This window comes from Vigna unguiculata, chromosome 3, assembly GCF_037176805.1.
Source record: "Vigna unguiculata cultivar grain cowpea cultivar isolate G323 ecotype 2 chromosome 3, ASM3717680v1, whole genome shotgun sequence".
NCBI classification, from domain to species: Eukaryota; Viridiplantae; Streptophyta; class Magnoliopsida; order Fabales; family Fabaceae; genus Vigna; species Vigna unguiculata.
The window spans coordinates 10,914,080-11,185,658 of NC_140794.1; the positions used below are offsets into that span (position 1 = coordinate 10,914,080).

Genomic DNA, 271,579 nt, shown 5'->3' on the forward strand with positions numbered 1-271,579 from the left:
TAAATTAATAAATAAAAAAATAAATTAGAATCAAATATAACCGTTGATTATAATTATAGTAAAAATAACACTAATAATTGAAGAAAAATATTAAAATGAAAGATAATTATTGAATAAATTATAATATTAATAATAGTAATGATAAATATATAGCAGATTAAAGAAGAAAATGTGAATTGTTTTCTGAAATGTTTTTCTCAAAATCAAATATAATCACATGATTAGAACAGTTGATCTCCAACTTAATTATAAAAATAAATTAATATTGAAATTGGCTTTGTAACGAAAGATGATAAAATGTAATAAATATTAATTCAAAATTTGTTGAGTATTAAAGGAAAGAATAATTTTAAAAAATGTCTTTATTTATTCAAATAATAATAAAAAAAGATAATGGTAATTATTATCAATTATCAATCAAAAACTCCAATCATAAAGAAATTAAAATAATTAATAAAATCAACTAATTCATAAAAAATCTTTAAAAATTAATCATATAATTATTAATTATAAATATATAAATTTAGAAGATTTCAAAAATACAAATATTTTATAAAATTCAAAACAATTAATGAAATTAATACAAAATTATTTAGAAATAAATATCATTATTCATCATATAAATCAATTCCGTTTTGTACAGGTATAAGTATAAAATAAGTACAAGTCATTGAATTATTTATTTATTTATTTGAATTTATAAGACTATTATTTAAAGTAATATTATTTTGTATATTTATCTATATTATTTTAAAAATAATCATGATATTTTGTTATTTAAATTCGATTATTGTTTAAATAAATAATTGTGATACCATTAAGAAAATTAATTTTAATCATATTTAAATGAATAATTTATTTATATAATTATATTTAAATATTTTTATTACTATTATTTTATGTATAGTTATAAATATTATATTTAAATAAAGAATTTGAATAATACTTACTTAAAAATACATTTAATAGAAACGGAAGGAGTAAATTTATTTGAATTTATATCAAATAATGTCAACCATCAATCACAAACATAACTTTTTTTTTATTGTATCAATTAAGAAACATATTACACATTATTGTGGAACAGAAGAATTTTCTCTCTCATATTATAGTTACATGTTTGATTAATTAACTTCCCAACATAGGGCCTCCGTTGAATGTTAAGCAATCTCTGCACAAGCCAAACTCTCACTATATAAAGAAGTAGCTTGAAAGGAATAGAGAAATACAAAGAGAAAGATAACCATTTCATCACTCTAAACTCTGAATTAGCGAGAACATCAACAATTTGCGTGCAATGAAAAGCAAATCCCTAGCGATTATGTTATTTTTCCTCCTTGTCTTAACTGTGGGTAAGAAGTGCAATAAGAACTTTTGACTTTGATTATTTTTAATATTCTGTCTCGATTTCAGAATCGAACATATTGAGACGAGACAAAAAATTTTGGTTTCGGAAGTCAACCGAAATTAAAATAAAACATTAACTTAAGTTAGTACATAGAAAGACAATATTGCAAAGTATTAGTTTTAATTCAAATATATATTATCATTTTTCAATTAGTTGTAATATGAGCATGTACAATGGTTGTAATCCATTGTATTATATAGTAACCACACTCATATGAGTCGGTTTGTCTATTACACTACATTATATCAACAACATTACAACATTACAATTGATTAAGGAAGAAAATCAAATCAAACAATTATAAATATATGGATAGAAATATCAAACCTGGAGAGAACATCATACAAGACATTTTACCTTAGTTGTTGAAACAGTTGGAAAGTCTATTAATTCGCCGTACCATGTCCATATTGTATAATTTCTAAGGAAACCATCACAAATAAGATGTTCCCTAACTAGTTGTATTCAACTTTCTTCCATTCAAACAGTTGACACAAGGACATCTGAACTTCACCTCATCATCACTTATACCCTCATAACGTTGCACGCAAATTTTATTTGAATCATCGTAATCAAAGTGTGACCCTATCCCATTCAAGAATATTCACTTTCTTTATTTTATTGGTACATATCCTCTTTTAAAATACATATCTTAAATTTCACAAAATTTTGCCGACATTTCGCATTGGCATTCATGATACACGAAATGAAAGTGATTATCAACTACAATCAAATATAATATGCACCTGAAGATAATACAAAACACAATTGACAAGAATTCATAAATTTTAAAATATGTATTTTAAAATATATATGCACAAATAAACTACTACAAAGTGATTAATCTTCTTAAATTGTCCAATCAGACAATTCAAGATTCAATACATTTAAATTATTAGTATTGTATCCCCTTGTATTAATTTTATATTAATTTTAAAAAAAAAACGTAGCTTCTTCAAAATGAAAACTCGGGGACAATATATAATATTTCGTATTGAATCTCAAACGGGAAACTAAGACTAACTCACACTAAAAGACAAACAAACAACATATTTAAATAAATAATTAATCACATATATAAAATATAAAACTACTACATAAAAAACTATAAAATCATAGGAAAATATTAGAATTAAGAACTTGGGAGCGTAAAGAGCGAATGACAATGGAAAATGATGCAATGCAACACGTTCGAGAGCGACAGGAGACAATAAAAAATACAAGAGAAGGTCATAAGTAACCAAAAAAAAAAAGAAGAAAAAACAACAAAAAACCTTAACAAAATATATTAACTAGTTAATTATAGTGTTGTTACAATTCTCTTAAATTTAGATTCAATGCTCTAAATTTCAGACGCAATGCTCTTAGATTCATATCCAATTCTCTTACAAAATTACTCAAAACACTCCACACAATTTCAATCCCAATGCAAATCAATTCTCGCAATAACTAAAATTGAAAATTAATATATACAAAACGGAAAACAAAATGAAAACGAATTGGAAACTTACCTTGGAGGAACGACGGCGCGATGGTAGCTGGAAAATGGAGAAGGAGGTGCACGAAATGGCCATACACGCAATGAAGGTGCAGCAAACCAACGGAGGCGATGCAACGGTGGTTGGAGCAGCATGGTGACAGCAACAATGGAGGTGCAGGTTGCAGAGAGCGAGAAATGGAGGCACAACCAATGGAATGCAATAGTCTTTAATTTTAAAAAAATCATCATAAATCATAAATGACATTTAATCAATAAATAAACTTAATTAAGCACCATGTTAATTCTTTGGTGACAATGAATAATACTTTACTTAAAAATATTACATTTAAATAGAAACCGAAGAAGTAAAGTTATTTGAATTTATACCCAATAATGTCCACCATCAATCACAAACATAACTTATTATTTTTTTATAGTATCAATTAAGAACATTAAGAACATATTATACGTTAATGTGGAACAGACTCATACTGCAGTTACATGTTTGATCACTTAACCTTCCTAACATACGTGGGACCATTGCATTACGGGTAATGAGTTTTATTTGACAAACTTCAATAAACAATTATTTTAGATAAAAAAAAATGTTAAAACTTTATTAGTTTATTTTTGTAACTTTCATACAAAAGTAAAAAATTATTGACTTAAATACCGTTTTGGTCCTATTTTCGTAATGTTTATTGCAAATGGTCCTCATTTTGACAGAAGGTTTAAAATGGTCCTCATTTTTACCGAATGTTTAAAATGGTCCTCATTTTCGCAATTTGTGTTTTATTTGGTCTTTTTCTGTAATGTCGTTTAAATCATTAACGAAGCATTGTACATGTGACATGGTTTGTATTAGGGTGCGTTATGTGTACTGTACATACAAACCGTGCCACATGTACAATGTTCCGTTAATGATTTAAACGGCGTTACAGAAAAGGACCAAATAAAACACAAATTACGAAAATGATGACCATTTTAAACATTCGGTAAAAATGAGGATCATCTTAAACATTATGTCAAAAATGAGGATCATCTGCAACAAACACTATGAAAATGAGTTTGTGAACTTTGTCAACAAAATTTGTCAAAAAGATATGTTTGTTGCATTAAACAATCTTTGCATGAGCCAAATTCTCGTATTATATAAAGAAGTAGCTTGAAAGAAATAGATACAAAACAAAGAGAAATAGAAAGAGAAAGATAAGCATTTCATCACTCTGAACTCTGAATTAGCGAGAGCATCAACAATTTGCGTGCAATGGAGACCAAAACCCTAGCGATTATGTTTTTTTTCGTCCTTGTCTTAAGTGCTGGTAAGATGCATATACATATGTATTATGATATGATTAATAGTGTAAGTAATTATAATAATAATATTGTGTTAACGAAATGATGTGAAATGAGAAATGAATCAGATGTGGGTGTGAAGATAGCAGAGGCAGATTGTTATAAACCAAGTGCTCATTTCAAAGGTCCATGCTTTCAGAGTGACAACTGCAATGGTCAGTGCACCAGCGAAGGTCATCCCGGTGGCGAATGTCAAGGCTTATTCCCTCGTCGCTGCATGTGCATATGTTGATTTAATTCGATCACTAATAATGTTTCATTAATAAATGTGTCAGATTAATTAGTATAATCTATCACACATACTATTCCTTAATGGAATACAGTTTTACTATTAATGATTTGTCTCTCTTTCTCATTTTCTGATCTTAACTTTTGATAGTAGAAGTTGTGCTAAGAGTTGGAAGGAAGCAAGAGCTTTTATATATATATATATATATATATATATATATATATATATATATATATATATATATATATATATATATATATATATATATATATATATATATATATGAAAATTTGGTATTTTATCGTAAATCTTAGTATTTTATTAATAATTAACATTTTATGTTAAAATTATCATAAATATTAAGAGATATTTAATAAATAAATAATTTTTAAATTAAAAATATTCACAAATATTAAGTGACATTTAATTAATAAATAAGGTTTATTTCAAAATTTATTAAAAAAGTTAAATTACATTTAATTATCAATGGCATTAATCAATAAATAATACTTAATTACGAATGATAACTCCACGGTTGCATTTAATTTGTGAATAATACTTTATTTAAAACTTGATTACATTTAAACTATGATGCACATATACGATACGTGTATTAGATATTATATGTATCTCGTCTCATGGTTGATATGTTTGATTTGAAAATAATAGTATACGACACGTGATATATGTATATTGAAAAAATGTAGAATAATTTTTAAAAGGGTTAAATATGTTTTTGGTCCCTCAAGTTTCGGTAAATTTTGGAATTAGTCTCTCTTCGAAATTTTATACCAATTTAGTCCTTCATCTTTAGAAATGTGTGAATTTAATCCTACTTCCCAATTTTTGTTAAGTTTATTTGACATTTTAAATGCATTTTATGATAATATTTAAGTTAATATTGAAGTGAAAGTGTGTCAAACGGTATAAACAATTCAAATATTATCATGAAATGCGCTTGAAACGTCAGATAAACTTAACAAAATTTGGTAAGAATGACTAAATTCATACATTTCTAAAGATGAAGGACTAAATTGGTATCAAGTTTCGAAGAGGGACTATTCCAAAATTCACTAAAACTTGAGGGACCAAAAACATATTTAACCCTTTTTTAAAAACTTCATAAATATATGATTGTTATTTGTGTAAATTCAAATTAAAACCATATGTACTAAAGTTGTCAACATAAAAAATGTATAAACTGAAGGAGTAAAGTTATTTGAATATCAAAAGTCAACCATCAATCACAAAATTATTGTATTATTATTATTATTAATTTATCTTCTTTTATAAGGGATAATATTTAATGTTAATAAATAATAAAACATAACATTAAATATAATAAAGAATAAAAAAAATTATTGAAATATTTTTTATCTTCTCTCGTTGTCTTTTAAGTTTTTCACATATTGTATTCATCTTTCACTCTTGTATGTCTTCTTTTGTTTCTGAAAAACTTAGAAAGTTAGATACTAATTCATTTTTTCCACTCTCATTTAAGATAAAAAAGAGAAAAGAGAAAGATAACTCTCTCTTATCTCTTGATAGTAAAATATTAGTGTAGTAGTAGTTAGTATTTTTTTCATCTCATGAGTTTTTTGTATATTTGTTTTTACTAATATAGAAGAAGAAATTACGTACTATATATTTTTTCATAATATTTTTTAATTGTGACTTGATTATCTTTTCTTCTAGTAATTATATCTCTCAATTTTTGATTAGATTTTAAGAAATTATTTTTTAGTATTATTTTTTTTAAATGGGTATATTAATGAAGAATAAAATAATATATTTATTTTATATTCTTTTTTAAGTGATAAAAGGGAATACTCGTGAAGATGAAAACAAGACAAATTTATTTTTCACATATTTTCAAGCATGATACTAAAGATTCAATTTTCGAATTAGATGAACCCTTTGTTAAGATTTAAAAAATTACAGGTGGAGGTTTCATATTAATTATTTGAACGTTATACCAAGAAAACTTTCACAAATATGAAAGGAAAATTATTTTTTAACTCCCATCATTTACTCTCCGATGTGGCTTAGTGTGGACCATGATTCTTTCAAAGGAAAAGATAGTAGTACATTAATCAATGATCCATATTAAGCCACACCAGGAAGTAAAAGATGAGAGTCAAAAGATGGAAGTTATAGTATCATTGTCCAATATAAAAATATCCCATTAGCAAAATAGATTAAATTAGAAAAACTTATTTAAAATGGGTTCCATAGCAAATACAACTCTAAAACTATCATTTCTTTAAGGAACAAACAAGAAGATTTCAATACTAAATCATATACTTGTGTTATGTTAGTGATAATGATTAAATATAACTATATTATTTTGGCATCTTCAAAATTTTTTGTCAAGACCTGCGACTACAGGTACGAGTATATACCTATTAATCAGTGAGAATGAAGATGAAACAAAAATTTGATATATTTTAAGTTTTGGTATGAGGATGGATATGAATTTTTTTTTTCTCAAGATAGATATGGATTACGAAACTCGTCCCCACCCCATTATCATCCCTAACCATAATAAATCTTCGGTGACATTTAATTAATGAATAATACTTCATTTAAAAGGTGATTACATTTAAATAGAAACCGAATGAGTAAAGTTATTTGAATATCAAATAATGTCAACCATCAATCACAAACATAACTTATTTTTTATTGTAGAAAATTAAGAAACGTATGATACATTAATGTGGGAGTGAATATTTCTCTCTTTCATATTAGAGTTACATGTTTAACCAATTAACCTTCTCAACATACGTGGCACCATTGCATGTTAAAACAACCTCTGCAAAGCCAAACTCTCGTAGTATATAAAGAAGTAGCTTCAAAGAAATATCTACAAAGAGAAAGATAACCATTTCATTACTCTGAACTCTGATCAACAGAGCTTCAACAATATGCGTGAAATGGAGAGAAAACCCCTAGGGATTATGTTCTTTCTGCTCTTTGTCTTAATTGCTGGTAAGATGCGTGTGTTTATATATATATATATATATATATATATATATATATATATATATATATATATATATATATATGAGATTCTTTTTTATCTACATTTCGTAATTCTAATTTGTTAATATTTTAAAAATTAATCATTACTTCAACCTATTTTCTGTCTATTTTTTTTTATCAACAATTATTTTCTCATATTTTCTTCATTCATTTCATTTTACTTTTAATAAATGTAAATTTATTTTGCATATTAACTTAATAACATTATAATATTATCACCTACTAGTATCGTAGATAGTTACAAAATCGTAGATACTTACAAAATCATATATAAAGATAATATTTTTATATATAAAGAGAATAACTCTTTCTGTGAACATCAATTTCTTTTTCTATGGTTAATATTAGGGTACATTTTATTATTCTCGATATATTTGTCCTATTAATATATAATGCAAATTCTTAAAAAAATTGGAGATAGAAGCATTATGGCAGTGCTTTTTTAGTAATAATAATATTAATATTGTGGTGTGAAACAAATGAATCAGATGTGGGTGTGAAGAGAGCAGAGGCAGATTGTTTTAAACCAAGTGCCCATTTCAAAGGAGCATGCTTTCTGAGTGATGACTGCGCTTCTCAGTGTATGAAAGAAGGTCATCCTGGTGGTGAATGTCAAGGCTTTATCCCTCGTCGTTGCATGTGCATGTGTTAATTCGATCATTAATCATGTTTCATTAATAAATGTGTCAGATCAATTAGTATAATCTGTCACATATTTTCCCTTTTATATTACTGGAATACATTTTTACTTCTCATTCTCTTTCTCTGATCTTAACTTTTAATTGTAGAAGTTGTGCTGAGGGTTGGAAGAGTGGGAGAGATTGTAGACCCGACTCTCTCCACTAATATTTAATTTAAAAGATATAAAACTGAATTGTTTGAGGGATTTGGAATAAGGGTTTGAAGGAGAGGGTGACATGTTATGGGTTTAACTCCTTCCGCTATGAAAAAAACTAACAATTAATATTTATCTTCAATATTATGATAAAGTGAGATATGGATGAGTAACTAAAATAACTCATTTCACTATTTTACATTTAAAAAGGATGTAAAAAGTTTCAAATACCCAATTAAATCCACATGTTACATTAAGCATTAATATATCATTAGATTACTAATTAATTTATATGATATTGGTTCCAATATCGATTGAATTGTTGAATTGGATATTTAGTATAAGGTAAAAAGTTATGGATATTAAATAATTAAATAATTAGTAAATATTAAATTTTCTTAAAATCCATAACTAATTGTGATATTAAATTAAATTCGACCTAATAACTATTAATTAATGCAGTTTTATTTTATTTAAATTATAAATATTTTATAATTGTATTTAATATTTTATTTAATGCTCATTAATAAAAGTTAAAAAATAATTAAATAATTATATTTTAATGTTGTTAGAAATAAAAATATAATTAAATATAAAAAAGTTTAAATTAAAATAAAAACCAACAAGAAAATAGTGTCAAACATTTAAAAAATAAAAAAAAATAAATTAAAGTATTAATTTGAAACTTCTGTCAAACATTTAAAAAATAAAAAAAAAAAAAATTAAAGTATTAATTTGAAACTTCATTGAGTTTCTTTTTTCTCTTTTGACTTATCGATGACCTCTTACAACATTCTTTTTAACTTAACAAAATTTCTTTTTGGTATTAAAGAAACAAAAAATATTTCAATATTTGAAATTATTAATTATAAATACATAAAGCAAACAATATGTTAAAGAGATATTTTTTTTTGCATTTGAGTAAAGACGTTAAAAATTCCAAAATAATCATAAAGTTATTGTTTAGAAATTTTAAAGAATATTTTTGTCTTTATATAATATATTAATGCATTTATATTATTTTAATTAATAAATTATTTATTTTAGTTTTTAATGTAAAAATGATATAATCAATATACATTAATTATTCTTTAACTAGTCTAATTAGTATTTTCCAAAAGTTATATGTTAACAAGTAACTTAATTATATATCATCTAAAATGAATCATTTAGTTCATCACATTAAATTCTTTAATTTAACAATTAAATATTATTTTTTATCTCTTTAACAAAGATTAAACAATGCAAGTTGAATCTAATAATACTCTTTTCCTTTATATAATCATGTATATAAATGGATTTCCTTTCTTTTTCTATATTTATATTTCAATTTTATTTTTTAAATTAAAATAATTATTTTATCAAGTTTAATATTTATGTGATATTTATAAAATTTAACCATTTTTTATTTTACTATTTTTTAGTTATAAATTACCTACAAAATAAATAAAATTTATTTATAATAAAACTATAAAAAATATTTATGTTTAATTTTATAATAATAATAATAATAACAATATTAAATTTTGACATAATGAAATGAGGTTGAATCGGTACTAAATACTTTTGCTAAATAGATGTTTAATCTTTTAAAAATTTTATAATTATTTTGTAAAATCAATTAACTGCACCATATTGTAATATTAATTTTATTTATTATATTTAAAATTGAATTTACAACTTCATTTCATGATATTTATTATTTTATTTTTATATCATTGTTATTATTATCAATTATAACTTTAATTATTGTTATTATTATTATTATTATCAGCTCTAATAATAATAATAATAATTATTATTATTATTAACTATAGTTGTTGTTATAAACTATAATTATGATGATCAGTATTACTACCAACTATAAGTATTATTATTATCATTATTAACTACAATTATTTCTATTATTATATTACTATTATTATTATTATTACTACTACTATTATTATTAATTAGAACTATAATTATTATAATAGTTATTATTATTATTATTATTATTATTATTATTATTATTATTATTATTATTATTATTATGGTTATATACACACTTTACTTTTACTTACTATTTATAAATTATGTTTCAAATTACTTTACCCTCTTATTTGTTTTGTTGTTTATTTATCTTTACATTTGAATAATTATTTCAATTCAAAAAAAATAGTTACTAAAATTAGTAAAATAATAAAACTGAAAACTATTTTTTTTATTTTAAATAATTATTTAAGTTTAAAATATAACAATTAAGAGGATAAAATTGAAAAAACAAAAAAGGACACCAAAGATGTTTATCTCTTTATATATATATATATATATATATATATATATATATATATATATATATATATATATATATATATAGTTGTATTATTATTATTATTATTATTATTATTATAGTTAAACGCACATTTTACATTTATTTACTACAAGATCGTATCTCAATTACTTGTACTTTTTATTTGTTTTGTTGTTCATTTTATTTTTGTATCTGTGTAATTATTTGAATTAAAAAAATAGTTACTCAAATTATTAAAATGATAAAATGGACAAATAATTTTTATTACGAATAATTATTTTAATTTAACAAATAATAATTAAGAGGATAAAATTGTATAAACAAAAGAGGACACAACAAATGTATATCTCTTTATTTATGTAGTTATTGTATTATTATTATTTTTATCACTATGAGATATTATTATAATGGTATTACTATTATTATAGTTAGACACACGTCTTAAATTAATTTACTACGGGATCGTATTTCGATTACTTGTCATTTTTATTTATTTTGTTGTTAATGTATATCTTTATATATAATTATAGATTATTATAGTTGACATTAACCTTAGTGTTAGTATAAATATTATTATTATTGGTATCATTATTATTTTTATTATTATTATTACTGTTCATAATTGTATTATTATTATAAATTTGCTTTTTTTAATTATAAAAAACGTTATTATACTAAATACTTTTGCTAAATAGAGTTTTAATCTTTTAAAATTTTTATAATTTATAATTTATATTAATATTATTGTTAGTATTTTTAATGGTTAAATAAAAATAATAAAAATTATATTATTATTCTAAAATAATTAAAATAAAAAAAAATGTTCTCATGAATCATAGGCTGCTATTATAATTATTTTGTAAAATCAATTAACTGTATTATATTATGATATCAATTCTATTTATTTTATTTAAAACTGAAATTATTATTGCATCACTTAAATTTACTATTTCATTACTTTAATAACAACATTTATAACAATATAACTTAATTTTTATAATATTTCATTACATAATACTTTTACTATTTTATTATTTTAATATACAAAATAGAACATACGTCCCATGCACGCACGATCAGTATACTAGTTTTATTTATGAAAATAAACTCATTTCTTCTTCACCAAAGAAAACTGAAATGCAACAAGATAGGTTGAGTCGTTATCTCAATTCAATTATAAATCTTGTTATTATATTTAGATTTTTATTCCTTTTAGTCTTTATATTTAGATTTTTTATTAATTTGATCTTTATATTTATTTTTTACGGTATTAAAAGGTCGTCCTTCTTATTAAATTGAGGTTAAAGTATTTGAAATGTAACCAAATGTTAGTCTAGAAAAATGTCCTTATTTTGTTTTTACTCGATTGAATTTCTATATTGTTTAAATAAACAATGTGGTTATTTTTGTGAAATCAATGTTAACATTATTAGAAGATGATTACATGCGAGTTACTATTAAAAATACACAAATTTTTTGTTAATTTTCTTTTAACTTTTTTTATAAAATACTTATAAAATTTGTTATGAACAATAATTTACAAGAAATACCAATTTTTTGTGTAAAATATTCTGCACAAAACATTTTTCACAAAAACATTTGTCAAAAATACTTGCAAATTTTATAACATTAGAAAATAATTATCTACAAAGAAATTATCTGTCAATTAAAATTTTTAGAAAAAATAGAAAAAGAATAATTTTTTCTTACCAAATTTTATAACAAATTTACAAGAAAAAAAAATGAGGAAATTTGAAAATTTCTAGTAATGAGTCAAAATTCTTTTCTCCCTCTCTAACTCTTCTTTGTCGACAATACAATTTTCGCCTCCTGCAAAACCAATATTATAGATCCAATATATTTGGTTTTGTCTACTCATTGTCGAAGAAAAACATATGAATCCAATTATGACTTTTGGGTTTGTTCCAAAATTTGTGAAAGACAACGCTGAAAAAAAATCATATTGTCTCATTAAAAAAAGATATAAGGACCCAATTGAAGTGACACATGATTACTTTCAAATGACTAATTAAGTCCTTTATGGAGCTGATATACGATTATTTCCAAATGACGTTAATGTCAATTTATCAGAATGAATCACGTTAATTTAATAAAGGCGGTTTAATTATGTTTTTAGACTCTCATAAAGTTGAAAACTTCCAATTGAGCTCCTATTAAGTTAAATTTTTGTGGTATATTAAGTTCTTAAAATTTTAAAACTTTTTAACTGAGTCTTTTTAAGTGTTAAAATTTAAATGTATGATTCTTTGAGAAGGGGAGGTTACCTTACACTATCATCCTACATAAATATTACAATATATTAAATTTTTTATTTAGATTTACTATATTTGATGAAACCTATTCTTAAAATAAATTAAAATTATAAAATTAGATGATTAGATAATTAAATAAGAATAAAATTATTAAATAAAAAATAAAAAATAAAATTTTATAATTTTAATTTCATAATTTTTAAAATTATCTAATTTGACAATATATATTAAATACAATAATATTTATTATCTTAAAATTTAAACTAAAAAATAACCATTACACTGTTCAATGGCATCGTAACCATTACAGTGTTAATTCCATAGTTCCAGCTCTTTACGTGTTTTTCAATTAAATTCATGTGGCGCTTCACATGCTTTGAACGAGACCACAGTTAGAGATGAACCAATATAGTCTGCTGGCATAGGTTCTTGTAACACACTTTTTTAGTTTAAATTTCAAAATAATAAATATTATTGTATTTAATTTATGTATAAGTAGTGTAGTAATAAAATGTAATAATAAAATTTTATTTAAAATATTTTTAATGAAATTATTAAAAAAGTATGCGTATAAAATTTTAGAAAGGTTAAAATACCTTTTTGGTCCTAATTTTCGTCAAGTTTTTTCAAATAAGTCCTAATTTTGGTTTTGTCTTCAAATAGGTCCCAATTTTCGTCAAGTATGTTCAATTGGGTCCTTTTTTGCTAACACCGTTTAAATCATTAACGGCCATGAACAGTGACTGCCACCTGTCATTTCGTGGTTTTTTGAATTTTTTTTATTTTTTATTTTTATTTTTTTTCAATTTTTTTAAATGTACATGTGTCAACCCAGGAGTGTGCCACGTGTCACTTTGTGGTTTTTTTGAATTTTTTATTTTATTTTTTTGAATTATTTTTTAAATATCTACGTGTCAATCTAGTAGTGTGTCACGTGTCAAAGTCAATATTCTATATTCAATTTGGTCCCTATATTTGTTATTTTTGTTCAATTAGGTCCTAATTTTTGTTAAGATTAACCAATTTGGTCCCTATAGAAGATGTGACCAAATTTAATTTTTATATCAAAGTTATAATGATGTGAATTTTAATATATTATATAAAGATATTTAATAAAAAAATATGAATTTTAATATAAAAATTAAATTTGATTTTAATTTGGAGAGGGACCAAATTGGTTAATGTTAACAAAAATTGGGACCTAATTGAACACAAATAACAAATATAAGGACCAAATTGAATTTAGAACATTGACTTTAACACGTGGCACGCTACTGGTTTGACACATGGACATTTAAAAAAAATTCAAAAAATTCAAAAAAATCACGAAGTGACACGTGACACACTCCAGGTTGACACGTGTACATTTAAAAAAAATAACAAAATTTTAAAAAAAATTAAAAAAAATAAAAATAAAAATAAAAAAAATTCAAAAAAACCACGAAGTGACACGTGGCAGTCACTGTTCATGGTCGTTAATGATTTAAACGGTGTTAGTAAAAAAGGACCCAATTGAACAAAATTGACGAAAATTGTGACAAAAAGGTATTTTAACCTTTTAGAAATTATAGAAAAGATGAAAAGAATTGAATGTCGGGATCCTTGTGAACGACTTCTGTATAAAATCTACAAAAATAAAATTGAATGTCGTTATTAATCATAATAACTTCAATTTTTTTATTTTATTTTAAGGAGTCGTCTTTATGCCACACGGTTTTAATATAAAGGTTGTATTGAATCTGCATGATTCGTCTCCACCACGTAATTTATTAGTCAATTGACATATTTATATAATAAATGAGTCATAAATGACCTATTTCTGTAAGAGAAACAAAAATATTAAGTGACATTTAATTAATAACCCTCTGTGTCGAATTTCCCTCTACTCCTCTCTAGACTCCTCCTGGGTCTTCTTACCGAATGTACTCTGAAGGTGGGGGTACCTATAGGCACTATGACCCTCACGTCAAATAGTGATTTGATTGATATGAGGTGTAATTGGTAAAGTGAGAAAAGTCTACCTTTACGTGTTCACTAAGTCTTAATTTATACTAGTTTCTTGACGGCACCTGCTATTGTTATTTGCAGATAGTTTGTATTCGAGGATCCACTCTTTCCTTTTTGACTAAGTTTATACGCGTCGGTTCTTTCCTTTCTGACTGAGATTGCATGTTGCTGTCTTACCAAAGATCAACTCTTTCCTTTTGGGGGATTTGCCCGTCTGTACTTTTCTAAATATTAATTCCTTCCTTTTTTTGGGGTTTGTTCGTCTGTATTTCTTCAAATATCAACTCCTTCTTTTATTAGCCTGTCTGTACTTCTCCAAATATCAACTTCTTCCTTTTTTGGGGTTTGCCAGTCTGTCCTTCTCCAAATATTAACTCCTTCCTTTATGGTATTGTCCGTCTGTACTTCTCCAAATATCACCTCCTTCCTTTCTTAACTAAGATTACGTGTTGCTCCTCCGCACCCCTGCGCCATAATCTCATTTTCCACCTGCCATTTCCTTGAGTCGGAATGTATACAGCCAAAAGGACCAGGATGTACCTGACCATTACACTTATTAGGCTGTCTGCGTCGTGCTGAATTAAAACTCCAACAATTGGATCAGAGCGTGAGGGCTCCCACACTCGGGTCGGGATGTTCCCGACCATTTTTCCCTTACTGAACCGGGACGTACCCGGCCATACGCCATCAGAAAATGTATTAAAAAACTTAAATTACATTTAATTATCAATAATATTTAATTTTAAAAAATTATTACAAATCACAAATGACATTTAATCAATAAATAATATTTAATTAAGCACCATGACGGTGACATTTAATTAATGAATAATAATTTACTAAAAAGGTGATTACATTCAAATAAAAATTGTTTGAATATCAAATAATGTCAGCCATAAATCACAAATATAACTTATTTTTTTTATCGTATCAATTAAGAAACATATTATACATTAATGCGGAAATGAAGATTTTTCTCTCTCATATTACAGTTATATGTTTAATCAATTAACCTTCCTAACGTAGGCTCCGTTGAATGTTAAACAACCTCTGTACGAACCAAACTCTCATATTATATAAAGAAGTAGCTTCAAAGAAATATTTACAAAACAAAGAGAAATACAAAGAGAAAGATAACAATTTCATCACTTTGAACTTTGAATTAGCGAGAGCATCAACAATTTGCGTGCAATGGAGACCAAAACCCTAGCGATTATGTTTTTTTTCGTCCTTGTCTTAAGTGCTGGTAAGATGCATATACATATGTATTATGATATGATTAATAGTGTAAGTAATTATAATAATAAGATTGTGTTAATGAAATGATGTGAAATGAATCAGATGTGGGTGTGAAGATAGCAGAGGCAGATTGTTATACACCAAGTGCCCATTTCAAAGGTGCATGTTTTCTGAGTGACCACTGCAATTTTGTGTGTGCCGACGAAGGTCATCCCGGTGGCGAATGTCAAGGCTTCATCCCTCGCCGCTGCATGTGCATATGTGATTAACTTAATTCGATCATTAATCATGTTTTTTAAATAAATGTGTCAGATCAATTAGTATAATCGATCACACATACTTATCTTTTTATATTAATGAAATCATTTTTGTTACTAATTATTGGTCTATCTTTCTCTTTCTCTGATTTTAAATTAAAGGTTAATGATAAAAAGTTGCGGTAAAAGTTGAAAATGAGTGTGGAAAAAATTGTAGATTAAACTTTTCCACGATGATATAAATTTGGTCCGAAGAATTTAGAAGAGAGACGATAAAAATTCTGAGATCAACTCTTTTCACTAACAAAATATATAATGTAGGATTTAGAAGAGATATGTCTGACACTTGTCATGATAAAGTGAGACATACATGATAAACTTATGGTGAAATAAATTATTTTATTATTTTACATTTAAAATGGATGTAAGAAGTTTCAAATACCCTATTAAATCCATGTTACATGAAAGAGTAATATATCATTATATTATTTGTGGAATATGAAAATTAAATCATGATAATAATTCGAATATCAATTGAATTGTTTGATTGGATTTAGTCCAAGGTTAAAAGTTATATGGTAGCAAATAATATAAATGATATTTCATTTAAATAGTAATTTCTCTCTATTTAACAAAGTGAGTCGAATCTAACAATACTCCTTTATTTATTTCTTTTATATAATACTAGTGTAAATACAGACACGATAATATATGTTTGTATGTACTTTTTAAATATGAATGATATTATATTAATAATGTTATTAAATTAATATATAAAATAAATTTATATTTACTAAAAATAAAATAAATGAATAGAGAGAATAATTGTTGATGAATAAAAATAATAATAAATAATTATATTATAAAGGATATAATTGATATTATGAAATGTAGACACAAAATAGAGAATCACTTTATATATTGTTATAGATTATGTATATAAATGAATTTTCCTTTTTTTCTACATCAATTTTATTTTTTAAATAAAAGTTTTTTAAATTAAAAAAATTATTTTATTAAATAGACTCTTTAAATGATAGTTTTTAAATTTAATCATTTTTTTATTTGACCGTATTTTAAACTTAATTATTTTTTTAATTATAAAACTATCCACAAAATAAATAAAAACTATTTATAATAAAATTATACAAAATATTTATATTTAATTTCATAATAATAATAAAATTTGATATAATGAAATGAGGTTGAATTGGGTAAGAAGTTTTTATTTAAAATAAATTTGACATAATTTATGAAATGTGATAATTTGACCAAACAAATCAAAAAGAAAAAGTGAGTTAATTTTGCTCAAAGTTTGACCACTTGTGTAATTTATGTATATATAATTAATTAATTAATTAAAGAATTGAAAATTTGATTTAAGATTATCTTTATGACAGGGTGAATTTCTCTTAATTTTCGGTGAATTGGGGATTAAGCTAACCTACTAGAGGTTCAACCCAAATATAGAGAGTTGGATCGAGTCTAATTTTGTGATTCATTTTATGATAATTATTCTCAGTTTTTTTTTTTATGTGTTGGAGTTTTTCTAAACTTATTTAAGATAGAGTTGAGATGCTTATTGGGTGAATGTAAAATAAGAATGATGAGAAAATCTTGTTTACCTACCTACCTCTGTTTTCGTCATTTTCTTCTTGATCATGGATTTTGCTGTTACGCAATCAAACCCTGCAAGTTCTACTATGGATCAATCTCTCAACCCCTTAAGCCCCTATTACCTACATCTTGAGAAAATCCTGAGAAAATCCAGGACTCATTCTTGTTTCTCCATTCCTAAATCAAACTAACTAATTCTTCCTGGAGGAGTACAAAACATGTCTTCCTTTCCAAGAACAAGTTAAAGTTCAATTTTTTACTGAGTTAAAGATTCTTTTGGTAAGAACTAGAATTTCTAAGACACATCTAGTGTTGTTCGTGTACATGTGATATTGCGAAATTCTTTGTCAAAAACAGAGAAATAGAATATATTATATGTTTACTCAAGGGGTTAAATGATGTGTACAACACGGTTAGAACTCAAATTCATCTCATCGAGCCTCTTCCAAGTATCAACAAAGTGTTTTCCCTGGTTTTACAACAAGAACGTCAGCTTACGGCTGTTGGAAATGTGTCTACTGAAAGTAAGTTGTTAACAAATACTTCATAAAGACTCGGTGGATGGAAACAAAATGAACAAATAACCTGGAAATTATAAGGCAAAATCAAAGCAAGTTGGCGAGGACAGGGGGAAGGGTGAGGAAGAAACCCCAACTACAGAAAGCGATGCTTTTTTTACAACAAAATGAACCACATGGTGGACGAATACTACCCTAAACACGCCTATATCTTAATGTTCCAATACAATCAATTTTGCCGACAAGTATACTGATAGTTTGTAGTATAATCAGTGTCATATCCACATGAATTTAGTAGAAAATACAGAGTCTAACTAGTTTGAGTTGAATAAAACAGTGTTTGAGTTGCATAACAAATATAAAAACAAATTTGATGTAAAAAATAGTATTAATCAAACTTAAAAGTCATGTTAAAGCTAGATTTTACCACTTTATCCTCTCTTGTATTGATGCAGATAATATTTTTAAAGATACAATCAATCATATCTTGGGAGTCCTCTTTGAATGTAACTCTAGGTCCATTCCTAGCACCTAGAGTATATGATCGTCAAACTTCAGTATGATTCCTTAGAGGCTGCTTGAATGAATCACCTGCATTAAGATCAAGACTCTATAACCAGCTAGAGTCTTAGATTTATTCCTAGCATCTAAAAGCAAGAGAAGAATTAGTTAGATCACAACTTGAAACTAATTCACACTTAATCTCAAGCCAGTGAGATAAGACAAGTGATCAGTTTGTCCAATAATAAGCATGAACTAATTCACAAACGTGTAATGAAAGCATACTTTTTAATAAATGAAACAATACCAATACAAGAGAATTCCAAGGGGTTACACCTTTGCTTCAACATTTAAAGAGATTTAGCTCCTCATACTATATGAGAATAACATAACATATCGAAGAGTCATCCTCTCTTTTACCCTTAAATGATGTTTACTAAGTACAGGGAAAAATGTCTAGAAAAGCTCTTTAAGAGTCTCTCAAAAGAGCCCTCACCAGAAGTCTATCTAAATAGGGTTACAACTTTATTTTTATAAATTGTCCAAGACAGTGCTTAGTAGTGCACTTGTGGCTCAAACTGTAGGGGTTTCCTCCCTAGGTGGGTTTCATTTAAGGCTTAGTGTAAAACTCGAAAAAATTAAATAAATAAATATTTATTTATTTAATAAATGCGAGGGAGGAAATCCCTAAGTTAATTAATGCGGAGAGATAAGACAAGAAATAGTACTAGCTCAAGTGGTTGAGAGTACTTGAATGTGTGGAGAGGAGTTTAGTTTGAGTCGTGTGTATGTCATTATGGTGTTATTTAATTATTTGATTTTGTTTTGGTGTGGAGATATGAACACGTGACTTGATGTATAAGCACATGTGTGCATAAAATATCAATAAGCATGTGATGGCTTGTTGGTTGTGTATTGCATGGTAAACAGGTGGTAGTGTGTTTGAACCTTGGTTAGTGCAAAGTAGTCTTTTTTCTTTAAGCTAAGGAAAACCCTAGCCGTCTACAGAGAAGGCATAAAGGTTGACAAACCACCAAGTAATGGATAATTGAATAAACATTAACATTCTCCTTAATTGATTTTCGTTTTGGTCAATTAAAGGGGAAATAATGAGGCTAATAATGGATGAGAGGGAAGAGAGTGATGCTCTTGTAAATGCATTTTCGTGTGGCTGCCAAAAGAGAGTTTTAGAACCCTAAAAACTGAACTTAGGAGAGTGTTAGAAGACTGAAAAGAGTGCTTTAGGGTGGAGATCAAAGGATAGATCAATTGTGGTGCAAGGAAGGATTCAAATAGCACTTTTGGAATGGAAATTCCAGGTTAGGGGAGCTACATTTTGTTCCTTAATCTTTAATATCATATAATTGTATGATGTATATAAAGGCAAAAGGCGATGCGTGGTGTTTGAACTAAGTTTTTGGGTTCTGCCTAGAAACCACCTAGCAGCAATGAGGGTTCGCTAGGCGACACGAACTGGATTGGTTCGTTTTCTGCAATTATGTGGTTTCGGTTTGAAGTGCACCTTTGATTTTGTGTAGTTTTATGCATGATGGATGAACCTTTGTTGAATTCTACATGTTATTAAAATAACAACTAATTGGCATACACAAGACTCGAAAGAATCAAGTACTCTCAATCATTTAAGCTAGTATTATTCCACATAATAATTTTCCGCATTAAATGCTATAAAGGTTTCCACTACCCGCATTTATTAAATAATTATTTATTTAATTATTTAAATTTCCCGGGTCTTACACCATCACCAAGTTGATCATTTCTTTACTATTGAAGAAAGTTCTATTCAAAATAAAAACATTTACCAAATTGCCTATCCTATATCATATGTTTTGTCATATGATTCTTTGTCCAACAAGCATTTGAAATATACTCTTGCTATAACTAGTAATAATGAACCCAAAAATTATGTTGAAGCTAGTAGAAAACAAGAGTGGGGAGATGTTATGAACAAGGAGATAAAAGCTCTGCAAGATAATAAAACATGGTATCTCACTAATCTCCCTCCGGGGAAAACCCCTATTGGGAGCAAGTGGGTTTATAGGATTAAATATAAATCAGATTGTACTATTGAAAGATACAACGCTAGGTTGGTTGCTAAGGAATATAACCAACTTGAAGGAATAAATTTTTTGGGTACTTTTCCTCCTATGGCTAAACTTACTTAAAGGCTTCTTTTAGCTATGGTAGTTGTAAAAGGATGACATTTAAATCGGTTTGATATGGACAATGCTTTTCTGTGTGGGATCTAAATGAAGAAGTTTATATGGTACCACCTCCTGGGCTTAGTAACACAAAAAACCATGTCTATAGACGTAGTAAATCCATGAATGGATTAGCCAGAAGACAATGGTTTGCCAAATTATCATCTTTTCTCATCTCTATTGGATTCAATCAATCAAATCTGATTACTCTCTTTTCATAAAAAAAATTCTACCACTTTTATGATTCATCTTGTCTGTGTAGATTATGTTATCTTAGTAGGAGATTCTCTAGGAGAGATAAAGAAGATTAAATATCTTCCTCACAACACTTTCAAAATAAAGGATCAATAGAACTCAAATACTTCTCAGGATTTGAAGTGGCTCGATCTTAGTGCATAGAACTCTTTTGCATTCACCTTCTGGTTGCCATTGTTTATGTGTGTTCTATTTCTCATCCTAACTTTATGGGTTCTATTTCTCTTCTTTTCGATTCTTTTATATTTAAGTAAATTTTTATATTTTTTATAGAAATTAAGATGAATAAGTTATGGAACAAAATGAAGGAACAAAATGATGAAATACAACTTTTTGTGGAGATATATTTTTAGGGGTGGCAATGCTGGCCGGTCTGGCCCGTTTAGGCCCGACACGCACTTGACCCGCAAAATGCGGGTCGGGCTGGCTCGCCTACATTTTCAACATGGGCTGAAAAGTTTGGCCAGCCCCACAGGTCAGTCCACCTTTTTTTTTGTAAAAAAAAAAACTTATGATAAAGCTTTCAATGTTCAACAAATTGGAAAACTTTAATAAGTTCACAAAATTAAGCAAAAACTTTGGGGAGTTAGATGATAAATTGATAATTCAACATTTTCATTATATTCATACTTTGACATACACGATGTATTCTTCAAATTTTAACACTTTCAAAAATATATAATACTTGTATTTTTTAGTCATACAAGAATTTGGAACATTCATGCAAAAGTTCATAAAAAAAAGTATATACACAATTGCAAATTTTTTATTTATGCAGGTCAACGAACTACGAACTTTCATAGGTCAGACTTTTACGAGCCAGCGGATTCAATATTCTGACCCACCTCACCTTTTTTGGTAGACCTGCAGGTCAGCCCATCGAGCCAAACCCACGTTGGAACTCCTATATATTTTAAAGTTAAGACTCAGAGTAAAAAATATGACTAAGTGCATGTATGTATATACGTCTTGTCCTATATTTTTCCATTTAGCTTTATGATGTACATAGCGTATTCAATGTTTCTCCACTATCAAAAGCTTGACGCACGAAAGGAGAAATAAGCATTCAAGATAAGTTCAAAGTTATTCAACAACCAGAAAAACGATTGCAACAACTACTTCTTCATTAACCTATGACACTCCTTGAAGAAGACGATAACAAGAATAATTATTGTTTACAAATACTGAAACTGTCAAATTTTCTATTTATATCCTAAAAGTTTTGTACAAATATTGTTTGTGATGAAACTTTGTCAAATGTCTCTAATTTTTTATTCCAAAATTTTACCATTTATGGTGAAGCATATTGGGAAAATGTTATAGGAATATGAATAATGATTAGTTTCGAGAATAATTAACTTGGTCATTAATTTATATTCTTTCATGGTCCATATTTGTGCCTTTGCAACACAGAAATCTCTGATAATCTCTCTTCTATCATATCAAAATGCGAACAATATGATATGATTCAACCAGCCGAGAGCTCCTTAAAAGAACAACCCTTAGCAAAATCCATTTCTTAATCCAATAAGGAGCTTGGGTGTCCGTGTAGTAGCACCACAAGAATACTGAGAAGCATTTACCGTGAAGTGAGCAAATATATCCAATTTTTTATATATATTTTTCACATGCCGAGAGACAAAACTTTTGAAAAATCCTTTAAGTTCTCATCTTGTGCTGTGACTTTGTTCTTTTGATTCAATTGAGGGCAAATAGGTGTTAGATCCAAAAATCTGGTGAGTGAAGGAATGGATCTTGTACCCCTCTACTTCAAAAGCTTTGCCTCGCCTTAAAACTAATGCAGTATTTCAAAAGAGCCACTACAATTTTTAATCATTATTAGAAACTCAATGTGCAAAGTAATCCAAAATTCAAAATGCAGTACTCAGTGATGACTGCACAATAAGGAAAATAAAACTCACTGTCAGGGTTCTTCACCTAGGTATGGATTTCTTTGATCTCTAATAGTGTCATCCTCACAATCATGACATTTGGCAAAATCAGGACGTACTAAATGACATTTATTTGCACAATTTTATTTTCATCATTCAGGCTCGTCGTCTAAATGACCATAAAGTTCTTTCCAGTAGTAAGAAGCTTCTTCTGGTGTCCGAAAAGTCCAGATGTGTGACTTTGACTTTGATTTCTCTTCAGTTTCCAGAATTTCCTGCACCCAGGAGTTATAATGTGTTACCCAAAGGAAAAAGCCAGATAAACTGTCATGGCAGAACAATTAAACCATGCATTATTAACAAAATTACAATTAAAGTTCTTGTTTATTTCACGGTGCTTTGTTGTTCACCATTCATTCAACTGCAAAACACCATTTTTATTTTTATTTTTTTATCGGCAAATGTTAATTGTTTGGGTTGTTACTCTATAAATAGAAAGAGTTCCGTCACTAATAAGTATAACTTTGGCCTGATAAGGGTTCGATCCAATAAATCTCACTGCAACAAAAAAACATCAGCTGTTGTACTGAGGCAGAATCCAGGAACAGAAGTACTTTCAGGCCTATTCAAGATTATGCTTAGCCCTGATATTTGCACATCATTGTTCTACATCATTTTTCCAGCATAAAAATAAGGTGGCTGTGCCTAACAAGTTGGAGAAGTTCAGTTAAAAAGCAATGCAACATTAAAAATGAAAAAAAGAACGACAACCCATCATATTGGTAAATGAGATTGTAAGCAAAAATCACGTTAAGTCCTTTCTAACTACATTTTTATACTGTCATTAAGAACTAAAGTGGTATTTACAAAAGTTAGGGAGCATTGTGCTTAGTTGCTTACAATCTCATGAACACATACTATGGTGGTTTAGTCATAACATTATAGGACAGGAATACTACAGAATGATATGATACATGAGCCGTATTTGTTTCAAATTAAAATTGAAATGCATTATATCTTAACTCCCTGAATTCAAGGGTAGGTATAACGTTACATGCTCATTTTAAAAGGAGTTTTTTCTTCCTTTCTTTTTCACTTCCATTAAATTAAACTTGGAGGTTAAATTCTCAAAACCACCCACCCTTCAAAAACCCATAACATAACCAAAGAGACCGTGAACATCAGATTCACAGGTGGATGAAGCACGACAGAAAAAAAAAAGGACATTAATCCAACACCTAAAAAATTTCTCAGAATATAAACACAACTGGTGAAAATCAAATAATGAGGAAGAAGTAGGGGACAACCTGAACTTCAGATGCGGGTTTGGTCTTGAGCATTAAGCAATCAACCATGGCTTTCCATTGGCGGGAACAATTGTCAAGAACGCCAAGCCTGTAATACTGCTGCATTTGATGAACCGGCGCTGCAAACATGAAAGACACAAACTTTACGGCATCTTGGATGAACCAATTGAAAAAGACACAATTTATTTAGGTTTTGGGGAGATAGGTTTTACAGTAGCAGAACCAGAGCGCGTCGAAGCTAGCAGTGCACGATACTTTCCGATTAGGGGTGGAGCTTGAAGCTTCCTTCTCCTCCGAGGACGCCATTGCCCCAACACAACTATTCCTTCGAAAGAAGGTCCTCTCTTGCAGCTGAGTTTCCCCAATTATTAAAAAAAAACCTTATATTCTAAAATTACTCTGAAAAACAAGACAACAATGTAACGGCATCCGCATTCTTTTTATTGAGATAAAATTAAATTATTTTAATAATTTTTTCTAAGATATATGACAATAAATGAAATTTCTATTTTTTTCCATATTTTATAATATCCGTATTACCTTTTATTATTTTAAAAATTAATTATTTTATAAATAATTTATTTTTAATTATTTGTTTACAAATCTCTTTTGAAATCTCTTTTATCTTAAATCATTATTTAAATTTTCTTTTTACATATTTTATTTTTTTTATTTTGGAATTCCTCTTTTTTGTCCACATTTTATAATATTCGTTTTATTCTTAATTATTTTAAAAATTAATTATTTTATAAATAATTTACTTTTAATCACTTTTTTACAAATTTTTTTTGAAATCTCTTTTGTCTTAAATCATTATTTAAATTTTTTTTTACATATCTTATCTTTTTATTTTATGTTTAACAACTATTTTAAAAATTATATATTTTTTATTAATCTTAAATTTCTTGAAAATTAAAAAATACTGACACAGAAGCGCGACGTTAGTGTATATCAAGGTTAAATGTAATATACTTTTTTAATAATATGTATTGTATAATTTATTTATTTCTTTTTATCTTGTTTTAATTTTATCTAAGATATTTAAAATTAGCATTGAACGAATTTAAAATATTCCGTCGGAGAGAAAACCGAACAGAGAAAAATTGAAAGTTTAAAAAAAAAAAAAAAAGTGAGGAGTGGAAGCAAACTAATTCTAACGATAGAAAATAAAACAAATACATATTTTAAGAGATATTTCATAAAGTAAAATGTGTACAAAATTAAGAATTTTTTCTTTATGTAGTTAGATAATTTATATAATGACACAGTATTATTTTAAAGGGTTAAATATGTTTTTGGTCCCTCAAGTTTTAGTGAATTTTAGAATTAGTTCCTCATCAAAACTTTATACCAATTTAGTCATTCATCTTTCAAAATGCGTGAATTTAGTTCTTTTAACCAAATTTTGTTAAGTTTATCTGGCATTTCAAGCACATTTCATGATAGTATTTAAATTAACATTAAAGCAAAAATGTGTCAAACAGTATAAATAATTTAAATACGATCATGAAATGCGCTTGAAACGTCATATAAACTTAACAAAATTTGGCTAAAAGGACTAAATTCATGCATTTTAAAAGATGAAGGACTAAATTGATCAAAAGTTTTGATGAGGGACTAATTCCAAATTTCGCTGAAACTTGAGGGACCAAAAACATATTTAACCCTATTTTAAATTATTATAAAAATTATAAAAGATAAGCTGTTTATTTATAAATAAAGATAAAAGGAAAACAAGTTTAAGAAGTCACATCTTATTAAATTAAAATTAAGAAAGCATTTTAAAAGAAAAAAAAAGTAAAAAGTCTAAATTAAATAATTTATTTATAAATTTGGGATGATTCTCAAATTCATTGGAAAAGTTATACAAATTTTCTGTTCTTGTTTGAAAATGAATAAACAGCATCACACAAAAAGAGAAATATGAAGTTTCAAAGTAGTCAATACAAATAAACTTTGTTAAAACTCAAGCTTCACTTGGTCTGGTAGGACGCTCAATGATCTTGTATTGGGTACAATAAAGCAACCCCTGGAATTAGCAATCAAGAAATTGCTTTCTACATGCATTGTGTACACCTTGGCTCACAAAATGCTAACATAAATAATACATATAATACTAACATTGAGTCGAAAAATTATATTTCGATTTCATGTCACCTAAAGGGAATGATAGAAACAGTTTCCATGAGTTGTATTGAAATCAGAATTGCTTCAGCCTTTTCAGTTTACCACTGGCTGCAGAGATCTCCTTAACAAGATCCATCTGACAGGAAACTTTCTCAGATCCACTCAATCCGAAGCAGGAGTCGGTGGCCCCTAAAGTAATCGCAAAATATAGATATATGCTGCAGAGGACAGTTAGTAGAGCAAGAGCAGATAAGAGGAAGAGGTGCCTCTTCATCAATGCTGACCAACTACCCAGTTCATTCTTTTGAAACTGCCTCCTGAAAGATGGTGACCTCAGAACAGGGGTAGACAAAATGGAGTCTAGAACCATGGCTTCTACAATGACTTACTTAGGACTCACTTCCTGAATGTGTACAACATGTCAGAATTAGCAGGAGTGAGAGGAAATTCAATGCACACACAATATGAACAACAATAGTAGTTTTATCCCGTTAGATGCAGTTAGTTAGCTATATGGATTATACAACTTTATTGGATTCAATCAAAAACTGTATTATTTGGAATATTATTAACCTTGACATACCTTTTTCAGAAAGTTTAATGACACACGTGATTATTTTACATGTCAAACATGTTTCATGCTACTATTTAAGTTGTTTTCATCGTTTAACATGTTCTCGTTTCAGTATCAACGTGAAAATATGTTTGATATGTCAAAATAATTTAAAAATAATTAAGTTAAAAGGACTATATCCATTCACTTGAATTTTTTTTATGTTTTTTTTTCTTTCTTTTGGGTGGTGGATAACATATACTTGGTAATCAATATAAAAGAGGTATAAAGTGAAAACATAAAAGGAACTACTACCAGATAACCATTCATGTGAATATGTGATTTACATTTCCATTTATATGCTCCCTATATGCCTACATGAAATTTAGATTCACATTTCGTGCAGAAGCGTGGAGGAAATTCAAACTGAGTGAAGAACGTCTTCCCTAACAAAAGGAAACTTTTATCATCTCTGCTTAAATTCAATAAAGAATAACTAAATGTTAATGCATAATCAAGAAGAGTGTCACCGCTGTAAATAAATAAAGCCACGAGTTCAGACTCATTTCATCAGAAACAGAAAGCAAGAAGGCGAATTTTGCATACCCTGAGAGTTACGGTTTCTGTGATGAAGTTATATTCAAACCTCAAATACAAGCGAACTAATAAATATCAACGTCTGTCACCTCAAATGCAAGAGTGTATGCTGAAAATAATTTCTACGGGTTACACACCTGCTGCTTTGGCAAATCCTATATGGAAATACAAAATCCCACACATTTAATAAATGTAAAACACCAACTAAATTGCAGCACTATCCCACAACAAAACAAGATGGTGAAAGCAGTCCAATCAATCACAATAAAGACAGAAAAACTCTTATTTTGGAAGGCATAAACTATCAATATCATAGAATGACCATTCACTTTGCAAAATATTAATTAGCAAACAAACTCTGTATGAAAGACCATTCAGAATTACACTCGACAACAAAGGTTTGTAAATAGAAAAAAACACAATCAAAAGAGATAAGTCAACGTTAAGCAATGTAATGCCAAAAGAGGAGATATGAGACTAATGTTCCAATTATTGCTAGAATAGCATGTTTAGAAAACATGGACTTTTGGTCCTCCCGAATGCATTAAATAAGGCTAGCAGACATGCAATGTAGAAGAGAACACTATCAGGTTGCTTGCACTCACATTAAACAATCCACAATAAATCCCACCATTATTTTCCTTCTATTTCATCAATTATTTTTAATCCCAAACCTAGTCTAACAACCACAACTGCAATATGGGAAAAGTAAATTAACATTCAACAGATAACAGTAGCACACCACAAAAAAAAAAATCAAAACAATGCCTCAACACGGTTGCATTCCTCAGCAATCAGCATAGCAGATTCAACACAAACATCATCCACTCTCAGAACAACCCTGGTGGCAATTCCTAATTACTTTAACCCCATTGATCCAATCTTATGCAACCCACATCCCAATCAAAACAAGACAATTACCAATCATGCAAAACGCAAAAGTTAAACAACTAGCTCAGAAAAATAAATGGTGAAGTACTGAAAATTAAACGAACCTTGTACAAAAGAGCACCTGAACCAAAACAGTTAGTTGGTTTGGGAAAATTAATTGCTCCAATGTAGGGGAAAAAAATTCCCCCTTTGTCAATGCCTACGTAACAAGATAGGGGGGTTTAAAAATAAGACACGGGATCGGAAATCCGCGGAAAAAGGCTAAAAATGATGGATGAGGAGGTTAGAGGAGTGAATAAGAGAGAAGAAAAAAAAGCGTTACCGTTGATTTCGAAGGTCGTGAAAAAACGCTTCTTTCGTGAAGAGCTTTAAGGTTGTAATGTAACAACCATAGATCGAAAAAACAGAGTAATGTGCTCTTGGTGTTGATTGTGATTCCATGTGAGAGGAACCATCTTCAACCAATAACGTTAAACGGCCTTCTACGCTAAGTAGACTCAATGGAAAAATTAAGAGAATTCTATTTTTAAATCAATCCACAGCTGCCAAATTTGTCTAACTAGTTATATATTTTCTTTTAAAAAATTAGTAGCTTTATATTTCCATTACTCATTGTGTAGTTTAATTTAAATTGCTTATAAATGCCATTAAATAAATTACGTTGAAGGAATTTTTAGCGTGAAAGAAAAATTTAATACAAAAGTTTTGAAAGAATTTTGTGGTCCCTTATCCAACCAAACTAGATCTAGAAAAAAAAAAGATAAAATTAATTAATACACAGATAGAAAAATTATAAATATTATTGAAAAAAAAAACTAATGGACTATTTGTGAATAAACTCATTCTATTTTTTTCATTTATAAATAATTTTTTCTTAAAGAGTTTTATAGAACAAATAGACGCAAGCTACGGTATAAACCTGTTATTAAAGCATTTATGTCAGCGCATCGAGACAATAAATTGAAGAATGTTATCAGTTAATAATATTTAATTACCGTTATTAATTTTTAAAAGTTACTTATAGTCTTCTTTTTCAGGGTTTCACTAACAAATAGTATGGTATTGTTATTCTAAGAGTAATTTACTGAATTATTACAACAAGTTAAACAGAAAATATCTTATGGTACCGGACTTTGGAATTTTATAAAAGAAATACAGAACGTTTATTCTACTGGAAAAATTAAAACTATCAGCATTACATTCTTGATTCTTCAACACATTTTTTTGATAAATAATTTTTAAATTAACTTTATTACATAAAAAATCACTACATAAATTTCATTTTATAAATTTAGTGTACATTTGCGTGTTCTGCTGTTTTTTTCTTTTTACAATTACAAAAGAAAAAAAGGAAACAACAGCTAGACAACAATTTTTAAATTGTTTTAAGTTAACAAAAAATTCCAATGGACGAAACCAAAGTTTACCCATTATATTTGGGATCCTAGGTTATAATCATTACCATGTTAAATTATTTGTTTGACTGCAATTCTGAGCCATGATTAATGGTGACATCAATAGACTATAATAATTGTTTCATTGCCCAACACAAACTAAATTCTTATATTGATTAAGGGTGGACATAATAGACCATAATAATTGTATCAATCTAGTAGAAACAATAATCATGCTTAAGTAGTGTGGTTCAATTCCAGCAAAATGTCTAAAATCATCTTTGTCATTCTTAAAATTTATTATGATAAAACACAAATAACACCAAAATCATTTTATTTGGAATAACGCATTAAACTAATTCCCAAAAGCAAGCACAAGTTAACTTGATTTTAAATTTAAAAAGAAAAATACCACTCTGAAATACAAAAAATAACCAATAAAATAATTAACATCTATTAACTTCAATAATAAAGTAACATTTTTTATAGTTTTAGGTTAATTTTTAAAATTTAGAAACTACTAAACCAATAGGCGAGTGCCAACTAAAAATTATCCCCTATGAGCACAGGAAAATACTCTGTATTGGCCCAAAAATGCAGCTAAAGCCTTGAACCTCCAGATTGACAAGAAAAATAAAAGTCAATCCAAAATTTGAATTATCACGGATAATTTAGATTGCTATATTATATGGTAAATAATTACGAGTTTATAAAAAAAAATTAATCATGACATTAATACCGAATTATTTTTATCTGTTCTCTTGCATTCTATCTCCATCGACATTTATTATTTCTTAGGATTAGGTGTTTTTTCAATGAATAATAATCCAAGACAAAGTTAAGGGAAATAAATTCCATGGAAGACAATGTTACATTTACTTCAGTCTCCATCATCACTTCCCCAATCTTCACTCGTTAAAGGAAATATTAACACACCAACTCAAGACTTGTATTGTAATAGTAACACAAACAAAACAATCCCAGCGGATACTAGTATGATATACGAATTCCCATTCACCTTAGAACAGAAAATGATGAAGGGCCAAAGACAAAAGCATGATTGCTACCCGAGTTGCGTCCTCTGATGCATTCCACGTCGAGCACATGCGAATGATCAATGAAGAGGTTCACCTGAACAAAGCGGAAAAATAATGCCAAAATCTGTAACATAGGTGTTTATTCTTGTCTAGTAACTGTAACTAAATAAAATTATTTAGTTGAGCATTTACCTTTGGACTATATTGTCTGATGAACCACTCAGAGATTCTCTGATTTGATGCTTCAAACATAGTCTTCTCAAGACCAAGGCGCCCTATGATCTTGGCAACAATATCTCCCCGCATCTTATCAGCATGTTGGCTAACACCATCAGCATCAATCATTATCACGTCCGCATCTTCTTTCAGACATCTCTCGGCCTTTCTGATTAAGAGATCCACATCTTCTACAAATTCTGAGGAAAAAAATTCAACCAAGGTTTAACCAATATATTGCGTTGATTCTACATTTTTCATGCTAATCAACCTTCGGCAGTGACTGAGAATTTCATAACACCGTTCAAAACAAAAAATAGTAGCGCTTAAAACTATTAATATGTCCAGCATCAACGTATTCAAATAAAGATATATAATACGGTACTGGACCACCACCTCCCCCTCCACCCTTTGATGCTACATATACATTCACAAAGTGAAGGAATCCGTAATAGGTATAATCATCTACATTCATCCTTCTGATTAAGCAATTTTTCCAAATTGGAATCAAAACCCCTTTCAACTGCTGATTAAGCAACCTTCTTACGACAAAGTTCATAATATATTTGTTAATAAATTGATGGAATTTAGGAACAAGTTCAGAATATATTTGTTATCATAATCTTGATTTCAGTTGACATTGCATGTCATTTGATTGGGAACCAAGCATCAATTCATCATTCGTCACTTGATGCAAGTTATATGCATTGAAAGGAACAGACAATCCATGTATGATACATTATGTAACAATAACATATATCATCTTTGTCAACATCGAATTAGTGAATCCCTTGCGGCACTCACCAAAATTATATCAGCAAGCAGTATCACAAATAGGTTTTGCAATAATGATGTAAAGCAGTCTAACAATCTCATCCAATCACTAATCATTTTATCTAGACTTGTTAATTACTGCATTAACTATCTTTAAAGCCATACCATTAAACTCTTAAGATTATATCACCTCACTTGTTATATATAGAATTTTACTTTCTTAGTATATACCTTATTGGTACAATTCAGATTCCAGAATACAGTATAAGAAGGCATAAATATGTTTAATTCCACCTTGAGAGAGAGAGAGAGAGAGAGAGAGAGAGAGAGGCACGTGCACAAAATGCAGAGTTAAATGGCCTTACCAGATGATCTAGGTTTGAGGGGAATATAAGCTCCATAGGCCCTATGACCACCTTTGGGAATATCAGACTCATTAAACCTCACTTGAAAATGAGGTCTAGCTTTCAGACCAGCACTTTTGACCAAGCGAACAAATCTCAGAAAGGTTTCTTCAGGAATCCCGAGTGTACCAGCATTAAGCTCAATTGTGTCAAACCCCAACTGCTTGCATTCCTATAATAACACAAAAAATTCATGCAACCAAACCACTACTCCAGCAATCACAAAACAAAGCTCATCACAAAAATAACAAAAGCAATAACAAAATTGATTACTGAACAAGCCGGGCAGAGACCTCCACGTATTCTTTGAAATCTGACGGAGTTATGGAAATCGGGTGCTCGTTCCAAACACTAGTACTAACATAAACGCCGTGCTGATGGGCTAGATCAATCACTTGCTTGATAGTAGCCTTTGGCATCTTGCTGTAAGAACCTCTAGATAAGTTCAATCCATCAACATAATCCCCCCTAGACTCAAAAATATCCTGCAATAAACATTCCAAAATAGCACAACTAATTACAGCTAGGTCAATTAAAAAGCGAAAATTGTAGCGACATAGGGAACATGGTAACGGATAGTACGTAGTAATTAAAAACAAACCTTGTGAGTGGAATTGGAGAAAAAAGAGTGTGATGAAGTGAAAGGAAAAATGTGTTACCTGAAGAGGGTTGTGGGAGAAAGGACTGAATTTGGGGAATGGAATCTCGGTGACGCCGAAACGACGAGGCTTGTCGAGACGATCCTCGTTAAACGCGTACATCTTCTTCCATGGGAATGCAGACATCGTTAGGTAGTTAAGAGAGAGATTTCAGTTCCGTTGTTTCTTAGCTTTGGATTTTCCCTCCCTTTCTCCCAAACGCGATTTTTCTTACCTGAGAAAGAAGATAGGAGTAGTTATGGAGAGAACAGAGGAGAACGATGCAGCTGGTTCTAGAAAACGCTCGAAATATAAAGACTGTATGTAACAGGTATTGCTATTAGTCCAACACAAGAAGGACACGCTGCTACACGTGTTTATGATGTAATAACTTAATTAGACGAAAAATAAAATCTAATATAATTTAACTTTTTTTTCTTTAATTATGAGATGTTTTTTCTATTCAAATTAGTTCCCGATCCACACATATGGATGCGTGTTGTTCGTGTTGTTTTTAAGGTAATAATATATATATATATATATATATATATATATATATATATATATATATATATATATATATATATATATATATATATATATATATATTATAAGAGGTTTAAAAATTGAGGAAACAAATAATAAATATTTTTAAGAATAGACATGTTAGATAATGTATAAAAATTTAAGTTTTAAGAATAGACATGTTAGATAATGTATAAAAATTTAAGGATTCGATGATCTAAAAATAAAAAATTTAAACAATAAAAAAATGTAAAATGTAATATTAGTTAAGGCAAAGAAATGAAAATATATTTAGTTATCTAAAAATATAAAGGTTAGATGATTCATAATAGTACAAAGTGTAAATTATATAAGATCTTTTATTAATGTTATACAAATATAAATATAAAACAAAATATTTTGGGTAAAATATGTTAGGTGACAGTCTTGCTATGTGGAAAGTAGACAACCTTGACAATTAGAGAGTAGATAATATAGCATGGACACCGGTATTTTGAAATTATAATTTTTTTTATTATTATTTAATATTATTTTATATAATTATTTCTTTTTCTTTTTCTTTTAAAAATATAAAATTTAATTTATTAAAATTATTTTATTTTTGTAAAAGTTGTCAAAAAATTTTAAAAAACTTTCTTTTCTATAAGTATTAAACGATGATAATAATAGAAAAATTATATGACTTAAATACAAATGACTACAGGAATTTAGCCAAACATAAAATATTTTGATGAATAGGCCATGAATTTGTTATATTTTGATACATAAATATAAAACATGTTATTAAAAGATTATCTAAAAAAATTAAGAAGGATATTGAGAATATATTTATTATGAAATTTTTATTATAGAAAATATTTGATGGTTAAAGAAAGATTTGGACACTTTTATACTTCGTAGGAGATAAAATATTTGATGATAAGAATAATTTTATTAGAATTATAGGGTGCATTTGAATTATCTTTAAAATAATTCTCTTATTTTATTTATAAAGTTATTACGAGATTATCTTTAAGGTTGAGATTTTATCAAAATTTTCATATGAAAGAGAAAAAGAAAATGTTGAAAAAGATATATTTAAAACATCAATGTCAATTATATACAATATTGGTACCAAAAAACAGTAGAAAAAAATACTAAATTTTTTTATTACATTTGTTTGAACTTTTATTTATATTTTAAAAGTTGTAGATGCATTTTTATCTACATAAATGTATCTAATACGTTTTAATGAAGTTTAATTTTTATTTCTTGAAAATTTAAAGTTTTAATTTCTTAAATTAAATAACTATTTTTCTAAGTTTTTTTAATAAATTTTTAGAAATGTAGTTTTCTCGTAATGAAATATTTATTAATTATTGAAATTAATTCTTTTATAAATAAAAATTTTATACAATTAAATATAATTGAATAAATATTAAAAAAAATGTGGTGATTAATTGTGTTTTTAATATTAAAATAAACAATAATAGATAAAATAAAATAACAGATAATAAAAAACATATTAAAATATAATATAAAAATAAAATTTAAACATAATCAAATATTTATTAAAATACAAAACAGTAATAAAAGTTAAATATAAAAATAATAAATAATAAAATATTTATTAATTATTCAAATTAAACTTTGTAAAAATTAAACATAATTCACTAAATATTAAAAGTATTATAGTAATTAATCGTATTTTTAATATTAAAATAAATAAAATAAAATTACAAATAATAAAAACATATGTTAAAGTTGTAAGTAAAGGTTAAATATAATCTAATATTTGTTAAAATATGTTACAAGTTAGACATAAAAGTTAAACAATACTGAAATATTTGTTAAGGAAATAATTTAAAATTTTAATGAAAGTTAAATATTATTCGATAAATATTAAAATTATTATAGTTATTAAATAATAACAGATAAAATAAAAATCCAAATAATAAAACATATTAAAATATATAACAGTAATAAGAAAAAGAAGAAGCATATAACGTACCGTATACAAAAATGACAAAACAAACTATTAAAGTTAACAAAAGACCAGAACAAAAATTGGAAATGACCAGAACACCGTTAAAAGACACAACTGTCACCATTAGGCCATGAATCTTGGAAAACACAATTTGGAAATAACAAAAGAACAAAAAGAAAAAACCAATGTCACCATAATAAGAATGAGCATTTTGGTAATCTTCTTGGTGGTTTTTTTCTCTTAGATAGTTAATAGATACTAGGAGGAAATATTTGTCTTATTTTAATAATTTGTTTTCACAATTTTTTAGTCAAATTTAAAATTTGTTACTGCTTATTTACGTACTTTTTAAGCCTTGTCTTGATCTTCTGCTAACGGACAACGTATGCTCTCTTATTCACTAGTTTTCTCCTCATTATTTTTTTCAGTTCTTAAAATGATTTTAGTAACGACATTAATGATGTTATGCACTCCATTCCTTGCATCAAAGTTATATAATTTAATTTCTTACATCTAATTTATATTATTTAAATAATAATGTTAGAATTTTTCTTTTTCTTCACTTGTTAATGTGTTCATATCAACTTTCCTTAAGTCCGAATTTTGATAAAAAATTTTAAAAAAATTAAAATAATATACTCAAATCTTATATATTTAATTATAGTTACTAATTAACAAAAATATATATAATCTAATATTAATATCTCTTAATTAAAAAAATTATAGTTTTGAAGTTACACTTGATATGAAATCCATTTTAAATAAATTTTTCTAATTTCATCTATTTTCCTAAATATTTCTATATTTGAGAACGTTTTCTTATAATAAGTTTCCTAAATATTTTCATATTTGAATATTGAGAAATGGTTCTCTAATCCAACAATTGAATTTTAATATCATGTTTGAAGATAGATGAAGAAGTAAATTTGTATTATTTTCATCTTTAACTATCTTCCCTTGATCACTTTAAAAAAAATGAATCTATTATTTTATTTTTCATCAATTTACCTATTTTAAAAAAATTAAGACTAAAAAATAATTTATCAAAATCAAATCAAAAATTGAGAAATGTAAGTACTAAAAAAATTATGATAATCAAATCACATATAAAAAATGGTTATGAAAAAACATATATATAAATTTTTTTATAAAAAATAAATATAAAAAAAGATGAAAAAAAACTAAATAACAAATTAATATTTTTCTATTAAGAGAAAAAAAAATTACCTTTTTTAATTTAAAAAAGGAGAGATGATAATTGAAAGTGAAAAGAATAAATTTATCTAACTTTCTATTTCTTTTTTAAATTAAAAAAAATAAAAGAAGAGATGATTAAATATATATAATACTCGAGAAACTTAAGACGAGGAAAAGAAATATTTCAATAAATTTTATTATTTTTTATTATATTTAATTTTTTATTTTATTATTTATTAATGTTAAATATTATATTTTATAAAATTAATTAAAATTTAAAATTTTAAAAATCTTTGTGTGTAGAAAAAAAACCTTGTATTAATGATATTTTTATATTTAAACAACTACGGAAAAAATTGTTTCGATTTACCTGAAACAACTTCGAAAGTAGTCTCAGGTGACAGTCCAAATTTAATTAAAAAAATCAGTTGAAACAGTTTACAATAATTAAATTGAAATTAAAAATATAAAATTGTTAAATGTTTGAATTTCCTTAAAATTTCTTTATTAACACAAATTTGATATGATATAAAACAATAAAAATTACAAATTATATTTTTTAACATATAAGAACAACTATATGCTTCTCCGTAGTAATAATGTTCTATAAAATAAAAAAGACACACCCTCGTATAATACTATTGTTCTTATGATTTTAGATTAGAATTATGCCGGTGTTCCTCAATTCTAATTGTTATAATAGACAATAGTATTATTGGGGTATAATTACTCGTGTAATACCAAATTTGGGGCTAGTGTGTCAAATAGTTACTCGATTTTAAAAAAGTATCAATTACATCCCAATTTTTTAAAAGGTGCTTTAATTAGTCCTTTTCAAACGGAGTTGACTAACGCCGTTAGTCAACGTGCCACGTGTCAGTCTGTGATTTTTTTTTTAATTTTTTGAAAAATAAAATAAAAATGTCACGTGTCAAGTCCTTGTGTGTGACACGTGACACGTGTTAGTGTCACTATCAGATGTCAATGTGTTGATTTTGATTTAATCTTCATATATGTCTTTTTGTTTCAATTTAGTACTTAAGTATGTATATCTGATTTAATTTAGTACCTAAGTATTTTTGTAATCCATTTTTTATAGGATTAAAAATAATTAAGTATAAATAATTTTACAAAATTAAGTACTAATATTTATATTATTCCTCTCAATTTCAGGCCAAATTTATTATTTGTATAAATGTTATACTAATATTTTTTATTAAAAACGACCTTTTAACATATTACTTTATTAATTACTTTTTTATTAAGTACTCATGTTTTGTTATTTTTTTTTTCCAAAATAGAACAATATTGTCTCTTACTAATTTTAAACCAAAATTTCTATTGGTATGAATGTTATACTAATTTTTTTTTATTAAAAATGACTTAATAAAATGACTTTTACCACTAAATTTTAATATAAATATCAAATACTTAATATTTGTAAAACTTTTATACTTAATTACTTTTAATTTTATAAAAATGGATTTTAATTATTAAAAAATATTACGTCAAAATTAAATCAGATACGTAGGTACTAAATTGAAACAAAAAAAAACATATATAGGAACTAAATCGAAATCAGCACAATGACATCTGATAGTGATACTGACACGTGGCATTGCAATGCCATGTGGTACTGCCAATGCCACGTGTCACACACAGGAACTTGACACGTGGCATTTTTATTTATTTTTTCAAAAAATTTAAAAAAAATTAAAAAATATCAAAAAAATCACAGACTGACACGTGGCACGTTGACTAACGGCGTTAGTCAATTATGTCTGAATGAGACCTAATTAAAACACTTTTTCAAAAATTGGAATGTAATTGACATTTTTTTTAAATCAGATACCTATTTAATACACTAACCCCAAATTAAGTACTATAAGAGTAATTATACCAATTATACTTATTATTTGTTGCTAAGGAACACGGAATCTACTCATCGAAGATGAAGAATACACAACTTTGGTCTTTGGTCCTTATACAAGTCAGAAGAATAAAAGCTATATATTTTACAAAATTACATGGATTAAAGACTAAATATTAATTAAGAAAACACCTTAAAGTAAAAAGGTAGTGCAGAATACGTACAGGTTTTGACTAGCATTGCTTTTACAATCTAGGACTATTATAATTGGATAAATTATTTTTTAACAAACTTTGATAATTTTTTTTCAAAAAATTTTCTGTTTTTTTTTTTAAATTATATTAAATCTTTCTTTCATTCAATAAAGTACTACTGCCATGTTGACATTGTAAATAATGTTTCTAAACAAATTTCGTCAAAAAATAATTTTCCTACAAATTATGGGTAAGTGCTGCACTCAATTTCAAAACTATGATATAAATAGAGTTGAAGATAGAGAACTCTCAGAGCATAATATTGCAGCAACATAACCAGAATCAAAAGACATGGATGTCACCTTCCTCTGGTGACTCTGTTTTCCGTGTCCCTCATGGAAGGAATATTGGAAAGGGAAAGAGAAAGAGAAACGAAGAATAAAGTAAACTTGAAGAGGAAAAGCAACTTTCACCCATAGATCACAGCTAATTTCATGCATATATCATAATATGCAACAAACCTTTATTCGTATTCCTCTATTAAATATGACACTGCTCCACTATTAAAGTAAGGAGTTATGAACAAGTTATCTGCAATTAACATCTTAGCCACACTGCATTGCCTTGAATTTTGTGAAAATGGCCCAAAACTATGGCTTCCTTGTCTGCATTCTTGTCTTGGTGTTGGATGTTGTTGCTGGCATACTTGGAATTCAAGCAGAAATAGCTCAAAACAAGGTAAACATGTAGCATATATCATATATCCCAATTCTCAATGTTGGTGAGAGAAGAGAAGTCTTAATTAGCAATGAGCCTTGTTTTCATGTTTTGGGATGGAAACAGGTTAAGGACTTGAAGATGTGGGCACTGGAGTGTAGAGACCCTAGCTATGGAGCCTTCAAGCTAGGAGTTGCTGCTTCCATTCTCTTGGCCTTTGCTCATGCATTTCCTCACTTGCTTGGTGGGTGCATTTGCATGCGCTCAAAAGAAGAATGTCAAAGATCAACAGCCAATAGACAATTAGCAGTTTCTTTTCTCTTGTTATCATGGTACGTCTTTTTCATCTGGTTAGTGCAGCACCAGAAAATCCAGTAGAAAATTTAGACTTATCTTTTTCAACATGACATGTAATATTTTACCACGAGTTCCTTCTTTGATTCATGTTCATACTGGTTCATTGTATCAACTGTTAAGTGACTGAAGTGGTGTTCATTGCAGGATAGTTTTGGCAATTGCTTTCTCCCTGCTGATATTAGGGACCTTAGCCAACTCAAGATCAAGAGAATCGTGTGGAATATCAAATCGTCGTTTTCTATCGATTGGAGGGATTTTGTGTTTCGTACATGGGTTGTTCACCATTATCTATTATGTCTCTGTAACTGCCACGAGGAGGGAAGAAAAGAAACAAGGAAACCCCATTGTTAGCCACCCTTAAACATCATTCTCTTTGTTATACCATCACACCACCCTTATTTCTAAGACCAATTCCTTAGATAAGAATTGTACAACTTAACTTATGATTGTTTAAAATGATTGCATTTACACACTTTTTGTGTTGATTTAGATATGTAAATTTTGATTATAGTATTACATGAATGAGTGGACTTGCATATTTTAAGGAATGAATGCTTAATGACTGCAGCTTGTACTAAACTCCAAAATTGAATCAAGTACGCAATTCAAAAAGAATCAACCCAATTCAATACATGAAAAGTTGCTCTAACTAAAGCTAAATTCATTTGCATCTAAGATAAAATTATACATTGATTATTCAGGTTTCGTCACAAAATGGCTGTGATGATTGGTCTGTTGAAGATTATTCGCAAGCAACAAGCATTTGAGGGTTTATTATCAATTTCTTTGTTTTGAGTTGAGACATTCCAGGTTCCAAGCGTATTTTGATCCAATTAGCATATGAAATAATTAATATTTTATTATTGTATTGCTGGTAATATAATTAGGTTTATTAAATTGAAATAATCGTATAATTGTTTTCATTTATGTAACAATTACATTGAATTATGTTTTGATGGTGATTAATGTTTAGTTCACTTATACTCTGATATATTTTTTGGCATTATTTTTTTATTGGGTTGGACTTCCTATTTTGGGCATCTCAACATTTAAATCCAATTAGCATATTGAATTTTTTTTTATTTAGTTGATGAAAATACAATTTTATTTATTAAATTGAAATAATTGATGAAATTTGTTAATTCAAATAAACTTTTATTGTATATTAAATGGTGAGTTGTTATTTCTATTTTGGATCAAATTCTACAAGTTCGAAATCTATATGTAGGTGTCTCCTATTTGTAATACATTTCAAAGATTTGAAATTACCAAAATAACGTTTGTCCATCTGATAAATAAACAAAATTGACATGCAAAGTACAAATAAAAATCCACTTTTTGTCCTTTAATTTGTTTGGAAAATTCAATTGGACCTGTAATTCTTATTTGGTACAATTAAATTTATTAATTTTTAACAACGATCCAATTAAGTTATTTTCGTTAAATTGTTGTTAACACTGGGTTCGTATATGTCATGTCTCACTTCATAGTATTTTCAATTTTTTTCAATTTTTTTAACTTTTTTGTCATGTGTTAGGCCATTATCATGTCAGGTGACAATGATATGTCACGTGTCCGTACAATTTCACGTGTCACTATCAGTGTCACATAACAGTGTCTTGTATTCAATCTAGTCCCTATATTTAAAATTTTGACTTTAGTCCCAATTTTTTGTTTTATATGGAGCAACATTATCACTATCCAAAATGGGAGCAAATTAATACACTTAAGCTTAAGTACAACTTATATATACATATTAAAATAATTTATTAGAATTTATACATCAAATTACTTCACCTAAATATTCAAAATAATTTTATTTATACATTGTTTATTTCAATAAAAACTCCTCATCTTAAACTTATTATATATTAAGTTAAAACATGTAAATGTATTTTTCACATTAAATTTATAAATAAGCTAACAAAGAAATATACATTTTTAAAATTATTTCAAATATTAAAATTTAGAATTAGAACTGTCATTTATATTTACATTTTTAATATTTAAAAAAAATATAAGTTTAAAATAGAGATTTTTTATTGAAATTAAAATGTGTAAAATAAAATTATTTTCAAAATTTAGGTCGAGTGATTTGACGTATATATTTTTAAAAAATTAATATATATATATATATATATATATATATATTGTAATTAAAATTAGTCACTAATTTGGTCCATTTTGGAAAGGGATAACATTATTTCATTAAAAAAAATAGAACTAAATTGAGTTAAAATTTTAAATACAAATACTAAATTGAATACGAAACATTGTCATGTGACATATGACATGTACGAACATGTCATTAACATCAATCTAACTCAATGAACCTAATTGGATATTTTTTAAATCTAAAGGACTTTATTACACCAAATAAGAATTCCAGATCAAATTCAATTTTCTAAATAAATTAGATAATCAAAAGTGGAAGTAAGCCGAATAAAAACTATTAAATATATAACAATAATTATTTATGTTTCTACTCATTGCTCAAAGTAGGACTTTAAAAAAATACAAAAAAAAAAACAATAACAAAATATTATAATGGTTCTATTAATTAACAATAACTTATGTATTTATGAATCTAAGTGAGTCTAAGTCCCAAAATGTTTAGTATCATATAAAGATAAAGACCCATAAACCCATGTCTTAAGGTTTTGGTTAAGAGTGGTGTCAATCCCTTATGTGTGGGTTAAGCTCATGTCTCATTGATATTGTATCTCTCAATAATCCTCCCTCGACAAATCTAAAAGTGGTACATGTAACTCCTTTTGTCCTCTCCAAATTTTCGTTGATTTATTTGATGAATTTTTTTATAAAAACTTTGCATTTTACTTCCTTGATTACTCCATGAAGAATCACATTTCGGAATCTATGTTTACATACATAATTTGTAAACTCTAACAACAAATCCTCCAAAAATGTTACATTCCTTCTGAGCAAAACAATGCATTGAACATAATAATTGCCAATATAATAAACAAAAATATATGATAAAGAAGAAAAATAGTGGAAAATTCTCACAAGATGACTTGCTTTTGATTGATTCATAACATGTCAATGTTATATTGAAAGTAATGATTGTTGCAAGGCTAGAAAAATGACTATAGAACTTGTCCAGAGTTAGTTGTCTTCATCTTTTGTTGAAGACAATTATGTGAAAAAAACAAAATCCCTGCGTACAGTGGCGTATCTTCAGTCAATATTTTTTGAAGGTGCCAAAATTTTGGTTGAATTATTCTTTTGGTCCATTTTTTCGTCCAAAAATGTCATATTGGTTCTCTAGTTCTTTTAGTCTCGATTTGGTCCCAATCTTCTAAAATTTGATGTAATTTTATCCTTTTTGTTAAATTTCTTGAAGCGAAGCAAGGATTTTTCATCAAAATTGACATTAGGATTTTGTCAATTACATTAAAAAAGAAAATCATTATTCACAACTACAATTTTTATGAAAAAACATTGATCCAATCCAAGAAATTTAACAAAAAAAGACCAAATTGCTTCATTCTTTACAAAATCGGAACCAAACTGGAACTAAAAAAAATTAGAGGACTAACTTGATATTTTTAAATTAAAATAAAAACCAAAAGAATAATCCCAAATTTTTTATATAAACTAGTAAAAATATTGTATTTATTTTTGTATGATAATCAAAAGTAATAAAATTATAATTATTGTTATTATTATAATTATAATTATAAAATTAAATGTAAATAATTTTTATAATTTTATTATAATTAACTTTCATTTATAGTGATTAAATTTAAAAAAATAATTAAATAAAAAGATGGTTAAATTAAATAAATGATCACTTAAAAAATAATATTAAAAAAATAATTATTTTTATTTAAAACATATTCAGAAGGTCAAATTGAAAAATAAATATGGACAATAAAAAAAACTTTTTTTATGTATTGATATATACATTTTTTTTAGAATATTAAATATATTAAAAATATTAATTTTTTTAAAAATATATTTAAAATTATATAATAAATAATATAAATATAAAACAATGGAGGGGGCCATGGCCCCCTATGTCACAACGTAGATCCGCCATTGATTGTACCTATGGTTTGACAATTTGGTTTGGAAGGAAGATGGCTATAGAGAAAGGTTACACTGGAGGACAATTCATTAGTGTATAGGTGATGTAGTAATGAAGATGATGTAGTAGATCGATGGTAGTCAACATGAACATTAGTTAAGTTTAATTGTATGATGACTTTAAAACTTGAATATGTATTTAAAATTCATTTCATTTTGGTTTTATGATCATGGATGACAATACTTTTTACTACATTATATATTAGAGTTTAATTTTATTTAGTATAATTAAATATGAAGCATTTATAAGCAAGTAGAGAATTGAATATAAGCAAGTTGATTAAGCCACTGATTTAGCCTCCAAATTAGTCATTGATTTAGCTATTGATTTACCCTCTAATTTTGCAACCAATTTAGCCACCCATACTGTTTTAATTAAATTAAAAAACGTATTTATTGGTTACTGAATTAGCGACCGAGAACCCTTTCATTACATTAAAATTTGTTCCTATTAGCCACCAAATTAACAATTGATATTTCGGTTGCTAAATTGGTCTCCAATACTTTAAGGTGACCAAATTTATAATGACCAATTAGTGACTATAATATAAGTGGTTATTTAGCCACTAATTTTAAAATTGGTGGCTAACTGTTTTGCGACTATGATTTTTGCCACTATTTATTTTCAGTGGCTAAGGGTGTTAGCCATTGATTTCGCCGGTGACTAAAATGTTTTTTTCTATAGTGCTTGTAATAATCAATTGAAATACTTGTCAAATTTGTCTATCACATATAAAATATGATAAAATCAATAATATTATTGTCATCATTTTCTTAAATAATTTAAAATAAAATAAATAATTCACTTTTTAGTTATAAAATTATCGAAAAAAATAATAATTGAAATTTTAAAGATTTAAAAACATATTTTAAATAATTTGTGACGGTTTACAACTTTTAATAGATGTTAAGTGATAATAAAATATGATATATTTAATATTTTTTTGGAACAATAATAAAAACATTTAATTTTTTTTTTTGTTGCAAACATTTTTTAACAATTGTACTTTTGGTGATTATTTAATTATAAAAAAAATTATTTGTGACAATTTTTAATAATTCAAATATGCAATTTTAACCTTTAGAAAAACAATATTTTTAGTTCCAATTACAACTTAATTTATCAACGGATACATTTAACAAGATTACAAATTTATCTAAGATTCTCTGAGTAAATATCCATTATTTTTCTTGTAACAATGATTGTAAGCCTCGATTAATATAAATAGAATATTTATTAAATTATGTAGTAATGAATATAATTATATATGTAAAATGAATTGAATTATTTAGAAAAATATATTTTTTTGGTAAAATATGTCTTATTATTTTAATCTTTTCTTAATAAATATGTTTTAAGGAGAATATGCTAGCTTTAAACTCGTGATACTTTTTAATCATTCCTTCCTTATTTTTTTATATTTAATTATGGTTAGTTTAACGTTATAAATGTAAAATATTAATCCATTTTTATATTGCATACAATTTTAATATATATTAGACAAAATGCATTTTAGAATTTTGTGTGTTGAGATTACAAATAAGTGGTTATATGATAATTAAGTTGGAGAATGTTAAAGTTAGCAGATAAAGACAACGCAGTGCAGCAAATAAAATTGTATATATATATATATATATATATATATATATATATATATATATATATATATATATATATATATATATATATATATTGTGTGTTCAAGCGCTACTAATAGGTGGTTGCATGGTAATTAAGTTGAGAAATATTAAAATAACATACGAAAAAAATGCAAAGCATAGGTATAATGCAACTAAAGAAAAGAAAGAAAGAAAGAAAGCATGCGCAAAAGGAAAAGAGATAACATATAAGATATAGGTGAAATATATATTATTTATTAGATTGTCGTAATCATTTATTTAATATGAAAGGAAGGAGATGATGGGAGGGAGAGATGAATGGAAGATTAGGGCACAAGTATCCCTTAAGTTAGGGGACACTGTTGGCTGAACCTAGTAGTGGATCAGGACACGAGATGAGAAGGCAAACGACTGAAGGAATTTCTTGCATGAGATGGCGTGCTGCGAGTGCTCCCTCCATGGCGAGTGAGAAAGAAATAGCAATCACAAAATCAAAAATCATCCATTTCTTACACTCACTCCCCAATTCTTCAATTCCAACTTTAACTTTCAATACACTTCACAATCTCTACTCTACGCAACTTCTATCTTCCATTTTATACACATCAAATAATCAAATCAACCACTTCCACATCTTACTATTTATTAATTATTAATATGGTTTGTTACTTGTTTGGCAATCCAACATTAATATTTAATTATGGTTAATTTAACATTATAAATGTAAAATATTAATAACCCATTTTTATATTGATACAATTTTAATATATATTGGACGATTTTATTTTTGGTACGGTGGAATAAATGGATGAAAGAAAATGCATTTTACAATTTTGTGTGTTCAAACAACTAATAGGTGGTTGCATGATAATGAAATTGGAGAAAGCCTCAAAAAATAATTTTTGAATAAAATCATGATAAAAAAATATCTCTTACAAATTTGCTTTAGATCTCTTAAATATTTATGAGTCATACCTACCTGTGAAAGTGCGATGATCAAACATTTAATGACTTGAATGCGAAAAGTTTTCTTAGCATTTAAAGATGAAAATATAGTGGAGAATATGTTTATTTTTATTTTTATTTTTTTTTTTGTGCTAGAATAGTTTTGGTCCATAGAAGATATTTGAGTTGCTTCTCTCTTTTACATTTTTATGTTATATATATATATATATATATATATATATATATATATATATATATATATATATAAAGGAATGATATGCTTAAATTTTGTTTCTCTTTATTTTTTATTTTTTGTTTATGAACAATTTTAGCTTAATCTATTCGTTGTTTATAACTTTTTATTGGTTCTTGATGTGCTTAACTTACAACAAAAGCATACGAGTACTTTTTTTTGTAATTAATATTAATTAAATTATGTAATGTGTATGTTCTATATGCATATAAATAGATGAAATTTTAATTTTGAAAATTATCACTTTTGAAAAATAAGTACTTTATTCTTATCTTAATATCTTATAATATTATTGTTAAATAAATAAATAATATTCTAACAAAAAAATAAATAGTTAAAATGAAGGAGTTAACTACTCCTATACATGCTGAATACAAGAGTGATGATGAAATTGAATGTCTTCCGCCTTCAAAATGCCCTTATATCGTTAAATGTATAGATATCAAGTTTCTTTCTCTTCAAGTGTGTATTTTGACTTATGTCATGCCCTCAATTTATAGACTTTCAAAAACACATAGCTCGTTGGACGAATTAAGCTTGATCGTTAGGCGAGTGATGATTCGTTGGGCGGATATAGCGAAATCTGATTTGGGCCTACAGCTTTGTACTATAATTTTTGTTTTTGTTGTATTTATCTTTTTGATCTTCTTGAACTCCATTTTCACGAATTATCTTTCCATTATTCTGACTTGAACTTGAGTAACCAACTTTGTGAAGGATTGATATTGTTGATAATCCTTGACTAATCAATATTTCACTAATTTTGTGGCTAATCTTTCCAAATTTATAAGATTTCCACTTATTTGCAGAATATAACCAAAACATTTATCTTTCCTACTTTTATTGAGTAAAACCTAAAATATTAAATAAAATCCAATAATAAAACATAAAAATAAATAAAATAAAAACATGATAATATCAATTATTAGACTTCATCTTTTTAATTTTTACCTATTTTTAGGATGGAGTTGAAGATCATTTGGACAAGAAGACCCACAAAAATATTGAAATAAATTCAATTCTTTTGTTAAATAGTAGTTGTAATTTCTTTTAATTTTCGTATTGTATATTACACTAGCTTTTATTATTTTCAGTTATACAATTATAATTTTACATATACATTATGGTATTTTTGCACATTTTCTATTCTAACTATTATGTGTTTTACTTATGTTATCTTTAATTACAAACTTATAAAAATAACAATTGCCCTAATTTTTTAATTATTTCATAATATTGAACAAATAGTCTTTTAATAGTTTATATGACTTCTTATATTTTTATATTGTTAAAAACTATTTGTGGTTTTAAGCATTAATAATTTGTCATAAAATAAAGAATGTATAAAATGTTTTGTCAAAAGAATAGACAATGTCTAAAATGTCTTGTCAAAAAAATAGGAAATGTCTAATGTCTAAAGCTATGAAAAATGTTAATCGATCGAAAAATGTGGTTATTTATTTTAATATTTTATTTATTTAAGTTAGTACTGCCTAGCCAACACTAATTATAAACAAATAAATAAAGTCAGTTTGAACATATGGATACTAACCTCATTTATTTTTAATATTTTTATATTTTTATATATTTTGAATTAGTATGAGTTATTTATATTGAACATGGTAGACTATTTTTAATCTAATGGTCCAAAAATTTAAAGATAAAAAACTCATTTGTTTTTAATATATATATATATATATATATATATATATATATATATATATATATATATATATATATATATATATATATATATATATATATATATAAAAGTTAGTTGTCCACTTATATATTTTGAATATGTATGAGTTCTTTATACTGAATATGGACCGTATATTACTTTTAATCTAATGGTCTAGATTTAAAAATGACAAAACTCATTTATTTTTAATATTTATATTTATTTTAAGTTAGCGTCCACTTATCAATTGTGAATATGTAGAAGTTCTTTATATTGAACATGGATCGTATATTACTTTTAATCTAATGGTCTCGATTTAAAGATGACAAATCTCTTCACCCATTTTTTTTTCCTTGCTTTCTATATAAATTTCATCACACCCATCTTTTTCATTCACATTCATAAATATTGTCACACTCATATCTTTCATCTACACTCCCTCCTCATGCACACTCATCTTTTTCATTCACACACATTCATCTACATTTTTTTTTCCTTATTTTCTTCATTCATATTATTCTCCTCTTTTCCTTTATTCACATTCTTCTCCTTGTCTCTTTTCTTCATACTAATTTCTTCTATCCACATTACATATGTTATATATCTTTTCTATTGTTTAAGTTTATATGTGTTAAATATGAAAGTATTATACGAGAATTTTTTTAATCCATTGTCATTTGCATTAGTAAAGTCAACGTTAAATTAAATAAATTTTAAAATAAAAATACATTAGTGTAGATTAAACCGATACAAAATTACTTTAATATAAATAAATAAATTTAAAATTTAATATAATAATGCTAATGTTAGGTATAGTCGATCTTAAAAGTTGACGTTAGTTAACGAATTAATGTTCATGATCTTAAAAAGTCACATGAAACATTCATACAAATTCAACGTTAACAATTATTTAACAGAGACTTTCACTTGTTAAATGCATACTTTCTCGTAGAGCCATACTTATTTGCAATTATAAAATCGTACTTATATTTATAAATAATTCACCGATACATCCAATCAAGCTTCAATAAACAATCAGATTTTTTGCCAAAGTAAAAGTAAGTTCCGAAATCCATAACATAACTAATTCATATATATATATATATATATATATATATATATATATATATATATATATATATATATATATATATATATATATATATATATATATATATAATCACAGGAAAATTCCTTTAATACAATTAATCAAAAATGAAAATATTAATACTAGCTAGTATTATAGGATAAATAAAAAATAAACAAATCCAAACAATTCTTAAGTGAATTCGGTCTCAAAATTTTCCAGCACCACAAAAAGGTAAAAAATTACAATTAAATGTATAAATTTTGTTTATAAGAATTTAATATATAATAAATGTAGAAAGTTTGAATCTTGAAGATTTTATATATATATATATATATATATATATATATATATATATAATTTACTTTAAAACATTTTGTTTTATATTTCTCTTTCATATATCAAATTATACATGAATTTTTGTCATTGGACAATTTTCTCCCTCTTTTACTGGGCCTTATACATATATATTTGTATTTTGTTTATAGCTTGGATATTTTGAAAACTTGTTAGTTGTTTTAGTGTGAACAAATTACATATACTATTATCATATAAGCAAACAATACAGATAATAGTTTATTAAATAAAATACTGAAATATAAAAAATAATTAGAATTTTTCTAAAGCATTTATTATACAATTATCATTTGTAGATACTTAAAAAATAATATATTTTTTAATTAAACTAGTGATTATCTCTTTAAATACAATAAAAATATGTAACTTTTATACTATATACACCATCAATTAAAATATATTTATAATAAAATTTAAAATTTTAATAATAATATAGAAAATAAATTATAATTTTTTTATTAATATAATTAATATAACTCAAATCTTTTTATTATTCTAAATTCTATGAAAAATATAAAGAAAAAATATCACGCACGTTTTTTTCTTGTAATTAGGTCTGATAATAAATTATATGTACTATAATATTGCAATTAAAAAAAGTTATTGGTTATTAGTGTGGTGACTTCCCGGTTACCACGGCAAGTTGCACCACCATACATTTTTTAACAAAACAATATCTTACTTTTTGAATTTTTTGAATGTACTTAGAAATCAAATTTGGATATATATATATATATATATATATATATATATATATATTTTTTTTTTTTTTTTGACGGAGTGTTGTGGGAGCAAGGTCATGGTCTCCAAAAATTTTGATTTTTTTTTATATTATAGATATTTTAAATTTTTTTATATTGTATATATTAAAAAATATATTGTAAATTAATGATAGTTAAATCAAATATTTTATTTTTCTACAAACATAATAATTAATGTTAATAAATAATAAAATATAAAATTAAACATAATAAAAAAATTATCAAGATATTTTTTATTTTTTTATTTATAATAGTTTGAGTTTCTCACATATTGTTCTCATATTTTATTCTCACATATTTTCTTTTATTTTTTAAGAGAAAAATATCTATTATTTTCATATTATTTCTCCTCTTTCCTCTTCCTTTCTCATGGAAAAAAAATAAGGTAATTATTTGGTTTAAATTGATAGTAAAATATTAGTTTAATAATTTATTTAATGAGCCTCTTTAATATTAATTTTTTATTTTTTTAATATAGAAAAAAAATATTGTACTGTGTGCTTTTTTATAACCGAATTTTAATTATGTTTCCATTACATATCTTGAGTTTCTCACAAATTGTTCTTATATCTCATTTTCACCTGTTTTCTTTTGTTTTTTAATAGTAAAAGATATATTATTTTTACTCTTAGTTCTCTTTAGTTATCTTACATTCTAGAAGAAATAAAGAAGAATGTAATTCTCTTTTGTCTCACTTGATAGTAAAATATTAATTTAATCATTTATTTAATGAGTCTCTTGTATATTAATTTTTTATTTTATAAACATAGAAGAAAAAAATATTGTATTGTGTATTTTTTATAACTGGATTTTAAGTGTAGTTTGATTATAATTGAATTTTTTTTTTACAATCTTTAGATATGTGTGATTTATTTTTTAGTTATCGTTATACTAAATTATATATTCATTTTTATTTTATTAGTGACAATAATTAAATATATAAATTTTGGATGTATTATTTTGGCTCTTCGACAATATTTGTTAAGATCCGCCAATATATATATATATATATATATATATATATATATATATATATATATATATATTGAATGTGTGTAATATAATATTATACATATAAGTGATGCTATTAATATAATGGAAAATGATTAAATGACTACTGCATGCGAAAACTTAACTTCCACATTATGTAATGCACCAAATACATGGTAGTATAACGAGAATAGATACAAAAAGCTTGAGACTTGTATACTAAAAAAACTAGGATGGTCGGGAACTTCCTGGACTGATAGGAAGAGAGGGGACATGTTGCATATCTCGCATAAACCAAGAAAGGTCGGCTACTCCACGGTAGAACTAGCCAATCCTTTGAAACCGCCAACTAAAGCCTAAAAGTTGATCACATGGATATCGCACCAAGAACATACTCCCACACAATTGGTTGACGATAAGTAAGCGAACATTATAGACATGACGGTAGGCCGACATGTTTACGAATCTCCTCTAAAAAAGATTAAGCTAATTACAAAGTATTTGTGGTGGTAGGCCCAATATCCGATTTGATACATGGGTTGAACGATCAAGCCTTACGCTTCTTAAAGCTAAGACTTTGGGACTGTGTGGTGGTAGGCCCAATATCCGATCTAATTACTGATAGGCCTAATGGTCGATCTGGTCACTAACATGTCCAATGACTGATTGGATCGTTGAGAGGATATAAAGACCGTAACATCCGGGAAGAGGACTTTTAAGACTATTTATGGCTAGTAAAGGCAGGAGACGTTAGACAACCAATGGGACACATGGTAAAGACTATGATGAGGCAGTTTCAGGAAAAAGAGTGGTTAAAGAGGGGAAACGAGGGAAAGAAGTGGACAGATTAACTGAATGCTTCTGGTTGAGTAGTCCTAATTACTGTTTAGCTAAAATGGTATCTAAAAGAAATTGGGCTTGCATCATAAGCCTAATTAGTCCCGATCAAAGATCCAAAGCTTGGACCCACAAAGAGTAAGTAAAATAATCATAAATAAACTAAATTTCTATAAATACAAGTGGACCTAGATAATTAAAGGTACACAATTCATTAATTTTCTAATTAATATTTGACTTTTGGAGGACTCTGCTAACTTGATTGTCCAAGTCCCTTTTTAGAGGTACAACCTTATTTTGTGGCCCTCACAGAAAGCGGATGATGAACATTTAATAGACGAGCAAGATCAGAGTTGGAAATTCATTCCAGAAGTATGAAAATTGTGGTAAAATATTATTTGGTCTCATAATAATCTTATATTGCTCCTGCAGGAACATAAAATATTTATTTAATGTAAGAGGAATGTTTTAATTGATGTTTTGTGGTATCTACTCTAACTCCACCTTCACCTCTTTTACCTCCTCCACCTCCTTCTTGTTATTGCTTTATCAAGAAAAAATTTATCAACTTTAAATAATAAGTTTGAGCTCTATAGAAATATGATTAGTAAATTAATGAGTTAATTTATTATTGATTTAGTAACGAACCTACAAGAAGTCACACACTAACATTATTATGATATTTGTTGGATGAAAAATATATAATTGATTAAATTAAATAATTTAATTTTATACATTTGTTGTAAGTGAAATATTATTAAATCTTTTGTTAGTAAAAAAAATATAATTAATTTAGAATTTGAGAATATGTAAAATTGATTGAGTAAAACTAAATCAATTAAAAATATGACTTAATAAAAATATATTTGTTACTAAAATAAGAAACTTGGAAGAGAAAAGTAACCCAGATGATTTTTATTGGATAAGAAAAATAAAATATTAAAAAAATTCCAAAATTATAAACATGAAAACAGTTATATAAGAAAACATTCTCCAATTTATATGAAAAAATGAAATTGAAAAAAGTCTTATTTAAAATAAAGTTTGTATCAAATATAACTTAAAAATTATAAATTTTGAACGTATTATTAAACTTTTTCAAAATTATTGGTCAAGATTCTTGGTAGTCAGTTCCGATTGATACACATATAAAACCTTCGTACATTTGAAGAAAAAATTCTTGGAACCATCACTATCGATTAGGATATTTTCCTTAAACATTTTTTTCGTCTTATTATCTAGTATGCGTGATTTATCACAAATATAGATCCATATTTTCTGCGATGCGTTTCAAAAAAGTGTAATTTTTAACCTTCAAATTTTGTATTGTATAAACTTCTAAACTAGTTCGGTCTTGACCATTAAATGATCTATTTAATTTTCTATAATTCACAGATTAAACTTAATTTCAATATTTAATTTTATATAATATAATTAGAGTTTATTTTTGACACGATGCTTCTCTTCCTCATGCATGCATATTATATAACTCTTCTTTTATAAATAAAGAATATAAAACAACCCAAACCTTTCTTAATTACCTGTAATATTTTTCTGCCTCTGTTATTAAAGTGAGAAATTGTGATAGTTAGAGTCTGAGATTTGTAACTAAGAGCACACAGACAAAGAGCACATGGGAAGGAAGCGGAAATATACTTACGAGACATTCATTATGCATATGATGGGTTTCAATGCCCCATTTTCTGTCAATTCAATCTTATATTTTTATTTTCATTGAAGTCGTAGATATAATTTAGAAAATTATTATATTTATAATTAGGATTTATTATAATTTGAAAAAATATCATAATAAAAAATACATGTTGTGATAGCACATGTAAATTAATTTATAGTTGTTTTATATGATGGACTCATTATAGAAAACTACTCTAGAATTTTAAAATTCACGATTTTAACATATTCACCTCCATAAATCATAATAGTATATTAACTTTGATTTATGAGAGATCAAAAGAGAATGTATTCTTCAATCTTTGTTATTCAATCTCTTTTTCCAATTTATTTCTTTGTCTTTCTTTCTACTCTCACACTCTCTTTATTTATGATTTATTGTGAGAAAACCTTATAACCAGAAATAAAATATTAATCTCCTTTTATAAAATGACGCCTATCAGATTGGATTGAGCTTTATTTTATCTTTATTTTTTTTAACCAATCATAATATTTTCAAAGAGTCATATAATAGAATTAATTCGTCAATTAATTCTAATAGTAATAGTTATTGTGTTGATTTTCTTATCATTTAGTACTCTATGTTTTCTTATATGTAGATTTGAGATTTCTTGGGTGCCTCCTTTTGGTTGGGCCACTACAACATGGTTAATGTTATAGACCAGATTAATCAGTGGTTGGGTGGAATATAAAAATCAGCTACTAAGTGTTCTTAAAATTAGCAAGGTTAGTGCCTAGATGAGTAGTGACGAATCTTCAGTCAATATGTTGGAGATGTCCAAGTTTTGGTTGAATTACTCTTTTAGTTTATGTTTTTTGTCTAAAAATATCAAGTTGGTCGTCTAAAAATATCAAGTTGGCTGTCTAATGTTTTTTAGTCTCAAATTGGTTTTGATTTTTTAAAAACTGATGTAATTTGATATTTTTTGTTAAATTTTTTAAAGCGGAGCAAAAACTTCTCACCAAAATTTATACTAGGATTATGTTAATTATACCAACAAAATAAATCATCCTTATTTACAACTTCAATTTTGATGAAAAAATATTGGTCCAATTCAAAAAATTTAATGAAAAAATGACAAAATTGCATAATTTTTTTCCAAAATCGAGATCAAATTGAGATTAAAAAAAATTTGAGGACCAACTTATTATTTTTGAATGAAAAGAAGAACCAAAAGAGTAATTCCAAAAATTTTATATAAACTAATAAAAAATTATATTTACTTTTTTTATGATAATAAAAAATAATAAAATTATAATTATTTTTATCATTATAATTATAAAATTAAATATAAAATAATTTTTATCTTATCATAATTAATTTTCATTAATAATGTTTAAGTTTGAAAAATAATTAAATAAAAAAATATTAAATTAAATAAATAATCACTTAAAAAATAATATAAATAAAATAAGTTTTTTATTTAAAAAATATTTAAAAATTAAAATTGAAAAATAAATGTGAAAAAAAAACTATTCCTCCTCTATAAATATATAAAAGTTTATTAGAATATAAATATATAATATATTAAAATTTTAAGTTTTTAAAAAATATATATATGAAATTATATAAATATAAGAAAAAATTTGGGGACATGACTCCCATCTCTCCACACTAAGGATCACTTTCAAGTTTATAGAAAGCTTTAAAGTGGGCCTAACTTTCAGTGGGCATTTGCTAGTCTATGTCCTTGTTGGGCCAACAACATGAACGCTTCTCCCTCCACCTTCAAACACTTCTTTTGCACTTTCAAAAAATTTACAAATTTTCATTTTGTCCTTCAGATAAAAATAACTACATTTTTTCCTTTTTAACTAATACACTCTCAAATTTATTTTTCAAGATCTGGTACCTTGTTTTGTTTTATGATGTCCACGATTTGTTACTTTATTTTTCCTTTTGTTTGTTACATATGTTGACATTCAAGAACATGTTTTATATATATATATATATATATATATATATATATATATATATATATATATATATATATAAATGTTGATATATGATATTTAGTTTTGTTCTATGACGACATCCAGAACTTTATTTTTCTTTTTTTCGTTTCAGATATCGACATTTGGTAAATATATATTAAATTATATTAAAATGATTTTTTCAATTAAAATTTAAGAAATAATTTATTTAGGATAATTATTTTTTAAATATTTATTTAAAATAATATAAAATAAAATACATTTTATTTTTTAAAATTTAAACTTAATAAAATTTTAAAAATAATTATTAAATAATTTAATAATTAAAATTTTTCATATAATTTAATATATGCTAACCGGACATGAGATCCAGTTAAAAGAATTTTAATTTTTTTATATTTTAAAGTAATAAATATTAACATAATAATTTTCTAAAAACTTATATAAATTAATATAACATAAAATATATTTCATTTTGTTTAAATTTTAATTTAATGAATATTTACAGTAAATTTAATAAATATTTAAATTAAAATAAATTAAAAAATTTAAGATATTTTAATCGGATGTAACATTTTTTTTAAATTGAAAGAAATAAATATTAATATAATTATTTTAAAAAAATTATATAAATAAATATAAAGTAATGTAGATTTTGTTTGTTTAAATTTTAATTTAATAAAAATTATTAAATATTTAAATTATCATAAATTAAAAATTTTAAGATAATCTTCCTTATCTTAACTATATGTAGAAATCTGGTTAACATTATTTTATAATGTATTTTTTTAAGTTTAAAGTAATAAATATTAACATAAGAAGTTTTTTTAAAATTTATATAAATTAATATAAAATAAAATAAAATTTATTTTGTTTAAATTTTAATTTAATGAATATTTACAGTAAATTTAATAATATTTAAATATATATAAATTAAAAATTTAACATATGTTAATCGGATGTGAATGTAAAAATTCGATTAACACTTTTTTATAAAATGTTTCTTTATTAAATTAAAATTAATATAATAATTTTATAAAATATTTATAAAAATTAATATACAATAAAGTATAATTTATTTGTTTATATGTTAATTTAATAAAAATTAATAAATACTTAAGTTTACATGATGTAAAAAATTTAAGAAAATTTTACATATGTTAATCGGAGGTGGAAATCTGGTTAACATTCTTCTAAAAGATAATTTTTTAAGTTTAAAGTAATAAATACTAATATAATAATATTTTAAAAATTATATATAATAATGTAACATAAAATGTATTTTGTTTTGTTTAAATTTTAATTTAATAAATATTTAAAGAAAATATAAAAAATATTTGAATTAATATAAATTAAAAATTTTATAAAATTTTATAAAATTTAGCATACGTTAATCGGGATATGGAAATACGTTTAATATTTTTGTTAAATGTTTTCTACTGATATGAAAATCGGATGTCGACAATCGTGAAAAAGAAAAATGACAACAGATATTGAAATAAAACTTATTCTGGATGTCAACATTCATAACAGAAAAAAAAAATGAATTATCAAATGTTGATATTTGAGAATAAAATCAAAATCGAATATTGACATCTATAAATGAAAAAAAAAAAGTAACACTGAAGGTCAATATCCGTAAGGGATAAAAAATTTTAAAAAATAAAGTATTGAATATTAACAAAACAAGATATCAGGTGTCAACATCCAGAGAAGAAAAAAAACTTGGAAGTAAAGTTAAAGAGAATAAATAATGTTGTTATTTTTAACTAAGAGATAAAATGGGAATTTAAAAGATTTTTAGAAATAAAAAAAAAATGTTTGGAGGTGCAAGGAAACGCCCTAACGAACATTTATTTTAACTTTATTGTCAACCAAAAGCAATTGTGGTCGAATCTACATAACCAAAAGTCTCAAAAATAAATTTTAAAAAATTAATATAACAACAAATACCATTAAGAAAGAACAGTTAGAATGGTAAAAAGGAATTTTGCATAAGTGGTTAGTAAAGTGAAGAACAAGATATGTTAAAGAATTCTGGAAGACATTTCCAAAAAAATACCATTGGCCATATATTAAAGAAAGTCAAACTATATTTTTATAAGGGGCTATTAAAGTGGACAATGAAAGATGATAACAAATTTTGGAAAACATTAGAAAAATATTATTAGTTAAATATATTTAACAAATGACACATACAACAATAAGACCGGCCCAATTCAAGACTTAATTGATTCATGATGCAAGGAAGGCTTAAAAAAGTCACGCATATCACACTTCCAAAATCATTTACGCATGTCGACTTCCGATGAATAATACATCTAGAAGTCAAAATATATAATCGAAGTTGATTTTCAGAAGTCAAAATATATTACCGGACATCGACTTTCGAAAGTCAAAATATATAACCAGAAGTCAAAATATATTACCGAAAATCAACTTTCAAAAATTAAAATATATTACTGGAAGTTGACTTCCGGAAGTCAAAATATATTACCAAAAATCCACTTCCGGAAGTCAAAATATATTATCGGAAGTCGACTTCTGAAAATCAAAATATATTACCGAAAGTTGACTTCCAGAAGTTAAAATATGTTACTAGTTCCGAAAGTCAGTATATATATATTCTTCACTTTTTTTTAATTTTTGTAAATATTTTGTTAAAAAGTTCATGTTTTTTAATTTAATTTATTTGAAAATACTACATTTTAATATATTATATAAAAAATAAATTAAACACACACACACACACACATATATATATATATATATATATATATATATATATATATATATATATATATTAATATTTTATTTCTAAAATACATATTAAACAAAATAAAAAATAAAAATATAAACAAGTTTAAAAAAAGTTAAAAAAAAAGTATAAAAGAAAAAATAAAAAACAAATTAAAAAATAAAATAAAATAATAATAATGTATATATATACAAACGGATTTTTTCAATTTATTTTATTTGAAAATGTAATATTTTAATATTTTAAATAAATAAATAAATATATATATATATATATATATATATATATATATATATATTAATTATTTATTTATAAAATATATATTAAAAAAATTAATAAAACATAAAATAATAAACTAAAAAATAATTAAAATTTTAAAGAAATTAAACATTAAATAAAATTAAATAAAAACAAAATAAAAATTTCATTTTTCGTTTTTTTATTTAAAGTTTAATAATGTTTTAGTTTTATTTATTTTTATTTTTATATTTATTTTTCAGTACATTAAATAAAAATAAAATTATACATACAAATATTAATATTTTATTTTAATTTTCAAATATATATTAAGAAATATGAAAACATAAAAAATAAATAAAATAATAAACTAAATAAAAACATTTAAAATTTAGAAAACATAAACTTTAAATAAAATTAAAAATAGTTAAAACAGAATTAATATTTTTTAATATAAAGTTTAAGTATTTTTAATTTAATTTATTTCTTAAGTATTTTTAATATATATTTTGACTTCTGGTAATATATTTTGACTTCCAGAAATTGACTTCTGATAATATATGTTGACTTCCGAAAATAATTTTGGGAATATGATCTCTGTGACTTTACTTAAATGATCAAATGATATTTTTGGGATTTAAAAATATTTTGACGATATAGAAGAAATTTTGAAGGTGCAGGAAGAAAGAGCTTATATTTTTACAATTAAAAATCCCATCTTTTTAGTGTTCCCACCCACTTTTACTCATTAAACCAAAAGTCCAATTTTTATCCACTTTATGACACCCCTATTTTTTTCTATGTACACTTTCTAGGACCCCACACAAAAAATCATCTCCTCTTGGTCACTGCCCTGTGGCATTCCTTTCCTGTCTCTCACAACCAATTTTGATTCCCCTAACATAAGAAGATCACCACATCACACCATCAATTATTGAGCCTGGATTTTCAAAGAGGGGCAGGCCAGCCCGACCTACATTTTGTGGGCCAAGTGTTGGGCAAGTTGAAACAGGTCAGGTTGAGCCATTGCCACTCCTATAAATAACAAAGTGTTACAAGGGAGGTTAAAATATTTCACCTTTCATAGCTCTATAAACAATCTAATATAGAGAGAAATATTGGTAACTTAAATACAAATTATCTTAGAGGAGGTGAATAAATTTGGCCGCTTTGTATGTGAGAAAACATTTAAAATTATAAAAAACTCTGGATCTACAACAAAACCTAGGAACGAATCTTAAATATATAGTAATAATAAGATAGTAAATAATAACGATGATCATTTAAAAAACATGGGCATAATTTAGTTGTATAAATAATAATTAAATAATTGCATGATAATAAATAAAATAAATAAATTATGTAAATAATAGTTAACTTTAACATTAAGAAAAAAGTAAAGCTTTCATAGCTCAATTGGTTAGAGCACCCGTTTAATAAGCGGGAGATCTTGATTTCAAATCTCAATATTCAATGAAAGCATTATCAAGTACTTTTGTAGAAACAACTAAGGATGGAAAAGTAGGACGGCTATTAAATTTTACCAATTTGAATGTAGGACATTGGAACTTTCTTTATCACAAGAGCCAACCTAAGCCACATTTTGCTGGCCACCTAAGTGGTGGGACCAACCGACATTGCTACGCCCTAAGCAACAAAGTGTTTTATAAGAGGTGAAAATATATCACCTTCCATAACTTTTTAAATAATCTAATATTGAAAGATATCTTGGTAACCTTGGCAACTAAGGTGTTTTAAAGGAGGTGAACAAATTTGGCCAACAAAGTGTTTTATGAGAGGTGAAAATATATCACCTTTCATAACTTTTCGAATAATCTAATATTGAAAGACATCTTGGTAACCTCGGTAACTAATACAAGGTGTCTTAAAGGAGGTGAACAAATTTGATCACTTTGCAGATAATGAAAGCATTTTAAATTATAGAAACCTTTGAATCTACAATAAAACCTAGGACACAAATCTTAAATATATAGTAATAATAAGATAATAAATAATAACGGTAATCATTTAAAAAACAAGGATATGATTTAGTATTATAAATAATAATTAAATAAAGAAATAGTGTAAATAATGGTTAACTTTAGCATTATGAAAAAAGTAAAGCTTTCATAGCTCAGTTGGTTAGAGCACCCGTTTAGTAAGCGGGAGGTCTTGAGTTCAAATCTCAATGAAAGCAACATTATTATTTTTTTTAAACAAAACTATGTCCATCCAAATTATTATATATGTGAAAAATATCGAAGTTATGTATCTCTCAATGTGCTAATCAATTATCAATTTTTCATTTAGCTTCCAAAAGTTTGTCGTTAATTTTTTTAATGTGTTAAATTTCATGAATTTGTAGGACATTGAAACTTTTATCACAAGAAATTAATAAAACAAAAAATGGGCTGACATGCAGGTCTACGCGAAAGGACTTATGTGGGGCAGGCCAAACTATTGAGCCCAAATTTTCAAAGAGGGGCGAGCCAAACCCAAGCCACATTTTGTGGGCCAAGTGCCTAACGGGCCTAAATGACAGGACCAACCCACATTGCTAACCCCTATAAGCAACAAAGTGTTTGATGAGAGGTGAAAATATATCACCTTTCATGACTTTTCAAATAATATAATATTGAAAGAAATCTTGGTAACTGGAATACAAGGTGTCTTAGAGGAGGTGAACAAATTTGATCACTCTGTAGATATGTTAAGACTTTGGCAACTGTACCAAGTCGTGCAAGTAATAAAAATGGTAAGTCCAAGTATAATTTTCCCATGGGAATTGCGTTTGTTTAGTTAACTATGCGTACTTACTAATTTAGGCAATGAATGTAAACATAGATTGATTCGAAACAAGTGAAAACATAGATATTTCTAAACTTGAAAGTGATAAAATAATCAGGGCAAAAACTCATTGGGGTTGGAATTCATGACCAAAACTCTAAGCAATCATCTCATAATATATATCTCTAATCTACTCAAGCATTGACATCAAAGGTATTCAAGCCCTAATCCCTTAGGGGCAAGTTTTGAACTTTTACGGGAAAAATACTAATCCCTTAGATATTTAAACATAAAAGACGCATTGAAAATGATGTCTAGAATGACCAAGAGCTTTGGTCTATGTCTAGAACCAAACCTCTAGGTTGTTCTATCCATGTCAAGGGTTCCAAAACACTTTCCAATGATTAGATACCACAAAACGCATAGATATTCCGTCATGCACGTAAATAATGTAGATAAAACACAAAAGCAATGAAAGAGATTCTATTGCATAGATGAGACTACAATGAGTTTAGGTACATTACATATATCCCCAATGAAATGGATTTTAGCTACTCCTATACATCTAGAGCATAAATGGAGTTGAAATGGTGGAATTGAGGAAGAGAGATGAATCCTTTGAGCCCCATAAGTGTCTCACCCTCTATCTTGAGTTCCAACCGCGTTCCCCCAACCAAAACTATGTTTTCTTCGAGTCTCGACACTTTTAATGTTTATGCAAAAAGTGATTACATGGGATTAACAAAAAACACATGAATAAAAGACAATCAAGAGGTTCTAATAAGTGTAAATAATAGTTAATTATCACACTTATCAAGGTAACAAAAGCATTTAAAATTATAGAAACCTTTGGATCTATAATAAAACCAAGGACACAAATCTTAAATATATAGTAATAATAAGATAATAAATAATAACGATAATCATTTAAAAAAGAAGGACGTAATTTTTTACTATAAATAATAATTAAATAATTATACAATAATAAATTAAATAAAGAAATATTTTGTAAATAATAATTAACTTTAACATTATGAATGAAGCAAAGTTTTCATAGCTCAGTTGGTTAGAGCACTCGTTTAGTAAGCGAGAGGTCTTACTTACCTTATAGTTTAGGTGCTTTATCTATTTTTGTTTTTATTGCTTGTTGCTTTGTCTAGTTTAATAATACCGCTTATCCTAGTGAGTTTTATGGGCCTACTAGTCCAGAAGCTTCTCAAGCTCAAGCATTTACTTTTCTAGTTAGAGACCAACGTGTTGGGGCTAATGTAGGATCTGCTCAAGGACCTATAGGCTTAGGTAAATATGAAATGCGTTCCTCGACTAGAGAAATTATTTTTGGCGGAGAAACTATGCGTTTTTGGGATTTGCGTGCTCCTTGGTTAGAACCTCTAAGGGGTCCTAATGGTTTAGAATTGAGTAGACTGAAAAAAGATATACAGCCTTGGCAATCTTGCTACACTTGTGTACCTCTCAACAAGGCTTATAGCTTGGGTCAACGCCTAGGCCCAAATCATGCTCAAGGCCCAATACATGACCTACATTCACCTTCAAGCCCAAGCCCATCAAGAGGCCCAATAATAAGGAGCATGCTAAAAAAGGTCCAATTGGGCTTCATTCAAGATGGCCTAAACCCACATGGACTTCTTATACTCTTCACATGGGCCAAAGAAGATGTGAAGATTTGAAGAGGTGTCTCAAAGAGCAATAGAATAGCAATAATATTGGCCCATTGTTTAGGCTTTGCTTTCTAGAATAATAATTCAAACAATGAGTAATTCAATTGATAAAATTGGGCTTGACTAAGCCCAGTAGGAGATTTTGCCATGAACTATCAAAAGAGCAAAGGTGGACTAAGTGAAAGTCAACACTTCTTCCTACACCTCATGGATCCAAAGCATCCAAGGGTTAGGAATGCTTCCTCCTTTTCCAAGGCATCATCCAATGGCCAAGATCAAGCCTCCTTCTCTAAGCTTAATCTAAGGGCCAAGATCAAGGCCCACTCCATCCAATGGCTCTCCTTTCTCATGTGTAAATGGCTTCATATAAAAGCCAAAATTTCACTCATTTGTAGACACTCTTGAAATTTTATGCAATAGATGCAACTTGAGTTGAGAGCACTCCTCCCTCTATTGCCTTTGAGAGTCACCACTTTCTAGAGATTTCCTCTCTCTACCTCTAGCCACCTTCCTTAGGCTAGCATAGATTAGGAAATCCTATCACCTCTCTTTCACCTTCCATTGCTTGCAAGTGCCTTCCAATTTGCCTCCATTCCTTCATCCATTTCCGCTGCTCATGGAACTCTTCATGCACCTTTGGAGCTCCACCATAATGGTATCAGAGCCATCAAACCATGGTCTCTCAAGGTTTGGTAAGGTTCTTTCCTAGTCTTGTGTTTCCATCATTTTCTGTCTTGTTTCATCATCATCTTCTTTTTTGTTTTTCTTTCACATCTACCATTCAATGTCTATTATATTGTGTTTCTCCATTGATTCCATGCAACTATGAGACTACAAGAGTGTTCTACACTCTATTTGTAGATTTCCTTGCTTGCTATGGTTCACATCATTTACTAGCTTTCCTTTACATTTCAGCACCATTTTATTGCTTCCATTGTGTTTCTTGTCATTTTTATTCGGTGATTCTTTTTTCTTTTAAATTTCCACCATTCAAGTTGTGTTCTATGTCTTGTTCATGCTTTCTTTTACATGTTTCTTCAATTTTCCATCGTTTACATTCATTTTCTGCACTTGCTTGAGTGAAACCATGCCAAACTCCACTCCAAAACGCAATGAAGCTTCATGCTATGCGTGTGGTTGTTTGAGTCAGCTTTCCTCACTGTTTTAATGTCATTTCACCGATTGGTTTGTGCCTTAGAGTGTCCTAAGATGTTCATCTTCATCTATGTTTGATTCTAGATCATAATCAAGCTCCAAATCGAATTGATTTGTCTATTGAACATCTTCCCCTTTCACTCTGCTTTTGCTTCTGTTTTCAACTTTTTTCCACTGCACACCTTCTGTTTGAGAAGTGTCACGAGTGACTCAGTGCACCAAATTTTAGCTGATTGTTGCTTCGAAAAGCTAAGTCATAGACGAAAATTATCCAACAAGAATCATTCAATTATGTTAAGAATTGAATTCTATACAAATTTTTGAAGTAGAGGCAACTTTCTGCGTTTTTCAGTGCCAGTTTGCTGCTGTTTTCACTTGTGTCCTGACGCACACTTTTCTTGTGTGATTTAACTGTAACGATTCATAGCACCGAATCCCTTTCTGATTTTTGAATAATTTTCTTAACATCTGGACGAAAAAGTAGCAAAAAGAATCATTCAAATATGTCCAGTACAAAAAATATGAAAAATCTTCAAAGTTAAGGCATCTGTCAGCGTTTTCTGGTGCTGTGTTTTCGGGAAAATCACTGTTTAGTGCGTTTTTGGTGTGTTTTGCTTCAGAATTTCAGTGCTCTTGGTCTATACATTTGCTTGTTTATGTGTGTATTCCATATTGTCATCAATTGCTTTCATTTGGAGTGGATTACTTCCCTCACATTGGCATACATGCAATGAATACCATAAACATTTTATGAGCACTGCAGTTTCTGTTTTTGGTTTTTACTCTATTCTAGTTCCATTCTAGGATTCCTTTTGTTGTGCTTTCCTTTATTTCAAGCCTTAATTTCTTGCTTGTCCTTATTTTTGGCTATTCAATTCAGTCTTGTCAAATCATTTCAATGTGGTTTAGCTTTCTTAATTAGCTTTTCTTGTGTTATACATTTCAATTGGCAAGTAATGTTGGCTTCAATGCTCTTAATTGTGAATTAAGTGATTTTGTTTTCCAAATTGGTTGCTAGTCTAAGGTAGCATTTTAGGTGGTGGTTGAGAAGTAAAACTCTAGAGAGTGTGCTTGAATTCTTCCTCTCACCTTCACCATATTTTGGAAAGTTTTGAGCCATCAATTTCTTGCTTGAATGAGAGCTAACCAATGTCTTTGGCATAGTTTGTTTGTTGTTTTTGTTCATTATTTTGGCCATGTTTTGTTGTTGTTTGGTGTTGCATTTTTCATCCACAAGGGGTCCAAATATTCCTCCAATTGGTGTATACTTCAAAGCCATCAACTAAGGCTTCATTTGGCACCAAAGTGCTATTGGTAGTGCATCACTTTGCTGTCCAAAATTGTGGTGTGATCAAGTTGGCCTCGGGAGTAGCTTCCAACACCAATTTCTAGCATTTTTTGTTGGCCATTGTGGCTTGTAATTGTTGCATCTTTTATTTTACTAGTTTTTCTACAATTTGGTCACTTCTTTTGGTCAATTTGGAGCATCCTTTGTGCCTTATTTTCTAATCAAATTTCTCTAAAAGTTTGGTGCTCTTGGGTTGCTCCTCTTTGCCTAAATTTTGTGTACCAATTTTAACTCTCTTTGAACTTGTATTTTGGCCTACTTAGGTGTCTTGGGGAACCACAAGGTGTTTAATCCCATCTCCTAAGTAGAACCTTTATCATCCATTAGTAATTCGCCTTTAGTTGTAAGTGTGTTGAAAGTTCTAAGTGCTTTCTCACCTTACCTTAGGCCGCATAGTTTAGATTCATGTTTTCATGTTGCATAGTGGCTTGATTTGTGAGACCAAAGTCTCTAAAATTTTGCCAATTAGGGGTCTGTTTTTAGTGTTAAATTTATTTGAGTCTTTTTTGCTTGTTTTGTGCTTAGTGACTCAAGTGATTCTATTTACTTAGCACTTAGATAATTGTGTGATCTTTGACACCTTTTACAAGTGTATCTTGGCAAGGATTGACCTTGGTATTTAAGAAGTCTTAAAGACTCACCTCGCCTAACCTGGAGGTCCACTTGTGATTGATTTTCTCTACCACACTTTGTTCAAGTTTCATAAGTTCATTCAATCACCATAAGTACATATTCTACATATAGTCCTAGGTTGCATAAGCATGGTAGTCATGAGTTGCATCATACATTTCATAGTGATATTCCATTCTTTGGGGAGGATATAGGACCAATATCATTTAGAGATTAGATGTGGGATATCGAGAAATTGGTGCAACCATTATTTAGTAAATATAGTCAATTTGACATTCTTAGACATGTTACTTCTAGGTTTATAGGACGTGCATCCGAGTGGTGGCAAGAGAGGCAATATAGAGTGAAAAAGGGGAGAAAATCATGCATTAACACATTTTCTGAATTAAAAGCATGCATGTGGAAACATTTCATTCCCCCTTCATTTAGGATCACTAAAGAGCAACAAGCTAGGATAGAAAACTTCATTGACATAGGGGATGCTTTCATCCAAAATCTTGCTAAGTTTTCTAGACTAGAAAAAGATTTTAAGCACAATTTGGACTTGCTCTTGAGTGAACAAAGAAAGAGAGCAAAACATGAGAAAGAGCAAGCAAAACTTAAAAAGCTTCGAGAGTATGAAAAGAAGAGAGAAAAAGAAGAGCTTGAGAAGCTTTGTGCTAAAAGAGAACAAAAAGACAAAGAGATAAAAGATAAAAAGAAAAGAGATGAAGAAGAAAATGCAAAAGATGAAAGTCTTAGAAAAGCCAAAGAAGAGAATGAGAGAAAAGAATTCGAAGAAAGAGAGAAAATAAGACAAGAGAGTGAGCTTGAAATATAATTACAAGTGGTAGAGTTAAAGAGACCTTCAAAAGCAAAAAAGGAACTCATTGTTAGGGATTTGGTGTACCATCCTTCACCAATTCCTTCCATGAGGATCAAATTTCCAACGGGAGTTCTCTCATCTTTAAACTCTTCACACTTTGTCATTAAATCTTTTGTTTTGTTTCCCTCTCAAACATTTTGTTCTCCATCTCATTCACTTATTTCATACTCCTCATCATATTGTACCAAAATACACTTTGACTTTAAAACTCTTTTCAAAAATCATCTAAGTCAAAGTGTAAGACATTTTTTTTGTGAAGTGGGCCTATTATCAACCTTTTTCCATTTTATAAGCCCATTTTCACAAATTCCACATTCCTGTATGCTGCATGGTCTCCATGATTTTAATGCCATTTTATTTGATGACTATTGCAGATATGTGTTTGATCCTGGTGGAACCTCAAATTTGGTTGTTGTGAGCCTTAAACAACCCTCTTGATCTGAGGTCAGATCCTCTTCAAGTGGGAGGGGATGATATGATCCCAACAAGGCTTATAGCTTGGGTCAACGCCTAGGCCCAAATCATGCTCAAGGCCCAATACATGGCCCACATTCACCTTCAAGCCCAAGCCCATCAAGAGGCCCAATAATAAGGAGCATGCTCAAAAAGGTCCAATTGGGCTTCATTCAAGATGGCCCAAACCCACATGGACTTCTCATACTCTTCACATGGGCCAAAGAAGATGTGAAGATTTGAAGAGGTGTCTCAAAGAGCAATAGAATAGCAATAATATTTGTTTAGGCTTTGCTTTGTAGAATAATAAGTCAAACAATGAGTAGTTCAATTGATAAAATTGGGCTTGACTAAGCCCAATAGGAGATTTTGCCATGAACTATCAAAAGAGCAAAGGTGGACTAAGTGAAAGTCAACACTTCTTCCTACACCTCATGGATCCAAAGCATCCAAGGGTTAGGAATGCTTCCTCCTTTTCCAAGGCATCATCCAATGGCCAAGATCAAGCCTCCTTCTCCAAGCTTAATCTAAGGGCCAAGATCAAGGCCCACTCCATCCAATGGCTCTCCTTTCTCATGTGTAAATGGCTTCATATAAAAGCCAAAATTTCACTCATTTGTAGACACTCTTGAAATTTTATGCAATAGATGCAACTTGAGTTGAGAGCACTCCTCCCTTTATTGCCTTTGAGAGTCACCACTTTCTAGAGATTTCCTTTCTCTACCTCTAGCCACCTTCCTTAGGCTAGCATAAATTAGGAAATCCTATCACCTCTCTTTCACCTTCCATTGCTTGCAAGTGACTTCCAACTTGCCTCCATTCCTTCATCCATTTCCGCTGCCCATGGAGCTCTTCATGCACCTTTAGAGCTCCACCATGCTTTGTCTAGTTTAATAATACCGCTTATCCTAGTGAGTTTTATGGGCCCACTGGTCCAGAAGCTTCTCAAGCTCAAGCATTTACTTTTCTAGTTAGAGACCAACGTCTTGGGGCTAATGTAGGATCTGCTCAAGGACCTATAGGTTTAGGTAAATATGAAATGCGTTCCCTGACTGGAGAAATTATTTTTGGCGGAGAAACTATGCGTTTTTGGGATTTGCGTGCTCCTTGGTTAGAACCTCTAAGGGGTCCTAATGGTTTAGACTTGAGTAGACTGAAAAAATATATACAGCCTTGGCAATCTTGCTACACTTGTGTACCTCTCAATGTTTTGTCATGCATTTTCGGATATGAATACGAAGAAAATGTTAGATTATCATATTTTTGGTTAATTTTTTCAATGTGTTAAAATTCATCAATTTGTAAGACATAATAATAAATTAAATACTTAAATAGTGTAAATAATAGGTAACTTAAATATTAAAATAAACGTGAAGCTTTCATAGCTCAGTTGGTTAGAGCACCCGTTTAGTAAGCGGGAGGTCTTGAGTTCAACTCTCAATGAAAGCAGTGCCACACGTTGTTTTTGGTGACCATCTATATTGTTGGAATCTAATGCCAAAAAATATTGGTTTCTTTTTGCATATGATGTTAATGTTAATGGTATTATGTTACAAATTCTAATATGTGATATTGTTCATAGGTCTCCCCCTCACTACAATCCCTTTGAATAATCACTTCCTCTCCCACATGGTCGTCTCATAAAATCAATAACTCCAAGATTAGATCCTCATTATACCTCTACCACCCTAATATGGGGGCATGCTCACATAGTCACAATTGGCTCCCAAAATTGCAACCATAAAGTCTCTAGTGTTCGTATTTTGAAATTTGAATTCTACAATATAAGATGTGTAATTGTTGGGTCTTACTTGATTTTATGGTGAACTTTGTTTCTATGGAGTAATTTATAATTACCTTTTTTGCTTGACATATTCAAGGTTGGAAATTTAGAGGGGTGGGTTATCGCACCATTTGTTTTACTTTTAGCATTATGTATTGTTTGCTAACTATTTGATTGTGGCGCTTGTTGTCAGGGACCATGATAAGAAAGAAAACAAGAAAAAAAAGAAGAAGAAAAAGACTAAGGAGTTCGAAGGGGTAGCTGTTGCAAACCAAATTACTCTGAGTACTGAAAAGCAGATCAAATTCATTATAATAGTGACAATTATAAATGTTGTAATATAAAGAGAATAATGACAGTTCAAACAGTCACCACTTACATTGAAAATATTTTCCAATAAAAAAGTTCTGACAAAAAATTTATGACGGCTATAATTATCATTATTTACATCTAGAAAATGTTACTTTATACAATGTAGTAAATTGCAGTTGTTGCAGCGATTAGCTTGAAAACCCCATATTATACTTTGTGGCAGTAACATCTATGGTGGTTTTCAAACCACCACACATGTAAATAGTGGTGGTGAACACCACCGTACTATACAAAACTAATTGATACAATTTACACAATTTTTTTAATAATGTCATAATATCTTCATAATATCAAAGATTAAAATTATTTAAATGCTCAATTTTCTTTTTATTTCATAAGAAAATGATTTATTTGTTAAATATGCAATTGATGCTTTGTTATAAGCATTTAATTTGCAATGATATGATTGATAAATTTATTTTAACTCACATGATATGATATAAATCATTGATTTATTGACATATGATTTTTATATTCTTTGATAAATATTATCGATATTATTAGCTCTAATTATATTTGATCTATTATTTACTCTAGTTGGAAAGTTCTCTTAAATAGGAAAATTCTGAATATTGGAAATGCAACAACAATACTTTCCATTCCTAGAAAATCCAGGGTGAATATAATCTTGATTAAAGCTTCATTATAAGATTTTTCACTTACAAATATCTATGAAAAATAAATATGAAGATAGAAGTTATAAGAAGAAAGCAATCAAGAGAAGATATCCTTTCAATCAAGGAAATAACTTTGAAGATTTCATCAAAATAATTATAAGTGAAGAAGATAATTGTTCCTTAATTTCCATTATTCAAAGATTCCAAATGTCAAATAATTTTAGACATCAAAGAAGAAGGAAATATGATCATGGAAGTAGCACAAAAAATATTCAATCAGGAAGATTCAAAACAAAAAATGTTAAATGACCATATTTCCAATATGTCTATAAATACAAAGACCATGGTGAGGAAGATATAGAGGAGAGATATGAATACACAAGAAAAAAGTGAAATATACAAGAAACAGAAAAAGAAAGATAGAAAAATATATTGGGCATATAAAGTCAAATCTAGAAAAGTCTTAATAAAATAAATATTGGCTTGTGAGCTTAACCATTATAATATTCTTCATTATGTGAAGTATACCTTATGAGCTAAAATTGTACTTACTCATTGTAAAGGAATTTTCTCATTATCTAAATTGAGAGTTCTTGATCTCAGATGGAGACTAAGAAGGATACCTGAAGAGGTTGAAACTCGTGTTATATTTGAACAGACTATACTCATGATACCTAGAGAGATTAATACTCATGTTTAAGTTAGTTATAATTGATTAGTGGAACCTATTAAGAGAAACTGGATGTAGCCTAGTGTGTTTGTGAATCAGTATAAAATCATGTGTTTATTTGTTCTTTGCCTTACATCTTCATTCAAATATGTCTTTGTATGAAAAACTTGCAAAAATTTCTACAAATATTTTTCATCTGCCCCTTCTAGAGCCAAATTGCACTATCAAAAGAATATGTGATGAGTGATATGTATGCCCTCATTTAGCTTTTAATCTTGACTTCTTAATTGGTTTTGTGCGTGATAGATTCTTTAAATTAGGATTTGTTATAATTGGGATTATTGAGAATGAGATAGAAAAACATGTTAAAAATATATTTTTAGTTGCATAAGTGTTCTTTGGATAACCATGAAAATGGGAACATACATATGGAGGAGAAGGTAAAAAGTTACAAAAGATAACCATGAAAATTTTGAGTCTCACATGTAGTGCAACAGGGTGTGAAAGGAATTGGAGCACATTTGACCAAGTCCATACTAAGAGAAGAAATAGATTGGAACAACAAAGACTAAATGCTCTTGTCTATGTAAAGTACAATCTCCAACTTGAGTTGAGACAAAAGAGTATTGAGAAGAGAAGGGGGAAACTTGTGATCCCATATATTTGTCGGATATTGAATCATATGAGAAAAAGAAAATCCTTGTTTGCCTATTGATTCCTCATGGATGGATATACATGAGTGCTTTGATGATGAAGAGGGACCTCCAATAAAAAAGGAAGAAAGGTAATTTTTTTCTATTCACAAGTTAAAATTTGAATGTTAACAAACTAGAACTAAACTTCATTTCTTTTTCTTTTGCTAATATAGGGCCAAGAAACTTAAATGCCAAAACTAATAAAAAAGAAAAATCCATTGTAGGAGATGAGGAGGAATTTGAAGACATTAACGAAGGGGAATAACTTTCAATAGAAGATGAAGATGACTTGAGTGATATAGATCTTAGAGATGATGATGATGAAATATGAATGATTTAGAATAGAATATTTTTTTTAGGTTCTTTAGGATACAAGCAACAACCGTAACTATGTTTGTATGCAAATAACAACAACAACACTTATTTATTGGATGGCTATAATGTAATACTTGTTTAGTACCATATAGCCATAGTTAAAGGAATCTTAGGCAACAACCACAATGTTTTTTGAAGGCTGAGTTGCTGAAACTATGAATTTATATGGTAAATATACATAAATACAACCACTCTATTTGACTATGAGGTTGCTTTGTTATTAATTGTCTCTTTGCATATTTATATATCTTATATATTTAAGTATATGTTACATTTTTTAATGTTTATGAATCATATGATTCATTATACAATATGATTCACAATTCAAAATTTAAGCTCTTTGATACACGATACGATTCACGATTCAACTACCATGCTTGTCATACACTAAAAATAATGAGAAGAACATATAAACACACTTTGCTTATGAAGATAGTGATTCTGATTATGGCCATATGGATGCTACTCATCTTGATATTGTTATTTTATTTGCTAAACCAAATAGAAACATTGATAACCTCATTGGTAATGAATGTGTAAATAAAAAGATTTTCTCATATTGATGTTTATGTTTATATGAAGAATGAATGTTGATACTAACACCAATAATGAGGATATGTGTTGTATTGATAGTGCAACAATTCGTACAATTCTCAAGAGTAATAATTTTTTCTCTTGCTTGGTAATGTGATACGTCAATGATAGTATTATTTATAGTACTACAAATATATTTGAAGGCTCTAGAAGAGCTATTGTACTTCTACCAAGACGTTTAATAGAAACTTTTTAAGTTTCAAGGATATTTATCTAAATGGATATCATATTGAGACAAACATTGAAAAAGATATGAAATATCTTTATATCTATGATTTAATTGAAAAAAAATATGTATTGAAGCAATTATCAACCTTCTCTTATGGTTTACACATATATTAGTACAATTGATATGCATGTCATGGTAAACCAGAAGTTTACGAATCAAAATGAATGCCTTGTTTGACATGATCAATTGGATGGTTCATACTACACATATATTAGTACAATTAAAATGCTTCTCATGGTAAACCAGAAGTTTATGAATTAGAATGAATTCATTGTTTGGCCTGATCAGTTAGATAATCTTGGATCTATTATGATGCAGAAAAAAAAGGTTGAAAAACTCATATGGACACACACTTAAGAGTCAAAAGACTTATTCAGACCAATGAGTTTTCATGTACTGTACATTCACAAAAGAAAGTTGATAATAAGATCATCACAAGAAAAATTATAAATGAGTCAATCTCATTTTCAAAACGAATACAAGGTGATATTTGTGGTCCAATACACTCACCATGTGGATCATTTCATGATTTTGATTGATGCATCAACTAGATGGTCAACTCACAATCAGACATTTGTAAAGTTATTGGCACAATTAAGAGCTCATTTCCCATATTATCCGATTAAGAAAATTCGTCTTGATAATATTGGTGAATTTGCATCTCATGCTTTTTATGAGTATTGTATATCAATTGGAGTTGAAGTTAAACATCTAGTAACACATGTTTATACTCCAAATGGACTTACATAATCATTAATAAAATGTCTAAAATTGGTTGCAAGATCATTGCTTATGAGAGCTAATCTTCCAATGGCTACTTATTGATATGCAATTTTGCATGTTGCAACATTGATTCGCATCAAGCCAACAAGTTATCACAAAATACTTTATTATGCAATTGGTTTTTTGTTAGTAACCTAATATTTTCATGCAAGAATTTTTTGTGTTTGGTGTATATGTTCCAATTTTCACACAAAAAAGGACTATGATAGGTCCTTAGAGACGATTGATAATATATGTTGGATATGATTCTCCTTCAATAATAAAATATCTTGAACTACCAACATGAGACTTATTTACAATTTGACTTTTCGATTATCACTTTGATGAATAAGTTTTTCCAACATTAAGGGGAGAAAGAAAACAATTGGAAAATGATATTGGTTGGAATGAAATATCATTATCTTATCTTGATCCTCGTACAAAAGAATATGAATTATAAGTTCAAAAGATAATTCATTTACAAAATTAGTCAATCAATTACTGGATGTTCTTATTGACAAAAAGGGTAATCAAATCATATATACCAACTACTAATGCTTTGAATATATTTGATATTAGTTCATGACACGCCTGAAGCGTGCTAGGTCTGTTGGTTCCGAAGACATGCTTGAAGCATTGTAAGCCTATTGGTTCCAGAGATAAAAATTGTCGAATGAGAAAATAAGCGAAAATGCTAGATGACCTAATCGAAAAGGTGGAAATCTCAAAAGATTCATTTAACATAATTAATGATTTGGTTCCAGAAGAACCTCAGGTACCTGAAATTGTTGAAAATGATGAGATCTCAATAAATTATGTCATGAAATTGTTAGATACAAAGCACAGTTGGTTGCTCAAGGTTTTTCACAAACATAATATTTATTTGTGAAAAGATATATTCATTGGTATTGGACGTAACAACATTGCAATATTTTATTATCCTAGTTGCACAATAAAGTCTTCATTTACATATAATGAATGATGTTACAACCTATTTGTACGACGATTCTCTTAAGAATGATATTTATATGAAAATCCCTAAAAGATTTAATTTGCCTAATAAGGCAAATTCAAAAGAGGGTTATTCAATAAAATTGAACAAGTTATTTTGTTGATTAAAACAATATGGGCATGTGTGGTGTAATTGTCTTATTGAATACTTTTTAAAAGAAGGACATAAAAATGACCCTATTTGTCCTTGCATTTATATGAAAAGATCCGAAAATGAGTTTTCCATAATTGTTGTTTATGTAGATGACATAAACATCGTTGGAACTCCTAATGAGCGCACAACGACAATTGTTTGTTTAAAGAAAGAATATGAGATGAAGGATCTTGGAAGGACAAAGTTTTGTTTGGGATTACAAATTGACTATTTAAACAAAGGTGTTTTTGTACATCAAGAAGCTTATATAATGAGAGTGCTTAAAACGTTCTATATGGACAAATCACATTCATTATGCACTCTAATGGTAGTGAGGTCGTAAGATGTTGATCAAGACCCTTTTAGACCTCAAGAAAAAGATGAAGAACTTATTGGTCCTAAAGTACCATATCTTAGTGTTATAGGAGCCCTATTGTATCTTGTTAATTATACTCGACCTGATATAACATTTGCTGTAAATTTGTTAGCAAGAGATAATTCTTCACCTACAAGAAGACATTTGAATGGAGTAAAACAAATACTTTGTTAGCTTAAGGGCACTATGAATATGGGCTTATTTTACCCAAATGTTTCAAAATCAGATCTAATGGATTATGCAAATGCAGGTTATTTATCAGATCCTCATAATGGTCAATCACAAACAGGATATTTGTTCACATGTGGTGGCACAACGATTTCATGACAGTCTATGAAGCAAACAATAACAACAATATCGCCAAATCATGTGGAAATTTTAGCATTACATGAGGCAAGTCGTGAATGCATTTGGTTAAGGTCTATAATTCAACATGTGCAACAAACTTGTGGTTTATCCTCGGAAAAAATGAAATCAACAACCATATATAAAGACAAGAGTGCATGCTACTCAATTGAAAGAAGGATATATTAAAGGAGACAAAACAAAACATATTCTTCCAAAAATCTTTTTCACTCATGATCTTTAAAGAAATGGTGATGTAGAGATTCAAAAGATTCGTTTATGTGAAAATCTAACAGATCTATTTACAAAGCCTTTCCCAAGGAAAATGTTTGAGTAATTGGTTCACAAGATTGAACTCCGTCATCTTAATGATGTAAGTTTACATGAGGAGAGTAATAGAAGATGTAAAAAACAATATTATATAGAATGATGTATTTTTTTTTTCGTTCACTAGATTTTTATCCAAATGATTTTTTTTCTAGTAAAGTTTTAACGAGACACATTCTCTTATCAGTAGACACCCAAGAGGAAGTATTATGAATTAATGATCGTCCATTGATTTGATATAGTTGCTCGTATAATACATCTTATATATATGAATATGATTCTTCTTATCAGTAATCAAGTAGTAAGACTCAAAATGAAGTTGTTTCCTATTATCTCATTTTCTATTCTTACTTTTATTCTCTCCTCTATTATTAATTTTATTTTATAACATAAAAATATATTTCAATATTTTATTCAATTATTTATTAAATTCCGAGATAATCATCCTTCGTACATTGTTATACATAGATGTTATTACAAATAAATATTGTTATACATATATGTTATTAAAAAAAACTAAAATTATATACTCATCGCATACAAAAAAAATGATAATTTATCCGTTTTAACGTAATAAAAATGAATTTAAAATAAACAAGGTACACAAGTAGAGAAAAAGGAAATTTTTGAAAATAATAAATTTAATAAATTGACAACTTTACTATTTTAACACTTTTAAAATTTTGTCACTTTTAAAACAACAAGCTCTAGCTATTAAAAGAAAAAAATTATTTATTTTCTTTTTTTACTTTTATAGTTGTAAAGAAACAATGTGACCGTTGGTTCGAAGTTTATATTAAAATTTGAAAAACAAGAGAGAAGAAGACAGAAGGTACTTGGCCGCGCGATCAAATTCAAAATTCACGCTCCACGCACTCGTCTCTCTCTCTCTCTCTCAACCCTAATCTACCACTTCACTTCAATTTCTCTCTTCGAGTCCTCCATTTCCCAAGCCTCACATGGCTTCCCGCAATCCCAGCAATGTAAGTAAAGCTTTTGTTCCTCTCACTCCAATCTTTATTTCGTTTTCTCTCAATCCATACCTTGCTGCTTTTCCCTCTAGACCACTTTTGTTTTCGCTTTCAGAAAAGGGTGGGCCCCGAAGAAGCTTCTCTGGACAAGCGTCGCAGGGGCACCGCAGCTGAGAAAATGGAGCGACAGGGCGGTCCCGCTGCTGCTGGGAGGCCCAGAACACCGTTTTCCGTTGTCACAAATCGCTCTGACCTTAACACGACGAGTGATGTCACCGACGCGGTTGATTTCACGAAGGAGGAGGTGGAGGCTTTGTTGAATGAAAAGAAGAAGGGAAATACCTATGATAGTAAGGTTTGTTTTGTGATGTTCTTGATTTATCAATTAGTCAATATTTTTTTTCTTCCTTTCTGTTTTTGATTGTATTGTGGTTTGTTTGGCAGAAAAAGATGGAGCAGATGACGGATCTTATTAAGCGCCTTAAGGCCTGCGTTCGCTGGTATAAAAGAATTGAAGAAGGGTATGTCCAAGAAAAGGAAAAGCTTCAGTCTGAGCTAGAGGCTTCTGAGAAGAAGTGCAGTGATACTGGTATGTTTTATCTCTACGGAATTTTTTAGAATAAGTTGAGTGGATATGGTGATATGCCTTTGAAATTTTCCTAAAACTCTGTTTAGAAGCATGATGGCTATCATTTGTGTTAGGCGGGAGAAGGAATTTGTATATTTTTGTATTGTTTGCTGTGTGGCTAGAAGTAGGTAGGGATTTAGGTGAAATAGAGTTTACACATAAGTGACATTTGCTCTTCAATATACAGTGAAATAGTTATCGAGTTATTGTAATTATTTGGTGATGTATTTAATTTGTTGAGGGTTTATATATTTTGTTTAATTTGTTCTATTTGAAAGACCGGGTGACTTTTATTTTAAACTTATTTGATTCACTCTAGAGTCCCTTGATGCCCAGGTAGAATTTATTATCTTTAGTTGTCAGATCAGAAAAATTCACATGGAAAGGAAAATTATTTTATGACCATACATTTCTGTTTTCTCAGAGACTGAGATGAAGAATAAGATTGATGAGTTGAAGGAGGCTCTATCTGATTCGAGGAAGAAAATTTCTTGTCTAGAAGAGAGAATTGTGAAGGAAGAATCAGATAAATTGGTATGCTATCTTTGTTGTGGAATGTCTCAAGAGAATTTACATTATTTCCCAATGACCTCTTTTTTTGTGGCTTCAAATCCAGGAAGCGATTAATTCTTATGGTAAAGAAAAGGAAGTCAGAACTAAAGCTGAGAAAGTTCGGGATGAGAAGTCAGCTGAGCTTGAGAAAGTTCGGGATGAGAAATCAGTTGCTGAGAAGAAGGTAATTTAATGCTATATTCTGTATAATATTGTTGTTTGAAAAATATTGGACTACTGAACTTTACCCCTGAGTTATATAATAAATTATTGCCCTCTTGGGTAAATTCTGCACTTAAAAGATGTTCATGTTTTGTGCTATTTGAATCCTACTGATTCCCTCGTTATATGTTCCTTTTGAAACTATTGAGTTTTGCAGGCCATTTCAAATGAAGATTTGTACAAGCGATCACAGGAGTATAATATGAGCTTGCAGCAGTACAATAGTCGTCTTCAGTTTGATCTTGAAACAGTTAATGAGGCCCTTAAACGGCTTGAAACTGAGAAAGCAACCATTGTTGAGAGTCTTAGCAATTTAAGAGGCCACAATAAGGCATTGCAGGATCAGTTGGTATCTCTTAAAGTAAGTTGTATCTGTATTTTCTCTCTAGTTGTACGTGTTGTATGAATTTTTGCCACTGATTTTAATAAATATATACACCAACTGAATTATTATGTAAACATTGTGATAATTATTTTTCTAAATTGTTTGCGAAATGGAAGTGATACTGATAGCTTACCTTATACTTCTTAAAATCTCTTAAGTAAACTTGTTTTGAAGAACCTATTGCATTTTACTGGTACTTTTACCATTAGCATTACCTCCCTGTTGTCATTGATGGTGGTATCTTGATAGCCGCTATTCCTTTAATGTTTGTTGCCTCTTTTCTTAAATTTTTTTTAATCTGTTTTTCAGGTTTCACAGGACGAGACTATAAAGCAGAAAGAAACTTTAGTAAATGAGCTAAAATGTCTTCGTGAGGAATTAAAGCAACTTAGAGATGACCGTGACCGTCAGTTGGAGCAAGTACAAGCTCTAACCGGAGAAATAGCGAGGCACAAAGAATATACTGGGAAAACATGTACCCAATTGGATACGTTGATGATTAAAACAAATGCTCTTGAGGTTTGTTGGTTTGTTTTGTTCACCTTCATATATTTTGTTCTTTTATTTCATTAATAGTGAACTTCTGTGTCTAATAGATTTATGTTATGGTGGGGTTTCTTCATAGGAAACTTGTTCATCTCAAAAGGATCAAATAAATATACTGCAGCAGCAGTTGTTTGCTGAAAGAGAGAAATTAAAGGTAATGTAGTTGGTTTTTATTCTTGGCATGGGAAAGTTGCTTATCATATAATTTTCTTGCAGTGTGCTTTAATGTTTTTGACAATTAGACCTGAAACAACTTTATTTTCCTTCTGTTAGAATTCTGATCTATCAGCTTCAGAAACAAGAACAATGTTCGAAGAGCAGAAGAGGATTATACAGGGGCTACAGGAGCGTTTGGCAGATAAAGAATTTCAAGTAGTAGAAGGAGAGAAGTTAAGAAAAAAACTGCATAACACTATTTTGGTATGTATTGCTTGCTTCTCATATTTGATTTGATTTTTGTAATGTAGATCTCTACTTATAGGTGAATGATATTCAACTAATTTCTACTTCAGGAGCTAAAAGGAAATATTCGTGTTTTCTGCCGTGTACGGCCGCTCCTATCGGATGACAGTGCGGACACGGCTGTTTCATTCCCTACTTCAACAGAAGCGCTTGGTCGGGGCATTGAATTGGTACAAAGCGGTACGTATACAAACAATTTTGTAACTCTGCAGCTTTCGTATTTTATGATTTACGTGTTTAGTGTAGTATACGTGCTTTGACGAGCATCAAAATCCCACCCGTTAATGTTGAGCAGGGCAGAAGTACAATTTCACATTTGACAAGGTGTTCAATCACGAGGCTTCTCAGCAGGACGTTTTTGTAGAGATATCACAGCTGGTACAAAGTGCACTTGATGGCTACAAGGTAATTTCTAGTTTGCCTCCTTTCCGTTCAGTATTTGTCTGGCAGATGCAGATCACAGTACGCAGGGAATAATTATAAAAATCATTGGGACAAGAAAAAAAAAAAAACTAACGTACCCCCAGTGCCTATGTTTGGGACAATGATCTTCAATTTTTTAAAATAACATGGATGATTTCTTGCATTTGCACAATCATACGAAATTTCTTGGGTGCAGTGGTGGTAAAACCAAAAAATTAAATGATTATAATACCCTTGGGATACTTTTTTTGTTTGTTTAAATAAAGCACTGTGCGTGTGGTATAAGATTAATGTTGTTGTTATTATTGTTTGTAGTATATGATTGTCTGTTTTTCGCCCTTTATAGGAAATACTCACTAATTACCGAGTACTTAGTTTGTTGTTAAGTTTGCAGTGTCCTCTTTATATCAGTATCTTCCTTGAGTATGCTACCAATGCTTGAAGTACATATTCTTTAAATTTGTTATTTATTATAAACTTTAGTCTAGTATTTTGTTCAAATAGACTACTAAGGTGGCTGAAGATAATCCAGCTGTGTTTATTTCTTGAAAAGTTGTCTCAGCCGTGACCCGTGTTATGCAGAATAGACGTGGAATGGGTTATATACCATTTTAAATATGCCTTAATAGAGGCTTATCTTTTTTGTTCATATTTTTTCTTGCTTTTATTTGTGTATTTGGGTCTATGCCGTGTCTTGACACAGAGGGGCATGGTTTGCTATGACAGGTGTGCATCTTTGCATATGGACAGACGGGCTCAGGTAAAACCTACACTATGATGGGTAGGCCTGATGAGCCAGATCTGAAAGGGTTGATACCCCGTTCTTTAGAACAGATATTCCAGACTAGCCAGTCTCTAAAAGACCAAGGGTGGAGGTACACAATGCAGGTTAGTATACTGCATCCTGATTTTCAAATTTCATGTGGCCAAATCTACTTATGGAAACTGAAAAATTTAATTGAACAATTCCAGGCATCAATACTGGAAATATATAATGAGACCATCAGGGATTTGTTATTAACAAATCGGTCAAGTGATCATGCACGATCGGAAAATAGTGCTTCCAGCAAGCAGTACACTATCAAACATGATGCAAATGGAAACACACATGTTTCGGACCTCACAATTAAGGATGTTTGTAGCGCAGATGAGATTTCCTCCCTCCTGCGACAGGCAGCACAAAGCAGGTATAGGTCTTTAATATTTTTGATCATGAAGATGATTGTTTGAAAGGTTCTTTGAATGAACTTTCTCGATAAATGTGTGCAAAGTTTGAATGTTTTCTTCCATATGAATTTTAGATGGCTTCTTATTCCTTTTCAACTAATCAGTTGAAGCTGCTAAGTTTCTGTTTATGGTTTATAAGTGTATTCGATTCAGTTAGAAAATCTAATAATTTATTAAGGACAAATGTGGCACTCATGTTTTTTCAGGTCAGTGGGAAGAACACAAATGAATGAACAGTCATCCAGAAGCCATTTTGTCTTTACACTGCGTATAAGTGGGAAAAATGAGGTACATGCTTTTCTTAAACATATTTTGTTTTTGTTCTTTTGTCCTGCTGACATTATTTCCTGATGCACTTTCTCTATTTTATAGAACACTGAACAACAAGTCCAAGGTGTCTTAAACCTGATCGATCTTGCTGGAAGTGAAAGACTCTCGAGGAGTGGGGCAACTGGAGACCGGTTGAAGGAAACTCAGGTATCCATGATTTGCATTGCTATTAGTAACTTGGGCAGCATGCCAACAATTCTATTTTGTGATAACAGCGTTTTTGTTAACTGTCACGTTCAGGCTATCAACAAAAGTTTATCGTCTCTGAGCGATGTCATATTTGCTTTGGGAGGAAAGAAAGAAGATCATATTCCTTTTAGGAATTCAAAGCTGACGTACCTTCTCCAGGTTTGTTAACCTGTTAAAATGTTCATAATTGATGAATTGATGTGGTTGTGTTATCATATCCAAATTAAAGAGTGAAAATGTAACACAACTTAAGTATGATCATCAACTTTATATGTTGATAAAGGAAGATATTAATTAGTTTAAAAAATAGCTTTGTTCTTCTAAATGCTCCTTAACCAGTATTGTATTGATGGCAGCCATGTCTCGGTGGCGACTCCAAAACGTTGATGTTTGTCAACATCTCACCTGATCAATCTTCCACTGGCGAGTCACTTTGTTCCCTCCGCTTTGCAGCCAGAGTCAATGCCTGTGAAATTGGGATTCCGCGGCGTCAGACTCAGACATCATCATCACGCTCCTCAGAATCCCGTTTGAGCTATGGTTAACAGAGAGATTTGCCTGGCAATAGGTTTCATCCATAACCAAATTTAATTGTTTATTTGCCCTGCTTTAGCGGCAGAATGAAGAAAATATATTTATATATATTCTTTTTTGCTGCTATAATTGTACGAGTGTAAAATTTAGAGAATCTAACTTTTGTGTAAATTGATTGTAGAGGCTTGGCTTTAGCCTCCGATAGTATGTATGTACCAATAATTTGTGTACCATTCAGATGTGACATGACATAGTTCTCAATTTGGCTTTAGCATTTGTTTATTCAAGTGATTTTTGCTCGCAAAGCGTTTTTTGTCCTCAAAAGCTCTTCCCAGAACGTTAACAAAATTCTTGTCCTTTTCTTCCCTCATTATTTGGGAGGTTAAACTTCGTTTTGGCATCATTTTAAAAGACCGCTGTAAGATGAGCCTTGAACAACGCAACAGAACACTGGGGATTGGGCGGTGGAACTCAATCCACTGAGTAATTTTGCTTGGGCAATTACTTCCTGCACCTCATCAAATTTTCACTACCACCCTATCAAAATGCTTCCAAAAAATGTTTTTCGTAAAAGAGGATTGGCTTCTGAAAAAAAATATTCCGGAATTGTTTATTGTGTTTGGGAAAATAAATTCCGGAAGTTGTTGGATGGTGGAAGAAAATGATAAGGTGCATGAAGAAGCTGCCTTTTGTTTGTCGTGTGTATCATTTATGAACTGGCTACAGTGATATGTATAGGTGGGTTTACACAAATCCTTTATCTATTCTAATCTAATAAAATAATTTCGGGCGAGTTGAATTGAATTTCTTTACTTCCTTTTCATTCTTTCTTTGAATTTATATTTTAAACCATTGTTTTTGGATTTTTTAGACAAGACTATTATTACAAAATTAAAAAATTTAAAATTTAAAAATATAATTTTGGTAAATAAAATTAAAATAAGTTGAATAGTAGTTATATTATTATTGTTTTATCAATATCACGTAATTTTAGTCAAATTAAATCTTGGGTAAGACTGTTATTGAGATTGAATCAGTTCAATTTCAATAAATCATGAGAATTAGTTCAAAAGTAATTGGAGAATATATGACACAATTAACACCTTTAAAGGGAATAGAAATTGATTTGTTAATGAGTAATAATGAGATTTTTTATATGAAGGAACGATTAATTCATATACTTTTCGATGTAAATTTTCCTGATATATAAGAGTATAATACTTTTTAGCTTCTATGCATGGTATTTTTAATCTTTTTTTATTTATTTCATAAGTGTAGATAAATAATTAAAAAATTGTATACACTCGATTTATTATGAATAATTAGTACAAAACCCAAATAAATTATAAAAATATATGACTAATTTTCGGATCATTAATAAATAGTAATTTTAACATTGAGGACGGTAAAAATTAAATTACTACAAAGCCCATATAACGTTGTGCCTCTCTTAATTTATAGTATGGTTCTCAGTTCTACGAATATATACAGAAATGTGAGTAAACACAAGTGATTAAAAATCTAGAATTAATTCATTAAATACATCTTTCACTTTTTGATAATTCCCAAAAAAGATACTTAGAGAACATTGAAAATTGAAAGCGTAGATCTTTAATTTCATCTTTTTTCTTATGTTTTGGTGTTCTAATTCTTTACAGGAATTCTTTTCAATTGTATTTTTTCCTTGTAACAAAAACCTCGTCTGTAACCAAGACCACATGTGCAGGGTCTTCAATCCTTTCTTCATTCAACCAACACTTGTTAGATTCTTATTTGTGACAGAATGTGTCAAGAGAATTTCTTTCAACAATGATGACAACTTTTATTTGTATGTATTTTCTGAGAAGTTGTCACATGTTCTTCATCCGAAATTATCAAAGCACCAAAAAATGCTAGTTTCTCGAATAAAGTGTTTTGCTGCATTAATACAAAGGTCCAAAAATTGTACCTGATTCATAACTATGTCCTCTGTGATAACACTCGAATTTAGTGAGGCATAAGACTAGCAGCACAGAGTGAGATACTCATTGAACAAAATTGGTTTTCTCAACATGGAAGTTTGAATCCCATGTATCTACCTGATACATAGTCTTTCCAAGTTCTAATCATTCCAAAGCTAGTCATTAGAACTACACTTAAAGTCATCACTATGCTAACCGAAAATACTATTATGGATGGTCTTCCATAGCTTTGAATTGCTCTCTGCACCACCAACAACCCAATAAGTGATGCAACAAAGCATATTATGGCCAACATTATGGCAGTCTCTATGTGATCCATGCCCAACAATAGGTACTGCAATGCTGACATGGTAGATGAGAAGAAAACCATGAAAGAACATGTTGCTGCTGTCACCTATACAACAAAATCATTTTGAGTGCTGAGTTAATGCCAGTTTATTATCCAAGCCACTGTAATCATCAGTGAGTTGATGGATTGGACTAGCCACTAATACCTAATGTTAATCATCATGATATGTTCCTTATGAAATCTAAGAAAAAAATTATTAATGTTTGTTCAAATATCAACTAATTTTCATCTCATTTAAGAAAATCATCCCAAAATACTGTTTATTCAGTTCATTTTTGTTTTCTAATTAGTCTTCTGGTTCTTGTGATATCACAACCACACTTACTTTCAATGGAACAAATTTTCATAAATTTGAACTTTTCCATAAAGGGTAATTTAGAAATGATAAGATTGAGAAAACATTTTTAATCAATATGTATTTTTTTTATTATGTTGAAGATAGAAGGAAATACATCTTATGTTCATAAGTTCATGGAACTAACCTCAGGAGCTATTCCAACATGCAGAAGAAGTGGACTTATCAGCATTCCACCTCCAATTCCAAAGACACCACCCAATATCCCTGCTAGCAGTGCCATTATTGGAAAAATAAGCTTGTTTGATGGTCCTCTTGAGGACAGACATGGGTCCTGCATCGAATTTGACCGAATGAGGTTCTAACTTTAAGCAACATTCAAGAATTAATTTTCAGTGTATGATGTTTTAAAAACCTCGTGCATGAGATTTTGATCTTGATGGCTATCTTTTCTGTACACAATCCAAGCAGTGAAAAACAAGGCAAGAGGGATTTGAGCTGATGAAAGAATCCAGTATCCCACACCACATGGCTCCATTGGAATGATACTCTATTATTTCAATAATTGCATCACAAGTTCAGTCATCAAATGCATATATATCCAAACTAGAGGAATTAATATCAATATCAGAAACCTTACCAAAAGTACATCTAGCAGCTATAATAGAATGAAAAGGACTTGAAATCACAAAACAAGACAGAAAAATAGACAACAGATTCTGAGGACCTCTCACCTTTTGCTTTTAAATGTTACTTAGCATCAAATTTCTCATCTAAAGTTTATTAAATTTTGAAGACGGTTTCCAAAACTCTACACTCTGCTCTATTAATATACCTTGCACCACCCTCCATCAGTTATTTGAGCAACTTTGCTTGAGTACTTACTCAAATAATTTTTGGAAAGTAGAAATTAAAGACACCCTCAGTCTCGAATTGAGTCAACTCTGGAACACTGTTCTTGTTATGCTTATTTATAACTTGACATTTATAAATCCAATTCTAATACCAATCTCACAAAAATCATAGTATCTCAAGTAAATTAACCAGGTTTAATGAATCTACAACATTAGTACATAAGGAAGAGCAAAATCTAACCTGTCCATATTTATTGCCACGAAGAAGATAAAGGGAGAAGAAAGTGAACCAGACCAAGAGTAAGACCACCAATTTCAGCCAAGGGATTCTAACCCTGATATTTTCTTCAGGAACCAGAACCTGTTCTTCAACACTTTTCATCCCTTCTTTTTCTTTGTTCCCCTGCACTCCACCTTCCCTTTCTTCACCACTCCCATGTTCTAATAGTCCGTTTTCAAGCCCCTCAAATCCATCCCTTTTCCTCCTTTCTTCTGATTCAATCTTCCAAAACAACACCCCACTGTTGCAGGTCTTTGAGGTAGACCAAGTGAGAAAGACAGCAAACAACATAGTAATCAACCATTCTGGGAATACAAGGTTGCATATGACTCCAACACTCACTCCTAGCAGCATACACGGTTCTGACAAAAGTGCTATGTCATAGTCAATCAATGACTTGCCACCAAATTTAGGGCTTGTGGCACAAAGATTGCACATGACATTTGCAACAGACCCTCCTGTGACCATGAAAGCTGACAAACTTGAAGCTATTTTGAGGTCCAGCCCAGCCACAATAGTCAATATGGGAATGAAAAGTCCACCGCCACCAATGCCACCAGCACTGGATATAGAAGAAGCAATGAAGCACAACACTCCTGCCACCACTATAGGGCCTGAAAATTGAATCTCAGCTTCTTCGAATCCTTGTGCACCATTTCCCCATTCATATATTTTCTGTAAGAAATGGTTCCTGCCAAGGGTGTCTACAATAGTTTGTGCTTCTTCTGCATTACAAGGATTGAAGGAGATGAAGGTAAGAACAAAAAATGAGAGGCTGTGAAAAATCCTCATTCGTTTGAGAATTTGTAGAAATCTGCAAGGTGTTTGAATGAATAACTCAGTGTGCCAATGCCTTTATATAAGCATATAGATAATGGTAACAATGCCTTTCGAAAATAAACACAAACAAATAGGGTCATACAAGACAATGATATGAAAATTGTCTCAAGAAAAAAATTTGAGATTCTTTAAGGATTTGTACAGAGACATGCTGAGGGCAATGTTAAAAGGGTTGTTGGTTTCTTTGCTCTTGTAACTTAATTCCTTTAAGATATGTTTTTATTATCTATAATAATTCGTTACACATTTTATATATTTTTATTTTATTTTTAATTATATTTCAAAATTTAAGAAAATATAAATAAATTATTTCAGCACTAAAAGTAAATACACACTTAAATATTACAATCCATTACATATTACTCACATCATATATTTTCTATGTTAATATATTATAAATATTTTTATTTATCTAACTATTAATATTAACTAGTTAATTTTAAGACAACCACTTTGTTTTTTTTCCCATTAAATTCGGAAAATTTTTAAGAGTTAAATTCAACTATGTAGTATTTTTAAGCCTTGTAATACCATTTTTATGCATTATAAATAAATAAGCATTGTTTTTTCAAAGCTATCGTAGAAAAATTTACCAATTTTTCAACAAACTAATAATACAATTTAGTAATAACTAAATTTTCTCATTGTTTTCTAATAATTACCAAATATATATATAGTAGTTTCGTTTTTCTTTATTATTATACTTTAAATATAGCAATGAACCTTACGTTTTTTACCATGCTAACACTCCTACAGTTTCCATTGTTATGTTTAGATATTTCAACTTTGTTTCCATTATCTCAAGCTGCAATTTTAATGTGTAGACATTTCAACGGTGTTCATATGTTCCACCTTTTCTTTTCCTCCTTTCCCCTTAAATTATATATCACTTATTATTGCATATATTATCTTTTTACAATTTTTTTGTCAGAATTGATAAATATCCCTATACTTTATAGTTGATGTATTTAGTTCCCATTTTTTTTTTACAAATAAGATGTATTTAGTTTCTGATAACAAGCATGTTTTGTATTGACAGTTTTATTTAACTTAAAAGTTGAAAGTTTAACTAAAAACAAAAAGACTATTAATTAAGTGATAATTCACTAAAATATAAAGTTTGTATTGTATTTATGTATAATAATGTGTCTACATATCGTTATTCCAGTTTTATCTTTATTTATTTTAAAAATTAATTATTTTATAAATAATTTATCTTTATCTGTTATTCTAAAAACTTCTTTTGTTTTAAATTATTATTTTAAACACTTATTTTTTACATATTTTATTTTTTTAATTTTATATTTAACAACTATTTTAAAAATTAATTATATATTTTTTATTAATTTTTAACTTAAATTTTGATAAAAATTAAAAATACGAACACACATGATTTTCGTTAGTATTTATAATAAATATTTATTTTAGATGTAGATTAAAATTTGTCAAACATTTGAATTGAACAATAATTATTTTTTGTTCATTTTTTTTAACCTTTGAGTTGTTTCCTTTTATGGATTACTCTATTATCATTTATTCCTTTTATGAGGTAATCCGTTTATAGTAAATTTATTTGAAGTATTCCATAATATTAAATATTGAGTTACCACTTATATCTAAAGTACATTTTGACTTCACAGAAAAAAAAAAAGTAAAAACAAAATCTAAGTGACAGTAGAAGTGAACTGTTTTTGTCCTGCCAAATAGAAGTGATTTTGTTTGGGTTGTGAAGACAAATAGAAGGGAATCTAAGAGTGACAGTACAAAACAAAGAAAGTGACAACTGGGAGACAAATAATTAGATAAAGATGAAGAGTTAATTAATATAAAACAAAGCAAATGATAAGAGAGAAGAAAATTTCAAAGTATACTACTATTCTTTTTTATAATTTAATGTATATTGACTTATATTATAATTGATTTTCTTTATCATCTTCGATGATGAACTATTGTATATACTATTTCTTTTTTCAATTTCATCATGATATATAACATTCTAAGAAACATGCATATAATGATTTTTAATGGAATGTATCTTAAAAGAAAAGTTTAATTTACTGGCAGTATAAACCTTCTTTTTACATTATTGTTTATTATTTATTATATTGATCTAATATCTTACATGTATTACAGTATATAATTTTTTTTTATAATATAGATAGGTGCAAATTTTATTTTAGAAGTAGATTTTATAAAATTAAATTAAATTTAAAGTTCATTTCTCAAGTTAATATTAAATGATTTATAGTCTATCTTAACAAAATTTGTTATTTATTAGGTCCATCTTATCCATTATGGAGTGATTACCGAATCATTATTAATGTCTAATCTTAAGTTTAAGATGTGTCTTATCGTGATAGCTTGTTAGAGATCTCACGTCAATAAGAAATATAAACTGAGTTTACAATATATAAATAAGTGAAACTTCGTCTTATAGATAAATTTTTAGAATTGAGTTATGTTTAAAGTTTAATTTTTAAGATTTATTACTATATATTGAATAAAATGTGGTGACAAAATGTTGTGTTTAAAAGAGGGGAAGTATATATAACTAAAATTTTACAAAATTAATAACAAATAATAGTTATAGAAGTTTTTAAATGCATTTAAGTAGGGATTTTTCATTTTGGATTTATAATAGGTGTATATAAAAGTAACATTAAACATGTTTTCCTAAATAATTTTACTTATTAAGTACACTATTTTTTGTGTTTTCTATACAAAATATTCATTCTTTTTTATTTTTTATTTTTTAATTTACTCTATTAAGTCTTGAAGGGAGTTGTTTGTAAAAGGTTCATTAAAGTTAAATAATGTTATTAAAAATAGTTACTGCAAGAGAATAACTAGTTAAATGATTTTATGTTGCGAAGAGTGATATTACGTGAAAGAACATGAGAAAAAGAAAAAGAAAAGAAATACACAGTAGTTATAGAAAGGACTTGGAAGAAGAAAACTTAAAGAAATATATTGAAAAAAAAGAAGAAAATAAAACTCTTAGGTAATACTTTATAATCTTATGGTGTAACATCTCAGTCGGATATTACTAATTTAAATAAAATAAAGTAAAATAATATCAAATATATCATTATTATTCAAAGTTTTTTCCTAAAACGCGGGAAAATTAAAACCTTACTAAAATGTCTCAAAATTCAAAATCATAAAGTAAACTTCATGTTTACATAGTTTAAAAATGATCAACTAAATGTTTACAAAATAGTCAAATATTATAGTCTATAAAACTTCCCAAGCTAACCCCTCTCCGGCTTTAAGTGTCACAAGCTCCACCTATGTAACGAATTACACGATCATCGCCAAACACACACATAAAGGGTGAGCTCATGTAACAATATAAACATATAATTTAATACATAGAATTTCACCCCCAAATTAATTTATATCAGCCAATGCTTAACCAAGAAACCTTATTGCCCTAAGGTTTCCAATCCACAATTTCATGACCATGGACCTAGGATCTATATGCTTTCACGAACTTGCCCGCTCGTGGTTCTACCTCTACGAACCTCCCCGCTCGTAGTCCAACTCTACGGACCTCCCCGCCCATAGTCCAACACACGTGATCCAACAACTATGAACCTCCCCGCTCGCAACAGTCCTCAAGTGTGAGAACGGAACATACGAACCTCCCCGCTCGTATCCTCACACGAGAGCATCATAATATGAACCTCTCCGCTCACCACTAGCCATGAACTTACCCGCTCATGACATAGTCAAGCACCTCCTGGTCCAAGTCCATATCGCAACACATTAAAACGAAATTAAGAAAAACACACTGCCCTATACAAGATACATGCTCAAGCTAGTCTTAGGGATTCCAATGCTTCCACGAACCTGCCCGCTCGTGGTCCAACTCTATGAACCTCCCCGCTCGTAGTCCAACATGCATGAACACCTACTATGAACCTCCCCGCTCATAGTAGCCTCAAGTGTGAGCACGAAACATACGAACCTCCCCGCTCGTATCCCCACACAAGAGTACAACAGATACGGACCTCCCCGCCCGCATCAATCACGCATCTCAAATCTCTGTTACGAACCTCCCCACTTGTAACTAATCCAGCATATCCTTAACCAAGCCCTCAAACTCATCCATGCAAATTCATCTGCAATGGACCCTTGCTCCTGCACTATCGCCTGGCGCTGCCAAAGCGCCACCAGACGAAATGGAAGTGTAGACCGCTTGACAGTTCCACAACACCGTCAGGCATCACGACACACAAAGCTTCCCTATTTCTGGTTATTGCTTAGCGCTTCACTCTTCACCGTCAGGGGCTACACCAGTAATGTGACACTACTGGTTTTAGGTACTCTAATTAAGTTCCTAGTATTAAACAATTGAATTCTCAAACATCCAGAACCCAAAATACGCAATCATATACTTCATATACTTAAATTTACAACATCACAGTTCATATGCATCATTCAATTATAAACACACATCTATCCCTTTCTAAATTCATATAAAACCATCAAAACAAAAGTGTTATACCCAATACACAATAATGGACAACCAAACAATATACAAATCAAGAAGAATACATAATCATTGCCCCAAAATATCGCACGGACAATAAGATAGTAATAAGGATAAAAAAAAAAATAACAACAATAATAATAATAACGATAATAATAATAATAATAACAATAATAATAATAATAAAATGAAACAATAAAAAAAATTAATGAAAATAATAATAAAATAAAATAAACAATAATAATAAAACAACAATACTAAATAAATAAAATAAAATAATAATAATAATAATTAAATAAAGCACTAAAAATGAAATAATAATAATGATAATAAAATCATAAATAAAATAAAACAATGATAAAGTTAATAATGATAATAAAATAATATAATAATAATCATAATAAAATAATAATAATAATAATAATAATAATAATAATAATAATAATAATAGTAATAATAAAAAATAATAATAATAATAAATAATAATAATAAAAATAGTAATAACAATAAAACTAAAAATAAAAATAATTATAATTATAATATAAATAACAATAATAATTATTATAATACTAATAATAATAATAATAAAAGAAGAGAATAAAATATTAATAATAATAATGATAAAAATAATAATAATAATAAAATAAAAAAATTAAAATAAAATAAAATAAAATTAATAATAATAAGAAGAATAATAATTATAATGATAATAGTAATAATAATAATGAAAATAATAATAATAATAATAGTAAAATAAATTAATAATAATAATATTAAGGATAACAATAATAGTAATAATCTATCTATCTTCTATCTATAACAATAATAAAGAGGATTCTCTCTTTTGTGTCCACATTTCATAATACCAATTCTACCATTTTCTATAAAATTAATGGTTATTTTTACCTATTTTCTATAAAATTGTTTATCTTATTTTTTTTATTCATCAACAATTAACTTTTCTATTCATTTCACTTTATTTTTAACATTTCACTTCATTTTTAACATTACATTATTATCATCTACTAAGATACTATTATTCATAATTTAAAAAATGCGTATACACAGGCGCTATCGCGCCTGTATGTACGCTAGTAACAATAAAGGGGATTCCTCTTTGTGTCCACATTTCATAATACCCATTTTACCCTTAGTTATTTTAAAAATTAATTATTTTATAAATAATTTACTTTTAATCATTTTTCTACAAATATCTTTTGTTTTAAATCATTATTTAAATTTTCTTTTTACATATCTTTTTTTTTTAATTTTATATTTAACAACTATTTTAAAAATTATATATATGTTATTGATCTTAAATTTCTTGAAAATTAAAAAATGCGAAGAGATTAAACTAGTCAGCTCCTTTTACCACTCAAGCAATTTATATTTTGTGATAATTCTCCTAATTCTATAAACATGTTATCATTCAACATGATCATGCATATTATTATTAAAAATTAATAATAAATCAAACAACACATAATTAGCATACATAGGACTCAAATCCAAGTCCTCTCACACAATCAAAGTACTCTCAACCAATTGAGCTAGTACTTTTTCACATCATATCAATCAATATTTAATGTCATAAAAGCTTCCACTGTCCGCATTTATTAATTAATTAATTATTTAGTTATTTAAATTTCTCGGGTCTTACATATGACATTTGGGGTTTGGAAATTAAAAGATACATGAATATATCCAACACATTTTCTAATGTTAAAGATAAAGACGTTAATTTGGCCAATGGCCCATGGAGCAATCCTAGCCTACTCTTGATTAAGCTCCTTTTTAGGAGACTCCAAATGAGAGGGCCAAAAAAAAATATCCTAGTCTCCAAAACCCTTCTAAAGTGGGTTAGAGTCAATTTTGAGGTGGGTTTGATTCCACTAAAATACTTTAACTCTTAAAAACAATACTTTGAGTCTGAGTCAAAGATCGAGTTGAGATTTCTAGGGTTGGTCTAAACCGAAGGCTGGAACTGGTCCTACCAAGGTTGAGATAAATCGGCAAGCCAAAGTTCGAAACAGGTCGGTCCAGATCGAAAATTGAGACGTGACGTTCAAGGTCGAAGGTCAAGATAAATCAATCCATATTAAAGGCTAAGTTAGGTCAGCTTGAGTCGAAGGTAGAGACAAGCCGACCGAGGCTGAAAGTCGAGACAATCCAGGTCAGGACGAAGGCTGGGACGGGTTAGGTTAGGCCGAATGTCAAGACAGGGTCAGGTTAGGTCGAATGTTGAGACGAGTTGGCATAGGCCGAAGACCGAGACGAGCCGAAGATCACGTTGGAACGAGCCGAAGACAGAGATAAACCGAACCTAGCTAACAATCGAGATAAGCTGGGTTGTCATAGATTGATAGTCAAGCCGAGCCGATGCTTGAGATGGTCTAGCACAGGCCAGCCTGTGCCCACATGTTTCATGATAGTATTTAAATTGCTTACATCGTTTGACACATTTTTTCTTCAATATTAGTTGAGAAATGCATTTGAAACGTCAAATAAACTTAATAAAATTTGATTAAAAGGACTAAATCCACACATTTCTAAAGATGAGAAACTAAATTGGTTCAAGATTTCAAAGAGAAACTAATTCCAATTTTTACTAAAAGTTAAGAGACAAAGAACATATTTAACTCTTAAAAAAAATACATTTTTCATGTTAAAAAAAAGCTCATGGTTGGCCCAAATCCACAAGGCTTTTGTGAATTTTTTGACCTTGTAGACTTTTTCAATGAGGGACTTTTTGTCCATGTGAACTTTTTTGATCCAGTCAACGTGGGTCAGGGTCAAGTTTTGTGGACTTGATCAAATTGATAGTTCTAGTTAACAATATCATATTTATACGAGAACATTGAATGTGATAATTAAGAGATGACGCATGAAATGAAAAATCCAAATTTCAATTAAGATAAACTCTAATACCATAATTAATCAATAAAATTAAATATAATTTAACCACATTAAATTGGTCCAATAAAAAATATTTGTTCCCATTTATATATTTTAAATTAAATTTTATCATTTGACAAAAGATAGTTAAAATGTTAAGCATATACATGCATCTAAGTACCTTATTAATTTAGAAAGTTAATTACAACTTTTAGGTAACTACCCCAATTATAACTTTTAGGTAACTACCACATTAATTTAGAAACACTTTATGGTAGTTAGGATAATGCACAATCATGCCTACCATATGGACCTTAGAAGACTGACTTATAGAAGATTTTGGTCCCCAATTTTTTTATATGTAAATTAGTATTTAAATAATTTTTTTTTTAGTATATTTATCAATTTGGTCTCTCAAAATTTTTATATATCACATTCCAAAATATTTTTTAAAAATCGGTCGCTGCCTACCATATTCTTATACTTTTTTTTATCTTTATTAATTTCTTCTTTAAATGAATTTTAACCTCTTTTTCAAACTATAATAAAGAGTTCATCATGATGTATTTTTCACACTTAGTAAATTTTTGTTAGATTTTTCAATATACTGATGTACACGTCGTCTTCATTTTTTCTTTATTTACTTTTGTTTTGAATTTTACCTTTTCTATTTGTTTTTATTGTGAAGGATAACTTTATATCCATTTATAAAATTTACCTTTAGTTAAAGTCTTCTTCTTTGTGTTGATAAATTCAACTCATGTCAACATATTGAAAATAAATAATGAAATAATCTTCATTATATATATATATATATATATATATATATATATATATATATATATATATATATATATATATATATATATATATATATATATATATATATAAATGATTGTGTAATATATTTTGTTTTTGGATAACATGAAAAAACATAGAAGAGGTAAATGAAATGCAAGATCAAAGCAAAATATTATATAAACAAAATGTACCACAACCATCCAATATAAATACATCTAAGGAATCAACTTAACCAACTTCAAAGCTATTCATTAGCTTAGAATCTCATCCAAACTAAAGTTTTATGCATCTTCTATGTTGAGCTTTTTCATTACATAAGTAGTGAATTCTACTTAGAAAGCTTGTCCCTATAACACAAAATCACCCAAATAGTTATTTCTACTATCCTGAAAAAAAAGAAAAAGCATTAGTAGTAGGGACAAGAATACCATGTTCAACTCCATCAACATTTCATTTAACAACATCTATTTGGAAGCTGCCAATGAACCTTTAGTGACTTGCAGAAAATGCAGGAAGCCTTTAAACCTGAAAAAATGCTTCACATTACTGGTATTGACTTCTTGATAGTGTGCATTTCATCCATTTATTGTATCTTAGAAGCACACTTTCTCATGTCACTTTTGTCACATCAACAGTTCAATTCATAAAATATCCTATTCATGCATTTCTTTAGCAACTATGAAGAGTTCAAACACAACATACTAGGGAAAAGTATTAAAAAAACTCATATTTTGTTTTAATTTGGTTTTAAATTTTTTTCTAAAAAATACTTGCAAATTTTACTATGAAAAAAATTGTAAAAAATTATTTTTAATTTTTTTTTGCAAAATATTTTGTATAAAATATTTTCGTAAAAAATACTTGCAAATTTTAAAATTGTAAATAATTATTCATGAAAGAATTACTTATTAATTAAAATTCTTAAAAAATGACAAAAAGATATTTTTTTTTGTAAAATTTATGACAAATTTATAACAAAAATCTCATATAACACTACAACAAAAATTGTTTTAATCAACAACACAAAATATTGAGTTAAACCACAAAAAAGAATGAGAGAATATTTCTAATATAAAAACTTTAATTTTTAGTGTATTTTAGATCACATTTTTGTGGATAAATCCACACTTTTTTACAAGAAACATTTATATAAATGTTGCTTAAGATAATTTTAAGTTATGCCTAATAAAATGTTGTCTTTTGTTACGTTTAAACATATTTTTATACCTATGGTCTTGTTTATTGATGTTTAAAATCATGGTCTTGTTTATTATTTTTTAAAATCATTTTTGTTATAGTGTAATAGGAAGAATTCTAGTAATAAACTATATAACTGTCGCATATAGGAATTGTTAACCGCACGAAGGAGTGAATAATCGTAAATAGCTGTATTTTGATTATGATAATATTGTACTTTTTATTCTATTTTTCATTCTTACCCATGTGCTGAAGTAATATGATGCACATTAGTTTCGTCGATTGACTAGGCAAATTTATTCCAATATTCATTTTCTTCCTTTCAGTTTTTCTGTTTTACTCACTGCATAAAGCTAAGTTTTGCTCACTATACGTAGCACACAGAACGAACTAAAATAAATCTGTATTAATTGCATTTTCAAAATTGTCTCTTGGCTACATCTTGTGTGCAAATCAAGTTTTTGATTGAAACATTTTACCTTATAAAAGAAACCCTCAATTTTCTTTTAAACAAGATAAAAAATGCAATGACAATGTAAGACAGTTTCATTTTTATTCAATATTCTATTCATCCCTCCGAGTTCAGAATACACATGAAGTTAAATTAGCTAAAACTAATTTGTTGTTCAACATTTCATTATAATTTCATCTCTCATTTTTCTAATTATAGAATATATGCATATTTAAATGATGTTAAAAGTGTCATTTTATTTCATCATCATGTTTTTGAGTTCAAACATAACATGTATAATGGCTTCCTGATTACGAAAGCACGAGTTCTTAAAAATAATGTTTTTGGTATTTTGATGTGTGATGAGTTGAGTTACTTGGTCTTGGATGAGGCTAACACTTGTGAACATATTAGATAATTCAGTAAGCACAGTTGTCATAAAACCTATCGTCTTCGTATAAAAAGTAGCTATTCTCTTTCTAGGGTTGAGAAAATGACTTGTCTATGAAATCAAACATTTCATGAATTAATGGCAAGCAACTGTTCAGTCAATTCTAGTAATAAAAGCATACTTTTGAAAAAGGTCATACTTTTATTTATTCAATATATTTTTTTATATTACTATCCCTTTCTTTATCACCTTAATAATGTACTTTATTCTACTTTTCTTTATTTCTTCTCAATTGTTTTTCGTATTATAAAAAAGTGACATAATTGAATTACTCTGAGTTTGAGAGATAAAACTTGTGCAATATAATCAAGAATATACTTGAACATGAGAATTAACTATAATATGGTTAAAAGAGAAGGAATAAAACTATTACAACTAGTTTGTGGTGAAATCCTTTTATCTTACTTAATATACTGAAATATTTATGACTGTCTGAAAATTGACAACAATATATTTTAGTGTTTATTCAATTAATTACAGTCGATTCTCCACTTAAATTATTAAAGTGTATTTTTACTGTTTAGTTTACTTTAATACTTTAGTTCCACACATATCATTATATGATTTGAGTTAACTAAATATGAACGAATGGTACGAAAACATGTGTCCAAATATTATTGACTAAATATTAAATTTAAAATATGAATAGATTCTTCGTCCTAACTCGATCAAGTACGGTTGTCGTCTAAATAGTATTTTGCAGATACAGAAATGTTAGATCAATTTCACTTTAAGTGAAATTTTATTAGGTTGGAGTTTATTAAAAAAATATCACTTTGATTTTCTAAATTAGTTGAAGAGAAAACCATTAAAACAGTTACTACAATTTATCAAATTAAATTTATATATTTTGATGAATTTTAATAATTTATGAAGATATTTTAAAGTGCTTCCATCACATTATTCATAATCAACTTTTCTATCTTATTATCTCACAGATCATCAAATTAAATGATCAAGTGATATAAAATTGATATATATAAATGGTTAGAGCCAAAGTACCATTATATAGTTTTATCTGTCATGTTTATGACTAGTACTCATATTCTATAATTAGATGACCATCTAGTAATCTACTAACTCATGAGATAAGATTTAAACAGAAGATTTACAATTCACTTATATATATATATATATATATATATATATATATATATATATATATATATATATTATGAAATTGTTTTATTTTTAATCGTGGTTAAGCACAAATACAATTTGGTCAGCCAATTTTACAAAGCTTTGGGCATTTATTTAAATAAAAAAAACTGCATCAACACGTCGCATTAGTCATCCTCCATTTGTCCCATTTGCAATTCACATCATACCCTTCTTCTTCGAGAAGATTTGTCCCGAACTAGGCCGAACTGCGAACAAGACAACTTGGGGGATGATGCTAGAAAAGAGTGAACTAGGCCGAACTGCGCCCAAGGCAACTTGGGGGGATGATGCTGGAAAAGAGTGAATTTGGCCAAACTGCGAAGATGACAACTTAGAGAAAAGTTGGAAACGAGGGAGACTTAGCCGAACTGCGAAAATGGCAGGTTTTTTGGGACTTTTAATATATCACGCGGGACTTCCAATAAAAGGAAAAAAAATATAATTAAATTACCAAACCTACTTAATTTCATATTGACCATATATCGATAGTGGGCAAGGCGAATTCGTCTACAGAGTAAGCAACTTCCGAGAGATTTCTGGTATCTCGCGGTGGGTGAATGGCTCTTCTGATACATGCATGATAAAGACAAATCACATCTATGTCTAGAAAGTGCCCATTTTTTTTCAATTATTTAAAAGCCAAACTCATAGTGGAGCTAAAAGCAGGAAAAAACCCTCCATTATATATATGCTTGTGGATTATTTTAAGCACTTCCAGAAAGCGATTTCAATTTGTGATGATATACCCACTTTTTCGTTCGTTCTCAGCGTGCATGTCTTTCCAACAATGAGCCGAAAGTAGGAATAAGTCCGTGTAGTAACCAAGATTCTTGTTTTTCTACTGTGTGTCATATTTAAGAGTTGAAAAAAATGTACGAGTGTGTCATCAAACAGTTTCAACTATTTAACTTTACATGGGGCCTTTGGTTTTAATCCCAAGTTTGAGTCCATTAATTCACGTGGATTTTAACACGTACTCATTGTTGTATTAAATATTCATCAATAGGTGAAAAGCTTCTAAAATATGATAATTAGGGTTGTGTTTCTGTCACATCCATCGACATCTCATGAATTCATCATAAATATCCACTAGTCCAAAATACTTTAATATATGATGACTATCAAACTTGGACAAGCTTTTGTGTTGTGCAGCCATGTGATCAAGTTGTCATAGCAAATTTGTCTCTTAGCACATATCAAGCGACAAGTAAACACACAAAGACCTAGAAGGTATGGGGGTAGTCAATTTTTGGGATCTAGACAAGATTTGTAACACAAGAATTAAATCTAAGTTGCACAATATGATATGCAATGGAAATTTTTTTTCTAGTCTTCAACAATTGGGTGCCACCAACCAGCACTTAGAAGTTGGAACAAAGTGTGCTAGCACCAAGAATCGACATACAAACGGCACAATGTTTTGTACACTACCATATTATTGTCGGTGCATGAAGGGGATAAGCATTTGCAGAACTTTAGTTAGGATGCAAATTTTTTGACCCTAACTACGTAAATTTTCCATTTGCTGAGTCCTGTGATGATTACTTGGTTAAATCCTAACTTCTGAGGTTGTTGTCCAATTTAGGTTATTGTCTCCCAAAAATTCACCAAAGCATAGTTTCGTTGTCGTATCTAGTAAATAACGAAATCAATCTATTGTAGGCTTTGTTTTGTAGAGTAACAGCTGTCAGGGGAGCAAAGATTATATTGTATATAGAAAAAAGGTTGATATGGATATAGATATAATGAAAATTAAAAAATTTTGGGGAACATGCCTCTTCTGATATTTGACATGACCTAATGTGGCCTATGCCCTCCACGTAATGGTTCCCCACTGGAATGCTCTTTCAGCTCCACCTCCCCTTGCTTTCTTTCTCAATACTTTTATTCATTCTCTTTTCTCTGTCACGTGTCACACTCACACGTGTAATTCTCTATAACCTCATAATGTGTAACACAACAAAAATTCTCGATTATTCATTGAACATTTGAACCATATTCAGGTTGAGAACGAGTGTGCTTGGCCGTATATAACTCTAATATATAAATTTAAAGTAGATAATATGTTTTAATGATGAAGCGAAGTTGGGTTAGAATAAATAAATCCATTATAAATGAATAATATATATAGAGATAACAAAAATACTCATGCCTGCAGATAAAATTCGCGGTGGATAGCGGGTAGCAGGTATTTTAATACCCGTTTATAAACAGGTTGGGTACGAGTATCATACTATCCGTACCTGCGGGTATCCGTTACCCACAAAAAATTAAAATTAAAATTTAATTTATATTTTATTAAGTTAAATTTAATTAAATTTAATAGTATATTTTATTATGTCAAACTTAATTATAATTATAATTTAATTTAATTTATATTTTATTTTTACTTTTATAGTTTTATATTAAAAAATTTATAAAATATATATTTTTTTTTAAATATTTGCTGATATCAGATATCCACGGGTACCCGCGAATTTTAAAAATATCCGCAAATATGTTTTAAGCGGATATCTAACGGGTAAACGAACGAATAGTGAATGGATTTTTTTTTTAATCGAATTGTGGATAGACACTATCAATACTCGACCCAACCTCTTGCTATAACTAAATATATAGATGGATATAGATAACTCTCATGAACCAATAACGAAGACGTGTACATTAAATGCTCTGTTAACTGAACTATGTTGAACTATAGTTCCTCTGATTTTCTATTTAAAAGGAATATAATTCATAATTAAATTTATTTAATTCTGACTAGATTGATATTCTGTTAAAAGGAAGATAACTCACCTATGATCGATCATAAGATTTAAAAATTGGTTAGAGATGATCCAAAATTTAAGAGATAAATAATGTTACTAAGGATCCAAAAAATGATGGAAAAATAAAACTTGTAAGATAGAGTTTTAATCCTAACTTAAGATATTCAACTCTAAATACTTTAACTAAAAACCTAAATACAATATCCAGGTACTTTTAGTTAGAACATAAACTATTAGAATTTAAGATACCATCAAATTATGGTCAAATGCTTTAGTTTAAACTATACCGATTATTAAAGTTTTTATATGTTTAGATTTATTTTGCATGTTAATAGATTTTCTTAGCTATCTTGTTGTATGTTAACTATTTAGATTTCGTGTAATGTGATTATTACCAAAAATTATGATATACATAATAATTAATATTTCACTTGTATGAAAAATCATTAAAATTTAATCAAATACTACTTAATATAAGAGAAAAAAAATAATCTAAAAATAACTTTAGGATAATTATTCTTTACTTTCTTTTCCATTTGCTTTTAGTATTTATAACCATTAAATTAAAAGAAAATAAAAAAATAATAATAAGTTCTTACAAATACCTACGTTCGCTTTATCATTCTCCTCGCATCAAATACTTAAATTTAATGGAATCCTTTAAGGTTAATCCCTTGGCAGTTAACACTAATAACTTGTTGTAGAACATAAGTTGTCCATGATATTATAAATATTATTAATAGGAAGCAAACACTTTTTTTGGGTCTTGGAGGTGGATAACCCGGTTCCAATTTAAGTAACGGTAGAAATATTGTAAGTACTTTGAGCCATAAGACCTACCCACTTACTCCAATTAATTGTTTGGGCCGCTTCTCACTATCGGTATATTTCTTCCTGCACCGCCATACTAAAAATATCCCCGTTTTGATCCTTTTGGATTATGTAATCCAGAAGTGAAAAATAATTCGAGATTATATAATTCAAAAACTAAAAATAAATTTTAGTTTGTACAATCTGAAAATATTTTTTTTGAAAAGACTTTTGAATTGTGTAATCTGGAAACTATTTTTTTTAACCTTGTACAACTTTTGAAAATTATTATTGTCTTTTTAACTGAATAATTTGAAATTGTCTTTTTATTATGCAACTGAAAGCTACTTTTAAGAAAAAAATAACTTTTAATTGTGTAATACAAATATTACACAATAAAAAAGTAAAATATAAAGAAAAATTATATGGAGGTGTATAAATTAATATATGAAGGTATAATAAGAAGTTGCTCAATTTTTAACCATATTGATGGCTATTACGAGGAACATGTATAAAGCATAAGGGGGTTTCTTCTTTCATCTTCAACTTTTATTCTGCATCCCAAAATGTTGTATCATCACCCTTTCCTCATAATCCAAAAGTTGCTTTGTCTGACTTGAATTAGAAAATGGTCATACTAGGCGAATTTAATGGTCTTATTAAAAAGAAGACGTGAGAGTTGGTTCTTCATCCTCCAATACTAATATTATTCGTTTCACATGATTTTTCGTCTTACAGAGAAAACTAACGGTTCTTTTAAAGTTGTACAAAGCCCGTTTTGTTTGTGATGACATGTCTCAACAAGTTGGTGTGGATTGTAATGAAACTTTTAGTCTAATAGTAAAGCCATCATAATACTGTTTGATACTAAGGCTAAATTAAGTTCATCTTCGGGATATATCTCTACTCAAATCCCACACACTACTGAAGTTTAACAAGAGTCTTGCAATATCTCACTTTCACAAGACTAAATATATCATATGATGTATAACAAGTTTGTCTACGTATGCATGCACCAAAAGATGAATACATGGTATACATCTCTTAAAAGAATTGTGAGCTACATTTAAGGCACTCTTGATCATGGTATACAACTTCACAAGTTTTCAATATCTTGTCATCTATCTTATACTAACGTCGACTAGGGTGGATGCTCAGATACTAGACGTTCCACCTCTAAATATTGTATATTTTTTGGGGACAACCTAATCTTATGGTCCTGCATCAACCAACCTTGTCTTAATCTAGTACTGAGCATAATACAGAGGAGTAGCTAATGTGGTATCTAAGTCTTACTAGATCCAGAATCTTCTCTTTGAACTACATAATCTGATTCATAAGACAACACTAGTTTATTGTGACAATATCAACACAATATATCTCTTAGGCAATCCTCTTCAACATCATTGCACCAAATATATTGAAATGAATATTTACTTTGTTCGTGAGAAAATGGCTCATGGACAAGTTCATGTCCTTTATGTTTTGTCATGTGCCAACATCTTCGCTAAAAGATTTCTGCACATACTCTTTGAAGATTTCAAGCCCATCTCAATGTCCAGTAGCCTCTGCTTGGGGTGTGTTAAATAATGTAATCATGGTTATAAATTATTTCTCTTATAAAAGATTATTAGAAATCAATAATCATGTTAATGGATCCACTATACTTGTCCTTGTCTTTGACCGTTCAAAATAGTTTGACCAGGTTCTTGTTTTGTGCTTCTCTGGTGTATTCTAGTAAACTCGACATTTAATTGTTTTGAAAACTTTAATATAATATTTATAATTTTCCAAAATATCGTTCAAATGTGGCAAATGGTCAATGTAATAGTCTTTGTACTGAACAATTACTTGGTGAGACTTTGAGAGTGATAGATTGGCAAACTATAACCACGAAAAATTTAAGTCCAACTTACTATGTCACACTCTCCTTCTCTATAAGATTAACGTTTTCATCAATATTAATTATTACTTTCAAATATAAATAATGATTTGAATACTGTGGAGAAAAGAAAATTCTAACAAATTAAGATTTGAATATTATTTGAAGGTGAAGTTTCATTTCTAGTGTATTAGTTTTGGGTTTATTAAAAATTTAACAGAAGAAGGATTGTTTCTGCATCTTGTTAGGTAACTTAAATGTGGGTAGTTGGAAGTTGCTATATTAATTGTCTAGGACGTGAGACGTGGGACGTATGACGTGAGACGTGATACGTGAGACATGGGACGTGGGACGTGATATGTGGGACATGAGAAGTGAGACGTGAGTCGTAGGATGTGGAACGTTAGATGTGGGATGTAGGACGTGAGACGTGGGACATGAGACGTGGGACGTAGGACGTGAGACGACGTGGGACAAGGGACATGAGACGTGAGACGTAAGGAGATGTGAGCCGTGAGACGTAAGGAGACGTGAGTCATGGGACGTGAGACGTGAAACGTGAGACGTGAGATCTGAGACGTAGGACGTGGAACGTGAAACGTGAGACGTAGGACGTAAGACGTGGGACGTAGGACGTAGGACGTGAGACGTGAGACGTGAGACATGTGACGTAGGACGTGGGATGTGAGACGTGAGACGTGTGACGTAGGACGTGGGACGTGAGACATGGGACGTGGGACGTGGAACGTAAGACGTCGTGGAACGTGAGACGTGAAACATACTATTAGAAATGTGAGATGTGAGAGGTTGGACGTGGAACGTGGGACATGCGACGAGAGACGTGAGACAAAAGACGTGAGACATAGGATATGGGACGTGAGACGTGAGACGTAGGACGGGAGATGTGGGACGTGGGACGACGTGAGATGTGAGACGTGAGACGTGAAACGTGAGACGTCGTGGGACGTGAGACGTGAGACATGGGACGCGAGACGTGAGACGTGACACGTACGACGAGTGAGGTGAGACGAAAGACGTGACACGTGAGACTTGAGATGTGAGACGTAAGACGTAGGACATGAAACGTTAGACGTGGGACGTAAGACTTAAGACGTGAGACGATAGACGTAAGACGTACGATATACGACGTGGGACGTGAGACGTTGGACGTGGAACTTGAGACGTCATGGGACGTGAGACGTGATGCGTGAAACGTAAGATGTAACAAGTGATATGTGAGACATGAGACGTGAGACATTAGACGTAAGATGTGAGACGTAAGATGTGAAACGTAAGAAATGAGACGTGAGACGTGAGACGTAGGACGTAAGACGTGAGACGTTGAACGTGAGAAGTGAGACGTGGGACGTGACATGTGAGATGTGAGACGTAGGACGCGGAACCTGAAACACGAGACATAGGACGTGGGACGTGAGATATGGGACCTGGGACGTGAGATGTGGGATATGAAACGTAAGACGTCGTGGGATGTGAGACGTGAGATAACGTGAAACGTGAGATGTAAGACGTGAGATAACGTGAAACGTGAGACGTAAGACATGAGATGTGCCATGTGGAACATGGGATGTGAGACATGCGAAGAGAGACGTGAGACGTGAAACGTGAAACGTGAGACATAGAGTCGTGAATCGTGAAATGTGAGACGTGAGACGTGAATGTGCGACGTGAGATGTGAGACGTAAGACGTGAGACGTAGGACGTGAGACGTAGGACGTGAGACGTGAGATATGATACGTAAGACGTGAGACGTGAAACGCAGTACTAAGACGTTAGATGTGAAACGTAGGACTAGGACGTTAGACGTGAAACGTGAGACGTGGGACAATGTGAAACGTGAGAAGTGAGACGTGGAACATGGGACGTGAGACGTTGGACAATGTGGGACGTCACAAATGAGACGTGAGATGTGAAACGTGCGACGTGGGACGTGAAACGTGAGACATGCGACGAGAAACGTACGATGAGAGATGTGAGACATGAGACTTTAGACGTGAGACGTGAGACGTAGGACGTGAGATGTGAGATATGATACGTAAGACGTGAGACGTGGAACGTTGGACTAGGACGATACACGTGAAACATGGAACCTGGAACGTGAGACGTGAGACGATATGGAACGTGAGAAGTGAGACGTGGGACATGGAACGTGAGACGTGGGACAATGTGGGACGCGAGAAGTGAGACGTGAGATGTGGAACGTGCGACGTGGGACGTGAGACGTAGGACGTGAAATGTGAGATATGATACGTAAGACGTGAGACGTGGAACGTAGAACTAGGACGATAGACATGAAACGTGGAACCTGGAACGTGAGACGTGAGACGATATGGAACGTGAAAAGTGAGACGTGGGACAATGGACGTGAGACGTGGGACAATGTGGGACGCGAGAAATGAGACGTGAAACATAGAACGTGAGACGTGAGACGTGAGACGTTATGGGACGTGGGACCTGAGACGTGTGACGTGGGACATGAGATGTGAGACGTGAGACGTGGGACGTGCGACGTGAGACGTGCAACGAGAGACGTACGATGAGAGAAATGGGATGTGGGAAGTGGGAAGTGGGACATGGGACGTGCGACGTGAGACGTGAGACGTGAGACGTGGAACGTGTGACGTGAGACGTGGAACATGTGACGTGAGACGTGGAATTTGGGACATGGGACGTGTGACGTGGGAAGTGAGAGACGTGGGACGTTGGACGTGAGACATGAGACGTGAGACGTTGTGGGACGTGGAACATGAGACGTGAGACGTGGGACGTGCGACGTGAGACGTGCGACAAGAGACGTACGATGAGAGACGTGGGATGTGGGACGTGGGGCATGGGACGTAGGACGTGAGACGTGAGACGTGGAACGTGTGACGTGAGACGTGGAATTTGGGACGTGGAACGTGTGACATGAGAAGTGAGAGACGTGGGACGTGGGACGTTGGACGTGAGACATGAGACGTGAGACGTGATAGACGTGAGAGATGTGGGAAGTGAGATGTGGGACGTGGGACGTGAGATGTGAGAGATGTGAGAGACGTGAGACGTAAGACGTAGAGATGTGAGAGACGTGAGACGTAAGAGATGTGAAGGACGTGAGACGTGAGATGTGAAAGCTGTGGGACGTGGGACATGGGACGTGAGACGTAGGACGTGGGACGTGAGACGTGAGACGTGAGAGACGTGCGACATGAGACGATATGGAACGTGAGAAGTGAGACGTGAGACATGGGATGTGAAACGTGGGACAATGTGGGACGCGAGAAGTGAGACGTGAAACATAGAACGTGAGACGTGAGACGTGAGACGTTGTGGGACGTGGGACCTGAGACGTGTGAGGTGGGACATGAGATGTGAGACGTGAGACGTGGGATGTGCGACGTGAGACATGCGACGAGAGACGTACAATGAGAGACATAGGATGTGGGAAGTGGGACATGGGACGTGGGACGTGAGACGTGGAACGTGTGACGTGAGACGTGGAACATGTGACGTGAGACGTGGAATTTGGGACGTGGGACGTGTGACGTGGGAAGTGAGAGACGTGGGACGTTGGACGTGAGACATGAGACGTGATAGACGTGAGACGTTGTGGGACGTGGGACCTGAGACGTGTGATGTGGGACATGAGACGTGAGACGTGGGACGTGCGACGTGAGACGTGCGACAAGAGACGTACGATGAGAGACGTGGGATGTGGGACGTGGGGCATGGGACGTAGGACGTGAGACATGAGACGTGAGACGTGGAACGTGTGACGTGAGACGTGGAATTTGAGACGTGGGACGTGTGACATGAGAAGTGAGAGACGTGGGACGTTGGACGTGAGACGTAGGACGTAGGACGTGAGACGTAGGACGTGGGACGTGAGACGTGAGACGTGAGAAACGTGCGACGTGAGACGTGAGACGTCCGTAAACACTAAACCTTGAAATTTATACATATAAACTTTAAACCTTACAATTTAATTGAAAATTTTAGAAGTTTAATAAAAGAATTGTTAATGTATCCATAAATTTGTATTAACAAATTTTAATTATACTCTTGTAAAAAAAAATGTATTAATAAAAGGAGATTAAGTACATATAAAAGTGAAAGAATAAAAATATGAGGGTAAAAGTAATAATTAATGTTTATTTAACATATAAAAATAGAAATTATGAGAATAACAACAATAATTTATATTTATTGAACTCATAAATGAGCGGAAGGAAGCAAAGGATGATATGAAAAGTTAAACTAAGGATGAACAAAAAATCTAATTTTTATGATCCAATCCATTTTTGCTATTTAATATTCATTTTATTAAAAATTCAATCCATTTTATTGGATTTGAATATCAATCTGATATAGATTTTAATATTTAATACCACTTCTATTTTACATTAAACTTAAGTTTGATGGAATCCTTTAAGTTTAATCCCTTGCCACTTAACACAGGAAGCAAACACTTTTTTTTTGGTCTTGGAGGTGGATAACCCGGTTCTAAGTTAAGTAGCTGTAGAAATCTTGTAAGTAATTTGGGCCATAAGACCCACCCACTTGGCTTTAGAAGCTTTTCCTTTCCTTCATTATGTTCCTATTCTGCTGCTACCACATGAAGTAATAAGTTGAAAGTTGGAACTCAGGTCCAGCAAAACTCAAGATTCTTCCAAGTTAAAAGAATATTATGAAGTAACATTATAATGTTCCAAGGTTGTAGTAAAGTTGTTACTTGTTTTCAGAAATCAAAATTCGAAGAATACATTAATTAAACTCGAGTCATAATCAGTGCAATAAAGGACACGACAGACATTGAAACTGAAAATGGAGTTTCAAAATTTACAGGTAGAACACATTCAGAAGGAGAATAATAAGAAATTAAACTTAAAAAGATGTCACCTTTCAAATTACAATGATGAACTTGTGGATATTTGAGGAGATTTAATACTGAGACAAGTTTAATTTATATAAAGAATACTTTTAATCCACATTATACTATGAAAAATAGGTATGTTCCATTACAAAATCAGTCATCAGTTTCGTAGCCTTCCCATAACCTTTCTATATATTTATACACATCAACCATACTTGGCCTCTGGTGTGGAGAAAACTGAATGCAGTCAACTGCAACCTTAACCAGACAAGAGATTTGCTCATCGAATCCTTTTCCTGATACATATGAATCAATCACATTAAAATTTCCATTCATTTCAATGTGCTTCTTTCCAGTGATCAGCTCCATCAGAACAATGCCAAAATCGTACACATCCTTCTTCCCTAGCTTCTTCTGGTTTTCTTTCATGAGTTCAGCACTTCTGAAATTCCATAATTTGGGCTCAAAATTCTTATCAAGCAAAACATGCTCCGAGCTTATACCAAAATGGAGTATCTTCCAATTGCAACAATGATGGAGAAAGCATAAACCTCTAGCCAACCCAAGTGCTATTTTAAGCCTTATTGGCCAATCCAATGGAAAAGCTTCGTTTTGTAAAGGATGTAACCAATCAGAGAGTTTACCATTTGGCATGAATTCATACACAAGGATCCTCTGCTTTCTCTCTGTGCAAAACTCAAGAAGATCCACCAAGTTTTTATGTTTGAATCTCTGTAGAATCACGATTTCTAAGGCAAACTTTGTTTCAAATAATTTAGAATCATAGAGTCTCTTCACTGCCACTTTTGAGCCATTAGAAAGCGTGGCCTTGTACACCATCCCTGTCCTTCCCGTCCCAATAACATTGGTCATGTTGAAGTAATCCGTTGCTTTGCATAGTTCCATGAAGCTGATACTCGATATTAGTTTGTTCAGTACTCTTGAAACCTGTGTATACACCAAACATTTTATTTTGTGTATATCTTGGAATTAAAATATCAATAAATAGTATAATTTTGTTCGGCCTTTCGATTTTTCTAAAATGAAATAAAAAAAAGGGCATGAAAGATCCTAATACCATGTTTTCACAATTAATGTAAAGTCTTGTGTTGAATATAGCATAGATGTTGAATAACAGATAACTAGGAAAGATTTACCAACATAATTAGAAAAGAAAGAAGAGAACCTCTTGGTTTCCTTTCTTCAGTAACAACATACAGAGTAGTAGTTTGGGAACTTGGTTTGCCTTTATTGCATGTATATTACGCCTACGAACACTGGAAGACATGAACTTTCTTTTGGCCTTCTTTAGTTGCGGCCAAGGGACACAGAAGCACATAAAAGCAAAGATGATCCCGGTGGCTGAACAAACATAACCAATGGTAAAACTGTACCAAAATGATGGATCAAACAATGATCCTCCGTTGAGTTCACTGCTACCTGCGTTACTCATGGTGAAGCAAGTCTGCAATTGCAATGACCACAACATGAGTAGAAGAACGCTTAAAACCATGGTTCTGAGGTCAACTTCCATACAGACAGACCCAAGGTTACGCTGGGACGGTCAAGGACACGGTAGTCACGCCTTATCTAGGAGTGGCAAAATGGGTCAGTCCGCCCCTTTTGGTCCGATCCGCCTGTGGCCCGCCAAAAATAGACCGGGTCGAGCTGATCCGTCATCAATAAATAGGCCAAAAGCTGTAATTCGTTCCGTCTTCGGATGGGTTGTCGGGCCAGCGGGCTGACCCATATCTTTTTTTCTTTTTTTTAATATTTTATTTTTTTTAACTTTTTATTAAAATTTAGTTTATAAATTTATTTTTTACATATAAATTTATTTATATAATATAAAAAAATATTATTTTTTAATTATTTTTAATTTTAAACATAAAAAATAAAAAAATAAAAAAAACGGGTTGACGGGCTGGCCCGCAAAATTGGCAGACCAGGCAGGCTGGGTTACATCGGGTTGACAGGTTAAAAATTCCAACCTGGCGGGCCTGGCCCATTTTGCCATCCCTAGCCTTATCCAAAATTTTATTTTATATATATATATATATATATATATATATATATTATATTATAAAAATATATTTATATATTATTTTATTATTTATATTATATTATTTTATTTATTTTTAATTTGAAAATGATGTTTTTACCCTTTTTTTATTTCTTGTTTTCTTTTATTTGATTTCTAAATTTTCCATCTCTTTCTGACTTGTTATCTTTATTCTTTATGTTTTTTCTGTTTTAATTTTCACCATTAATGTCTTATTATTGTCAAAATCAAATTGCCCAAGGTGAATTTGAGGAACTAAGGAACATTTTGGACGAAAAATTTCTTTCTTTTGAGTAAGTTGATTTTCTACTCTTTTTTAAACAATTTATTTTTCTCTTGTATGTATTTTTTTCTACATTATAAACATATCTCTATTCGTTAGAGATCATAAAATCATAATCTGATTGTTGATCAAACTCTTCTTTGTATATATATGATTAATTTAGACTTTGAAGCTGTGTAAGAGAAGAATACTATTAGGAATCTACAAGGTAAAGGAAAGTAATGATTCAGAAGTTTGTTAATTTTCTTAAACTATTGAGTCCTGGTTTGAGATTTAATTTAAGATATTCATAATTTTATCTTTACCTAAACATGTGAGATGTGAAAAATTTATATTAGAAAAATTATGACAAAGAGTAAACAAATTAATTCTTTTCTCAAAAGGAAGACTTGTGATGAAGATGAAAAAAAATACACCAACCACAACTAAACTTGAGAAACTCCATGAGAATCCAAGAATGGAAGAAAATAAAAAATAACTCTCAAAAGTTCTTAGGGTTACATAAAATGAATTTTAAAAATTCTTTAGAACCTTGTTCAAGGAAACACACTCAAATTTGACAATACTCACAAAATCAAATTGATGAGCACTAAATCAAATTGATAAGGTACAAATGAATTACCTAAAATGAGATCCATATGAAATATGTATAAAAAATTATCAATTCTAGTTCAATTTTTAAAGAATTTAAGTCATTGCAAAAACATAAAAGAACACATAAATAACTTATATTAGTTTTAATACATTATCGTCGATTAGTTTGTGTTTATATATATATATATATATATATATATATATATATATATATATATATATATATATATATATGTGTGTGTGTGTTATATATGTTTTGGATTTGTGTTTATTTTGAATAGAAAAAATAATTAAAAAGATTATTTTTTTAAATAAAAAATTAATTTATATATAAAAAATATAATTTTGTTAAATTTTTGTTCGAGATGTGTCATTTCATTGAGTTATGCTTAACAAGGTTCATTTGTACGACCCCAAAGTTACGCTACAATAGTTTGATTCATTCCGATCAAGTTGACTTGTTAAGGATGAAAGTTCTCTCTCTCGTTATTTAATGGAGTCGTTGATTTTGGAATCAAGGAATCTTTCACCGTAACTAAAGAAAAAAATTTATATATTTTTATGTCAAAGGTGACACGTTAGTTTCAGATACAATTGTAGACACAATCCATATTTTGTCCCTAAATAAATTGTGGTAGTTTCATCTTCAAATCAAAACGAAATTGATTATTCACAAAATTTGTTACAACAAACAAATTCTCTCCCAGTCTTAAGATTAGTTTTTTAGAAAGTTGTTTCAGAAAAGTATGGCAATATCACAAAATTTTTTCACTGGCAAGGAAATTGTTCTATCATAAAAACTTTGTCCATCTTTTTTTTCTTTCTTTTGGTGAATATGACGTTTTGTCTCTTTATATAAATTTTAGTTACTATTGCCCTATTCCATTCAATTTTGTTAAATATGAATTATATTATTTGTCAATCTTCGTAATGATAATTTACAATAACACTGTTTTCTTTTGAAACACAACACTTATGGTATATAAAAAATCCCCCTTCATAAATTTGAACGTTAATATACATCGCAATTTTCTGAAATAATTCCCCTGATGACAGCTAGGGTCAAATTAGAGTTTCTCATATGACATCTACTTGACTCTAATAAAATAAAAATGTGTTTCTACAATCATCATCTCAAATTTAGTCGTAATTACGTGTTAAGCAGTAATTTAAAGGTTTAAATACTTTTTTATCCTCATTTTCGTAGTGTTTGTTGCGAATGATCCTCATTTTGACAGAATATTTAAAATGGTCCTCATTTTTACCGTCGAATGTTTAAAATGATCATCATTTTCGCAATTCGTGTTTTATTTGGTCATTTTCTGTAACGCCGTTTAAATCATTAACGGAGCATTGTACATGTGGCACAATTTGTATTAGGGTGTGTTACGTGTACGGTACATGTGTGATAATTAGACATTTGGGGATAAATAAGTGAGCTAGGGTTTTGGTAAAGAATATTTGGGCACTTGGTGAGTTTTGACAATCTTGTTCCTCCATTCCCGATTGGTGTTGCTGCAATCTTCTTCTTCATGCAATCCCATTATATAGGTATGTTACGGTCCCAATCTTCTTCCTTTATCTCTGGTTGTAATCATTGGAGACAACCGTGTTGTATCACTTCATGCATTGTTGGTGGTTCAACGAGAAATGAATTAATCATGATTTGTAGCTGCAGAGAGATGGCAACTTTGAGGATGACAACTTTGAGGATGGCAAGAACTCCAAAGAATATTGGTAGAAAATTTTGGGTACAATCTATTTTTATTTTTGTGTTAATAATAAATTTGTTTTAATTTTTGGTTTATTGATTTACAGAGTGGTGGTTCCAATAATGTGAGCCGCAACTTTTTCAAATGGTGGTGTTGATGAAAAGGATGTCATCATCATGACATAAATGAGGCAGATTAATGATTTGGAGAAGTCATTGAAGGTTGCTGAGAAGAGACTACAATTAGTAATAGGGTTCACTTGTGTTGTTATTGTATTATTCGTACTATTATTGTGTGTAATCTTTTAAAGTCCAATCTGTTTTGTACTATTGTTAAATTAAGAAATGAATTAGTTTGATTATATTGATATTAGTCCCAACATGTTCAAAATGACACCTTAATCTGAGCATCGAAGTAAGTGATATTGATCTAAGCATGGGAAAAATTAAATTAATCTAAGTCTGGAAGAAGTTAAATTCATAACATTAATTCATCCTCACCAGAAGGCACTCCATCAATGTTTGGAAAAAGTGAAATTGAACGAAGTTTAAGGAGAGTCAAAATGCAGTACATCAATAATGAATTCTACATCAGAAATTCCAAAATTAACTAAGATGTTTATAACTGCTATCATGGCCTCCTCCTAATCTGTAATTTCATCCTAAACTGCTGAGATGGTTCTTCTGGTGTTGGTAGTGGTGTTGCTTGACTCTCCACTTCATTCCTTGGTGGTTGAGTTGTTTGAGTTCCGAGCTCAAGAAAGACGAAAATGAAGAAATTTCCCTAATTGAAAAATTTCCCCTAAATTGAAAAAAAATAACGTTAATTAGCCATATGTACATTACACGTAACACACCCTAATACAAACCGTGCCACCTATACAATACTCCGTTAATGATTTAAATGACATTACAGAAAAGGACCAAATAAAACATAAATTGCGAAAATAAGGACCATTTTAAACATTCGGTAGAAATGATGACCATTTTAAACATTCTGTCAAAATGAGGATCATCCGCAACAAACACTACAAAAATAAGAACCAAGAAGGTATTTAAGCCTAATTTAAAAGTTCTTTATCAATCCCTTACCTTCTTAGTCATCATAAATTCATCATATTACCTATTTGAGATATTGATTTAATAATGAAAATAAGTAAAAGAGATGTTTTATATAATAGCAAACTAGTATTTGACTACTAACCATGGTTAGCTCAAGACCTAAGCAAGTAGGGATGACAAATAAGTCTCTTTTCATGGGTATTATTCGAACTCGCCATCGTTTTAATGGATAATCTTCTCATTGATTGAGTATGAGTGTGTATGGGTAATATCCAACATTTTTAATTAGGTATGAGACTAAGGATGATGATGTTCATAATCGTCCTATCCCCATACTACACACTTTCTATTTTTTATTTTTTCTAATTGTTTCGTTTGTCATGAAATTTATTTACATCTCTAAGATTTTTTTTCTCTTATCACAACTTTTGTTTATGTGCAATTATGTTCAAGTGATGTATGTCAATTAAATATTTTTTACGTCTCACATTTGAATATTTATACTATTTTTTAATATTTTTTATTGTATATTTTCTTTTCACATGATAATGTTTAACTGTTTCAATTTAAGGGTTCAATAATAATTTTTTTTATTTACTAGGTAATATAAAAAACTTATTGCTAAAGTAATTTTCTTTATCTCTCAACCATTCGACTAGTTGATATTCGAGAAGTTTTATTAGATCTGGAAGGCATTTTTCATTTTATCATACCTGTAATTATATATTTATTTTTTTCGTTGTACGATCTCATTTAATGATCTATCAAATTGTGTCTAAGACCCATATTTTATAATATTTTAAATATTTTTGTTGTTTATTTTTATGATGTATAATACTGTTTTCATATTTTTATATAATTATTTTTATTTTCTAACTCATTATCATATAATTTTATCACTATAATTATATAAATAAATTTTATCTACTATAATTTAATGTAATTGACATGAATATTTTTTATTACTATCCAAAGTATATTGAAGTTCAAAAGATAAAAAATCTATATTAAATTTCAATTATTATTGGTTGAATATTTGTTTTATGTGTGATTTTGATCAAGTGATGTATTATAATTTGTTTCAATACAAAAAAAAAAAAGAAATTTTATTAGAAATTAAAAAATTTGAAGTAAACACACATTTAAAATATTTTTTAATTTGAATATTTGTTATCCTTTTATAATTTTTTTAAAATTATCTTTAATTTTTATCAACTAGGTTTCATTAACATTTGTAAATTTAATAATATTTTGATTTTCATTAAATTTTATTTGGTATTCTAATTTAAAATGTATACAATTATAATTTATTTATAAATATTTGATATTGAAGAAACAAGAATATCATCATTTTAATAATAAATATTTGATAATATTATATTTTCTTTATATTAATTTATTATTTTATAAAAATTAGTTAATTGATATTGAAATAATAAAAAAACAGGTATGAGTTTGAGTGTATACCTGTTACGCGATAAGGATGTGGATGAGAAAAAAAGTTTGATATCCGTTGAATTTGAGTATGAAAATGAGTTTTTCCTTTTCTTTATGAATGAATATGAAATTGTGAAATCCGTTCCAACCCCACTGCAGTGTCATCCCTACAAAGAAGTAAAGTCTTTGCTTTAGACTTAAAAAAAAAGTCTCAAATTTTATTTTGTAATACTAATTAATTGTTTTAGGTTTAAAATTAACAGTTATTTAGGGTACTTGCTAGTTTTGGTTTTAAAATATCTGTTTGAAAGTAAAATATATTGGATAAAAATTGATGAAATGGTTTTTAGGACAATTTGGAAACGCGTTTATATTTCAAAGCAAACAAATAATTTTATGAATTTGGTCAAAATGAGTGTTACATGCATGTTTTTTGTAAGGTATGCGGCGATTTCCATGTAAGAGAAGTAGAAAATCAATCTTAGCCCATACATGTAATAAAGTTAGAAAATCAATATGAATAATTGTGTTGACTTAATTAATAATTTAACCTAAAGAAAACACATATCGCCTAGCTCCACTAAGTCTTCCTTTCTTCAAACAATTTTTAGGAACCAAAATTTCATTAATTTCTTTTCCTAGAATTTTGGATATATATATATATATATATATATATATATATATATATATATATATATATACGGCTTAAATAATTCTATTTCCTTGAGATCAAATTCCAAATTCTATTAGTTTGTACACGTGTTTATATTAGTTTCTATACGTGTCTTTTTTTTTTGACCGTTCAGAATAATTTGACCAGGTTCTTTGCATTTAATAAACTCAGCATTTAAGTGTTTTGAAAACCTTAATATAATATTTATAATTTTCCAAAAACTCGTTCAAATGTGGTGAGTGGTCAACGTAGTAGTCTTTGTACTGAACAATTAGTTAGTGAGACTTTGAGAGTGATAGATCGACAAACTAAAATCATGGAAAAATTAAGTCCAACTTATTATGTCACGTTCTCCTTTTCTATACGTTTTCATCAATATTAATTATTACTATCAAATATAAATAATGAATACTGAAAATTCTAACAAATTAGGATTTGAATATTCTTTGAAGGTGAAGTTTCATTTCTGGGGTTCTTAAAAATATAACAGAAGAAAAATTCAATTTCATTCTTCTCTTTTCCAATCGTTTTCTCCTTTAACTAGCCTACCTTTCTTATATCAGAAAAAAAGGATTGTTTCTGCATCAGCACAGAAATGGGTTCTGAAATAAAGAGGGATATTTTTATCCATGTTTTCTTGTATTCTTTGCTGAGTTATGTTATGGTAGGTAATGGTGTTGAAAGCGACATCTCGTGCTTAAAATCCATTAAGGATTCCTTGGAAGATCCTCTTAATTTCTTAACAAGCTGGAACTTTGACAACAGAACCGAAGGTTTCATATGCAAATTTGTGGGCGTTTTATGCTGGCATCCGGATGAGAATAAAGTGTTGAGTATCTCACTGCAAAACATGGGGTTGAAGGGTGAGTTTCCACAGGGAATTAGGAATTGCTCGTCTTTAACAGCCTTAAGCTTTTCGCACAATAACCTAACAGGACCCATCCCCTCGGATATATCAACGTTAATCCCTTTTGCAACCTCCTTAGACCTCTCACATAACAAATTTAATGGGAGTATTCCACCTACTTTGGCTAACTGCACTTACCTCAATTCTCTTCGGCTTGATCACAACAAGTTAAGTGGCCACATCCCTCAAGAACTTGGGCAGCTTCCCGTGATCAAAGCAGTTTCTTTTGCCAACAATTATCTATCAGGGTCGGTGCCTTTGTTCTTCCCAAGCTCCACTTTTGTTGATTACGCCAATAATGAAGAACTTTGTGGTGGGTCTTTGCCACCATGTTCATTGGACAGCTCAAATGATTTCCCTCAATCGTTCAAGCGGGGTCTTGCTGTTGGCTATGCTTTTTCAGTGACTTCTGTTATTGTCATTTACATCTCCTACTGTGCACCTTGGGAACAATCACAGCATGGAAGGAACAAGCACCGGAAGAAGGCTAAAGAATTAAGTACAATTTTTTGGTCCATTGCTGGGAGAAAGACACCTACTCCTCAAGCTCCTACCGAACAGGAATTGCAACCTCTGCAGTTGCAGGAGAAAGTCATCAAAGAGGTGCTTTCTGTCCCTACCCTACCATATCTATCTCTGGATCAAGTTTCGTTTGTTTTCAAGATATATTCATAATAAAATAAACATCCAATAAATATGTAAAAAGTACTTTTTCATTGGTATATGTATGTTTAGTTATGTGCATAAAACACCTAAGGTAAAAAGGAGAATGGAAGGCAATTTAATGTATTTTCAAAGGAGGGTGTGCAGGAAATAGAACCAAATCAGGAGAACTCAGTGAGACTAAAATGAATGGTTGAATGAATCACAATTGGATGCGTACAAGCTAAGTGACAGGGTGAGATTCAGCTATAGACAGAGAATTAGAATGATAAAACATGTTACTGGACCAAGTTTGCAAACAAATAATCCCTTCTAATTACAACACTTAAAGCATAACAGATATATCTGGAACAAATATGCAAGCAGAGGACACCTTTTGTCTATTGTTGATGAAGGAGGTTATTGCTGGAGGTCTGTAATAAATTATAGTAGTATTAATGTATTATAATGATTTTTAGCATTGATTAATATGTTTGTGGTTGCATAAACAGATTTCTGTAGTAACAGAGAGAATGAAGTCCACGATGAGGTTCAACGAAGTCAGAGATGCAACAGATTGCTTTTCCATAGACAAGGCCATTGGGATGGGGAAAATTGGAATAATGTACGAGGGAAGGCTACCCAATGGTTGGAACCTTGCCATTAAGAGACTATTCGATTCCAAACAATACAAGAGACAATTTCTTTTGGAAATAAGAATTCTGGGTAAGTACAGGCACAGAAATATAGTTCCCTTACTTGGGTTCTGCGTAGAAGGAAAAGAAAGGATTTTGGTATACCAGTTCATGTCAAATGGAAGGCTTTCAAAATGGTTGAGTCCTTTAGAAGGTGAAGTTACATTGAAATGGCCTCAGAGGATCAAAATAGCAATTGGGGTAGCAAGAGGCTTATCCTGGCTCCACCACATATGCAACTTGCATATTGTGCATCTCAATATAAGTTCTGAGTGTATCTTGCTGGATAAGAATTTTGAACCAAGATTATCCAACTTTGGAAAGGCCAAGTTTGTGAATCCCAACATTGAAGACAGTGCAAACACAATGTTTTATGTGAGTGATGGGAAGAAGGACGTGTATGACTTTGGTAGCTTGCTATTTGAGCTAATCACAGGGAAAACATTGAAGGAGTTGTCGTGTTCATTCAGTACTACTACTACTACTTCAACTAACCTATCTGGAAATTCAAACTTTATTAACGCAATTCATGAATCTCTGATGGGGAAAGGTTTCGAAAACGATGTCTACACTCTCATCAAACTTGCATGCAAGTGTGTTCGGCCTTTCACAGATGAAAGGCCAACGATGCTTCAAGTTTACGACACTCTGAGGGATATATATGGTGAAGGACATTAATATAGTCATTGCTCTCACCCACTCTGCTTCTTCTTCTATAGTATATGTATAAACTTTTTTACCTCTAAAGCAAGATTAAGAAAGTTAGTAATCATGTTATCTAGTCCTTTATTTAGTATAATTATTAGACTTTGTGTTCTAAATCTGATCATCACTATTATAGTTTTATATTTATAGTAAGATTTTGTGTGTGTGTGTGATCAATTTGCTTATATTCATTTTTTCTTAAGTTTTAGTTGAATTTATTTATATTTATAAATAAGATCAAATTCTCTTACAAAAAATCATAATTAAATATTAAATACAAATCATTTTATGACAATATTTTTAATGTCTTGAAAACAGGAGACTCTTACTTTTTTTTTTTTTATCTTGAGAGTTTCTTTTAAATGACCAATCTCAATTACAATTTGAAATAACTAGTTATACATGCTTGTGTGAGAATATAAAAAGTAATTTCTTAAACTATTTCAACGGTGTTAAATTTAATTGAATGTACTTTACAGGTATCTAAAAGTAAAATTTCTAATTATAGAGTTAGTTTTTCTAGTTTTGAAACAATTAACTTTTTCACCAATAAAAACGTAATTCATTTAGTTTTATAGTTCCTAGTTAAACTTTCATTTATTTCGATTTCCTTTTCCTTTATTTTGATTGTGTAAGTTTCATTCCTTCAACTCCATCACTAAAAATTTGGACCAACAATTTTTTTTCTATGCAAAAATTAGGAGATATTATTGAGAATAAGAATTTGATCATGTTACAGGATATTTAGGTGTTCTTTCAAATGCAAACTGATATAATGAAGTTTCTAACCAAAAGAGAAAAACATAAGGGTTTTTAAAATTAATTCATATTCATACAATTCAAAAATTCATCATCATGTGATACAGAGATTTCAAAAATATATATTACTACAAAATTGTAATAACAAGAAAAGTTAAAGTTACTTATAGGAAGTGATATAGTTATGGTGTTGGTTACTATAAAATGTTAGTAAGGTCGGGATCCGATATAATTGCCTGGAGGGTAATAGTTGCAGATGATATAAATAGCATTATTGTCACACTTGGCTCTAGCACATCCAACACTCTTTGTGTCCTTCCAAACCACTTGAGTGTAATGTAAGCACTCATCCTTAACACACTTGTTGCTCTTCTCATCATAATTTGGCTTCTCTCCCACCCACATTTTCACTGAGTCCCTGCCACTAAATTCACCATAACCCATCGCCAAGTTCTCCCCATAAGGACCCATAGAGTGCTCAAATTCGCAGGTTTTTTTCTTCGAGTTCACGTAATTCTGCCCATAGGTCACAAGGGTTTCATTCCATACCAATGGTTCAACACCAACCTCTTTACGAGCTTTGTTGTGCTCGTCAAGGAAATCTTTTGAGGAGCTCTGTGCCAAGCAAATGCTGCACATTGAAATAATGGTGAGGATAAACACAAGATTTGAGATCTTCATTGTTGCTTAATTGTTTTTGATATTGAAACATCGATCGAGCACAACATATATATTGTTGTAAAGACGCAATGTATGGTGCAAAATAAACCATGACGTGTGGATGTAAACATAACAACATCTTGTGTGAATGCAGCGAGTATCCTCCTTTTTCGCTCATTCTCTATCTCTACATTTGATGTACAAAATGTAGAGACTACATGATAGGGAAGGTGTCGAAGACACCGCAACCAAGAATATTTTTCTCTATAAGTTACAATTATTAAAAATGTTATATTATAGATAAAATTTATTAATCATAGTAAATTTTTTTAAATAAATGTTACTATAAATAATATTAATTACCATATTGCAACATTTTTTAAATAAATGTCACTATAAATAAAATTAAGTTTCCTTTTATATTTTTTAACATATTATCATATCTTTTATAATGACATTATTACATTATTTATATTTCAAACAATTTGTCAAATTTGGAAAAGAGAATAACACTTCTCTTTATCTTCATTTTCGGGCTTTTCCATTTCATTGATATTTAATTCATGTATTAAACGCGATGAAGCTTCTGTATTCCACTTCAAGTTTCATAAGGGAGTTAGTTTGCCATGGTCTTGCCATGACACCATCTTTTAGTGTTATGAATAATTGTCTTATTGGAAATAGACCTCCTGACCTTGACTTTGAATGTTTATCACTAAATCAAAAGCTATAATTAGTGATTTTGTACTTAAGATTCTAGTAACCAAAGTGTCATGATTTACATACCCTCCACCATACACCTCACAACAATTTAATTATCATTGGGTCACATGATGGTAATTAAAAATATTAAAATGTTTAAAGTTAAATTACCACAATTTTAAAAATGTGGTCTAAACTATCAACATTTTTATAACTATCAATATTTTTTACCATATTGCTTAAAACAACTAGGCAAGATTTTTTGTATGCTCTATAGTTTTAAGGCAAATAAAACTCACTATATAATCAACAATAAGAAACCGTGACTTATTCCTATTTTATGTAATTGTTTTTCATTTGTTGCTCTGTCAGCATTGTCTAATCTATAGGTATGAAGAAGATTCATAGTGTATGGTATAACTGAGAAGGAAACAACACAATTAGAAGGTCACAATTTTATTGATTTATCAAAATTTTCTATGGGTAACATTTAAATAAATGTTGTCTAAATAATCAACGGTTTATAAAATGTGGCCTTTAGTAGTTTTAAGCCACACTTATATATTTTTGACATTTTCTATGTTTAAGAAATAATTTTATACATGTGGGTTAGTTCAGTGGGTCTAAAGTAAAAAAATAGTGTAGGTATGATTTAGGCCAAGTAGAGTTTACACATAAATAGTGACATTAGTTCTTCAATATATAGTGAAATATTTATCAAGTTTTTGTAATTATTTAGTGATGTATTTAGCTTGTTGAGGGTTTATATATTTTGTTTTAACTTGTTCTATATATTTGAAAAACCTGGTGATTTATTTTAAATTTTCTTTGATTGATTCTATAGTCCCTTGATGGCCATATAACATTTATTATCTATGGTTGTCAGATTAGAAAATTCACATGGAAAGGAAAATTATTTTACCATTAGACTCCCTCCTTCATTTGCATTGGTATCTCTTAAGTGATTAACTGGACACTGATAGCTTACCTTATACTTCTTAAAATGTCATAAGTAAACTTGTTGTGAAAAATAGTGCTAAGCATAAATACACATTTCCTCATTCCCTCTGTTGCGAAACCTCTCTCTGTATGTATAAATACACAAGTCTATGTACATTGATGACAAGCTTTTACAAAATTAATATAAAATTCTATCCTTTCTTCCTTACCTTTCCTTTTCTCTCTATCCCGGTTCTGTTATCCTTTCATAATCTTCTTTTATAATTTCTTTTCTTTTGTTTGATGATATATTTTCAAGAGAATTAAATTAAATAACAAAAACATCTTATCACATGTTTCTTCAAGTTATATTAAGATTCATGCGTCAAGATTAAGTAAGTTAGTAATCATGTTAAGTGTAACCCTTAATTTAGTATAATTATTAGACTTTGTGTTCACTCTATAAATTTTGAACCAACAACTTTTTTCTCTGCAAAATTTAGGAGATATAATTGAGAATAAGAATTAGTTTGATCATGTTACAGAATATTCGTGTGTTCTTTCAAATGAGAACATGATATAATGGAGTTTTTTGACCAGAAGAGACAAACACTAGGGTTTTTAAAATTACTACATATTCATATATTTCCAAAATTTATTATCATGTGATATAAAGCTTACAAAATTGTATATTTCTACTAAATGGCAATTCTTCTTGCCGTTCAATAGTTACATCGTTCAAGAGTTGAGATCTAAAACAATTTAAATATCTTTTTCTTTTTTTCATCATCAAATATGTCTTTTAAGGACTAGATCGCGATGGAATACAAACTTAAAAACGTTGCCAATAAACGGATTTGGGATTGAAACAATAATGGTAAGAAAAATTAAAGTTCGTTATAGGGAATGATATAGTTATGGGATTGGTTACTTTGAAATCGGATAAGGCCGCACTCCAACGTAATTGCCCGGAGGGTTATAGTTGCAGATAACATACATCCAATTATTGTCACACTTGGTTCTAGAACATCCAACACTCTCCGTGTCGCCCCAAACCACCTGAACGTAATGCAAACACTCTTCCTTAACACACTCGTTCGTCTTCTCATCATAAAACTCCTTCTCTGCCACCCACGTTTTCACCGAGTCCACGCCACTCAAGTCACCAGAACCTTGTGCCAAGTTCTCCCCATAAGGCCCATTAGAGTGCTCAAATGCACACGTTTTTTTCTTTGATTCCACATAATTCTTCCCATAGGCCACAAGGGTTTCGTCCCATACCAGTGGTTTAACACCAACCTCTTTACGAGCTTTGTTGTGCTCATCAAGGAAATCTTGCGGGGAGTTTTGTGCCAAGCAAATGCTGCACATTGAGATAATGGTAAGGATGAACACAAGATTTGAGGTCTTCATTGTTGCTTAATTGTTTTTTATATTCAGACTTCAATCCAGTATAACATATATATTGTTGTAAGGGATGCAATGCATGGTGCAAAATAAACCATGATGCGTGGACGTAAACATATCAGCATTTTACGTGAATGCAGTGGGTAGCCTCTTACAACTGAGAGAATTTTTTTCTTAACCAACACATTGATGAAGCTTAGTTAATTAATGGTTTATATCAAACAAAGATTTACGTTATGAATGTCGTAGCATACATGTCATCTTGATACATGTCTTGAAATAAACTAATTAAGATATGAATTGCTTTGAAAGTATTTTAACATTTAAAAAAACTAATTATATTATTAATATTTTAATTATATTTTATATTTTAATTTTAAATACAAGTATATAATATTATTTTACTAAAATGAATTATTAAGTAAGTATTTATTTCAAACATTGTCATCGTAAAATTTTCCTTTCTTTTATTTCAAGTAGTCAATTCTAAATGTGAAATGTTAAGTTTACGTGAAATTCGGACTAAATTATAAAGTATTATTAGTATAATAAACTTTATATATATATATATATATATATATATATATATATATATATATATATTAAGTATCCTTTTATACCATATATAAATAAAATATGTGGTTAATCTCATTAAATGGTATATATTATTGCTATTTTATAACAGATTTTATGCGCCTAGAAATCCTATAAAAACAGATTTCTATTAAACCATTGTTTATGTTGGTATGTCTACACTCGGTAAAAGAGATAGATGCCAATGTTATTAAATTAAGGTATAACATGTGTATATTTATTTCAAGAATTAAATAATGGTATAACATGTCTATCTTTTATTTTTCATTTCCACTGCATCCTAGATTTTAAGAATAAACAAAGGAGAGTGACTATTGCCACTATGAAATTAAAAGTTATAGAATTTCTCGAAGTCAATAGTTTCATTAATAAGGAAGAAAGATTGTTTTGTACATAAAAAATATTAGAATAGCAGTAGTAACACTACAAGAATGTAAGCTATTTTCGTCGGCCAAAAATGTGCATCACCAGTATAAAATTGACGAAAAGAGGACGAAGGTATTGGTTCAACGATGACAACATGGACCACACCCATTTTCTGGATGTAAAACTTATTTGTGTCGGCTAAATGAGGATGAACATTTGTTGCTTATTTATCAATGGCTCAATCGACGAAAACACATAAAAAATATAATATTAATTTCACATGCGTGGGTCAAGCCCACGAACACCTAAAATTACTAAAAAAATTTAGACAGTTTTCATCGGTCAGGACGATGCAAATAGGGAGAATTCAACGCATTTTTTAACTTTTATGTGGGCTAAACCTATGAATGATTGAAAATTAATGGCTGAAACAAGACTTTGTGTGGGTTCAGCTGATGCAAACAATTTGCACTTTAATCGTTAGCGTCAGCCTAGAGTGGGCATGGCCCACGCAAATACCTGCGAAACAAGTCAGGACCCTGCTAGGCGGTGATGAACCACCACACAACAAATAAACAAAAAATGCATTGAAGAACAGACCAAAGAACAACAAAACACAATGAAAAAAGAAATACAACTCTAGATCTAAGCTAAGACGGAGATGGCATCAAACGAAGCACACATACAATGTAGGGGTGATAAAGAAAAGTTGTAACACTAAGTATAAAGAACTAATTCCAGTAATGAAAGACAAAAAAAACATATTCATTACCCTAAGTTCCATACAAGAAACAAAATAGAAGAAGAGAACATTACTTATATGAAATAAAAGCTCTAACAAGGAATGGAGTGCACAGTTCCTTGAAGTTGAGAGAGTGATGCAACTGTAGACCCAAGTGGTGATGTTAAAAAAGTCAAAGTGAGGGTGTGACTGTTGAGTGACTAGTAGTGTTTGAATAAGTATACATTCCTTAATCCCAAAACTCTCAACCAATGTAGTAAACCAAGTACAGTTCAACCCTCATAAGATAGTCATGTGAAAAAAACCAACAAGATATGTATATTTGAACTGAAAAAAGATGGGAAATGACTCAATCAAGAAAGTAAAGTACATGAGAAGAGTGGAGAAGGTTTTCGTTATCTGGACTTGAACCCAGGGTTAAACTGAACGCTTTAAACAATAAAAAGGATGGCTAGGCAATTCAACTATCTATGTAACATCCTGGCTGGATGTTACTAATTTAAATAATTAGAATATTAAGAAATACTATGATTGCATGTAATAAAACCTCATTCCCAAAAACGCAAGAAACTTAAACTTTATTTAAAGCGCCATAATTCAAATACATGAGTTCAAAACAACTATTACAAGGGTTAGTTAAAAATAACTATTTAAAAAAAATAGTAAAACTGATCCTTCAAAGGTTCCCATGCTAGTCCCTCTCTGGCTCTATAACTCACCAACTCCACCTGAAACATCATCTACTCCCTGTAACAAGTTACACGATCATCGTCAAACACAAGCAGATAGGGTGAGCTTACAAAATAAATAAATAATAAACATTACAGTGTAAATACACACTCGTCGGAGAACCTCCATCCTCTGATACTAGAAATCATGACCACCATCATGTACATCCATATTCTACATACTCTAATAATGACCTTAAGTTAACATTAGCCGCCACAAGCCACAACTTGTGATTCCACACTCTACAAGCCACCACTCGTAGATTACATGTGTGGAACTATCATGTTATGAACCACCATTCAAAGCATAAGGTGGAGTTCCCAAATACAAACCACAATTCGTATTCTCAACACAAGATTCACAACATCACCGGCCACTACTTGTGATTGCCAATCAAGTGGAGCCAAACCATATGATCCATAACTCGCATGCTCACACCAGATATCACATATCACCAGGCCAAAACTCGGGATTGCCACGTTTATACCCTCCATTCTGAGCCACAACTCAAAGAATGTCCTCAGCAAGTTCCATACTCAAGGTATCATCGTAGACCACGCATGCTTTGAATGGAACAACCCATGTCCCTTGCGCTATCGCTTGGCATTGCCCAAGCGCCACTAGACAAAATTGCATCGCAGACCACTTGGTGGAATCCACACGTCGCCAAGAGCCACAGGCCCCAAGAGGTCTCTAATTTTTACAAGTATCACCTGGCAGGACCATCCTCACCGCCAAGCACCACGTGTTCCAATGGCCATTGCCCATACAGTTATTGCCTGGCCGAATCCTCTTCGCCGCAAAGTGCTACGCGCTCCATGCCCCCTGTTTTTGTAGCTATCACCTAGTGGTCTAGTTCGTCCACCAGGCGCTACACCAATAACGTGATTTATTGGTTTTTATGCACACAAGACAGTTCTAAGACACCTCACATCATTAAAGAACCCATCAAACCCCAATTTGCACATCAATATCCTTCAAGAAATCCTACCTTCCACCATCACACATTCATTCCACCATATATTCATCTATAATTCCAAACTTAAAGACATGCTATCATTCAACTCCCACTAAGAATTTGGTCTGCTTATAATGAACATAAACAGTAACATTCAACCAGTTTAATTGCCAGTTTCTATACCATGCTATAATTAACATTTAACAATAATTACAATTAAGTGCATAATAGGCTTCCTAGAGTAGATCTAGACACTGCCTACAACTCAAATTAAACCATAACGGACGCCAATAACACACTAAAACGTTCCTTTTTTATCGATGCTTTGACCTCTTCCAAGTTACCCATCCTCACCTTTATAAGTCATTCAACACTCCTCCAACACCACAATCGACATGTCCATTACTATCACGTTCATTTCAAAATACAAAGTCGTAACAAAACCCCCAAATTGCCCCCTACCAAGTCTACCACCAAAAATTGCTGGTCAACGCCTATTGCCTGGCGGCAACTTGAGTGTTGGTCAATCCCCGCACCTACAAGAACCCTACTTTCCAAATCTTAGTCCCATTGCTGCAATCTCACCTAATTCACATTCTAATGTGCTTCCAACATCTACATATACCTAAACTAAGTTCAGTTTTACAGCATATCACACCAACTCATAATTTAAAATTACCATTCGCTTATTCCTAATCCCAACATGAACCCTCTTATGAACTCATACCTTAATTTCCATCAATTGAAGCCCCCACCGAGACAATTTAGAACATAATCATGCCCCAAAACTTTCATTAATATTACTAGGACCCAAACTGATCACCAAGTTCCACAGAATCCAATCAACCATAAAAAACAGGCCCAATTCTCTCACACCGTCTAGTGGACCTTCAAGGCCGCGAGGCGGTTTCTGGAAACATCCAGAAACTTGTCTAACATTGTATTAGTCACCTGGTGGGCTATGAACACTGTCAGGCGATGTTTGGGAAAAACACCCAGAAGACACGCCCTATACTCCAAAAGTGCTTCCCAACCCTCAATTAGATCTCTAAAACCTCTCCTTTCCTCTCCCACCCTTTTTCTGCCCTAAATCATAAAATAATAAACAGTTAAATTAACACACTAATCACATACACAAGACTTGAACCAAAGTCCTCTTAGAATAACCAAGTACTCTCAACCACTTGAGCTAGTATTGTTCCTTGTCATTAAATTCTAGGTTAAATTATTCATTTGGTCCCAATTTTCGTAAGTAAATTTGAATTTGGTTCCTAAATTTTTAAAAGTGTTACCTAAGTCCCTAATTTTGATATTTTGTATCAATGAAGCTTCTTCCGTTAAAATGGCAGAAACGACATTAAGAGCATAGTGACATAGAGATATAAAATTGAACTGAATAGTGAAGTAGCACGGTAAATGGTAACCACCATGAGTTTCTTTTTCAGAGGAATCAAATTATAAACTTCAATAATAATAATAATAATTATTATTATTATATTAATTATTAATATTTCTATTGTTTCTATTATTACTATTATTATTTATTATTTATATTGATGGGGTAAATTTTTAAAAATGATGAGAAGGGAAAAAGCAAATCCCATTTCCATAAAAGGGCCTTTTTTTAATGTACTCAGAAAATACCTACCTAAAGCACAAAGTTCCAAAGAAGAATCTAAAAGCCACCCCACCCAAAAAAAATAGTCAATGATGCAGAAGAGATGATATTACGAAGTACTGCAGCAGAGACAGTATCATTAACCCTTTTCAAGCAAAATTACGAAAAACAAAAATAGCAAGAGTAAGTAACCGTTCAAATGTTGAACTTTGAACTCAAATACATACGTTTAAGAAAAACAAAACCCCCATTTAATAATCTCATATGAGCATTAACACTCAATAAAACTCAGCAAATCCAAATTAACTTAACTATAAGGAATTAAAATGTTCCAAAGGAACTTGGAAAAGTTTTCTCAGTATAAACAGAAATTGGTCAGACGATAACAGAAAAAAAAAACCCATTTGAGTTTGTGGAACCAACAAATTGCAATTGTTGAGATCTCGTGCGAATAACGTTCCACCAATGGGATTTCACGAACTCGCGATTCTTCTGCAAACTCCTCGTTCTCCAATTTTGTCGACGAACACAAACCCTAAATCCAGCTCCAAGGGTAATCCCCAATTTGGTCTACGAACTCTATTACATCTTCTGATTACGTTTTATTTACATATTAAATATAAAGCATTACAACTTTTATTCGTAATTAATAATTTATTACACCATTTGTAATTCCACGTGTACACCATTACTGTGCCACTTTAATGTTCAGTTCAGTTTCATATTTCCACGTCATTGTGCTCTTAACGTCGTTTCTGCCATTTTAACGGAAGGGGCTCCATTGATACAAAATATCAAAATTAGGGACCTAGGTAACACTTTTAAAAATTAAGGGACCAAATTCAAATTTACTTACGAAAATTGGGACCAAATGAATAATTTAACCTAAATTTTATAAAGATCCTATTACCCACATTTATATTAAATAAATATTTATTTATTTAAATTTCCCAAGTCTTACAATTTGCACTAATCCAGAAAATTACAGAGTTACAATTATTAACTATGCACAAATCTTAATATCCACACCATTATACAATATTTCAACTAAAGACTCACTTCTATGCGCCTCTCAGTTTCATCTTTTCCTACAAAAGTCATACTAGCATTCTCTAGTTGTGATACAATGTCAAGATTAACCTCATATATATGTCAGTGTCGCTCATCAATAAAGCTTACGTTGCCATACCTATAATGAATATTAAATTCCATAATTGAATGTATGCAATATCAATATATAGTTCAGATTCAGCCTTTAGCATTTTGAATTAATACTTTTACAACATGTGTGTTAAAATTTTAAATAGAATAAATCCAAGTACAGAAACCACATTCAGTTTGGTTCTAAATTCTCACAATTTTGCATATTTGTTGTTAGTAACTTCAAAGTAGGTTCTTCTTGAACCAACCCACATAGTTGCCCCCATATGAGTCTTTGAGCCTTATCCATAAAATACAAACTAGATTAACTAGGTTTTTGAAAGGAACAATGTTATAAATATATGCAGTGCATAAATATAAGAGAATATACTTATGGCATAAATATGACACAAGGGGTCTTGGTTTCAGGATTAAATTTTGTGCTAGTGGCATCATGCAGACCAAGAATAGATCGTGCATACTCAATGATAGCAATTTGCATCCCCAAGCAAATTCCCAGAAATGGAACATTATGTTCTCAAGCATACTTAGCAACAAGAATTTTCCCCTGCACTCCTCTATCACCAAAACCTCCTACAACTAGAACACCATCAACGCCTTGAAGAACATCAATCTCGTTTAAATCTCAAAAGTAAGAGTTAAATCCAAAATCATAAAATGTGCAGATAGGTTATATAATTTTCAAATAAGAACAACTTACATGCACGTTCTAATTCGGTCTCCATGGTTCACAATAATATCCAATCAAACCTCAATTAATTCCCAAACAAAATCCAATCAAGAAAATAGAGAAAGAAGGGAAAAATTAAAATACATCTACGACGCCAACAATGGGGCTTAAAGCCACGAACTCCAAATGATTACAGGGATGCACTACGATAATGACTTCAATAGGTATCATGATGACTAAGAGTGAATGTGGATTGCAACGAGAACGCGAGCCCTAGTTGTAGACACAAGCTTAAACTGAACTCATTACAACGTACATGCTTCCAAGTGGGTGCGAACGGAAACCCCAAAACCACGCCAATGAAAAAACCCTTCTTCGTAGAGAAAAGAGTTTTTGCATTGTGTTGCTGACGAGAAGCTGTAGGGTGAAGGAAGCTCGTTGTCGCGCCCCCTCTCGCTCAAGTCTCCACACTCGTCACCATAGTTGTCTCGCCGGAGCAGCTCGCGACGTTGTAAAACCCTGCCTCATCGTAGTAAGCGGCATTGTCAAAGAAGTTGGAGCTTTATTGTAGCAGGTGGTGTTGCAATTTCGCTCACCATTTGCCTCGTTGAGTTTCGCCCACTGCCGAAAGAAATCCCACGCCAAGGGAAGTAGGGAAACCTAGAGCTCACTCAGGAAGGGTGAAAAGTGAAAGGGTGTGAAAAGTCAAAGAAAAGTGAATTCAAATAATTCAAACTTTTGCCTAGTTGGTTTATAACACGATAATAAACAAAAAGATAGAACTATAGATTTGAGAAAGATTCAGTGTTACAATTGTGAAAAGTGGGGACACTATGCAGTAGATTGCTGGCATGGAAAAGGAAAGTAGAAAAGAGAATCTGGCCTGGAAGCACATGTGGCTCAAAGGGACTCAGAAGAAGAACCAGTAATGTTGATGGTTACTACCCAGGATGCAGAATTTGGGTCTGAAAATTGGTTTTTTGACACAGGTTGTAGCAATCATATGACAGGGCATAAAAATTGGGTTTCGAATCTTGACACAAGCAAGAAGATTAAGTTCAGATTGGCTGATGATAATACAATTGAGGCTGCTGGAATTGGTGATATACATATCAAGAAAGATGGAAAAGTTGTGGCTGTTATTGAAAGTGTGTTGTATGTTCCAGGTATGAAATGTAATCTTCTTAGTGTTGGGCAACTAGTGGAAAAAGGTTTCTCTGTATGCATGAAAGATGATCTATTGAAAGTATATGATTCAAAAGAGAGGCTTATTCTGAAATCTCCACTCTCCAAGAACAAAACCTTTCTGACAAGATTCAATCAGATTGAAAATCATTGTTTGGCTGCTACAACAGTGGACAAAACTGCATGGCTATGGCACATGAGGTTTGGTCATCTTAATTTTCAAAGTTTAAGAAAATTAGTTGTTGAAGAAATGGTTATTGGACTGCCTGTAATTGTTGTTCCTGACAATGTATGTGAAGGAAGCTTGGTTGGAAAACAGTCTAGAACTCCTTTTAAATCGCATATGCACATGAGAGCAAAGGATGTGCTTCATGTTGTGTATTCAGATGTTTGTGGACCTTTTGAAATGCTGTCAGTAGGACAAAATCGTTACTTTGTCTCATTCATAGATGAGTATAGTCGCATGATATGGTTGTACTTAATAAAAGCTAAGAGTGATGTCTTCTCAATTTTTAAAAGATTCAAGGTGTTTGCTGAAAAACATAGTGTAAAAAGGCTGAAAATATTCCGAACAGATGGAGGGGGAGAGTATACATCAAATGAGTTTGAAACTTTCTTTACAGAAAGTGGTATACAGCATGAGGTAACAGCTCCATACACCCTACAACACAATGGCCTTGCAAAAAGAAGAAATAGAACAATTCTTGATTGTCGCAACCGAAATCGTGACGGGACGATGAACCAAAAATAAAAATTTGTAAAAAACAGAGTTTGGAGTCGCCACCATAGTTATTATAGGAAACTATGGAAAACCATAAAAAAGAGCAAGGTCTGCGAAAAACCAGATTTTGGGTCCAGGAGTCGGTTACGCGTGAAGAAGGTATTAGCATCCCGCAACGTCCATCATAAGACGGTACCTTTAATTAAATGTGAAAAAGTGATGTGGTTATTTTAAAATATTTAATTTTCCCCAAAAATATTAATAAAAGAATGTACAAAAAATAACAAAACTATTTTTTTGATTTTTTGGCCCGACGAGGATTAATCATCGCTCCTACGTATCTCCCTGTGAATGGAGAATCAGTGTTACGTAGTTCTTTTTGAAAAATCTATTTGGAAAATTATTTGAAAATGATTTAATTTCTTTAGTAATTTTGAAAATCTTTTTATTTAAATTTTAGTATTATTTTAAAATTGGTGTCACGCGACGCGAGCGGTCGGATAGACACTTCAAATAAATTATTTTTTTTCTAATCTTTTATTTTTTATTTTTTTAATCATTTATAAATTTTTAATATTTTTTTAAAGTTATTTTAGAGTAGTTGTGGATGTCATTGCGACGTGAGCAACCAAATAGATATAAAAGAGTAAACCAAGAAAGTTATATTTTATTTTTAGATCATCTGTATATATTAAAAAAATCGAAAGTCTAAATTGGATGTCATGCGACGCGAGTAGCCGGGCAAACAATAAAGAAAGGGGAAAAAATATTTTTTATGATTTAAAAAAAATGAAAATTGAAAAAAACTAAATCAAAAGATGAAAGAATTGAGAGTGGCGTACCTTACAAAAATTTCATTGTCTATGTGGGTGGTAATGAAAGAAAGAAGGAGTGTAGAGAATGTTTTCTTCTTCTTTTTTCTTTTTTTTTCTACCTCCTTCAATATGTATTTGTTTTTTTGTTAAAGAGAGATAAAAAAGAAGTTGTGTATGTGGGAGTGGTGATGGGAAAGAATTAGAGAAGTGTAGAGAATATCCTTTTTTCGGTCATGACAGAGTGCGTATTTATACTCACACCTTGCAATATCAATGCAATCTTAGCCTTAATTGTAATGAACAATATAAGGAAGGAATTGGTTATGATAGCAGCAAATTATGGGGATCAAATCTCAGCAAATCAAAGCACAAAATCAATCATTATCAATAACAAATCAGAGCACAAAATCAATCCCAATTAGTAATATTGATTCTTACCATTTGAAGTGATATTGCCTCTAATTATTATTATATAACTAATTTCTCTAACAAAGGTAGAAAATATTTGAGTTATTGGGCTCATGAAAATATTCCTTCTTTATTCCTTTTTTTTTCTTTTTTTTCATCTCTCTTTTTTTTCTTTTTTTTTCTAAAATTAATGTTTGAAAATCTTTGAAGAAAATAATGTTTCACATTTTTTTTATTTTTATTATTGAAAATAAATTTATTTACCCGAACGAAATTGGGTGTTGACATTGATATGGCTAGAAGCATGTTGAAAGAGAAAAGGCTTCCACATGAGTTTTGGGGAGAGGTAGTGTCAACTGCAGTATATGTGTTGAACAAATGTCCCACAAAAAATCTTGGAAACAGGGTCCTAGAGGAAATCTGGTTTGAAGAAAACTAGCAGTGAATCATTTAAGGGTGTTTGGATATGTGTGTTATGCACATGTTCCAGATGCTAGGAGAAGGAAGTTAGAAGACAAGAGTAAGGTCATGGTGTTAGTAGGATATCATCCTACAGGAGCATATAGATTGTGTAATCTAGTCACCAAAGAATCTGCATCAGCAGAGATGTTGTTGTCAATGAAGAAGAATTTTGAGACTGAAGAACTCAAACAGCAGTAGAAATCAAGGAGTATCTGTGGAGATTGGAAGAGATGAAAATAGGAGTGAAAGTTCTGGAAATAATGCAAGTTCTGGAGAGACTGTTGACAGTGAAACAGCTCTAGAACAACCTCATCAGGTGCAAAGAGAGTCTAGGCAAAGGAAATTACCTAGGTCTATGGTGGATTTTGAGATTTTTCCAGATAATGTTTTTACAGATGAAGGGGATTTAGTGCATTTTGCACTACTTGCTGAAGCTGGGCCTGTTAATCACCAAGAGGCCTTGGGTCAACAATTATGGAGAAAAACAATGATGGAGGAACTGCAGGCTATTGAGAAAAGCCAAAACTTGGTTTTTAACTGAGTTACCAGTGAATAAGAAACACGTTGATGTTAAATGGGTTTTCAAGTTAAAGCTCAATCCAGATGGAACAATTTCTAAACGGAAGGCAAGGCTAGTTGCTAGAGGTTTTCTACAAAGAAAAGGTCTGGATTATTCAGAAGTGTTTGCTCCTATGGCCAGAATTGAAACTATAAGGTTAGTGGTAGCTCTGGCCAGTGGTAAAGGGTGGCCCATGTTTTAGCTGGATATAAAATCAACTTTCCTAAATGGACCACTTGAGGAAGAGGTGTATGTGACACAGCCTCCTGGGTTTGAAATTGAAGGAAGTGAGAACAAAGTTTATAGGTTAAGGGAAGCCTTATATGGTTTAAAACATGCTCCTAGAGCTTGGAACAGGTTGATTGATGCATTCATGATAAGGCATGGTTTTCAGAAATGTTCAGTAGAGCATGGAGTGTATGTAAAGGGGAAGAATGGTTTGAATCTGGTACTCATGTGTATCTATGTAGATGATTTGTTGATAACAGGAAGTGATTTGGCTGAGATTGAAAAGTTTAAAACCACCTTGATGAGTGAACTCGAAATGACTGATTTAGGGAGGCTGAAGTATTTTTTGGGAATGGAATTTGTTGAGACTGACAGAGGAATTGTTTTGCACCAACATAAGTACTCTATTGAAGTATTAAAGAAATTCAGCATGGAGAACTGCAATGCAACAGTCACTCCAGTAGAGGTAAATGCCAGTAAAATAGAAGATGGGGAAGAAGAGGTAGACAACACTCTATTCAAACAAATGGTAGGTTCACTTAGATATCCCTGCAACAACATACCAAATATCTATTTTGCAGTAGGAGTAATAAGCAGATATATGCATCACCCAAGGAAAGTGCATTTACTTGCTGCCAAAAGAGTGCTCAGGTATATTAAAGGAACAATTGGGTTTGGTTTATTGTTTCCTGAGAATAATCAGGAGCAAACAGAGCTGGTGGGATATTCAGACTCTGATTGGTGTGGAGATTGCAGTGATAGAAGAAGCACAAGTGGGTTTTTGTTCAAGTTTATGGGAGCACCAATCTCATGGTGCTCTAAAAAATAGCCAGTGGTAGCACTATCCTCATGTGAAGCTGAGTACAATGCAAGAGCTTATGTTGCATGCCAAGCAGTTTGGCTACACTCTGTGTTGTCAGAGATGACTATAGAGGTTAAAGAACCTATACAGTTGCTTGTTGATAATAAATCAGCAATCAACCTAGCTAACAATCTAGTATCACATGGCAGGAGCAAGCATATAGAGACCAGATTTCACTTTCTAAGGGAGCAAGTCAACAGTGGGAAACTCAAGCTCGTTTATTGCCCTACACAACAATAATTAGCAGATGTTTTAACCAAACCTTTGAAGAATTAGAGGTTCGAACATCTGAGAAACGATCTAGGCATTTTTGAAGCTCTAAGCTTGAATTAAGGGGGAGTGATATAGTTAATTCAAGCTGCCTTTTACAGTTTGTTAGTTTTACGGTTTGTTTTGTATAACCAACTATATAAATAGAGTTTCTGTTTTTCTCTAATATAGTTGCAGTAATAATAATACTATAGTATGATTTCAGTATTCACATGTGTATTGTGTGTGTGATAGTGCTCTGCCCATAATCCCTCTTCTGTCTCTTCTTCTTCATCGGAACCCTAGCCCCCTTTCTTCCTCCTTCTAACATTAACAAGGGTTATATAAAGATGTAATATAATATAAAGTAATGAAACATTGGAGATCGTACGTAGTGGAAAAAATTGTGTAATTAAGAAAATTTCTTAATTTTTTTTTATAATATTATCTTAATTTTAAGAAATTTTAAAACTTAATAATTTATATTTTTTATTTTATGGGTATTAGTTTTAACCATGTGTATTTCTTCAACATATTTTCACTAAGATGACTATTTCCATGTCTTATTGTGAAAGTAAAGTTATTTTCTTGAGAAGTTGAACAATTGGCAGGTTTCTTACGAGTAAAAAAAGATTTCATTGCTTCAAAAAGATAGTGGGCATCAGTTTATTAACCTATGCACCATATTTTTCTTTTAGTGGTTTATGGTCATAATCACTTATTATAATACTCAAAATTGGAGTCTAAGTGTTGACCATTTTATGGAAGGATTTATTAAGATCCTTGTGACCAAATTATGCAAAACTAGCTACATGAATTTTGCCAAAAAAGAAAAATGTACCTAATTGTGAATCATTTTTCTAACTACTTTTACAAGTCAGCGAATACTGGAGTTTTAATGTGTTTAAAATGATATGGTTTGCACAAAAGTCTTGGTTCTCATATCAAAGGAAAAGTGTTCCTCACCCACTTTATTTAAGAAAGAAGGTTTTATCAAGAAAGATTATATGTTATTCCAGGCACAAGATGCCGGAAGCGGTGCTCCAACGTGAAAGGATCAAGCGAGGGAGTCAAGAGTAGTTAGAAAAATATTTATAGAAATTTAAGAAAATCCAATATCTTTTTCGGGTTTTTGTTTTCAACATATACACCTTTGGATGATGTTGGATAATATGGACTTTTTTAATATGAATTATGAATGAAAATATTTATGATCAAAATTTATGTATGTGATTTCTTTGTCACCTTTTTTGATTTTATGAAAAGTGTGTTAAATAAATAAAGAAATATAAAAATAATTTTACATTCAAATTACGACAGTTCGAAACATCATATTATATTTTAGTACATTGAAAATAATGGCACTTTCAAGTGTCATTTTCCTCATTAGAATTCTTTTAAAACAAACAAATTACAGTAGTTTTAACTGCACACAACATTAAACGATGAATGTTGTGGCGTTTCACACAAAACCGCCATATTATACTATATGGCGACATAAAATTTGGCAGTATGTAGTCCTCGCCACACGCATAAAATACGGCAGTCATAAGTGTCATATTATGCAACAAATAATCGTCATATTTAACACAAATTTTTGAAGATATAACTCTTTAGAAAAATATTCATATACAACGATAAAATGACCTTCCTTTTCTTCAGGCCTCCAGAAGATCCTCTTACGGATGGCAAAGCGGGCCAATCCGGCCTGTTTTGGCCCGCTCCACATTTTGGCCCGCAAAGTGCGGGCCGAGTTGGCCCACCCCGTAGTTTAATATCGGGTTCACTTTTCCGGCCCGCCCCGCCCCGTCCCGTGGGTTGGCCAATGGGTCTGCGGGCTGGCCCAAATTTGTGATGAGCGAAATATTTTTTTTTGTATTGAGCAAAATAAAAACTTTTTTATTTTTTGCATAATAATTTATATTAATTTTCTATCGAAATAAAAACTTTTTTTTTCGTTCCACCTACCAATCAAACTTTTGAGCTTGAGGATTGTGTACTTACCTAATCCAACAAATACACTTAAGAAAAGGTCCAACAATGCTCATTCATCATTATTGGCCTAAAGTGACTAAATAATTTAACAAAGATATTTGTTGATTCCATTATCGTATATTAATAGAATATATGGTCAAATTTGAGTAGTTGATTATATGATATACTGATATCTTAAGTATCCTTTTATAATATATATCAACAAAATATATGGTTAATCTAGGTAAATGGTATATTATTGTTATTTTATCACACAAACAGTAAGATTTTATTATATTCTCTAATATTCTTGATTTTATAAGATATTTCATACGTCTAGAAATGCTATAAATAAATGTGGTATTTCTCCACAGAGTACAAACACAATTCATATGCACTTCTCTACTTATATAGATCCTAAATTTCTCTTACTGACTTGAACGTTGACGAGTCTTTTACATGTGATATTTTTTGTTCCAGTAACCAAGAGTATTCAAGTCATCACTTAGATCTTGCTACCTTTCTAAAGGTTCATGCTCCATAACCCGGTAAGAACAATGAAAATATTTATAACTAATTCATATTCATACACTTCCAAAATTATCATATATATAATTTAAAATATGTAATTGTGGAAGTGTATCATATATATATATATATATATATATATATATATATATATATATATATATATATGTGGTTACTGTAAAATGTTAGTAAGGTCGGGATCCAATATAATTGCCTGGAGGGTAATAGTTGCAGATGATATAAATAGCGTTATTGTCACACTTGGCTCTAGCACATCCAACACTCTTTGTGTTCTTCCAAACCACCTGAGTGTAATGCAAGCACTCACCTTTAACACACTTGTTGCTCTTCTCATCATAGTTTGGCTTCTCTCCCACCCACATTTTCACTGAGTCCCTACCACTAAATTCACCATAACCCATTGCCAAGTTCTCCCCATAAGGTCCCATAGAGTGCACAAATTCGCATGTTTTTTTCTTCGAGTTCACGTACTTTTGTCCATAGGCCACAAGGGTTTCGTTCCATACCAATGGTTTAACACCAACCTCTTTACGAGCTTTGTTGTGCTCGTCAAGGAAATCTTGGGGGGAGCTTTGTGCCAAGCAAATGTTGCACATTGAGATAATGGTGAGGATGAACACAAGATTTGAGGTCTTCATTGTTGCTTAATTATTTTTTATATTCAGACTTCGATCCAGCACAACATATATATTGTTTTAAAGGACGCAATGCATGGTGCAAAATAAACCATGATGTGTGGATGTAAACATAACAACATTTTGCGTGAATCCAGTGGGTATCCTCCTCTTTCGCTTATTCTCGGTAAATATAATTCTTCATGATGGTGAAAGTCTCAAAGACACCATAGTTGAGAGAATTTTTCGCTTAACCCATACATTACTGAAGCTTAGTTGATTAATGGTTTATATTTGTCATGAACGTGGTAATCACACACGTCGTCTTTCAAAGTAAGCCCTACACAATTGCGTAGAATTAAGAAATTAAGCAAAGTATGAAGATGACACATGGCATTTTCTTTTTCGTCCTCTAATTCCTAAACACGACGTTAAAGATGTTGTTATGAAACACTGAATACAACTTTATACATCTTATGACATAATTTGCACAAATAACTAAAAAAATGGATAATTTTGTGTACACATGTCCTGAAATCACCAAAATCAACATATGAATTGCTTTTAGAGTATTTTAACATTTAAGAAAACTTCAAAAATAATTATAGTATTAATATTTTAAGTATTTCTTTCAATTAATTATACCTATGTCTTTCAAACATTAATTGTCATAGTACAATTTTCCTTCTTTTTATTCCAACTAGTGAATTCTAAATGGGCAATGTTAAGTTCAATGAAATTCGAACTGAGATAGATACGCTAATACAAAAATGACTTATTATATTTGTTCAGTTACATCTGATCGGGTGAGATCAAATGTTAAAAATGTGGGATAACATTTTTGTAGTAATTTTTCAATTTTTACATATGGCTCCTTACCATCAAACATAATTTTTCAATTTTACATCTGATTCTCTGAGGTCGAAAGTAAATTTATGATTATTCCTCATAGGATAAGACCTTCATTGTTGCTTAAAACTTTTGTTTTCTTCGTTTGTGGTTTTCACCGCATTGAAAGGCATCATTTCCTTGTGTTATTTTCGACATTCATGTTGATTTTCTTCTTCTTCACCATTGAACTAGGCATTTGTGTGATGATGATGAACGTGATGAACTTTATACTTTGATTCCCTTTAGATTTTGGTCTATGTGCCATGAACCATGTATATGAGTTTTATATATATATATATATATATATATATATATATATATATATATATATATATATATATATATATATATATATAGTTTTATATTTATTAGATATTTAGGATATAATTAATCAACTATCTCCCAAGTCACTCCTTTTTATGATTATTAATATAGTTAAAATATGATCTCTTATTCAAATGGTGAGAGATGATCCCTCAACAATAGTGAACAACCTAAGAACAAGTGGAGCATCTTTTTCAAATAACTTATAAAGACAACATAGGATAGAATTGTCATGCGAAAATAAAGTGATGAGAACATTAGGTTTCAATTGGAAAAAGACTTGAAATTTGTCCAAAAACAACACCAAGATAACCTCAACAATATAACAATGAGCTCTAATTGACCAAATAGACATCTTGATTCTGACAAAAACCATAAAATATCAAAGACAATAAACAAAGCCACAATCCTTAACACATGAAGTATATTGCTAGATCTCGAATTTGAAATAATGATAATACTCACTTACGATGAACCGAGAATGTTGAGTAGTAAACACATACACTTTGAGAAAAAGAAAGGGAATTAAAACAATCATGAGTAACTTCTTTCTCTCATAACACTATTACTTAGAGACTCTATAATGTAATATATTTTTCAAATACAATATTTTATAATTATGTTATTTATGAATTATATTAATAATTTTTTATTTTTTTTTAAATAATATAACCCTTATAATTTAAAAAATAAACAATAATTATATATATTAATTTAGCATTATCTCTTAAAATATGTGATAAGCGATGAGATAAAAATTTGTTCTTCATAGTTATAAGAGGAAAGGGAGAGAGGAGTAAAGTATCTTTTCGTCATGATTACAAAATTTTAAAATAAATAAAAAATAAAATAAAAATTTACTTATGTTAAGAAAATTTTACATTAAGAGAGAGAAATAGAGGATAGAAAGAAAGAGAAAGAGAAGTATACAGAGAAAAAGAAAGAAGAGAAAGGAAGTGAGAAAAAAGTTCTGATTTAAGTGCATCTTTTATAATTACTAAGGGAAAGGATCAAACATTTATCATCTTATCTATTTTACGTTATCTAGAAAAAAATTATACAAGTGAATAACACCCCACCTGCCAAATCCTTCGTGAAAGTTGTTGGATAATAAAATTCTTTTGAATAAAAGTGTTCAATTTAGAGGTGTTCATATGTGTTCCATATAAGCACTTTATGCAATCAACTAAAGGAGAGTACTTTTCATATCTCTTTTCAGGGACCATAGCTATTAAAATATGGTTCTGGAAACTTTTCCTAGCTTTGTCTTTCTACCTTCTAATGAAAATATACAGTTTCTTAACATTCCAAGTAGGCCTTTGGTGAAACAAGTTCGTTTAGTATTTGTTCCTTATACTATTTGGATGGTGTAAAGGATGTGAAATCATGCTAGGTACCATTTAGTGGAATATTAAAATGGCATGTAATAAGTATGGATAATGATATTATTGACTTTTAACTCTTTGGAGGATGTCTGATGTTGTTTATGTGTAAGCCAACATTGATTGTATTGTTAAAGAACGTTTTATTTATTACTCTCTGTATTGAAGGGTTTTGGCACTAGATATTTTTTAGTTTATACTTTTGGTTATACAATTAAAGCATGTCTGCTAAAAGGTAAAGACAGTAAAACCACTTATTTTAGACTTCCAGTAATTCCAGTAAAAGAAGATCTTAGAAAAATATTACTACTAATATTTTCGTATTAATTAATTATAAAATTAATTTTAAGGAAAAATCCTCTAAAAAATATTTTTGTACTGATATATTTCTATTAAATTAATTATAAACTTATGTTTGAGATAAAAAAAAAAGACCTTAAAAGAATATTTCATTACTAATATAGTTCTATTACATTAATTATAAGTTTATGTTTGAGAATAAAATTTAATTAAATTATTATTAGTGTATGTTAATTTTTATTGGTATTAAAAATAATAATTAGTGAATTAAAACCTTTATTTAGTAAATTATAATTGTTTTTACGAATAAGAGAATGATTATGTATTTTTATTCTCTTATAATTATATTTTCGTCTTTTATATTTTTATCTTTTTGTCACTTCTCTTGCATCTTCTTACTTTCTTTTCTTCTAAGAGTCATTTTTTAAGTGTCTTGACAAATTACATTCTTTCAATCTCAAATTGCCTTTGTGTACCAATTTTTCACCCTCATTTTTTGTTTGTATGTTTTTTTCTTTCTATTTGTGTTATTGTAGTTTTTATTTTGTTTTGGGTTTGTACTAAAATTAGAAATACATTTCTTTTGTCTAGTTTACTTTTTCGGTACTTTTCAAATTACGAGTTTCAAGAGTTTTTTTGCATATATTTTTACAAGGAACTAAATTTTTTCTACAAAATTATTAATTAGATTAGGTGTTAGTCTTTTGGTAGATAATAGATTAATTGGAGCATAATTCAAAGTTGGGATTTCTATAAGATAATTCAAGTTTAGGGAAAAAAAACTTACTATCAAGTTGAGAAGAACCTAAGTTTATTAAAAAGAACGTATTAGACGCAAAAAGAAACAATTTAATGAAAACATTGATAATGAAATTGTAAAATCTCTTCAAGAATCGTTTAGAATTTATTACTTTTCGTATATTGTAGATAAAGAAATTACCACACTTAAGAGTAGATTTGAACAATTTAAAATATATGAAGATTTTTTTGTTTTTTATGTAGTGTTAAAAATTAAAGTCACTAGATTGTACATTTTTGCAAGAAGACTACTTAAACTTTGAATAGTCTTTAAAACAAGATAATTTGTTGGATAATGATGGATTTGATTTATTTTCATAATTAAATATCTTAAGAGAAATTATAGGTTTTGAAAATATAAACTAATTGATATTCTTAATTTATAAAAAAAATATTTTTTTTTCCAAATGCATATGTAACTTATAGAATAATATTAACAATTTCAGTGTCAACAATGTTTCAAGAAAGATTAAATGGATTAGCCTTATTGTCTATTGAAGAATAAATGTTAAATGAAATTAATTATGACAATTTAATAAATAGCTTTGCATCAAAAAAGACTCAAAAATAAATTTTAAATAAAAGGCCTCCATTTTTAAGTTTGCTTTAGGCCTTCCAAACTCTTGAGCCACCTCTGAATCAAAGCATATCCAATTAGGATAAAATGGAGGAGGGGTAAGGGGTTTATCGATTGGTAAGTCAATCAATGCCAAAACACATGCAATGCATTGGCGCCCCAAACAGAAGAGTGAGAGCGAGAAGAGAGACTCAAAGCAAGAGTTACATGAACATGCAATGTAGTAGTGCCCTAAACGCAAAACCTAGAATGCAGTGACACCAAAATGGAGAGAGAGAGAGAGAGAGAGAGAGAGAGAGAGAGAGAGAGAAGAGAGATCCAAAGCGAGAGTGAGAAGAAAGATCCAAAGCGAGGGTGAGAAGAGAGATCCAAAGCGAGAGTAAGAAGAGAGACCCAAAGTAAGTTACACGAATATGTAATGCAGTGATGCCACAAACAGAAAAGGATGATAACAGAAAACCTAGAATGTAGCGCAACAAAACGAAGAAAGACAACGTTAGAGTTACACGAACATCAACAAAGAAAAAAAAATAAGAAGGAAGAGATAAACGAACTTCAACGAAAGTTAGTATGGAGGAAAACGAGAGTCCTATAGCAGTGGAGGAGAAGAACAACTAGTTCTGCAACGACATTATGCAACAGGACCCTTCGCGGGTTGTAAAAATTCATATATTTAACTTTAAAAATTTAGATACTGAAGTGTAGGGAGAAGAAAAAACATTCAAACAAAAGTCGCATGAAGAGATAAGCTTTGTTTTTTTTTTTTTGAAAATGTTATGCACTTGTAAAAACGGTTCTCTATATATCCATTATTATTTCTTATTTGTCCCACTTTTAACTATGGTCCTTTATTATTTCTCATTTGTCCCACTTTTAACTATGGTTAAGTGTTGTCATTTTCACTTATAATGATGATTATGTAAACCATCGTTCTTAAAAAGTTTGTTAAAATTGAAAAATGTAATATTATTTTTTTTCACGTTGATTTTTTAACTAGACGTCGTGAAAGCCTTTTTTGCATTATGATAGTTACTTACACATAATAAAGGCGATCTTCCCTTTTGTATTACATCAATTGCGAATATTTTGAAGAAAAAAAAAAGTGTGTGGGAGAGTGGTTCGCTGACAATGAGATTTTATAAGATTAGGCAATGTTGTGTGTACTTGTAACCTTATTTTTATTTTTACTTATTATATTATTTTTTAATTTTTTAAATCATTGTTTTATTTATTTTCTAGATAAAAAGATTTGACAAAAACTCCATCTAGAAAACGAACTTGACTTCAACCATATTTTTAGTTCTTTAACTTCAGACTTTTTCATTTAATATTCGTTTTTTTTAAACATCTAAAACAATATTTTTCTTAAAATAATTGAGTTACATTGTTAATTTTGAATGGTTTTCTTGTTTTTAAAATTTTATTTGAATTGAAATATGTTAATGTTGTATACATGAAATTGTACTTGTAATCCGGGTTTTTTTTTTTCTGTAATAGGCAAATCACTTTTCATAATTACGAGATTAGGCAAATTTTTTAAAAGTTATGAATTTAGGCAAAACGTGTTGGGGAAGACGTTTTCTCATAAAAAATCGTGAGGGGGTGTGCGTTTTTGGGTCAAAGGGAAGAAATCGTGTTGAGGTAAGACGTTTTCAGATGAAATCGTTCAAAAGAGACACGTTTTATATGTTGTAATCGATTATTTTATGATGTAATCGATTACTAAATGAATTACAGGATTTCTAGATTAATATAATCGATTACATAAATATGGTAATCGATTACAGAACGAGTTTTGATATTTTTGAATAATGTAATCGATTGTATGGTAATCGATTACTATTTTTTTAAATTTAGTTGTAATTATTATCATCAAATCCTGTGATTCTTTTGAAGACAGCATAACTATCACCGTCAGCGCATGGAAGCAGTAGACTGTCTCTGCATGTGTAATAATTAACCAGTAAAAGAACTGCGGAGTAATAATGCAAAACCTAATGTTAACGGTTTTCATTTTCAGAGTGTATTATAAGAATGATAGAAATGGTAGTGCCCCCATAATGGTAGAAATTGAGACAGTAACCTCCATGAAAAAATAGTTGCGTCATAGTCACTCACGCTCACTGCAATTTTCTCAAATTTCAGAGCATGTATTTTATGCTATATTCTTTTTCTAATTTATACATAACTTAAGTTTAAAGTTTTACAAAAATTAATCTCATTCTTTTTTAAGTATTTTTCTCCTTGAAGACAACGTAACTATCTCTGCAACTTTCATCCTCAGCAGTAAAAATCCTGCATCAAGGTTCATCCCTCTTAGTGGAGGACCCCAACAGAACCGTGGCATCAAGGTTCATCCCTCTTACAATTGTTGTAATCGATTACCATATCGATTGTTGTAATCGATTATCATATTGATGTAATCAATTACATTATCTCAGAAATACTGGAACTTATTTTATATTCGATTATAATATTTATGTAATCGATTATATTAATCCAGAAATCCTGTAACTCATACAGTAATTGATTACTTTACGATGTAATCGATTACAGCATACAAAACGTGTTTCCTCTAAATGATTTCACCTGAAAACATACCACTCCCACACGATTTCTTCCCTTTGACCCAAAAATGCATACCCCCTTACGATTTCTTCATGAGAAAATGTCTTCCCCCAACACGTTTTGCCTAAATTCGTAATTTTTAAAAAATTTGCCTAATCTCATAATTATGGAAAGTGATTTGCCTGTTAATCTCATAATTATGGAAAGTGATTTGCCTGTTAATCTCATAATTATGGAAAGTGATTTGCCTGTTAAAAAAAACCTGTAATCCGTCTGAAGAGAGGTCTATCCGGTTGAAAGAAAACTACTTTTTTTTTAATAAGTGAAAGAAAACCACTTCTTAGTTTCAAACATTATGCGGCCCTAATAAACATTTAGTAGTAAAAAAATAATTTTCCTTAAAAAAATAATCTAATTTTGGAACATTGGGCGGTAAAACTATGATTGATGAAAAAAGAAGAGAATATAATTGACAGACAACAATAGCAACTTCCTCGTGAGCCGCAATCCTTGGAGTTCGGAGTCAATTTTTAGGTTCCTTCGTACGTATAAATATAAGCATGTTTAACCTTATTCTTCTTCACCCTAAACCAATAACTTATAATAGTTTTTCTTCTATCCTCCATCTTTAGCTGACCTTCCATATCTGTTCATGGAAAATTCCCATCAACCATGCAATAGGTTTTTCTTCCACGACAAATTCCAATTCATGTTAATCAAACGCTTTTTTTATTTTCAATTTTTCCCACCAAATGTTGCACGGACATGCAATTTCATAATTGTTTTTTATATTATTTTCCTTTAAAAATTGAAGTTTCATCGCCTTAGTGTCAACATAGATTATAACTATATGAAAATCAATTTCAATCGGTAAACATGAAACAACAAACACATCTCATCGTAACTTTTTGAACAATTGAGTGTCATGTATGTTTCAGAAACATTTCATATATAAAACAAATCAATAACTTTACTAAAGAGATGGCATTATATACATATTGTTTGATTTTTCTCATGGCTACCATTTTAAATATATTTAACAGGATGGATTGGGACAAGCTTGGATACGATGTGATTCCAACTGATTACATGTACATAATGAAATCCAATAAAGATGGGACCTTTTCAGACGGAGCTCTGGTACCTTTTGGAACCGTTCAGATTGAACCACATTCTTCTGTGTTAAATTATGGACAGGTCAGCATAATTCAAGATAAAGTTGAATGACTCATGATTCAATTATCTTAAGATGTTGGTCCAAGATATATTATCCTTGAATATTTATGCATGAAAAATAGGGATTATTTGAGGGCATGAAGGCATACAGAAGAGCAGACGGTGGGGTGCAGTTGTTCAGACCAGAAGAAAATGCCCTACGCATGCAGAGGGGAGCAGAGAGGTTGCTAATGGTGGCACCTTCTGTTCAACAGTACATTGAAGCTGTCAAACAAGTTGTTACCGCAAATAAGAGTTGGGTATGCACCACAAGTTTCTTCCTTTTTACTTTTTCTGAAGAAATTTATTCAAACAGACATCACATATAATTTTTTATTCCTCATCTTTTGCTGCAGGTTCCTCCTTACGGAAAAGGAGCCTTATATATTAGGCCTTTACTCTTTGGAAGTGGATCCGTAATGGGTATTGCACCTGCACCACAATGCACCTTCCTCATCTACACTAACCCTATTTGCAACGTTTACAAGGTCAGTCATCACCGTTTTCATTTCAACTAAACCTGTGCGTAGATGTTTATATAATATTTTGAGCAAATTCAACATTTTGATTGTGTTTGTGACATCCTCTGACAGGGACGAACTTCACCGCTGAACTTGTTGATTGACGATAGAATTCCTCGCGCGTTTCCTGGTGGGACCGGAGGAGTGAAGAACATAGGAAACTATTCACCTGTAAGTTTGTATTAGCATTCATGGTTATCAGCATTTCAACCAAATAATTGTGATCCAAACGCAGGTTTTCGAAGTTACGAGAGAAGCAAAAGCCAAAGGGTTTTCTGATGTTCTCTTCCTTGATGCAATGGAACGTAAATATGTGGAGGAGGTGTCTTCGTGCAACGCTTTCATGGTCAAGGTAATATTTTCGTACTTTGCCAATTTCATAATTTTCTTTCAATTTGTACATGCCTGTTGATTAATCTGCATCTCTAGGGTAATGTGATTACAACTTCACCTACACTCGGAACCATTCTTCCTGGAATCACAAGGAACACTATCATGCAACTTGCTCGTGATTTGGGCTTCCAGGTATCACAATCACACTGAAATCACATGCATAAAGCATCTTTTTCTCTCAAATCAATACTTGAATTTGTTGATATTATATATTTGCGGGTGTTAATTTTGTGTAGGTGGAGGAACGCAAATTTTCGGTTGATGAAGTGATTGAAGCTGATGAGGTTTTCTGTACTGGAACTGCTGTGGGGATCTCTGAGGTTGGCAGTGTAACCTACAAGGATATGAGGTAAATAGAATAAAAAATTTTGTTCGGTTCTTTAGCTTTGGAATATTACTGGCTCATTACTGTTACTACCAACATAATAACACTGTGGAACAAAACATTGGTTGTCTTGTCAGGGTGGAATTCAAAACAGGAACAAATACTGTTACCCAGAAATTGTATGATTTCATTACGGGAATCCAAACAGGTGTTTTGGAGGATCAGAAAGGATGGGTGGTGAAGATTGACTGAAATATTAACCACTGATATCATATACTAATGTGATACATGTAATATATATATATATATATATATATATATATATATATATATATATATATATTAGTTTGGGGCAATGCAGCTCAACATATAACACATGTATTAACTGTATATTTAAATAATGATATTGGTTGGATTGGGGTGAAATCTTTGTGCAGTATTTGAGATTTATTTATTTGAGCAAATTGGTGACAAAATAGCCAGTGATAAATTTTTTGGGGGAGAAAAAAGATTATCACAAATTTATTACTGGCAAAGAAAGTTTATATGGCGGTAAAATCCTTTTTAATGGTGATTAAAAATACCTTTAACCATTAAAAATCCTTCTAAAACTTAATATAAAATAGAGATGAAAAATAATACTTTGATACCCATTGTTTTAAATATGACTATTGGATAACTTATTGTGATAATTATAATATAAATATTTAAAAAAATATTAAACTAATAAAATAACTTTTAAATTATATTATTATAATAAGTTGTTAAGTAGTTTTATCCAAGATAATGGGTGAAATTAGAATATCATTACTCCACAGAGATAATATCCATATGAATAGTGTCGACCTCCATTTGCTTGCACTTGTTTGAAAAAACAAATCAAGATATCAGTATTAGATTTGATATTACAGTTTAATTGATTTTCGCTTGGTAATATATATAAATAAATTATTAAGTAATCCAATATATAATAAAATTATTATAATAATATCTTCTCACGTGTTATATTAAACAAAATAAAGAAAAGTGAAAAACGTACTAAATTCTTAAAGTATTAAATAAATTAAATAGAATAGTTTTAAGTGTGTGGTATTGGTGATACGTCAGCTGGATCTTGCGTCCATCTTATTAGTATATCATATCATTACATTTTGATTAAATATTTTTCTCTTTTTTTTTTTTTTTGACATTATTTGCTTACTTTGACAATCATCATAGAAATAAAAAGGTCTTCATAAGAATTAATTTTTATATTTATAAAAAAAATAGACAATGAAAGATAATGAGGGTTTAAAAAAATTATGATGTCAAACTAACATTATTTTTTTAATATGAACTGTTTTTATTTGCACTTATGTTGTGTCACATCATTACAATATTAAATATTTAATAAAATTTAAATAAAAATGTAAAATATATTAAATTTTAATATTTTTCTAACATTTTTTTGAAATTAAAACTTATATAGTAAAAATGTAAAACTGTTAACGTCAACTGTAAACCATCCAACTAAATTCGAATAAAAACAAACTTTATACTTTTTTATTCTAAAGTAGACTGTTTCTTTATACATTTTTGTTTATTTCACGCCATTACAACATTAAGTATTTGATAGAGTTTACACGTTTATTTTTGTTGTAAGAGTTATTCTTTCATGTTTTAATTTAATTTGTTATGAGTTTATTATATTCTTTTTAATATTTTTTAATTCATTTATATATAAAAGTTTTGTAATATATATTTTAATTAAAGTTTTATTTAATTATTGAAAGAAATATATTTTTCTTAAAATTATTTCATATTATCAAACTCAAATAAATATTTTAGTATCAGTTTTATTAGTGAGACGCTTTTTATAAAGGATATGTTTTGAAGTGTTTAATTTTAAAATATTAATAATAAAACTATCATATGAAACATAAAATATAGTAAAATATTGAAAAGATTGATATTTTGAATTAAAAAAAATAGTAACCCGTGCAATGCAGGGTCTAAAAAAAAGTAATGTTATAAAAGGACAATAATTAAGGGCTTCTCCTTGAAGGTGGCCATACAACTACTACTACATATTACCTGCCCTATTGCCATTTCATTTGATTGTATATTAAGAATGGTAAAATATCTAAATTTATTATTATTCATTTGATAAAATTCGTGATATAGATAATGAGTATTTTAATATTTATTTATAAATAGATCAGACATAAATATCATATTATTTGTATATGTAGACGTTTGTTATCTAAAAAAAAGTAAAAATAAAATTAATTTATATTTTATTAAATTTAATTTAATTTATATCTAATTTAATTTTTATTTTTTTATTTTTTTAATTTTAATTAAAAAATTTATTTTAAAAATTTATAAAATATTTTTCTTAAAATTCGTGAATAATCATAAAAATATGCAAATTTTTAAAAATCTGTAAATATCTTTTAAAGAATACCATGCAAATAACAAGTGAATTTTTAAATTATAAATAATCACTATTCAAGTCCATCACCATCCCTACCAAATACCATTATTTTAATATATTTTTTACATCATTATTTGCACTTTTACTTACCAACTGCTTTTCCCTACCACCAAACACTCCTATTAACCACTCACATTCAATAATCGCTAACAAAAATGTATTAAACAATTAAAAATTTGATTCATTTTTCTTTTTCAATGTGTAATAAAATTTAAACATTACATTATACTGATAAATTATTTATGAATTAATATTAAATTAACCTTTATTTTGTAATTTACTGATAAAATAATTTCTAAATTTCATTCTCTTTTTCACCGTTTTTTTTTAAATTAGTTATTTCTTTATACCAAATATAGTATTTATAATAAACAAATTATCTATAAAATAAATAATAACTTTCTATAATAAAAATTATTTGTTTATTTTTATAATTATAATTTTATTTTTAATAAATTATATTTATAAATATTTAGTTATTATATTTAAATATAACTTTAAAAATATATAATATATATCATACAATCAATAGACAAATATAGCAAAAATACAAGACGTATCATTTTATATATTGGTTAGACGAGTCTAGTAATACACATAAGACAAGTCTTTTCATACATTGATTAGACGAATATAGACAAGAAAAAAACATTATATAAGCCAAGTAATACACATTAGACAAAACTGTTCATACATTAATTAAACGAATATAACAAAAAATATACAAGTCATTCCATAGTTGATTAGACAAGTATAACGAAAGATATTATATGAGCTTAGATATACATTGATTAGATAATTACAACAAAGAACATTAGATGAGTTTGTCGATTCAATGATTAAACAAGTCTAGAAATATACCTAAGACGAGCCATTTACATATTGACTAGACGAGTCAAGCAATATATATTAGACAAATATGTTCATACACATATTATACGAGTTTATTAATACACATTAGATGAATGTGTTCATTCATTAATTAGATGAATTTTCCAAAACACCTTAGACAAGTATGCTCATATACTGATTAGACGAGTATTGTAAGACCCACAAAATTTAAATAATTAAATAAATAATTATTTAATAAATGCTGGTAAGAGAAGCCTTTATGACATTAATTGTAAACCTTAATGATGTGGAAAAGTACTAGCTCAAGTGGTTAAGAGTACTTGATTGTGTGAGAGGATTTGGGTTTGAGTCCTAGGTATGCCAATAATGTGTATTTAATTATTATTATTTTAAATATATGTGTTAGTCGTGATGCAACATAATATAATACTTGAATTTTATTAGTTAATAAGAAATAAGAATTGGCTTAGTGGTTTAGCATTGATTTGGCATTAGCAAGGTGGTGGGTTTGAACCTTGGGGAAACTCAAATTAAACTTCATTTTGGCTATTTTTTTTAACTTTGGCTTACAATTTGAAGGGTTAAAGGAAGACCCTAGTAGACATGGCAGCCAAGGGTGGCTGAAAAAAAATAGCCATAATGGAACAATGAATGGCACTTAATCACCAATTAAGTTGCATTTTCGTTTCTCATTATTGACCTAACTTTAAATCACCATTTAAAAGGCAAAATTAGGGTATTAGGAAAAGTTGTGGCAAGCCTGAAATCATATCAGAAAGAGAGCACGAATTTGAGAGTTTTGGTGAGTTTTGAGTGAGGTTTTGGGGGGCTGAGTTGAGGGAAAGGCAAAGGAGGGCATTGGTGTCAAGGGAGATTTCATAGTCGCACTAGATTAAGTGGTAAGGTTAGTGGAATTTCGTATATGGAGGAGTATTATGAAGGAATAATGAATATAATCATGTGAAGGCAGCCTATTGGATCGTAAATCGAGTGGAATCAGAATTGTAGGGGTTGGAATAAGGTTTGAAGGTGTTGAGGATATTTCTGGGTTCCTGGAACTGCAGAAACCACCTGACGGCACCATATTGGCCGCCAGGCGCCACACCAGAGGTGCGTGGTGTGTTGATTCACGAAAAACGCTGTTTTTTGTACTTTTCGCGTAACAATAACCGTCGGGCGGTATTTTAGTCCCGTCGAGCGCCAGTCGTCTGATTTTGGGCGCTAGGCGCCACCAATTTTTCTGGTTCGTGCAGTTTTCGTAAAACTGCATTTCCCGGTTCGTTAACCGTCCGATTTAGGTGAAATTTTGACATGTGGTTCTTCATTTTGAACGGTGGAGATTTGATTTGGAGGTCAGCAGCTAGAGATATACATTATTTAATATTGCTGATTTTGGAGTTTGTAAAATACATGAATAAGCCTTTGATGAGTTCAAGTAACTTCTAATGAAGCATAATTGGGTGCATGTGGTAAGTTAAATTCAGAATGTATGTTAATATGGCAGAGAGAGTGAGATAGATTTATATGAAACAATATGCTAATAAATGAGAAGAATGCCAAGTGTAATGTGTGAGGTGCAATTCAGTTTATTAACATGTAAGGATATATGAAGATTATGTTTAGTGGATGGGGTAGTTAATATGCTACATTGTTTATGTTAATTTGGAGAAGTGTGTGCAATCTTGGTGACTATAATATATGTGATTAAAAAGGTGTGTATGAGTGGCTAGTGATAGAACTATGATTGGTGTGTGTCCTAATTATTCTATAGTTTGGTGTGTTGTGTGATTGGGATCCCTTGGGGATCTGTTTAAGTGCCGAGAAACCAGTAGCAGTGCGCTACAAGCATGGTGTTTGGCGGCGCGAGCGAGCCACCAAGCGGACGGAACATAAATTAGTGGCAGTGGCCACTGTTGACGCGTGGCGCCTGGCGGTAGGGAGGGTCCCACCAGGCGGAATGGAATAACAGAGACTCTGATGGCACGGTGGCGCCTGGCGGCGCGGGGCAGGTGCGCCAGGCGGTGGCGACGAGTGGCGCCTGGTCCGTCCCTGCCAGGTGGTGATGGTGCAGAGATGATTCTGCAGGCGCGTGGCGCCTGGCAGTACGTGTCCCCCGCCAGGCGGTGACGGTGCAGTGATGATTTTGCGGGCGCGTGGCGTCTGGCGGCGTGTGATGCACGCCAAGCGGTCTGAACCTATTGTGTGCCTGGCGACGTGAGATGTGCGTCAAGCGGTTTTTGTTCAGTGATGGTGCGCGAGGAAAGGTTTCTACACAGCTTTAGGTGATGTTCATGATGCGAGGCTTTGGCTGGGGGCCCAGTTACGAGTGTAATCTTGTATTGGGGTAACACGTGACCACTCAAGGTTGTAGCCTGGTGGTTTAGGAAGTCCAGTGGAGTGTGCGAGTTGTGGCTCGTACGGCGAGGTTCGGGTGATTGCCCTCTTCAGAGTGATTCTGATAGAGTTTTGGTAGTCTGGAACAGCTACAAACCTTATGTTTGTTTCGGGAGCTCCACTTGGTGTCACGGTGAGATGTTGTGGCAAAGTTATTCCCACGTGTGGACGATCAGGTGGTGGCCTGTAGTCGGAGGGGCGAGTAGACACTCGTGCAGCAAAGATCGATCATCGTTCTCACCTAAATGGTATAGAAATGATAGACGTCTAATGAAAGTATTGGAAGTGGAGAAGTAAGGAACAAGGGAGAAGAATACTAACTCGGGGTTTTAAGGTTCCGATGTTGTATTTAATAGTTTATGTGTTTGGTTTTATTTAAATGAGCTCACCCTATCTGTGTGTGTGTGGCGATGATCATGTAACTTGTTACATGGGAGTAGATGTTAATGCAAGTGAGCAGGCGGATACGTAGAGACGGAGTGGGGATCACGACGAGATTATTTACTCAGTTTTATTATGATTTTCTTCAGTATTTTTTTATGGTTTGGTTTTGTAATAACTGAATAGTACGATTTTAATTATTATGGAAGCGATGTTGAACTTTTAATTTTCCCGCGTTTTTTGGAAATTGCGAGAATAAATGTAATGTTTTATAAATCTTATTTCTTATTTATTTTTAAATAGTAATTTTCGGCTAGAACGTTACAAGTATAGCAAAAAATATTAGATGAATCTAACAATATACATTAGACAAGTCTTTTTATAGAACAGTTAGACTAGTATACCAAAAAAACATTAGATGAATCACTCCATACACTGATTAGACGAGTCTAAGAATACATATTAGACAAGTTTGTTCATACACTAATTAGATAAGTCTTGCAACACACATTAGACGAGTTTGTCAATACATTATACTAGTTTGTTTATACACATATTAGACAAGTCTATTAATACACAAATGACTTTATCCATTCTCTGATTGAATTACTATACAATTAGACAAATATGTTGATGCACTGATTAAAACGAGTCTAATAATACACATTAGACCAATTTGTCCATACATTGATTTGTATTTTTAGCAAGTTCTACTCTATATATTTCTGCATAGTCTATCCCTTGCATTTTTAAAGAGTTTACTTCATATTTTTGCACATGCTTTATTCTTTGTATTTTTCACAAATTTTACTTTTTATACTTTTAAATGCATATTGACTTTCTAAACTTAAATCATTTTTCACGTTATTCTTCAAAACTTAATGATAAACCTCCTAAAAATACTTTTTGTTTCTTTCTTTAACCTCTGAATCTCTTTTAATAAACAAACAAACATCAACTTGTTTATAGGCAACACATGTTTAAAATTAGTTTGGACAAAAAAAAAACATTTTTTAATTTGTAAAAAAAATAGACAAAAAATTTGAGAGAAAAAATTAATACTTCTCAACATTTGAATAAAGATGGTTTTGATTATGCATAATACTTATCGATAAGATTAATACTTATAAATCATGTTTGATACTTTTAAGCATTGTGTCACACTTTTTAGTAAGATCGATATTTTTTTTTTGACAACATTAATATTTCTGGATCTTACTTATTATTTCTCAACAAGATAATATATTTATAAAAAAAAAAATATTTCTCGACAAGATATGGATAGTTCTCAACTTTATTTGATATTTTTTATTATCTAAGTTTATACTTCTTAGCAAAACTAACATATTCTAAATTTATTAGTTTATTTGAGATTTAATTTAGTTTTTGAATCAATAATATATTTCGTTGGATATATATGTCCTAAAAAAAATCATGAGAATAGGTTGAAAGAACATTTCTTATATTATTTCTAATTCTCTTTGTTAATATCTTAAATTTAAGATAAATTTCAATAATGTTTTCTAGAAAGTTTATTTTAGATTCATTTTAATATTAATATAAAATAGACTTAACAAAGTCAATTTCATAATCTTCTATGTATATTATAATTTATTAATATTTTCGATCTATATCACAAAACATATTTCTTATTTTTAAATTAACTAAATAATTAAATAATAGCACTTCGTGAATAACGATGAGTGTCATAAAACTGAAAAGTCAAAATCACGCTTTAATTGATCAAATCAACATAAAAGTGAGATAGTCGTGTTTTAAAGTATTTCATGTGAGACATGTTCGTAGAAAGGAAAATTGCTAATAGTGTGAATACGAACTCATACTACGTATATATGCTCGTCAATACAACAAATAAATAATGTTTCAGTTTCATTTTTATATATATGCTCACTTGTCCTCGTAATTCAAAAGATTCCTCGTAAAATTTGGTCAAGATCAATCAGTTATGGAAGTTTTAACTGGTATATTTAAAAATGTATTTCTTTTGTTTCTTAAAACTTTTATTCTGTATTCAAAATTTTATATATATATATATATATATATATATATATATATATATATATATATATAAAAGTATAATGTTTATACATCTTCATATAACTTTCTTATAATATTTTTATATATTTTTTAATAAAAAAAATAATTTCGTATATAATGCCTTTAAACTACTAGTTAGCAAAATGTTTGTTTAAATTTTCTATTTTTACAGGGAAAACCTTTTTTGTATAAACAGACGACTACATATATAGGAATCACCACTTTGTCACTATCTATAATTTGTAAACTCACATAGAAAAGAAACCTATAATAAAATAGTCTTAGTTGTTTCTAAAGATCCTCTCGAATAAAATAGAGGCACATTCCACCAAGCACCCTCGTGGACATTAATTAAAAGTAGCAAATTTATATGGACAGCTAGTACCTTCCTTTCCTTCTGTATTTATTTATTACAAATTATTAATACTAATGCTCACATTAATATTTCCTCAATATTAAATATTAATACAATTATTAAATAGTATAAAGCATTATATATATTCTAAGTATCAATCAAATATAAAAGGCATTAAAAAATATGGTTGATTAGATCAGAAGAGGGTAATGAATACTTTTCAAAATAAGTTCCTAAAATTTAAAAGAAAATGGAAAAAGTCTCCTAAATATTTTGAAACATTTTCCGGGATTTTAATAGTTAAAAAACAATACCACAGTTAACTACAATGTGCATAATTATCGTCTAATGATTCAGTTAAATAACAATTGGGTGGTTACATGTAACTATGATTTACATATTCTTATAAAGATGGAGGAAAAAGCTTTTATGATCGAATTCAGTCGAGTTGGTCTAGTCGAAATTTATCTGAGTCGATGTAGTCAAAATTTGTTTGAGTTATCCGGTCAAAATTTTGTTGTGTCAGTCCTGATCCAAATTTAGTTTTATTTGACTAGATTAGTTTCGGACGAAATTCGGCCATTTTGGCTGTGTCGGTCATGACCGAAATTTGGCCTATTCAGCCGAGCCTATTCTGGTCGAAATTCGGTGGAATTTAGTCAAGTTAGTCCCGACCAAAATTTAGTCGAGTCTGACCTAGCTGAAATATAGTCGTATTTGACCGAGTCAATCGTAGATGAAATCTGGTTGTATTTAGCTAAGTCGACCTCGACCAACGTATACAGTTGTGTAAACCCTGACCGAAATTTGATCGAGTAGGCCTTGACCCAAATGTGGCCATATTTGGCTAAGTCAGCTCTGGCCAAAATTTGGTTGTATTAGGCGAAATCGACCCCAGCCGAAACTCGGCCGAATCCAATCAAGTCAATCTTGATCAAAAATTTGCCAAGTCGGCTCTAACCCAAATTTGGTCGTATTCGGCCATATCATCCTGGCCGTAATGAGGTTGTATGTGGCCCAATTTTACCGTGTCAGTCCTAGGGATGACAAAAATACCCGCGCCCGCGGATAAAATCCGCGACGGATAATTACTACCCACAGGTATTTATTATCTACGGGTAGCGGGTATTTTAATACCCGCTTATAAACGGGTTGGGTACGAGTATCATACTATCCGTACCCGTGGGTACCCGTAACCCGCAAGTACCCGTTACCCGCGGGTACCCGTTACTCGCAAAAAATTAAAATTAAAATTTAAGTTACATTTTATTAAGTTAAATTTAATTAAAATTAAAATTAAAAGTATATTTTATTATGTCAAATTTAATTATAATTATAATTTAATTTAATTTATATTTAATTTTTATAATTTTATATTAAAAAATTTGTAAAATATATATTTTTTAAAATATTTGCGGATATCGGGTATCCACGAGTATCCGCAGGTTTTAAAAATATCCGCGTGTATTTTTTAAGCAGATACCCGGTGGGTAAATGGGCGGGTAGCGAGCGGGGTTTTTTTTTGCGGGTCGGGTTGCGGGTAGGCACTATTTGTGCCCGACCCGACCCGTTGCCATTCTTAGTCAATCCTAACTGAAATTTGTACATATTTAGTCAAGTCGGCACGACCAAAATTCGTTTGAATTTGGCCGAGTTGGCCTCAGCCAAAATTTGGCCAAATTCAACCAAGTCGGCCTCGACCAAAATTCGATCGAGTTGGTCCTGACAAAAAATCTGCCAAATTCGATGGTGTCAACACATAAGGACACAGGCTTTAGAAAATTCAATTTAAATTTCTTTTGTAAAACATAGATTCGAAATTTTGAATTTAATCCAAATATTTGGATATGGATTTAAATCTTGATCTAAATATTTAATCTGAATTTTAAACAGATCAAAACTAGTTCGATTGAAAAAAAAAGGATTTTGATTGAAAATCTGATCCAATTATTTGGATCTAAAATAGATGTAGATTAAGTCATTAAAAATCCAATTCATGATCACATGGTAAACGAGGATTAAGTTGTGTTTACATTGGTTTATTTTTATTGATTAAGTTGTGTTTGCTGAAGTTTTATTATTTTTGTCATTTTATTGTTTGTGTTGGATGTCATCCTCAAATCTTTTGCAAATTAATATACTTTGTAATAATTTAAAATATATATTTTTCATTTGGATAGTTAATCATCTTGTGTCCTATGTAATGAATGTTATTGGATTAGGTAGACGTTAAATTTGTGCATTTTTAATATTATCTCCTTTAATGATGGGTGTTTTGGTAAAAATGTTTGTTTTATTTGTATTGGTAAATATATTTTTGTACGTTAGAATATATAAATTTTACCTTAAAATATATGAATAGATATAAATATTATGTTATAATACTATACATTAAATTAAATTAAATTAAAGTTAAATTATGTTAACTAATATGAGAAAGCATGTGCTTGTTATTTGTTGCCCTTATAATGTGGTTCCACATTTTTTATTATAAAAGGCATGCATCAGTATGCTCCCCTTCGCATCTATCACTGTTTCATTCTCCTTCATTTTTTTTCGTTAAAGCTTTTCTTTCTCTTCTTTTCAATCCTACCTCAAGGGATACAAAGTTCAAAGTTCAAAGTTCGTACCTGCTTTTACAAGGTACTCATGTTTCTCATTCCATTGCTTCACTCTCTGATGAATGTTCAAAGTGAATACCGATTCACAATCACATCTTTCGATTTTGCGAATTTCTAAGTTTCTTCAAATCTGTCACTGGGTGCGCACATCCTTTTCTTTACCTGGAGGGAAAGAAGAAAGAAAATTTGACAAAAACCAAAGATGAGACGAAAGAATAAGAAATGTGAATCATGTTGCTATTGTAATTTCTAAAGATCACATTTATACACGTTCTAGATCACTAACGTTATGTTAATCAGGGATTCAAGACCTAAAATCAAACATGCTATAAGGTATAATCATCGTGTTATTCTCTCTCTGGGAAAAAATGTAAAATTACATTATAATTTTGAATTTTAATTCTTATTTATAACTGTAGTTCCTTTTTCTTTTTTTTTTTAACTTTTATGTTTAAAAGTCTTTAATTTTGATCAGATATTTAATTTTACATGTGATCTTTAAAACATATAACTTTATAGGTTCGAGTGTGTATGTAATATGTAATAAATTTTATCATATATTATAATGATGGTTACCTTAGTATATGCTGACATGACATCAAAGTAATGTATGACTGATCTGGATTGGTTTTACACAGGTATTTGTGTGGAGCGTTGCATCAGCTGACACTACTTGAAAGCAGAAACCCGTGGTCGCAGCTATGTCTCCCCCCTCTAATAACGGTTCTGAAAGGTATTGAGCGATTAATTACCTAATTTTTAATGAGTAAGACAATGATATATGAACTTGGTTAAATCATGTTTTTATGGTACAATACTTTACTATTGGTGATTTTGAATCTGAAGTTTGGTCACCCTGCTTTGCTTTTGTATCAGTGCTGCTGAGGTTAATTGGGATGAACTTGGATTTAATTTAGTTACCACAGATTACATGTTTGTCATGAAATGTGCCAAAGGAGATAAGTTTTCAGAAGGATCGCTGCTTCCTTATGGCAACATTGAGATCAGTCCTTCTTCTGGGATATTAAATTATGGACAGGTTCTTATGCCACACAGCAATGCTTAATGATTTATCAGATTTTATCTATAATAAGCTTTGTGCAAAGAACTTGAAGCTAAGCCTCACAAATATGCAAACTTTGTGAGTCTTCAGGGAATCTTTGAGGGGCTTAAGGCATACAAAACTGAAGATGGGCGTATACTTTTATTTCGACCAGATGAGAATGGTCTACGCATGAAGAGAGGAGCAGATAGAATGTGTATGCCATCTCCATCTGTTGACCAGTTTGTCAATGCTGTGAAGCAGACAGTTCTTGCCAACAAACGATGGGTATTCATTCATTTCCTCATCTTGTTCATCTCTGTGATCCATGAAAAAGTTGAAAAACAAATTAAGCTTCAAATTTGAAACAGGTGCCTCCTCCAGGAAAAGGGTCACTATATCTTAGGCCCTTGCTCATTGGAACAGGACCACTCTTAGGTTTGGCACCAGCTCCTGAGTATACTTTTCTTATTTACTGTTCTCCAGTTGGCAGCTACCACAAGGTCACCTTTGGATTTCCACATGTTTTACGATACATGGAAAAAATTGTACTTGCAACTTGTTGAAATTTCATCTTCTTGATTAATTAATACAGGGTACACTGAACTTAAAAGTGGAGGATAAACTATATAGAGCAATATCTGGGAGTGGTGGAACTGGAGGGATCAAAAGTGTCACCAATTATGCCCCTGTAAGCATACACTACCGATTCATCTATAAAACATTTCCTCTTCCTTATGGTTGATAATTTTACTTATCCGAGATTAGAAGAAAAAGAAATTTGTCAATCAAAACTTTGTTCCTGAATTTATCGTTCTGTAAACCTTTTGATGAATGTAATACAAAGCACGGTTATACTTAGACTGCTAAGTCAAATAACAGATCATACTAAAACTTACCTCAGATTATAATTGTCCTCTTGATAAAGTATATTATCCTTATATGTTTTTGTGCCATAGGTTTATACTGCAATAACAGATGCAAAGGCCAATGGATTCTCCGATGTGTTGTTCTTGGACTCAGCAACAGGAAAACATATAGAGGAGGCATCATCATGCAATGTATTTGTTGTGAAGGTCTGAACATTATTTATGTGGGCATGCTATTAACAATTTTTATATCCAAACCATGTGACAGTCTGAACAAAATTTGTTTAATTTAATCCTATGAAGGGCAACACTATCTCCACTCCTTCATTAGATGGAACCATCCTGCCTGGTATCACACGAAAATCCATCATTGAAGTTGCCATTGATTTGGGTTATCAGGTATTAAATCAGTTTCGTTCAATTATTGGCACGTATATTGACTTGCTTCTAGAAAATATACCTACTATGTATGAGAAAATCTACCTTACCTATGTTTCTACAGACAAAAATGTTCTCAGTATTGTATGCTTAGTTACTTACAGAGAAGGGGCTTACTGAATTATGTTCAGGTCATGGAACGTGCCATATCAGTGGAGGAAATGCTAGTTGCTGACGAAATGTTCTGCACAGGAACTGCAGTGGTTGTTAACTCTGTTGCATCTGTTACCTATAAGGAAACCAGGTAAAAATTTCACTTCAGTTATTCTATTTCTTTTGTTTTCAATATACTACGTCAATTCAGATAATATTTACCCATTTTGTACACTTTTAAGTAGGATAAAATTATTTATTTTGTAATGATTATTTTCATACTTAATCTTATTCATTAATATGATGATTTTTCGGTAGATGTCAAGTATAAAAGTACTTTCTGCTATCTATGCATAAATTAAACTCAATTTTTTATATTAGTAAGTATCATAATTCAACTATTTATTTAAAATATCTTCTCTCTTATGTCTTTACCATTGACCAAATGCAGGAGGGATTACAAAACAGGGCCAGAAACATTGTCTGCAAAATTACGAAAAACACTGGTTGGAATTCAAACAGGGTGTCTTGAGGATACAAAGTCATGGACAGTCACAATCTCTTAATTGAAGATGACTTTTGTTTCATCCTAACAAGTTATCATTTGAAAGTCATTTTCCCTACATGTTCTGCATAATATGAAAAATTATACTTTTAGTTCTCTTAATTTAATAAAGGTTTTAAGTTCATCAACTGTGTAATTCTCTCTCTCTCACATTTATCTGTTCCTTATTAGTTGTTATTAGAAGACATTTTAGTTGTTATTAGAAGACATTTTAGTTGTTTATGTTTGAATTGAAGGAACGTTGAATGGGTTAAAATGAAATGGAGTGGACTGAAATGTAATATAATAAAAACATTATCATTGTTTATAAATCTCATATACTAAAATGCAGCATAAAGAATCCATCTCCTTCCTTTTAAACTGAAGCAAAAAGAAAGCAAATAAAGGTAAAATTCACTAGTTCATATTATATTTCATTTTTATTTCACCAATTCAAATAATAAAAGTGAACCGAGAAAGAAAAAACTAAAAAGAAAAAAAAAAAAAAGTGAAGTGACAAGGAAGGCAATAAAACAGAGTTTTAATCTTCTCCGTCAACTTATTTTAGGTTAGTTCTTGACTTGAACGAAGTGAGAAATGAGTCTTCCAGTTCAAGTTGACCATGCCAATTTATATCATATAGTGTTAATATTAATAAAATGAAGGTTGATGACTACTTATTTATGTCATATGCTAATGTATTTTACTCATGTGTGTTGCTTCTTACACCCATCAAATTTCTTCTTCCACCCCATCAGTTTTCTGAAAAAAATTTCTATAATAGAAAGGGTAATCGTTTTTCGGAAAAAAAAAGACAAAATTGTTTATAGTGATCCAGAAAATAGATTCTCTAGGTGATAGAGTATAGGAAGCAGGGCTTTCCTCTATAGATAGAAGAACTAGTCATCCGTTTTCTGCCATGCACTAGGAGACATACAGAAACAAAACTAAAAACTTTATAATTTATTTTCAATGCGCCGTCTGTGGGGATCGAACCCACGACCACGTGGTTAAAAGCCACGCGCTCTACCACTGAGCTAAGACGGCTTATATTATTTTATCTTTTCAAGATGTTATTTAGTAATGGAATACAGAAGCTTGCCTTTATTACTTTTCATTCCTTTGATGGACACCATTATCATCTTAACCTGTATACCTGTATTCATATCATTCATTTGAAGGGTAATTTCAATTTTTATCTTTAAATACTATGATTATATAATTATGTGACACTTATATATTAACCCGAGTTTTTAATGAATAATTGTACTATTTTCTACAACATTATTTTGTATGACATTTTTATTTCGTTGAAACTATATGTATATTTCATGATGAATCTAATACGAATATTATATATATATATATATATATATATATATATATATATATATATATATATGCATGTGCGCAAATGTCAAGGTTTAAGGTCGTGTGATGTTTAAAATAAACTTAAAAAAATGAGGTATTTTATTTATAATTTATTTTCTGAATTTTTTTATGTAATATTATTTATTAAATTGTCATGATTAAGTTTTTTTTTTATTATTATTGTTTTCACTTATATGTATATTGTTATTATCTTGTTCATTTAAGAGTATACACCACTACTTTTTAATTCATTTTTCTTATCTATTTTTATAAATTTATTTATAGCTCATTCTTTGTGATATAATTGAAACATCAACTCTTTTCTTCTGGATTTTTGAACGACACGACTAATTCAAATTTTCTAGTTGACATATTCATATATTTTCATATGAAACAATACTACAAGAAAATCGGATATTATCTAGGAAAAATAATTTACGAAATATTTTTCGTAGATAATTTTTTTTTTATCTACGAAATATGATCGTAAATAACTTAAATGCTCGTAGGTAACAAATCATTAGATGACATACGAAACTTTCGTAGGAAGCATGACTTAATTTGATGGGAATCTTTTCTACGAAGTATTACTTACGAAACTCAGAGTAGATAACTAATATCATAAAAAAATAAATATAAAAATAATTTAAAAGAAACTTACCTACGGAAATATTTCGGGTGTAAAAATTAAATTATTTTTTATTAAAAACATACCTTTCGTAAGCTGCACACACATATTATGTAATATTATAGGTTTGAAGAAAAATTTTTCTAAAAGTTACAAACACCTACATACCACAATCCTCTCTCGAAACCTCGTCTTTGGCGTTCACTCCACACAAACTCGACTCCGGCGCTCACTCCACACAAACCCGACTCTGACGCTCACTCCAAACCTCCACACAAACTCGACTCTGATGCAGCAATGGAGTAGTAGCACACAACGTAGCAGCTTTCGTCTTCATACCAAGCAATGTAGCAGCAACAAATTTGCGCGTTCGCGGTCCAGCTCCTGCCACACCAAGACGATCACAAAACCCCTTTCACCATCCAAAAATTTGCGCACGGGAAGGAATCAGAAACCCTCGAAGAATTGGGAAAAAATCGTAAGTCGTGGTTTTAGGGTTTAACATTTTGGGATTGATGTTAGTGGCTAAACCATTGTTTCAATCGATTATGTGTTGGTTTATTTAGTTTTTTTTTTTTTTACTATGCTTTTTCCCTTGGCTCTACTGCTCCATTTCACTGCATTCTAGCACCTCATATTTTCGTTTCCCAGGTTGTTAGAGTAGAACATTGTGAAAGAGTTCATGTTAAAGTAGAACATTCAGTCATTTTGATTACTTCCCGTCTCACAAGACTTAGAATATGGGAGGTAGAGCATAGATTGTTTATTTAGAAATTAAGAAAAACTGGTTGGTGTAAGAGAAGTAATGAGTCATAAATAATTGTCTTAAATGAGAGTTTTAAATATTAAATACAATATAAATGAGTTGTTTAGATATGATAGTTTTCTTCAATCCTCCACCTTTTCATGTCACACCATTTTTTATGAACTTGTTAGAGATTTTGGAAAGTCAAACTTATAAAGAGCAATTAAAATGTATAGCTAGATTTGGTTTGTCTGGGAAAGAGTATATGCTGATGTTTAACCACTCTTACCATAATCATGTATGAATTTCAAGCAAGAAGTTATAGCTAGCCATATATGGAGGGTATGAAATATGATGTTATACTTAATTTATCTTAACTTAGCAAGAAAAAAATGATTAGGCAGTGGAGTGATTTAAACTCTTCATGTAGGTCAATGCTTGATCCTTTTTGGCATCTATATCTCCTTTCTTGGTGTGGTGTTTTTTATCGTGAAAGAAAATTGATGTTAGCACAATTTGAAGACATGGTGCAACAAAACCTGCATTAATAAAACAAATTGATCTCCAAGTTAAAAAATAAAATAAAATAATAATCCTGTTTGACCACAAAAATCAAACAAGAATGGTCAAAATAAATTTATTTTAAATAATTCATTAAAACCAAGTCAAATTTGTAAAACTTAATTAAACCAATGAAAAAAGAGGGCAAGTGTTGAATTTTAGTGAAGTTTGAGTAGGTGAATAATGTAGCCGTTGGGAACAAGAAATAAATATTTAATGGCGGCCGAATATAAGGGCATTTTCCACTCTCGTTCGTTTGCGTGTTTAACCTAAATAAATTTCTCCTCTCCAATTTCATTTTCTTTTATCCCAATATCAAGGACCCTACAAAGTCACCAACTTCTTTATTCTCATTATAAAAAGGTAAACAATGCTTTCATCTCTCTCTCACACACATATTTTACACATGCATTGAGAAATCACTTGCTGTAGCCGATCGCTGTTCTTCTGCTCAATTCGGTAATTTAACTCTTCGTTTTTAAATTCTCACATTTTCACTTAACTTTCACGCACCAACAAGAAGCTTTATAAGTTTTAATCAATCTTTCATACTATTATCTTTCGTCTTCCATAGGAAGCAGTTTATAATGTTTTACTATTATATTTGTTGTTATCAAAACAACTCTATTGCCCTTAATAATGATTAGTTTTAGCATACATTTTCTTTCTAGTTTTGTTTTTTAAGTAATCAGATTATTTTAAATCTATACATATATTTAAAGGATTTTTTTTCTCTCTATATATATTTTTTTCAATTAATTTTATCCTTTAAATAATCATTATTTTAAATGAAAATAATTAAATTTAAATTTATTTTAAATAATTAAAATAATCATTTTTTCCTTTTAAAAATCACTATTTATTTGAATTCAGATATTTTTTTAATTAAAGAATTATCTACAGTAAAAAGTAATAGAGAGACATGTGCCTAAGGTTCCAATAGTAGTTTTATTAGTATGGTTAAGCATGCTATTTTCAGGAAAAGAAAAATAATTGCGGAATCAAAATCTAGTGCAGAAGTTTGATACATATCATGTCAAACAAAAAGGATTTGTGACATTTTAATATCAAAATAATTGCGAAAACAAAAACTAGTGAAGTCTTATACAATCATGTCAAACAAAACTAAAGGGGGGGTCTTGATGTAAACTATATTACAACTTCTGGAAAATTGGAGAAGTTATTGCATAAAATATATATATATATACTTCTTTTTTTATCATTGGATACACAACTTCATTGCTTGCATCGACTTTTGCAGTCTCTGCTTTGCAGGAAAACCCCAGTTCACAACTATGACTCTCCATTCTGTTTCAGGGAACTCTGAACCAAATTCAGAAAGGTACAATATAACATAAAATTCTCCATCAGTTCAGAACTAAAAAGTCCAAGACAACTTGCTTTAGACATAAACATTCTTTTTCTCTGTCTTTGTATGATAATATTCCTCATTCTAACCCCTTAACTTTTTTGTTTGAAAAAGCGGTGTTGATGTTGAAAACTGCGCTGACATAAACTGGGATGAGCTTGGATTCAGTCCAGTTCCGACAGATTTCATGTATGTCATGAAATGTGCAAAAGGGGACAACTTTTCTGAAGGATCCCTCGTTCCCTTTGGAAACATAGAGATCAACCCTTTTGCCACGATAATAAACTATGGACAGGTTAAAACAACACTGTACCTGGTTCAATTCATGAGCTTCTATGAATCAATCATACAATGTTTGCACAAATCACAGATGAAATTCTAGCTCAAGCCTCACACATTAGTGTAACTTTTCTTCAGGGAATCTTTGAGGGGCTAAAGGCATATAGAACTGAAGATGGGCACATAAATCTGTTTAGACCAGAAGAGAATGCCCAACGAATGAAGATAGGGGCAGACAGATTCTGCATGCCATCCCCATCCGTTGATCAGTTCGTTAATGCTGTAAAACAGACAGCTCTTGCAAACAAACGTTGGGTAATAATTTCTTCCTATTTATCTCCAAAGTTTAAAGTTTTTGTCTTTTCCATGTAAGAAGTTGAAAAAATCTTCAAATATGAAACAGGTGCCTCCACTAGGGAAAGGGTCATTGTATATCAGGCCATTGCTCATGGGAACAGGAGCTTCTTTAAACCTGGCTCCTGCACCAGAGTACACTCTACTTATTTATTGTGCTCCTGTCACTAACTACCATAAGGCATGTTATAAAGAATCCATTTTACTACAGAGAAAATATTTAATGAAATTTCATATCAAGACAAAATTTCAATTTTGACAGGGTGCACTAAACTTGAAAGTGGAGAGTAAGTTCTATCGAGCAATATCTGGAACCGGTGGAACCGGAGGGATCAAGAGTATTACCAACTATGCCCCTGTAATTATATCAATACCCTTGTACCACTTTTCTCTAATTTTCGTTTTCGTTTTACTTAGTTTTGGAATTGGGGTACTTAACTGCATGTAGAAGAAATCTAATCAACAAAAACTGTTGTGTCTCAAAAGTTTGAACTCTAGAATTTCATCATTCTGCAAAGTTTATTGAATAGTTCAATTTTAGTTAAAGCGGGTCCATTTTTCTTATATATGCTGCTGGTAATACAAGAAATTAATGCACACACAGTAGGTCAGACAAAATCATAGAGCATATTATAATCCCTTAAATGAATTTCGCTCTTCGTTGACTGTGTATATCGCATTGTAGGTTTATGCTGCAGCAACTGCAGCGAAAGCTGATGGATTCTCTGATGTCTTGTTCTTGGACTCAGCAACTGGAAAAAACATAGAAGAGGTTTCTGCATGCAATGTGTTTGTTGTGAAGGTACACCAACAACATTACTTTCATATTCCCGAATAGATTGTTATCATGACACAGAATGAACAACAAACATATTAAGATTGAAGAAAACAACAACATATTAAGATAGCCCAATTTGATCTTTATTTGTACTTCACATTTTCCTTTTCATGTTGTGAAGGGTAATAGTATCTGCACTCCGGAAACAAATGGAGCCATCCTGCCTGGGATCACACGAAAATCCATCATTGAAATTGCCTTGGATTTGGGTTATCAGGTATTAATTTTTAGTAAGCTTTGAAATGCAAAATAAATAGTTCATCTTTATGGAGAATGTTGGATAATGCACCCTATTAATGATTTCGCAATATTTGTTTGGTTGCTAAGAATACGAATACTTGAATTATGTTTCAGGTCATAGAACGTGCCGTATCATTGAAGGAGATGCTAGAGGCTGATGAAGTGTTCTGCACAGGAACTGCAGTTGTTGTCAACTCTGTTTCATCTGTAACCTACAAGGAAACAAGGTAAACTTTTTCGATGCTGATCATTAATGCTCACTAAATTTTATTTGTTGTTTGCACGTGTGAGATTAAAAACAGTGTTAAAAGAATGTTTGATTTTTTCCGTAGGAATTTGGTTATTGGTCCGTTATCTTTCCTAATATTCTTGAAAGTTTCCAACAACTGATGATTATTGTACTAGTGAATTACTGATAATACTGATAATGCAGAGCTGAATACAAAACAGGAGCAGAAACATTGTCCCAAAAACTGCGGAAAACACTAGTTGGAATTCAAACTGGGTCTATTGAAGACACAAGGGGCTGGACAGTTCGAATAGATTGATCAATTTGCACAACATCTCCTATGGCTTGACTCGGATTTTAAGTTGGGTTATCATATTATACTTCCATCTTTTACTCTACGCCTACTCAACACCAGTAAAACTATACTTGGATAGGTATAAGAAAGTTGAAAGATGTACCTATAGAATTTTCCTTTATAAGTTATGCAGATATGCACGAAACTAGCCTCACTTTTATTTTAGTTTTTGCTTTTACGATGTCAATTGAGTTTTTTTTTTTTTTCTTTCCTTCCCCTCTTCCAACACGATGGTGACTGGGATATGTTATTAGGATTTCATATTTTTTTAAACAAAAACATTTTGAAAATAATTCAAAAGAATAACTATCTTGTACCATATAATATAATAACTTCATAAAAATAATTTAAAAAATTCGGTCATACTTCATGTTTTTGTTAGGCTTCTTTTAACTTTGGGAACATTCCAACTAACGGTATTAGTTTTGCTCGCCGTAGTTGCACGTCAATTTGCCTTTTTCTGTGTATTTACGCTTTGAAGTGTGTGTATATATAATCTTAAATCTTAAAAATGGCTTTTCCAGTTTTCTAGAAGCATTCATTAACGCAGAAGACATCTAAACAGAAAATATTGAAGGCATGACTGGACAGTGTATTCATCTCATTGATCCTCAAAAATAACTTTTTGTTACACATAAGAAAAGAAAAAATGCAATATACTAATGATAATAGCATGCCAGCCAACCAAAAGATGAAGAAGTTAAAGACAATCGTTATTAACAATCTCACTCTCTTTTTCTAACAAGTATAGATAAATAACTACTTTCAACTTTCTACCCTTGAAACTTACTATTCAAAAGCTGTATGAACAAATCATTCCAGGTATCTGTAATTCCAGGTAAGCACCAGTGCATGCAATCATCATGTTTTTTCCCTCCAGCTGAAGCAGGGTGTGCATCAGCCCTGAACTCACTCATGTGAGTGATGTCCAAAATAATGAAATCAGAGCCCTTGAGAGCCTTATAGAGGTGATCATTCACCAGTCGAGTCTCCACATTTGTCCCGTTATTCTTCACGGAGAAAAGTTCTTCTACCTAAAAGAGCAGCAGCAAAACTTCCAAGGTCATCTTACTAGTAATAATTTTGCATGAAATTATCACACTGGCAAGAAGAACAACATCACACTTATGTCACTTGTTGGATTACTGTTCTAGTAAAAACATGCTTAAAAAGATAATTGACTAAATCAACCACCTGCTCTATCGACAAAGGTCTATCCCTTAGACAGGAACCACCCTGATCCCAATCTCCTCCTTCAAAGTGTCTGGGTGATTGAGTACGAAAAAATTTGACTGCACCTGGCCGTGCATTTTTCTCCACATACTTGATCTGCAAACAAACCACTTTCGTGTTAAAATATGCTGATCAATCACATACCCACTTAAACTAGGTGTAATTTCTCGTAAGTGGATTGGTGAAAGTATTAGGGATCAGACCAATATAGAAAATCTTCTAAAAGCATCTTAATCATGATCAGTTTGACAACTCAATCCTTAATACTTCGTCCATATTATGAAACTCAGACCCATAGATTGATGGGAAAAAGCATTATGTTATGAGTTCAGAATGTACATAATTGTTTCATACTTATTATCAGTTAGAGCCATAAATTACAAAAGTTCCTATTTCCTACCACTGCCACTACCATTATAGAGTAATAGAAAGTAAAGACATTACCATGTGCTCCAAAACCATATCTAGGCCTTGATCTGGACGTAATGGAGGGATTACCGGCTCGCCATTCTTGAAGAAAAGCATTGGGGACTTCCCAGGGTCAAATTTTGAAGGGGCCCACCACCTGTTTACACAAACCAGATAAAAAGTTAATATCCTCTCGTATACTTCCAAAGAACAGTAATAGCATCAGCTTATACAAATGAAAGTGAGGAGTAAGCAGTAAAAAACATAAAACTCAAAAGGCATTCTTCAATTGTTGAATTACCAGCGACAACTACGGAATCAGCTCAACCCAAACAAAAGAAAATAACAACCAAGCAGATACATTGCTTAAAAGAAACCAGATAAAAGTCATGGGCACTGATGAAACCAGATAATAAAACTGACACGGATACAGCACACACAAGAAGACATTCCAATGTAACAAGACAAAATCATAGACAAAAACATACTTCGCTCACACTCATTATTTTCAAATATCAAATAACGAATGGGAAAGCAGCTACAAATTGCAATATATGGCCCATTTACAGAAAGAGACTATAGAAACAGTCTAGTATTACCAGTGTCCCGTGTTAAAAATTAAAATATCGTGGAAACTCAAAGCCTTTGCCCACGTGCTGTCTGGAACATCAACATCAACTCTATATCCGTCTCTGAATCCAAGAGTTTCTAATGCACCACCTTTATCACTAGCGGACCAGCTGCATCAAACAGAAGAACAACATCAATAATAGTTAACAATGTTCAACAACTAGAACCATATAAGGTGAATTCAGAAGTGTTTTTTAACAACTTATTTGAATTTATCTTATGAACATCATGAAAATGTTCATGTGTTCATTTTAGCTTGTTTCAATAATCTCTTCAGACTAACTAGCGAAGACAACTTATATATGAAAATAATTTAACTCCATTTTGTCTTCAATTAAAAAAAAAAAATTAACAGTCTACAATGGTCTTTTGTTACGAATAATGAAAGCAATGAGGTTAGAACCTAAGATAGCGGGGACATCTCCCCTGGGCTAGGAGCAAACCATCCGAACAAAGTTAACATCAGACTCAACCCAAAACAACCTTAAAGCATCATGTTTGGAGATTTTTCTCACTTATATGTTTCTCAACTTTTCAATTTCTACCTAATGTGAAACACTTAACATTTACAGTCGAACACTTGACACTAATTATATAACAGGACACAAGATAACATAAACAATACATCTGAAAAAATAGTAACAAATTGAAAATCCTAGAATCTGTACATAAACATTTATACATCACATGAAGACTGTGCAATCCATGTCCATGGCCTAATACACAAGACCTTTTGAAACAAGACCCAGCAGAAAACAGGCGTGGAAAACAGGAGAGGAGATAGTAGTGAATGAGAAAAACGCAAGCTTACCTACCATAACGAGCGAGAAGATTGGTACGGTGATAGGCGATGGTGAGATTGTAAGCGAGGAAGGTGAATCCGCGGTCAGCCCCAGCGGGGCGCCACTTCTTGACTTGTCCCTCGGAGGCACTCTTGAGAGCGCAGAAGAGAGACACAAACATGTTCCTGTTGAGCGAGTCCCCGACAAACCCTGCACTGCTGAACACCCATTATTGACAACCCCAAACAAAAAGAAGAGAGAGAAGGTGAGAAAGAGTACCAATGGCGGTGTGTGTGTGAGCGCGGAGGAAGTTAAGGGGATGGAATTGGGGGAGATCGCAGTGGCGGGGCTGCCAGCGCCAGGTGGGGAGAAGAGCGGCGTTGGATTTGTTGGCCGAGAGGCAGTTCCAGCCCTTGAAGATCTCCTTGCAGGTGTGGTCGTAGGTTGGAATTCTGGGAGGATGAGTGATCCATTTTCCGTCGGAGAAATTGCAGGAAGCTAGGGTGTGTTTGTGGAAGGTGGGAAGAGAGTTGGTTATGGAAGGGGAGGAAGTGGTTCTGAACTGGGAGAGAAGGAGGAAGATGGAAGTGAAGCAGAGAAGAGAGAGAAGAGGAAAGAGAGGAACTTTCTTCTTGGGGCTCTGCGAGTAAGCTTCTCTTGTGGCCATTCCCATGCCAGATGAGTTAACCTCGTTCATCCTTCTGCATCTCTCGCTTTTTCTTCTTTCTTCTCTCCAACTTTTGCACTTGTTTAATTTCCTTCCCACACTTCTTCTTTCGTAATCCTGTTTTTTGCGCATACACTTCTACACATTCTCATGAACCAAACTTATGTATCCACAAGACATTATTAAATTTTAGGTTTACCTAAATTTTAATTACAACATATTTTTAATTCAATTCTTTGTTAAAATTTATTTTATTGAGTATTTATTTGTATGAGTATTCTATCATTTAATCTTTAACTTAATGACATAATATAATTGTATGTTTCTTTTTTTTTCTTTAATATTCTTTTTACTTATTGTTTAAATCACTTTTTCAAGTAAAAACAAATTGATAATCAAATTAAAAAAATTGAAAAAAAAATACTCATAATTAGATTTTCAGGTGAGATCTTAAAATAAGTTTAATATAGAAAACAGTGTGATACCTGAATATTAAAGTTAGTTATTTTTTGTAGTTGCAATAATATATATATATCAAAATACAAGCAAAAAAAATTAAACGTCTAGGATATAAATATTTAGTAAATTTACTTGAAGTTAACATTTGATTCATGATTAAAATCACCTTGATATACATGGTGGTTTTCACATATAATCAACACAATTCTTTACACATAATTACTTAAGTATTATGCAAAGATCTGGATTAATTTTTCATCACATGGTACATTTATCTAAATCATCAATGAAGTATAAATATTTTATTTTGGTAATAGTTTCAGTGTCCAATATTTACATCATAGGTATACACAATGTATAACTAGTATTTACATTATATGCATGCACAACAATATAACTTGCCTAAAAAATATTACTCAACAACTATAGCTCATTCCATAACTTCGTAAATTTTCACTACAAAAATTAATTAAAATCCTATAATATAACATCTATAAACATATTTATATAAATGTTGGAACAAATGAAACCCTTATACAACATAACTATTTAAAACATAGGAATAAATTATAAAAGTTAAGTTTTTTTTTAAGAATCTATTAAGTTTTCAATTGAGAGAGTCGAGAATTTGAGAAAAAACGGAATTGACTACATGTTCTTCTTCTAATATGAAATGTTTATTGTTTTCTAGACCCACTACGAGGATTTTGGAAGATGATTGATCATGCAAACTTTTATATTTATATCCTTTACATTTAACTTATAGTAGCTATCAGTTTCCAAATAATTATATTTATATAAATTTACTAGGATAAAACTTGTCATTTCAATATTTTAAGATTGATTATAAGAATTTTCTTTTATCATACTTATTTTCATGCATTTAAATTAATCATTCATATTCATTTTCCTTTTTTAAGTTATTGAAGTTTCAAAAGTTTCTTCTTATAAAAGGACACAAATGTAGTGTGTATGCATAACTTTAAGTCCTCCAAAGAGACCATATAAAGCCTCTTGTTTTCTAATGTCCATAGGAGTTGTTTCATCCAATCATGACATAGTACTCAAAATCTAAGGAAGTTAATTTGATGTGTTGGTCATAGTGTATATCATATATGCACTAACAATTTAATCTACTTTAGTATACTTTTCCAAATATATAGTTGCATATGATTTTGGGATCTTAGAGTTTGGCTTGTTCACTTTGTAAGCATAAGACCTGCAGAAAATAAGATTAAATCTCTAATCAAGAGAAATAGTTGGATTGGTTCTTTGAAATCGTTTTAGCTATCAATATATTCTTTTGAAAATATGTCTTCAAACATTTGAGGGAGAGGGAGAGGATGAGTTTGGGTGAATTTGAAAGTGAATGGTGTGTTGTTTTTTTAAGAGATTTAAAGGTGATTAGGAGTGAATTTAGTAGTAAAGTTTGTGAGAGTTATGCAAAACTAATTAAGGATCTTTAAGAGTTATGATTCTCACTCGATAAAACATAATAGAGCACTATCCATGGGAGATCCTATGAATATGCGTTCTTCAAATTTGTAATCTTGTGTGCTCTTCAATCACCGTTTCCCAATCTATCTCTTTGTCTTTCTTTCTCTTCTCACACGTTCTTGATGGGTTACTGTGAAAAGAACCTTATGGCCAGAGACAGAACCCCAATTCCTTTTTATAAACCAACGTTCATCAAGTTGGTTTTTTATTTTATCTTTATCCTTATTTTATTTTATTATCACTTTCCATAATAATAACCAATAAGTCTTTATATTTTTATTAAATCACAATTAGGCCCATCATAATATTTCAAATGAGTCACTAATAGAATTAATTCGTCAATTAATTCTAACATTCTCCCACTTGACTCATATGATGTCATAACATTATGTGATTTAATACATAAACATAATGCGCAATAAAAGACCTTGCATAAATTGGTTCCATCATTATTCATAATTAAAGATACAGAAATAATAAGAGTCATGACGGTCACACATCATTTGATCGACATGATCCCTTCCATGTACTACTATATCATCCATTTCTCCTTAATATGACCTTAAAAATGAGAAGTCAATAATGGGTTCAAACATAATGTCATTTTAGTAAGCAATAACATAACATAATTTGTTTTCTTCATCATAATTTGCATGCATAAACATAAAGAAGAAAATACAAATTTCAGAAATTTATACATCAGGGAGCTCAGAGTGTCACATAAACATTCAAAACATTAACATTCAACATTCACTAGTAGACATAATGCCCATATTCTTTACATGACCATCATACAATTTCAGCGGTAACCCTTTTGTTAAAGAGTCAGCAATCATAAGATTTGTGCTAATATGTTCTATTGACACTTTACGTTTTTGAACTTCTTCTTTAACAGCAAAGTATTTCAACTCCATATGTTTAGCACCTTTAGAATACTTGTGGTTTTTAGAAAAGAAGACTGTTGTAGAATTATCACAATAAATTTTCAGCGGCTTGGAAATACTGTCGACTACTCCAAGTCCTGAAATAAAGTTCCGCAACCAATTAGCTTGAATTGTGGCCTCAAAGCATGCCACAAATTCAGCTTCCATGGTGGATGCAACAATGACAGACTGTTTCGCACTTTTCCATGAAATCACACCTCCGGCTAAAAGATACACATAACCAAATGTAGACTTTCTTGTATCCACACAGCCAGCAAAGTCTGAATCTGTATAACCTATCACCTCAAGATAATCAGATTTTCTATAAGTAAGCATGTGATTCTTTGTTCCTTGTAGGTATCTTAAAACTTTCTTTGCAGCTTTCCAATGCTCCAGACCTGGATTACTTTGGTATCTACAAGCATACCAACTGCAAAGCTAATATCTGGTCTCGTACAGGTTTGAGCATACATCAAACTCCCAACAACATATGCATAAGGGATATTTTCCATCTGTTTCCGTTCCAAATCATTCTTTGGACATTGCATGAGACTAAACTTGTCTCATTTCTGTATTGGAACATGAGATGCTGAACATTTTTCCATTCTGAATCTCTCTAAAACTTTATTAATATATGCATTCTGAGACAAACCTAATAGTCCTTGTGATCTGTCACGGAATATTTCTATTCCTATCACATAGTATGCCTCACCCATATCTTTCATTTCAAAGTTATTAGAGAGAAATCTCTTAGTCTCACTTAATAGACCAAGATCATTAGTCGCAAGCAAGATATCATAAACATACAGAATTAGAAATATAAACTTACTCCCACTGACCTTCAGATATATACACCGATCAATGGTGTTTTCCTTAAATCCAAAGGACACAATAGTATCATTGAACTTAAGATACCATTGCCGAGAAGCTTGTTTAAGTCCATATATCGATCTCTTAAGTTTACACACCATGTGCTCCTTTCCTTCTTCAGCGAACCCCCCCGGTTGGTCCATATAGACATCCTCTTCTAAATCCCCATTCAGAAAAGCAGTTTTAACATTCATTTGATGTAACTCAAGATCATAATGAGCTACTAATGTCATGATAATTCTAAAAGAATCTTTCTTAGAAACAGGCGAAAATGTTTCCTTATAGTTAATGTCATCCTTCTGAGTAAAACCTTTAGCAACAAGACAGGCCTTGTAACGTTCAATATTGCCTTGAGAGTCACGCTTAGTCTTAAAAACCCATTTACACCCAACTCTCTTGCATGCTACTGGCAATTCCACAAGGTCCCATACATCATTATGTGCCATTGATTTAAGCTAATCTTTCATGGCATCTGACCACTTATCAGAATTATCACCATTAATGGCTTCTGAAAAAGAAATTGGATCATTATCAATACTTAAGTCATTTTCTGACTCTTGTAGATAAACCACATAGTTATTCGAAATTGCAGACTTTCTATCTCTTGTGGTTGTTCTACTATTGGTTCATTGTTAACCTCGGGATCATTAATTTGTTGTTCTTCTTGATTGTTGTGAGTTTCTACAACATGTGGAACAACAACTCTTGATAAAGAAGTACTAGTTATAGGAACTTGTACTCTAACTTCCTTAATCTCCACATTTCGTGAAGTTTCACTCCCACTGATTTCACCATTTTCAATGAACCGAGCATTTTCAGTTTCAATGATTCTTGTACTATGGGTAGGACAGTAAAACATATACCCTTTTGATTTTTCTGGATAACCAATGAAAAATCCACTGATTGTTCTTTCTTCTAGTTTCTTTTCTTGCGGATTGTATATTCTTACTTCTGCCTGATAACCCCAAACATGCAGGTGTCTCAAACTGGGTTTCCTATTCGTCCATAACTCAAAAGGAGTCTTTTGAACAGCTTTACTAGGAACCCTGTTCAACAAATACATGGCAGTCTTTAAAGCATACATCCACAATGATACAGGTAAACATAAATTACTTAACATACTCCTAACCATATCCATTAAGGTTCGATTACGCCTTTCTGATACACCATTTTGTTGTGGTGTGCCTGGCATTGTGTATTGAGCACAAATACCACGTTTCTCAAGGAACTTAGCGAATGGACCAGGGTGTTGTCCACTTTCATCATATCTTCCATAATACTCACCACCTCTATCAGACCTTACGATTTTCACCTTTCTGTCTACTTGCCTTTCCACTTCATTTATATAAACTTCCAAGGCATTTACTGACTGAGATTTCTCATGCAGTAGATAGACATGTCCATAACGCGAAAAATCATCAATAAAGGTGATGAAGTACTTCTCTTTATTGAAAGAATTTACATCAAACGGACCACATATATCGGTGTGTATGATTTCAAGAAGTTGAGTGTTTCTCGTGGCTCCTTTCTTTGTGTGTTTAGTTTGTTTGCCTTTAATACAATCCACACACACATTCAGATCAGTAAAATCTAAATCCGGAAGGATTTCATTCTTTACTAATCTTTGCATTCTTTCTTTGGAAATATGTCCCAAACGTTTATGCCACAAGTAAGCAGATCGTTCATCCACTAAACTACGTTTAGTGCCAACATTGTGATGCAAAGTCATAAGAGTGTCAGCATATAAATTATCCAAATTCAATTTATATAAACCATCATAAAGTGTACCAGATCCAATCATAAAAGTACGCTTAAACAAACTGAAACAACCATTCCCAAACTTAAAAGAATATCCAGCAATATCAAGCTTAGACAAAGAAATTAAATTCCTAATGATACTAGGTACATAAAAAGTATCCATAAGGTCTAAGTGATATCTAGTGTCAAGGATTAGACGATAAGTCCCGACCGCTTCCACTGGAACTTTCTCTTTATTGCCCATGAAGACAAACTTCTCATTTGGATTTATGGTTCGGGTTGTAAGAAATCCCTCATCACATTAGAACATGAGTCGTACATCCAGAATCAATCCACCACGTATTATGGGGAACTTCAGTTAAGTTTGATTCAAAATATACGTAAGCATTATGCTCACCTTTCTTTTCTAACCAAGCCTTACGCTTTATGCAGTCCTTCTAGAAATGTCCAGACTTCCCGCAGAAATGACATTTGTCATTTTTCTTCTAGATTTTGGTTGAGGACTCGTCAATCTTCAGTGGTCCTTTACCCTTTCCATGTTTCTTAACAACTTTCTTTCCAACAACTCCTTGATTCTTCACATATTGAATAGAGTGGCTTCCTAAGTTCTTTAGTCGGGTCTCCTCCTGAACTAGCATACTGTATAATTCATGCACATTCCACTTGTCTTTCATGGTGTTGTAGTTCATCTGGAATGGACCATACTCAGACGGTAATGAGTTCAAAATGAACTGCACGAAAAAACCTTCATCCACTGCCATTCCTAAAGACTTAAGTCTTGTTGCGATATTTGTCATCTCGATCACATGCTCATGCATAGTACGCGAACCGTCAAACTTCATAGTGGTCAACGTACTCATCAGTGTTCCAGCGAGAGACTTATCAGCAATTTTGGAGCGCTCTTCCACAAATTTCATAAATTCTTGTGCGTCATCAGTTTTGGGAAGAGCTGACTTTATATTGCTTGCTATGCTCATTCTCATAAATATTAAGCTAAGTCTGTTTGATCTTGCCCAAGCTTTGTAATGGGCTTTCTCTTCATTGCTACTACCATCCGTGATAACAGCCGACTTTTCAACTAGAAGAGCTAGATAAAGATCCAACACACCTAAGTGAATTTGGACTTGCTCACTCCAGTTAGGGAAATTCAACCCATTAAAGATTGGAACAGACGAAGCATGCGAGTGTAAAGATACCGGAACAGAGACTGCAATTAACACATGCCTAACATCAATGCTTTGAGTCATAAAACTGAACATAAAAACAGATTCATATATAAACAATCATTTTATGCATACTAATGTTCTCCTTTGGGAGATCCAATAATATACAAACATAAGCATAATGATGCTAATCATATTATAACATTATTGATAATTAAAATATGCAACAACTAGAATCACCTACTACATTTGGGTATATAAATAAAACTAGTGACGCATACAAAATTATCTACAATCATGTTCATTAATTATGAGAACAATTAATCAACCTTTGGGCGATCCTTAAATGCCTTATAATTAATGAATTTTAATTAACCCATAAATTTAATTATTCATAATTTAGCATTCATACTATGGGTAATTAAAATAAAAAACATTAATAATTTGAAATCATATAAACTTTAAAATTTTGACCACTTTGGTGACTAACAAAATTTATCATACTTAATTTCAAATAAATAAATACACATACATTTAATTGCTATAAACTTTATATAGCATTCTCATTAATTTTAATTTAACAATAACAAACATAAATATTATTGCAAATAAAATAAAATTATTAACTATTTATATAAATAATATAATTAATATTATTTATATAAATAAAATAATTAAAATAAATATTATTGCAACTTAACTGATGCACGATGCACGCATTGGCAGTTCATTCCATTCACGTTCACACATTACCCATTCTCACATTTCATTCCAAATTAAAATTAATCAACTCTCATACTACAAAGGTAACAGTAACTGCTTTTAATTTCATTCAATGCCAATTAAAATACAATCACGCATCATGACCTGTTCACTGATTCAGATTCAGATTTCACGCATATATTCATGTATTGTTCATTCATATTCAATAATCCTTCAAAGTTTAATCAGGATTCATACAAATTGGAAACAAACATCATAAAAGGAGAAACATCACATAATAGGAGAATCATAAATCCTACAACATAAGCTCTGATACAACATGTAAAACTAATTAAGGATCTTTAAGAGTTATGATTCTCACTCGATAAAACATAATAGAGCACTAACCTTTCTCTTCTCACACGTTCTTGATGGGTTACTGTGAAAAGAACCTTATGGCCAGAGACAGAACCCCAATTCCTTTTTATAAACCAACGTCCATCAAGTTGGTTTTTTATTTTATCTTTATCTTTATTTTATTTTATTATCACTTCCCATAATAATAACCAATAAGTCTTTATATTTTTATTAAATCACAATTGGGCCCATCATAATATTTCAAATGAGTCACTAATAGAATTAATTCGTCAATTAATTCTAACAAGTTAGTGAGTGATTTGATTGATATGATAGATTAAAAAAAAATTAATATATTTAAAAGAGAGTTTACCATTTTGCCCTTATGTAAAAAATAGTATAAATTTGTTTTTGTAGCTTTACTGTCCTTTGTTTTGTTATTGTTGGTAATGGTGTCCAGGTTGTATATTCTTGCTGATTTAAAATCGTAATTGGCTTACATTTTTTCTTTTCAATGAAGCTAATCAGGAATGGAGACATTGATGTTGCATTTGGTAAATTGCGGGAATGGTATCCATAAATTGTTGAGGTGGGCTCTCTCAGATTATAATACTTGTCTCGGTCACTTTTTTCTGAGAGAATCTCACTAGCCGTTGAACCTGCACTGTACATGCAAAACACGTGAATAATTTTTTATCAGGGTAAACGCGTCTTTTATCACCACTCTCCTTCAAATCTCTGGTTCATAAGCGTGATGCCAAAATGGATGGATCCTTCAAATCCTTTCGGAAACCCGCCTGCAAATCATGCCAATCAAACAAGATTTATCACTGCTGATCCATCTTTCCATTTACGTTGCAACAGGAAATACATTGAAGCGAACACAACCTTAATGAAAAGAGTAAGTTTTCTTTTAATTTAAAGAAACTAAGGATTCAATCAACCAGTACTAAACAAAACATTGAATACGAATAGTCCTTGTCAAGTGTTTTTGAATATATTCTTAGAAAATAATAACATAATAATTTTTAGATTGAGTATTCTAAAAGGTATTTCTAAACTATAAATACTTTATAATTTATAAAATACATATTCTAAAAGATAAAAAAAAATTAAATATTTCAAAAAATATTTTAAAATATAATTGTTTGTTTAGTATTTCTAAATATAATTGAATTTTGCATTCTAGGATTTTTTTTGTATAAGGGTAAAGTGGGGATTTTAAATTTTATAGGGCGCAGAAAGAAAAGAAAAAGGAGATGGAGGAAGAAACAATGGAGATTGAGATCAAAATTATACGAATATTTTTTTTTGGAGAATTTCTTCCTTGTAAGATTTCTTGTGCACCTCCAAAAGTTTTTTAAAATCCAAAACTATCCTTTAATCATGTGAGAAGATACGGAGATCACACTCCCAAATTTACTTTAGGATATCGACTTCCGTTAAAGAAACTTTTAAAAGTCGACTTTCGGATGTCAAAAAGAATATATCGAAAGTTGACTTTCAGAAATAAATAAATATATATATATATATTTGTTTTTATTTTTTTCAAATTTTAACTTTATTTTTTAATTATATTAAAATTTTATTTTTATTATATTTTTTAACAAATTATATTAAAGTAAATTTTGAATTTAAAAATATAAAAGTATATAATAAAAAATTGAAATTTTAAATAGGATTAAAAAAATTCAAATAAAATAGAGAATAATAGATATATTAATTATAGTAATAAAATATTTATAAAAAAATTTATATAAAAAAATTTTAAAAATCATTTAAATTAAAATAATAAAACTTTAAATTAAAAAAAAGAATATATATATATATATATATATATTCGTTTTTTTTCTTAGATTTGAAGTTTGCTTTTTTAATTATATTTAATTATATAAGTTTTAAAAATTAATAAAATTAAGAAATCAAATAAATTAAAAGAATAATTAAATTTTAAATTAAAAAATTTGTTTTAGAATTTTTTATTTTAATTAAAGTTTAATTTTTTTGACTTTAATTATTTTTCTATAACATATTTTACTTATTTTTCATTTTTTAAAGTAATTTTTGTTTTAAATTTATATATTTTAGAATTTTTAATATTTTTAATATGTATTTTAGAAATAAAATAAAATCTTAAATATTTATATTTATAAATATAATTATTTTATAATGTATTGAAAATAAACAAACTTAAATGTAATTAAACCTTAAATTTAAGAAAAAAAATAAAGGTTTAATTAATCGTAAGGTACCCAGTTTGGTACTAGTGTGTCAAATTGGTACCCGCTTTTTAAAAAGTATCAATTGCGTACCCAAATAGGTTTATGTGCATCAATTGGGTCCATATCGTTAAATTGTGAGAAACGGCGTTAAAAATGAGATGATGTGGCATTTGTGAACGGATACGTGTCAATTTAAAAAGCAGTTGTGGCTGAAAAAATTATTGTACAGTGACGTGGTGTGGTCTATTTATAAATCAGATTGTGTTGTGCCCTAATTGTAGAATTGGGTTTTCGCTATCTTTGTGGTGGGGTTCTTCCTCTGCAGTTCTTCCTCTGCTCTTCTTTCTTCAATCATTTTGGTCTTCGTTCTTGATTGGAAGAGGTAATTTTTGGTCAATCGGCAATGTCTCGCAATGAAGGTTGTTCGTGCTCTTCGTGGGGTTCACAGAAGCAAAGTGTGTCCTCCACTGGTGGTTCGTATAGGGTGTTGGGTGAATGTCCTCTTTGCTTTTGTGGGGAGAACGCTGTGTTGAGAGTCGCTAAAACAGTCAGGAATGCCAGCAAACAATTTTGGGGGTGTCCTAAATATAAGGTCGGAGTAGATGTTTGATTTTAATTTAATTTTGATTGAATCTTTATTAATTTTTTTGATGTTCTCTGTTTTTGATTAATGTTCTATTCTTTGTTCTTGCAAACAGCGGAGTGGTGGGAATGAGGTATTTAAAGGGTGCAATTACTTCAAATGGCTAAATGAAGATAATGAAGATGAAAAAGATGCTACCATTGGGAGACAAAGGAGAAAGATTTACACTCTGAAAAAAGCAGTTGCGACTTCTGATAGATGGGTTAAAATTTTAAGTGTAATAATAATGTTTTTGCTTTTCGTTAATGTAATTTTAGTTTGTAAGTTAGTACAAAAGAGTTGTTGAACTGTTGTTAGATTGACTGCTTCAGTAAGTATCAGTGTAATGTTGTAATGAATTCTTAATGAAGGAATGACAAGTTTGAGTGACCTGACTGTGTTCTATTTATTCGCATTTAACATGATTTGATAATGAAGAGAATCTGGAGATGAGAAAGCAAATAATATTAAAGTGGTTCATAATTACATTTCAGTACATAATATTATTCTTCAAAAGACCTGAATTTGTAAATAACAGCACTTAGCAAGCTGTTTCCAAAATAACACTACCACATTCTAAGATAACAGCATTGAGTTTGTCAACAAAAAGCAATTACATATTGATTTTCCAAAATAATTTTGGGTTGGCTGATTTGTTGGTGCTGGCATAACTGGTTCAGATGCAGTAATATGACTTTGCTGACCACCACTGATATCAGTTGCCTGAGTTGGCTGATTTGCCTGTGTTTGTTCAGCAGTTGTTGTTCCTTCTTGTGTAACTGTTGGAGTTGGTTGCTGCTCTGGTGGAGGTGCCTGCGGACAAGTATTTCTTTTGTGTCCAAGTGATCTACAAATGGCACATCTTTTACGGGTTCCACCTTGCCTGACTTGGGTATCATCCTTCCTCAGCTCCTAGGATTCCAGCCTTCGTTTCTTTTTTGGTCTTCTAGGCAGAACTCTTTTAGTAGGAGGTAACACATCAGCATAAGATGTCATCTCCCACAGATGAGGTCCATTAACAGGATATATCAGGGACAAATAGGTCTCCTCGTATGTTGACTTTAGAAACTAGTGTGGGAGGTAATCCTCTGCATTCAAATTCAGAAATCGGATGGCAGTGATTGCGTGACAGCAGGGAATTGATGTTATTGCCCACTTCTTGCAGCTACACTCCTGTTTATCTAAATCCACCACATATTTCTCCCCAATCATAGCAGTATGGCTGGCCTCAAATAGTTGTTGTCCAGACCAGCTGTAATGAATATAAGATATAATTAAATAACAGGCACAAGACATTCAGATTTAATGAAACATTATTACAATTAGGTGCGTCAAATACATTTACCTTGGTAACCAATATTTGTTCTTTTGTGCTTCCTTGTCCAGTCTGTCTTGAATTTTTGGGCAAATAGAACCATGAAAGGCATTTACCTTCTTTCTATTGGAAGCCCATCTCTGCATGAGATACATTCGAATTTCTTCCATCATGGTTATGATGGGTTTACTCCTGGAATCTACTATAGTGCTATTGAAACCCTCATACATGTTGTTCACAACAGTGTCAGACGCAGGTCTTGATGTAAATCTGGACCTGGACCAGAATCTGATTGCAGGGAAAAAACCATTTTAATTTGAAATCAGTTTAAATCCAAAACAATATTTAAAAACAATATTTAAAAACATGCCTTGGGGGAATCTGTATCAGATGTTTAAAAGCATCAACATTCAACTCTTTAATCTCCCTCATCACAGCCTCCAATGCTTGTGGGTGTGTGGCATATGTTGCTTTCCAGAGTAGTCTCTTCAGATTTTTTTTCCAGGGAATTTTTTGCGGAAGTTGGCGTATATATGACGTACACAGAATCTTTGGTCCACACCAGGCAACAGTTCTTGCAATGCTGGAAGCAGTCCTTACAATTTTTAGAGCATAACAATTGATTGGTCAAATTTTTAAGAATCACAATTAAACATCAAATAGCACATGGATATAGTTACTTACTTTTTGTTGGTCTGACATGAAAGTGATTTTAGAACAGATTTCAGCTCCTCCTAGGTCTTCTATCATCAAATCAAGAAACCATGTCCATGTTTCCTTGTTCTCTACTTCTACCACAGCGTATGCCAATGGAAGCATTTGGTCATTTTCATCTCTGCCCACAACTGTTAACAGTTCTTCCCCATATTTTCCCTTCAAAAAACAACCATCTACACCAATAATAGGCCTACAACAGAAGAAGCTATCTTTACAAGCCTTGAGGCATACATATAGTCGTTTGAAAATAGGATTGCCCTCATTCTCATCAACATGGACTTTGATAGTGAAACCTGGATTTGACCTTAACAACTCATGTGCATAGTCATAAACACGTTTATATTGTTCTTGGAATGACCCATCAATGTTCTTGTATGCCATAGTCTTAGCCCTAAAGGCCATTGATCTTGAAACACCAATGTTCCATTTTCTCCCAATTTTGTTTTTCAAATCAGTCAACTTCATATTTGGGTTCTCTCTTAGTGATTTTTCTAGCCTCCCACTTAACCACTTTGAAGTCATCAAACGCACATTGAATTCCCTACTACATGTGTGATTGTTGATAATTCTCCTTAACTGCCATGTACTTTGTGGTGCTTTATAAGCACAATATGCATACCACTTGCATTTACCCTTCACACCCAAACACTTCACACAAATTCTCCTTTTGTCATTTCTAAAAATTTTTAACTTTCTGCCACTTTGGACACCATAAGTTCTAATAGCCTCAGTGAATTCTTCCTTCTCAGTAAAGTACGTCCCAACTTTCCAATTATAGTCTTCCATACTTTTGGGCATGGAGAGTATCCCAAAGTTACCATACCTATCTTTATCATCATCACTTGCATCACTATTTCCATAACTATCTAAAGTCTCGGACTCCCATTCCCTATCAGACAACCCCCTGTCAAACACATTTTCACCCTTTGGGTTTGTTCTAGACAAACCACTTCCTCCTTGAATAGTAACATCAAACAGATCATCCTCCAATTCCTCGGTTTCAATTCTAACATCAAACAACTCATCCTCACCCATTACTTCCTCTTCAGAATCAGTCCAACTCCTCACTTCATAATCATCATCACCCTCATAGTCTGTTTCCTCACCCTCTACAGCATGTTCTTCATCATGCTCAACCTCCACTTCACCCTCATTCTCACCTACACCACCCACTTCAGCAGGTTGGTCATCATGCTCAACCTCCACTTCACCCTCATTCTCACCTGCACCACCCACTTCAGCAGGTTGTTCATCATGCTCAACCTCCAGTTCACCCTCACCTTTATCTACAGGAGCTTCACCAACTTCCACCCCAACATGTTGTTCATCAACTGCAGCCTCCATATCACCCTCACCTTCACCTGCAGCTTCCACCTCAACTGCAGCTTCCACCTCAACCCCACCCACCATAGTAGGTTCTGCATCACCCCGAGTCTCCACCTCAACTACAGCTTCCACCTCAACCCCACCCACCACACCAACTTCTGCCTCAGTCCCACCCTCTATCATATGTACTAATACAGGCTCATAGACGAAGTGCACCACATATAGGTGCACTTGACCATTTAGTGTGGCGATGTTCACCATGTGACATGCACCTCTATCATCGCTCAGTAATTCCAGTCTTCCATCCAATACAACACCTCCACCTACTGAATACCACAATTCTTTGACATTCACGTATCCCATTTCCCTCAAAATGGATATTATCTCAAAGTAACTCCATCTGTCTGGGTCACATGACAAAATACTACTCTCTCCAATGTATTTCAGTGACCCATCATTAACAAACCTTCCCCCATGGTGAAAAACAACTTCGAAATTTTCTTCCATATGAAGTATTATATTCCTATCTATATATCCCTGTCACATATGAAAATGCCCAAACAATCAAAAAGAAATTACAAACCATACCATCCAACACACAAAGACATCGACAAAATGAACAAAGGGGGACCACACAGTAACGCAACACCGTCACCGCAATACAAATTACAACAACACAAGAATAAAAGCACACAAAACAATAAATACATTTGACAGAACCCCAAAAATTACCACAATGTCAGACAAAACTAAAAACCCTAAATGGCAGTGAATGCCTGCGCGAGTGAATGGCAGGAACACATACCTTTCTTCCACCGCTAAACCCATGTCGCTGTCAAGGATGCTTCCGATCATCTACTAAATGCCAGTGAAAGCAAGCGCAAATCGATTCACCGGTCTCGTCTTCTCCCCTCTTCTCTGTTCTTCAAACTACACCAATAACTTTACCAAAATTCCTTTTTAATTTTTGCCTTCTACAATTAATTAACGTTAAATTACTTCTCAAACCAACAATATCCACGTCACTAATGGCCACGTGTTATTTTCTTGCTTATCAGACCAACTTAAATCAGTCAACGTTAACCACTATAACAGCGTCTAAATTATTGGACCCAATTGATGCACATAAACGTATTTTGGTACGCAATTGATACTTTTTTAAAAGCGGATACCAATTTGACACACTAGTACCAAACTGGGTACTTTACGATTAATTAAACCAAAAATAAAAGAAGAAATATATATATATATATATATATATATATATATATATATATATTTATTTATTTATTTTGAAAGTCAATTTTGACTTTCGAAAATATTTTAAACTGAAAGTCTACATTTAAAAATAATTTTAAAGATATGATTTACTTAAATAATCAAAGGATACTTTTGAAATTTCAGAAATATTTGGAACTGCAGAGAAATTTTTTGAAAGTGGAGGAAGAAAGCCCCTTCTACCTGCGTCCCATCAAATTCCCCCTCGCTCTATCACATTGGATTTTACTTTCCCAAACACATTTTAGATCAGTGCCAGAAAATAAAAATCGGAAGAAACTTATCCCACCTCTATTTCAGATTAAAATTTCCGAAAGCCCGTATCGGATGCAGATATAAATTTGATGGGGTGCAGGAAGAAACACCCAAATTATAATCACTTGTGGAATGGACACATTTAACCTTAGTCCGGTCCAAACGACTTTTCCACATTGGTTTTATGATTATTGTAGATTTCCCGGTGTAAATGGCACAATCAGATATCCAACAATTACAAAAGGAAAATCCTTTTATTATTATTATTATTATTATTTACCTAATCCGTTTCAACATTATTTTTATATATGTAAATCATGGAGAAAGGTCTTCATATCTGAACTTAATTTGCAAATTATTTCATAAACCACCCTTTATACATGTTGGAGATATATAATTGATTCATATATAAATGTACCAAAATTCCATTTATAATTTTTGAGAGATTAATACTAAGAGTACTTTTAATCTTTAATTTCATTTTAAAGTCCATTTTTCTGATGTGTGACTTTTGAAACTAAGATATTTAAACGAGTCTTTGGAGAGAATTATTAGGGAGATATGTTGGGTTTTTAATAAACTTAAATGTATTAACCATTATAGGTAGCTAGTCGTTGTAAGAAACTAGTCGTTATGAGTGGTTAATGCACTAGCCGTTGGAGTCTAGGTAGTTAATAAGTTAGCCGTTTATAGCCGTTTATAGCTGTTTATAGCCGTTGAGAGTACAATGATGAGGAAATTTGGGTCTATAAATATAATGTATTGTAAGAACAACAACAACAACAAGAGGTGAATAAAATTTTTTCACAAGATCATTTGAGTTGTTGTCTAACAAAGTGCTAACAAAGTGGTATCAAGAGCCAGTTAGCTTGAGTGTTTGAGTGGAAAAGAGAGAGAGCTAGAGAGCTTGAGTGCTTGAAAAAAGAGAGCTAAGTGTTTGAGAAAAAAAGAAAGTGAGATGGCCAGTCTTACAAATAGTGTCTCCCTACCCAAGTTGACAAAGGCTGTCAATTATGACAATTGGAGTCTCAAAATGAAGGCCCTTCTTGGATCCCAAGAAAATTGGGAGGTGGTTGAAAATGGTTTTGATGAACCAGCCAACACTACAGGTTGGTCAAATGCCCAGTTGAAAGTGCTGAAAGACGCACGTGTGAAGGACAAGGCAGCTTTGTACATCCTATACCAAGCTGTGGACGAGTCTAGCTTTGAGAAGATTGCAAGTGCAAAATCTTCAAAAGAAGCGTGGGACATATTGGAGAAGGCGTATAAAGGAGATGACCGAGTGAAGCAGGTGCGACTTCAAACACTTAGAGGCGAATTGGAGAGCATGAAGATGAAAGAGACAGAAGGAGTAGCCGAGTACATTACTCGGGTTGAAACTGTGGCGAATCAACTTAGTAGAAATGGAGAGACGTTGCCTGCTAGCCGAGTTGTGGAGAAGATCTTGAGGTCTCTAACGGATGACTTTGAGAACGTGGTGTGCGCGATTGAAGAGTCCAAGGACTTGTCAATGCTCACGGTTGAAGAGCTTGCCAGGTCCCTTGAGGCGCATGAGCAGCGGAAGAAGAAGAAGGTTGAGCCACTTAATCAATTACTCCAAACAAAGATGTCAATTAAAGATGAGAAAGCTCAGAACACTCAAGGTAGAGGACGATATCGAGGAGGTATAAGAAGCGGTCCTAGTGGTAGAAGCCGAGGACAAGAAGAGAAAGAACAATCCGGTCAACAAAATTGGCACGGAAGAGGACGAGGTCCATGGAGAGGAGGTCAATCAAGCAACTCAAATGTTGAGTGCTTCAAGTGTGGCAAGTATGGCCATTATGCAAAGGACTATTACTCAGGCAAGTGTTTCAATTGTGGTAAATATGGACATTTTGCCAAAGATTGTAGATCTGAAAGTAGAAAGGAAGAGACGATCAACCTCACAAAAGATGTTGAAGAAGAAGCGACATTGTTGATGATGGCACGTAGCTCGGGAGCCGAGCATAAACAAGTGGTGAACTCGGCAAGAAAACCGAGTAGCATGGAGAATTCAGCAAAAAAAGTTGAGTATAGTCGATAACTCGACAAGACAGTCGAGTAGCGTGGATAGGTCAGCAAGACAACCGAGTAGGTTGCATAGGCTGGTGAGACATGTAGATAGCCCAAACAGGGTGGTGGAGCGTGTAGATACCCCAGACAACATGGTGGAGCATGAGGCCAACTCAGTTAACTTGGTGGAACGCCTACATAGCTCAGATAAGTTGGTGGAGCAAGTGGATTACTCAAATAGCTCGGTGGAACATGTGAAAAGCTTGAATATCTCAGAATTTGAAGAAGAAAAGCTTCTAATCCAAAGGTTGGAGATTGCAAAAGGAGACTTGCAACAGAGTATTGAAAAGGAGGTTAGAGACAATTTAATTCTACAAGAAAGCGTAGAGAGAAGGAAACAGGCTTTGCAAAAGCGGCACTTGGAATTTGAAGAAGATGTTTCAAGTTTGCAAAAACATTTACAAGTTGAGAAGGATCTGAGAGCTGCACTCGAAGTGCAAGATGAGAAGTGGCGACTTGAAATGGATGAGGAGATTGAGCACAACAATACGTGGGTGTGGTCTAACCTTTCAAAAGGAAGTCAACCTATTGATAAGAACTCAGTTAACAACAAATCGGCCACAAAGACAAAGAACCCAATGAGTAACAAGTCGGTCAAAGAGAAGAACAAGTTTGCCAGTAAGGATGCAAAAACTGAGAGAGCAGAGAACAAGTTAGTCACAGGGAAAGCGAAGTACAAGTCGACCATAGATAAAGTGAAAGGGAAGTCAGTCATGAAGAAAGCGAAGAACTTAACTATTCATGAAAGGGACAAGCACAATGTGAGAAGAGTTATTGCACGTGATGAAGAATAAAGGAACAAAGATGGAGAATAATAGAAGCATTTAAGTTTAAGGGGGAGTTTTGTTGGGTTTTTAATAAACTTAAATGTATTAACCATTATAGGTAGCTAGCCGTTGTGAGAAACTAGTCGTTGTGAGTGGTTAATGCACTAGCCGTTGGAGTCTAGGTAGTTAATAAGTTAGCCGTTTATAGCCGTTTATAGCTGTTTATAGCCGTTGAGAGTACAATGATGAGGAAATGTGGGTCTATAAATATAATGTATTGTAAGAACAACAACAACAACAAGAGGTGAATAAAATTTTTTCACAAGATCATTTGAGTTGTTGTCTAACAAAGTGCTAACAAGATATACTAATCATCAGTCTATCTCATAAAAAAATTGACATCAGTTTTTTCTAACTTAAAATATTTATAACTTAAAATCTTAATACAGTGTATTACAATGTTTAATATTTTTATCTCTATTAATCTTATAATTGAATTTTCAACTAACAATGCTAGAAGTCCCACGTTAACTAGAGATAAGATAATTTCATAACATATAAGTGAGGTGCAAATCTCACCTTACAAGTCGATTTCGTGGAGTTGAGTTAAGTTTAAAACTCACTTCTAATATGATATTAGAGTCAAATTAGAGTCTATCCTAACAAACTTTCTTAAACGTTATGTTTCACATGCTATCGGACACTTAACAGATCACCCACTCATTTCTTGTCACACGCACTAAATAAATATATCTTGACATAAATATCCAACTAAGATGCATCATGATAAAAAATCGAGTTAAACTTAAAAATTCACCTTCTAATTTACTTTCTAACAATACTCTATTTCTTTTTGAACTAAAATCTAGGAATCATAGGCACCGAGGAAAATATTTATGACTCTTCAAGAGTTTGAAGGTCACTGCAAGAACAGTGTTTGTTTGTATCTCTTCGTCAACGGAGGGTCATATATGTGACCAGAGGGACGTGAAAGGACATATGACCCAATTTCTTAAACCTTTCTTAGTAGTCACTTTGCAACAAAACAGAATCACTCATACTTTAATATTAATCTTCCAATATTCTAAGTGAATAAAAAAAAATACTTAAAAAGGAAAAGTTTATTAAAAATATTGATGAGATTAGTTAAACTAAGTTATGCAGTTGCTCTCATTGGAAACGTGTACGTAATCATATTTTCATGGACGATGACTCTCTTGTAACAGAATACTGAATAATGTGTAAGCCACTAACTATTGAAAAGGAAGTAGAAGAAGCTAAGTTTTTGTTTCTTATACAATATCTACATTATACTAAAAATAAAGACTCTTTTGTGGTGTAACCTGGTTGATGTTAATAGTGTTAGTGTTGGTGTATTTATTATTTTCGTTGACACAGTTTTATTTTTATTTTATTTTTTTAACAAAAGGGTGATGCTAAAACTGTCATTATTTGCAATTCAGCTATCCACACACACAAAACCTATTAATCAATTTCAATAAAAATAAAATATAGTTTTATAGATTCACACTACAACATATATATATATATATATATATATATATATATATATATATATATATATATATATAGTTGTATACCTGCTTGTTAGTAGATAACATCTGACACTGACAGAACCAATTCATACATTAAATTATTCTGTATTAAAATATGTGACAAACGCTAAACTAAAAGTGATATTAAATATGGTGTTTAAAAAAATAAATCCAAACAAATTAGTTGGAAACTGATATAAAAAAACTGAAAATAGATTCAATTGAATTTTCTGTTTTAGGTTTTTTTAGATTTTCTTTTCAACTCATTGATTTGGTATGGATTTCTCAAGCAAATAAAAAAAAAACAAATCGCTTATCATATTTAAGTATAATGTTATATTTTTAAAATTAACTAATAATTAATAAACACATGACATTGTTTCCAAGTTAAATATGTTTTTGGTTCCTTAACTTTTAATGAAAACTAAAATTAGTTTAATTTAGTCTTCCAATTTTAAAAATGTGTCAATTTAGTCATTTTAACCAAATTTTATTTAGTTTATATGACGTTTCAAATGTGTTTCATGACAATATTTGTGTTACTTACATAGTTTGACACATCTTCACTTCAATGTTAGATGAGGAATGTGTTTGAAACATCAAATAAACTTTAAAAAAAAAATGTTAAAATGACTAAATTCACACCTTTGTAAAGATAAAAAACTAAATTAATCTAAAATTTCAAAAAAGACTAATTCTAATTTTTGATCAAAATTAAAGAACTAAAACATATTTAAACTAGTACATATTGTAGCAAACCATTTTTAGGAATTACATTATCTCTAAACCATGCATCTAAACATTATCATTAAAAGATAATATAAATATGTATAAGATTACTTTACAGTCATCCATTCCAATGAAAGAAGGTTTTGAAAATAAAACATGCATTATCATTTAAGGAATATAAACTCTCTCCACACACACACACACACACACACACACACATATATATATATATATACATATATATATATATATATATATATATACAAAATCATTTGTATAACTCCAAAACCCTTTCGGTTGTTTTGGTGCTAAAATCTTCTATATCTATTATTTTCTACTCTCATGTATCGGACGATTATAGCAATTAGAAAACAACAACCACATATTAAAGTAAACTAATATATTTAGAAGATGTGATAACATACAATCATGCAATCATTTCAACAATTTAACATACATATCAAATACTGTATCATTATTTTCAAAAGACTCATGCATTAAATTAGACTCATATTCTACACTTATCATATGGACACTCATCTTGACAAAACCACCCAAGTTCTATTCAATCCAATATATCATGACTTAAATCTTTTTCACATGACAAAGTTATACAAAAAGTAAAAGGAGAAAAGAATTATAGAATAAATAAAAATGTTCTCTATTTAAAGTTATAAAAATGTTTCTTAACTTCTTAATTACTATAAGATACGATCATATACTAAAAGAAATAAAGATTGAATATAAAATTTTATAGAAAAGGAAGAGAAAAGTAAATTGAAAGATCCATTTTCCCAAATGTTAGTTTTCCTTAACTTTTAGTAATAAAAATAAAAATAAAAACAAAAACGACAAATTCAAACCTGTCCCGTGATGTCGGTTTTTCGGTAACATTAACGGGTTAAAGCTAGATTGCATGTTTCAAAACTGAAATGGTGTGAAAAAAAAAAAAAGGGACTATTCAAGTAGGTCAACTAACCCTCGTGAAAACAAAATTGTTCATCAAGCAAACTCCTAGTTCAAAGAATAGGGGCACAATTTCATACCTCAATATTTTATTTTTTTCATCAACTCTGCAATATCTTATAAGACAAGATTACCTTTTTTTTTTAATTAAGGAGTTTAACACTCTGTATTAAACGTACTCTAACAAATTTTTTTATTTTGATGATATTACAATTATTTCTTTTTAAGAAATAATCGTGTTTAAGGAGTAGGAAAAAAAATTGAGTATTTAACATATATGCATTTTTATTTATGCACTGAACTCCAAATATAGAGAACAACATTGAGTTAGGTTGAAATAAATTCATTATTCGATACACATAAAAGAATTTTGGATTAGGTTAGATAAGACTTTTAATTTTTTTTTAGTAATTTTAATTTAACCCAATTTATTCTTAATTAGGTTGGATTGTGTTGGATTTATTGTATCATTGGTTTTGAATTTTTTTTCCTAAATTTTTTAATTTCAAAACATTATTTTATTAGCTTTTTAGAGTATTTTTAATTATAGACTATATTATTTAATACTTAAAAAAAATAACATAATTTAATATTTTTAAAATACACAACATTAAGTGAATGATGAAGCAAATTGAACAATAATTATATTATCATTGTTTAATAATTTTTATAAAAATAAATTAAGTATTGAGTCCACCATATAAAACTCGTTACTCACTTGTATAAGATTGGTCAAATTTAACTCAATTAAAAAAATTAACCTAATTTATTTGAGTGGGATTGAATTTGGAGATGTGTTCTCCAATGATGATCAGAAAGACCTTTGATGCTAATATTCCATGCTAAACAACTGAATTTCGCATAACACTTTTTTTTTCATGGAAGAAAAGATATTAATGGAAAAAATATTATAAATGTTAACATGCAAGTCAACTAGAGGACACAAAAAATTAAGTTAAACTATTGCTTTAATAATTTTGACATTATAATATTTTTTTTTTTTGTAAAACTTATTGAAGTCTGTGTAATCTTATAAGACCTATACAGTTGAGATTAACAGAAACAAAAAAAAAAAAAAAAAAAAAAAAAAAAACTAACTTAAGCTACTATTGATGTTTTAAATTCGTCTCCGTAAAGTAAAGCATTGACACTCACCTACAGATTAATAATACAATTTCGAAAAATCTATGACCACAAATAACTTACCTAACTTTATTATGAACAAGTATCCAATAGTTGTCGATATGACCTAACAATGGTGGGTTAAAAACGCTAATGAGCTATTTTAAAAAAATTTACAAGCTTTTCCATCTCAAAAAGTAAAATAAAATGTAAAGTAATTATTGGTGGAAAATTTAAGTGTGAATATAATTTTTAATTTCTATTTTGAATAAAAATAAAAAATTTAAGTATCATGATCTTATTATCTTAAGATATTTATGTTAGAAACGATGTCAATTTTGTGAAATCATTTATTATTTAATTGTTTTTATTGTTTTTATTTTCACGTATAATTCTTCTTTCAATATTTCTAAAAAATATTTATATATTTCTTTATTATTCACACAAGTATACCTATTTAAAAAATATTAATAAGTTTTATAGATATTAAAAGGAAAATATACGACAATCAGATTATTAAAAAACACATATTAGTTAAAAAATATAAAAAAAATATTTTAATAAGTTATTTATATTTTTTTATACTTAATTTTATGTTTTATTATTTATTAACTTAAATGATATGTTAGTTAAAAATTTAGTGCTTTTAATTTTCATAAATTCTCACTACCCATTTATAAAATTATAAAAGTTTGGGAACAACTCATCTTCTAACCTCCAATACTATTCATCCCTAAAGAAAAGTATATCGATGTAAGAGAAATTCACTCTTAAGGAAAATATTTTTAAAAATTCAAATGGATGTAAGTTTCACCATAAGTAAAAATAATTAAATTGAATATTATATAAGAAAAAAAGAATCATCTTTTATTAATATTGTATCTTTCAATTAATTATCTGACCCACCAATTATATATGTAATTACATATGTGTCTACAAAATCTTCTATTATAAATATTAAATATTACATATTCTATTATAAATATTAAATATTACATATGTGTTACATAAAAAATTGATATCTTAAAATATAAATATATTTTTCAGCTTAAAAATATAAATATACTCATCATAAAAAAAAGTTACATGACGTATAATAATTTAAATTATGCGTGATTAAAGGTTAATTAACACCCACTAACTTATAGATGGATGTCATGTTTTCCATTTTGTCTTTACTCCACCAAAAGATTTGCAAATCAGAGTTTAACTGTTGAATTTTTCGAATATTCTTATGAATATTAGAATAATATATAGAATATAACGTAACTAATTATACTATATAATTGCAACATGTAATGTACTTTTATTACGATCTCAAGAAACAGATAATACATTTAAAAAAAAAAAATTGTATACACTTGGATGCAATTTTGTCACTCACCATATATCAGTATGGAATATTTATTAATTTTATTAACAACAAGGTTTTATAGAAGAAATTGATTCAACTTCTTTCTACTCGAACGCATTGGAAACCTGGTTTGAAATTTATAGATATATTATTTTCTTAATGTTTTCATTTTAAGCGTATTATTAAATTAGATTAAAACTTTAGTCTGTACATCTCAAACTGATTTATATTTTAATCCTTACATTAGAAAACTTTCAGTTCAATCTCGCGAAAAAAATAAATAGTATAATATGTTTTTATATAAAAATCAAAATGAAAAAAAGAAGCTGTATTAAGAAGTATAAGAAGCAAAACACTACACATAATCTTTTGTGTAAGGATCAAAACAAAATATATGTAAACGTGTAAGAACCAAAATATGAAATGTCACTATTCAAATATTTTTCTTTTACATAAATATTAAAATAAAAAAAGAATATCAAATATTACAACTAAATCTAAAATATTAATAAATAAAACATCAATATATTTTTAAATAGTGGTGGGAATTAATTTTTTAATGAAAATTACGAGTAAATATTTCACAAAAATACATTGTATTTATTTAATTTACATTGTCTGTTTGTATTTATGTCATTATTTTTATATATTATAAAAATAAAACTAAAATTTAACATATTAATAGAATAAAAATATACATAAATTTTAGTATGAAATTATACTTTGTCAATAATAAACAAGAGAAAAAAATAACAACATAAATTAATACTTTAGCATAGTAAGTAAACAAAAAGTAGAAAAGAAAGTGGCATGTTCTGTACTCATTTATTTACTTTTTAGGAATGTGAACAAGAATATGTTAAATGTATTTGAATGCTACATTATAATATAAGGGTAATTGATTTAAAATTTTAATATACTTTTTAAAATAGGTTTAATGTATAAATAAACCAATTTTTAATAAAAAAATATTTATATGTACATTTGTATTTTAAAATATTTAAATATAATGGTCTCATTTATTCCTTTGCCTTATGTTAACAAAATCTCAAAATTATGGTAAGAAAGAGAGATTGAAACGTTTATTTATTTTTGGTAATTTTATATTGCTATAAAAGTTAAAATGCCTTGAAATTGTAAAAAAATATTTTTTATTAACAATATTTAATCATATGATTATAATTAGTAGTTTACATGTCAAGTCGTGTGATTACAGTATTTCGTTTAATTATGTTTAGGCTTAAATACTTTTTTATTCTATTTTTGTAATGTTTGTTGCAGATGATCCTCATTTTGACAAAATGTCTAAAATGATCCTCATTTTTACCAAATGTTTAAAATGATCCTCATTTTCGCGATTCGTGTTTTATTTGGTCCTTTTCTGTAACGCCGTTTAAATTATTAACGGAACATTGTACATGTGGCACGGTTTGTATTAGGGTGTGTTACGTGTACCGTACAAGTGTGCTAATTAGATATTTGGGGATAAATAAGTGAGTTAAGGTTTTGGTAAGGAATGTTTGGGCAGTTGGTGAGTTTTGACAATCTTGTTCCTCCATTTCCAATTGGTGTTGTTGCAATCTTCTTCTTCCTGCAATCCCATTATATAGGTATGTTAGGTCTCAATCTTCTTCCTTTATCTCTAGTTGTAATCGTTGGAGGCAACCGTGTTGTATTTACAGAGTGGTGGTTCTAATAATGTGGTGGGTTACAACTTTTTCAAATGGTGGTGTTGATGAAAAGGATGTCATCATCATGACACAAATGAGGCAGATTAATGATTTGGAGAAGTCATGGAAGGTTGCTGAGAAGAGGCTGCAATTAGTAGTAGGGTTCACTTGTATTGTTATTGTATTATTTGTACTGTTATTGTGTGTAATCTTTTAAAGTCCAATATGTTTTGTACTATTGTTAAATGAAAAAATGAATTAGTTTGATTGTGTTGATATTAGTCCCAACATGTTCAAAATGATATCTTAATCTGAGCATTGAAGTAATTGATATTGATCTACGCTTGGGAAAAATTAAATTGATCTAAGTCTGAAAGAAGTTAAATTTATAACGTTAATTCATCCTCATCAAAATGCAGTACATCAATGTTTGACAAAAGTGAAATTGAACAAACTTTAAGGAAAGTCAAAATGCAGTACATCAATAATGAATTCTACATCAAAAATTCCAAAAAATAACTAAGACGTTTGTAGCTGCTATCATGGCCTCCTCCTAATTTGTAATTTCATCCTAAACTACTAAGATGGTTCTTCTAGTGTTGGTAGTGGTGTTGCTTGACTCTCCACTTCATTCCTTGGTGGTTGAGTTGTTTGAGTTTCAGCAGTTGGTGCATTCTCAACAGTTTCAGTAATTGGTGCATTCTCAGCATTTTGGGCATCTGGTACAGTCTTAGCAGGTAATAATTTAGAAACCATGTAGAACATCACAACAATTGAAAGACAAACAAACCCCAAAATAGAATTACTAAAATCCTAACCCACGAGCAAACACAACCCAGAAAATCCTAAACCCACTTACCTCGTTGATGATGATTAACTGGAAAATTGAAATGAAGAGCGCAACTGCAATCCAATAATGAAATGGCAAGTATTAGCTGTTTCCTCTGCAAATTCGAGCTCAAGAAAAACGAAGATGAAAAAATTTCCCTAATTGCAAAATTTCTCCTAAATTGGAAAATTAACATTAATTAGTCACCTATATAGTACACGTAACACACCCTAATACAAACCGTGCCACATGTACAATGCTCCGTTAATGATTTAAACGGTGTTATAGAAAATGATCAAATAAAACACGAATTACAAAAATGATGACCATTTTAAACATGAGAACCATTTCAAATATCCTGTCAAAATGAGGACTATCCACAATAAACACTACGAAAATTAAGACTAAAAAGATATTTAAGTCTGTCTTATGTTTATAATAGAATGAGCTAAAAACAGTTATTTATATACGGACATTATGAACTTAAATTCATAAAAAAATATTTTTCAGAAACTAAAACTATTAAAAGAATGATTGATAAACTTATATCAATAAATCAATATCGAGAGATTGAAAGTGAACTTCTTAAAAGGATAAAAGATTGAAGGCATAATTTATTTAAAATTTACAAATTCACACTTAACGTCAATGTAATTTTCATACCATCACTTGATACCGAACTCTAATAACAAAACCGGAAAATATTTATGGAAAAATCTCAAGGACTAAAATCAATAAAATATTCGTTTTAAAAACAAACTTATCTACAAATTTAGAAAATAAAATTTTATTTTATCCTAAAAATAGAAAATAAGAACGAAACCACATTGCGTTGAAAGCAAAAAAAAAAACTATTTTTTTTACATATTATAATTCTATAAAATTTGTAAAAATGAAAAGTTTATACGAAATGTGTAACAATATTGTAATACAAGTTTATAAATAGAGAAGATTTAGGTCTAATGTTAAATGAATTAATAAAGTAAAAACATAAAAACATATCGGTTTTGTCAAAAGATACAAAGTTAAGGTTAATAAGTATCCATTTTTGTCAAGAAGTACAAATATTATTGATAAGTATTATTTTGTTGAAAAATAACAAATCGACAAGTATTAGTCTTGCTGAGAAATATCAGACAAAATTTAATAGTACAAGATAATACAAAAAAAATACTAATTTTATCATCAAGTAATAGGAGAAAGCAAGAACATCACAACACAATGTTTACATAACCAATCAAATCAAATGACATTAAACATCTAAAATTAATCATCGCGACTAAATAAAAACTAAACTAAGATTAAAGATGACATGGACCGTAATTAAGTACCATTCAAGTAAACAGACAATTATCTCTAAAGTACTAGACATGATACTATTATTTATTCTATAACTATTATTATCGGTATATATTGATTTAAGTGTAAAAATATTTTTACAAATACTCTCACCTTTGAGACGAGATTTAGAGACCAAAACATCAAAATACTAAAATTATTCAATGGAAAATCTATGATCATATAAAAATCATTTTGGCCTTATAAAAAAAGAGTATATTAGAGGATAAATTTACCTCTCAATAATGATTGAATCTAAAATGATGAGTAAATAAAATTTGCCAACAAATATCTTAAAAATCAAAATTCATAAAATAAGGAAAAAATCACTTTTAATTCATTGATCAAATTCTTACTTGTATTAATTTTAAAGAATAAATTTAAAAAAGGTTCGTCTATAACTATATATAAAGATGATTTCTTTCGTTTGTGTTCATGTTTTATAATTCTAATTTTATCTTTTATAATATAATTATTTATTAATTTTTTAAAAATTAAGTATTACTTTCACATGTTTTTTATAAAACTTTTCTATTCATTAACAATTATTTTTCATTTTTTTCTCCATTCATTTTACTTTATTTTTAATAAATATAAATTTATTTTGTGTATTAACCTAACATTACAATATCATTTCCTATTAATATAATATCATGAATATTTAAAAGATGCGTACACATGCAGTATAGTTAAAGATGTCAATAGAACGGACAAGGTACGAGTAGTAGCTCCCCCCATCCCTCTTGGATAAACATTCGTCCTGTAAGTGTCCCCATATCCGTGCAGACATCCGTTATGCGGATACCTGCATATTATTTTAATATTCACATATATTTACGAGTACTTGTGGGTATTTAAAAAAAATATTTATAATCATATTTTAATCGTAAATTCAAATAAAATACAATACATAACATTCATAAATTTCAAACAAAGTCTAATTAACCTACTTGAACATTGTTGAATGATAGTTTACAAAGAAATGTAAATTTTTTAAAACTAATTTTGATAAAAAATAACATATTCAAAATCAATGTGTGAATATTTTAATAATTTTTTTAATTTAAATTAAAGTATAATGAGTACTGATACTATGATACTCATATCCGCTCTATTAACATGCAGATATACAAATTATCTGTGATTACTCACGAGTATTCATTTACAATATTCATCTCCTACCATTGTATCATATTTTATTCATATAGAAATATTTTTGACATTAGCCTCTCTTTACGCCAGTTAAAATAATTAAACAAGTTTTATGAATAAAGAGTAATGAAATTAAAAAACATTTTAAAATGTAAAGCCTCAAGATTTGCGATGCTGTCATGGGTTTTTGGACGTACTATAACTCAACTGCCATTCTCACTTAAGGGTCCGTCCCAACTTCTCCTCCTAATCTATTCTCTTTCTGTGCACCACTTTTTCCCCTTCCCAAATTTGAAGCAAGATAAATAAATAGTATCAAATACTGGATTGATTAAATAAGTTTTAGTTACTGATTATTATATACATACACAGAATAAAAAAATATTTAAATTAAGTATTTTAATTGAAATAATTTTGAAGCATTAAGGTTTAATTAAAGAAAAAGGTAAATCCACCGTTTGTTCATCTTTAAATTCACACCACACCTGCACGTGCTTCTTGGTTTATCATCTACCGAAGCAATGGAGATGGTGGAGCTCTGGTGGATAACGTGCTTTCTCTGACTGTTCATAATACTCAACCAACAAGTCTAAGAGAGAGAGGGAGAGAGAAAGAGAGAGAGAAGGGGGTGAATGGCGGTGGAGTACACATGCTGCACAACGCAGTTCTTCGTTCACATACTCCTGATCGTGCTGCTCGTGTTGTTCGCGGGCCTCATGTCTGGCCTCACGTTGGGCCTCATGTCCCTCAGCCTTGTTGATCTGGAGGTCCTCGCTAAGTCTGGTACTCCTCAAGATCGTAAGCACGCTGGTATGTATCATATTGCAAACTAATTTCTTCATTTCTCTCTTCTTTCCTGATTTCACTAATCATCGCACTCGTGTTTTTCGAGCTCAAAAACATTTCCACTGAGTCTGTAAGTTTGTTTCAGGAATCGCACAGAAATAAATTTGCATCAGATTTTGTTTACGGAAACTTTCTATTATTTGTAATAAAAAAAAAAAAAAAACAGAAGCACTTGTTTCCAGTTTTTTTTTTTTTTTTTTTTTTTTGAGATTTGAGATGAATTTGTTTACAATTGAAAATTACCTGTCTAGGTAACTAACTCCCTGTAATGGTTCATTTGGTGCATGAGTTGCAATTGTAAACGAGAAAGTAAAGAAAGTAAGTGCAGTTGTTGATTAAAATCCCGTTCCAGAGATATTTGGGAGCGTGGTTTTAAAAACTTGTCGTGGTTTCCTTCGCGTGGTTCTTGATACTGTAGAAACTGCGTAGAAATGCTACCATTACCGTGGCGTTCCAGTTGCGGAAATTGTCAAATTGCAGCTGAAACCACGGTGTCTGTTTTTCAAAACCTAATTTGGGAGTTTTTGACTGAGGTCCGATTTCGTAAATTTCTTTACGAGGAATTTCAGCTGAAAAAAAATATTAAAAGTGAGATGAGTAAGTTAAGATTAGTTTATAGGAATCTCTTTGTATAATTTCTCTACATTTTTGTTTTTTATTTATATTTGGAAGAAATTTATTTTTTCTTTTCTTCTTTTCTATGAATCCTGAAGTCCTTGTGAAAAACAAAAATTACTAAATATATATTAATAATAAAATCATAAGGCAGGTTATCTAGATTTCAAGGGTAAAAGGAAATTGTTAGCTGAATGTTTCCATTAACGAAGAGACTTTGGGCATGGTAGAAACGGGAAGAACGCGATTGATTGATTTTTTTTTTCTGTTTTGGAAAGTGTGCAGTTAGTGAATGATCCTCTACTTTTTTGAATTGACGTTTTGTTTTTGTAATTGCAGCGAAGATATTACCAGTTGTCAAAAACCAACATTTATTGCTTTGTACTCTGTTAATTTGCAATGCTGCAGCCATGGAGGTACAACTGCAGTCGTATACTGGTTTTATATTTGTCACAAGGATTTCATATTATAAATTGTTGTTGTTCTTGTTTTTTCAGGCACTTCCTATTTTTCTCGATAGTCTTGTTACTGCGTGGGGTGCTATCCTTATTTCGGTGACATTAATTCTTTTGTTCGGTGAGGTAAGAACGTTCTGTAACTACATGTTTTAAAGTGCAATACATGCATGTGACAGATTAAGTGCCTATCTACGTTGCAAATTAGCTTGTGTGGTCAATATTTTTTGTCTAATATTTGATATGAACATATTCACTTTCAATCTGTGGAAGTGCTCTGATATATGTCTACTCTTGTGAAGATTATACCCCAATCAGTTTGTTCTCGGTATGGTTTGGCTATTGGTGCAGCAGTGGCTCCCTTTGTCCGGGTGCTTGTATGTGTATGCTTTCCGGTTGCCTTTCCAATTAGTAAGGTGACAATATTTGCAGAATTGTTATTCTATTTGAGTAAACATGCTGCGAATTTAATTTGTTCTGTCCTTATTTCTCTTTCCTGATTGGCTTTTCGTGCATTTATATGGTTTTCCAGTTGCTGGACTTTTTGCTGGGCCATAGACATGAGGCCTTGTTCCGTAGAGCTGAGTTGAAGACACTTGTAAATTTGCATGGTAATGAGGTCTGTATCAGAGCAGTAAAGGCCTCTTTAATGTTCTTGTTTTAATTTGCTCTGTAGTTGAGCCGAACCTGAGTTATGTGTTTCATAAGTATGCTTCTCTTCTCTAGCGTTTCTTTTTTCAATCAAATTATGTAATTTTTGTGAACTGTCATCAAAGGCTAACTTATCTACTTCTCTTCTGGTTATTTGGAATTCTGCAGTTTAACGTCCATGCATTTTGTCTGTTTGTTGATGTTGTTCATGGTTGAATTGTATTAGGCTGGAAAAGGTGGGGAGCTGACACATGATGAAACAACTATCATTGCTGGGGCACTTGAACTCAGCGAGAAGACAGCGAGTGATGCCATGACTCCTATAGCTGAAACATTTGCAGTTGATATTAATTCGAAGCTTGATAGGTAAGGTGTATTCTGCAATTTATGAACTAAAGGTAGCTTTTGTATTTTGCCCAAACTTTATTCAAATAATTAAATGTCTATTACTAAGTAGGGAACTGATGAATGAAATATTGGAGAAAGGGCATAGCAGAGTCCCAGTCTTCTATGAGCAGCCTACAAACATTATAGGACTTATACTGGTAAGGTGTTTTATTTTTTCTTATTTAAACCATAATGTTAAACATCCTTTTTTTCATTAGAATTTTCATGAAGTACTTTAAAACCACATACAGAGGATTATTACAAAAGTCAATTGTTCTTGGCTGTTTAATCAAAGCTATCTCTGTAAACCTAACATATCCTCACGAATCACTTTTTTTTTGAAATTTTACCTTTTGCTGAGGAACTTGAAGGTCAGCCTCCTTTTGAAACACAATGCCATCATTTGGATATTCAGCATTTACTTGATAAGAACTAAATTATTTTGCAATTGACTGTTGTAACCTTGGAAATGGGAATCTAGCCTATATTCTTATGTTGCATCCTCAGAGCATCTAATTTGTTTGTATAGATACATTTGGTTCATCTGATTCATTATTGGTTCAATTGTCCAAAATGAATGGCAGTGACAATGAAGGCCAGTAGAGGAATGAAAAACATGTTTAGTTTGGGTATTTGAGATTTGAGATGCGCAACAAAATACACTTTTATGATTTTACTTGATACAAAAACAAAGTCAGCACTTAATTTATCTGTCACAGGGTAGCATTCATAAGGTCATGTGATATTTGTGTTATTCATGAGTTGGTCTTGTTAGCTAACTATCAGTTGTTCTAGTGCTTGCTGCATATTGGTTATGAAACAATCTTGGTACTTCATTGGGTGGAAAACTATTAGCTTAAGTGTTGCAAGTTAAATTTGATGTAATAAATGAGAGGATATGTGTCACTTTTTAAGCCTGACTACGCAAAATGCCCGAGGTTCATCTGGTGACAATTCTGTAACACACAAACATACGGGGGGGTCAAAACATCAGTGATCTCAGTCACTTTTTTGTGTAGTTTAGAATTAGTTATAACTCAGTTGTGGTATTGGTGGTGAGTATCTCCATAATAGGATTGATATTCATTAGAGGTCTATGATTCCTACTCTGTTAATAGGAATTCTTGCTGCTGCGAGATTTTTTTTCTGTGATTTTGTTCTTTGCTTTTTATCAGTAAACTCTGTATGATGAGATTATGATTCCTTTGCATTCTTAATCTTTTTTCATTCTCTATGCATTTTTCTATTGCTTGCTCAATGGATGTTTTCTCAATCCTTTAATTTTGCCATTGTATACATATACAACCTTTTGTTTTCTGAATGCACGCTGCTTACTTTTAGGTGAAGAATTTATTGACTGTTCATCCAGAAGATGAAGCATCCGTGAAGAGTGTAACTATACGCAGGATTCCAAGGTAATCTTATTTTGTTTTACCAGTTTAATGCAGGAAGACACGTTGGTTTTATATTGTCGTGACCTTACATATATTGACAGGGTTCCAGAAAGTATGCCACTTTATGACATTTTAAATGAATTCCAGAAGGGCCATAGCCACATGGCAGTTGTTGTGAGACGGTGTGACAAGACGAAACAACAATCCTCCCAAAATAATGCAAACGGTAAAATCACGCTATAGACAGTTTAAAAATTTGGAACTGGACTTTTCTTTCTTAATAAATGCTGTGTGCCTCACTCACGCCTCTGAAATAGACTCGGTGAGAGATGTGAAGGTGGATATTGATGGTGAAAAGCCTCCCAAAGAGAAACCTTTGAAATCCAAGGTGCCACTCCATAAGTGGAAAAGCTTCCCGAATACAAACATGTCAAATGGGGGTGGTTCTCGGAGCAGAAAATGGTCAAAAAATATGTACTCTGATATTTTGGAGATAGATGGGAGTCCCCTTCCTAAGCTCCCTGAAGAAGAAGAAGCTGTTGGAATTATTACAATGGAAGATGTCATTGAAGAGCTTCTACAGGTATTAAAATACTAATGATAATTCTGAACAATTTTATTCTCTCATGAAACATAGTAGAGAAAATAACTTATTTACTGGTGTTGAAATTTCTGTGTAGGAGGAGATCTTTGATGAAACAGATCATCATTTTGAAGACTCGTGACAATGGCTTCTCCATAAAACCATGTTCATATTCTTGTTTGGATCTAATAAATTTTAACTAGATAGATACTTCGGTTTAGGGTGAGAGCTGCTGTATAGAGAAGTGAGTGGTGATTGGAACGTGTAAGCCATTATCGTGGACGAAATGTTGGGACCAGACAGCTGTTAATACACGGAACCTTTTGCGACGTGCGTGCGTGCGCGTCTTTATCGCGATGCAGCATGCCAGCAAATCATGGTGCGTTTTTGTTTGAGTGTGTGTTTTCCTATCTTTTTTTGATTAATTGATAGCAATTTGTATGGGTTGCATGTGTATTACGTAAGAGTATTGGCATTTAGTATGCACAGGATCTCATGAATTTCATAAAAGCGAAATTGTGCAATCATTTTATACTGTACACAATAAGGATAATGTCACCATTATACTTAATTTGACCTTACCATCTCTTAGCTTAGACCAAGCTAGCCTAGTCTGCGATGAACCCAATCAATTTGCTGGCTTGATTATTTTTAAGAAAATAATTAAATTAAATTCTTGAATGAAAAAGTTTCGAACCAAACTTGCCTACCTGTCACAAATTAAGAGTGAGTGTCTAAAAGGACAGAAAAATACTTTGAAATATGATGAACTTTGTTTATTCTTTTTTATTATTCCTATTTAGTTTTTTTTTTTTTTGCAACTTATTTTTTTCTCAAACAAATACGTGTTTGATTTTCCTTTCATTTTCTACTTAATAATCTTACTCTGATAATTTATTTATTTTATATTAAACAAAAACATTATTTAGAAATTGACCCACGCCAGTTACTAGAGGACCCAACCATCTCTAAGGACTTTGTTAACTATATGAAATGCGTATTTACAAAAAAAGTTGTCCAAGCGAATTACAAGGAATTTTGGTATATTCTTTTTTTGTTAACTACTGTTGCGAAAAGAACAATGATTGGTTTGAAAGGATTATGTTAAATACCTGAATGCTCAATGAAATGGGCAGAGAAGCATGATTCATTAATTGGTTATTTTTAGGCAGCTTTAGGTATTTTGTCTGAAGCTATTAGTATTCTGTCAACAGCATAAATAATTAATTACGTGTTGGGTTTTGCAACTAATTATTTATTGTTTCTGCTTTTGGGAATTGATTCAGCTGGAATTAATTCTCCAACGTTAAATCAAACACATAGTTAAATCAAACACATATCAATTGTCCAATGTTGAATCAAATATACCATAAGTTTGGACATTTACTCATCTAGAGACTCCATCTTCTTCTATCATTTCTAATTATGATAGTGTTGTTTTTCAGTCTAATTTTGTAAAATTAATTAGTTTAATTTTAGTGTTAAGTTTGTCTTATTCAAGTTCGTGTTTACTATTATATAAAATTTAAAACAATGTACAACACATATACCGGATTATATGTATATTCTTTTTGACATACTGCACTAAGTGTTTCATTTAATTGACATTAATTTTTTAAAATAGAACGTAAAAAACCATGACAAAAAAAAAATCATTACATATAAATATAAACAAATTGTTTTTAGCTAAATCAATGTTATTATTATATGTATATAATCTTTAGACACATATAAACATATAATAGTTAAAGGCATAATATAATCTTTTATTTTAGAAGGTTTTGTGTCAGTTGCATATTTATTTCTTCTTTTTAATAGATATATACGCACACTAATATATAAAGAGTTAATATAATGATACAGAATAACTAATGTAATACTTAACTATATTTATTATCATCATCAAAAATTTAAGTTAGGGATGGTTTAGTAGTCATTGTTTATATATTAGATTGTTGGAATCTTGGTTTGGTAACATATGGTATGGTAAGTGAAGACCGATACTAAGCCTCCAATTGGATTCCTTCAACCAATTCATGTATGTATTGCTTTAGAGGAAGACCTTACTTTGGATTATAATGGTTGTTGATCGTAATTCCAAGGGAGTGCCTCTTTGCCTACTTCATCCACATTATGATGCATTCCATGTGATACATTGTGCAAACTTCATGGACTCCAAGAAGTTTGACTTTTTTTACTCTCATCCAATCTTCGTTAACTCTTTTACAGAAGAGTTATTTCACATTATTTTACTAAATTATTAATAGTACAACCTATCATCTTTTAAATCTTTAGAAAACCTGTTTTAACCGATATAAAAGTATATTTCTATGTTAATGGATTTTTCTTCTTGTATGTTGCTCAACTTTTTTAATTTTATTTAATGTAGAACTAAAATTTTCTTGGATTCCTAAGAGTATGAACTTAAGGAATAAAGCTTATCAAAAGAATATACAATGAATGCCTTTTTTATGGAAGCATAATTTCACAACGTGAATGATATTGTAAGACTTATCTTTTCAACTATGCAAAATTTAAGAACACAGAATGTAGTAAACCTATAGGCCTTTTTCATAGTACTGATAATTATGTCTTTGCATTCATCTTCTACTTGATTTTATAGATGCTCGATTATATAATGGTTATAGAGAAATCTTCATCGTAATATTGCTAAGAAATTTTGATATTATTTTTCTTCAATTTTGTTGTTCATAATTATTACTTTATTTAAATAGTATAACTTTACTTATGTTCTTTTATGGAACACATAGTATATTTTTTGTACTTGTCGCGTAAGATATTATATCATAATTTGTATGTTTCTTTTTGTTTTTTATGATATGTTAGCATATTATAAATAGTATGTTCACATTTTTTTTTTGTTATATTCGAATAATTCGTTCGATTGAGATATGTTCTTTTACATATATGTAAGAAGATAGTCGTTGTAAATATTCATTCAAATGTAATATTTTACATTTAAAATAGTTTTGTGGTTTAGATATTGATTCAAAATATTTTAGTGTTTTAACATCGTTTGGTCATCATATTCATGTGTAAAAGATTTTATTTTAGCATTTATGAATGTTTATCTACACATGTATGCATGTATGTATGTATGTATATATGTATGAAAGTATAAAAGTATCTAATAAGGAGGTGTTGGTGTGCGTCTCATCAACGATAGGAGATTGACACTTAAGGTTTCTTCTATTATCCTCGCCTAGTCAACATTCACGAGAGTAGAATCTTAGTCCTTTAGGCAAATCACGAGGCCTTTTTGAATCAGGGACTAACAAACAACTTCTTTTTGTTGGCTTCTTCTCTGTTTGTATTTTATTTCTTACTTAACTTCAAAGCTCTCTTAATTCATCCAACTGCATGAATTTAGGTGCACATTGCCATAACTCTTCTAGGTTTGCGGTCAACTTCTTACACAAGCGATCTAAGAAAGGTCTAAGCCTCAAGGCTGTGACCATATGATGCATGGCTACATCTGGGTTGAGACCTCTTATATTAAGGGCCACTTTACTAAGTATTTCCATAAGCAACCTCAACAACTCAATATGTTCTTGTATTATGTTAATTACAAATATGGACGTTAGGTGGTGTTGTTTGCTCGTTACAAACTGCTCCCCAAATTTGGTGACTAGTGTGTCAAACAAGTCTATGGAAAGCAGTGGAAGTTGTGTGAACCAACTTGGTGTTGCTCCCTTCAACGATGTGCGGAAAACTTGACAAAGTATCACGTCCTTTGAGGTGTACAAGCTAACCTATGTTACATATATATCCACATGCTCATTCGGGTCAATGGTACCATCATATCTTTCTAGTGTTGGTGTCTTCCATCCGGCCGGGTGAGGGACATCCAATATACCTTCGATGAATGGATGTCGGCATATAATACTTCCACAAGTCTCTTTAGATGTCGATAATCGTAGGCTGAAGTGAATGTGGCTCTCAACTTTGGTCAGAGGCATGGTGTAGTGGGACCCAATGGGTTTGCACTCCTTGCTTGTTTAGACATGAACAATATTGCTCTCCTCGACTTTTCTTCTAAGGTGGTCGTTCTCTGCCTGTAAGGCCTCTATTTCCTTAACATTCTTCCTCTTCAACGTCTCAAACTCCTTCTTTATCTCTTGCATCATGTCAAGGTGGGTTGTTTTTTGTTCCCCATTTCCAACTGGGCTACCTCCTTTCCTCCTACCATGTCCCTTATTGTCACCATATGGTCTTGTTAGGTCTTCCACACAAACATTGGACGCCAAAATGTTCTTACAGGACCCTAAAATCCTTAAGACCACTCGACACTACCTTTTCAACTTTATAGTGTAAAGTCCTAGGTGTGTAATTCTCAATCTCAGCCTTTTCGATAGGTTCCTTGTCAACATCGGAGGGGGAAGAATACCTGCCAAAGGTGCTCCAATGATCAAGTTAGTAAGGGCACAATTGGAGTTAAAAAAAATCAATTCATTAAGAAAATATAACATTTTAACCATTACTTATTCCTCTATTTATAGAGGGAGTTGGTGAGGAGTCTTTACTGTATCAGAAGCCTAGTCACTAATTAATATTGTTTACTCACTTTAAGCAATATTTTCCCGTGTTTTGGACAACATTAGTCTCACACTGGTTTGAGTAGTTTTTGACTACTGCACAGATACCGACAAGATAAAGAGAACTAATCGACACACTTAATCCAAATGATGACCGACAATGAAAATATCGACAAAGTCTAAACAAATTTATCTAGTGTTGATATATAATCGACTGAGCAATTCAATTTATATAAATTTATCTTAACATAACATTACATTCCATTGTTAATAAAACTAGTCATATTCTTTTAATAATTGTTAAAATATATGTATTTTTAGTTATCACTCTTAATTATAACACGAGTATTCTTTATTCTTTATTTGACTTGAAGGTAACCTATAATTATCTTTTTATAGCTATATTCTTTATTTAACTTTTATAAAGTAACCCACAAGCTTTTTTTTTTTTTTTTTATAACCAATTTTTCCTTACTTACGGAGGTGTTTATAGATAAAGAAAGAAAGTTTCAGATCACTTTGTAGACTATATTCTCGAAAGAAGATAAATAGAAAATGGGACTCGTCAAGTTTAAGAAATATAAAGATAACGATAAAACTATTTATAAAAAAGAAAGAAGATATTTACTGGGTTGTAATAAATATATATTTTTTGTAACCTTTATATATTATTTTTTTTCTCCTTTAATACCGAAGTTCTATTTTATCTGTAATCTCATTTAGCCAATCCAGAATGCATTATTATTATTGTTTTGCATTAAATGCATCGCGAATTGCATTTAAGATTATATTAAATACAATCCATAAATTGAATTCCTTTACCAATTACTCTATTTGCATATCGTTTTTTTCCATTTGGAATATGACAAAATTATATTGGCATCTCTTGTAATAAATAAGTTAATTAAAAAATAATTTAATTTTTACCCAAATAATAATTTATTTGCTTTAAATCATTGTTACGCTCAATAAAAATTGTATTTTTTTTCTATTATAACATGAAAGTGATTTGATGAATAATTTAAAAGTTAAAAGTACCTAAACACAAATATTAGAAGCTAATGTTACTTAAAATAACAAGTAAGAAAGGCCACAAGTTAATAAGTTTGTTAACAAAAACATAATTAATCAAATCAAAGAAATTATTTTAGTATGAAACTAAAAAATTATACATGAAAAAAATCCAACGTATAAATTATAAACTCCAAATAAAAATATATTTGCATTTGCAATTCAACATCCATATTAAATTTTACAATCACTTATCATAAATTTAAATTGGTTATATAATTGACATTTGACATACAACTAAAATGGAATAAAATTTGTTTTAGTATTTTTAAAATATCCAAAAGTTCAAGTTTAATCATTTCATAAAATACTATTTAATTAAGAGAGAAAACTGGAGCATTTTAAAATTACGATAATAGAAAAAACAGAATTTGTTGGAGAAATGAAAGCCGAGTTTTAAAAGTTTTAAAAGAATAAAAAGACATGTTTTAGCAATTATAACTTATTAAAGTTGTCCAAATTTAAATATAAATATAAATAATTTGTACACAAGTCTATTATTTATATAATTATATAAAACTATTTCAGTCAATAGAATATAAAGAGTCCTATTCCTACGAGTCACTTCTCACGTGCCCATTCCCTATTAGTTTAATCAGAAAAAGCACACCAGGTTTTGATCTTAAGCCAAAACTCAAAAAAATTAAGTGTTAAGTTTTGGAAGTTGAAAAAAATTATTGCTTTTATAGGGTTGATAGCAAAACAAGCATACCATCCCTCATTCCTCACAAACACTGAACGCCGCAGCACTGTAGTTTTGATCGAAGCATTCTCTCCACTTCAATCTAACAATGTCTATAACCCACAACCTCACTACTTCACTCTCTTCTACTTCTTCTGCTTTCTTAGCTCCCTCTTCTTTCAATTCTAGGTATTTTCTTTCACTTGACCCCACCTTCTTCCTTTTTGTGACTTTTATTGAAAAAAAAAGTTGGATCCTATCCACAAAAGTATTTTTTTGCTGGGTTGATTCAAAATTGCATCTTTCTTCACTTTACGATTAAAAGTGTTGAATTTTATTTATGGGGTTCATTTGGCTGCCGCAGGGGACATGTTTCATTGCCTGTGAAGAGCGTGGGCATTTGCAAATGCGTTGCGACACCCGAGGCTGAGACTGGTACCTTGAAAACTTCTTTTTTCTATTTGGAAATCGAAAATGATGCATGGATATGGCCATACTAGTTGACACTTACTGAGAGAAAGAGAGCTATGGAGCAATGATTGGTGTTAAGGGAGAAATCATGATTATATTTTCCTTTAAATGTTTTGGTTATTCTTGTGATTAGGCAATGCTGTAATGGGTGCACACCTCTGCTTAGTGGTTCCTTTTTTACAACGTTTTGGTTGACAAGTTTATGAAATCAAATTTTTGCTGGCCATTTCCTGGCATTTAGTTGTATAGTAATGTGTATGTTGGAAGGGTTGTTAAAGTGGTATAGTTTTGAAAAGAGCATACTAGTCGGTGTGTTGACTAAATATTAAAGATACGATTGAGTGAGGTAACATTTATATGTCTTCCTTTTTTTTGCTTTGAAGGCTACAAGACAAGGGTCACTCGCAATCCAAATTTGGGGAAACTTCAAGCTGGCTATCTATTTCCTGAGGTATGCCGTGCTACTGGACCTTTCTGGTTTTGTTATAGTTCTCTTTTCTGGTTTTGTTATAGCTCTTCATCAGTCATGTCATTTAGAAACCAAGCCCTTAGTTTGATGATATGATAGACAGAGGAATAAGGATAGGGATTGGAATGTATATTATAGAAAGAAATTTAAGAATAACCATAGTTATACTGTGACAGTTAACGGTAATGGGGCTGAGACTTTTGTAAAGTCTGTATATAATATTTTTCCTTGGGGATGCAGGCGTAGGAAGAATTGTAGTAATGTAAACAGGAATGCCGTGTTAAAGGAAGATTTGTTCCTTTGTAAACAATTGTTGAACAATATTAATTGAGGTTTATTCAGTGGAAAAAGTGTTCTACCTATGCTTTTTGGAAATTATTCTGTGTTTTTGATCAAGGCACGTGTATCAAGTTTGGTCCGACCTGTTGGATACCCATTCTGGGGGATCAGTATGGAAAGTCGTGTGAGTGGTTTGGAAAGATAGGTCAGTGAACAAGGAAAGGTTGTGGCAGAAATGAAGAACGATCTATCCATTGTTAAGGACAATCTGCCAAATATGAAAGAAATCAAAGAACTCCTTCAGGAATTCAAGAAAGCAGAGAAATCCTCAGAAGGAGGGACAAACTTAGTCCACAGTGATGATAATGGAGAGGAAAGATTGGTGCATGGCAACAAAATTTGAAGAAGAGGGGAGAGATGCTAAGGCCCGGGACAAAGAGGGTGGAACTTCCCACCTTTGAGGGAAGTGATCCTTTGGGGTGGATAACACATGTTGAACTTTTTTTTGAAGTGCAGAATGTAAATCACGAGGACAAATTGCTTTCGGCTCTTATCAGAATGGAAGGGAATGCAAATCACTTGTTTAAATTTTGGCGCCAGAAAATTGCATGTATGAACTTGATATTCAGAAAATTACATGCAATTTGAGGCGTGGAATCAAATCCGCATGTATGAACCAAATATTCAGAAAATTGCCTTTCGAATTCACCAGGGCCATTATGAATCTTTACTCATGCCGTTGGGTTTAACAAATGCTCCATCCACATTTCAATGCGCCATGAACACCATAATGTAGTTATGTCTGTGAAGGTTTGTCTTAGTCTTTTTCATATGACATCTCGATTTACCGTAGAATGTGGGAAGATCATTTGGCACAGCTAAGGTAGGTTTTAATGACACTCCAACAACATCGGTTATATGCTAATTGGAAAAAATTTGAATTGGGAAAACTGCAAATCCAGTATTTATGGCATGTCATCTCTCACCAGGGAGTGGAAATGGATCCCCGAAAGATATCCGCCATCCTTCAATGGCCTATTTTGAAAACTATAAAGGCTTTGAGGGGGTTTTAGGTCTTACTCACTACTATAGAATGTTTGTATACAATTATGGGAAGATAGCAAGACCTTTGACCCAATTGCTTTAAAAAAGGGAATTTTGTATGGTTTTAAGAAAGTAATTTGGCAATGCAGCAACTTAAAAGCGTGATTACAAAACTCTAGCATTGTCACTACCGGATTCCACCACAACTCTAGCTTCTTGGAGAATTCAAGAAAGGAGAGAAATCCTTAGAAGGAGGGAAAAACTAAGTCCATAATGATGGTGGTAAAGGAAAAGAAAGATTGGTGCATGGCAACAAATTTGAAGAATTGGGGTTGAGGTGCCGAGGCCTTGGACAAAATGGGTGGAACTTCCCACCTTTGAAGGAAGTGATCCTTTAGGGTGAAACGCATGTATTGAATTTTTTTTTTGAAGTGTAGTATGTAAATCACTAGGAAAAATTGTGTCTAGATCTTATAATGCAAATGATGAGTTTAAATTTTGGGGCTAGAAAACCAAGAATCCATCTTGGGAGGTTTTTTAAATCGCTCTAAGTAGAAGATTTGAAGGTCGGGAGCGCAGTTTTGTCTTTGAAAACTTAGTAGTATTACGCCAATATGAAAAGGTTGAAGACTACATTAAGGAATTCAAACTATTGGTGTCTCAGGTACCTCAAACATCAAAAGATCAATTGTTGGGGTATTTCCAATATTCGAAACCAGATTCACCCACATGATCCAAAGGACTTAATTAGAGCAATGGAAATTGCTCGAGATGTGGAAGACGCTATGCAAGAATCACGACAGTGGGTGGATCTTTTCGTAGCAATACCTTAAACTTTCGATATCATGGAGGAAGTGGAGTTGTATCACGGGCCGAGACCTTGAAAAACTTTAGTAATTCGCAAGGGGCAAATGGTATGGCAAACACAACGAGAATGAAAACACTAGTCATCTCACAAGGATCAAGAATTGGGGGAATGGAACCACATAATTGGAAAACAGAAGAATTAGAAACTTGCCATATGCAGAGTATGTGAGGAGAAGAAGAGAGGGAAGATGTTTTTGTTGCAGAGGGGCTTATAGCTCAAGGTATCATTGCCCAGAAAAAGAATTGGAGAGTTATCATCTTGGCTGAAGATGAGGAATTGAGGGACTTGATGGATGAAAAATCAAATGAGGTTGGGGAGTATTTTGAGAGAAATCTGGAGGAGGACTTTGATCATGAATTTCATTGTGTATCTTTTCTATAGGAGGTATGACCTAGTCCCACACTATGAAGCTGCCGGGAAGAGTTAAGGGAAGACTCGTTTTGATCATGATTGATTGTGGAGCAAGTCACAACTTCATTTTGACAGGTTTGGTGCAGTCACTTGTCATGTAAGTTGAAATAACACCACCCTACAACGTGAGATCGAGAGATGGACACTGAAATCAAACACAAGGGTGTTGTAGGGATGTGGAAGTGCAATTGGAAGGATGCAATGTCAAGAGACATTTTTTTGGTTCAAATTGGGAGGGGTGGATATGATCTTAGGTGTAACATGGGTAGGAAAGTTAGGTGAAGTCAAGGTAAATTGGAGAACTCTAACTATGTATTTCAGTGATCAAGACTCACAGGTTAAGATTAAGGGCGACCCAAATTTGGCTAAAACTCTTATACCCCACAAGCTTTGAAGAAAGAAACAAAAATTGAGGTTGTTTCAATCATACGGGGAATGAAGAATGTTGAGCTGGAGTCTAGAGATGAAAGGACAAACCACCTCACTGAGAAACAACAGGGAGAGTTGGAAAAGATTCAAAAAGATTGTAAGGGAGTTATCTGTGGACCTAAAGTGTTGCCACCTCATAGGGAAGTTGATCAGAAGACACGATCAAAGCTGGTGTAGACCCTATTAATGTGAGTCCTTATCAATATCCATATATGCTAAAAACAAAAATAGACAAGCAGGTAGGGGGAGATGTTACAAGCAGGAGTCATACAACCCAATAGCGGTCCTTATACTAATTATGTCATCCTAGTCAAGAAAAAAGATGGAAGCTGATGATTTTGTGTTGACTATCACGCCTTGAATGAGGCTACTATTCTGGACAAGTTTCCAATTCCGATCATAGAAGAATTATTAAATGAGTTAGAGGGGGTACAATTCTTCTCAAAGGTAGATTTGAGAGCTAGATATCATCAAATCCGCATGTATGAACCTGATATTTAGAAAACTGCCTTTCGAACTCAGCAAAGGCATCATGAATCTTTAGTCATGCCATTCGTTTTAACAACATTTCTGTCCACGTTTCAGTGCGCCATGAACACCATAATGCAGTTATATTTTTTAAGGTTTGTTTTTTATGACATCTTGATTTATAGTAAAACGTGGGAAGATCATTTGGCACAACTAAGATAGGTTTTGATGACACTCCAATGACACCAGTTTTATGCTAACTTGAAAAAGTGTGAATTTGGAAAGCTACACATAACAAATCGAGAATTTGGGAGTGGAAATGGATCTCTAAAAGATATCTGCCATCCTTCAATGGCCTACTTCAAAAACTATAAAGGCTTTGTGGGGGTTTTTAGGTCTTATGGGCTACTATAGAATATTTATATACAATTATGAGAGGAGCAAAACCTTTGACACAATTGCTTAAAAAAGGGAATTTTGTATGGTCTGAAGAAAAGTAATTTGACTATGGAGCAACATAAAAGCACAATCACCACAACTCTAGTGTTGTCACTGCCAGATTTTACCCAACCTTTCTGTATTGAATGTCATGTTTCCGAGAAAGGAGTTGGAGCTATTTTGTCACTATACAAGCCAGGGAAACTGTGTTGGAAGCGGTAGCACAAGTTTTGATGACACACGATAAAGCCCTCAAACAAATGAAATCTTGAGAGAGCTCAAGGACAAATGGTTAAATTTGCTAACCGCCCCAGGAAACCTTTGCAGATCAAAGTAGGTGATTGGCTATATTTCGAAATTTATCCTCACAGACAAGACAAGTGTCTATGCCTATAAGGTTACACTTGGAGCTATCAGTACTCTATTAAGTGTGGAAAGTGGCTTATTGTCTACAACTTCTTGAATCATCTCGCATACATTCTGTTTTTGATGTTTTACAATTAAAATTAGTTGTGGGGACTGATCAGGTTGAGAAAGAATTGCCACATGAACTTCAAGGGCAAATTTTGGTTTGATTTCCCTAGAAAATTTTGATGGTAAGATGGTACAACATCAGGATGAACCAATACAACAAGTGAGGGTACAATGGAACAAGGGAGAAGCCACTACACGGGAAAATGTTTCCACGTGTTGAGAATAAAGAAGATAGGGATTGAGATTAATCTCCCTTGTGTATAAACCACACATAAGATTAAATAGAAGATATTGTTTGATATTGTGGTTATCAATATCTAACAATATCTTAATAATATCAAACTATATCTAACACCACGATACATAAGCAGTTTCAGAGTTCAACTTTGAGGACAAGGTTGTTCCAAAAGCAAGGGTTAATGATAGACAGAGGAATAAAGATAGGGATTGGAATATATATTATAGAAAGAAATTTAAGAATAACCATAGTTGTGGCAATTAACGGGGCTCTGACTTTTGTAAAGTCTATATATAATCTTTTTCCTTGGGGATGCGGGGTTAGGAAGGATTGTAGTATTGTAAACAGGGAATAATACCCTGTGCTGTGAAAGGAAGATTAGTTCCTTTGTAGACAACTGTCGAACAATATTAATCGAATATTCAGTGGAAAAAGGGTTCTACCTACGCTTTCTGGGAATTATTCTGTATTTTAGATTATGATGTGTATTATGATCATACAGTTTATAGTTGTTTTCATTCACCATGCATGCTCCCGCTGAAAGCTATGTTTTGAAATTATAATTGCACTTCAAATATTTGTTTCTAATCCCACTCAGAGGGAAATGCCTTTTGTTGCTAAAACTTAGAATAGTGTCAACATCCTACTAGACTAACTATTTGTTTGTTGAAGTAGGTTGGATTTGTATTATGCAGGTTCCCGTAATTGAATAATCAAGATGAAAGATTGCTTGTCATTTATAGAAATAACAAGTTATTGAGTACATTAGTGATAACTTTTGAACATTTTAAGCACTTTTCATAATCAACCTCCTCTTTTATCCTTTCTCTATAAAAGTCATGTCATTTCTATTTCATCAATATTGATATTCTTTTGGAGACATGCATGTATGTTACCCTAACAATGGATCCCCATGGTCAACATCAGAAAATATGCACTGTTTTTGCTTATTAATTCTTGTGTCTTATTTATATAAAATTATGTAATGATTAATGAATTTGTATCTCTCTCTCACACACACACAAACAGTCAAATATTGAGATTAGTTCTCTAAACAGTGTAAACTATGTTTCTGCCTTTCATGTCACTGACCACAGATTGCTAGAAGAAGGTCTGCACACTTGCTGAAGTACCCTGATGCTAAAGTTATAAGCCTTGGAATTGGTGACACTACTGAACCTATTCCTGAAGTCATAACTGATGCAATGTCGAAGGTAAAACTTTGCTGTGAACAAGCTGATATGTCTTTAATGCTAGCACATTCGACATTTGACACTTTTTTTAAGTAATTATCATTTTCCCTTTTGAGGTTGGAGCTCTATGATTAATGATGAATTTTATTGTAGTATCATGTGTCATTTTTTTAAGTAGCTTTAATTTCGTCATCTTTATAATTCCTTTCATGTCTAATTGCATTTGTTTTAGTTTATCTTTTCTATAATATTTTGTAGTTATACACACACACACACACACACACACACACACACACACATATATATATATATATATATAATCTTAGAAGTGTTAATTATGCATAATACTTTACTAAATTAAATAATGCCCTTGCTTCATCTATTTCATTTAAATACTTGAAAATGTTGTAATTTTCCTTTTGTTCAGAGATCACAAGCATTGTCAACTGTTAAAGGATATAGTGGGTATGGTGCGGAACAAGGTGAAAAGGTATGTTGCTTTGACATCTTCAGGAGGTTTTTTCCATTTTTCATTTTGGGTCCTTCCTCCCAATTCGTCAAATTGAAGTCCAGTTATACAGTTTTCCACCTTGTAAATGGTTTCTAGACCTACCTGTCTATATTTTTGTGTTTAGTTTACTGTATGGTATCAATTCTGCACGTGGATTCCTTTCTTTTCTTGGTCCTTTTGAAATATTTGAGGAAGAAAACTTGATATTTTCATCTCATGTGTGCCTGTTGGGCACTATATCTTCAAGAAGTTTTACTGGAAGAAGTCATGCCTTGAGCCTTGTAATAAATTTGGGTCAGAAATTTGGCCATATTGGCTCATGTTTTGAGGATGGGTGGTTATAATCTTGTTTTTCATTAATCATTCATTATTTTATGTTTTTTTATTTTATTTTAATTTATATATTATCTTTGGAAATTCTGAGAATTGGGATGATAAGAAAACACCTTCATTGGGATGCCTAAATTCATTGCTTGCAATTGGTGTTAATGTTTACCCTTGGGGGAATTGGTTGGATAAAGACATCTCTAATCTATGCAGCCATTAAGAAGTGCAATTGCTTCAACATTTTACAGCGATCTTGGCATAGAAGAGGATGATATATTTGTGTCAGATGGAGCAAAGTGTGATATATCTCGTCTCCAGGTTCATTTGTCTTTTTTTTTTTTATTTATTTAAATATATGATATCCTTCTTATCTTGCTCTTTACCCGGACTACATATTCTGATTCAATTTAAAAATTCTCCTCTGTGGGGGAGTAGGGTGTGGGGTGCATGTTAATTGGGCATCTTCTACGATCACTAACTAAAATTTTCTTCTATTTTCATTTTTTTGACAGATTGTCTTCGGATCAAATGTAAAAATGGCTGTACAAGACCCTTCATACCCGGTAATTCATATTTGCGTGGTTGGTTACAGTTATTGTTATGCTTCAATATGCAAGAAATGGCCACTTAGGTTTTGTTGCTATTATTACATCTCTTTGTTTTACTAGGTGAGATGCTGACTGAGTTTAGTTTATTCATTTCCATCTTTGCTCGATGAAGAATCAACAAGTTTCTTGAAAATAATAATCAAGTGCTAGTCATATTTTCCTTCATTTTGAAATGATTAACATATATAATTATCTATCTTACTATATTGGACATTGTTGTCCCTCTATCTGATGTTGATAGCTGGTTCCTTGATAGTTCGCTGGAATGAGAAGATTGTAACTATGGCTTTTTCTGCACACAAATTTTAGAAGAGCTGGAATATTTGATTGTTACTTCATTTTTACCAGTTACAAAAAATGAAGTTGCAGGGATTTGGTGTTTTATTCATGCAAGTGGGCTTATTTATTATTAGCCATGTTTGGTAACTGATTATTTTTGAGAAATGATTCTTTTTTTCAAAATCCTCTTTCAGGAATCTATATAATAAACTGTGTGGAAACTTTGGTTGAAAAATGTTTGTAGACATTGAGTTTACTATTTGGAATTATGCAACACTATATTGATTACTTTTAGAAATGAATTAGATGTAAAATCATGAATGAAATAATATATAGAAAATTGGGAAGTGATGAAACACCAGTTTTATTCTTTTATTTGCAGGCCTATGTAGACTCAAGTGTAATTATGGGCCAGACTGGGCTGTACCAGAAGGATGTTGAGAAGTTTGCAAACATTGAATACATGAGGTGTAATCCGGAAAATGGTTTCTTCCCTGATTTATCTTCAATTTCTCGACCAGACATAATCTTTTTCTGTTCGCCAAACAATCCTACTGGTGCTGCAGCAACAAGGGAACAACTCACCCAACTTGTTCAGTTTGCTAAGGACAACGGCAGTATAGTAATCCATGATTCAGCTTATGCAATGTATATTTCTGGTGACAACCCACGTTCCATCTTTGAAATTCCTGGAGCCAAGGAGGTCAGTCTGTCACTGATTATTTGATGTTCAATATATTTTGGATAAATGTGTATTTGCTTCTGCAAATGATTTCTTCTTTTATCTATCATACAAACTATATTTTGGATGATTACTATTTGATATACCAAGAGGATTGCTGGTCAAGTTTTTTTATATGGCAAAAAATTTATAGATCAACAAAGAATCTTCTTTTGATATCTGAATGAATAAGAATGTTACTGACAATTGCAGGTTGCCATTGAGACTTCATCATTTAGCAAGTATGCTGGGTTCACTGGAGTCCGATTAGGTTGGACTGTGATTCCAAAGGAGTTGCTGTTTTCTGATGGATTTCCTGTTGCCAGGGACTTCAACCGTATTGTATGCACTTGTTTCAATGGTGCATCAAATATTTCCCAAGCAGGTGGTCTTGCTTGCCTTTCACCAGAAGGTCTTAAGGTCAGTTATTTTTTGTTTTGCTACTAAATTTCTATAAGAGAAAAAATTTCTCTAACTTTATTAGTCTTTGTTTCGGTGTGATTTGTGGTATTCTTTAAAGAAGTTACATAATATGCATTTGAATGCAGGCTATGAGAGAAGTTATTGGATTCTACAGAGAAAATACGAACATAATTGTGGAGACATTTGATTCTCTTGGATTTAAAGTGTATGGAGGGAAAGATGCACCATATGTGTGGGTTCATTTCCCTGGCAGAAGCTCATGGGATGTATTTGCTGAAATTCTTGAGAAGACTCATGTGGTTACAACTCCTGGTAGTGGTTTTGGACCTGGTGGTGAAGGTTTTGTCAGGGTTAGTGCCTTTGGTCACAGGGAAAACGTCTTGGAGGCATGCAGAAGGTTCAAGCAGCTATACAAATGAATTTAGAATCTCTCTTTTCGTTTCAGAATTTGTAATCAATCTCTTGGACTGGAATAACTGCTTTTCCTTGGAATTTAGATTAAGATGTAAGACAGTGTTCACAATTTAGACCATGTATTTTGTTACTGTTTTCCCTTTATCTTTCAGTAGCACTTTTTTTGGAAGGTGTTAGAGTTCTGTTTCTATGGAAGATTCTCAAACAAAACCATTTTGATCTATTATCATTAGAATAGGAAATCAAATTCTGACATAATTTTCCAATTTTGAAAACAAAAAAACTAAAATTGTGGAAAGTTTTAATCGTTCAATCATTATTAATAAATTTTGTACAAAGTATTAAACTAAGTTAATTCAATAAGTAATATATGTTTTCATTATTAATGAATTTATGAATTTATTTATGGACATTGAACTCTTTTTTTTTTTTTAAATTTGAATTGGTCGGTTATTCTTATCATCTTAATGAATGATATTTTTATTTTTATATTCATTTTAAAATTTCAATTTGAGTCATTTCAATATGGAAAATATAATTGCTTATGTCCAAAAAAATCAAATAGAATTTTAATATTAACACTAAATCATTAATTTACATTATGACTTAACTTTTAAATTTTAACTTTTTATTATCAAATAATCTTCTCAGTAGTAAACAATTTAAAATATTACTTATTTTAAATAAAATTTCATTAGATAAACAAAAAATCATATTTTTAAATAATTGTATCATGTCATCTTATTTCCAACTATATCACATCTAATTCAATACGTTATTTCATATATTACATAATTAACATAGAAAAATTATTTCAATCATTAAAATATTTAATGAGTTTGTAAAATATTAATATTTTTAATTAATTTATTATATATATTATTTATTTTTGTAAAACATTTTGCTCATTTTTTTTCTTTTTCTAAATTACTCCTTTATTATTTTTTCCAATGAAACAAATTTTACAAATGTTATTAGACCAAAAAATAAATCTATTTCTTCAATTTGAAAATACTTATTATACTTTAAAATTTTTTTATCTTACATAAATTATTTATTGTAAAAAATATATAGTACAATAAATTTAATTTCATAGATATGTATATATTATTCCATATTTTATATAATTAAGTTAACAATAGATTTAATTATAAATACATTCAATTATTAACTTAAATCATCATTTTAATTATAAATTTATTATCAAATAATGATATTTTTTAACAAAATTCAATATTAATTATATGTAACAATTTATTTTTAATTATTACAAAATTAAATTTCAAATACCACCAATGTTGTAAAACATTAACTATTTTAATTATTATATTTTTAATTTTGAAATTTGAAATTTCTTACAATCACATTTTTTTATAAAATAAAAAAATTAGATCAAAATTCAATATTTGAAAAATCGAATTGTGCTCTAAAACAAAGATTAAAGTTCTGTTTTTCGAAAGTCAAATTGGATGAATCACAGCCAATATTATTTAAATAAACACGGTAAATAATATGCTATCTTTTAAATTCTTGTTGTAACCATGTTACGTTGGAAAATTTTCAAAACAATGTGGATGGTTCTATAAAATAAGGTAATTTATTGAATGAAGTGCGCATTAATGTGATTTTGAAGGCACCAACCCTATTCATGAAGTTGAAGCATAGATCTTCATGGAAAATTCTCCAAATTCATGGGAGGATTTATTTTTTCACTCTTTTTCTATCTCTAAAGTCATGGTTTAAAAACTCACAGAAACACAAATCTGCCAATGTTGCAAACTTCATTTCTGCTACCCCAGCGGATACGGATTTAATACATACACATCTATGCTACAATATCTGAATCTTAGGTATGTCTCTGTTCATAAACTAAACTAGTTCTACTGAGGTGAACTGCACAATACAAAATCAGACAATTAAAACTGCTCTATACTATTAATCATCTCTGCTTTACATGTTCTCTTGTAATGTCCAGTTTGATTACACCGACTACAGTGCACTGTATGTTTCTCACGACTAAGCTCATCCACACACATTCTTTTCTCAGGGCGTCCCGGTGGTCGCCGTAATTTTGGTGGCCGTACAACTACCATATTATCATCCATAGCAGACTTCTCTATTTTACTCCATTCAAGTTTTGCAGGGATGTAGTGTATACTCTCTGCATAGGTATTCCTGTAACTTGCAACACTAAAACTCTTGTGGGTAAATGCATACACATCCTTCCGACATGAGATAAGAGCAGCAGCAGCATGGGAACAAGGAATACCATTTAGCTGCCAATCGCGGCAGGAACAACTATGGCTCCCAATATTTACAATGTCCGATCGATCAGCTGAAAGAACCTCAAACTCTACTTCATCTGATCGAAGGACTTGATATATAGATGCACGGTTGATGGCTTCATTCATTAGTTTCTCCGCAGAAGGGGCGAGTACAGTGCACCATGAGCTGCTTTTTAATCGCCTGTCATCAAACTCGGTTTTAAGCTTGCTATGAATCCGCTCCATCACCTGGATAATTGGCAATTCCCGAGCATCAAGAATCCATTTGGTGAACTCGTCAATGTTAGAGGATAGATGGCCGAATCGTGTCCCTTTAAAATGCACAAGGGCCCATTGTGAAGGATCAAAATGTTGTAACCATTTTGCAGCTTCTGGAGATACCTCCTCTATTTCAGCAATTTTTTCTTTAAATGCAATGGTTGTGGTGGCATATGCAGCCTTCCACAGAAGATGGACAAGCCTAGAGTTCTTGAACTCTTTACTAATGCTTTCAGTCAAGTGACGCATGCAGAATGCATGAGAAGAACTTGGGAACATCCTTCTCACTCCATCAGTAATACCCTGTTGCCCATCTGACAAAAATATAAACTCTGGCATGCATTCACTATTCCCCTCCAGAACCCTATGCAGCTCAGACAGGAACCATGTCCAGCTCTCATCATTTTCTACATCAACAACACCGAAAGCAAGCGGAAACAATCCACCGTCGGCATCAAAAGAAGTTGCTGAAAGCAATGTGCTAAGGTATTTGCTTTTCAGCTGGATTCCACCAAGTCCAACAATTGGCAAGCAACCATTAAAAAAACCATAGATTGATGCACGAAAACAAACAAAAAGTCTCTGGAAACGGTTATCTTCACCAGCTGTAAACACCTCTGCAACACTTCCAGGATTTGTTTTCTTAATTTCTTCACAGTATGAAGGAAGTAGGTAATATCCTTCTTCAGAAGATCCATATATAGCTGCAAGACCCCGCTCCTTTGCACGCCAAGCTTGCTTATAAGGTATAGTTATACCATATTGCTTATGGATGTCATGTAAAATATCCTTTGGTTTATAATTAATATTGTCTCGCAATCTTTCTTCAATGAAACTCACAATCCAATCAACAGAAGCCTGATGATGTCCATTATTTGCATTCCTCCCACAAGTATGTGTCCCATCAATACTTCTAATAGTAAATGTTGGGGCGTTAGGTAGCTTGACAGCACGAATCCGCCATGGACAACCATCTGAGGCACACTTGGCAAAGTAGCGAATCAGGTCACTTTTAATAGTACGAAGCTCAAAATGCTGTGCAATGGCAGCTTCTTTAATTGCATTCCGGAATGCCTTCACATCTGGGAACTCTTGACCAACAAAAAAATTGTAATCTTCCATAGACAAAAGATTTGGTCTTTTTGTTATTACCTTCTAACTTCTACAAGGTTTTGATCAACCACTGAAACCTGTAATAAACTAATAACAGTACCATTTTCTCTATTGCATATGCAAAGAAGCTTCCTCAATATAACAATCTGTAATTATCAAACAAAAAATATGTTAAATATAATTAGAACTCAAAAGGTTCTCTTCTAAGTAAAAAAGAAAGCATCATCACCCATGCAGAACTCTACAGAAATACAATGATAACTTCTAACAAATGTATTGCATTATAAATACAAAAAATTCCCCGCGAGGACATTGACACAAATATGTGGTTATGTTTGCCGATCACTAGAAGCCTTTCTGCAGTAGGTGGGTCGAGTACAGGACCAAACGATGTCCTAATGTTTTATCAAAAACAAATTTTACTAGCCAACAATGGTTGGCACAATTGGTAATGCTAGACTGCATCAATTAAGTTGACCAGGGTCTAAATGCAACTAGGGTCTATTGTTGGTGAGTTATTTTTAAGGACACTCCTACAACCAAATCTTAGGGGCATACATGACCTCAGAAGGGGCCCCTGAACCTAAACTTTCCTCCAGCCAAAAAAAAGTGCCATAAAGGCCATTTAAATCTAAATACTTTTTAATGGTTCCATTCAATTCTTAGTCGTCCTCTACCTCTAACTATTTACCTGTCTTTAGTTACACTAACTGGTTTCCAGTACTATTCTTACAAGGTTAAATCTTTTGGGGCTCTTAGCACCTCTCAGTATGTGCCTCTTTTACTCTGTCTCTATTGCATTCATTCCTGATCTTATCTTTTCTTGTATGACCTCTGATTCTTCTTGTCCCTTTACTGCGTAACAGTTGGACTAAAACACTTTTACATCACAAATAACACCATTATTTCACCCACCTTGTTTGATTCCAATGACTTGCATCATTCTTTATTTCTTCATTGCTTTGTGCTAATAAAAATACCTAAATTGAATGACACATAGTAATGTATAATCCCTCATTTTCACCTCCGAAGTATTGAAGGAAGCCACGTGGTGCCAAAGCTTCCCTCCATCAGGATCACAACACAACTTTATTTTACCATTTAATTCCTCTCTTGACACTCCCACTTCAACTATATCATTTACAAAAAGGAAAAGAAAAAAGAGAATCTAGGAACTGGCTCCTCAATATTTTGGGTAAGAGCATAAAAGAAGTAACAAGATAAGGACTCGAGATTGACTCTAAATATAAATCTATAGTTATAGGAAAATCTTAAGTGACTCTACAAAGTGTTCGCACACTAGTTTCAATTCCATGACACATACCCAATCATAGGCCTTTTTTCAAATTTATCGAAAACTATAAGCAAAAAGTATAAGTTAACTTTAACTTACAGTAGAAATTTAATTCATTTTATCTTATATAAGTATTAATGGAAAAAAAAAATCCAAACTGAAACTAAATATAACTGATGTACCGCAAATACCAAAAGGAGTGTTAACCAGCATCTCTCTACATGTATTTATCTAAAAATTAAATAACAACTCAATCTAAATTGACATGGATATTCGTTTTAAGCAACAGAAAATTCAATCGTCTGTCATTGGTTTTCCATTCTCAACCCTAACTATTCATGTACTCTTTCCTAAATCAGAAGGAAAATAATGTACACGATACTCTACAAAAGATCCAAACTCCTCTGTAAGAGGCAGAAGCCAACGAAGAAAGATAATCCAAATTTGTTAAGTATAAAACTGAGCAGAAAGGGCTAACGCAACAGAACATACTTTGTTGCTTGCAGCAGAATAAGAACAAAACTAATGATATTACAAGAGCTGAAAAAACTGCATGCAAATTCACAGCATGAAACAACTCAAGATACCCACATGCACAAAGAGCAAAACGGAACAAAATTAGAAGCAAACAAAATCACTAGTAAAAGGGGTAAAAGGCAATTTTCACTTGTACCCAAATAATAACAGAGAAAATAAATTCCAGTGGAGACATGAAAAGAAATTTAATTGGGAGAAGTGGAATGAAAGGAGAAAAAAAGAGAGGAAATTGGTGACCTGAAGATTTGACTAAGAAGAAGAGGAGAGTGAGATCCGATGCAATAGGAGTGGAGAGACAGAAAAGCTTTGCTTAGGGTTGAACATGAAGTAGCTTTCTAACTGTGTAATCAATATTTTCACTCATTAATAAATTTTGGTTGAATTGAAACTTTGATGTCCATCATTCAAAGAGAATCTCCATGAGTCATACATACTCTTAAGATCGGAGATAATAAGAATGCTCAAATCACATATTTTAAATAAAGGTATTTTCATTTCTCATAGTTATAATTTTAAGGCATGTCTTAATACCCATATGTCTTAGGAAAAAGAAGAAGTTATTTTTTATATTAAAAATAATTTTTGGTTTATAAAAATATTTCATAAGAATAAATATTTTTATATATGTAAATAACATATAAATGTGGTCATATAAAACCTTACTATTAAAGAAAACAAATATATATTTGATTTATTTTTGGCATTTTTAACATACTTATATACAATTTTGATTTATTTTTGTTAATATTTATTTTTCAAGGAAACAAAATCAAAATCACTTATATCAATTTAATAATCAATTAAATTTTATTTTATTCCAACTCAAATAAAAAATAAAAATGATTAAAATTTTTAAGATAAATTTAAATCAACGATAATAAAAAGATATTAATTATAATTTTTTTAATACAATTTTCCTCTAAAATATTTTCATGTATCACACGTTTTATTATATTCAATTTTCATATTACTTATTTTGATAAATTTTTTGTTTAAATTTGAAGTACATATAAAATAGTTTACTTAAATTTAAAATTTTTGTCAATAATAAAATTTAGTGTGTGTTCCTTTGAGAGGATGGATATGCGGGAGAGTGTAAAGATGAATTTGTGTAAATTTTAGTGGATGAATTTTTGTGTTTCTTTTAGTGGATTTAGAAGGTTAAGTAAGTGGATTTGGAGATAAGTTTTATGAAAGTTAGTAAAAGATTTGATTGATGCGATAAATAAAATAAATTGTAAAAATAGATAGAATTAGAAAGTTACCAAAATACCCTTAATGAAAAAAGATAATGATTTTGTAATTTGATGTTATAAAAATAATTATAATTAATTAATACGAATTAAAAAAATATTAAAATTATATAAATTTTTAAAATAAAAAAATTAAATTTTTATGAATTTAAACAAAAATTATACAATTAAATTTTAAAAAAATTATATAATTAAATTTTAAACTAAAGTTAAATAAAGTTAAAAAAATAAAAATAAAAGTTAGAAAAGTTTTAAAAAAAAGTCAAGAAAAAAGTCAAAAAACAACAACCAATGACACCGGTGTCATCCTTTATAAACCAAGGCATCGGTTACATAACCGGTGCCATCCTCTTCTCAAAATACTACATCATCGGTGCTGCACCGTGCATATCACCACCACACCACATCCATCGTCCAACCGCAGTCACCACCTAGCCACCATTGCGGGCAACCACGCCACCCCTTCATCCTCTTCGTCGACCACCACAGCTTAAACCACCTCCTCTTCTTCTCCTTCATGCACTCAACAATCACACAGACACACACCATAACGACAACAAGGGTAATTTCGTAATCTGTACAAAATATATGCAATATCTTTGCACTTTTGAGGGGATGGTTTAAACCATCCATCCCCCAAATCGCCTCTCACATATCCCTTCAAATAATCACAAATGAACGCGCTGGACTACCAAAATCGGCTCTCTCAAATTTACTTCAACATTATAATTCCCTCATACGAACACTGCGTTAGGGTTGAATATGTATTTGGTTTCTTGATTTTGAGTGAAAATTGAAATCAATTCTTATTTAAAATTTTAGACTAATTTAATTTCTTATTTTTTATCTCTGAAAATGTATAAATTTAATTATTTTAACAAAATTTTATTAAATTTATTTGAAGTTTTTATATACTTTTAAAATTTATGTTTGATACTTTTTAAAAATAAATAATTGTTAGTGTATTTATTTTATATTTAAAAAAAAAGATTATAAAAATAAAGTTATAGATAAAAAAACACCCCTAATTGAACAATCATTTCATTTAAAACTTGATTTTATAAATTTATGTTTCTTATTTATACTAAGGAGTTAATTTTTTCTTCTAAATAATTAATTTTATTTAAATTTATATTTTGTAGGAGAACTTAATATAATTAATTTCTAAGAAAGAAAAACTACATTTACTTATATTAATATTTTCTTATGTAATTTTTTTTGTATTACACGTAAAAATTTATTTAAGTTTATATTTTAAAGAATTGTTTTGAAATACTACTATTTAAAATTTTAAAAAATAAAAATATTCAAGCATGATATAAAAAACTCATTAATATTTTCATGGGTTAAATGTTTTTTATTTTAATTTTGACTTAAAATTTAGAATTCGTCCTTGTAATAAATTTTTATACATTTTTTGTTTCAAAACTTACAAAATTATAAATTTTGTTCTTTTAATTTAAGTGTCAAAACAATATAAACAATTAAAAAATTATCTTAAAATGTACTAATTAAAAAAACTGTATACATTAAATTTTAAAATTTGAAAACCAAAATTTATATGACCTACATATTTTAATTTCTCATTTAAATTTAGGAACTAAGTACTTGTTTAGCCTATTTTTATGCAGATATTCAAAAATTTATAGAACGGTAACAAATGAACCTATCCCTTGTCATCCCAAGTTGTTACTGCAATTTTGTTACATCTTTAATACGAAAAATTGGACAGACATTATTGAGATTGAAATGGCAGTGACAGCATATTTTAAATTCTTCCTGGGGATAATGGAGATTTTAAGTTCAAGATGGATGATAATGGCTATGAATGAGTGAGTATAAAATGTACAAGTTTTGTGCATTATTCCCGTCGAACGATTTTCGTCATCGTGTGAGAGAGAGCGAGGCACAGTTTAGTTGGGTTTGGCCAAGTCCTCATGAGACTTTCCATCATGTTTCAGACAATGGAAGATAGTGTTTCCAATTGAAGGATCCAATTATTTTTTAAAGGGAATGATGGTATAATCTTTGACAAATGCAATACGAGGGAGCCATTACACATTCCGTGTCTTTCCTTCATGTATCTGTGTTCAACGAACAGGAGGGGCTCTGTAATATGCAGCCACAGTTGCTGGGAAGAACATTTGTCTCACTCCTTCAGCCTTAATAATCGGGAATATTATCCCTGATGCACCCTATCATATCAGGAAAAGAAAATTTGATTCAAACTCAAATTTGTTGCACTTGCACCATTAGCAGTGATGTGTGTGAAACTCAAGAAAAAAAGGAACAAGGAAAAATACTCACTGAAATCAATCTAGCTCCAATCCACACCCGTTTGGGAGAAGGAAATGGTATGAGCAAACGGCCAACACCGTATATAGCAACCGCAAAGAAATGCAGAACCAGACTCAAAGGACGAGGATTTAGACCAGAGAGCAGAGATATCGGTCCGTTAGAGAAAACACCACCGAGGCTCAAGTAATCAAAACATGCTTGGCGCATTTCCTTTCTAGCTGGATCAGGAGATGCACAGAACACTTTGTACAATGCCCCAGCTAGTGTGTTTATTGTGGATGCCACTGGCTGCAAAGAGAATCAGTCATTGCACTAAGTTTTTGTGTGTTTTGTTTGGTTTCAGAGCTTTGAACCGAGCTACAAAATGGTGGCTAAAAGTTGTGTTGTATTGTGTTGTGTTGATGTAACACTTACCTTGCGTAGGGTGTAGAATGATTCAAGGTATCTGCAAAGAGCGGAAGCATCATGCAGATTTTTAAGGGGTTTAAGTAGATCCCTCAGCACAACAATGTCAGATAAAGCCACAGTCATTCCTCCTCCTGTTAAAGGGTGACGCATATTGAAAGCATCTCCCATTAGAAGCGCACCAGGTGTGGGATGAGGTGATGCAGGCATGCTTCTATTTGGCATCGTTCTTATGCTTCCTTTGTCAACTGCTGCTATGAAAGAAGTATACAGTTCTGGAGGAACCTGAAACATGCAATTTCTTTGATTAGGTTGAATTTTTTGGAATGTTCATCATTTGGAAACACTTGAGAGTTATGAGGCCAAACCTGAGGAGCTACCACAGTTTTTAAATATCTGGCCATTTCACCATTGGCAAGGGAAGGTAGTTTTTGGCCAGGAACATCGACCAAACAGCGGATCTCAGTGCTACTGATGGGATAAAACAAAATAGGTGAAGGATCACCTAAGATCACGTGTCCATGATTTGCATATGGAAGATTGCAATTCTCCAATACCAGACCAACAAAATGAGAGGGTACGTCAACCTGCCAAAATTACAACATCATAAACTATGAACTCTTCATGTTGTATAAATTTGTCTTCGAATTGGTCATTAAAAACAACTAGAAAACCCTGAGTAAGGAACTACTAAGAAACCTAAGAACCTTACCTTAGGATTGCAAAGAGAACGCCTCAAGTTGGAAAAACATCCATCACATACTATGGTGAGGGGAGCCTTGGCTGTGAACTCTTGTCCACTTTTGGTTCTGTACTGCACCCCGATGATGGTTCCTTTTTCTTCAAGTAGAGATGTCACAGTTCCTTGTTCTAAATTTACACTGCAGAATATTATGATGAGATTATTACAGGGCTAAAACTAGGGGTTTGAGTGCCAATGTTTGAACTTGATAGAGTGAATAAAACATCAAAACATCAGAAAAATTATTTTAATAAAAAATGAAAAGAGTGTTAATTAAAAATGTGTACTTAGGAAGAGATGAGGCCTTTTCTCGCATTCTCTGTATGAAACGGCCATTATGAAAGCTTCTCCCAGAAACATCAGAGCTAAATTTTTCCAAGGGATAAGAGAGCTTGGTATTTTTGCCATCCTTATACAGAGCATAGCCAAATACTTGCTGAGCATCAATTTCACTTACACAATCTGCAAGTATTCAAAACTTCCATCTGTTAAAAGCCTTGAATTTGGCCAGCAGAAACAATGAGGATCTACAATCTTCACTGTTACACTATGACAATTAATCTGTGTCATATTTTCTGGTTGCTTACCCTGAAGACCCAGCTCAATTAACTTCAGATATCCCCCAGGTTGCAGCAATTCACCCACGATCCTGTCAGGTTCACTCAAATCCCTTTCAATCACATGTACTCGGCGTCCATCCTACAAGAAAGAACCACAAAACAAGATCATTAGATCATTCTACAAACAAGCAAATGCTTCATACAAGCAAAGTTTAAGAAGGTTCTGCAGAGCTTCTATACATGACAAAGTTTAAGAAAGTATAAGAAAGCAACTACTGCAGTTCCATGACAGAGATAAATGACATGAACAATGTAACACAAAAGTGAATCTGGTCAAATGTTACATAAGTACACACAAAACTTATGCTTTCTTTGTCTAATCGCTGAGAAGATGGAACGAAAAGAGAGAATATGAACATTTTATCAGTAGAATAAATGTTCTGTAGTAAGTGCCTATCAGTGTAGCCAATAGCCATATCCTCTACATTTCTAACTACACATGTTTCACTTATAATTCACTCAAGTTTTCTTTCGTCATCTTCAATAGCATTATTCTTGTACTTGGCACCAATCTTCTCAAAAAAATCTATATATATATATATATGCAGGAAGAGAAGCCTTGTACCTTTCCAAGCGTGTAAGCAAGAGCAGCACCAGCAACGCCTGCACCCACAATGATGATGTCAGAACTTTCTGCAGCCTCGTGTGAAGATATTCCATTTTCTGATGATTTCTTCTCGCACTTATTACTTTCTACATGAATTGAACTTGAATCTGTGACCTTTTTTGCTCCAAAACTATACACAAAATACAAAAATGCGAAACTGCAAGCCATGATCCCTCCCAGAATATACTGATAATCCATCCTCTCTGAGAGATGGTTGAAACTGGGACACCAAAAGATGGATCGAACAATTACAATAATGGCTATTATGAATTAGAAAGCCAGTTTTCTGGTTTCTTGGAACACCTCGTTGTTCTTGTTTACGTGTGACTCATGAATTATAACAATTGCTACTATAAGGCAGCATTTCATTTTATAGGCAAAAGTGGTTGTAGATACTTAAGTAATAAGTATATAGGTTGGGTATTCCTTAACCTTTCTGTTTAGTTAATTTTGCACGATATTTTCCTTTAAAATAAAGAAATCAAAGAGTGCTTCTTACCTACCTCAGAGTGATTTTCCTTTTTAGTTTGTGTTTTTTGTTTCACATTCATATGGTTCAAATGCGTGGACGTTCATTTGGGCACGATAGCACACCAACATTGAAAACTTTTGGTCATACAATTATTAATTTGTGATTATAATTTATTGGCATCACAAAATCTCAGGTGTATCTAAATTAAACTTAAAATATACACTTAACCGGATAAACCGTTAGAAATTCAAGATGAATTAAAAATATAAATAAATAAAGTGACTAATATATTAATAGATCCATTAAGCTATTTTCTTAAGATTTTGAGATATAAATAGTATTTTGATATATTACATGAATTTGTTTATGACTTATTGCCTAATATTAATATCAGAACTAATGATTCATATGGTTACGGGTGTTTATGTATTAAGATTTTGAAATAAATTTTAGTATTTGAAGAGATTAGATGTTGATTACACAAAAAAGTTACGAGTTTCATACAGATTCAGAATTTTCTTGGTGCATGCTCATTCAACCATAAAAGGTTACAAAAATATTCCCTTACGTTGTGTAATTATGGTATGTATCCGATGAATGAGACGCGTTGACTTGAGACCGAGGCATCTTTAATATATTTTTTTTTACAGATTAAAATTATTATTTGTGGTTCCTGTCCTAACGTTATTTTTAGGAAAGGAAAGTTTAATATTAATTTGAGAGTAAACAATTCAAATAAATTTTACTTAAAAATTCGTTTAGCTTTATCCATAAATTTTTCTTTTTATTTCAATGAACCTTTTTTATACAAAATATTTGATTAATTATTTAAGATTCCGTTTTTTAAGTGAAAAAACGAACCTGTTAAAAATTACCATTAAAGATGTTCTTAGATTTGAGGTGTAATTTATAAGACCAAGTAATCATATTCATTCGTGTTTGAAATATTATATAAAAGTAAAAGATATAAATAAAATTTTATTCGCCAAAGTCGTCAGATATATTTTAACAAGTTAATTGATAAATATTTTGAAAAAATCAAGCTAAAACTTTAGTCATGCATAAAATTTTATATATAAAAATTGAACATTCGTAAACGAGTATTTTCTTTGAATTAGAAATAAAATTTAGAAAAAAATATATTAAAACTTTTATAAATTAGTTTTAAAAAATTATTTTATTTTTCTTTCCTAACGTTACTTTTTCACAAGTTTTAGGTTCTACGATTGGATTTTCAAGCGGGTTATGTTTGGGAATGGAATTTTAGAAAAAAAGACACTTATTTTTTAATTAATAATCATATAATATTTATACAGAAAATAAAGCAAAGATTAATATTAATCCGCTGTTTTTTGTTTCAAAAATATAAAAGTTAGATATCATTATTTAAATTTCTTTTTTCAAAATATAACTCGCAAAAACACACGCTCACCATCTATCTATCTATATCTATATCTATATATATATATATATATATATATATATATATATATATATATATATATATATATATATATATATATTATAGTTGATATGTAAGAAACATTCGGAATATTCCAATTACACATATTAATTTATATAAGGGATATTTTTATGCCATCGATGTCCTATCAGATTCTAACTGGCATTATTTCTAAACAAAAGTTTTAAAGTTTTGTAAATGTGTAAAGTTAATTTTTTATGAACCTATGACATCTATAATCGGGAATTAAATTAAAGATCAATTTAAAAAGTTCACTTGTTCTGACGTATTTTCATACATACAAAGTTGATGTTGAAATATGTTTATATAAAAAATATTTATGTTTATGAACTCTGCAAATATCACACATTAAACTGATATTTACAGTAATTAAGACTAAAGAAACAAGCATGTTAAATAATTTTGAAATATAATATTATTCCATGCCATTTCATTTATATTTAAAATATGGCCTCGTGTTATACGTGGCCAATGCAAAATTTATATTACTCCTCTCGCATTACACGAGTTGAACGCACGTGCTCACATGGAGTTATATGTATATAATACTAAAACTATTTTTTAGCATTTAGTAATTAGTTGCACCCGCACCTTATTTCAAAATGGGAAAAATGTCTTTTTCTCTCTATTATTTTTTTAATTGAATTTGACTTTAAGGTTAAGGAATTTAGTATTTTAATATTTAAGATACGTGAATTTAGGACAACTCAAATTTAACATATTTTTTACCGATTACAAAGTTGAAAAACTATAATAATTTATATGTTTTATCAATTTTAACATATAAACATCAAAACACGATTTAACAAATATTAAGACCAAAAATAGTTAAACAAATTTCAAACACTTGTAGTATTTCATAATTAATATATAATCTTTATATATATTTGATATATGGTTGAATATTTAAAAACTAAATAAATAAGACATTTTCACGAATAGGTATCATATGTTATTTTTATATAGTCTTATTTTATGTTGTTTTGTGTTTTTATAAATGCATAATATAATGGCATACTTTATTTCTAAATATTAGTCAACGAATCACGAAAGTAAGCTATAAACGTAATCTATTAAACTTATAGTTTTTTTCGGCAATCCAACCTAACAAACCAAATCATAACTCGAAATAATAATTAGGTCAGTTAATTTTCTTTTAATAATATAAACATAAAACTTTGTAATGTAGTTAAGCAAAAAAAAGAAAAAGTAATATATTCAATCTCAGGTGGGAGAATAATAAAATCTTGTTACTATTAATATTATTTAATTATTAGAATTATATATATATATATATATATTTATATATTGATATATATAATTTTTTTTACAACAAGTTTCTTTTTTGTGCTTTCGGTGAAATTATTAAGATATTAGGTACAATATTTTTAAGTAAATTATCGTTCTAAATTTTATAATTTTTGTCATAATTTTATCTTTAAAAGATGTTTTAGAATAATAAAAAAAATATTTAAATTATTATTGACATTGATTTCAGAATATATATATATATATATATATATATATATATATATATATATATAAATAAGTGAGTGATTTTAATTTGTTTATTTATTAAGAATCAATATTGAACAAAGGGAATTGTTGATCAAATAATTAATTAAAGAATTTTTATGTGTTGTATTGAATGCGTTTATGTTTATATATATATATATATATAATATAATATAAATTTATATATATATATATATATATAATATAAAATTATATATATATAATAATAATATGAAATGAGTGATTTTTATTTTTTTATATTTTATAAATTAATTGATTAAAGAAATTTTATTGCATTAAACGTGATTTAATATTTATTTTTGTAATTTTATTTGAATTTGTGTAAATTTAATTTTATTGAATTTTGTTTGAAATTTATAATAATGAAATATTGTATTTTATTTGAACATTGTTATTTTTTATTGAAGTTTTAAAATTTAGTTTTACATATATATATTTTATATATTTTTATATAGATTTGTTTAATATTTTAATAACTATACATTTTATTATAACTTTTATACCATTTATTTATATATGGTATAAATATATGTATAATGACCTCTATTTCATCAATATCTAAAATAAAAAACAATTATAAGAATTATTAATATTTTATAAAATTACTCACGTAATATGTATATCAATATCATTTTTCTGTCCAAATATAAATTCTTCATATAACATATGTATAAAATTTCAACATTTCTCAACATTCTACATATTCATCCAAGCTTACTATAAATATCCAAAACCATAACACGAAGAAGAATAAAATTTCACTGCGAAAGCTTTCTCTCCATTTCCATTTCACCAACTCAAAACACCATAAATCTCAACATTGCAAGGTTTGCACAAAATATCAATTAACTCAATAGGAAATTAATTCTTTCACAATATCTCAAACCCAAATTATTTGACAAGTATACATAATTTATCTAAATTTTCTACAGATGGAGTCCTTTAAATCAAGTGTTTATTTTTTTAATTGACATGTAAAACATTGCTAATTTTCTCTTGCCTTACACTCTTGTAGTCCAATATCTCTATCACTTAAAAATATATTTTCATTTTAATTTTTTATAAGGTTATTATTACAATTCATTGAATGTGATTTTATCTTATTCCTTTTTTCCCTTTTTATTTTAAATAGTGATTTTTTAATATATATATATATATATATATAATTAATACTTTTAACTTTTTTTCTTTTTATTATGATTTTTATTTTATTAAATCACAATATTACTCAAGGTTGCTCTTGGTAAATTTCTGTTACTCTTTGATCATGGTGTTATGCTTAGAACTATAACCGATGTTTTGATTGATTGTTTAGGTGATTTTGTGTGATATAGAGTTGTAGAGAGCAATAGTGTGAGTAGGAAAACTTGTCTTAGGTAAGGGAAGTTAATTTTAACTATTATAAGTTTGAATTATTTTGATTGTTTGTATTGACTTTGAGATTGGGATTTTATGACTAATTATAAATTTTGATTGTTAAGAGTTCTTGAATTGAGATTTAGAGTATTGAATTTCAGGATTAGATGTGTACTATGAAAGCTTGGGTTTTTTATGCTATGTGTTGCAAATGTGAATATGTTGGTTTGTTTGAGTGGTTTCAATGCGAATTTGGTATGTTTTGTACTTGTATAAAGCATGGAATGGTATTTTTTGTGTGTTTACACAGTCTAATTTCAGGACTTTGTTGTCTATGTTGTATAGACTTGTTGGACGAGCCCTATCCTCACTAGGCGAATTACCAAAATCGAGTTTGGACGAGAGTCAAGAGATGGTCTACTTGATGGGTGAGTGTCAAACTTGAGTTTGGCAGAGGGTTATGAATTGGGTACTCATTGAGCAGATTTACTCTCGCTAGCTTTAAGTTGGTTCCATTATTGGACTCACTAGGCGAGATGCACAAACGTTGAGTAAGTGAACTCCCAAGGGATGCTCGTTGAGCGAGTGTGTACAAGAAAATAGTCTATTATCTACAAAAAAAAATTTGTAGACAACATTAACATCCGTAGGTAATAAATAATATTTACATACAAAAATTTCATAGGTAAGTATGATGGGTTTTGACAAAAGTTTTTCATACAAAAGATTACCTACGAAAGTGAGCGTAGAAAATAAATATCACAAAAAACATATAAAAATTATTTAAAAAAATTACACGCGAAAAAATATTCGTATATAAAAATTATATTAATTTTTTAATTAAAAACAATGTTATCTACGTAGCAAATTTCGTAGATACTATATTTTTTATTTTACCCTTAGCTTTAAGTTTTATTCCAAACCCAAACTTTGCAACACGATTTAGGTTTTTCCGAAGTCCTTTTGCTCGACTCCATCTACTAATCCATCTTCCATCTTCCTTTCATTCACGATTTTTTAGATTTGCAAGAGTTCGATTTTAGGTTTCTCTACTTTGCCTAATTAGGGTTTCTTGTTTGAAATTGTTATTTGCTTTATTAGCTCCAAATTTGTGGTTTTCTTTGTTCACTCCAAATTTGTAAGTCGTTCTTTTCTTCCTCTATTTTCTAACCCATGTCCATCTTCCACTCATTCACGGATTTCAGTCTTCAAGAGAAGTTTGGGCGATCATAATGTCTATTTTTACCTCTTTTATGTGTGTTTATTGTCATGAATAAATCAACTATTTCCTAGCTTTTATCTTGTTATATCCTCAAGTTTAGTGTGTTTTGTATTGTTTTGTATTTAGTTATTTTATGCTTGTTTTGCCTCTAATATCTCTTTTAAGTGTGTTAAATAAGTTAATAGGAAACATTTGTGGTGGAGGAAAACAAGCAAGAACTCAAGGGAGCATGATTCGACAAGAAAATATTAATTTTGAAGTAAATACCTACGTCGGATGCCACTAGAATCACGACCAGTCCTTCAAATACATAATGTTGTCAAACTACCCAAGGCTGAGCGGTGGAAAACTGGGGCTAAGCGCCACAAAGTTGAGCGGTGGAAAGTGGGACTGGACGCCATTCAATTCCTAAAACCTGGCGCTGACCGCTGCTGAGACAAGGCTGAGGTGGCGTTGTTGACATGTAAAAAAAATGGGTTTTTAATCTTGTTTCTCGTGAGGGTTTGGTCCATTCCTCATTTTGCATGATAGAGAAACACTTTTAGATGCTTGGAGAGCCTTTTTGAGGTTGCTAAGGGTGTTGGGAAACTCTACCACTCCTCCTTGGGTCTTCTCCTCCATTCATGGTGGGTTTTCCCCCTTTTGGGGTTAAAGAGGAAGATAGGTTGCAAATTGGAGATGGAGACGTGAATGGGAGACACAATTGGAGCATGGGTCAGTTGCCAAGAACCTTGGGAGAGGGCTTGCATCTTCTCTTTGGTTTTCATTTCTTCCCTATCTCTTCAATTTGTAAAACCTAGGTTCTCCACCATGGAGATCTAAAACTATTTGTTGAGATTAGATGTAATGGACTGAATTCTTGTGTACTTTGTGATGTTAATCCATATGCTTTTCCATTTCTATGTTAGGATTTGATTTCCATGCTTAATGCTTGCTTTGGTTTGGCCACCCATGCATGATTTGTGGTTCTTGAGGTGTTGGAAAATGTCTTTTGAACTTAGAACTGAAATTAAATGCTTAATGGAGCTTGTATCTAGGGATAACACATGATTCATTAGTAATCTTAAGACTCTTGAACTTAATGCATGACTTCTCTTGTTGAGGATTCAAGAAATTGGAACTTGATGAGTTATCATAGACTCAAAGTCACTAGGAATAGGATTTGAGTATTCTTATAGTTGATTTTGACTTGAAATTAGAATTGAGATGTTTGTAAATGCATGAGAATAAAGTGAATAAAATCTAATCTTGACAATTGTATATAATCTATGTTAAATTTTTGTGCACACCAACTGTTTGATAAAATACGAAAAATAGTTTCTTTGTGTTTTTGTGAGCTTTGTTGTCTATTTGAGTTATGAATTGTGATATTTGTCATTTGTTGCACAAGTCCCTGTGGAAAGAATGATATTTATTACTTGCTATGTGTGACCGGTGCACTTGTCATTTTTCACATAACAGGTGACTCAAGGAAATTGTAGAGAATCACATTAAGTTTTGAATTTGGTTGTTGGAGATGGATTCGAGTAGTAGTTATCACAATTACTCCAAGCTCGAGTGGGAAGATAAGGATTGGGTGTTCAACGAGAAGAGTGTGCACTCTAACATGGAACCCACTGAAACACATCTTTCACTCTCACAGATTTTGTCAAACACTTTGAATGCTTCTTTTTCGCATCTGATCATCTTCCACCATCGATGATACTAGGGTTGTTGGTCGCAATCACTAGAGCTCAATGTCGTCGTCCGCCACTTCAACTTCTGATAGGATGCCATTTGAGCCATATGCTTGAAGAAGGTGTGTGGCTCTCACTCAATTGCAACAATTTCGTTTCCTTCTGTTTCCTTCTAATTGTTGTGTTTCGTGGATGGACGAGTTTAAAATTAATTGAAGTTGAGTTTTGAATTGGAAAATTACGCGTTGTGTGGTTTTTCATTGAACTTCAATGTTGAATGATGTTAATTGCCTTGTAGTTTTTGTTATCAAAGCTTATCTCTATATTTATATGTTCTCCCGACTTGTATGGTTTTAGCAAAATGAGAATATCATGTGTGTAAAAATGGAATAGTTTAAGACTAATTTTACTTAGTGACATTTTTTCTGCTAGGGTTAGGATGCATATTTTATTCATGTAGAGGATATAAGTTATTGTCCTTTTGTAAAATGAATGGTACAAAGAGCTATTAATTGAAGTTTTTAAAATCTGTGATTTCAGCTCTACTATGATAAGGAGAGACTTATAGGTGAGCAATCTGAATTGTTAAAGGCATATGTATTATCTGTTATCTAAGTGTGAATCAATGTAAAAACTTGTAGTAGTTCTATGACTATTGTATGCTTGTGAATTCCCATGCATATGCCTTTGCTAAGATTATATAATAATTAGATAATGAAAGTGTGTTGCTGATGTGATACATACACAAATTCTAGTATGCTAATAAATATGAGAGTTTGGGGGACATTGCTATTTTTTGAAGAAGGTTTTCTCTTTATAGGTAAAAGAGGTTAGCTATAAAGTTGTAATAATCTTTTCTGAAGATTATGTTCATGGGTAAAGATTGAGTGAAATAATGTTATGTCATGGCATAAATGGTTTGAGAAACGATTTTTGCATCCAAACATAATTGTCGATATAGCTACATATTTCTTTTGGATGATGACCTTCTTGTTGATAATTTTGATCCAAAAAGGTAAGTGTTTTTTTCTTCGTTTTATAAAAGTTCTCCCAAAGAGTGTATTGTTATTTGTGTACTGGCATTTTCTTTTTGTGTTTGGATTTTAAAGCATGCTTTGATATAAGCATTGGTTTAATTGGAAATTGAGATTCTTATATAAGCATTGGTTTAAATTATGTTTTGTATTGTGAACTTTAATTGTTGATTCATAAAAAGACGTTGCATGGATTATTACAAATTTTGTTTTTCTTATATATATATTTAAGTTACTGATGAAGTTACTAGAACTATTTCGTAGGTAACTTTCGTAGGTAAATTATCTACGAAGATCTTCGTACGTAAGTTACCTGTAATATTTCATAGGTAACTTGAGTACTACATTTTCCACAAGCAATTTTGTAGATAATTTTTGATGCCTTGGTTTCGTAGGTTATTCGTAGTTAATTTTCTATGCCTTAATTTTGTAGATAAAATTCATGATATGGTGTAGTTTGATTAGTCTTGTTATGTATTTTGAAGAACTTCAGTAAATTATGCATTTTGAAACACTTTATTTTGTAAAAGGACTACAACTACACTATATTTGTATGTTTGCGTATATTTCTCTTATCTATATGGCTAGTTAGCTTAATATTCTATTTTCTTGGACGGTTACATGTTTCACTCTGACTAATCAGCTAGAATTTTTGGTCTAATGACAAGTACTCAATTCAACAATTGGTATTATAATTAAGATTACAAGTTTGATTTCTATTAAGGAAATTATTAAAAAGGAGAGTAGAACAAGTCTGACATCATCTATCCCATAGCGAAAGTTTGGTGGATCAAGTCATTGGATTATTATATTCTTAATTAAAAAAAAATTATATATTAATTATCATCTATAACTTGTGTAACTTTTGATCTAATGATATAACTTAATGATATAACTGTTCAATTTAATAAACTAATATACTAATCTTGTCAATTGCTCTGTGAATTTAATAACTTATTATGAAACAAAGTAGAAAATGACTATAAAAAACAAGAAAGTAGGGTAATTCAATACCTAGAGCATAAAGGGTGGGAGGCTAAGGACTTAGGTGAAAGGTAAGAATGGTTAGAAGATCACACACGGTGCAAGATCTTACATACTCAAGATAATTGAAAATAAAAATTATAACGAAACTTAAGATAATCAAATAATTTTGGGAAAAAATTCAAACGAACAAATTCATCGATTCAAGATTGAACTAAACTAATGTGAAATTATTACTGAGCAAATCTACAATTCGTATACATTATAATCATAGAATTATTTAAATAATCATATAACATTTATTCATGAAATTGAAACTAAACTGCAATCACAATTAATAAAAAATGCAAATTCAACAATAGATTCATAAATTGTTTAGGTGATCAATTAATAACCTAATATTCATTAAAACAGATTAATCAATTATAATTTGATCATCATCCAAACTCAATTCTTTCGTGATCACAAAAATGAACTAATAACTGAAAACAAAAAGATGAAGAAACATATAAAATCCCAGAGCAAATAAAAATTTATTTGAATAGGATCACATTGAATTGATGGTGAAATTTATCTTTCAAGAACTTAGAAAGAAAGAAAGAAAAGGACAGAGATGTGGAGAAGAAATAATAGTGTTGCACATGTTTAGATTTACATCTTCATATGAAAATATAACTAACTTTTATTGTTGTAACTAACTTTCCCTCCTATTTTAATAATGTTATATGGGCTGATTTAAAGGTCCTCACTAATTTTAATCAAGGCCTGTCCAATTATCTTTTTTTGTAAAGCATATGAAGCCTAATTGGATAATGATTTGAGCAAATTACTTCAATTGCCATTTTGACCTAGTAATACTTAGATATTGTCTAAGAGTGTGTTTGGATAGAGTATTTTAATGAAGCAATTCATTTTTTTGAAGAATTTATATTTCTTTGTAATGAAATGCTTTGTTTGGATAGAGAAATTAAAAAGCATTTCAAATGCAAGCATTTTTTTGAAGGATTTCATTTAGTTAAATTAGTAGAAACTCAAATACCGTCAAAATAGGTGGAATTTGAAATTATTCTCACTCAACCTCACATTCTAGATGATCCGGACGGACACGAAGACCCAGACGAGCCCGACGACCCGGACGGGCCCGATGACCTGGATGAGCCCAACGACCCAAATAGGCCCGATGACCCAAACAAGTCCGACGACCCAAACGAGCCCGACGATTCAAACGGGCCCGATGATCTACACGAGCCTAACGACTTAGACAGACCAAACAACCCGGACGAGCAGGATGACTTGGACGGGCCCAACGACCCAAACGAGCCCGACGACCCGAACAGGCCCTTCCAAATCATTGGGCCCGATGAATCGGACGAGCATGACGACTCGGACGTGCCCAACGACCCGAAAATGCGGGACGACGCAGACCTGGACGAGCCCGACGACCTGGACGGGAACGATGACTCGGACGGGCCCAATGACCCGGATGGTCTCGATGATCCAAACGGGCCTGACGACTCGTACGAGCTAGACTATCTAGACAGACCCGACAGTTTGAAAGCGTCCGTACTAGTTGTCGGGCCCATTCGAGTCACAGGCCTGTCTAGGTCGTCGGGCCTGTCCGGATCGTCGAACGTGTCCAAGTCGTCGGGCTTGTCCACGTCCTCGGCCCCGTTTGGGTGCTTGACCTCGTCCTAGTCATCAGACCCGTCCGGGTCTTCGAGCCCGTCTGTGTGTACGGGCACGTCCGAGTCGTCGATTTTGTCTGAGTATTCGGACCCGTCCGGGTATTCGGCCCCGTCCGGATTTTCGGGCTCGTCCAGGTCATCAGGCCCATCTTGATCATCGGGCCCGTTCAGGTCGTCGGGCCCGTTCCCGTCTGGAGCATTGGGCCAATGACCTAGATGGGTTGGACCGGGCCATATTGACGAACTTAATGGCACAATTGTGTAGTACAGGCCATCATGCCTCTAGATCATCGGGCCACCCAGCCTATCGGGGCTTCCTAATCGGTTCAGCTCGGGTGAGTCGTCGGGTCTAACCAATCCGGTTGTGTAGTTGGGTCTGCCCAACCCATCTAGGTTGTCGAGCATGTTTCCAAATTTATCATGAACTCAAAACATAATTAAGCGTAAAATAAATATTGTTAAAATTAAATTTTATTTCACAATAAATTCAATTTTTTTTTTCAAACAAGAAATCGAAATGTAAGGTATTTCAATTTCCTTATCCAAACAAGTTATTTAAAAAATGAATGAAATTTAATTACAAGCAATTCAAATACAAAGCATTTCAAATTCTAAGTATTGTTGAAATGCTACATCCAAACACATGGTAAGGTTATTAGAACAAAAATAAATTTAGCTAGATATGTCAAATGAGTAAAAGTTTAAAAGAAAATAAATAAATTAACGACTAACTTTATTAAGCCTATTAATTTTTAACTCACTAAATATATATAAAAAAAAATTCTCAAATATGTACTATCCGTTTATCTACTATGGCAGGATTTTTACTTGTTTATATATTTTTACCTTTATTTATTTGGATTGAGGTAAGGATGAAAAGGGAAAAGGGAGAAAGAAAGTGAACAAAATAAAAAAATAAAAATAAGTGTTTGTATTTGAGAAATTAAGTGTGAATGAATGGAAAATTATAACCAACTACAAAAATATTCTTAGTTTATTTTTAATAAAAATGTTAAAATTTAATAATTAATTGTGAAGTAATTAATTTATAAAATTGAAAATAATATTTCAATTTCTGGTAAAATTTTATAAAGTACATGAAAGTAAATTTTTATAAACAAAGCATTAATGACTATTGTGGTAAATAATACTTAGTTTTATCAAACAAACTTGATGTGATTGGACATGAAAAAAGACATACTTCTTAAGTTGGTAATATTGTATCAAACAAAATTTAATGGTAATTTAGAGAAATTAGTGTATAAAAGTAACATTTATTTTAACTTAGTGATTTAGTAGAACCATTTAGAGGTGCTCAATTGAACTAACTTGATGTATTAGACCTGGCTCACTAATAAGTTACTCCAATGCAAATTGAATTATCGCAAGTTGATGTATTTAATTTTTAGCGAAAACTTATAAAGTGACCAATACTTTAGATGTATTGGGTAAAATCAATAAATTAATTAGTTATTGACTTATTTGATTAATTTATAAGTTAGTATTAAGTAAGTATTATATTTTAAGACTTCTAGTTTATAAGCTAAGCTACTTTACCTAACTTGTAAGTTATTTAATTTAATGTTCCTCTATTATTACTACTTATATTTTAATATATTACTTATTATCCTTAATTTATTTTTACTTATTACTACATATTTCAATTTTATTTAAACAATTAATTATTTTACTGTTCTATTATTTATTAAGTTATTTTTTAATTATCTTGAATATATAATTAGTTTCTATTTTTGTCGTTTTTTTTCATTTTGGTTCAATGTTCAATTAAGTCATAATTTTATTAATTTTCTATCAATTTAGTTCGTTATGCTGACATGTTTATAAAGATTAGAAGTTGACACACTCATATTAATTATTTAAACACCGTTAACAAAAAAATATTGACTTGACAACAAATTAGAACCTAATTGAATACTGAATTAAAATGAGAATCAAATTAAAAAAAAATAATAAAAATAGAAACTATATGTGTATTTAAACCTTTTCAATTTTTAATGTAGTTCAAATAGAAAAACTTTACAATATAAACTCAAGTAATTAATATTTTATTATATAATACTTATCAAAATTATATAATGAAATTTAAAAAAATAAATTCAATATAATAATACTTTAAATTAAAAAAATAAGAAATAAATTTATAAAATAAATAAAAATGAAATTTAATTAATACTCATTACATCAACTTATTTAAATAAAACTATTTATCCAAATAAGAAAAATCCATATAACTTTTAAAAAATAAACATAAGTACTAAAATGTTTAATAAAAAATTGATTATCTTAAAAAGAAACTACAACTATAATTACATAATAACATATTTTTGTTTAAAAATGTAAAAGTTGTATATATATAATAAAATTTACGTAATTATTTTATTTGACGTGATTTATTATTTATCAACTATAACTAATTTAATCAAATAAGCAACGTTATAAGTTTGAAACTCATCTCGCCATAAGTAGATAGTTTTGTCTAATACAACTTTAAAATTTTAAAACACGAGATCAATTTAATTTTAAACTAAAAAAATGTGACAGAAAAAAAATTAAATATATTTTTAATTCTTAAATTCAGATATAAAATTAAAATTCGTTCTTTTCTTAAATTTTAATGCATTTTTATTTTTAAATTTTAAAAATAGATGAATATAGTTTTTTTATAACTTAACTAGGTTAATTTTTTTGACTTATTCAACGCATTTGAGATTAATAATTGGATTGTTTATAGGTTCTCGTTCTAATGGCAGTTGCTGTCCATTAAATTTAAATAATTATACCTATTTAGGTTTTAAATTTAAAAAATAAATTGTATCTAATTTTTAAATAAAAATAAAATCGAATTTAAAGGATTAAAACATATTTAATAAATAAAATATACCATGTTTTTTTTTCACTAAATATTTCAATTTTCCTTTTAAATAAAAATCGAGACAATATATCAGCAACTCAGAGTTAGATAACCCAATCACAAGTAACATAACATTTTTATCCATCTAGCGTGTGAGTCAGGTCTGGTTCTAACTAAAAAAACAGCCATCTTAATCATGAACCAAATAGTTAGCAATCTGCCAGAAGCTTTGTTAAAATTGTGAGAGCCACATTCAATTCAGACCTAAGAAGATGATAGGATAAGGGTTCAGAAATCTGGATTCCACAAAAAATTCATTTTTTCGAGAAATTTTTTTAAAAGGGAAAAAACATTGGACGTATATGTCAACTTCCTCAATCTCATTATCGTTATTATCCCTTCATTTTATTTTCTGTTCATAAATTTATATTCTTTTGCTCCCATCGTTTCTTTACATATTTTCCACCCTCAGTTTCAACACATACTGTTTCTCTGATCGTAACAGTGATACATAAAAATGGAGGCACGTGCAGGAGCCAATCAGCGTATTGCAAGAATCTCTGCTCATCTTCAGCCATCAAATTTCCAGGTTTCTTCCTCTAATTCACGTCACATCTGGATCTGTGTTCCTTGCATGATCAATAAGCTTTAGCTTCCATTTTTTGAAACACGTTTTTTGATTTGTTGTGACAGGAAAGGGGCGATGTTATTCTCAAGAGAGCTGAGTGCAGAGCAAAGGGTGGGGCACCCGGATTCAAAGTGGCAATTTTGGGGGCTGCTGGGGGAATTGGTCAATCCCTTTCTTTGTTGATGAAGATTAACCCATTGGTTTCGGTTCTTCATCTTTATGATGTTGTCAACACCCCCGGTGTCACAGCTGATATTAGCCACATGGACACCGGTGCTGTGGTAATTTCCTCTCATTGAATTATTGATTGTCAATAACACAAGACCGAGTTGTAGTTTTTGTGCTAATGCTTAAGGGTAGTTACAATAGTTTTCCCCTATGGTACTGATGGAGATTTTTTTGAGGGGGGTTTTCTTTTAAGGATCAAGGAATTTTTTTATTGAAAATATTTTTGTGATGGAACTTAACGATGTTTAGCTGCCATTTTTTCAAATAATGCGTGTTTTTTTTTGGGATTTTAGGTTCGTGGCTTTCTGGGACAGCCACAACTCGAGAATGCACTCACTGGCATGGACTTGGTAATCATACCTGCTGGGGTGCCAAGGAAACCTGGGATGACAAGGGATGATTTATTTAAAATAAATGCTGGAATTGTGAAGACCCTTAGTGAAGGAATTGCCAAGTGCTGCCCCAATGCAATCGTCAACTTGATCAGTAATCCAGTCAATTCCACTGTTGCTATTGCTGCAGAGGTTTTCAAGAGCGCCGGTACATATGACCCAAAGCGACTACTGGGTGTTACAGCCCTTGACGTTGTGAGGGCAAATACTTTTGTGGTAGGCATTTCTTGCTGTTCTTATTCAAACAGTCCATAACTCATTTAAATTTCCTTGGTGCTGTGCTGTAGAAATAAAATATCTAGGAGACTACAACCTAAAAGTATAATCAAATTTGGAGTTAACTGTTGGATTAAATTAGTTTGTTTATATGGTTTTGAAAAGTATTACAATGGGTTGAACAAAGCAGATTCTACATGTGAGATTTTTATAGTATATGCTGGAATTGTATTAATACAGGCTGTATGTCCGACTATGTTTTCTTCTTGCAGGCAGAGGTACTGGGAGTGGATCCAAGAGAGGTTGACGTTCCAGTGGTGGGAGGTCATGCTGGGGTCACAATTTTGCCTCTTTTGTCACAGGTCTTGTAGAGAATACTCCCTTAATTTAAAAATATTATAGAATAGACAGGTCTTGAAACTTCTTCAAACTTGGTTTAACAGGTTAAGCCTCCCAGTAGCTTCACTGCAGAAGAAACTGAATACCTGACAAATCGCATTCAAAATGGAGGAACTGAAGTTGTGGAGGTACTTTCATTTTAATCTAGAACCTCAACATGTAAATGTAGTAGAATAGGGATAATTCATAAGATCCATTGCATATAATATGTTGATAATTTACGGTCATACAAATATGTACTTGTTCCTATGGTCATTTCTAAGTTGATGGCGATTGTGTCACTATCAATTTTTATGCATCCTTCTTTTCAGTTACCATTACCAACATCTGCCATATGCTAGATATTAACTGTGAAATATTAATAGAGGTCAGAGAAAACTATAATACGATGCTGCAACTATAAGTTGTTTAAGTTGCCATGAGCCTAAGATTATATAAGATTGGTGCAACTGCTCCAATTTCCTTCATCATCACAAGAGACTACAGTGGTCCCTATCAATTTTGCTTTAGATGTTTAAACAAGTGAAGATACCCTAACAATGTAAGCGATAATAAGAGGAGCGTATAAACTTGACCATATGAATGATGTTCAAACAAGTGAAAATACCCAAACAATGCTTGACAAATAGAGGAGACTATACACTTGACCATATCATTTTTAGTTAAGATCTTCAAACAAGTGAAAGTACCCAAACAAAGGTGCATACTATAATCAGAAAACAGAGACGAATACAGAGAAGTGTAGTAGAATAGAACTTATCATTCAAAGAGAGTGAAAAGTCCTCTTTGGTATCACAAAGAGTTGTGTTTAAACTGTTATCAACAAACTAAAACTAACTGAAAAATGGAAAACTTGTCAACTGTATAATAATGACTAGTAGCAATAGTTCAATAGTTCAGCTGTAAAAGAATGGCTAATAACAGTAGTTATTTGTATCATACCACATTTTGCTGGTCTGAATAGATTATCTCTACTGCTCAACCATGTTTCCATATCCATGACCTTAGCTTTTAAACAAATCTAAAATTATTTTGTTTTTCATTTCCTTGTCTATATTTGGTTTTGATGGAATGTTCATCATAATCTATTAACAATTATTATTCATGTTACAGGCAAAAGCTGGTGCTGGTTCGGCCACACTATCCATGGTTAATTGTTTATCAACTTTATCTTCATTTTTCTACATATATATCATCAATCAAGTGTCAATTTTGTCATAGTAGACAAACAAGCAAAGTTGAAATCTCACTCCTGATTGTGTAGGCATATGCAGCTGCCAAGTTTGCGGACGCATGCCTCCGTGGCTTGAAAGGGGAAGCTGGGGTGGTGGAGTGTGCTTTTGTTGATTCTCAGGTTCCATTTTAACGTCCTTTTCCTTGCACTTGTTCTCCATCTTGTCTTTTAGATCTTGTTTAACATTATCATCTGCCTTCGATAGGTTACGGAACTTCCCTTCTTCGCAACCAAGGTGCGTCTCGGTCGTGCCGGAGCAGAAGAGGTATATCAATTAGGCCCCCTCAACGAGTATGAAAGGTATCACAGTTTATGAATCTATTCCCTATTTTCTTGGATATAGTAAGCAGTACAGAAGGTGAAACTTTTGCTGTGTAATGCTTCACAGGATTGGGTTGGAAAAAGCAAAGAAAGAGTTAGCAGGAAGCATCCAGAAGGGTATAGACTTCATCAGAAAATAAAATGTGACCGGCAAAAACTAGTTTCTGCTTCTTTTAAATAAGGACCTTCTGTAATGCTTCCCTTTGTTCATAGTAAATTTTTTGCCTTAAAAATAGCATTTTAAATTTTCGGTGTCATCCCTTACTACTGATGACCACTGATATGACATCAGTGAAACCGTATAATGATCTGAAAGATACTACAATATGGGTCTTTTGTACTAATTCAAAATCTTATTTTACTCGCAACACATTTTAGTATTTGTCAGTGCATAACAAATAGTAATGGCTTTTTTGTTCCTTTAGATTGTGCTGTATATGCTGAAACTGAGAAGGTTGATGATAGAACTTTGTGTTGTGGTCATAATTTTTCACTAATCAATCGTATGAGATCTAATACCAATGGCCCACTCTTCTATCACCCATCACAACAAACTAATCTCCATAATCCGGGATAAAAGCAAAATGAAATAAAGGGCAGAATTTTGGAGAAGACAAAATATATACACCATCTGTCAATGACATCATGGCATGTGGTTGTGCAAGAACCATAATTAGATTGTCTTCTTCTTGACATGTGGGAAGTAGCAAGATGAGATGCAGCAGAAAGAAAAAGAAAAAAGAAAACTTCTTTTTGGGTTGTGGACATAAATTCACTGTAGTGGTAATGCCTAAGAAGCGAGTAGAGGTCTAGAAGCATCTATAAATAAAGTTGAGTGATAGAAAATATATTCAGTTTCTCGATTGCATGTACTTCACGCAACTGAGTAAGCTCTCGTATTGACCTATTGGATTCAATTCTGGTAATCGAAATGGTATAAGTTGTGTTCCGATTAAGTCACGAGTAAGAAGATACACAAGCTCCCAAGTTAGGAAGCTGGTTAAGTAATTATTTGAGCTTATACATTTACAGTCAAGTTGCAGAAGGTTGATCTTTTACCACTGAATTTTATTATGTAGATCTAGGTTAGAGAATATAAGAGAGGAATATCTCTATTTTATCTTTTCTGTTTTTTTTTTTTTTTTTTCTGTTTTACATACGTGTTATATTTCTGTTAGGGTATTATGCTTTATGTTAGTGGGAGAGTGACTCAATCAGTGTATCACTCATCAACATATATTTATATAAATCTATGTATCATTAAATGATTCAATAATGAGAATGACAAACAATAACTCGTATTTTTGTTTATCAATTTTTAACATGGTATCTAAAGTCTAATTCATTTTTTTTTTTTATCCTAGAGCCTTCGTCTTTTATTTTTGCTCATCATGGGTACTCTTGTAGAACCAAGTCTACTTCTTCACATGTTCTTTTCTCCTACACTATTTCTCTGAAAAACTCACTAACATCAGTTTCCTCCTTTGGAAACACTAGGTGGAACCAGTAATCAACACTTTCAGTCTACTACTTCTGCTTACTCTGCTTCGGTTCATTCACAAACACAACAATCTCAGAATTGGTTTATTGATTTTAGTGCTTCTCATCATCTCACACTTGATGCAACAAATTTAATGGATGCAACATCTTCTCACGGTGGAGAGAATGTTTTCTTAGGAAATTGACAAGGTTTGCCTATTCAATTGTTTTGTTTTTCTTCCTTTATATCCATTCACAATCCTTCTGTTATCTTACATCTCAAAAACTTATTATATATCCCCTTTTTCAAAAAAAATCTTATTACTGTTAGTTGTTTTGCTCGTGACAATCATGTTTATTTTGAGTTTCATCCTTTTTTCTATTTTCTTAAATCTTACGTTGATGATCCCATTTTATTAAAATGGTCTTTTGGTTCCGATGGGTTATATCAGTTCCCGTTGATCCATCTCCTTGCCTCTGTTCCTGCTTCACTAGCATGTCTCTCCTCTATTGCCTAGTCCACTACGTCTTCAAGTCCTGCGTCTACGGCTATCATCAACCACAAGTTTAGTTTATATTCCAAATGGCACAATAGACCGTGCCATCCATCTCTTAATGTCTTAAATCATGTTCTTAAACTTTGTAATCTGTCTTCCATCCATAAAATGTGAGTGGATGTTTTGTGGAGCATGCTGTATGGAAAAGTCTCACCAATTTTCCACTTCTCCTTCTACTCTATATGTTTATCCTTTACAACTATTTTTTGTGATCTGACTCTCTCATATCACTTCATCCTTGGGCTATAGTTACTACGTGTCATTTGTTGATGCTCATATTGGATTTATTTTCTTAAAAGTAAATCTGACACCTTGCATATATTCAAACAATTTCAATCCACTGTAGAATTGTAGTTACACTAGAAAACCAAAGAGGTGCAAACAGATTGGGTGGTCAATTTCGTCCCTTCACTCACTATTTCAAATCTTTAGGCATTCATCGTCATATTTTTTGGCTCCATACACATCATCAAAATGGGCTCATTGAACATAAGCATCGTCACATTGTTGATATAGGTTTAACTCTTCTCTCCCAAGCTTCTCTCCTATTGAAATTTTTGGATCATGCCTTTTGTAGTCTATCTTATTAATAGACTCCCTTCTCCAGCACCTTCTTATATATTACCTTATTCTACCATCTTTGACAAAAACTATGACTACACTTTTCTTAACCTTGTGTTTGGATAAAACATTTCAACAATTCTAAGAAATTGAAATGCATTGCATTTGAAATTCTAGCAATTGAATTCCCTTCATTTTTTAAATAATATGTTTGGATAGAGTAATTGAAATACCTTACAATTCAATTTCTTGTTTGGATAAAATAATTGAATTTCTTTTATGAGATAAAATTTCATTTTAATAATATTTACTTTAATATATAAATTTTGAAATTAAATTTAACAAATATAATTGTCAATTTAAAATATTTAAATTCGATCAAATTTTGATCGAGCCGACTCGACAAAATTCAGCCAAATTTTGACTAGCGTAAACTCAGTCCAATTTTTTCAAATTTAGGTTAGAGCCAACTAGGTCACATTCGGCCAAATTTCGGTCTGTGTTGACTTGACCAATTTTTCCAAATTTCGGTCGAGGTCTGGATCTTCTGGCTAGTTAGGCTCGTTGACCCAGCCCGATCTATCTGCGTCGTGGTTGTTGAGCTTGTCGACCCGTCTTTGTCATCGGGCTCGTTTAGGTCATCTGGCCCGCTTGTCGTCAGGCCGTTTTGGTAGTCAATCTTGTCTGACCCACCTTGATCGTCAGTCCGCTCAACCTGTCTTTTCGTTGGGCCTGTCTAGATCGTCAAGCCGGTCTGAACTGTGTATGTCATCGGACTAGCCCGACCCGTCTAGGTCATTTGGGTCGTCTGAGCCAAATTGACATCTCTAATCTTGAACAATGAGGAATTTCACAAATTGTGAAATTTCAATTTTCTTCCTTTTTGAGTGAATTTCAAATTCTACTATTTTAGTGATTTGAAATACCTTCTTAAAATCACTCAATTTCAATTTCTTTCTAATATCTTTATCCAAACAAGTCATTTTACTTAAAATAAATTCAAATTCTCCAAATAAATGAATTACCCTCTTAAATTTCCTCATCCAAACACACCATAAAGCTATTGGTTGTGCTTGTTATCCACACAAACAACCCTATTACACACACAAATTATAGTTTCGTTCCACTACTTGTACTTTTTTAGGTTATTCCTCTTGTCATAAAGGATATAAATATCTTGATGTCAATGGTAAACTTTTCATTTCAAAAGATGTTCCCTTTGATTAAAATTCCTTCCCTTTTATTTCTCCAACTACATCATCCCTACCTTTGGGTTCTTACTCTTCCTCCATTCCTTTCGACATTTTTCCTAATGTTGGTACTCACTCTCCCACTCAACATGCTTCTCATGAATCTTCTATTTTATGTCTTGTCTCCTCTATTCCTGATGATCATACCACTGCCAGGTCATCTCAAATCACTCAACCCATTGTTCCTCCTGTTCCATCCACAAGTTCAAATCATCCCATGTAAACTTGTTCCAAATTTGGGTTCTCAACACCACTGTCGGATGTATCTATGTACTCATATATGTTGATGATATTATTTTGATAGGTTCTTCTCTTTCTTTGCTACAAACTGTCATTTCCAAACTGAACTATGTGTTTACTGTAAAGCAGTTGGGTGATCTTAACTATTTCCTTGGCATTGAGGTCAAAATGTACTCTAATGGTTCTCTTTTTTTATCTCAATTCAAATACATTCGTGATCTTCTTGCTAAAGCTAGCATGACTAATGCAAAAGACATATCTACTCCTTTTTAAGGAGGATTGAAATTATCTAAATTCGGGTCTAACTACATGGATAATCCCCTTCTTTCGTGTTCTATTGTTGGTGCTTTACAATACGTTATTATTACTCGACCTGAATTATGCTATAGGGTGAACAAGGTCAGTCAATTCATGGCCCAACCATTATTGGAACACTAGAAAACTATCAAACACATAGTTTGCTACTTAAAAGGTTCTTTTTCTCATGGCTTACAACTTCACCTTACTGCTCTCACTAATGGTTGTTACACTTTAAATGCTTACTATGATGTTGATTGGGCATCAAATATAGATGATCATACGTTCACATTAGGTGCATGTATCTTCTTTGGACCCAATTTAGTCTCTTGGTGGTCTAAAAAGCAAAATTTGATTATCTGTTCAAGTGAGGCAGAGTATCAAAGCCTTATTATCATTGCATCTGAAATTTTATGGTTGCAGTCGCTTCTCAAAGATTTCACATCAATTGTACCACCCTTGTGATTCATTGTGACAATCAAAGCACTATAGCTAGCCCTCACAATCTTGTTCTACACTCTCACACAAAACATATGAAACTTGATATCTTATTTGTTCGTGAGAAAGTTCTCAACCATTCCTTACGTGTTACTTATATCCTTGTTACTGATCAAATTGCATACCTCCTCACCAAACCACTATCTCGAAGTGACTTTTGTTCTCTCCGTGACAAACTCAATGTTATTGAATGTTTTCAATAACCTTGAGTTTGAATGGGTTTGTTAAGAGTATCAAAGGAATGTCTTTGTTTTGTCTTTTATGTTTTTCTCTCTCTATTATGTTTTACATATTTGTTATATTTTTGTTATGGTATTATGTTTTCTGTTAATGGAAGAGTGGCTTATATAATGTGTGTTACTCATCTAGGTATATTTATATAAACATGTGTATCATTGAATGATTCAATAATGAGAATGACAAACATTACCTTATATTCCTGGTTATCAATTTCTAACAATCTACAACAATTTTGCTATTGATTGTTTGTTTCCAACCACACCCTTCAAGAATGTTACATAAGAGGAAAAATGTGTTGTTTCGAACAAAACACATTAATAGCCTCTATTTAGAAACATTTTAAATCTCAAATTTGCACTTAGAGCTTCTTGTTTAAAATTGTCTAATTGAACCATTCTCATGAGCTTTCTCTTATCCTCATTTTTTATTAGTCATTTTTCTCTCTCGATCCACATATCCTTCTACCTACCATGTCCTTATTTTCTTCTTCATTTTATGATTCTTTTATTGTGATAATCCTTCATTAAAAGAGAGGTTATCAACATCGATAAATATTATAAAAAGACAAAACAAATATTTCCACTAGTGCAGATTTGATAATTTACCTCGCCTTATAGGTCTCGGTTATAGCAGAATCGAAGCCTATAAGGAGACGGTGGCAATTTTGCAATTTCAGCAACCAATATTGCTTCGGTTCTACAAACAACCGGTGCCGTAAGCAGCTTTAGGCCTCGGTTCCTTAAGAACCGAAGCCTATTAGGCAGCCCAGAAATGAAAATTTTAAAATTGGCGCCAGCGAGAACACATTTGGCCTCAGTTGCTTTTCGACCGAGGCAATATTGGCCAGTTTTAGGCCTCAGTTGAAATAGAACCGAAGCCTATAACCCTGCCCATAAACCCTAATTTATAAATTTCATCAGTGCCGCCCCCTTTGGCTTCGGGTCCCCTTCGACCGAGGCAATATTGGCAGTTTTAGGCCTCGGTTGAAATAGAACTGAAGCCTATAACCCTGCCCAGAAACCCTAATTTATAAATTTCATCAGCGTCGCCCCTTTGGCTTCGGGTCCCTTTCGACCGAGGCCATTGAGCCTGTTAAAATCCCCAAATCGCGAACCCCAATCACTATTCATCTTCTTCCCCAATTCTCTCTGCGCGAACCCCAGGTGTGATGGATCTTCGTCACTGCCGGCAAGATGAAGAACGGAACTACGGTGGAGTAGTCGCGTCAACAATGCCATCTCTGGGAGCACCACCTACACTCCAAACTCCTTCTCAACGAAATTCCCCATCCTCCGTGGCTCTGCAACTCTTCGCTTCATGCAGATCCACAAGGTAACACACTCTTCCTCTCTCTACTTTCTCTTGCGCATTCACGACTGCGATTTAGGTTTTTGACTTTTGGTAGAAATAGTTTCAGTTAGCATCTCCATTGTACTTATGTATGTGCTGCAATGGAGGATACGTCTCCGTTGCGCCGACGTTGCAGTGGAAATGATGGTTCGATGGGGCATGGTGTTGCGGTGGCTGTGCGTTGCAGAGAAGATGGAGAAGCGGTGGTTGCCGACAATGGTGGAACGTGAACTGCCATGGTTGGTGTGCGAGGAAGCTTCGTGGAGGCTGCGATTTTTTTTTTAAATATTGAATCTATGGCTTCGGTCTTTCTGCACCCGAGACAGAAAAGAGATCTATGGTTTCGGGTAATGACTGAGGCCAAAAGGGGGTGTCTTTTGGCCTCACTTTAATATGTCTCGGTTCTTAAACCGAGGCAGAATCTCGAAAATAACCGGGACCAAAAGGGGGTACTGCACTAGTGTTCATTCATTATAACGATTCTTAATGCAATCGACATCATCATGTTCAATTAAGATTGTAATTATCATCATCATAAAATATTGCTAAAAATTTAAATGAAAAACTAAAAAGCACAGATACAAAATGGTGTTTCCATCTTTTACCTATTGCAAGTACAACCAAAATAATAACACATGAGTTTTCCCATCTTGTGTCTATTACAAGTGTTGGTGATAATTAGATGCAACATGTCACAAATTTGGTTAATTAAAATATGTAGAAAAAAAATGTAAATCTAAACATCCTTATTAAGATGTCAACATTGTAGAGGACGAATCATAAGAGAAATCACTCCTTACAATAACATGTGTTACAATTAACAAATCTACAAAAGGTTAGCTTATAGATTGTAGTTGTACATGCCACACGACTTATAATCGAAAACTTTTCAAAAAGCTTAACAAATCAAATATTTCTAAAGTAAGAATTGGAAACACTACAAGAAACTTTGTAATTGCCGATGAAATTTTACTTACAAAAATAAATCTATCAGTAAAACCAAATTTACCGACAAACTTTAAAATTTTAATTAATGGTGGAAATATTTGTTGGAAAAAACCTGTCAATGAATAATTTGTATTACAGATGGATATTTTCATCAGTAATATATAATTCTTATTACTGACGAAATTTTTTGCCTGCAAATTTCATCAGTAAAATGACACCAAATTTTTTGCTTTGGACTTGACTATTTGTGGTAAAATTTGCCATAAATGAGTAAAATATAAAAGAATGATCAAAATCAAAATAACATGAATATATTTCTTGAATAATTTTGATTTTCATGAGGAGATGAAGAACCACATCCTTTGTTACTACCATGGAAGCTGTAAAATTAATTGACAAAGAATATGATTTTGATAGGAGAAGAAATATAATGATGAAAATGTCAAATTAAATAAAGGGTTAAAAATGTTTTTGGTCCTTTTACTTTGAGTCAAAATTGGAATTAGTCTCTCTGCGAAACTTTGGAACAATTTAGTCATCCATATTTAGAAATGTGTGATTTAGTCCTTTTAACTAACTTTTGTTAAGTTTATTTTATGTTTCAAACATGTTTCTTAGCTAACATTGAAGTAGAAATGGATCAAATGATGTAAGCAACTCAAATGTTATCATAAAACACGTTTGAAACGTCAAATAAACTTAACAAAATTTGGTTAAAAAAGACTAAATCCACATATTTCTAGAGTTGAAGGACTAAATTTAATCAAAGTTTTCAAACTATAATTTCAATTTTTACTGAAAGTTAAGGAACAAAAATATGTTTAACTCTTTAATAAATATGTGATTTTATAAAAGTAGAAGGATAAAAACAAGAGTAACAAGTAAAAAAGAGAGGAGAAAATCAAACATATATAAGGAATCAAATTTGAAATTTGAAATTCAAATAAATAAATAAATAAATATATATATATATATATATATATATATATATATATATATATATATATATATATGGACGAAGAGGAATGTTAATATTAGTTTACAATTTTTTTATTTACATTAATTATTTAAAAAGCTTTCTATTTTAGAAATAAATGTATAAATAAAGATTTATTTATTTATTTATTATTTAAATTTAGAAAATCAATACTAGTGTTAATATTTGATATTTTGTTACATATTTATATTTATGTTTATATTTATATAATTTAATATTTCCAAAAATCTTAAAAATATATAAAATTAAAATAGAGCTCTAAATCATAAACTCAAAACTTTAACAATTCTAATTTTTATTTTAGTTTTAACTATGAATGGTTGAACGAGTGTTACGTGTCCGAAGAAGGAAGAGTGTAGAAAAGAGTTCATAATGATACAAAAGGAAGATTACTAATAATTAAAATAATACAAGTATATAGTTATTCTGCAGGAAAAAATATATTATTAATAATTACATTGTAAACAATGCATGTATAAGTTATAAACTTTCGTGAAAGAAAGAAAAATATAATTATATTATGGATATAGTACGCAGTATTTCTTAATGAATGAACAATTTATATTTACTGTTATTTTGTTGTATCATAAAGATATAATTGTATTATTTAAATTATAAAAATATAATTAAGGATAATGTAACACCCCATTTAATTTAATGTACGAAATTAAAGGAAGTTTTACAAAAGGATAACATAATGGCGCAGTCTTGGAGTTTAAAACTCAACTCCTCACAATCCAAGGCACACCACGATGCCCAAAAAAAAACTAGATAAAAGTCTAACAGACGAGTACAGTAAACGAAACATGAAGCAATACATGGGCCGTAGCCCTAAGGAAAGACCCATCAAGAAATAAGGTCCAGCCTATGCGGACTATGCGGCGAAGCTATCACCTCCCTGTTGTCCACGGGTGTTCCTCGCCTCTACTCACACCAACAAGTTGATGATCATTGCAAAATAGAGTACCACACAGCAGAACACACAACAACGAAAGTAGGGTAAGCAAGAGCACAAAAGATTTCATCCATACATTCAGCTATATTTGCACAATCATACACTCATATCAACCAAGCATGTTATGACTTCTCAGATAATACACTACGACACGACTCGACTCATTCGGATACGTATAACTTGGTCGGATTCATCAGATGCTTGCACTTGTGGTGGATACCTCTGCTCATCCCGAGCTGCTCACCCTCAAGCTATGTGTTACAATGTTACAATGAATCAGTTTCCCTCACCACAAGGTTAGCCCTTAGAGAATTTCAGGCCTCCTGCTACTCTCACCACAGGAGTCAGTTCGCTCTAGGTGAGACTAACTGACTCCTTAGAGTGTCAGGATGCAACCTTACCTTGAATCCTTACCTAGTTATACAGATGGGGCACCACCGTGGACACCCACTAACAGGGGCCATGGAATTACGTCCCGACCACTGAAGCGCGACCCTAAAAGTCCCACCTAGAAACCCCAAGGAATTATGCACTGACACATACAGAACATGATCACGCAGTCAAATAGTATTCGCCATACAAGGATATATTCATTTTGTCAACCTTTAAAGCCAATACCTTTCATGTTTCCAGGTACAACTCATTATAACCCATCCATGCACATAGGATTTCAACTCATCTCATTATCATGCCACTTTAGTAATAACCATCTCATTTAGTTCATATGCAAATTTCACACCAAACCCATCATCTAAAATCCATGAATCATGCCACGCATACATAACACTCCATTATATACATGTTTCTCATCATAACATTCATACCCAAACAATTACCAATCATCCAAGAACAAGCAAGCATCCAAACAATGCACTGCCTCGCCCAGCCCCTTGCTCAGGCTGAAGGGTCTCGCTCAGGCGAGCCCCCTTCGCCTAGGCGAGGGCTCGAAAAAAAAACAGGAACCAACGCGGGATCTCGCTTAGGCAAGACCCCTCTCGCCTGGGCGAGTTGTTCGCTCACTCAAAATGATGAGTTAGTCGCCTGGGCAACCTTTCGCGAAAAAGGTTTGCGCTAGCCTCCGCCAGACTCGCTTAGGCGAGTCCGACTCGCCTGAGCGAGATTACTAGTTCTCGCCCTGGTCTCACCTGCAGCATATGTATCTTTCAACCCAACAAATCACACAAAGCATTCCACGCATCAAGAACAATGACTAACCCATACAAACATTTCGCAAGCTCAAGAACAGACAGAAAATAAACAACTTAAACTCGAACCCTAACTTCCCGTACCCTGAAAAAAGGTTAACAGAACTTTGACGGTACGACCGTGAGCACTGCAGCTCTAGGAACGAACTGACGAGCTGAAAACAGAATGGTAAACGGAACAAAAGGCGAATTGTTACGAAACTCTAGTTGTGAACTACGAAGGAATAACAATGGAACCCATAAAATCTAGAAAGGGCACTTACGTGGAGTAGGAACTGTTTCCGAGTCAGTTCGAGAAGGCTTAGGGCAAAACCCTAGCAGAGTGTTCTCTGAGAGCAAAAAGGGATGACGGCTGGTTCTATGAAATAGTGAGAGTGAGTAGGTTAGGTCAGATTAGGGTTTGGTTTTATCACTTGGGCCAACACTAGGCCCAATTACAAGGGACAACCCTTTATTTTATGGCAGAAAATAATAAAGCAAATTTTAATGGGCCTTACATATAAAACGTAAGTATGAACTATCTGAGTATAAAGTAAGATAATTTTTCTTATATAGTAATTATAAAATATTTATTTATACTATCATATAAAATAGATACACCTGTAATTGTGTCATTTGTAATTAAACACTTTTATATCTTTTAACAATAACTTCTCCATAAAATGCATAAATATGATTAAATATAAATTATGTACTTCTCTACTATACATATTTTTTTTAAACCAGTCTCAATTATATATATATATATATATATATATATATATATATATATATATATATTTACAAGTATATTCTTTTATGGTAAGAGTGTAGGTACATGTAACCAGTAGGGCATTTGTTTCTTATGGTAACCATGAAACTAATTTCTTTTCATCCAATATGTAACCTGCAAAACCATATCCAAACTCTTCACATCTTCACCAATTACATTTTGTTTAAAACCAAAAGAAATATCAGATTTGGGTACATAAAACAGACAGGTTGAACTTTTCAACCTCCTGCCAAAAAAAAATGGCTAACCAGCTGTATAGTAACAGTTGAAACTTGAAACAGGTGGGTAACATTAACATGGTCAACGAGTTGACCATGCAAAAAGGAGAATATGGTGAAGTAGATCACAGACATTGCACAAGACCGTGAACAAATATTACCAAGAACTTAAAGTTTAAACTGATACATAGTTGACCGTATAACTTCTATTCTTCTTATGCTTTTGAAGTTGGTTTGATTGATGTGAACTAAGAACGTCCTCACATGAAAGATGTAAAAGCTGATCGCAGATTTCTCACTACATCCTTCACTCCCATGCAAAATTCCATATCCATCTGTATGCAGCAGAAATATAATTCACCAATATATCGAAAGAAAATTACAGTTTAGTTGAAATAATTATGAAAAATGATGCATAGATATCAACTACACATGTTTATTGTTTCATTCAGAAAACCATTTACACCTATTCTGCTGTGTCAACAAAAAGCTTCATTATTACTTCAGATGTTACTGCTATATATGGAACTTAATTCAATATATCTTATTGTTGTACAAAGATTATACCTGAGCAATGATTGTCATATCAATGGCACATCTCCCAAATGCCATGGCATTGCTGTTGGTGACCTTCAGATGGAGGTTCTCAATTTCATGGATTGTTTTTTCCACCACACCTTTGGTCTTCTCACAGTGAACTCTTATGAGGACATTTCTCTCACAAAATCTTGCTTCAATTTCGGGAACTGTTTCGTCAAATAACGGACCAACATATTCCGAAGAATTGTTAACATCATTGGACAGTTGAGATTTCCTCACAATCACCACAGACTCCACAGTTTTCTTCATGTTTTGTGCTTCCTCAAGAGCCTTTACTTTCTCTTGCAATTGCTTCAAGTAGCTGATAGCATCTCCAAGAATAGAAGCTTTGTCCGTCTGATTGAAAAATGGGACCAATGCATGTGATAGAAGCACAAGAATGGACACAGAAATAGTAACCCTAGGAATGCCTACTTGTTTAACAATTACACAGCTAGTAAGAGTTAATTAATCAACAGTTTAATCCTTAAAATTATCTTCCACTTGTAGTTTAATCTTTCAATTTATGTGCACTAATTGATCTTTAAATTTTCTATCAAGTTAGTCTTTTCAAATTTTATGGACTAAACTTATCTAAAATGATAACAACAGTTACATAATTTGAAGGACTAAACCACAGAAAAGCATTTACATTGATATATTCTATACCTTCTGTAGTCCAGGAACAAGTGCAGATAAAGCAATGAACCTCTGGCTGAGCTTCTCTCTTCGCTTTCTTTCAGCTATGATGTGGTCTTGAGGATGAGAAATTTTTGAACGTCTTCCAATCTTTTTGGTCTCTTGGCATGCCTTAAAGAGATAGTTATGATTCCCCAAGATTCCTTGAGAAAAAGTGTCCAGAGAAGTTGTGCTATTATTGGTTATAGGACAAGCCATCTCATTGGCCTTCACTAATCCCAGTGGACTTATGTGATTGGAATCCATAAACGAAAGAAGATTTGGGAAAGATACAAATTGTGTATCTGATGTCTGAGCAGAACCTTTGATAGGATTCCAGCTGATGTTTCTATGATGTTTTGTTGGTCTTTCAATGTCCATAAGTGTAGTTTCCATGGAAGCTTTGGGATTGAAGTCTGGATATGTAAATGCATGATGTTGAAAAGTCTCTCCAAAAGCAGCAGCTATTGGCAGTAAGTTAGGGTCCTCAATAGAACTCAGGTGCCACTGACGGAGAAAATTAGGGTCCTCCATTATTTCCTGCTCCTTCTAGATCAGAAAACATCATATATATATACCAAAAAAGCCTTTCATGAAAGACATTTCAACAAGGGCTATTCATAATTCTTACCATATCAGGTAATTCTCTGATGGATGAGATCTCCATAAGAAAGCCAATTCTGCAATCAAAAGAGCAAGAAGTAAGAATCATAAACACTCCATGATTCTTTGGTACATGTACATGTACATTGTTGAAGATAAAAAACTTACTCATAAACAGATATTGCAGGTTCTTGTTATAATGTGAGGGTACTATGCCCCAGAAACAGCAGCTTATATATTTGGTTATTGTGATAACCTTTGTCCTACTTGACGTTACTGTATCCCAACTTATAGAACAGTTGCACTATCATACTCACGGGTTTTATGGGGTGAAATTGTCTTGGACAACCATGGAAGCTAACATTTTCAATCAAGGAACATAGATACAACTCATTTTATATTGAGATGTTGCCTTCAAAATGACAAATCAGTGTCCCAACTTGTGTTGTTTTGTGGACTTTGGGGTGTTCTTCACCAACTAGTCATTGAAATCCTGATCAAGAGCTTAAAAACAAGAATCATCATGTGGTCCCTGTCATCGTGTCCAAAGCCTCAAGGTACGTGTTTATTTGCTTTGTTTCGTTCTGGCTCTTTCAGAGTCTCTCATTTTCTTGGTCAAAGATCATTTGCACAGGGCAGTGACACCATCATCGACTATTAATTAACAAAATAACGAAAGCCTATGTGATAACGTGTTTAGATGTTGATCATGAATAATAAGCATTTCGTTGATTTCAATTTTCAAATGTGATTTCTAAGCCTGATGATTCATACAGCACAGTTTCCCATTTTTTGTGAAATGCAACAGTTTCCATTGACTTTAGAAGGTTTTAGCCAATTCCTTAATGGCATGTGTGGCGGTGAAAAACTTGTCTACAGTGTGGCCCATTGGAACGGGCAAATCAATCAAACGGTGTTGAAATGGTTATACTTTGTCGTTCGAAAGGAAGAAAGAAAAGTGACGTTAAACAACTGACACCAACAATATTATATATACTATAGTAATGTAATGTCCCTTTAGATAAGTGGTTAGGGTTTGGTAATAGCTATCGATTCATATGTTTGGAAAACATGTAGTATATGAAAAATCTGTTAATAAATTCATCTTTATACTTTAAGAAATTATATTTTTTTGTAACTACATTATGTTATACGTGTGAATTATCTAAGGACTATCTTTATCCACAAATTTGAGTCGTTAATTTGTGGAGAATATAGAAGTGTATCGTCGAACATAGTTAAAAATTCTAAAAACATTCCATTATATTTTACTTACGTTTAACAAAGTGTATTTGCTTGAGGATTTATGTTTTTGAAAACAAATAATTCAAACATAAAAATAAGGAAGAAAGTGTGATTTTACAAGTAATGACAAGAAATTTGATAATGACGAGAGCATAAAATACTATTATTACTCTATATAAAGAATAATTAGGCAAATATTACTACAAACTTTACAATATTGTAAGAATTTTATTGTTAATAATGGTGATCAGTGGCAATGGACAAATCTACTTTTACAATAGAGATAACACAAGCTTGTTTTGAACACCTTGAGAGATGGCATAACAAAGTTAGAACTGAAACCAAACATATATTTAACTTTCCTCATTGAAGGATCAGGTAAGTTAGTCTTTAAAATGATAATTAATCAATTTGGAAGTACTCAATGAAGTCAACAATATTTCATATATATTATCCCAGAAACATAAATATGACATATAAATAAAATCAGGGAAAAAAAATATAACAATAACAACAATGTTTCACGGAGAAAGAATATTTAGGTTAAAAAATGCCAATCCATCTACAAGAGACTTCAACTTCAAAAATTGTGAACTTCACCTTCATCACTTCATACTGCCACTAACAACTAACTGATCAAAAAAACATTCATCACTTCATATTGAGACAATTTTAAAGGTGGTTATGTTTGGAGCTTCTCTCATTTAAAATTTTGACTATGCGAAAATAGTTTGTAGCATTGTCCTAAAGTGCATATGCACTTTAAATACTTTTGTTACGAACTATTTTTAACCTTATGTAAATATAACTCGTGAAATGAATTTTATTAGTATCAAGTCATACATCACCGGTGCAACTTTTGGTCTCGGTTGTTTTTTATATTTTGTTCCAGTTTCAGAATCCAGATATATTGGGATGAGGCAAAAAGAGGTAGCTTTTAGTCTTGAGTGTGAACTGAAGCCAAAACACACCTTTCTGCCTCAGTTCTCTGAGGACTCGAAGCTATAGGGGACACTTTTTTGCCTCGGTTCTGGTTCGAACCAAAGCCATACAGTCAAAAAAATTTTAATTAAATTAAAAATTCGAAGACCTTTTGGCCTCAGTTGTGGTCTAAATCAAGGCCATATACCCATTTTTTGTCTCGGTTATGGTAAGAACCAATGCCTAATATACTGTTTTTTTTTTAAATATGTTTTCTGTTTTATGGTTATACCCACATTTAAACCTGTATATTTTTTTTAGAAACCAGCATAGACCAGAACAAAATATTTTATGAAACATCCACAATCCAAATACATTTAAAAGACAATTGGATCCACAATCCAAATACATATCTTAATCAATACTATTGTACATCTAAATTATAAATTTTGCACATGATATCCTACCAAACTTTATAGACTTCGCAGGAATTGGCACAAGACTCTTGAATATCTGCAAAATAAGACATTAACTTAAGTTAGTATTGTATCCCCTTATATTAATTTTAACAAAAAATGTAGCTTCTTCAAAATAAAAATTCGGGGACAATATATAATTTTCGTATTGAATCTCAAACCGAAAACTAATTACTAACTCGCACTATAAGGAAATCAAACAGACATTTAAGCAAATAATAAACCACATATACATAACATATTACTAATACATAACAGACTACAAAATCATAGGAAAATAATAGAATTAGGAACCTGGGAGCGTGAAAAGTGAATGACAATGGAAGATGATGCGCACCCACAGTACTTACATTTTCAAGAGCTACAAGAGACAATAAAATACATAAGAGACCATAAAAATAGCAGAAAAAACAACGCAAAAATCAACCAAAAACATCAACGAAACACAAAACAATAACCCAAATTGTAACAAAAAATATACAAAACGAAAAAAAAGAGAAGGGCACTTTTCTGCCTTGGTTCTGGTTCAAACCGAAGCCATTCAGTAAAAAAAATTAATTAAATTAAAAATTCGAAGACCTTTTGGCCTCGATTGTGGTCTAAACCAAGACCATAGACCATTTTTTGTCTCAGTTATGGTAAGAACCGATGCCTAATATACTATTTTTTTTAAATACATTTTCTGTTTTATGATTATTCCCACATTTAAACCTGCATATTTTTTTGAGAAACCAGCATAGAATATAACATAATATTTTATGAAACATCCACAATTCAAATACATTTAAAAGACAATTGGAAATCATCTACAATCCAAATACATATCCTAATCATTACTATTATACATCTGAATTATAAATTTTGCACATACTATCCTACCAAACTTTATAGACTTCGCAGGAATTGGCACATGACTCTTGAATGTCTGCAAAATAAGACATTAACTTAAGTAAGTATTGTATCCCCTTATATTAATTTAAAAAAAATGTAGCTTCTTCAAAATGAAAACTCGGGGACAATACATAATTTTCGTATTGAATCTCAAACAGAAAACTAAGGCTAACTCACACTATAAGAAAATGAAACAGATATTTAAGCAAATAATAAACCACACACACACACACACACACACACACACACATATATATATATATATATATATATATATATATATATATATAACATATTAATAATACATAACAGATAGACTACAAATCATATGAAAATAATAGAATTAGGAACAGGAGCGTGAAAAGTGAATGACAATGGAAGATGATGCGCATCCACGATATCGATTTAGGTATCGATTCAAAAACTAAAAATTTTTGGCAACTAAAATAGTTTAAAAAAATTATAATTGGTTTCTAAATTGATAATTAAAATAGTTTCTATTATGAATTGGTTTCTAAATTGATCACTAACATTAGCTACCAAGATTTTGACTACCAAAATAATTGGTTTCTAAATTGATCACTAATATTAGCTACAAAGGTTTTGGCTACCAAAATAATTGGTCTCTAAATTGGTTTCTAATTAGAAAATTGTTCTCTAACATATTTTTGGTTACTAAAATTTGTCATTATTAAGAGTTTTTGTTGTAGTGGTACTTTTATGATGACTATAATTTATTTTTTTATGTTGACAACTTTAGTATATATAGTTTTAATTTGGATTCACATAATAACAATCATATATTTATTATGTTTTTATGAATTATTGTACATTT

The 271,579-nt window shown here is 30.8% G+C and overlaps 22 protein-coding genes, 2 long non-coding RNA genes, 3 other non-coding genes and 1 pseudogene across 32 annotated transcripts; 14 read left to right on the forward strand and 14 right to left on the reverse strand.

Annotated features, from left to right (window-relative positions):
- Window positions 1-4,003: 4,003 nt before the first annotated feature.
- LOC146887466 (uncharacterized) lies at window positions 4,004-4,579 on the forward strand. Its single transcript, XR_014993389.1, has 2 exons — window positions 4,004-4,210; window positions 4,313-4,579. It is a non-coding gene; the product is annotated as an uncharacterized LOC146887466 (long non-coding RNA).
- Window positions 4,580-7,283: 2,704 nt separating this feature from the next.
- LOC114175609 (uncharacterized) lies at window positions 7,284-8,263 on the forward strand. The gene is made up of 2 exons (XR_003602865.2): window positions 7,284-7,461; window positions 8,004-8,263. It is a non-coding gene; the product is annotated as an uncharacterized LOC114175609 (long non-coding RNA).
- Window positions 8,264-23,335: 15,072 nt separating this feature from the next.
- On the reverse strand, window positions 23,336-25,105 carry LOC114177241 (uncharacterized). The gene is made up of 3 exons (XM_028062513.2): window positions 24,941-25,105; window positions 24,729-24,847; window positions 23,336-23,696 (listed from the first exon to the last, which is right to left on the reverse strand). Exons 1-3 carry the CDS (start codon window positions 25,032-25,034, stop codon window positions 23,574-23,576), a joined length of 336 nt encoding a protein of 111 aa, XP_027918314.1. The 5' UTR covers window positions 25,035-25,105; the 3' UTR covers window positions 23,336-23,573.
- Window positions 25,106-26,652: 1,547 nt separating this feature from the next.
- Window positions 26,653-29,400, reverse strand: LOC114177197 (uncharacterized). Of its 2 annotated transcripts, XM_085670876.1 has the most exons (4): window positions 29,219-29,398; window positions 29,001-29,095; window positions 28,015-28,160; window positions 26,653-27,258 (listed from the first exon to the last, which is right to left on the reverse strand). In XM_085670876.1, exon 4 carries the CDS (start codon window positions 27,223-27,225, stop codon window positions 26,929-26,931), a length of 297 nt encoding a protein of 98 aa, XP_085527002.1. In that variant the 5' UTR covers window positions 27,226-27,258; window positions 28,015-28,160; window positions 29,001-29,095; window positions 29,219-29,398; the 3' UTR covers window positions 26,653-26,928. The 2 variants fall into 2 exon arrangements, with proteins under 2 accessions (XP_085527002.1, XP_085527003.1); XM_085670877.1 differs by lacking the exon at window positions 28,015-28,160 and having other exon boundaries at window positions 29,219-29,400.
- A 1,726-nt stretch (window positions 29,401-31,126) lies between these two features.
- Window positions 31,127-33,663, reverse strand: HSA32 (Aldolase-type TIM barrel family protein). Its single transcript, XM_028062500.2, has 5 exons — window positions 33,381-33,663; window positions 33,015-33,206; window positions 32,683-32,893; window positions 31,520-31,743; window positions 31,127-31,421 (listed from the first exon to the last, which is right to left on the reverse strand). The coding sequence occupies exons 1-5, from the start codon at window positions 33,504-33,506 to the stop codon at window positions 31,305-31,307; spliced, it is 870 nt and encodes a 289-aa protein (XP_027918301.1). The 5' UTR covers window positions 33,507-33,663; the 3' UTR covers window positions 31,127-31,304.
- Window positions 33,664-39,653: 5,990 nt separating this feature from the next.
- LOC114179463 (transmembrane protein, putative (DUF1218)) lies at window positions 39,654-40,655 on the forward strand. Its single transcript, XM_028065812.2, has 3 exons — window positions 39,654-39,849; window positions 39,955-40,160; window positions 40,330-40,655. The coding sequence occupies exons 1-3, from the start codon at window positions 39,751-39,753 to the stop codon at window positions 40,544-40,546; spliced, it is 522 nt and encodes a 173-aa protein (XP_027921613.1). The 5' UTR covers window positions 39,654-39,750; the 3' UTR covers window positions 40,547-40,655.
- Window positions 40,656-61,571: 20,916 nt separating this feature from the next.
- TRNAT-AGU (transfer RNA threonine (anticodon AGU)) lies at window positions 61,572-61,645 on the forward strand. The gene has a single exon. It is a non-coding gene; the product is annotated as a tRNA-Thr (tRNA).
- An 8,095-nt stretch (window positions 61,646-69,740) lies between these two features.
- TRNAT-AGU (transfer RNA threonine (anticodon AGU)) lies at window positions 69,741-69,814 on the forward strand. The gene has a single exon. It is a non-coding gene; the product is annotated as a tRNA-Thr (tRNA).
- Window positions 69,815-77,477: 7,663 nt separating this feature from the next.
- ATK1 (kinesin 1) lies at window positions 77,478-83,428 on the forward strand. Its single transcript, XM_028061062.2, has 17 exons — window positions 77,478-77,637; window positions 77,741-77,980; window positions 78,070-78,214; window positions 78,678-78,787; window positions 78,870-78,989; window positions 79,185-79,388; window positions 79,722-79,931; window positions 80,038-80,112; window positions 80,232-80,378; window positions 80,471-80,600; window positions 80,716-80,825; window positions 81,570-81,731; window positions 81,816-82,030; window positions 82,277-82,358; window positions 82,443-82,547; window positions 82,641-82,748; window positions 82,946-83,428. Exons 1-17 carry the CDS (start codon window positions 77,614-77,616, stop codon window positions 83,132-83,134), a joined length of 2,376 nt encoding a protein of 791 aa, XP_027916863.1. The 5' UTR covers window positions 77,478-77,613; the 3' UTR covers window positions 83,135-83,428.
- A 1,566-nt stretch (window positions 83,429-84,994) lies between these two features.
- Window positions 84,995-87,784, reverse strand: LOC114179621 (sulfite exporter TauE/SafE family protein 2-like). Its single transcript, XM_028066037.2, has 4 exons — window positions 86,824-87,784; window positions 86,144-86,278; window positions 85,916-86,062; window positions 84,995-85,478 (listed from the first exon to the last, which is right to left on the reverse strand). The coding sequence occupies exons 1-4, from the start codon at window positions 87,652-87,654 to the stop codon at window positions 85,170-85,172; spliced, it is 1,422 nt and encodes a 473-aa protein (XP_027921838.1). The 5' UTR covers window positions 87,655-87,784; the 3' UTR covers window positions 84,995-85,169.
- Window positions 87,785-109,464: 21,680 nt separating this feature from the next.
- LOC114179880 (probably inactive leucine-rich repeat receptor-like protein kinase At5g48380) lies at window positions 109,465-111,023 on the reverse strand. Its single transcript, XM_028066369.2, has 2 exons — window positions 110,670-111,023; window positions 109,465-110,431 (listed from the first exon to the last, which is right to left on the reverse strand). Exons 1-2 carry the CDS (start codon window positions 111,015-111,017, stop codon window positions 109,637-109,639), a joined length of 1,143 nt encoding a protein of 380 aa, XP_027922170.2. The 5' UTR covers window positions 111,018-111,023; the 3' UTR covers window positions 109,465-109,636.
- Window positions 111,024-117,758: 6,735 nt separating this feature from the next.
- On the forward strand, window positions 117,759-120,321 carry LOC114179278 (probably inactive leucine-rich repeat receptor-like protein kinase At5g48380). Its single transcript, XM_085671703.1, has 2 exons — window positions 117,759-118,815; window positions 119,367-120,321. Exons 1-2 carry the CDS (start codon window positions 117,901-117,903, stop codon window positions 120,225-120,227), a joined length of 1,776 nt encoding a protein of 591 aa, XP_085527829.1. The 5' UTR covers window positions 117,759-117,900; the 3' UTR covers window positions 120,228-120,321.
- Window positions 120,322-121,064: 743 nt separating this feature from the next.
- On the reverse strand, window positions 121,065-121,707 carry LOC114174899 (pathogenesis-related protein 1A-like). Its single transcript, XM_028059633.2, has one exon. The coding sequence runs from the start codon at window positions 121,692-121,694 to the stop codon at window positions 121,221-121,223; it is 474 nt and encodes a 157-aa protein (XP_027915434.1). The 5' UTR covers window positions 121,695-121,707; the 3' UTR covers window positions 121,065-121,220.
- Window positions 121,708-124,218: 2,511 nt separating this feature from the next.
- LOC114179940 (basic form of pathogenesis-related protein 1-like) lies at window positions 124,219-124,742 on the reverse strand. Its single transcript, XM_028066454.2, has one exon. It carries the CDS (start codon window positions 124,725-124,727, stop codon window positions 124,242-124,244), a length of 486 nt encoding a protein of 161 aa, XP_027922255.1. The 5' UTR covers window positions 124,728-124,742; the 3' UTR covers window positions 124,219-124,241.
- Window positions 124,743-126,776: 2,034 nt separating this feature from the next.
- On the reverse strand, window positions 126,777-131,414 carry LOC146887467 (uncharacterized; annotated as a pseudogene).
- Window positions 131,415-139,666: 8,252 nt separating this feature from the next.
- Window positions 139,667-140,230, reverse strand: LOC114179842 (basic form of pathogenesis-related protein 1-like). The gene has a single exon (XM_028066315.2). The coding sequence runs from the start codon at window positions 140,207-140,209 to the stop codon at window positions 139,736-139,738; it is 474 nt and encodes a 157-aa protein (XP_027922116.1). The 5' UTR covers window positions 140,210-140,230; the 3' UTR covers window positions 139,667-139,735.
- A 7,376-nt stretch (window positions 140,231-147,606) lies between these two features.
- LOC114179851 (branched-chain amino acid aminotransferase 1, mitochondrial-like) lies at window positions 147,607-149,901 on the forward strand. Its single transcript, XM_028066332.2, has 9 exons — window positions 147,607-147,706; window positions 148,069-148,222; window positions 148,324-148,500; window positions 148,597-148,728; window positions 148,834-148,932; window positions 148,997-149,113; window positions 149,191-149,286; window positions 149,391-149,503; window positions 149,617-149,901. Exons 1-9 carry the CDS (start codon window positions 147,678-147,680, stop codon window positions 149,729-149,731), a joined length of 1,032 nt encoding a protein of 343 aa, XP_027922133.1. The 5' UTR covers window positions 147,607-147,677; the 3' UTR covers window positions 149,732-149,901.
- Window positions 149,902-160,501: 10,600 nt separating this feature from the next.
- On the forward strand, window positions 160,502-163,751 carry LOC114179512 (branched-chain-amino-acid aminotransferase 2, chloroplastic-like). Of its 2 annotated transcripts, XM_028065872.2 has the most exons (11): window positions 160,521-160,638; window positions 160,917-160,949; window positions 161,255-161,349; window positions 161,493-161,655; window positions 161,770-161,946; window positions 162,030-162,161; window positions 162,254-162,349; window positions 162,618-162,734; window positions 162,831-162,926; window positions 163,097-163,209; window positions 163,510-163,751. In XM_028065872.2, the coding sequence occupies exons 3-11, from the start codon at window positions 161,318-161,320 to the stop codon at window positions 163,622-163,624; spliced, it is 1,041 nt and encodes a 346-aa protein (XP_027921673.1). In that variant the 5' UTR covers window positions 160,521-160,638; window positions 160,917-160,949; window positions 161,255-161,317; the 3' UTR covers window positions 163,625-163,751. The 2 variants fall into 2 exon arrangements, with proteins under 2 accessions (XP_027921672.1, XP_027921673.1); XM_028065871.2 differs by lacking the exon at window positions 160,917-160,949 and having other exon boundaries at window positions 160,502-160,638.
- Window positions 163,752-164,577: 826 nt separating this feature from the next.
- Window positions 164,578-164,649, reverse strand: TRNAK-UUU (transfer RNA lysine (anticodon UUU)). The gene has a single exon. It is a non-coding gene; the product is annotated as a tRNA-Lys (tRNA).
- Window positions 164,650-165,746: 1,097 nt separating this feature from the next.
- LOC114178551 (branched-chain-amino-acid aminotransferase 2, chloroplastic-like) lies at window positions 165,747-170,758 on the forward strand. Its single transcript, XM_028064532.2, has 10 exons — window positions 165,747-166,079; window positions 168,169-168,249; window positions 168,391-168,571; window positions 168,694-168,870; window positions 168,959-169,090; window positions 169,172-169,267; window positions 169,595-169,711; window positions 169,869-169,964; window positions 170,102-170,214; window positions 170,421-170,758. Exons 2-10 carry the CDS (start codon window positions 168,203-168,205, stop codon window positions 170,533-170,535), a joined length of 1,074 nt encoding a protein of 357 aa, XP_027920333.1. The 5' UTR covers window positions 165,747-166,079; window positions 168,169-168,202; the 3' UTR covers window positions 170,536-170,758.
- Window positions 170,759-171,155: 397 nt separating this feature from the next.
- Window positions 171,156-174,429, reverse strand: TBL13 (TRICHOME BIREFRINGENCE-LIKE 13). Its single transcript, XM_028064529.2, has 6 exons — window positions 173,904-174,429; window positions 173,654-173,834; window positions 172,812-172,952; window positions 172,249-172,369; window positions 171,766-171,900; window positions 171,156-171,605 (listed from the first exon to the last, which is right to left on the reverse strand). The coding sequence occupies exons 1-6, from the start codon at window positions 174,421-174,423 to the stop codon at window positions 171,345-171,347; spliced, it is 1,359 nt and encodes a 452-aa protein (XP_027920330.1). The 5' UTR covers window positions 174,424-174,429; the 3' UTR covers window positions 171,156-171,344.
- Window positions 174,430-190,713: 16,284 nt separating this feature from the next.
- On the forward strand, window positions 190,714-191,817 carry LOC146887468 (uncharacterized). Its single transcript, XM_085671552.1, has one exon. The coding sequence runs from the start codon at window positions 190,714-190,716 to the stop codon at window positions 191,815-191,817; it is 1,104 nt and encodes a 367-aa protein (XP_085527678.1).
- Window positions 191,818-203,742: 11,925 nt separating this feature from the next.
- LOC114179091 (DUF21 domain-containing protein At2g14520) lies at window positions 203,743-208,716 on the forward strand. The gene is made up of 11 exons (XM_028065304.2): window positions 203,743-204,139; window positions 205,130-205,206; window positions 205,288-205,371; window positions 205,548-205,661; window positions 205,778-205,864; window positions 206,123-206,262; window positions 206,354-206,441; window positions 207,625-207,698; window positions 207,779-207,903; window positions 207,995-208,260; window positions 208,358-208,716. Exons 1-11 carry the CDS (start codon window positions 203,962-203,964, stop codon window positions 208,400-208,402), a joined length of 1,278 nt encoding a protein of 425 aa, XP_027921105.1. The 5' UTR covers window positions 203,743-203,961; the 3' UTR covers window positions 208,403-208,716.
- A 5,816-nt stretch (window positions 208,717-214,532) lies between these two features.
- AGD2 (Pyridoxal phosphate (PLP)-dependent transferases superfamily protein) lies at window positions 214,533-224,778 on the forward strand. The gene is made up of 10 exons (XM_028065103.2): window positions 214,533-214,758; window positions 214,934-215,004; window positions 215,424-215,491; window positions 221,256-221,372; window positions 221,779-221,841; window positions 222,403-222,507; window positions 222,702-222,752; window positions 223,459-223,779; window positions 224,011-224,217; window positions 224,346-224,778. Exons 1-10 carry the CDS (start codon window positions 214,679-214,681, stop codon window positions 224,637-224,639), a joined length of 1,377 nt encoding a protein of 458 aa, XP_027920904.1. The 5' UTR covers window positions 214,533-214,678; the 3' UTR covers window positions 224,640-224,778.
- Window positions 224,779-226,394: 1,616 nt separating this feature from the next.
- LOC114179318 (uncharacterized) lies at window positions 226,395-230,574 on the reverse strand. Its single transcript, XM_028065618.2, has 2 exons — window positions 230,359-230,574; window positions 226,395-228,436 (listed from the first exon to the last, which is right to left on the reverse strand). Exon 2 carries the CDS (start codon window positions 228,297-228,299, stop codon window positions 226,551-226,553), a length of 1,749 nt encoding a protein of 582 aa, XP_027921419.1. The 5' UTR covers window positions 228,300-228,436; window positions 230,359-230,574; the 3' UTR covers window positions 226,395-226,550.
- Window positions 230,575-233,047: 2,473 nt separating this feature from the next.
- LOC114175615 (squalene monooxygenase SE1-like) lies at window positions 233,048-236,400 on the reverse strand. The gene is made up of 8 exons (XM_028060377.2): window positions 236,005-236,400; window positions 235,407-235,518; window positions 235,107-235,281; window positions 234,790-234,958; window positions 234,446-234,664; window positions 234,087-234,362; window positions 233,682-233,960; window positions 233,048-233,569 (listed from the first exon to the last, which is right to left on the reverse strand). The coding sequence occupies exons 1-8, from the start codon at window positions 236,242-236,244 to the stop codon at window positions 233,465-233,467; spliced, it is 1,575 nt and encodes a 524-aa protein (XP_027916178.1). The 5' UTR covers window positions 236,245-236,400; the 3' UTR covers window positions 233,048-233,464.
- Window positions 236,401-250,604: 14,204 nt separating this feature from the next.
- Window positions 250,605-254,164, forward strand: LOC114178814 (malate dehydrogenase 2, peroxisomal). 2 transcript variants are annotated; one of them, XM_028064917.2, is made up of 10 exons: window positions 250,605-250,724; window positions 250,872-250,955; window positions 251,060-251,275; window positions 251,516-251,830; window positions 252,103-252,192; window positions 252,274-252,357; window positions 253,343-253,378; window positions 253,494-253,583; window positions 253,669-253,763; window positions 253,852-254,164. In XM_028064917.2, exons 2-10 carry the CDS (start codon window positions 250,884-250,886, stop codon window positions 253,922-253,924), a joined length of 1,071 nt encoding a protein of 356 aa, XP_027920718.1. In that variant the 5' UTR covers window positions 250,605-250,724; window positions 250,872-250,883; the 3' UTR covers window positions 253,925-254,164. The 2 variants fall into 2 exon arrangements, with proteins under 2 accessions (XP_027920718.1, XP_027920717.1); XM_028064916.2 differs by having other exon boundaries at window positions 250,639-250,955.
- Window positions 254,165-265,277: 11,113 nt separating this feature from the next.
- On the reverse strand, window positions 265,278-267,503 carry LOC114179595 (transcription factor bHLH25-like). Of its 3 annotated transcripts, none has more exons than XM_085671045.1 (5): window positions 267,380-267,503; window positions 267,240-267,288; window positions 266,600-267,154; window positions 265,919-266,287; window positions 265,278-265,686 (listed from the first exon to the last, which is right to left on the reverse strand). In XM_085671045.1, exons 2-5 carry the CDS (start codon window positions 267,273-267,275, stop codon window positions 265,612-265,614), a joined length of 1,035 nt encoding a protein of 344 aa, XP_085527171.1. In that variant the 5' UTR covers window positions 267,276-267,288; window positions 267,380-267,503; the 3' UTR covers window positions 265,278-265,611. The 3 variants fall into 3 exon arrangements, with proteins under 3 accessions (XP_085527171.1, XP_027921800.1, XP_027921798.2); XM_028065999.2 differs by having other exon boundaries at window positions 266,600-267,157; XM_028065997.2 differs by lacking the exon at window positions 267,380-267,503 and having other exon boundaries at window positions 266,600-267,157; window positions 267,240-267,326.
- Window positions 267,504-271,579: the final 4,076 nt, after the last annotated feature.

Coding starts and splice junctions, on each gene's coding strand:
- LOC114177241 (XM_028062513.2), bottom strand. CDS start 25,034: ATGGCGTCCTCGGAGGAGAAGGAAGCTTCAAGCTCCACCCCTAATCGG. Junction 24,848..24,940: donor CGCGCTCTGGTTCTGCTACT/GTAAAACCTATC, acceptor TCATGTTTGCAG/CGCCGGTTCATCAAATGCAG. Junction 23,697..24,728: donor AACCCGCATCTGAAGTTCAG/GTTGTCCCCTAC, acceptor TCCTGGGTGCAG/GAAATTCTGGAAACTGAAGA.
- LOC114177197 (XM_085670877.1), bottom strand. CDS start 27,225: ATGGTTCTAGACTCCATTTTGTCTACCCCTGTTCTGAGGTCACCATCT.
- HSA32 (XM_028062500.2), bottom strand. CDS start 33,506: ATGTCTGCATTCCCATGGAAGAAGATGTACGCGTTTAACGAGGATCGT. Junction 32,894..33,014: donor ATTTCAAAGAATACGTGGAG/GTCTCTGCCCGG, acceptor GTGTTATTATAG/GAATGCAAGCAGTTGGGGTT. Junction 31,744..32,682: donor CCTCAAACCTAGATCATCTG/GTAAGGCCATTT, acceptor TTTTTTCCTCAG/AATTTGTAGAAGATGTGGAT.
- LOC114179463 (XM_028065812.2), top strand. CDS start 39,751: ATGGCCCAAAACTATGGCTTCCTTGTCTGCATTCTTGTCTTGGTGTTG. Junction 39,850..39,954: donor CAGAAATAGCTCAAAACAAG/GTAAACATGTAG, acceptor GGATGGAAACAG/GTTAAGGACTTGAAGATGTG. Junction 40,161..40,329: donor TCTTTTCTCTTGTTATCATG/GTACGTCTTTTT, acceptor TGTTCATTGCAG/GATAGTTTTGGCAATTGCTT.
- ATK1 (XM_028061062.2), top strand. CDS start 77,614: ATGGCTTCCCGCAATCCCAGCAAT. Junction 78,788..78,869: donor AGGAAGAATCAGATAAATTG/GTATGCTATCTT, acceptor CTTCAAATCCAG/GAAGCGATTAATTCTTATGG. Junction 80,826..81,569: donor GTGCACTTGATGGCTACAAG/GTAATTTCTAGT, acceptor TTGCTATGACAG/GTGTGCATCTTTGCATATGG.
- LOC114179621 (XM_028066037.2), bottom strand. CDS start 87,654: ATGAGGATTTTTCACAGCCTCTCATTTTTTGTTCTTACCTTCATCTCC. Junction 86,279..86,823: donor GTGGCAATAAATATGGACAG/GTTAGATTTTGC, acceptor TTGAAATAATAG/AGTATCATTCCAATGGAGCC. Junction 86,063..86,143: donor ATCAAAATCTCATGCACGAG/GTTTTTAAAACA, acceptor AATTCGATGCAG/GACCCATGTCTGTCCTCAAG.
- LOC114179880 (XM_028066369.2), bottom strand. CDS start 111,017: ATGGAAGTTGACCTCAGAACCATGGTTTTAAGCGTTCTTCTACTCATG. Junction 110,432..110,669: donor TGAAGAAAGGAAACCAAGAG/GTTCTCTTCTTT, acceptor GTGTATACACAG/GTTTCAAGAGTACTGAACAA.
- LOC114179278 (XM_085671703.1), top strand. CDS start 117,901: ATGGGTTCTGAAATAAAGAGGGATATTTTTATCCATGTTTTCTTGTAT. Junction 118,816..119,366: donor AGGAGAAAGTCATCAAAGAG/GTGCTTTCTGTC, acceptor TTGCATAAACAG/ATTTCTGTAGTAACAGAGAG.
- LOC114174899 (XM_028059633.2), bottom strand. CDS start 121,694: ATGAAGATCTCAAATCTTGTGTTTATCCTCACCATTATTTCAATGTGC.
- LOC114179940 (XM_028066454.2), bottom strand. CDS start 124,727: ATGAAGACCTCAAATCTTGTGTTCATCCTTACCATTATCTCAATGTGC.
- LOC114179842 (XM_028066315.2), bottom strand. CDS start 140,209: ATGAAGACCTCAAATCTTGTGTTCATCCTCACCATTATCTCAATGTGC.
- LOC114179851 (XM_028066332.2), top strand. CDS start 147,678: ATGGAAAATTCCCATCAACCATGCAATAG. Junction 149,114..149,190: donor GCAACGCTTTCATGGTCAAG/GTAATATTTTCG, acceptor CTGCATCTCTAG/GGTAATGTGATTACAACTTC. Junction 149,287..149,390: donor CTCGTGATTTGGGCTTCCAG/GTATCACAATCA, acceptor AATTTTGTGTAG/GTGGAGGAACGCAAATTTTC.
- LOC114179512 (XM_028065871.2), top strand. CDS start 161,318: ATGTCTCCCCCCTCTAATAACGGTTCTGAAAG. Junction 162,350..162,617: donor GTGTCACCAATTATGCCCCT/GTAAGCATACAC, acceptor TTTGTGCCATAG/GTTTATACTGCAATAACAGA. Junction 162,927..163,096: donor CCATTGATTTGGGTTATCAG/GTATTAAATCAG, acceptor AATTATGTTCAG/GTCATGGAACGTGCCATATC.
- LOC114178551 (XM_028064532.2), top strand. CDS start 168,203: ATGACTCTCCATTCTGTTTCAGGGAACTCTGAACCAAATTCAGAAAG. Junction 168,250..168,390: donor TCTGAACCAAATTCAGAAAG/GTACAATATAAC, acceptor TGTTTGAAAAAG/CGGTGTTGATGTTGAAAACT. Junction 168,871..168,958: donor CTCTTGCAAACAAACGTTGG/GTAATAATTTCT, acceptor AATATGAAACAG/GTGCCTCCACTAGGGAAAGG.
- TBL13 (XM_028064529.2), bottom strand. CDS start 174,423: ATGCGCAAAAAACAGGATTACGAAAGAAGAAGTGTGGGAAGGAAATTA. Junction 172,953..173,653: donor CTTCTCGCTCGTTATGGTAG/GTAAGCTTGCGT, acceptor TGTTTGATGCAG/CTGGTCCGCTAGTGATAAAG. Junction 172,370..172,811: donor ATTTTTAACACGGGACACTG/GTAATACTAGAC, acceptor TTGTGTAAACAG/GTGGTGGGCCCCTTCAAAAT.
- LOC146887468 (XM_085671552.1), top strand. CDS start 190,714: ATGGCCAGTCTTACAAATAGTGTCTCCCTACCCAAGTTGACAAAGGCT.
- LOC114179091 (XM_028065304.2), top strand. CDS start 203,962: ATGGCGGTGGAGTACACATGCTGCACAACGCAGTTCTTCGTTCACATA. Junction 205,372..205,547: donor TAATTCTTTTGTTCGGTGAG/GTAAGAACGTTC, acceptor ACTCTTGTGAAG/ATTATACCCCAATCAGTTTG. Junction 207,904..207,994: donor CTCCCAAAATAATGCAAACG/GTAAAATCACGC, acceptor CCTCTGAAATAG/ACTCGGTGAGAGATGTGAAG.
- AGD2 (XM_028065103.2), top strand. CDS start 214,679: ATGTCTATAACCCACAACCTCACTACTTCACTCTCTTCTACTTCTTCT. Junction 214,759..214,933: donor CCCTCTTCTTTCAATTCTAG/GTATTTTCTTTC, acceptor TGGCTGCCGCAG/GGGACATGTTTCATTGCCTG. Junction 215,492..221,255: donor CTGGCTATCTATTTCCTGAG/GTATGCCGTGCT, acceptor CACTGACCACAG/ATTGCTAGAAGAAGGTCTGC.
- LOC114179318 (XM_028065618.2), bottom strand. CDS start 228,299: ATGGAAGATTACAATTTTTTTGTTGGTCAAGAGTTCCCAGATGTGAAG.
- LOC114175615 (XM_028060377.2), bottom strand. CDS start 236,244: ATGGATTATCAGTATATTCTGGGAGGGATCATGGCTTGCAGTTTCGCA. Junction 235,282..235,406: donor AATTGAGCTGGGTCTTCAGG/GTAAGCAACCAG, acceptor GAATACTTGCAG/ATTGTGTAAGTGAAATTGAT. Junction 233,961..234,086: donor CATTCTACACCCTACGCAAG/GTAAGTGTTACA, acceptor TTCTCTTTGCAG/CCAGTGGCATCCACAATAAA.
- LOC114178814 (XM_028064917.2), top strand. CDS start 250,884: ATGGAGGCACGTGCAGGAGCCAATCAGCGTATTGCAAGAATCTCTGCT. Junction 250,956..251,059: donor TTCAGCCATCAAATTTCCAG/GTTTCTTCCTCT, acceptor TTGTTGTGACAG/GAAAGGGGCGATGTTATTCT. Junction 252,193..252,273: donor TTTTGCCTCTTTTGTCACAG/GTCTTGTAGAGA, acceptor TTGGTTTAACAG/GTTAAGCCTCCCAGTAGCTT.
- LOC114179595 (XM_028065997.2), bottom strand. CDS start 267,320: ATGATTCTTACTTCTTGCTCTTTTGATTGCAGAATTGGCTTTCTTATG. Junction 267,158..267,239: donor TCAGAGAATTACCTGATATG/GTAAGAATTATG, acceptor TTTCTGATCTAG/AAGGAGCAGGAAATAATGGA. Junction 265,687..265,918: donor ATATGACAATCATTGCTCAG/GTATAATCTTTG, acceptor TGCTGCATACAG/ATGGATATGGAATTTTGCAT.